Source organism: Lagenorhynchus albirostris, chromosome 1 (assembly GCF_949774975.1).
Source record: "Lagenorhynchus albirostris chromosome 1, mLagAlb1.1, whole genome shotgun sequence".
Taxonomy (NCBI): Eukaryota; Metazoa; Chordata; class Mammalia; order Artiodactyla; family Delphinidae; genus Lagenorhynchus; species Lagenorhynchus albirostris.
Window position 1 is genome coordinate 162,835,387 of NC_083095.1, and position 288,358 is coordinate 163,123,744.

General features: G+C 46.7%; 3 protein-coding genes and 1 pseudogene across 12 annotated transcripts; 1 reads left to right on the forward strand and 3 right to left on the reverse strand.

Moving 5' to 3' along the window:
• Nucleotides 1–7,880: 7,880 nt before the first annotated feature.
• Nucleotides 7,881–145,848, reverse strand: PDE8A (phosphodiesterase 8A). Of its 7 annotated transcripts, XM_060157847.1 has the most exons (23): nt 145,585–145,834; nt 102,828–102,863; nt 76,482–76,538; nt 74,692–74,882; nt 66,149–66,205; nt 65,394–65,448; nt 57,153–57,241; nt 53,109–53,187; nt 51,283–51,420; nt 45,853–45,941; nt 44,181–44,232; nt 44,038–44,080; nt 38,910–38,987; nt 34,206–34,276; nt 33,768–33,932; nt 32,299–32,347; nt 31,923–32,058; nt 30,131–30,329; nt 26,705–26,922; nt 25,054–25,186; nt 22,245–22,412; nt 10,242–10,371; nt 7,881–9,155 (listed from the first exon to the last, which is right to left on the reverse strand). In XM_060157847.1, exons 1-23 carry the CDS (start codon nt 145,771–145,773, stop codon nt 9,049–9,051), a joined length of 2,529 nt encoding a protein of 842 aa, XP_060013830.1. In that variant the 5' UTR covers nt 145,774–145,834; the 3' UTR covers nt 7,881–9,048. The 7 variants fall into 7 exon arrangements, with proteins under 7 accessions (XP_060013830.1, XP_060013850.1, XP_060013839.1 ...); XM_060157867.1 differs by lacking the exon at nt 51,283–51,420; XM_060157856.1 differs by lacking the exon at nt 145,585–145,834 and having other exon boundaries at nt 102,828–103,048.
• Nucleotides 131,499–131,606, forward strand: LOC132505356 (U5 spliceosomal RNA; annotated as a pseudogene).
• Nucleotides 145,849–175,790: 29,942 nt separating the features above from the next.
• Nucleotides 175,791–229,834, reverse strand: SLC28A1 (solute carrier family 28 member 1). The gene is given in 23 exon segments (XM_060164718.1): nt 175,791–175,836; nt 176,111–176,204; nt 176,207–176,221; nt 176,384–176,408; nt 176,410–176,486; nt 177,227–177,304; nt 177,651–177,725; nt 180,426–180,577; nt 180,698–180,871; nt 181,935–182,053; nt 188,382–188,516; nt 191,148–191,228; nt 192,627–192,707; nt 202,820–202,888; nt 204,494–204,607; nt 205,276–205,423; nt 212,700–212,821; nt 212,823–212,890; nt 216,907–216,998; nt 217,715–217,717; nt 219,153–219,307; nt 219,697–219,916; nt 229,824–229,834. Coding segments are annotated over 23 exon segments (2,154 nt in total).
• On the reverse strand, nt 227,760–281,396 carry ALPK3 (alpha kinase 3). 4 transcript variants are annotated; one of them, XM_060157812.1, is made up of 15 exons: nt 281,182–281,396; nt 276,000–276,038; nt 272,354–272,475; nt 261,953–262,070; nt 260,124–261,351; nt 243,115–244,961; nt 242,834–243,078; nt 242,049–242,196; nt 241,546–241,673; nt 241,361–241,396; nt 238,865–239,145; nt 238,218–238,306; nt 237,186–237,409; nt 234,770–234,818; nt 232,539–234,163 (listed from the first exon to the last, which is right to left on the reverse strand). In XM_060157812.1, the coding sequence occupies exons 1-15, from the start codon at nt 281,322–281,324 to the stop codon at nt 233,827–233,829; spliced, it is 5,034 nt and encodes a 1,677-aa protein (XP_060013795.1). In that variant the 5' UTR covers nt 281,325–281,396; the 3' UTR covers nt 232,539–233,826. The 4 variants fall into 4 exon arrangements, with proteins under 4 accessions (XP_060013787.1, XP_060013795.1, XP_060013803.1 ...); XM_060157804.1 differs by having other exon boundaries at nt 227,760–234,163; nt 242,834–244,961; XM_060157820.1 differs by lacking the exon at nt 276,000–276,038 and having other exon boundaries at nt 242,834–244,961.
• Between the last annotated feature and the right edge of the window lie 6,962 nt (nt 281,397–288,358).

The window sequence follows — 288,358 nt, forward strand, 5'->3', positions numbered from 1 at the left end:
AGAAAAGACTTCCAGAGTTTCCTGCTTATTGTGTTGTTATCAATTTTGAACTGATCTTGTTCTATTGTTACTTTGGCTGCTAGGAAACTCCAAGCTAAATCTGCTGCTACTTGTAGCAATTATGAAACATTGTAGCATGTTTTATCCTCCCTTTAGCTTGTTTTAATCTTGTGTGAAATTCTGGAAACTATACATTTTTGGAATGGAGCATACTAAAAAATAACTTAATTTTCAATTTTTAAAAGTTAATCTTAAGGGAAACTTGAGTCTTTTTATAAAATCATTTCGAACATAAATCACTTTTTTCCTTCTGAAATCATTTTCTTTTTGAGAGTTCCACCCTGCCTACAGGCCATGGCCTTAAACCAGGTTTGTGGCCAAATTGCTAGGTACTTTGGGATAATTTGAGCTGAACAATAGAGTGAGAAACCAGTGCCTCATGTGAGGCCAGTCTCTCTGTCTGGAAGGAAACTTATTTTTAATATCTGAAAATCCTCAGATAAGTTCTTAAACCATTATTTCTATTTTTATAAAAACACTCCCCAGTCCACCCTCCACATGTAATTTGCACTCGGGCCTCCTTTCTGTCTTAGTGACCAAAACCGCCCAGCTAAGCTGCCTTGATCCTCCCCACGCCGCCTCTTGCATTGTTCTCCGTCTGCAGTGTTGTTTTTGGCCCCTAAGTTAACGCTATTGCTTCCTGATGGCCGAGTGTGTTTCCTCCTTTTCTAGATTAAATAGGATCTATTCCATGGGACAAGAATGGGGCCTTTCAGCTGGGGTTTGAGGCGCTGGTGAAGTGGGGGTGAGAGGAAGTGGGAAGGGTGGCTTGTGAAAACACCTTGTTGCAGGGTGCTTTTCATTTTGCACAGAGAGCATCTGTTAAACCACGCTTTTCAAAATCAGTGTGCTCGGGACCGAGGGAGACAGACTGCTGAAATGCAGGTTCTGGGCAGCAGGTCTGTGGGCCCAGAGGGCTGCGTGTCCAGCCAGCGCCCACACTGCCGGTGCACTGCCCCCACTGTGAGAGGTGAGGGGCTGAGGGCTTTGTTTTCTTGCGCATAGGCCTTTGGGAAGGAGTGAAGACATTCTTGTTTCTCTCGTGATTCGAGACCGTGTCAGTGGAATGAAAGGGCGTGTAACTGTACACACGTGATGGTTCTTAACTTTCCGAAATTTCCTCTTTTTATAGCAGGATGAGAGAAATTGTTCAAAGTTTATTCAGCTTCTTCCTGAGCTTGTTGTGAACTGATGGTTTTAATAATTCCTTTCCCCATTGTTTCTGATCCCAATCCTTGGGGAAAAGGTTTCCTTGTGACTCAGAAGCCAGTTCTTCCACATCAAATTATTTCTTTGAAGAACATGGGGGAGCAAAACTACTTCTTACTTTTCTTTGGCCTTTTTCTCTCCTTTATGGAAAGGTTCAGCTCAAACAAGGTGGGCACACAAACCTTCTCCTCCCAGGTTGGTAACTTTTGCTTCACTGCTTGGCCCCTCTCTGCCCCCAAGGACATGCTAGCAGAGCCCACTCGCCACTGTCCTTTCCAGCTGGGAGGCCACAGTCCTCTGTGAGGTTGCTCAGACAGGAGGTGAAAAATCTGGAACACTGTCATTGCTCTGCTCCTCTCCAGCCTTGGGAGGCCCTGGGGGTTCAGGCCTCATCTGTGGCTGCCCTGTGGACCCTGACAGCAGGGTTTACAGCTGTGCCCTTCAGCTGTTCCCTCCCCATCTTGCCCTTGACTACTTCAAGGCTTGTGTCATGTCCACAGAGCTAAACACGACACAGGCTTCACTACAGAGTCCAGGCCTCACTTCCAGCTGGCTCCCTCCTTGGGTGTCCACAGGCCATCAGAGCGGTTACGTCCAAGTCTGGACTGGCCGTCTCCCCTCTCGAGTCCTAGTTACGTGACTCACACCACCTTCTCCGTCATTCAGATTTCAAACCTTAGGGCCTTCTAACTGTAGAAATAATCACATGTATTAAGTTTGGGGAAACCCGGAAAAGCACAAGGTGGGCAATGAAGCCCCAGTAACCCCAGTCTCCAGAGGTAACAACCCTTGCAAACATGCCGGTGCATTTCCTTCTAGTCTTTTTTCTTTTTCTAATCACATGTATCTTCCCCTCTTCCTCCAAAATGGGTCATTCCATATTCTTCAACGAGTTTTCACTTAATAACACCGCCTTGAGTTTGCCCCATTTCACTGAATAATTTTCTAAATCATTATTTTTTACTGGCTGCAAAGAACTCCAGTTTGGAATCATACCAAACTTTTCTTCTTAATAGTCACCTATTGCTGGGCATTTTGGTTGTTTCCAAACTTATGAACAGCTGTAATGCACAGCCATGAGTTTTCTGCATGGTGCCCATAGTTGCTTGAGTTAGTGCCGTGTGCCAACTTCACCATCTCTCTCTGCCCACTGCTGGCCCTGGCCCAGGGGCAGACTGTCTTTTCTCTTAAACTCGGGTGAAATTAGCAGGGTTTCGTTGCTTTGTTTTGAAATAAACTCTGGATTTTTTTTTAACGTCTTTATTGGAGTATAATTGCTTTACAATGTTGTGTTAGTTTCTGCTGTATAACGAAGTGAATTAAACTCTGGATTTTATATCATGCCTTTTCCACTGTGAGATGATAAAGATAGTTTCTTCATGGTTTTTTCTAATACTTCTATGTTTAATTTTCACTTCTAAAGCATTGGTGCATTAAGAATCAATTTCTCAGATAGCCACGTAGTCATCCCAACACCATTTATTGAATAAATCCATCTTTCCTCCAGTGATGTGAAAAGCAGCACCTTTAATATTCTACTAAACTCCTGGGTGTGTTTGGTTATATTTCTGGCTCTATTCAGTTCCATTTACTCATTTGCAGGGGTCAGTGTCTCAGTGGTTTAATCATGGCAGCTTTATGATATGTTTGCATGTCTTGGGCTAGTCCTCTCTCTTTACTCTTCATTTTCAGAATTTTCCTTTCCTTCATACAATAGATGAACATTAGAATGACAGCTAGATTAAAAAGATTGTTTTAAAATTGGGAATCATTCTGAATTCATAGAATAATTTAGGCAGAAATAGACATTTTTACAAAATTAACTCGTGAAAATAGGGTTTGCGCCTTTTCATTTATTCAAACCTTTTGTATTCCTCAGGAGCACTGTTCAGAATTCACATATGGACATAGAATGAAGAGTCTTCCCCTAGGCTATGACTGCTAGTCACCAGAGGCAGTCCATGTCACTTGTTTCTTGTGTGCACATCCAGAGATTTTAAGCTTATTTAGCATTTAAACAAATGCTAGCATATATGTATATTCCGTGTTATGCTCTTTTTCCACGTATTAATATATGTTGGCAATCTCTTAATATCAGCACACGAAGAACCTTCTCGTTCTTTTTTTATTTATTTATTTTTGGCTGCGTTGGGGCTTAGTTGCGGCACGCAGGATCTTTGTTGAGGTATGCAGGATCTTTTGTTGTGGCACAACTGCTTCTCTCTAGTTGTGCTTGTGGGTTTTCTCTAATTGTGGCACACAGGCTTCAGGGCATGTGGGCTCTGTAGTTTGTGGCATGCGGGCTCTCTAGTTGAAGTGCGCGAGCTCAGTAGCTGTGTTGTGCGAGCTTGGTCACCCCACGGCACGTGGGATCTCAGTTCCCTGACCAGGGATCGAACCCGCCTCCCTTGCATTGGAAGGCAGATTCTGGACCACCAGGGAAGTCCCCTTCTCATTCTTTTTCATACCTAAAAAAGCATAGGGTTCTATTGTAGGGACATACTATCATTTATTTACGTAATTACTCTTCTTAAATGATAGACATCTGTTTCCAATCTTTTACTATTACAAGCATGGCTGTCATAAATAATTCTGTATACGTTATCATTTCCCACGTGTGAGTATATCTTTGGAAGATATTTCTGGAAATTGATTTCTGGAAGTAGAGTTGCTGGGTCACAACACACATATATTTGTGATTTGGCTGGATTTGGCAACGTTGCCCTCCATGGAGGTTGTACTAATTTACACTCACCTGCCATGTATGAGCGTGCCTGTGTCCACACCTTTCTCAACAACACACTGTTATCAAGCTCTTTGTTCCTTACTAATCTTAAAAGTGAGAAATATCTCAAATTGGTTCTAATTTGCATTTCAATTACTATTAGATTTAGCATAAACGTTAAGAATCTTTTATACTTTTTTCTATGAACTTTCTGTTCATGTCATTTCTGTTCATATCATATCCTATTTCTTCCTACTATTTATGTTAAAAGTTTCCAAAAATCAGTATTGTAGGGCTTCCCTGGTGGCGCAGTGGTTGAGAGTCCGCCTGCCAATGCAGGGGAGGCGGGTTCATGCCCCAGTCCGGGAAGATCCCACGTGCTGCGGAGTGGCTGGGCCCGTGAGCCATGGCCGCTGGGCCTGCGCGTCCGGAGCCTGTGCTCCGCAACGGGAGAGGCCCCAACAGAGAGAGGCCCGTGTACCACCAAAAAAAAAAAAAAAAAAAAATCTGTGTTATAAACATTTCCCCCCTTTTTTTTTAAACAGAGAACAGGAGTATTTATTTAAAAATTTATTTATTTATTTATTTAGGGCTGTGTTGGGTCTTCGTTTCTGTGCGATGGCTTTCTCTAGTTGTGGCAAGCGGGGGCCACTCACTATCACGGCCTCTTTCGTTGCGGAGCACAGGCTGCGGACGCGCAGGCTCAGTAATTGTGGCTCACGGGCCCAGCTGCTCTGTGGCATGTGGGATCCTCCTAGATCAGGGCTCGAACCCGTGTCCCCTGCATTAGCAGGCAGATTCTCAACCACTGCACCACCAGGGAAGCCCCTCCCTGTTTCTTTTTTCTTTTTCTTTTTTAAAGTTGGAAGATATTTAAATTTATTTTTACTTTCCCACATCACTAATCATGGGTATGAGTGGCCTGTATCTCCATCCAGAAAACATAGCACTATCAAGTTACTATTATATCCAGTGGAGAACTCAGTCTTTGGTCACATCCCTGTTTCTTTTATTGTGGTTGGTATCTAGAATATGTTTATTTTATAATTGAGTTCATTATTGTTTTTTCATATGGTTTCCCTGTTTTGTATACTACTTAGACTTTGTCAAAGATAAAATATTCTCCTAGCCATCTTATCACCAGGCATGATCTCCACATTAAAAAAAAGACTATGAAATATTTCAACATTTAGAAAAGTATAGTGGTATATTTTTTAAAAACTGATGTACCCATCACCAGAATTACTGTTAATATTTTGCTGTGTCTGCTTTAGATTTTTTGCCTTTGAAACCAAAAGGTACATATAGTTCCCTTTGAACGTCTCCCCAGTACCAGTGCCTCCCCTGCCCCTGAGGTAACTGCCTTCGTGAAGTTGGAGTGTGTGTCCTAGTGGTCATGGTCAAGAGCCTTTATTTTGAGACCAGAGAACCCCCTCTGGCTAGTTGAAGTGGAAGGGATTTATCAGTGGAAGGGCTAAAGAAACAGACTCGTGACTGAGTTTCCTGGAAAGTCTCCCTAAACCACACTTGAGGGCTGGGACGCCCAGGCAGCTGCTGCAGCCCCAGAGGCTCACTGCTTCTACTGCAGTCAGAGCTGCTGGTGGAGAGAAAGTTCAAAACCCGATGCCTCTACGTGTGCTCTCCGTTGTTGACGCATTTCTAAATCAGAGCCTTGCATCTGACAGGGGAACCTAAATTAGATACAGAAACCTGGTGCAAGGGAGTGTGGAGGGAAATTTCGTGGTTTTCTAGTTTGTGTGTACACCAGGGGCTTAGTGTCGCACAAGCCAGTTCACAGTATTTGTAAACTCCCTGAACATTTGAATGCTCCTACTATTAATTTTTCCATGAACAATAGTGTATTGTTTTGGGTATTCAAAAAATGGACGCAAATGCTGTCATAATGCAACTTAGCCTTTTCATTCAACATTATTATTAAGCCTTTCCCAGTTGACATCTGTAGCTCTGCTTCATTCTTTTTAACTGCTGTGTATCGTATGTGTATTAGTTGTTACCCTGTAACAAATTACCGTAGTTTACTGGCATAAAATTAGCTGTTTACCCTCTCACGGTTTCTGTGGGTAGGAACCCAGGTGTGGCGAAGTTGGGTCCTCTGGCTCAGGGTCTCTCATAAGGTTGTGGTCAATGTGTCTGCTGGAGCTGTGGCAGAATCTGCTTCTAACACACTCCTGTGGTTGCTGGCATATGACTCAGTTCCATGGTGGCTGTGGGCTGGAGGCTGCCCTTGCTTCCTTGCCATGTATTAGGCCTCCCCATGGGGCAGCGCGCAGCACAGCAGCTTGCTTCATCAGAGCAGGCAGCTAAGAACAGGAGTGTGTGCACAAGATGGATATCACCGTCTGTAACAGGCTGGATAGTGTCCCCCAAAATTCAGATACCCTGGAACCTCAGGATGTGACCCAGTTCTTGCTGTTATTTTTTCCCCCACTCAGATATACCTGCTTAGTTTTGTCTGGATGTTTACCAGTGTCTGTTTACCACTGCTTTCTATACCCTACTTCTTCTTTCTGAACTCATGTTAACGAAGTATCTCTTCCAGCAGTTTTTTCCACAGTGTATCACTCCTTTGTCTTTTGGTTGTTGCACGTGAGAAGAAGTCTGATGGCAGTCTAACACTGGTTCCTTTGTAAGCCATCTGTCTTCTCTCACAGCTTGTACTCTTGGAGCTCAATGCTCTGCAGTTTTACTGTGTTGTTTATTCCTCCTACTTGGGATTTGATGTGCCCTGTAAATACGCGGACTTGCATCTGTCAAGTCCTGAGGGACTCGCAGGCTTTCTCTGGATAGTGCTTCTCCCCATTTCTTCTCCCCTCTGGATCACCTAGTTTCGACACATTTTGAAGCATTTCATTCTACCCTCCGTATTTTAACTTTGCTTTCACATTTTCCATTTTTAATCTCTGTGCTGCATGCTGAATCATTTCCTTAAGTCTTCCAATTTACTAATTCTCTCTTTAGTTATGTCTGGTTTCCTGTTAAACCTGTACAGAAGTTTTCCTTTTTAAAAACAAACGAACAAACACATTTATTTATTTATTTATTCATTTGGCTGTGCTGGTCTTAGGTGCGGCATGAGGGATCTTTTAGTTGTGGCATGCGGGATCTTTAGTTGTGGCATGTGGCTCTTAGTTGCGATATGCATGGGGGATCTAGCTCCCTGATCAGGGATAGAACCTGGGCCCCCTGCATTGGGAGAGTGGAGTCTTAGCCACTGGACCACCAGGGAAGTCCCTCCATTTGTTTTGATGACTGTATCCTTCATACCTAGAATGTCTCTTTGGTTCTTTTTCAAATCTTATTTTTTTCAAAACTACTTTGGTTTACCTTATGGTTTCTATTGCTTCTTGTACCTCTTCAAACATGTTAAGATACTTAAAGTCTCCTTCTGATTTTTCTGTCTCTACCTCATGATGGTTGAGTTCCTTGTGGGATCATTTCCTTTTCTTTCCTGGCACCTAGAGGAGCGGAGAGGGCTTTCTTCCCACATCAGTCCACAGTTATCAACTTAGGTCACATGTCTCCACACAGGAAAAAGGGGCCTTTGTTTCTTTAGACAAAGAGACCCCTGAGGGGCTGGCCTTGTCAGACCTCCAGAGTGCCCTGACATCTCTGAATGGGCATCAGGTACCCAGGACCCATCCCTGAGAGCCCCTCCAGGGTGCATGATCTCTCTGAATGGGTACCAACTGGTGAATTAATTAAGGTATCTGAGAATTTGTCAACATATTCACCTGGCCCTTTGTGACCCTGAAAAGGTCATTTAACCATTCATTTTTTTTCTGTAAAATAAAGGTATCTTCTTTATTTACAGGGAGAAAAAAAAAGTATTTTAAGTAGTATAAAACTTCAAAGAAAAGGTGGCACATTTTGTCTTAAAAACAAATAGTTTAATTTCACTTTTATCTGGAACAAAACAAGTTTAAAAGGAAAGAGCAAGCGCTTTGACATGTCATCACGTGTCATTTTTTATGGTACTACTTTTGTTCAAAATGTGAAGACACAGAACCTTTATACATTTCAGGAAGCAAAATGCAGATGAAAACAGATTGGTTATAAAATGTCAATTCACTAAATACTGCATTTTCTCTGTTTTTATGGAGAATATTTCATAGAAACACTGTATAAAATAAGGCAGACTTTTGGAAATTCAATTATAAAATTTTAGGAAAAAAGTGTGAAGTCCTAGTTTCTTTCACTTTGGGGAGTCACCTGCAGAGCCCGTCAGACAACTAGAGCAGTTTCTGAGCTCTGGTTGCTGTACAGGAGCCCTTCTCCTTGAGTGCTTCTAGAATCAGACCCACCCACAAAACAGCTTTTCCCAATTAGCATCAATCAATCAGGAAAGTTTAACATACACAAATATTTCTATAGTGCAGTAAAAATGTGTCATTTTATATTTTAAATTTGCATTAGGAAAATAAGTCTGTACACAAAGTAATACATATTTAATGAATATGAATCATGTAAATTTGGTTATGGCATTTAAAAGTTGGCTTTGGCTTTGAAGTATTTTTAAATTCATAGAAAATATTGAACTTCTAATAAAATAAATAAAATTTTAATAATTGATATTAATAACTTCAAATTTTCTTTGCATTTTCTGTTCAATTTTAAAAGAGAAGTCATTGCACCTTCTACGATGTGAAAAAAGATCCGATTGCCATTAGCTGTTCTTAAGTGCTGAACATAACAGAGAAACTGCAACAAGACACCCTCTGTCACTGGCAGGAAATCCATCACCGTCCCTCGCGGGGGCAGTCCCGAGCTCATGTTTTAACGGACGTGAATGCAAACCATGGTTCTCACGTGACTCTCCGGGGCCCCCCCGCAGCAGGCCCAGGTACCTTGAGTGGACTAAGTCTCGCTTTACGGCAGTGGCATCAGATGGTGGCTACAGAAGGTTGCCGACGTCCCTGCGTGCTCTTACAGGCTCTGCAGGCCGGGGGACGAAAGGACCAAGGAACTCTGCCTGCCCTCAGGAATCCCAAGTGACTGGAGGGACACAGCGTCAGGGCCCCAGGCAGTGCTGCCCACTATTCAGGAGGTGGGCGGAGGCTCCGCAGCTTCATTTCGTCCAGTCCCTTCCAGTATTTAAAATTGTTGTCAAGATGCTGCATTAACTCAGGCAGGTCTACAAAGGCTAGAGAAAAAAGATGGCACTGTGATACCCTTTCACAGCCTCAGTAAATTTAGACTTTGAGGCTTTCTACGGAGAGAGCATTTTACGGAAGAGGGGCAGACAGGAGCAGACAACTGCACAGTGCTCAGCAGACACAGCAAACCCAGTGGCCGGAATGCACTAAAGCCAAGTCCTGTGCTCAGTGCCAGCAGCTCCTCTGTAACCACCTGGTGAGCTGACAACTGGTAGGTGAAGCAGAAGGGGAGCTCATCTGCATACTCACCATTTGATCAGCACCTTTGGGGCCCAGGGTGCCAGGAGCCAGGCCCTGGGCCCTGACTGGCTCTCCTGGGAGTTCTCCCTGCTCCCCCCCCCCAATTTATACCACCATCTTCCACCTGCAGCACATGCCCTAGGGCATGAGTGGGGAGCAAGTCATTTTACATAACGAAGAAAATGGGGCCAGGAGAGGCCATGAATCTGGACTCAAGGAGCTGCAGAGCCTGCAGTCTGGCCCCAAAGCTGCAGCTCTTTCCACCGTCTGAGTCGTCCTTCCCCCACCTCCCAGCACCCTGAGATGGGGGTTTGTCTCCTGCCCATGGATCTGGACAGGGAGTATTAGTGGGGCCCCTTCCCTGAGAGTCCTTTACGTGACAGGCTCCTGCAGGCACCTGAGGTTAAAGAAGAGGGACGTGTACCCGTCAGAGACCAGCCTGCTCTCGGGTCGGCTACCACGTGAGGCGGGAGAAGCTGGGGGAGCAGATGGCACAAGGGCTCCCACAGAACGACGTGGGCTTTGGAGTCAACGTAAGTGTTTCTGAATCCTGGGCTCTCCACCACCGGTTGTGCAGCCCCAAGTTCAACCCTCTCATCTATGAAACTGGCACAACAACGTCTAGCCCCTGGGGCCGGGCCAGGGGCAGCTGAGGAGGAAGAGGACAGACAGCACCCCGCCCTCACGGCCCTCGGTGTCAGCTCACTGCTTCTCCTCAGCCCTTCTTCAAAGTCTGAGCCCCCAAACATATATCTACAGTCAAAAACTACACTATGCACTACTTAATATGCAGTTCCCCGTTACTGAGGGAAATATGCTCAAAGCGTTCTTACCGTCCCAAGCAGCAAACATGTCTGTGATGAAGTAGTCAATGAAAGAGATTTGGGATTTGGGGATGCTGCAGGTATTTCTGTCAAAAACTGGCATCACCACAGGCAAGTCCTGTCGCTTCTCTTCATCAGTCTGCAAAGCAGAAAATGCCAGAATTACGAGACTCCAGTATCTGGCTCCACTCCCCGTCAGCAGCAACCCCTCTGCCAAAAGCCTCTCCTGGCAGCCCAGAGTGCTCGTGGGGAGAAGCCGATCGCAGCACCAGCCAACAACCCGGATCTGCCACTACATACCACGTCATCCCCGATGGGGGCTGCTCTATGCCAGGGGCACCAAGGACACCCCAACCCAACCCACATTTTCAACACCTGGAAACCTCTTGCTGAAGCTCCTGAGGTACGACTGCAAATGGTACCTGCGGTGCATGAGCACCTAGTCAGCTCAGCCATCCTCCCACCCAGCAGGCGTTTCAAGGGCCTGATCCAGGGCGGCAATGGTGAGTGAGAAACAGCCCCCTTCACAGAGAAGGGACAAGTGGCTGCTTCTCATCTTGGGCCAAATTATTTTATTTGAAAAAGTTATGAACACATTTGAGGTAAAAAAGAGCTCTGGGATGAGTTTTTTATGTACTTTGATAGACGCTTCCAGAACATCTTCAGGATTCCAGAAAGATTTGTAAAAAACTGAAAATATAATTAAGATCCTGGGGGGAAAGGCAAGTGTATCTTGAAAGATATAAAGGAGTTTCTTGTTCTTTTTATTCATAAGGTTGCTTTCATCAAAGGGTCCTGGAGAAAAGGATGAGGGGATGCCTGGAGGATGATGATGAAGCAGGAGGTCTTCCTGGAACAAGGTGGGAATGAGGTGCGATTAGAATCACCGAGAGGTCCCTGTTGGAGCAGGCAACCAGGGCTGAGAGTTAAGCAGAGGGTCACACGAGGGACAGGATGAGGGGGACTGAGTGTAAGACAAGTAAGGCCGGGGCGGGCCTGGCTAGAAGGGCTGGAGCCATCCTCTGGCTCTGGAAGGCACAGCTGTCCTCAGGGGCACCTGGATCATTGTTCCTGATGGTCCGGGCAGGCTGCCCTGTTAGGCCAGGTATAGTGAGATGATGACAGAGGGGTGGCGATACTGGGACGAGATAAATTGTTGACCAGTCGTGGCCTGTGGAGGGCCGGTCAGTGAGAGCAAGGGCTGAGGACAGGAGGTACGTGGTGTGCTCGGCCATCTGCCAGAAGCCTGACTCTGGTGGCTGAACTCTGTGGGCCATCTGGGGCTATGGGAGAGTGGAGGACATTTCTTGAGCGGCCAGCACTGGGACAAGAATTCAGGTGTTCAGCGGGACCACAAGAAAACCTACTCTTGGGGCTTGGGAGCCTGTCCATCCAACTCTTACCCCTGGAACTGTTCTCACAGGGCAAACTGGGCCAGTCCCCCTTGTTGATCTTGACAACTGGCCAGCAGCTGCCTCCCCTGCTCCGTTCCACTTCTGTTCTGCTGTCTTGGCCGAGGCCTGGCAGTCACCAGCAGGGCCGCAGGGACTGGTTAGAAGTCACCCTGCCCTGCACACAGGTGGATCCGAGGCCCGGGCGACTGGAAGAACTAGGCCCCACAGCTAACGGCAGGTGACTTTCCCTGGAAGTGACAATGACTCACTACAGCTCTCAACATGGAATCTCCACTTGGGGGCAGCAGGTAACCTTTGGGGGTTTTCCTAGGAGGGACTGTACCCAGCACTGTGCTGCAGAGATGTACTTATGCTAGGTGGGTGTTGAGGGTGCCGGGGACAGGGCTAAGAAAGAGGCCTGTGCTCCCTGTGTTCAGGTGGATGGTGCTAGACTATGGGTCAGGGCAGAAGCCAGCAGTAAGAGCCCCTGCCGCTCCAGGCCAGAGAGCCAAGTCGCACACGCTTGACTAGGATTGTACAGGCCAGGGAGCCCTGAGAGGCAGGGCAGAGACTATCTACACCAGTTGTCCGGCCAGGAGCACACTCCAGGAGGTGTGGAAGGTAGGGTGAGGGTGCTCTGGGAAGAGACTAAGTAGGGAATACTGACAAGTCTTGGCCTCTGCTGGCTGGTGAAGCCTCTGCTGTTAGGCCACAGGCTGGCAGCCCCATCCCCCAGTGCTGTCGCAGAAAATTGCAGGGTTAGCTCTACGTGAGTCTCTGCCCTGGTGTGTATGGGAAGGGGTGGAGGGTGCAGGAATAGCCTCAGGTTCACAGCCCACTGGCCTGTCTGGCTCAGAGAGCAGTACCACAGGGTGGGTGCTCTCCTGGCACTCCTCCCTGGTCGTGCTGGATAATGAACCAGCTCTCTTGGGAAAGCCATAGCAGAGGCTCACTGAGCTCAGCAGTTCATGGCTCCAGAGGCTTTTCTGTCAGTGCTGCACTCTAGGCCTGCCCTCCCCTCCACATGGAAGCAGCTGCCTTGTTGAAGGGCAATGAATACGCTCATGCTTGTATTTCTTCTCTTTGGCCCAATGTGACAGGTACATGGAGCTTCTCAAGCCCTTATTCGCTTTTGAAGACCACTGTTTGCCAATGAAGTCCTCCGTGCCCATGCCCCACTTCTAGGCCACCAATGAGATCTCCATGCCTGGGAGACACTCAAAGATTCTACAGTAACCAAGTGAATCTCCAATCAAGAAAAAGTCATATTCAAAATGGTAGGAAGTGTCATGGTATTTTTACTCACCCTTGCCCCACTCCTCCCTAGCACAGTCTTGGTCCAGATGAGACAGCAGCCCAGCTCTCAACTGTTTAAATCGAACTGGAAGGAGTGTAGAGCTGACCTCATTTACAACATTCCAACCTGTCTGGAGTTTGTCTAAAGGACTAGCCTCTATTTCACCTAATCCAGCTCTCAGGTGGAAAAGCAATGGTTACTGCCTGGGAAAGCTGCATGGAGATGACAGACACACAGATGCCTGGGGTAAGAGATTACAGGTGGAGACAAACAAATGCACCATTTAAGGCCCCAAGGAAAAGCCTCTTGGGAAAATTAAGATATTCAAAAGCAGCTGTATATAGAGGGGAAATGTCTCGGACAAGACATGCTCAGAAAAGACCTGAAGAGACCGTAAGCTTTCACACTGGGCTAACCCCAAGACTCAGAGCATGCCCAGATAATTAGCGAGACTTTCCTGGCACAGAGCCAAAGTGCAAAGACTGGGAGAGGTGGCTGTTTTTAAACGTCCAATTTTCAACAACAGAAGAAATCACAAGCCCAAAGAAACAGAAAAACATAACCCATTCAAAAGAAGAAAATAAATTGGCAGAAACCATCCCTAAAGAGGTACCCGCAATGATTTATTAAAGACTTCAAAACAACTATCTCAAATATGCACTAGTGCTAAAAGAAAACATGGATTAAATGCTAAAGGAAATCAGGAAAATGATATATGAACAAAATGAGAGTATCAATAAAGAGACAGAAATTATAAAGAAGAGCCAAATAACAATTCTGGAGCTGAAAAACACAAAAAGTGAATTGAAAAATTCACTAGAGGGGGTTCAACAGCAGATCTGAGCAGGTAGAAGAAAGAATCAATAAAAATTTGAAGATAGGACATTTGAAATTATCAAGTCTGAAGAGGAGAAAGAAAAAGAAATAAAAGTGACAAGACCCTAAGTAATTTACAGGAAACCTCAAACAAATACATGCATTATCAGAGTGTAGGAAAGAGAAAAGAGAAAAAAAAAAACAGCAGAGATTATTTAAAGAAATAATAGCCCACTGGGCATATACCCAGAGAAAACCATAATTCAAAAAGACACATGCACCCAATGTTCACTGCAGCACTCTTTACAATAGCCAGGTCATGGAAGCAACCTAAATGCCCACTGACAGACGAATGAATAAAGAAGATGTGGTACATGTATACAATGGAATATTACTCAGGCATAAAAAGGAATGAAACTGGGTCATTTGCAGAGACGTGGATGGACCTAGAGACTGCCATACAGAGTGAAGTAAGTCAGAAAGAGAAAAACAAATACCATATATTAACGCATATATGTGGAATCTAGAAAAATGGTAGATGAACCAGTTTGCAAGGCAGAAATAGAGACACAGATGTAGAGAACAAACGTATGGATACCAAGGGGGGAAAGCGGGGGCGTGGATAGTGTTGGTGGGATGAACTGGGAGATTGGTATTGACAATATATACACCAATATGTATAAAATAGGTAACTAATGATCCTGCTTTATAAAAAAAAAAAAAATTCAAAAAAAAGAGGAAGAAATAATAGCCTGTAACTGCCGTAACTTGAAGAGAAACACAAATCTACAAATCCAAGAAGGTAAACGACTCCAAGTAGGATAAACCCCAAAACAACCATATTGAAACACATTATAACCAAACTGTCAAAAGCCAAGACAAAGTGAGAATCTCGAAAGCAGCAAGAGGAAAGTGACTCATCACATACACACAAGAAGACAGTCTCAATAAGACGATCAGCTGATTTCTCAGCAGAAACCTTGGAGGCCAGTAGACACTGGGATAATTACATAAGGGGCTAAAAGAAAAAAAAACTGTCAACCCAGAATTCTATATCTGGCAGAAGTGTCCTTCAAAAATGAGGAAGAAATGAAGACATTCCCAGATAAACAAAAGCAGAGAAAATTTATTACCACTAGATCTAGCCTACAAGAAATGATAAAGGGAGTCTTTTCAGGTTGAAGTGAAAGGAAGCTAGATGGCAACTTAAAGTCATAAAGATATAAAGATCTCCAGTAAAGGTAAATACATAAGCACATATGAAAAAGAGTATTATTGCAATTTTGGCTTGAAATTCCACTTTTTATTTTCTACAGGATTTAAAAGACAAGTGCATAAAAACTACAAATCTGTGTTAATAGGCACACAATATATAAACTGTGACATCAAGAACATATTTGTGACATCAAGAACAAAGTGGGGGACCTCCTTGGTGCCGCAGTAGTTAAGAATCCACCTGCCAATGCAGGGGGCATGGGTTCGAGCCCTGGTCTGGGAAGATCCCACATGCCGTGGAGCAACTAAGCCTGTGCGCCACAACTACTGAGCCTGCACTCTAGAGCCCTTGAGCCACAACTACTGAACCTGTGTGCCACAACTACTGAAGCCCGTGCACCTAGAGCCCATGCTCTGCAACGAGAAGCCACCACAATGAGAAGACCATGCATTGCAATGAAGAGTAGCCCCCACTCACCGCAACCAGAGAAAGCCTGTGCCCAGTGACGAAAACCCAGTGCAGCCAAAAAATAAAGAAATGTATTAAAAAAAAAAAAAAAAAAAAAAAGGTGGGGTGGAGAAACAGAGCTGTAGAGGAGTTTGTGTATACAACTGAAATATAGGCTGGTATCAACTTAACATAAACTGCTAGAACTTCAGGATGTTATAATGTAATTTCTACGGTAACAGTAAAAAAAAAGTTACCCATAGAATATCTGCAAAGGAAATGAGAAGTGGATCAAACATGGTGCCACAAAAAGAATCAAACACAAAGGCGGTAATGGAAAAAATGAGGGACAAAAAAGCTATAAGACATGCATAAGACAAAGTGGCAAAAGTATGTCCTTCTCTGTCAGTAATTATTTTAAATGTAAATGGATTAAACTCCCCAATCTAAAGGCACAGCTGGCAGAATGGATAAAAACACATGATCCAACTATACTTTGTCTACAAAAACTCACTTACATTAGATACCAGGACATAGGTTGAAAGTGAAAGGATGGAAAAAGATATTCCATGCAGATAACCAAAAGGAAGCTGAGGTGGCTTTGGTAATATCAGACAAAAAAGACTTTAAGTCAAAAATGGTTCTAAGAGACAAAGGACATTATTAACAAATGGGTCAATTCACCAAGAAGATTTCACAATTATAAGCACATATGGACCAAACAATTGGAGTTCCAAAATATATGAAGAAAACACTGACAATTGAAGGGAGAAACAGACTTCTACAATAATAGTTGGAGACTTCAATAACACACTTTGAATAATGGATAGAACAGCCAGATCAATAAGGTATTAAGGACTTGAACAACACTGTTAACCAACTGGACCCAATAGACATAGAGAACATTCACCCAAAAACAGAACATATTTTTCTCAAGTGCAGATGGAACATTCTCCAGGATAGAATATATGTATGTTAGGCCACAAAACAAGTCAATGAATTTTAAAAGATCAAAATCATACAAAGTACCTTTTCCAATAACTCGTCTCTAAATGTTTGATAGAATTTGCCTGTGAAGCCCTCTGGTCCTGGACTTTTGTTTGTTGGAAGATTTTTAATCACAGTTTCAATTTCATTACTTGTGATTGGTCTGTTCATATTTTCTATTTCTTCCTGGTTCAGTCTGGGAAGGTTGTACCTTTCTAAGAATTTGTCCATTTCTTCTAGGTTGTCAAGTTTATTGGCATATGATTGATTGCCTGGAGTAGTCTCTCATGATCCTTTGTATTTCTGTGTTGTCAGTTGTAACTTCTTTTTCATTTCTAATTTTATCAATTTGAGCCCTCTCCCTTTTTGTCTTGATGAGTTTTATCAAGAAAAAGGTTTATCAATTTTATCTTTTCACAGAACCAGCTTTTAGTGTCATTGATTTTTTTCTGTTTTCTTCATTTCTATTTCATTTATTTCTGCTCTGATCTTTGTGATTTCTTTCCCTCTACTAACTTTGGGTTTTGTTTGTTCTTCTTTCTCTAGTTGCTTTAGGTGTAAGGTTAGGTTGTTTACTTGAGATTTTTTCCTTGTTTCCTGAGGTAAGATTGTATACCTATAAAATTCCCTCTTAGAACTTCTTTAGCTATGTCCCATAGGTTCTGGATTGTCATGCTTTCATTTTCATTTGTCTCTAGGTATTTTTTGATTTCCTCTTTGATCTCATCAGTGATCCACTGGCTGTTTACTAACATACTGTTTGGCCTCCACGTGTTTGTGTTTTTTAGTTTTTATTTCTTGTAGTTGATTTCTAATCTTATAGCCTTGTGGTTGGAAAAGATGCTTGATATGATTTCAGTTTTCTTAAATTTACTGAGGCTTGCTCTATAGCCCAGCATGTGATCTATCCTGGAGAATTTCCATGTGCACTTGAGAAGAATGGGTATTCTGCTGCTTTTGGATGGAATGCTCTATAAATATCGATTAAGTCCATCTGCTCTAATGTGTCATTTAAGGCCTGTGTTTCCTTACGGATTTTCTGTCTGGATAATCTGTCCAGTGATGTAAGTGGGGTGTTAAAGTCCCTCACTATTATTGTGTTACTGTTGATTTCTCCCGTTATGGCTGTTAGCAATTTGCCTTATATCATGAAGTGCTCCTATGTTGGGTGCATATATATTTACAAGTATTATACCTTCTTCTTGGACTGATCCCTTGATCATTCTGTAGTGTCCTTCTCTGTCTCTTATAACAGTCTTTAAAGTCTATTTTGTCTGATATGAGTATTGCTACTCCAGCTTTCTTTTGATTTCCATTTGCATAGAATACCTTTTTCCATCTCCTCACTTTCAGTCTGTATGTGTCCCTAGATCTGAAGTGGGTCTCTTGTAGACAGCAATATATAGGGGGCCTTGTTTTTGTAACCATTCAGCCAGTCTATGTCTTTTGGTTGGAGCATTTAATCCATTTACATTTAAGGTAATTATCGATATGTATGTTAACTGTTTTAGATTTGTTTTCATAGGTCTTTTTTCTTCCATACCTCTTTTGTTCTCTTGTGATTTGATGGCCATCTTTAGTATTGTGTTTGGATTGCTTTTTCTTTTTTGTTTTCTATTGTAGTTTTTTGGTTTGCGGTTACCATGACGTTTTGATACAGCCGTCTATATATATACAAGATAGTTTTAAGTTGCTGGTCTCTTAGTTTCAAATGGATTTCCAATATCCTGTGTTTGTACTCTCCTCAAAACCTCTTTGCTGGTTTTGATATCATATTCGTGTGTGGATGATTCCCTACCTTTACTGTATGTTTGCCTTTACTGGTGAGCTCTCCCATTTGTAATTCTTTGTAGTTGTAAAGTTCCTTTAGCATTTGTTGTAAAGCTGGTTTGGTGGTACTGAATTCTCTTAGCTTTTGCTTGTCTGTAAAGCTTTTGATTTCTCCATCAAATCTGAATGAGAGCATTGCTGGGTAGAGTATTCTTGGTTGTAGGTTTTTCCCTTTCATCACTTTAAATATATCTTGCCCCTCTCTTCTGGCCTGCAGAATTTCTGCTGAAAAATTGGGGATTCCCTTGTATGCTATTTGTTGCTTTTCTCTGTCTTTAATTTTTGTCAGTTTTATTAATATGTGTCTCAGTGCGTGCCTCCTTGGGTTTAACCTGTATGGGACTCTCTGCGTTTCCTGGACTTGAGTGTTTCCTTTCCTGTGTTAGGGAAGTTTTCGGTTATTATCTCTTCTCTTCAGATATTTTCTCAGGCCCTTTCTCTCTCTCTTCTCCTTCTGGGACCCCTATAATGTGAATTTTGGTGCATCTAATGTTGTCCCAGAGGTCTCTGAGATTGTCTTCATTTCTTTTCATTGTTTCTTCTCTTTTCTGTTCTGCAGCAGTGATTTCCACCAACCTGTTTTCCAGCTCCCTTATTTGTTCTACTACTTCATTTATTCTGCTGTTGATTCCTTCTACTGTATTTTTCATTTCAGTTATTGTATTGTTCATCTCTGTTTGTTCTTTAAATCTTCTAGCTCTTTGTTAAACATTTCTTGTATCTTCTCAGTCTGTGCCTCCATTCTTTTTCCATGATCTTGGATCATCTTTACTATTGTTATTCTGAATTCTTTTTCAGGCAGACTGCCTATCTCCACTTCACTTAGTTGTTGTTCCAGGGTTTTATCTTGTTCCGTTGTCTGGAACATATTTCTCTGCCATCTCATTTTGTCTAACTTTCTGTGTTTGTGGGCTCCGTTCCTTGGGCTGCAGGACTGTAGTTCTTCTTGCTTCTGGTGTGTGCCCCCTGGTGGGTGAGGTTGGTCCAGGGGCTTGTGCAGGTTTCTTCATGGGAGGGACTGGTGTCTGCCCACTTGTGGGTGGAGCTGGATCTTGTCCCTCTGATGGGCAGGGCCATGTCAAGGGGTGTGTCTAGAGGTGGCTGTGAGCTCAGGACAACTTCAGGTAGCCTGTCTGTTGATGGCTGGGGCTGTGTTCCCACCCTGTTGGTAGTTTGGCCTGAGGCATCCCAGCACTGGATCCTGCAGGCTGTTGGGTGGGGCCAGGTCTCAGTGCCAAAATGGCAACCTCCAGGAGAGCTCACACCAAGGAATATCCCGTAGGGGCCTCTGCCACCAGTGTCCTTGCCCTGGCAGTGGGCCACAGATGACCCCCATCTCCTCAGGAGACCCTCCAAGACCCACAGGTAGGTCTGGCCCAAGCTCATATGGAGTCACTGCTTTGCCCTGGGTTCCAGTGGATGTGAAACCTTGTGTGTGCCCTCCGAGAGTGGAGTCTGTTTCCCCCAGTCCTGTGGAGCTCCTGCACTCAAGCCCCACTGGCCTTCGAAGTCAAATGTTCTGGGGGCTCCTCCTCCTGATGCCAGACCCCCAGGCTGGGGAGGCCTGACGTGGGGTTTAGAACTCTCACTCCTGTTGGAGAGCCTCTATGATATATATTTTCCAGTTTGTGGGTCGCCCACCTGGTGGGTATGGGATTTGATTATACTGTGAAAGTGCCCCTCCTACCATCTCGTTGTGGCTTTTTGTCTTTGGATGTTGAATATCTTTTTTGGTAGGTTCCAGTCTATTTTTGTTGATGGTTGTTAAGCAGTCAGTTGTGATTTTTGTGTTTTCGTAAGAGAAGATGCACTCAAGTCCTTTCTACTCCACCATTTTGTCTCCTGTAATTTTTTCTACTGTCTGTTTTCTATTTCCTCATTTTTTGCTCTTACATTTATTATTTCTTTCTTACTTACTTTGGCTTTACTTTGTCTTCTTTTTCTAGTTTCTTAAAGAGAAATCTAAGTCATTAACTTTAGGGCTTTTTCTCTAATTATAAATGTCCCTTCTAATCACTTTTAGTTGCATCCCACAATTTTAATATACTTTTATTAACATTTAATTCTATATATTTTCTAATTTCTTTTATCTGACCTATGGATTATATAGGAATGTGTTGTCAATTTCTGAATAGTTGGTGTTTACCTAGATACCTTACTGTTACTGATTTCTGATTTAATTCCACTGTGGCTGGAGAACACATTCTGTATGATTTCAATTATTTTATCCTCTACAATGCAATGTTATAATTTGTGCTTAAAATAGTTCTATGTATTTAGAGAAATTAAAAGGAGGAAAAAATCTTTTATAGTTACCCAGCTGTTTACCATTTTTTAAAGTGTTTTGTCTTTTTATTTTTATTTAGTTATAATTGACATACAACACTATATTAGTTTCAGGTGTACAACATAATGATTCGATATTTGCATATATTGCAAAATGATCACCATAATAAACCTAGTTAACATCTGACACCATATATAGTTACAGAATTTTCTTCTGGTAATAACAACTTTTAACATCTACTCTCTTAGCAACCTTCAAATATACAGTACTGTATTAACTACAGTTGCCATGCTGTACATTATAACCCCATGACTTATTTACTTCATAACTAGGAGTTTGTACCCTTTTGACTCCCTTCACCAATTTTGCATCCCAACTCACTCATCTGGCAACCACCAATCTGTTCTCTGTAAGATTCCACATATAAGTAAGATCATATGGTACCTGTCTTTTTCGCTTAGCATAAAGCCCTTAAGGTCCATCCATGTTGTCAAAAATGGCAAGAGTTCATTCTCTTTTAACGGCTAAATACTGCGTGTGTGTGTATACACACACACACACACACACACACACACACATATCTTCTTACCCACTTGACCCATCAGTAGATGTTTAGGTTGTTTCCAACTTGGCTATTGTAAATAATGCTGCAATGAACATGGGGGTGTGTACAGCTTTTGGGGTTCGTGTTTTTGTTTTCTTTGGATAAATACCCAGAAGTAGAATCGCTGGATTATGGGGTAGTTCTATTTTTAATTTTTTGAGGAACCTCTATACTGGCTGCACCAATTTACATTCCCACCAACAATGCGTAAGGGCTCTCTTTTCTCCACATCCTTGACAACACTTGTTATTTCTTATCTTTTTGATAATAGCCATTCTGACAGATATGAGGTGATATTTCATTGTGGTTTTGCTAGTTACCATTTTTGGTGCTTTTCATTCCTTCCTAAAGATCCAAGTTTATATCTAGTATCATTTCCTTTCAGCCTTAAGAACTTCCTTTAGCATTTCTTACATTGCAGGTTTACTGGTGATGAATTCTGTTAGCTTTTCCTTGTCTCACAATGTGTTTCTTTTGCCTTCATTCTTGAAGGATATTTTCATTGGATACAGAATTCCAGGGTGACAGTTTTCTCCTAACAGCATTTTAAAGATGTTGTTCCACAGTGTCTTCTGGCCTTCATAGTTTCTGACATGAATTTATAAAAGATGAGAATCACTGTTCTCTTTATAAGTAATCTTATCATTTTTCTCTGGGTGGTTTCAAAATTTCTTCTGTATCTTTGGCTTGTAGCTGCTTGACTGTGACGTGCCTGGGCATGGGTTAGGAGTTGTTGGGTTTCTTAAATCTGTATGTATGTATCTTTCACTAAATTTGGAAAAATTTTAGCCACTATATTTTCTAATTTTTTTTCTGCCCCACAAGAAATTTTTCCTACCCAGAGAGACTATGAAGGGCAGACAACAGTGTAATTAACATCTTTAAAGTCCTATTAGGAGAAAATGTCAAATATCCAGTGAAAATATCTGGCAAGAATGAAGGCAAAATAAAATACATTTTCAGACAAGGGAAAACTAAAAGAATTATAACCAGTAAGCCTGTAATACAGGCAATGTTCTTCAAGGACAGGATTGCATTTAGAACTCTACTTCCTAGTTTTAAGTCCATTACTTCTTACAGTCCTTATGGTGTTTCTCTCTCTTTTACTTAAGGAATTAAGAAGCTGCATCTTACCTGAGAAAAATATTCTTCTGAGATACGTGCGGCCCACTCAATGCACTGCTCCAGGGGTCGGCAGGGATTGGACACATCAGCACACTTAATCAGCATTCGTTTGATCAAACTGCGGTTGTCTGGAGTTCTGAGCATAGTGATTATGGCTTCTTGATTTTTATCAGTTTCCTAAAACATGAGTGGAATTCAAAGCAATCAAAATGGGGCCCCAGGTACCAAGCCGGTTTACTCCTGCGGTCCCACTGTAACCACGGTAAGGCACTGCCCAGGATCTACAAGTTAGGATCTCACAAAACAGTGCTGACGATACTCTGCGGATTGAGCTTGGCCCCTTACTCTACAAACGGGAAAACCAAGGCCTAGTGAGATTCCAGCAGGACCCAGAAGTAGAGGGTAGCGCTGGAGGTTGGCGTATCTGCCTTTCCTCTTCTTTTTGGCTCTTCCTCTCACTCTGTTTCTCACAGTTACCTTTTCTTTCTGTTCTATTATGTCTATCATGCTCCCTTGGTAAGCACTCAAAAGACTGGCTTTATCTTTTATTATATTCACTAAAAAACAGAGTGAACTGAAAAATAAAAGATTTCTCTGCCCTCATAACAAAGCATCTTATAGTCCACCAGGGGCTCTGCTTCTCACATGCCAATATCCAATCACCTAGCTCTGTGAGAGGTATGATCTTGGGAACTAGCTGTCCGTGTACCGAGGCTGTGTCAGATACAGTGATACGTCCTCAACACTGCCCTAACATCTTATGGTGTACAGAGGACTTAGTCATTCTCTTTTGGTCTGCACTCACAAAAAGGTCCTGTGGTAGGCATGAAAATCAGTATTATTTACACTATTACATTTTACAGATGAGAACCCTGGGACTCTGAGAGGTGAAGAAACTTATCCAAAGCTACCCAGCTGAGCCAGGGTAAGAACCTAAGTTCTGCCTTTAGTCCTGGATTCTGTCTATTCACAGTACCACATGCTATCTGATTCACAAGGAGCCCCTCTGGATATGGAATCTCAATCCAGGGTGTGAGGGACTCTCTGCTTATTGGCCCCCTGAAGCAAATGCAGATTGGAAGAGGGAGTCCTGGGGCAAAGAACATGGTAAGAGGCATGAGCAAGCATCTCCTCATTCTGATCCTGTGCCCATCGGGCAACTTTCCAGGAGTCGGTCATGTGATTTCTGTGCGTAGTCACAGTAGTCTAAGAAGGCCTGATGATCCTGTCTCAGTGGGGACAGATCTACCATCAAGATGGGTAGGAGGCATCCCGAGCCCAGGCTGCCTAGTCTCCTGGAGAGCGCCAGAGTGGACACTGCGAGTGTCCTCAGTAGTTCTCCTTGTTTCCCACTGCCAACCATGTTTGTGCTGACCCTTCTCTCTTCAGGTGTGTGACTACACTGACTACAGTACTGCCAGCTGGAAACCATTTTCTTTCATGATACTTTGTCCCTGCTCTGACCCACTGGATACTGATTTCCAGTCTCTCAGAAGTAACTCCAAGTACCGACAAAAGAGATGAGAAACGCTGACTGTCAAGTGGAATGGAAAACTCAGCTAAGTCTAGGAACTTCCCAGAATAGATGGAGGAAACCCAGAATAGATGGAGGAAACCCAAGTCTACGAGGTATGTGGTTTCTTTCTGTGGGAATGGGGTCAGCCAGGAGCAGTAGCCCAGGCAATAACCAGCCCTCTCCAGGATGGCAGGGCATGAGTCAGTGAGAGGCTGGTGTGGGTGCCTCTGCTCTGCAAGTCCTTGGGAAGGGAGTGAAGTCAAAGGCAGACTGACAAACTGGAGAACAGGGAAGGGTGAAGGGAGCAGAGTTCTCAACAGGTTTCCAATCAGGTGAAACAGGAACAAGGGTGAAGGGTAATAAGCTAGAAAGCCAGGGATAGTCAAAAGCCATGGCCTAACACATGAGTTGCAGAAGTAGAGTTAGAATTCAAGGAGCTGTCATCCTAGCCTGAGGATAAGTCATCCCTGTGCGTGGTGACAGGCGCTGGGGAGGAGGAATGTGGAAAAGGCTGTGAGCTGATGCCGAGATGTTCAGTGCACATGGGGTGGTAGGGCAGGCATGTGGGCCTCAGAGGGTTCATGAGAAGAGCATGTTCTCTAGGTGCTGCTCTCACCTTGAATCTAGTATAACAGATACCATCTATTCAGTGCCATGCCCATCAGTCCTATGCCTTGAGACCTGTTATACCCATTCTACAGACAAGGAAGTGGTGAAGGAGAACTAGGATGAGAACTCAGACTGGGCTGCTTCCTCAGCCGTGGTCTCCTGCCTGGGGAAAGGGTTAATGTTCTCCTTGCCAGGAAGTTGTTCTGGGCTCCATGCCTCAAATCCAAAAATGAGGAGCAACGATAATGTCACCCTTGTGGTCCAAATACCGAATCCTTCCCAACCCCACCCTCCTCTGACATAGACCAACAGAGGACAGCTGCTGCTACCACAGAATATGCACGGCAGGGCGTGGCTGGTGAGAGACCTCATGGGCTCCAACGGACCCCAAAATGCGCAAGAAGAGGGGAAGGGGGCAACTGTTGAGAAAGGGCTCAGGAATGGCCCACCCATCTAAAGGTAGTTTATCTAAAACCTGACCCTCCCTTCAGAGTTTTCATATCTATTTTTGTATATCCTATTTTTTTTTCCTTCCAAGTTTTTGTACTTTAACTTTTTAACCAATGGAAATGAAATTCAGTGAGCCCAATGGGGGTAATGATAACACTCGTGATATCCTAGGCCCATGCTTCCCCACAACACATAGGAATAAGGGCCCCAAACACAGGCTCCCTTTGCAACCAGCTCGCTTACCCCATCTTCCTCTAATGCTGCCAAGGGCTTGTTGATGCTGTTGACAAATTTGTTGACGTGCTCAAAGTGCTTTGTCATTTCTGTGGCTAAGACCATGTCGATAATACTCTGGCGCAGCATCCGGTAGTCATTCCTGTTTCAGACAACAAACGAGAGAGGCTGCTGCCGGTTACTGATCCAGACCAGACAGATGTTCCTGAAAACAAGCTATTATCTAGGACACATGTCCACTGTGGCTAAAATTCTAATGCACTGGAAGTCAGTGGCAGGGCATACTTTAAAAGAATGTGGAAGTTAAAGGTTTTACTGCCTAGATTGCTGTTAGCAAGGGGAACCTGAACAGAAGTTAAAATCAGAAGCTTATGGGTAAGACTATAGACACAATGTTCATGGTGGTGTCGTTCTGAAGTAAAAAGCACATAGTTCTTAAGATAAAAAAAGATGGAATGCAGCAGGGGTGACCAAAGCCAGCTCTCTGAATGAAGACAGCTCTCTGAATGAAGACGGAGGTCTGGGTTATGAAGAATGTACTCTATACAGAGGAACCTTGAGACCCAATAATTTTAGTGCCCAGAAACGTAGAGGGTAGACCTTCTGAAAGCTGAGAGAATCACAGGGCATACTTGATTACCTCTTCCTCCAGCCCTTGTTTTTATTTAATTACTTTAAAGTTTTTATTTTTTGAGAATGGAAATGATATAATTAAAAATTCAAAAGGTACATAAACTGCCATCTCCATTCAGCCCCAGCTACGCTGCTCCTTTCCCTGGAGACAACCAAAGTTACCAGGGTCTTGTGAATTTTTCCAGAGGTAACTGATATACATACAGGCAACTATGAATAAACTAACTTTAAGTCCACGTATGAAATTCTAAAACATGGCAAAAGGGAGTTATTTTTTAAATCCCTTAAAAGTTTAAAAGCCTTCCTTAAAAATCCAAATTGGTAAGTGTTCCTCATGACAGATCACTTCTTCCACCTAACAGTTATCAGGCCCCACACTAGACACTGAGGGCACAGTGAGGAAGAGAAGACATATGACACTGTGATCTTACAGCGCTTAACAGTCAAACCAGAATCAGGCAAACGAAGGAACCTGGGACTGAACAATTAATGTGAGGGGTCAGGGAAGGCTTCCGCAAAGAAGTGACGTGTGAACAGAGACAACGACGAGACGTCTGCTGGGCAGAGTGGAGTCTTCCAGGCAGAGATGTAAGGTGACAGCTTCTCTGGGTCTCTCGAGGTGTCTGCCTTATACTTTGTCGTCTTGGAATGTCAAGACACAAAGGAACTGAACCTTGAAAACATCGTGCTGAGTGAAAGAAGCCAGACACAAAAGACACGTATTGGGGATGCTTCCATTTATATGAAGTGTGCAGAACTGGCAAATCTATGGAGAGGGAAAGCAGACCTAGAGCTGTGGGAGTTGAGGGGGGAATGGGGAGAGACTGCCAATGAGCTCGAGGTTCTTTTGCGAGGTGATGGAAATGTTCTAAATTTCGACTGTAGTGATGGTCACACAACTCTGAATAGAAGAAAAACCACTGTACACTTTAAACGGGTGAACTGTAGAGTACATGAATTATATCTTAATAAAATTGTTTTTAAAAAAATGAGAGAGGAAACATACTTTCCAACTCGTTGTTCTTACCTCTCCATGTTTTTAAAGATGTTGCATTTATCATCACCAGCGGTCAGCTGGAAGGCCAAGGCCGCGTGGTGTCTCTCGAGCACAGCAGTGTCGTTATACAGAATGGCCAGCTCACTCCCAGCATTGCACAGGAAGGAGTTGGTTCTCCCGGGGTGGTCCAGGTCATGGACAGTGGCTGCAATGAGGGCAGTGACCTCATCAAGTGGATCTAAAGTTTGCTGAAAACAAGAGATCATTTAAAAATTGGGGCAAGGCATTGAAAGCAAGGTAGCCTTCTGGGTAGTAGTTTTCTTTCTGCCCTATTACTTTAAGGTAAGGATATTTCGGATTTCTGAGAAAAGCATAATGTTGAGCAAACTCAGTTTTCCCATCTCCACTCAGACACAGTTTCATCTTTGCATGTTTATTAGGAAACATTATCTGATTCTCAGTCTCACACAAGTTAAGGACTTACCAAGACACAGGGTGTCCTCAACAGACAGGAGTCACCTCCTCAGAAAGTCTGTCTCTAGACCCATCACAAAAAAAGGCCTTTAGTCTGAGATATTGACTTAGACCAACATAAACTAGTATTACTGAATAAAAGAGAGAAATAATTTTTTAAGTTATGCATCTCTTACATTAACTGGGGATTGGTCTATAGTTTTCTCCCCCCTTCTGCTGCTACCTTTGTCAGGTTGATTTCAGGGTTTTGTGACTCTGTAAAATGATCTGGACGTTTTCCATCTTTTTCAAGACTTTGAAACGGTTTATGTAACATGGAAAAATTCCTTAGAGGGCTAAAGAACTCACCTGTCCATCTGGGTCAGGAGCCAGGTTTTGAAGAAATTAGTTGATAGTTTAAAAACAACTCCCATGGTACTGACCTCTCTCTTGGTTTTCTACTTCCAGCATTAGTTTGATTTAAAACTCTAAGTACAGAAGTGTATGGTACTTTCTTCTATTAATCTCCATTTCAAATGCGTGTATTTCTGTGTTTACTGTGTTTTTGATTAGTTTGGCTAGAACTTAATTCTCTTGCTGTTTCAAAGAATCATTCTGGATTATCACTTTGCTCTTCCCATTTTATAGGTTTTGATACATAGGCTTCTCATTTTGTTGTTTTCTAAACTTATTTTTGGCTTTGTTTCCTTGCTTATCCCTAAATTGTTTGAAATATTTTCTCATTTGTAGTGACTGACATTTTTTATTTAACTTTTAGTTATTAAATTCTAGTTTTTGTTGTGGTTAGAAAATATAGACTATGAAATTTTGAAGTTTATCAAGACAGTAATTGTGTCCTAGTATAAGATCATTTTTGGAAATATTCTACAAACACTTGAAAACAAGGTGTGTATCTAATAAATCAGTCTTGTAAAATTTATTTAAATTGAAATTCAACAGTTTTATCTTTAAATGGGTGAATTTTATGATGTGAATTATATCAATAAATGCTATTAAAAATTAATAAGTTAGCTTTCTGAATATATATTTGCATGTTATCTATAGAGGAGTTCAAAATCAATAAATTACAGCAAAAGTTAGGTTGTCTTTATATGCTGAACCATATCGACACAGACATCTCTCCTCTGCCATTTGTCTTCATGCTTTATAAAAACAGCCCTCTCTCTGGACTCTTATTATGCCTACAGTCTGTTGTTATTAAAACAACAACAACAACAACAAAACCCGAAAAACCAAACTAGAGGGAAAGAGAAAGCGCAAATGGGAGACCCAGCTCTGAGAAGATAGGATTTCAGGGTGGGGAGTGACTCAACACGTCCACGTGCTGGAATCATCCCCGCACGCTGCTCTCCTCCCTACAACTAACTAGTCGCAGGTACAGATGAGGTAGTGGGACTGGGATGCACTGGCCCTCACTCTGCTGACTGCCAGGGCTGGTCCTGGCCACCATGTGGCCTTCCTCAGATGCCAGGACATCAGGCAGTGATGCCTCGCTGTCTCATTCCTCCCGAGGCCCTGTTTCCTTAGGTACAAAACCAACAGTTTGATTCATCTGCTCTAAAGTATACAATACTTCTGAAAGTGAAATGGCCACGCACTAGAGCTCCCTGGACCCTCTGTGCCATTTTATGATGGATGCTGAAGGAAATAACACAAGTACTTTGGCAAATCAGTGAAGGTCTAGTTGCTGCTTCGAAAATTTCCCCAATGAAATAATTGACAACGTGCAAAGGCTTTCTAAGGAAGCTTCGTTTGGGAGTGGGCGGTGAGTAACACTCCCTGAATGGAACCTTTCTCCCGTGACGCCCTCCTTACTGGGACCTACTCCCATCCCCCTATGGCCTCAAAGCTGGAGCTAAAGCTGCTACATGGCCCCCAGGCAGACCCTGGGCCAGTTGTGAACGGCCCCCAGTAGGTGCCAGTGGCCACTGCACCTGATGCTAGGAGCCTCGCCCTTCCTCCCCTGCGCCGACGAGATGGCGCAGGACAGGCACTGGGCTACGAAAGGAGCCTGCCGTCCAAGTGAAGTGGACGGTACAATCAGGAGGGTACCCAGGAGGGTGTGGGGACACGGAGGAGGGTGCCCCAGGGAGGGCTTCCTAGAGGAATGAAGGCTGGTGTTGATTCCTGAAGGGCAGGGGGAGATGTGAGGGAAGCCGGCACCAGCAAAGGGACCGGCATGTCAAGGGCAGGAGCGTTAGAAACTAAAGTGGCTCAGCACAGCCCAAACACGGCCTGCGTGTTGCGAGCGGTGCACACCATCTGTGGGGTTTGAAGCTTAAATCCTGTGGGAGATGGGAGGCTGCTCCTGGGACCCATATGGTCAGAGCGAGTTCCCTAGGAGGCCGGGCAGCCAGGAGTTCTTGTTTGGCACCATCTAGACGACAAATGACGGGGCCCTGACCGGGACGGCGGCAGGGGCGTTGCGAGGAGAAGACGATTCTGAGAACACTTAGGGGTTGTAGTCAGCAAGGTCAGATGACCTACCAGGTGCTGGGGGCTGGAGGAGAGGAGAGAACTGAAGATGACCCCAGGCTTCTGACATGGGTATCTGCTGGGATGATGGGACTCTGGGCCAGGCAGGTGACCCTGGGTGGGAGCAGTGCTGGGCAAAGATGATGAACTTGGTCTCAAACCCCGCTGACTCTGAGGGATGCGGGGGGCCCTAAAGGGGCCATATCCAACCTTGCCTGCAAGGTCAGAGTAAGACCCCTCAGAAAAACAGCCTTCTCCTGTTCTTGCTGGCTTCCTCCCCGGAGAACGAACCCTGCTCCTTATTCTTCCAGGAATGGCTGGGGTCATGTCATGAAATCATTATCAACTCCCCAGAGCCACAGCGTGGCCTCCTGCCTGACTTCTCCTGTGGCCGCCCCTTTCCCGGGCCAGGCTGCACCCGTGCCGGGCCCTCCTGAGCAGTGACACTGCACAGCAGCCCGCCCCACTGCTCCTGCCTGTTAAGCGTGGAGCACAAACACAGCTCACCTTTATCCTCTCCCCGCAGAGAAAATAGGCAGTGGCGTGAAGCACGTCGGCAGAATGTGTAGAATTGTGGTAGGGGTTAGAAGCATGATAATTGGCTTCGATAATTTGCAGCCAGGATCTCAGCGTTGTCTCAGAGCATTTTAAGACTTCACAGACTCCAAAGCGAGCAAATATTTTGAGACCAAGATAAATCAAAGGCCTACAGAGAAAGACATCCACAGTGTTAAAACAAAGCAAAGAAACAGGCAAAGTGTTGGATCTACTCAGACCCAACAAGCAAACCCGAGCCAGGCTTCAGAGGGTGCGCAGGGCAGCAGAGTGGAGCCTGTGCAGGTGGCACGCGGGTGGCACGCGGGTGGCGCTCTGTTGTCCTCTCTCCTGGTAGCCAATGCCAACCTTTGGGTGGGGCCCAGCTCCAATTCTGGGAGCATTCATTCACCTGGTGCGCCCCACTGGCTGGGGCGAGGTTTGTTCCCCCTGCCCTTCCTGATGCAGACTCCTACTGACACTAGTAGAGTCTTCAAATCAACATGCTGCCAGGCTAAACCTGTTCCACCTTAAACCCTATCCTCTCCTTTGGACCTGCTGGACCTATGTCATTGGCCAGATGTCCCATGTGGGAGAAAACAACAGTTCCTGATGACAGCCTATGAGCCAGAGGCTGTCACATGTCATGTGACGGTCTCGACAATCTGGAAGTGGGTGTTACAGTATGAGGAGGTTTCCCCAGACAAGGTGACGAACTGGCCAGCAAATCAGGCCCTTCCTTGAGAAGTCACCTTCATCCAGCACCTGGCCTTTGCTTGGAAGATCAAGAAACTTGGCTCTGCTGAGGCAGTATCCAGAGGTGGTCGGGCTCACAGGACTTGAACAGACCTGCCTTGTCCCAGGTTCACACGAATACAACGTACCAGTATGTAAACCAGGTACCCAAAGCTCTGTTTGCCACGGGCATATTCTTTTCTACAGTCCTTGGCTGTGTGGGGTACCTGGACACAGAATGTTTTAGAGGGTCGACTCACTGTGAGCATATGAGCCAAGGGTAGGGGCTGGCTTGGGGACCATCACCCAGACTGGGATGAGACCCGATGAGTTATCCCACGGCCAGCAGAGCACCCCTCTCCTGCAGTGGCCTTCTGTCTGCCAGGGTCCGGACCTCACCCTCCTGAAGGTTAACGCTGGCTGGCAGCAGGCTGGGACACCCTTTCCTGTGTGTCAAGCCAACCACACGCCTTTGCTTGACTGTTCTTCTCCAGCAAGGTACAAAATTGAAGGTAAAATCCCAATCCCACCCTACTCTCGGTGACCACGTTCAGATCAGGATGGCTGGAGTTTGGGGTGTCCCCATGCCTGTCACCAACACAGCAACCAAGATCTGGGGACAGCTCTTAACAATGTGTATGTTTGTGTATTTCTAATTTTTAGTTCTAGGCTCTGAGTGGGGCTCTTTGCTGCTATCTCAACATACCACTACCTACAGGAGAAATTAATAACCATATTTTACAGAAAAAAAAACCTCTGCTATTTGGAGAGGTTAAATCACTTGCTCAATTTCACGCTTGCTCTCTCTGCGGAAGTCACAGCCAGGCAGACTCCCCTTGGCTTCTCACTGATCCCCTCGTTGAGGCCTAGGCCCTGGTGACTCAGGGCACCTGCTGCCCTGCTGTGCTTTCCTGAGCCTCCTCCCTGACCAGGGACTGGCTCTGTGCAGAAACCATACTCCTTGGGTGGCTTTCTCCACACCGGCCCTTGGAATCAAGCTCTCTGTCTGCCGAGCTCCACGTGGACTCACCTTTTATGAGTGGCAGCCTCCAGTTCAAAAATATCAAAGTCCCAGGATTCCTCATTTTCCATGGCCTGAGTTATCTGTGATGGGATGTCGTGAAGGGAGGTGGGGGTGATCACACTGCTGGAAGCCTGCTGAAGGTCTGCAAAGTGATGTGATTCGGAGAACAAAATTAAGAGGCTTTACAGCATTAACTGTTCCTTAGGGAGAACAGTTCTGCTTCAGGGGACGGTTGCTTTGTTTCTCATTTTTGATGATACACCGAAAAACTTCTGATAAAAAAAAATTATCTTAAAACTTTTACCTGAAAAAATTATTTTCATCACTTAAGCATGGCTATAATAGTAATAGTGGTCCAAAAAACTAAAAAGGAGAAACTTACTTTTTGTTGAAAGAACATACTCATTCCTGGATGGTCTTCGAAAAACGTCCTGATAAAAATCAAGGAAAGAAGAGAAAGAAAGAGAAAGTACAGCTATTCTGTACTCCTTGAAACCCCCAGGACAGCGGGCCCCAGAGGACGCTGCGGGCAGCCCTCCCCATCAGTGCATGCCGAGGCTTCCCTGTGCTCACCTCTGCGGCCAACCCCGAGCTCAGTCACTCACCCAGGAGCACACAGCCTGACGCTGCACGGACCTGCTCAACTCGGGGGTAGGGGCATCACCAGGACGGCGAGCTTGGGAGACTTCCCAGAGCCCAGCGTCCTGCTGGCACTCAGGACCGGATGACGCCCCTCTGCCCTCAACCCTTTCCCCCCGTTTCCTGCCACCCTCCTCAACGCTCGTGGACACCAGCCTTCCTCAAGAAAACTAGATTCTTCCCTGCTCTCTAAGCACCCTTGCTCCACCCCCAAGCCCCGGAGGGGCCCCTCTCCTCAGCCCTGCGGTGCTTTCTCCCCATGCTGCCTCCCTTCACCCCTCACCCCCGGGCACTATCCCACCCCGCCCCTCATCCTTTCTCCCCACCCCCTCACCTACAGGCTGGAGGAGCCTCTGTCTCAAACAGACAAGACCACAACTAGACATCATCATCGCTGGGAACCCTCTACCCAACTGATTTTTGCTTAAAACCTTATTTTTATGAAATCAAGTGACTTTAGAAAGCAGGAATTAGGAGGGGGGATGAATTTTTACTTCTGAATTTTGTCACCAAGACAAAAAAGGTGACAGATGGCAATGGAATGATCTGTTTTCCACCAAGTTGTTCTTCCCCTGTAAGGCCTCTGTACTAGATGGGGTGGAGGAGGCATCTAGACCCCTCAAGAGCCCATGGTATAAAGCCTCCTTCTAATGAAATGGTTCCAAGGCCTTCCTTCCCATGAAGTCACCAAATCTGTATAGGATGCTCTAGAGGGAAACCACGCCCCATTCACTGGTGCCTCTTTTTTTTGGGGGGGGGGTTGGGGGGTGGCGCCACGCTGTGCGGCTTGTGGGAATCTTAGTTCCTGGACCAGGGATCGAACCCATGCCCTCTGCAACGGAAGCATGGAGTGCTAACCACTGGACCACCAGGGAAGTCCCCCTGGTGCCTCTTTAGACATAGACAGTCATTCCGTTTTGTAATATGGTATGAAATATTTCATAAATTTTTCTTTTCTGCCCATCTTCAAAATCTTAAAACTAGCTAGCTGTCTAGAATGTGCTCCTCCCTTCTCTGCTTCAAGCTGTGGTCCCCCTGGGCGGCAGGCAGCAGGTGGGTGATGGCTCGGCCAGAGGGCAGCAATGGAGGGTTTAGGCCTTGACTGAGCCCCACACACAAAGAGCGCTGTGTAGGCCAGCACGTAAACAAATAACCTGAGAAAACAAATGAGAACAGCAGGATCTAGCCAGCAGCCTGGTCAAATACACTTACAGACATTAAGCCCCCAACAAGGTCGATGGCATGAGGATCATCGTCCTTAGCATCGAATTGTGGTGAATATAATTCAGTGGTTCTTAGAATTTCCAGCACACGATCTAAGGCTTCTGTCACAGGCATGGGACTGCTTTCCTGGGCAGCACTGATGATATTGATTGCCTATAATACAGAAAGAAAACGACCTGAGTTTCATAATCTTAAAGACAATGGGAAAGCAATCCAGAGTCAGGCTGGCAGTAGGGCTCAACGCTAACTTAAGGCTAGTTAAAGTGCTCATGTCACGCATCCTCTCTCTTCAGACGAGGCAGCTCCATACAACTAGGAGCATCGTTATTGCTGTGGGTCCCTTGGTGGTTCTTCTTGCTGAAAACAATCAACCGGGAGAACAAGGGACTCCCATGCTCAATGGAGACGGACCACAAACTGTTTCACCTTGGTGATGGGCGCCTCAATCTTCATGGAATGTATCCGGGCCGTGGAGGAGCGTCGTCTCTGGCTGGAAACTGTGGAGAGATCACGTGATACAGAAATCAGGGTGTTCACAGCCTTGGGTATCTGTCTCCCTTCCCGCCCCAGGCCCCACCCAGCGTGCTCAGCTGCACAATGAAGGGGTAGGACCAGAACTACCTGGTCGCTGAGCTTCCTTCCCATCCTAACAAGCCTGGGATTCTGGCATCACCAACTCTGCTTCCTTCAGCTCTAGGCACTAGGTTGCACGTGCACCCACAGACTGAAGTTCTGAGGTCACAGGCCAGAGAGAAAACAGAGGAAACAATCTAGCAAGTCAGGGCCAAACAGTTAGCCTCTTTTTGTGTTTCTAACAATAAGGCTTTATAATTATTCAGCTTGCTGCTCTCCAGGAGTGAAAATGTTCTGAAAGACAATGCCACAGAGGCTCCTTGTTTCATATATGGCGGGAGCAATAAATACAACTCAATTAACTGAAATACATGAATTTCTGGTTCCATTTTTCAAGGCATCCTTTGGTGCTTTCCACTGTTCTGCTCAATCTAGACGGGTTAGGTAAATATCTTAAGTGAGGCAGGCAGCAAATCTTAGACTCTAAAGTTTGTTAATTTTTTTGTTGCTCCTGTCAAGATCCAGTTCCTTTGGGGTGGGGAGAAGCCTGGGCAGTGAACTGGCAGGAAAACATATTCACATAGTGTTCTGTGTCTCTCCCTGAAAGCCCCACTGTCAGGCCAAATGCTGTTTACCGAAGGTCTTAAAGGACCACAGACTGTTCCACAGCCTGATGCGTCAGCCTTATTTTACCAAACTGGGGCCCAAGGAGAAACAACCAAGATTAACCAACTCAGGCGCTCTCAAATGCTCTAAATTTCAGAGACCAACAAAACTCCTTAAATCTAATTTTGGTGATCAGCACACGGTTGCCATCTTTCCATTTTACCCAACAAGGTCATTAAACCAAAAATAAAAACCACTCTTCTATCACTATATCATAAAAAGACTTGTTCTCATTTAAAAATATAATGAAAGTGACATATACTTATAAAGACCAAACAATAGTGTGAATGCAATAAAGTAAGAAAAAGAAATAAAAGGTATAAAGATTGTCATGACTGTGTATGCAGAAAGTGAAAGAATCTACAAACGCTACTCTTATAATCAATAAGCTAGTTTATCAAGGTTACTGGGTACAAGGTCAATACATAAAAATTCAATTATATTTCTATATACTAGCAACAAACAATTGGAAACTGAAATAAATAAACACCATTATGACAGCATCATAAAAATCAATATTTAGGAATAAAAGATATGTAACATTTATACACTGAAAATGCAAAACATTGCTGAGAAAAAATAAAAGGCAACCTAAATAAAGACAAAGAGCATGTTTACATTTTGAAAGACTCAGTGTTACCGAGATTTCAATTTTCCCCAAATTGTTCTATAGATTTAAGACACTCCCAAATAAACTCCCAAGAAGCTGTGTGTGTGTAAACTAACAAGCTGATTCTAAATGTTATATGGAAATGCAAAGGACCTAGAATAGCCAAGATAATCTTGAAGAACTTTATACTACCAGATATCAATACTTACCATATGACTGTAGTAATCAATCGTGGTATCAGTGCAAGCAAGGACTAACAGAACAATGAAATAGAGTCCAGAAACAGGCCATATATTTATAGTCAACTGGTTTACAATAATGATACTACTGCAAAAGATGGTTTTTCAACATGGTGATGGGCCAGCTGGGTTTCCCAGTAAGGGCGGGGGGGATATTAATCTTTGATCTCTACCTTCACTAGATGTAAAAATTAATTTGAAATGGATCACAGACCCCAAGTGAAAGATAAAACAATAAAGCTTCTAGAAGAAAACATAGGGGAATATTCTTCATAACCTTGGGATAGAGAAAGATTTCTTAAACAGGACACAAAAAAGCACTGGCTATAACAGAAAACACTGATAAAATGAACTTTAAGATTCATTAAGAACCTCTGTTCATTAAAAGCCCATTAAGAGAGTGAAAAAGCAATCCACAGACTAAGAACAGTATATTTGGAATACTTATATCCATATCTAGAAAATAAAAAGAATTCCTACAAACCAACAAGAAAAAGATAAACAACCCAGTGATAAAAATGGGCAAAAGGGGCTTCCCTGGTGGCGCAGTGGTTGAGAGTCCGCCTGCCGATGCAGGGGACACGGGTTCGCGCCCCGGTCCGGGAAGATCCCACATGCTGCGGAGCGGCTGGGCCCGTGAGCCATGGCTGCTGAGCCTGCATGCCTGGAGCCTGTGCTCCGCAACGGGAGAGGCCACAACAGTGAGAGGCCCGTGTACCGCAAAAAACAAAAAAAAAGGGCAAAATATTTGAACATTCACGTCACAAAAGAGGATATCCAATGGCCAGTAAGCATATGAAAGGGGTGCTCAACCTCATTAGTCATCAGGAAAATTAAAGTTAAAACCACATCCAGTAGAATAGCTAGAGTTTAGAACACTGGTATAACCAAGTGTGGGAGGATGCAGAGCAACTGGAACTCTCATAGGTTAGTGATGGTACATGGTACAACCCACACTGGAGAATTGTTTGCAGCTGCACAAAGGCCCAGCAATCCACTCCTAGGTAGGAGATGAACACATATGTCCACACACACACAAAATACTTGCATAAACATATTCACAGCAGCCTTACTCTGAACAGCCCCAAAGTGAAAAGGTGAACACAAAGGGCCATTAATAACAGAATGGAAAAGCAAATTGTGGCACAGTCATACAGTGGAGTACTACCAAGCTATAAAGAAGAACGGTAGCACCTAGCAACAAGGATGAATCTCAAGAACGCTAAAATGACTGAAAGATGCCAGACACACAGACAGTGCAGACCATACGACTCCATTTCTATGAAGCGCAAGAAGAGGCCAAATTAACTTATGGTGCAAGAAATCAGTGGATGCCTCTGTGTGGTGAAATATGTGCGCAAGTGCAGGCCCGCACGTGTGTATTTTCTGTATCTATTTTGGGCTGGGTGGTTACAGTCTATACAGTTCAATGTACAGCACTGTCAAAACCTATTGAACTCAACACTTAATATGAATTGTATTATATGTAAATTATAAGTCAATTAAAAAGAACAGTAGTTAAAACCCACAAACATTAAAAGAAAAGTGTTTTAACTCTCAAAAATACAGAAATGGACAAAGTAATCCAAAGGATGAACAGAAGTCAGAGTGTGGCGGTAAAGACAGTTTGGGGCACGAGTGACCTCGCCTCTGCTCTGCTGTGCCCGAGGGCCGTGACCATGAGGGCCACAGTGAGGACGGTGACAGCTGCTGCCACGACCCTGGCCAGGCACCACGCTCACTCATTTCATCCTTACGTGGTCCTCTGTGGACAGCATAATGATCCCCATATGATGATGAGGAAATGGAAGCACAAACGTCTACCCCCAAGGTTGCACAGAAAGTAGATGAAGCTGGGACCTGAATCAAAGCAATGCTGAGGCCGAAGTCCATACTCTTCCCTGTAACACCACTTTGCTCACTGCCCTTGCAGCAGGGGTGGGATCCGTTTCGTCTTTTCAGTGCAAGGGACACATGGCATATTTTCCGGTCCTCACGACCAACCCATGAGAGAAGTGAGGCACTGGATCTCCACTGTAACATCTGCAAAGTTTTAGCTGTTTATCTAGTAACAATCAGCTCCCTATTGCTTCCCAATTCATCTCTGAGTCAAAGAAAGTACATAGCTAGCAGTAATATTTGCCTCCACACTATCTATAAATAATTTTCATTGCATTTTTAAAACTTCTAGATCATTCAGGCCACATATCTACATAAGCGTTAAAAAATTATATTCCACTTACAACTTAAATAATATTTGCTTATGAAAAGTCTTTCACATCCCCAAATGCAGCTCACTTACTTCCCCACCAAAAGGTAAGCTTCCATGGCAAACTGCAACCCACAATGGAATATATCGCTGAGAACTTCCAAATGCATTACTCATACAATTACAACAGATAAACTGACATCTGCTGTTACAGTTTAGAAAATCAACTAGAGGACTTCCCTGGTGGTGCAGTGGTTAAGAATCTGCCTGCCAATGCAGGGGACGTGGGTTCGATCCCTGGTCTGGGAAGATCCCATATGCCGCAAAGCAACTAATAAGCCCATGTGCCACAACTACTGAGCCTGCGCTCTACAGTCCTCGCGCCACAACTACCGAAGGCCCGGTGTGCCTAGAGCCCGTGCTCCACAACAAGAGAAGCCACTGCAATGAGAAGCCCGCACACCGCAACGAAGAGTAGCCCCCACTCGCTGCAACCAGAGAAAAGCCCATGCAGAGCAGCGAAGACCCAACTCAGCCAAAAATAAATACATTAATTAATTTAAAAAAAAAATCAACTAGAGAACAGACGGTAAAATGTATCTTTTTCTTTTTCTTTATTCCCTGACTCCATCAAAAGGGTCAGAATGGAACCCACTGGCAAAGGAGTTGGGGGTGAGGGAGAAATGGACACAGACTGCTAGAGGGTCCCCTTCCCTCTCCTGAGCTGGAGGGGGGCAGTGACCCAGAGATCAGACTGGGGAGGGAGTGTCACACGTCTCCATGGGTTCAACACTCACAGGACCATGCTTTCTCCTCTTGTCTTTGTCACCTACCTTTGCTTGTTCGAGAGGCAGCAGTTCTGACATCTAGTGAGCTTTTCCTCCTGTCGTTATGTTTGCCTGACTGATGATCTGTGGAAACAATTAAATTATAAATTACCTCTGCAAAGGGATTTTAACAACATATTAGGAAACTTACCAATATAAAAGTTTTAAAAAACAAAATTTAAGCATTAGAATACCATTTAGGAAGCCACAAAAATCAACGGAGTGCACAGAGATAAAGGCTGTGAACAATTACATTTTAAGGGAGGATGACTTTCTCAAAATGTCCCACCTGGTACAGTCATAAAGTAGTGCTTTTCAGTTTCCAGATTATGTAATCACAGAGTCCCACGATGCAAAAACTAGCAGAAATGAACTCAAGAGAATTTCACCTATTATATTTCTATGTAATTGAATAAAGTGGTGGGAAAATTTTGATCTCCATCCACCCTTGCCCCAAGGGGAGAAAAAAAAAATCTTTTTTTGTATTTTTTTCTACAATACAAGCTCTAAAATGTCCCCGGGAGGAATGTGCCTCTCTCTGGGAGGGTGGCACAGGAGCACTAGTCCGGAGCACACTTCTCTGCCCCTCCTCCCGTGGATGGCACCACTGCATTTCGAGGCCCAAACAGGGCTTGTCTTTGACTCCTCTCTCCCTCACTCCACGCCAATCAATGACAAGGCAAAGCTGACCTTCCTTCTCGTGCCCTCCTCTGTGCACCTGCCGCGTGTCACACGTGGTGGCAAGCCTCCCCAACCTGTCCCCATTTCACAGACGAGGAGACTGGGAGCCGCTGTGCGGACGAGTGAGCACACAGCCAGCGCTCGAGCTCGGCTCTCCGCACCTGCAGCTGCTTCTGTCTTCTCTGCCTTCTCCCGGCTTCCTCATCTGGATTCCTGCTCACAAACAGGATCCAAAGGCAGGCCCTTGGTACTCCTCCCCACCATCCGGAACCTTCTCCACTTGCTATCTGCTACCTTCTCTTCCGTGTGGGCACTGGCAGTGACCTTGTCAAGGTCACTGATGACCTCCCTGTTGCTGTATCTGAAGGACACTGTTCAGTTCTTACCTGACTTGTGGTACTAGACACAACTGATCATGCTTCCTGGAGACTCCTGGTTTGCACAAGTCCAACGCTGGCTTTCCTTGCATCTCTTACTGTTCCTTCCTAGTTTCCATCATGATTCATTCTCTCTTCCTCAGCACCCCTGGTGTTCCCAAAGGTTCAGTCCTCTTAGCCCTCCCTCTCAGACAACGCAATCTCCTCAGGAGACCTCATCCTTTTCTACAGCTTTTCCCAATTCCTGTGTTGCTGTCTTAATCCCAGACCTTTCTCCTGAGCTCCAGACTTACATCTTAACTGGCCACTCGTCACCTCCATCTGGACACCCTCAGGAATTTCACACGAGCTCACTACCCAAATGAACTCAGTATCTTCTCCTAAATCACTGCTTATCCCAGGCTGCTGAACGGCATCTACCTTTTTGCTTAAGTTGGAGACAAGTCATCCATGACTCCTCCTTGTTCCTTGCCCTCAAGTGGTCAGATAAATCTATGGATTCGACCTCCTAAACACCTCTTTAATCTACCCCTGTTCTGTCCCTGTCCTGGCTCAGACACCTGTCATCCACCTCTGGATTATAATGACAGCCTCCCCTCATTGGTCCTACCGGCCCCAACTTTGCCCCCTTCGACCCATCCTCCATAGGCAGCCAAGTGATCCTTCTGAAACAAACATCTGATCAGATCACTCTCCCAATTAAAACATTTTAATGGTTCATCACTGTTTTTAGGATCAGATTTAAATTCCCCAGTGTGGCACCCAGAGTCCTGTGATATCTGGACCTCCTCTCTCCAGCCATCACGAACTATTTATGATATGCTAGTTCACCTCCCAAACCTCTCTGCCTTGGTGCAAACTGCTTACCCCCACCTAGGAACGCACCCCTCCCTTGACGCCTCCTTCACCTGGTTAACTCTCGATCCTCTTTGAAGATGCAGGTAAGATGCAGCTCAGGTATCATCACCTCTGGGAAATCCTGCCCTAATGCCTCACCCCCAACATTGCTGGTAACCGCCTGCTTTACTGACTTGACTGACTTCCTCACTAGCTGTGAATGACACGAGGGCACTCAACAAACATTTACTGGGCACCTACCACATGTCAGGCTCTAAGCCAGGCGCTAGGGGTGTGAGGATGAATATGGTAGGGTCCATGCCCTCAAAGGGGGTAGTCGGAGGGGAACAAACACGGGTGAACTAAGAGTGACAGTCGTGATGCTGGGGAGCAAAAGGAGCCCCAGGAGGAAGGGGCAGGTCTCCTCTGGGATGGGGGCAGAGAGATGAGGCATGTTTTGCAGCGGGAGGCCGGCAGAGGAGGAAGGCACTTCCTGGAGGAGGACGCTGCCTGCGCAGACGGGGCAGAGCTGGCTGGAGGGAAGCAAGGAGCAACGTGTCCCAAGGCCAGGGCTGTGGCAGGTGTGGAGGGAGGCGAAGCAGGCTTGAACTTCTACTCAGCGTTTAAGTGACTCCCCTAAGGCAAGACCAGACCTTCCTGTGACCGCCGTGTTCAGCCCGCTTCTCTTCCTCTGTCTGAGTCCCTGCAGAGCTCTGCAGCTGGTTCTTAAGGTACCTCCACCTGCTGGGCTGCTGCTCCTGCAGGGAGGGCCGAGGGGCTCGCGGCAGGGTGACCTAGACCCCTCAACCAGCCCGCAGCCTGAAGGAGCCCGCGCACAGGCCCTCCTGCCTCGAGAGGGCTCCACGCCCACGACTGACCCGAGACCTGAGGCAGCTGCGCGCCGCAGGAGGGAACGCTCAACAGGCCTCGGCCGCCGAGCCAGCTCGGGCTCAGCACCGCCCGTGACTTCACGTGTCTGCACTCAGCTTCCTGTTCCAGAAAATTGCGATCCTTCGCACTGCCCATCTTTTTAGGAGAGGAAGGTTAGCAGGGTTTCCTTGGCCTGCTGGGCAAATCCAGGAGACCCTGGAGAAGCCGTGAGGAGCAGGAACCATCCCGCAGCCCCGCGAACGGGCAGCCTCCATCCCAACACCAACACCATGGTCCCCCGGGGGGAGGAAGCAGAGAACCAGGTTTCTTGCATGACTTGCCCCGAAGTCACTCTGCTGGGAACAGACTTTCAGAGAACTTTCTCAGACACTCTCAACCATCCAAGCCTTTGAGGAGGGCCTGCCCTGCACCGGGACACCCCCTCCCCCCGCCTCGGGGTCTCACCGACCCCACACTGCCAAGCCTCCAGCCACTGCCCAACCGCGGGCTCCCTGGGGCCTCGCACACGGGGAGCTCCCTCCTCCTGCGCCCGAGAAAGCTCACTTTCTCCAGGTCCAGAGCAACACTCCTTTCAGGTCTGCCCAGCCCCCGCCCTGGCAGCGCACGAGGACACCTGTAAAACACGCTGAAGCCCTGCTCCGCACCACCCGACCCGGAACCTGGCACGTTGCTGGCAAGGCCCTTCCGGACCCCCTCCTCCTCCCCTGTGCTACCCATCCCCCTGCTAAGAAGCACAGACAGCAGCCTTCGCCAAGCAGAGACAGTCACGTGGCCTGGCACGTGGTGCCCGTGCACTGTTTTGGATGGATTATGCCCTGGCCTGTTTTCTCTCCTCTACACGATGGCAATGCTGGTATTCTCGTCTCTGGTCCCTCCTTCCATGTAATCTGTTACATACAGGCTCTAAAAGCTTAGAGCTCAGGCGTCATTATACTATTCCCTTGCTCAAAAATCCTCAAACTCCCTCTGCCTACCGATGAAAATCCTGATTTCCCACCTAGCATCTAAGGATCCTTCACGATCCCAACTCCCTTCCACACTGACCTTTTTTATACCAGTCAGAATTCTAACCCTGCTCTTGCTCTTTCTAGAACACGCTCTGTACTTTCCCTGTTCAGTAACTGTATGTATTTCTGGAATGCTTTTCCTCTCACACCCATCTTCTTACTCAAATCCACCTCTCCCTGTCTGGAACGTCCCCCTCCCTCTTCCTCTGCCTTTCTCACCCACTAATGATCACTTCTTATCACTTGCTATGTGTCCCTTCGTGTCAATATGTCTCTCCTCTTTTCCGATTAAAGCCTGATTACTCTTGGGGCGCCCACAAGAACTGTTCCAGCATGTGCTTCAGAGCTTCTGGAGTTGGCCATCTGGATTTGAGTGCCAACTGTCCCACTTCCTAGATGGATATCCCTGGGCAAATTAGGTAGCCTTTCAGTTTCCTTATCTGTAAAAAGGGAACTTCATCTGTTAAGCGTCTATCCCTCTGGGTTATTGCAAGGCTTCAAGTAAATACACCGTAAGTTAAGCACTCAGCACAGTGCCCTGTACACAACAAACACTCAGAAAAACTTGTGGGAAACATTCCTAGAATGAATGAGTGAACTGTGCCGGTACTGCTGAAAGCACACCATCAACAGCTGACGGTATGGAAGACAAAGTCTTCTCCTTGGAGGCTCTTACAGACCAGCTGGGCAACCAGAGCACTGCCTGGGCATGGCAGGGTGCTATAAAGCAGAGCCTCTGGCATGGAGCCGGAGAGGACCTGCACCATCACAGGTAACGGCCAGAGTAGGAAAGTGGCTTGCTGAAGCCATGATATATGCTGGAAGGAAACAGGTGATTCCAGGCCAGGGAAAAACATCTGCAGTCACGTAGACATGGGGTGAGCGGATGGTGTCCAAAGCACATCAAGTCCTCACGAGACGGATACGACGTGAGGCAGGTCTGATGGGGTCCACCTACCTCCCTGTAGGCTGGTGGTGAAAGCATCCCTGCTAAAGCACTGTAGTCTGAAACCAACACAGTTGCCTCTTCGAGCACAGATCATGCCAACAGACCACACTCCACTCAACACATCTTCACATAAGTTCATGCAATGGAGGTGACCAGTTCTCTCCCCACAGGCTGAGACCCACCCCAGGACACCTGTCAGATCGTCCACCTGTGCTCGGGTCCTCTGACTCATAAACCAGCCTGGGAGTCAGGGAGAGAAATGCTGCCACGGTGCTAGGAAAATACAGTCCCACCTACGCAACAGACAAGCTCGTCAGAGGCAGGGCCTGTTTTTATTTTTTTATTTTTTCAAAAGCTCAGGGAACCCTAAGAATGAATATGGGGCACCATACCTGTATGAGTGTCAGACTGAACACATTCAGCTATTTTCGTAGCCTAAAAATGAATTTTAGAAGACATTAGTTTTGAGTGCCTAGTTATACAGTAAGGGAAATCTTACTGGGTCCCTGGGGTCCCAAGGGCTCTCCTTACATACCTTATTGTTGCCATTGCATGCTCTGACAATGGACACATAGTGTCTAATTTTTCTGCAAGTAGAAAACAATGTATTATTTCTCTCCTGGCTCTCTATTCTGGTGGATATCTAGCTAATTTTTCATTACGAAAGGAGCATCTCTCTTTCACAATACATACAATGCTTGGAGGACAGCAGTTCTATTTGTGTGTGGCCAAGGCCACCAATAAACAAACAAGAGTCTACAAGCATCCTCTGGTGTCTCTGTAGAAGAGAAGTTGACTCTTCAGTAAAAACAACAAAATCCTTCTGAGTCATCACAACACACAATAAAAAGTACCTAGGTTTTAAAAATGTACTACATGTTAACCAACCCAAAGCCTCTAATTCCTTAACATGTTTTCACAGTTTCACAGCCCTTTCTTTTGATGCTCTTCTTCAAGTTTCAGCAAACAATCTTCTCACAGTCATTCATGGAAACAGCCACAGGCCACACTGGGGCCAAATGTGCGAGTCTAGAACAAAGCAACTGGGGCTTCTCTCAGAAGATGCTGACTCTCCTCAGTTATTTTCGATTTTTCAGCTTTTCCCCTTGATAATCCAATCCCTACAGTTATCTCCCCCCCCCCCCAATTTGGAAAGGCCATAAAAAGGCAGAGAATCAGAACAGAGAGCCCACACAGAGCCGTCTCCCTGAGGCAATCGCCAGCCGGCAGCAGAGCCTGGTGACCAAGCACGTGAGCCATGCGGTCAACGCAGAGGCCTGCAGCCCGGCTCCGCTGAGCGCTGGCGGCCGGACTCTGGGCCAGCCTCACCTCTCTAAGCCTCAGGCTCCTCGTCTGTCAAACAGAGACGCTCACAGTGCCGACATCATGGGGCTGTGGCCAGGATGAAATGAAGTGACACCTACCAGGCACTGAGAGCCTGCCCAGGGAGGGAAGGGCTCACGGACAGCGGCAGTTGTTACAACCATCATCGCTACACCTCCTCCTGGTCTTTTTGTCCCTCTTTCATGTTCATGACTGAGCGCGTACACTAGGTACGATTTTACATTTTGACTTTTGCATTTATCAAAAACATTTTCCCCTATCATTTAATTTTCTATGATCATCATTTCTAATGGTTGCGTATTTTATCGTTGGGTATTCTACAGTTCACGTTCATAATTTGCCACTGTTCGTATTATTTAAGATAGATTCTGAGACAAACCATATGACATTTTCAGGCTCCTGATATACACTGCCTTCCAATCTGTGGTCACATCTGCTTCATGTGCGTTTCCGTAAATGAGAGTATTTAAAATACTTTTATCTAATTTGATAGTTCTGTGCAGAAATAACACATAGGCTATCAAATTAGATAAAAATCTTTTCAACACAGGGAGTCCACCAGTGAGTGTTCTTAGCACACAGCTCAGTAAAGTGGCATTCAGATTGAAATACTTTAGTCTCTTATGTGCTCACACAGCTTAAGACTGTCGGAGTGTGGCGGCTCTGGGTCACCAGCTGGAGAGTCAGGCTGTGACCATGAGGAAGCCACCCTGGAAGGCCATCCTTTGATGGTACCTGACCTTGTTACAAGTCTTTCTTATAAATTTCTGCATGCAGTTCTCAACTTACTTAAGTATTCAAAGCACATTTTGCAATAAGCCGAACATGGTATGTTGATTGAAGTACTCGTTTTTTCCACTTACCCTCCCTGTCCGATGACAGGTAGTATCTTCACATTTTGTTGTACATTATCTCCGTTCTTCTCTTTGGCAGAGCAAATTCCTTGCCATTCCTATAAATGGAATGTGGACATCATTATACATTGTGTTCAAAACATAAACCCAAGAGCATTTTCCACCTCAGGTTTCCACACCTTTACCATGGCCACTAAAGCTATTAGGATAATAAAATCATCCCAACCCCAAAGGCAATTTTGGGTAATCGGACAATTCTTTCTCAAGCTCCCAAGTCCATCTCCTCCCTAGACTGACAACAAAAGCCAGGTCACCACAGTCTAAATGGCCATATGTTTTCAGTGGCTTTCTGCTGGCAAGAGAGGCCCTGGGCCCATGAACGAGGAACACCCTTCTCGTCCAGGTTCCTCCTCTCACAACTCCTACCTGCCGCAGTGGAGGGGGGAAGTGTGGCCTCTGCCCCTGCATTTGGGAGGGGGAGAGTCTCAGCCTGGGGCAGAGAAGGAGCCACCCTCTGTGTTGTGTACCCTCTGCAGGTAGGGTGGGGATGATGAGGTAACAGCCAGGACTGGGCTCAGGCAGAATAACCAAGTGAGACCCTAAAAGCCAGAGCTGCCATTTCAGAATGGAACTGCACTGGGAGAGCAGGTGTGCCCAGGCTATGACCACAGCGAGCAAACAGGGGCTACAGGTGGCTCCCCTACTCTGAGGGTGGTGGAGACAAGCGTGGGACGGAGCTGGGTTTTGTGACCACCTAAAACGTTCTGAATTTCTCCAAGAGTCACCAAGGTCCTTAAGCTAGAAAAATCCCTAAAACCCACGGTAGGACCTTGAACTCCCAGGGTGTTTCATACCCTTCTCGACCTTCCAGAGTCCCACAGGAGCTAAAGCTGACCGGGGTGGGAAGGGGAACGCCATGGCAGCCTGGCTCAAGCCTCCTGTCCGTACTCTTACACAAAGTCAATTCTGAAATCTATGCTTGGGGCGTGGTGACCTGCATGCAAATGATAATGGTAAAATCCCATCTTCAGACTCCTCTGGCAAAGTGGATCCAAGAGAAACCAGGACACTGACAGAAGCAAAGGATGGTTACTGGGGCTTCCTGACGTCCTTCTGAAAACAATGGGCGCCAAGAAAGGACTAAGTTAAAAAACAGCCCAAGAGCCCAGCGAGGTGCTTACTTGCCCTGGAGCAGAAGGGAGGTGTGGGCCTTCCTCACTGCAGTTCTGAGGGGAGAGTGGCCTGGGCCCGAATCGGGCAAGGACTGGACAGGGATCCCTGGGCAGGAATCTGGAGCCTGTCCTCCACGTCCACAGCCCCATGCGGCCACCAGAGAAGGCTTCAGCAGACAGGTCTAAGAGTTACTTCTGAAGCTCACTATCAAGAGAAATACGGGAAGCTGACTGAGGTGGTATTTGCAAAACTCTGTGAACATACCAACCACCACTGAGCTGTACACTTTAAATGGATGGAGTGTATGGCATGTGAATTATCTCTCAACAGAGCTGTTACATAAAAAGAGAGGAAAAATATGGGAGACCGATTCGGTCAATCAACCAGCACTTCAAAACACATATTCAGGATTTTCTCCTTCAATCCTTTCTGAACAGAGTGGGTGGCTGCCGGACCCCAAGTCAAGGTGTAAGAAGCCACGTCAGCCAGCGCTGGACGGTCCAGCTAATGGAGGACAACTTAGCCAATGACTTTGCTTAGATAACAGAGTTGCCTGTAAGTCTTCCAGTCAACAATGGAAACAAAAAATATTCACTTAACACAGATCATATTTCTTATCAAAAATACATCAAAAATCGAAGTTTCAGTTCCTAAAAATAGTAAAGTCCTACCTAGCATGCTGTTATGAAGATTAAATCTGGTAACACACATAAACTCTTAGCCAAGTCCTGACACACGGCAAATGTCCAGTACATGGCCTGTTTGGTTTCACACAGGTGTCTGTCTGTCTCTCTCAGGCTGAGCTCCTCTCAGAACTACACTGAGGCGTGCACCTCCCTTCTACTCCGGGGCAAGCTCAGCACCGAGCTGGACTTCGCTGACTACTGAGACAGTTCCTTCTTGGTGTGTGCCCACTGGCTTAAGAATTAAATCATCATCATCCAGCTGTCCTATCCCAGGGGCTAGCACTGTGCTGGCAGGTGGTAAACAGTCAAAGAACACTTGGGGCTTTTGTTTACTGAATGGAAAAGTGAGGCCAAAGTCAGATCACGGAATCCTGGCACCCAGGATAAGGGACTTGAGCTCTACACAGAGGGAGTGACATGATCAAAGTGGTGATCTGGTGAGACAAATCTCCAGTAGCGTAGGGTGGACTGGCCAGAAGTGGAGGGTCCTGGGACAGGGAGGCCTAACTGCATTCAGCCACCGCAGTCTCAGGGTGTGGGAAGAGGGCTCTGAACACGGTCAGGCCCAGGCAGTGGACCCTCAAAGGCAGGGGTTCAACAGACATCAAGCCTTGGTGATGGATTTGATGGAGGGGGCTAAAGGGTAGGGAGAAACCAAAACTATTCCAGGAATCAAAGTCCAGGCAACTGTGTGGACGGTCAACGAGCAGTAGACAGAAGAGGTGGAGGGGGATCGGGCTTTTTGTTAATGGGGGATGAGAGGAAATCACCGTTATACAAGGTGATACCAAAATGACAGCAGGATGTTGAAACAGACCTTGGAAAAGACACTGGGGCTAAAACTGGGAAGGTGGGAGACATCTACGCAGAGCAGGAAAGATGCTCAACAACAAAGGGAGCTTTCTGAGGAACCAGCAGGGGACAAAGAGCCCTGGTAAACCTGGGAGGAAAGAGATGGGGGAAAAGTGGGAGAAGAGGGGAGGCGGCGAGGGAGGAAGGCTCCTGGCTTCCCAGGAGCTGGGGAAGGTAAAAGGTGTAAAGAGCTAAAGGGCTCTGCGACTGCACATCATTATCGGAGGCAGCCAGCCGAGCAGCCCACATTCCTTCAGCCCCTGCAAGACAGTTTCTGAGGGGAAAAAAATGCAAAATTTCTAAAAGAGAAGAGGCAATATAAGGCTCAGGTATCTGAGAAGATAGGAGGCCAGGGGTTCTAGGGCCCTGACAGAGAAGACCTGGGGAAGAAGAAACAGGAGGAGAGCCAAGAAGGATACATAAAGGAAGGAAGGAAGCAGGAGTGTGGGACTGAAAATCAAGGTGCCTCATAGTATCAGTTTTACCTGAAAGGGGAGCCAGTGGCTGAGAACAGCAGGCAGAGGAGGTTTATAGAGAGTGGTGTTCGCAGTGTTCTCTGTTTGAACATCATCAGAATTCCTCCTCTGCCCCCAAGAATATCCAACTGGCTGGACACCTAGAATCTAACATTCCAAAGCCCCTCCCGGTCATCTGACCACTTCCAAAGGCTCCATCCTGGTTCCCAGCACGTGTCTGAACTCTCTCCACTGACCATGGTACCATTGTTTGCCAAGGGCTGGCTGATTCTCAACAAGCCCTTCTTCTCCCGAGGGAGACTTGATTAGAAAGGCCATATATCTTTCTCCTCAAAAAATTGCCCAGCTAAGTGGTCTGTCCTGCTGCAGTGTTGCCCGTGAACCAGCAGGGTACCAACAAAGGACAAACAGCAGCTTTTGCACTCTCCCCAAGAACTTGCAATCATGCAAAACAAATGCCCTGGTTCCTTTTCTTTTTCTTTTTTTTTTTTTAAACATCTTTATTGGAGTATAAATGCTTTACAAGGGTGTGTTAGTTTCTGCTGTATAACAAAGTGAATCAGCTATACATATACATATATCCCCACCTGGTTTCTTTTTGAAATAAAGCAGTACAGAGGCTGACAATGTGATAACCTTTCAATTATTCTCTGCTCATAGCAAATACAGACTTTAGAGAGCAGGTGTCCGGCTGTCGAGGCCCTTTGCACCTGGTGCCCAGTGGCATACCTCAGGAGGCAAGATGCTGCTCACAGGGATCTGGGTGAATCCCAGGGCCTACAGCTAATCCACTGGGTGCCCGCACCCCCATCTAAACTTGCTCTCCTCACTGCAAGGGCAGCTGCCAGATCAAGGAGCATGAGAGCCACCATCTGCTTCACACCCTGCTGAACCTCACAGCAGAACTGCTGGCTGACCCAGTGGCAGCACTGGACCAAACCGCCAGGACTGGGGAGGCCATGGTAAAGCCCCTCAAAGGCTGCGGGGGTCTGGAATGGCTGCCGTTCTGGAGCTGCCTTCCGAGGACGCCCCTCTCGGCCCAGGCAGGGAACACTGGTGGGCCTGAACACCTAAGGGTCTGTCTCTTCATTCATCTCAGCCTTCATTTCTCTATCCAGAGGACCTGCCACTCTCTCTAGCAAGAAAATCATCATCCTGACAGAAAAGCTGAAGGCAAAATAGGATTCAAGCAGTGCCCATTTTTGTGATTCCCCTGAGAGTGCATCACCGGGCCCCGCCGCTGGCCTGTTCTTTCCCTGTTCTCACTGCAAAGCCATCTCGTGTGCTCAGAGCCGCGGGAAAGCAAAGGACACCAGCCCACTCACGGTGTCTTCGAGGGGCCCAAGCCAAGTGGGGGTATAAGCTTTGCATAGCCCTTCTGCCCCCTCTGGCAGACTGCCCTTGTGTGCTAAGGGACAGGCACCAGAGAAAGGGCATCACTTCCACAGGGCCTCCAGACAGCCAGCAAGAGAGCAGGTCACCAATTTTTCAAATGTTCTGAATAATCAGATTCACAGTCCCAACTTCTAAAAGTTAAAAAGAACCCAGCAGAAAAGCCTAAGAATGACTATGGAAAGCAGTAGCCTTTTCCTTCTCATCATATTTTAAAACCTAATATAACAGTGAGGTGCTGTCAGAAGCCACAGTTCAGAGAGAGAAATAACCTTTCAGACTGAGCCTGCCTTGCTTTGTCTACCCCTTCAGCACCAGGGTGCTGTAACTTCTCACATCACAATGCAATGACTACTTTTATCTGTCTGTTTTGCACCCTGGAATGAGTTCTCTAAGGGATTTTTGTTTTGCCCTTCTTTCTATACCAGAACCTAGCACACCTGGCATTCAAAAAATGCTGAATGAATGAACGAGGCTCAGAGAACCGATGGGCTCCAATGTGCTCTGAGAATGTGTTAACTCACTGGCAATCCTTTACCCAGACCATTTGCCAACAGCTACCACTTAGAAGATCAATTATTAGAAAGATCAACTTAACTCACTTATTACAAAAATGAAAACAATGATGTTAAGTGTCAAAGTTACTCTTATTGGCTGGTCAGGTTTTATATACTTTCTTGGCCTCAATTTCCTCATCTGCAAAATGGGCATAACAGAGATAACACTACCTACACTTCCCCAGGCTTCTGGGAAGAGTGAGACTGAGATCACCTGGCTCTAGCAGTGCTCAGTGAGCGCTAGGTCTCCTTCCTTCCCTCTTTGTTATGTGAGAGTAACAAGGGTAGTGACCTCTTACTTACCTTGCCTATCCTGATGCATGAATTTATAGTATCGAGCAAATCAGCCTTTTTTTCATTTACAGGCACTTCTGCTAAATCCTTCCCTATTAATTCACCTGACTCATAGCCCATTGTTGTTTCAAATGCTGGATTTGCATACTGGGGGGAGACAAAGGAAAAAACATCATGTGAGTTAAAAGAAATTTTGAAAAGAGGACAATCAAAGATGTTCAACCTAAACCATCATATTTTTCCCCCAGAAAGCCCAGGAGCCTGGCGCTCACTACGACGGTTCTAAAGCCACAAGAGCACAACCCCAGAAAAACCCTGGAGTCTGGAGAAGCCTCTGCTCCGATGACACCGGGCTGGGCTTGCTGCCTTGTTCTCCTGAGGCTGCAGGGAGGGCAGCAGGCCCACTCCACTTAAACACCAGCAGAGGAAAGAAGCTGCATGGAGACAGACCCAGGGCTGCTACAAAAGGGCTGTTGAGATTATGATACAGTGGAAGAAAGCACCAGACTGGGAGTCTGCAAACCCTGGGTCTACTCCCACAAGTCACTTAACCCCTGCAAACCCTGGGTCTACTCCCACAAGTCACTTAACCCCTCCAAGTCTCAGTCTGCACATCCGTTTAATGGGAATGAAACACTTATTTCGCCTCTCTCATATGATGCAAATGAATAATGAGTTTGGAAAGCAGGCTGTGAACTAGGAAGTGTTTACAAATGCAAGGCTTTATGGTTAAGTTTCAAATAGGGCTGTAAGACTAGAAGAAAATGTATGGGAAAGCTGTGCATGTGCTGATAGGAATAACAAATAATGACAATAATAAAACAATAATCATACTGTTTAAGGTTTGTTTTCCTTGCTAGGTAGGCACTGTAGTAAAAGCACTTCACACACAGTACCACATTTAATCCTCAGAACATCCTTACAAAAGGTAAGTCGTTGTCAGCGTTAATATTATTCCCATTTGTACAAATGAGGCAGCAAATTCAGACAGATTAAGTCACCTGCCCGAAGATGCCCAGCTAGGAAGGGGCCGAGGCTGACTGGAAGCCAGGCCTGACTGATACCAAGCCTGTGCCCTCAAGCACCGGCCAATGTCGCCTGTCAGGGCACCATCCTGAATGCTAACATCATCAACTCTTTACCAAGAAAGTCACTAGTTCGATTAAAGTGAAGAACTGGAGTGCTCAGAACTAAAATCAAAGTGGGGCTCATTCTCAGACAAAAGGCACATTCCCCTGGCACAACTCCCTCTTTTGCTGTTATATGAAAATACATGTTACCTGTTTGCTGTTATATGAAAGCCATGTTATCTTCAGTCACTTATATGAAGCCACTTTTCTAATAATGGATAATTTGTGAAGTAATTGCTAGTTTATTTTTGAAATTTTGAGTAGCTTCTAGTAAATTCCTATAGGTGTAAACTATCTTCAAAAACAGTAAGAAAGGTGAGAGCGTGCAGCCCTTATGGGCAGAGCCTCTCCTTGCTGCAACAGTCTCTCTCTACCCCACTCCGCCGCAGAAACCATCCTCTGGATAAAAGTCCCTCCTTGCTAAGTAAATAAATATGCAAAAAAATGAGAAATAGCAAATGCTAATTGCATTTACAGAATATTTTCTAGCACATTAAGTAATTATTGGAACCTTTTCTTACCTATAGGGAACTTATTTTAAATTATATATTTTATAGATTTTGTTCTGATAATCCTCTAAGGAAAAACTGGTCCCTTGAACTTCAAAGAGAGGAAAAAAACACAAAAAAACATACTGAAGGGGTTCAATCTTAAAAATGCAAGCAAACCAGAAATTCAGCAGGACAAGCTTCCAAAACAACAAACCTGTACAATGTGGTCTTCACTTGTAATTTCAATTGCTTCTTGACTTTTCTCTAATGCAGTGAACATTGAGTTACAAGCCCTTTATGGGTGGAAAAGAAAAAGGACTGCTTAATGTAAATATTATAAAATGTAATACAATCTTGGAATATTACATTAACTTACTTAAATGTGTTCTTTGATTATAAAGGTAACTAATGCTAACTCAAGAAAAAATAGGGGGAAATACTAAAAAGCATAAGGAAGAAATAAGCACCTCCTGCCACCTCAGTACTTGGGATCATGACTACGCACAATCTGGTGCCTTTCCTTCATTCTAAGGACAAGTGGACCCGGTGGAACACACCCCAGGGTCTGATCACAGCCCTTCGCTGGCTGTGGGACATGACTGAACCACCCTGGGTCTCTGCCTTCTCACCATCTGAAGGGTCCGCGTGAGGACTCAATGAGAAAATGGAGTCAAGAAGCCCACACGAAGCCGGGTAGAAAGGAGGCGGCCCACCATCTGTAGCTATTATCACTTTCAACAAATCCTTTGCTCAAAACTGGGATCATCGGGATCATGAGCTTTGTTTTCTGCTTCCACTTAGCCTTATATTGCGAGCATTCTCCCTTGTCCTCAGTGTTTGAAAACATTTTTAAATTGCACAGGTAACTAAAGGTTTATTTTTTAAAAATTAGAAAATAATAATAAATGAGATATTACATCATACCCACTAGGATATCTACAATCAAAAACAGAGATAAAAACAAGTGTTGGTGAGGAACCCTCATACACTGCTGGTGGGAGTGTAAAATGGTGCAGCTAGCTGCTTTGGAAAACAGTCTGGCAGTTCCTCAGGCTGTTAAACATGGTTACCATATGGCCTAGCAATTTTACTCCTAGGTAGATACCCTACAGAAATGAAAACATACATTCACACAAAAACTTATAGCCCACAGGTGGAAACAACCCTAAAGTCCATCAACTGATGAATGGATGAATAAAATGTGGTATATCCATACAATGGAATACTATGCAGATATAAAAAGAAATAAAGCCCTGATGCATGCCAAGATATGGATGAACCTTGAAAAACATTATGCTAAGTTAAAAGGACCACATATTGTATGATTCTATTTATATGAAATGTCCAGAAGAGGCAAATCTATGTATAGAGAGAAATTAGATTAGTGGTTATCTAGGGCTGGGGGTAATGAAAATATTCTAAAATTGTGGCAGTGGTTGCACAACTCTGTGAATACATTAAAAGCCATTGAACTGTGTACTTTAAATAGGTGAACTGTATAGAATGTCAATTTTATCTTGATAAATCTGTTTAAAAATAAGTGAGATTAAATCATCTGAAATCCCAACACCTACGCATATCAACTGGTGTTCTAGGCAATTTCTTGTGTAAATATACATGTAATACATATACTTATAAAAATAGGATCATAGTCGACAGTTTTATCATCTGCTTGTACCACTGAACCATATACATTAACATCTTTCCATATCAATAATTAGTTCCTTATCATCACTCTTAATAACTATATAATATTCTATTGTAAAATTATGCCATAATTTAGTCAAACAAATTCCCCATAACTGGGGAATGCTTTCAGTTTTTTTCTTGTATATGCCTCAGAAGATGAAAAAGAGAAAGCAACTGTCTACTTGTTCATAAAGCGCAGAGATTACATTTATAAAACCAATAATTACAATGCTTTTACTTTATTCCTGGTATTACTAAACTGTCTAGCTAAATAAGACAAAGCAGCTTTAGCCAATAAAAATTAGCTCTTCTTTCTTGGCATATAAAAATCAAGTGAATTACCTCAATAAAGCTGTTATTTAAAAAAACAAGAACCAAAAAACAACGAGAAGTAAGTTCCCACCTCTGATATAACAAGTTTGGAGGAGATGGATCTGTGAGAAGCCCTACTGGGTTTTATCACTCTTTTTTTAATTTTTGCAGATGTGGTAAATATAAAATGGTACATCATTTTCATTTCTTTGGTTACTAGTGAAGCTGAACATTTTTTTCATGTTTATTGGCCATTAATATCTCCTACAAACTGCTTGTTCACAACATGTCCTTTTAAATTTTTTCTACTGGGTGTTTCCATTTTTAAACTGATTCATCAAAGCTCTTTACGTATTTAGGATATTAACCTATCTGTCCTGTATGTTAAGAATGTATTTTTCCCAGTTTGTTATTTGTCTAAATTTTTAACATTATTTAAGGTATACTTACTGAGACAAGCTTAACATTTTTATGTTGTCTAATCTGATTCTCTTTCTTTATAAAATCTGGCTTTCACACCATGCTGAGTTTAAAAAGACTTCATTATCCAAATACATATGCTCACTTACATTTTTAGTACTTATGTGGCCACACTTTTTAACATTATGCACACTGGAATTTATTTTGGGACTGGGTGTGAGATCGGGATATAACTTAATTTTCTTTCCAGTTAATAAGTTGTCACAATTCTATTCATTGAAAAGTCCACCCTTTCCTGTGTGGATTTAAATTGCCATGTTGAACACATATACTTATGTTCCTAATTCTTAAATACATGCACGTCTATTTCTAGACTTTACATTCTAGTTTACTGATCTAGCAGTAACACAAAGATGCTTGTTATAGCTTTTTAGTGCATTTTAATCTCTCTCAGAACAAGTCTTTCTCTACTGCTCCCAACTCTCTAGCCCCACATTTACCCCCTTTCTTCATTATCAATATTTTCGTATCTCCCTTCATAGTGGACTGTCAGCTGGCACACAGAGAACAAAGTAGAGCATGAGGAGAGACCATGAGTGCAGTTTTGAAAATGGGGGTTACAACCTAAAGGACTACCTTTGCCACGTGCTGCGTGTGAGATCTTGGATGTAAGTCAGTTAACCTCCCTGGGTCTCGGTTTTTGCATCGTGATTCGTGATTTGATGAAATAGGCTCTAACATCACCTCCTGCACCACAGTTGGGCTCTCCTCTCAAGAGAGGGCAGCAGCCCAGCTCACTGTGGGAGTGCTGCAGCCAGGCTGCGGAAGACCCAGGAATGAGAAGGAGGCAGGCCCAAGGCCAACCATCCATCTCAAGTTTCCCTGAAAACTCTGGCAATAAAAAGGAGCTCTTCTGTAGACCTCACTAGCCCTGAAACATCTCTGCTCAGCAGCACTTCGTTGCTACCTCACACTTCATTTTGTCTATGAAGTATTTTCTTCTCTGCATGTGATACCCTGTGCTGGTCCCTACCAACATTAATACCCCAAATTCTAATCCCCTTATCTCTGCCTTGGGCACATATGAACAGAATGATTTCATTCTCTCTTTGATCCTGGTAAAGGAAATGTTAAAGTATAGTAGACCACCCAAGGAAGAGACCTAGGATGATACAGAGATACTGACATTTTTTTCACTTCTGTCAACCTCATATAATTTTACCAATTTTTCTGCTTTTCTCACTCTACAAAGAACTAGGTTTCCACTCATCAGTTAAAAAACAAAAAAAACTGCTGAGCAAGAGCAAATTACAAAATGCTTATTGTAGAGAAGAAAACATGTCACCTACCAGAGATAATAATGTTAACGGGTTGGGTGTATGTGTACATTAAAAGTAATTTTTAAATTAAAAAACAAAACAGATAATTCAGTATATATACTTTCGCATCCTGCTTTTTCATTTGCTATTATTTTGGTGCCCCATCCTTTTCTTTCTTTTTCTGGCCACGCCATGTGGCTTGTGTTATCCTCTCCAACCAGGGATCAAACCCAGGGCCCCGGAAGTGATAGCGTCAAGTTTTAACCACTGGACCGCCAGGGAAGTCCCCACTGGAGCCCCATCTTTAAATACTGAGTCTCCAATCACTAACATAACCACCTATTAGACATCCAGGCAGACTCCGAAAGCATTTTGTGAGGAGAGATGCCTTCCCACCACCCCATCCCATTTTAGCAGGAGGTCAGTTACAGCCAAAATATAGCCGCCCACAACCGAAGTCCTCACTTGCAACAATGCTCTGTGTGGTATGGTCGGCTTACCAAAAGCAGCAGAATTACCTGAGTTTCAGCTGTGGGCGCACCAATCCAAACTCCATCTGGAGCAGTTCATTGTAACAGGCCATGGCGCTGGGGTTTTCTACATACCTCTACAAACAGAAAGAGGATTTTGTGGATAAACAAATGTGCACCTTTAAATGATTAAATATATATAAAAAATAAAATTCTTTCCAACAGGCTTCTCAACTTGGTACCTGAAATCTAAAAAATAATTTATCTTTCATAACAGGAAATGAGAGATGAAAACTTATGGGTACCAAATTAGCTTTTAAAAAATAGTACTTGCACATATCTGAGAATATATTAAGAAACCACTGAGTTGTACACTTTAAGTGGCTGAATCGATCAACTATACCTCAATAAAGAGAAAAAAAGGCAGAAAGAAGGAAGGAAGGAAGGGGGGAGGGAGAGAGGGAGGAAGGAAGGAAGGGAAAGAAAGGCAGAAAGGGCAAGGTATTTGCTGGAAAGAGAAAAAAATAAAATAATTTTTAAATAAATTAATGTAAAAAACTATAGTATACTATAGTATAACCATTTAATAGAACAGCATGCAGCTATTACATGCACTTATATGGAATGATGTACAAGACACACTGTCAAGTAAAATGAGGAAATGGAAAACTGCATTATAATTATTTTACATTTTTATAAAAATATTATATCAAGTTTAAAATAAATAAATAAATAGCTGAATTACACGGTATATGAACAGTAACTCAATAAAGTAGTAAATAAATGGAATTAGAAAAAAATAGGCCTCCATTCCTGGGCATATATCCAGAGAAAACTATAATTCAAAAAGATACATGCACCCCAACATTCATAGCAGTACTATTTACAATAGCCAAGACATGGAAGCAACCTCCTAATAGTCCATCGACAGAGGAATGCATAAAGATGTGGGGTGTGTGTGTGTGTTTATATATGTACAGTATGTACAATGGAATGTTACTCAGCCATAAAAAAGAACGAAATAATGCCATTTGTAGCAACATGAATGGACCTAGAGATTATCATACCAAGTGAAGTAAGTCAGACAGAGAAAGGCAAATATCATATGATATCACCTATATGTGGGAATCTAAAAAAAAAAATACAAATGAACTTATTTACAAAACAGAAATAGACTGACAGACATAAAAAACACACTTATGGTTACCAAAGGGGAAAGGATGGGGAGAGGGATAAATTAGGAGTTTGGGATTAACAGATATACACTACTGTATGTGAAACAGGTAAACAACAAGGTCCTACTGTATATCACAGGAAACTATATTCAATATCTTGTAATAACCTTTAATGGAAAAAAATCTGAAAAAGTATAAATATGTATATATATACATATGTATATATATATGACTGAATCACTTTGCTGTACACATGAAACTAACACAATATTTAATTCCACTAAAAAAAAAAGTTCAAGGAAAAAGAAGAGCGCTTAAGAATGCTTTTCTGGGCTTCCCTGGTGGCGCAGTGGTTGAGAGTCCGCCTGCCGATGCAGGGGACATGGGTTCATGCCCCGATCCAGGAAGATCCCACATGCTGTGGAGCGGCTGGGCCCGTGGGCCATGGTCGCTGAGCCTGCGCATCCGGAGCCTGTGCTCTGCAGTGGGAGAGGCCACAACAGTGAGAGGCCCGCGTAAGGCCAAAAAAAAAAAAAAAAAAAAGAATGCTTTTCTTTCACTGCCTTGAAGAGGATTTTTGATGTCTACATGTTACTAGCAGAGCCTAGAATATATAGGAAGAGGAAATTTATTAACTAAAGTCCTACCTATATTAACTTTCAGAGTCTATTCACCTATTCAAGAGCAACATGTTGTCCTCTTTCGAGCTGTACAAGCTCACGGTAAGCAAAAATATGCTTGCACATCTCTTTGCAGCTGAGTTTCACAGAGGTAACTCGCACTCAGGCAACATTCTCCTACGGTCACTTCAAACAGCAGCTCAACTAAGCTGACAAAGGATTACCCTCCATGGCAGAGGTACTGGCAGAGCCATGGCTTTGCCCAGTCTCTCTTATTGCTGTGGACAGTAACTGTTTTGTATAATAACCTTTACATAATGGAAACATCTCAACAAAGCAAATTTACATGGGAATGGCAAGCCTGAGCACCACCAAATTATGTATTTCATGAAGACATCTTACAAGTCACTACGTTCTGTCACGTAGTTACATTCAGATGTAAAAAAATATTTGTGAACATTTACTCACCCCTATTTCTGTGAACAGCTCTTGCTTTCACCTGCTCAATACATGGATAATACTCTATCTGGCCGAGGAGGAAGCTGAGGCTAAGAGGCAGGGCATCTGCAGGCCACTATCAACAAGCCAAAGCCGGACCAATCTAGGGGACAGGGCCCCTTGTGGAGCTCCTTCTACTGCCAGTGAAGGCAGATACCCCTGTTTGAACAGTGCTCAGGGTATTGTCTTTGTGTCAAGAAACCTAAAAATCCAGCCCCAAGTTCATGCCTTAAAAGCTGTATGATTCTCCATGAGGCCCTTAACCTTCCTGAGCCTGCTTCCTCACCTGCAAAACAAGACACCCTGCTCCACCACAGATGACCATGAGGAAGCACTCTAACTGTAAACTGTTGCACAAACATAAAGCACAGTGACTGCCGTGCCCTGGGAGGGAAGGCAAGGCCTGCTGGCCATGGGCATGATGGTTCCCGGGTCTGCAGGCCAAACACAGCCCTTCTTACCCACGGAAGTCTGAGAGAGGTGACATGCCTACCAGCTCCCCGCTGCTGAGAGGGGAGGAGAGTGCTGGCCCTGCGGCTCCCTCCTCAGTCAGCCATGACCCCTCAGGCACATCCAGGAACACTGCCCACCTGCAGAGGCGCCCACTGCGGACCAGGCAGGAATAGGGAGGAGATTTCCGGGTATAGTGCTTGTGCCACTCCAGGAGACAAGGGGTGGGGGACAGGTGTCTCCAGCTGTCCACGCACCTGCCTGGCTTCACCTACTCCGCAGGCGACATCTTGGGACACGGAGCCATGTGTATTATGCGTCATGGCCTCCCATGCATGCAACCAGAGTTTTCACTGGGTGTGAATGTACATATCCAAACTGTTTTACCCCAAAGGTGGACATCATGGCTAAAAAACAAGCACATGTGACTAAAAGTACAGCACCTTGCTCCTGCTATCTGCCCCTCCCCCTCGCTACCTCTGCTTTGTTCTGTGTATCTAAATATCCTGTCTTTCCTGCCCTTCTCCACCTTCCATTCATGTCCCAAGGATTCCACAGGGCATGGAGGGTGGAGAAGGGCAGCAGGTCCAGGGATCTTCAGGCCTCAGGCTGCTACTCCCTCTGCTCGAACAGCAGCTGGTCTCCCCTCCCCAACCCATCCCACAAGAGGGGCCGGGGCCACAAGTCCTGCAGACTCCTGAGACAACTGGGCCTTGCTTTCTCCAGAGCATACCACACCCACCTTGCTGGGCCCCACCCAGTGGTTCTCAACCCTGGGCTGCATATTAGAATTCCCTGCAATCTTAAAAAATAATACCAACGTGCAGGCTCCTCCCCACACCAACTGAAACAGGGTCTCCGGGGAAGACTTTCGGGGGTTCTAACGCACAACCAGTGTTGAGAGATACCAAACCCTAACCTTCGAGATTTTAGTCAGCAAAAGCTCAGCTGCCAAGTCCACCTGAGGAGCCAAGTAGGTCTCCATCCATCCATCCTGAACTCCTGAACTACGGCCAATCCACAGAATAGCTGACTGCCCCCTGAATCCCAGAGTTCTCACTGTGGTGATGGCTTTCAGGTCCAGGGCTGGGTTCAAGCGTGGGCCCCACTGCCTCCCAGCCATGAGACTCTGGAGAATCACCTTCCCTCCAGGTCTGGATGCTCTGCTCTGTCTCCATGCCCTCTGTCACCTCACTATCCTTTTGTTACCTGAGGGTACAGGACTCTGCATGAGAAGAGTTAGCATGTGTAGTCTCTGAGGACTGGTCACTGACTTGGATTCGTCACTTATAAAGTGGTGAGGCTGCTGCTATCTCCATACTTCCTAAGTCACAGACCTCTAAAATGACTACTTTAAATTAAACCCTTTGGGTTTTTTGCATGGGAGTGTTTTCGCAGAGACATGCGCTTAACCGTGGTTCCCAGCAAACGCTTCGGGGGGACACCTTGATTAAGTTGTACGGGTGAGAGGGCAGGCAAAGTGTGTATGTCGGTTACTTTTGAATTTTCAAATTAGTTTCATGATAACTCAATTATACTAGGAAAATACAAAGTCCATGGTTAACTAGACTTTCTACCAGGACACGCTTCCCAGTCCACGAAGCTGTGTTGATGGACTTCCTTGTGCAGAATTTCAAACACACAATTTCCAACACTGCATCTATGACCTCGTACAAATAAAAAGCTTAATGACTGCTGGTGGCTGTAGGTAAGCAAACAAACCACGGCAAGATGAATAATCTATCCCACAAGTTTCACTAGTTTCACTGCAAAGTGGAAGCATCGAAGGTCTTTGTTAAGAATAGCCAGTTCTGGGCTTCCCTGGTGGCGCAGTGGTTGAGGGTCCGCCTGCCGATGCAGGGGACACGGGTTTGTGTCCCGGTCCGGGAAGATCCCACATGCCGCGGAGCGGCTGGGCCCGTGAGCCATGGCCGCTGAGCCTGCGCGTCCGGAGCCTGTGCTCCGCAACAGGAGAGGCCACAACAGTGAGAGGCCCGCGTACCACAAAAAAAAAAAAAAAAAAAAAAGGATAGCCAGTTCTGCAGCTTAAGAGTAATAATATAAAGATCTTCAAAGTTATCTGGGAAAGTTTTTTGCCTCTTGTGAATGCTTCCCTAAGCACTTTAAGGAGGGATGACCTAACGATTCTTGGGAATAGGTGATCCACAACTTCTAACCTGGGATTCTTAAAGGAATGCTCACCTTCACGCTGGCTGATGTGGTTTTTCTCATACTAGCTCACATGGATTACTAGAGGTCAGGGAATGGGGACAGGCACTGATATGTGTGAATGTTGTGGGAGTGTCAAAAAGGGAGAACCAAAAAACTATGTAATAATAATAATCTAAAATTTTTATATAAAATTATGTGTGTACAAAACAAGGTCTTAAGTTCCACCTTATCTGATGTTAATATTGGAATTCCTGTGTTCCTTTTGTCTGCATTTATTTGCTACCTCTTTGTTTCTTTATTATTAAGCTCCTTTTATCACTGTCTTATAAACATCATATAATTGTACTTTTGTAACCCAATCTAATGGCTTATCCTTTAATGGGAGAATTCAGCCCATTCCCATGCACTTGATTTTACTCTTATCTTAGTGTTTATGATTGCTTTCACACTGTTGTTTCCCCTTCCTTGGATCTGCCAATTTGATCAAGTTGCTATAGATTCCATATGTTTTTTTGGTTTGTTTTTTGGCCGCGCTGAGCAGCTTGCGGGATCTTGGTTCCCTGACCAGGGATTGAACTCGGGCCCTCGGCAGTGAAAGCGTGGAGTCCTAACCACTGGACCGCCAGGGAATTCCCGCAAATTCCATATTTTGTTAATTTGGAAGTTTACTTAAACTTCTCTATTAATGGTTACTTTCCTTTTCACCGATCTCAAAAGCAGACATAGATTTCTTTACTATTATTTGAAAACAAGATACCAATCACCTCCAGAACGAAGTATCTCCCACCAGCACCTTTCCCATAAAGAAGAAAACTTCAGAATACTTTTACTGCCCACCCCCATTCCCTGTCTGCTAGGTGAGGTCACGAGAATCCTTTTACCTCTACTTCCTCCCCTGAAACCTTGCAGACACCTAGGGTTTGTTCAGATAGTCTAGAATTTAAATACTGAGATATTATTGGATGTTATGTAATAATAATTACATATAAACATATATATTCTACATTGCACACACATACCCGTACCTGTGTATGTACACACGCAGACACAGAAAGAAGGAGGGCTCGAGAAGGAGGGAGGAGCAGGGGAGCATGTGCGCAGGGCAGGCTCACCTCCCATCACTTCTCTCTACTGCTCTCTCCCTCATCTTAGAGTTTCTGTTCCAGTTCATTTGTTCTATGGTTGAAGTCCTTACTCAATTATTTTCCTCAGACAGGGCTACTGGGGAAATACATCTCTGAATTTTATGAATATCCCCCAAAAGGAATATCTCTTTTGCCCTAAAGGGCACGAACAATAACTTAGCTGGGTGTGTGACTCAGGTTACAGTCCTTTTCTCACCGTAGTCTCTAATCAGATGAGACATTATTACTGTTTTATACAGTAAATATGTGTTTATAATGACCCCACATTCACATTTTCTTGTTCCTCATTCCTTCTTGCCTTTCAGGCCTCCCACTTGGGATTTACCTTGCTTCTGTTTGAAGTACCTCCTTACGAATTTCCTTGTGAGAATCTGCTACTTACAAACTGCCTCAATTTTCATATTTCTGAAAGTCTTTATTACACCTTCACTTTTGAAAGTATTTAGGCTTGGTATAACAATCTAGGTTGGCAGTTATTTTCTTTTATCACACTGAAAATATTATTCCACTGTTTTCTATCTTCCGTTTATTGCTGCTGAGAAGCTAGCTGTTAGTCTGTTATTCTTTTGAAGGTTAATCTTTTTTCTCTGGCTAATTTTAAGATCATCTCTTTGTTTTTTCACTATGATGTGTCCTCTCTTTTGATTTACTCTACTTTGGAATTTTGGAATCTGTGGACTAAAGTCTTCCATCATTGCTGGAGAATTCTCTTCAAATACACTGCCCCATTCTCTCTCCTGTCCTTCTGGAACTCCAGTTATATATATGCTAAACCGTACATTCTACCCTCCACATTTCTAAACCTCTGTAATTTATTTTCTATTTTTTTAACTTTGTGCTACATGCTGGATAACTTCTTCTGACCTACTAAGTTTTCAAATTATCAGTTATTATATGTACACTTCTCAAAATTCAATTACGTTCTACCTAAAATGTACTGTCACTTTTTATACTTTCTTATTCCTTGCAGGTATTTCCAAGCTTGTCTTGTCTTTATTTCTTTACATATAATAGGCATAATTGTTTTACAATTCATATCTGATCATTCTAATTTCTAAGGACTGTGAGGGTCTGTTCCTGCTGTCTTTCTCCCCCGGCTAGTTCTCACTTGCAATGCCTTGTCTCCTGGTGGACTGGTTAATGCTGAGTGCTGCCTGCTGCCCCTGACTGATTATTTGCAGAGATTCTCTGAGGCCAAAGAAGAAGGTGTCTTTCTCTGGGAGGATTTGTAATTTGCTTCTTCCGAATACCTGGGAGTGCTACCATCCAGAATCACCTTATTATTTTTTTAATACATTCATTTATTTTATTTTATTTTTAGCTGCGTTGGGTCTTCATTGCTGAGCACGGGTTTCTCTCTAGTTGCAGCAAGCGGGGCTACTCTTCATTGCGGTGCACAGATTTCTCACTGTGGTGGCTTCTCTTGCTGCGGAGCACGGGCTCTAGGCGTGCAGTCTTCAGTAGTTGTGGAGCACAGGCTCAGTAGTTGTGGAGCACGGGCTCAGTAGTTGTGGCTCACAGGCTCTAGACGCAGGCTGAGTAGTTGTGGTGCACGGGCTTAGTTGCTCCGCAGCGTGTGGGATCTTCCCGGACCAGGGCTCAAACCCATGTCCCCTGCATTGGCAGGCGGATTCTTAACCACTGTGCCACCAGGGAAGCCCCAGAATCACTTTAAACTAAGTTCAAGGCTTGAGGTCTCTGGACTACCTCACTGATAATATTAATTTGGGCTACAAATCTGCCCAACAATCAGCCTTACATAAGCTCTCTCCATCATGATTCCCAAGGCTCATTGCCAACCAGCTGACCAAAGCCTTCAGAAGCTTTTTGGCTTAAGAGAAACCAACAGACTGGAGCCAGTGGTGGAAAGAAAGGGAGCCACGTTGGGGAGGTCTTACTTCCAGAATCCTTAAACTGGCTTTAAAGTTGCATGTATACATGTAAGCATTATAACAACACACCCTATGGTATAATTTTTAATGAGTAAGCCATTAAAGGAGATTTTAATATGTTTAGATGACTTTAGCAGGCATAGTTTTGAGAGACTAAGAAAGCAAAGTGTTGTGGATTATGAGATTACCAGATTATAAAGTTAAACCAAACTGTAACACAGCATAAGGACAATTTTTTTTCTTCAAATTAATTCAAAACTATTGCTGGGCTCTAAACTGAGATAAAATACCTTCTCATGCTGAATTACACTTGTATAACAAAAAAGTGGGTACCTACCCTTGTAAAGCCAGCCTCAATGAGGGACATTACAGATGACTCTTCTCTAACCGCCCTTCAAAAGAATACAGTAAATGGTTAGAGACAGTTTTTATCAATTACATCTCACATCTTTAACTACTCATTAATTTACATAATATTATAATTGTCACATAATGAGCCCCTTTAGATGAATTAGATTAACATACAAATCAAACGTATAAAGTTGAAAACAGTTTTCTGTTTTAGTTTCACACTAGGCTTTTTGGCAGTGTGTATTAATGCCTGAAATACAGAGATTACACTAACAGCCAGGACACAGGAGTGACTGTATATCTATTTGATACGTAAAACTTTTAACTTAAACTAAATTACTTCTGTTCTTTCCTTACCTCCAATTTTAAAATGAAATATAAGATTTCCCCCAATTATGTATAATTCAAATCTTCATAGATATTTGGAGTTTGAAGTCCCTAGGAAATACGCCTGGAAAACATTCATACTTTAGGAATGGAATTCTCTCGTGGTTTGCCTATTTCTAAAGTGAAAGGCAGTCCAAAATCACAAAACCTAGTATGAGAGTACAAACTCCAGCCATGAATTTAACTGCCAAAGTGAAAGAAAATAAGAAAGAGTAAAGAAAAAAAAGGCCCAACTAAAAAGGGTGAGGCCTGTCACAGCCCACAAGCTGTTATTTGGGCCTCTGTTAAAAGCAAACATTACACTGACACCTGAATTTCAACATCAAAAAAGAAGGAAAGAAGGAAGTATCTTACCTGCGTACTACACCAACAATAACTGTGTTTTCTGAGAGTTCTGATGATCTGATAGACCTTTAAAAAAAAGTTTTAAAATAAATTTAAAGCAATTCTTTAAAAACTAAATATACCTGAACGATTTTGGTAGACCAATTAAAGTTGGGGAGAGGGAGAAGGGAGAGCAAAAGATCCCTTCATACGCTGGAGTCACCTTCTTAGCTACTTGATCTTTCTCTCTTTGGAGGACAAACTCCTAACCAGTGGCCTATGGTAACCCTGACAATTATGGAGTGTGAAGATAGTGCAAATGATGTGCCTTCTACTTGTTTTGCTTTTTGTTAACCTAAGCTGTTTCACGTGGAAAATTTTCCCTACCTGGGGCTTACATGAAAGGGGTTACTCATCTCTTCCTACCAAAGGAAAATGCAAGTTTATGTATATTACCACTAGCTGATGGCGACAATTCCAGTGGGGGTGAAGAAGCCCAAGGGTCAGCTCTCCACTGTATTCTAAGCAGTGCAAAGAAGGGTTCCCAAGTAGAATGCAGGCAAAAACAGTAACAATAAATATTCAAAGCTTGGAAATGCAAGATATTCTTATCAGTCAGAAAGAGGAGAATCAACACCTGACAGGAAAAATTAAGAATGGAAGACTGGTTGAGAAAAGTAGGAGACACTGCTCCACTTAAATGACCCACGGAGTATGAGTCTGCCCGCAGGGACTGAATTTAACCTTCCGGAGAAGCAGCTTCCCAGAAAGTCACGGGGAATGAAAATCCAGCCAAAAGATGAGAGAGGGCAGAGATAAATGTGACAGAGAGGAGCAGGAGGAAAAGAAGTTGCTCCACTGGAGATATGCAATGGCTTTGACCCATCCTACCCTGGGGAAGAAAGCTGGCCTATCCAGAGAAGAAGAGCCAGGACACAGGGAGGGAGGGAGGAACTCGGCCCCTGGCCGGGAAGGAAGAGGACTCACACCGGAGGGTGACTTCAGACGGAGGAGATGGGAGAGGACTGGATCCAGACTGCCCCAGCCAAGTCAGAAGTGCGCTGGCCCCTGGACAATGTGTCCGGGATGAGACAAAGAGTAGCCCAGACTTACTGCCTTACTTCAGTTCTGCTGGTTCAAGAATCACTTGTGTCACTTCTGAATCACTAAACACGGAAACTGATTTGAGTGACTATTTCTCAATTCTCCCAAGGATGGTTCATAACATAACCATTCCAGATGCATAAGAGAAAAGTCAATTCATCATATACAACGGATGCCTCAGTTTTGGCAAAATTTCTCTGTAAAGGGCCAGATAACAAATATTTTAGGCTTTTTGGGCCATACAGACTCTGTCACAACTACTCAATTCTGCCATTGTAGCACGAAAGCAGCCACAGACAATACATAAACAAATGGGCCTGACTGTGTTCCCCTTTGCCTATCCCTGCCTCAGGGCACTGAGGCTTAATTTTCTCATGGAGCTCAGGGTGAGAAAGGCTGAAGTCCAACGACAGATGCAGACTAGCTCTGGGGTTGGGAAGTTGCTCAGGGATGGAAAAGCAGCCCTAGGGACCAGCCAGTCTCTCTCCTGGACCACGTAGCTCGTAACACTCTCTCTCTCGCTCTCTCTCTCTGTGTCAACACTTCTGCTTCTCCTAGGGTCCACTGTACTCCTCCAGCTTCTATTTGCCTACCATCTCCAGAGGGAGCCAACCTAAAGGGCACTGGCTACCTGGTTCTACCAGAAGAGCCCTCTTGAAAGGTCGCTGAAGGGCTTGCTGACCAGGTGCCAGGCCCTGGTTCAAACATGGTCTCCCTGCCTAGAAAATAGCCAAGCTCACCTTCCTGGAGAAGGAGCCATGGGAAGGGCTGTTTCGGCTCGGGAGGGTGACTGGCATGGCAGACCCTCACACAACAGACAAGGCCAGGTCACTTTTCAAACCTGTTGGCTAATACTCACCCTAGCACTAATCTTAGACAGGGAATGAAAGACATGGACTCACGAATGGTATTTCCATGACTTCTTAGGACACTGTAATTGTTCTTACATTTATACTTCTATCATATCATGAAGATTTAGAGGGAGAAAAGGCAATTTAAGTAAGCAGCCAGCCATTTCAAACTAGCTCTCATCTTTTTACAAGAAAAACAGAGATCTGAGTGGTATAATAGCAAGTACGCAACCACGTAGATGGTCTCAGTTAAGTAGATTTGAATACACAGATGAGGGGCACTGGGCTAAGGACAAAGTAGAAGGAAAGACCATGTTTCCTGGAGACAAGCAGATCCCTGCAAAGGAGGTCTAACACGGTATGAAAAGGCAGAGGTGTATTCTTAACTTTCTCTGGTCCATAAGAAGGAAGAACCGGCTAGAAAATAGAAATGTCAGGAACCCGGGTTGCAAAATAACACCCTTTACTTTAGAATTCATGAAAACTAAGAAAGAAATGACATGGCGTCATCAAAATATACACCCGGACATTCGGAAGGAAGATTTCAAGAAGTCAGAAAAAAAGATGGGGCGTGAGGGACTTCCCTGGCGGTCTGGTGGCTAAGACTTTGCCTTCCAATGCAGGGGGTGTGGGTTTGATCCCTGGCCAGGGAGCTAAGATCCCACATGCCTCCTGGGCAAAAAATCAAAACATAAAACAGAAGCAATATTGTAACAAATTCAATAAAGACTTAAAAAAAAAAAGGTCCACATCAAAAAAAAATCTTAAAAAAAGAGTAAAAATAGAAAGATGGGCCGTGAGTCTACAGCATGAGATTCTGAAAGGCTGCACAAGCATACTGGGAAGCTCTCAGAACCATGCTACCTGGTGAAACATTTGCATTTGATTTGGTTATGCACAACAGAAAACTCCAGAGAAAGTGGCTTAAACAAGACTTGTCTCCCACATGCAAGGTGTGCAGAGGTGAGCAGTCCAAGCTGCAATGGCACTCTGCAGCATCAGGAACCAGGCTCCTTCTGTCTTACGTTCCTCTATTATTGTCTGTACGTGGTTTCTTCCTCATGGTCCAAGACAGATGCTGAGCTCTAGCCATAACATCCACATTCCAGACAGCAGGAAGAAGGACATGCATATTCCCTTCATGGATACTTTTCAGAAGATGCACATGACACTTCCATTGGCCAGCTGCAAGAAAAGCTAGGGAATGCAGTATATTTTCTAGGTGGTCGTATTCCCACCTAAACACTAGATATTCTGCTATTAAGAGTAGAAATGGATATTGGGGGGCAACTACCAGTCTCCAGATACACTAGGAAACTACAAGTAATTCTGATGATGGTCTTGATACAAAACTAGAAAAAAGGCCACATGCTGGAGGCTTACTGTATGAACATAGCAAAGCTCTTCAACGACTTAAATTTTACAAAACCACAACTCCATTACCTGTACTATGCCACTGTTCCCTCTGCCACGTGGAATGAGTTTCACATTGAAAAGAATGGAATTTACGATAGTAAAAAGGATGTTCAGACCAAGGTAAATCCAGAGATTGTTATGAAAGCACCCAGCACTCTGCGTTCAATCTTGCTTCTGCATTCAACACAGACTTTTTTTTAAAAAACATCTTTATTGGCATATAATTTCTTTACAATGTCGTGTTTCTGCTTTATAAAAAAGTGAATCAGCTATACATATACATATATCCCCATATCTCCTCCCTCTTGCGTCTCCCTCCCACCCTCCCTATCTCACCCCTCTAGGTGGTCACAAACCACCGAGCTGATCTCCCTGTGCTATGTGGCTGCTTCCCACTAGCTAGCTATTTTACACTTGGTAGTGTATATATGTCCATGCCACTCTCTCACTTTGTCCCAGCTTACCCTTCCCCCTCCCCGTGTCCTCAAGTCCATTCTCTACACCTGCGTCTTTATTCCTGTCCTGCCCCTAGGTTCATTGGAACCTTTTTTTTTTTAGATTCCATAAATATGTGTTAGCATACGGTATTTGTTTTTCTCTTTCTGACTTACTTCACTCTGTATGACAGACTCTAGGTCCATCCACCTCACTACAGATAATTCAATTTCATTTCTTTTTATGGCTGAGTAATATTCCATTGTATATACGTGCCACATCTTCTTTATCCATTCATCTGTTGATGGACACTTAGGTTGCTTCCATGTCCTGGCAACTGTAAATAGTGCTGCAATGAACATTGTGGCACATGACTCTTTTTGAATTATGGTTTTCTCAGGGTATATGCCCAGTAGTGGGATGGCTGGGTCGTATGGTAGTTCTATTTCTAGTATTTTAAGGAATCTCCATACTGTTCTCCATAGTGGCTGTATCAATCTACATTCCCACCAACAGTGCAAGAGGGTTCCCTTTTCTCCACACCCTCTCCAGCATTTATTGTCTGTAGATTTTTTGATGATGGCCATTCTGACTGGTGTGAGGTGATACCTCATTGTAATTTTGACTTGCATTTCTCTAATGATTAGTGACGTTGAGCATCCTTTCACACCAACACAGACTTAATTCTGTTAACTTATGTTGGGTTTCTACGCAGTGCTTTACTTCCTCCATCTCCCTTTATAAAAATCTTCCCTTTCATTACAGAGCCCTGCTCCTGTTGCACAGAGGACTAGCTCTTCATTTCTTCTGAGGACACTAAGCATATGTCTTCTAAAAGGTTCTTCAGTTTCTTATAGAAAACAATTTTCTTTGTCTTCAGGCTGTTCTTTCCCCCTCCATAATTTGGCAGCTTTTTGGTCCCCTTCTTTATCCTTGAACGGGAGCAACATCCACCCAGGCAGACTGTCTGCAGCAGAGATGGTCAGAGGAGTCTCCCTTGCACCCCCCTTGGGGTTAGCAGCCGTCCTCCTCTGAGGTCTGGACCTGCAGATCAGGTCAACAGGTGCAAGTTCGTGCTCAGAGAGCGCTGCCAGCAGGCATGAACGGCTCTGCTGCACAGAGGGGACTCCTGGCCTGCCCTCTGCCATTCTCTGGCTAAACCTGACAACTGATGCAGTTTGCTGTTTTGAAACTGCAATATGTGAAGGAATGTTCCCAGGCTCCTTATGCCTCTGCCCCTTCTTACAACATGGTAGGAAAAACCACGTCTTTGTCCATCTCCCTCTGCTCCCTGTCTTGGGTTCCTAGTGGATGTAGAAAGTAAATCACAGAAGTGATGGTGCTCGGCTCTGGTCGGTGCAACTCCAGCTTCCCAGGCTCAGCAGGACACAGTGGGAGTAAAGCAAAGCCTCTTCCCACTTCCTTCCTGCAGGGCCATTGGAATTTCAGCTTCAGAGGCTGAAGTATGCAGAGGACATTCCAGGAACAGGCTTCTTTATTGGTCCCCATAGCACAAGAGATACAGTGAGAATCCCTGTCCTTTTCAGTCTCCCAACTTCTGACATATCTGTCATCTTATCTTTGGTTCGTTCATTGCTGTGGTCAGTTTTTGTCTCTACAGAAAGTTGGGAGGAGGCCCTGACCTCAGCCTCACAGCTGGCTGACAGGCCTCCACTCCTTCCATCTCCTTCTCCACTCTCCAGGCGGCAGCCACAGTGCTCTGGCAGTGCACTCCGGACACTCCCCTGCATAGAATACGCAGACTACCCCAGGGTCTCAACTGCCTACAGGGCAGACTCCAAAGCCTTTGGCTCAGCACACAAGGCCCTCCAGATCAGGCTCGTCTGCTGCTCCAGCCTCACCCTGAGGCAGGGCCCGTACCTGCTGGATCCAGCAGCCACCTGACACCAGGCAGAGGAGCACCCTGCCCGGTCCTACACATGCTGCTTCCTCCACCCAGAATGTTTTCTCCACCGTCCTTCCTTCCAGAACTCCCGCTTATCCTTTGGGACTCAACTCAAACACCCCCTTGTGAAGCCCTCCGAGACACAGGCACCCGCAGCATACCTCCTCTGTGGGCATCTATGAGCTGTGCTGAAATCGCTCGCTTGCCCCTGCCAACAAAAGCATTTGTTCCTCAGAGGCAAGAACGATGTCTTATTCACCTGTGTAGCTCTGGTAACAAGCACAGTGTCCTGAACCAAGAAGATCTGCCAACTAGGGTTCTCTCAACTGGTGAGTTTGAAAATATCGCAGACACAGAATATCTAACCTCTAGGAAGGCATCTGATAAGGAGTGTAAGGAGTTCCACATGCCCCCAGTAGAGAGATACAGCTGAATGCTAAATCATTTAGACACATCAGCAACTGATGAAAAACCCTTCACAGGGGGTGTTGATCAGGTATCCCAAAAGGAAGAAGAAGGGACAGACGGGGCTCTGCCAGGGCTAAGGTCTCTTAGTGAGCAGTGTAAGTGGAGAGAGAGGGCGAGCAGGTTCAGGAGGGACGGCCTGGAAAGATTCCTTGAAGGAACAGTCCACAGTGGGCAGGCACCCTTAAAAGGGATGATCTTAAGGGAGATAAACCAGGTAAGGGCCAGAACTGAGATGAAACTGACTAGGAAAGTAACTCAGGGCCCACTCCTGCCTCTAGAAAACTCACTACAAATAGCACAAGGACTCCCCCCCACCCCCTGTCCTCCAAATCCTCAGCCAACAAGACAGAAGTGACGTGGCAGAACACAGCTAGCAAGAAAGACTTCCGATTCCTGGCCAGGGCTGTGACACAGCTGTCAGGAAAGGAGCGTGACCGGGGTGCCTTTGTAGAGGTCTGCTCTCTGGCTAACACGGGGGTGACGGCTCTGCTTACTCTACCCTCACCTACCCAAACCCGCGAGCTTCTCGGTTCGGGAGCCACGCCTACAAGAGGTCTTGATTGGAAGAAGGTACTCGGAGGAGGCCTCCTTGATGGGGCTGGAATATGAACCACACTCTGTGAGAAGCCGCTGACGGCAGTGAGGATGTGCTCCAACCAGAAAAGACCACTCCTGTCCTCAAATGTTGGAAATCTGGGGCCAAATATGGACAGAGCTGGACTCAACATGGAGGAGAACTTATGAAACTCAGAACTCTCCCTTGGGAAACCCTAACCCCCATCAGAGGCTGGATGGAGGGTGGTGGGGACTTGGTAGAAGACATGCACTCATGACAGTCTAAGCTTCTCTAAAACCGCACGTTAAGCAACCCAGGTCACTTTCTCTGTTTTAAAACTGTATAAGTTGTAAATTTATAAATTTGCTGAATGAGTTACCCTATTTGTTTAGAATATTCCCAAAATGTGTAACAACAGTACTTTCTCCTCCTTCAAAAAGTGGAGCATAATTGTATGTTATGTGTACCTTACCACAATAAAAAAAAGTAGACCATAACTACCACAACTTAGTTTTTCTTTTATAACACAGGACGGTCTAGCAGAGCCATCTTTATGAGTATGAATGTCATTGTCCAGCACATACCTGTGGCCAGGACAAGACTGTGAAGGAAGCCAAGTTGTCCTCAGCACCTCACCCCCCTTCACCTTTTCTGTTTGGGCTCTTTGGCTCTCCTTAGATATTTCTCCGGCCTAGCAGCAGTCTACTAAGACTAAAAGCACCACGTAACTAAGATATTTTCTTCCCTTCCTCTGAGTGCTATCCATCAAATGCTACAGAGTAGGGATCTTGGAAACCAAGTGTTCCAAATTTACAGCTGAGAAAACACATCCTCAGAGAAGACAGAGAGTTACCCAAAGGCAGCTGGGCAAGGGAAGAGCCGAGCATAGGACCCAGGGTCAGAGCTCTCTCCACATCTCCACATCCCTCATGGGTGTGCTGTCAGATAACACGTCAAACAAGTCTGGGCTACAGTGACAATGGCTAACTGCCATCAACCAGACAGAAACAGGAAAGGAACACAGGCAGCATGGCAGGCAACACAGAGCAAGGCCCGAGCAAAGCTTTACTGGAGGTGGATCGCACCTGGGTAAAAGCCACCTCATCTGACTACCTGAAAGGTGAACTCTCAAGTACATGGAAATCACCATGTACCTGTAAACAACCTTCTGAGAGGATGTCATTTTCCTGTCAGCTCACTTTTTAACTCCTGTTATATTTGGTTTTCAACCTTTTCTATCTCCTAAAGGTCAACATTTAAATGTCCTTAAAATTAATGCATTATAAAATTTTACATTATATTGAAATTATGATTTGTCTTCCCCAACATAAGTTTTCTTTCAAATAAAATTGATATTTCACTTTCGCCTTGCTTCCATCAGCAGCAAATGACTTTCTTTAGAAAGTACTTTTCTTAGATTTATGTCTGCTACCCAAATTCTCTCATGATATTGATATTCTGCAAGTATGAGAAACAAGGCACATACACCTAACATTAGAAGACAATTTTCAAAATTTTTATAACTTTAAAAACATCTAGAAAACTATAATAACTCTTGTTGCAGTACTATGCAGGTGACAGTTGTGGTTAATTACATACAGGATTTCATCTTAACCCTTAACGGTTCACATTCAGATTTTCTTACTGTTTTAAGCAAAGCAAAACAAAACAAAAGAGATAGAGATCCCTCCCAGAAATAATAATATTCTAATGTCTTGCTTATTTTATTTGCATGGAAGGCAACTTAAAAGACACTGAATTTAACCTAATGTATTTGGGGCTGCGTTTACTGTCACAAATGCCAGCGGGACTCTTGAGGCCTGAGTCTCAGGCTTACCTGCACAGCACCTCCCCGTCCAGCTGTTGGGGATTTCTGTGGTCAATGATGATGATGTCATGATGTTTGTCCAGGAAACAGGCAAGGGCCGTCTGAGCCTCCTTGATAACTGTACACTTAAACCCTGCTTTTTCACATGCCCTACAGAATCCATTACACTGCTTATCTTCTTTGGGAAACACTAAAAGTACCTGAATCAAAAAAGCATGAACACTTTTAAAAAAAAAAAAAAAGAAAGGTGCCGTTAGAATTGTCATTTCTTAACAAGCCACAGAAAACTCCCAAGTGTTTTCAAGGCAAGTACACAGATGTGAGCATAACGATCTGTTGAGTAAATCCTTTTCCTACATGTAACCCTGGGACGTTATCACTCAGCTCCCTGAAATGAGTGCTATTCTATCTGTTCTTAGTCTGGAAGTCAGTGCATGGATCATAGGCTTATTTCTTTTGCTAATAAGCCCACTGGAAGAACTCAACAAAGACTTGATTAAGTACTTTATCTTAAAACTGAATCAATTAAAAAACACAAATATTTATTTTAGTTAACAGTAAGTTAACTAGGTAAGTCCTTAGATGGCAAACACCAATATTTCAGTCAAACTTCCAGAATACTTAATACTTTAAATAATACATTTAAGTATTCTGACTCAAGACTTTATGTAATTCCTTCAAGTTAAAAAAAAAAAATTCCTTTGATTATAAGAGAGGAGACTTAAAGTAGACCAAAACGTTACAACTCAAAAACTGCCCGTTTAGTGACACAAGAATAGCACCAGGTGCAAGAGACAGCTGGCTGTCCTCCTGCCTGGCCTGGATGGGCGAGGCCTGCGTCTGCTGCCCTTTCCCCTGCGCTGCCAAGCCGCCACGCCAAACCTGGGGCAGGAGCGCACTGCTCCATCCCTTCACACTCAGACTGACTAACGGAGGGAAACTGTGGTATGTTGTACAGTCAAGGTGGGACAGCCTAAGGGAAAGAGACTGCAAAGCTGACAGAAACCCCATTCCCCAAGACTCAGTCCCTCTAAGCTTACCCAGGTGCATAAATACCACAAGTGCAAAGAGTTAAGAGAGCACATTTCTTCTGTGCTGCACAGCATGTGGGATCTTAGTTCCCTGACCAGGGATCAAACCCAGGCCCCCTGCATTGGGACCGTGGAGTCTTAACCACTGGACCACTAGGGAAGTCCCAAGAGCACATTTCTGCCAGTCCTTTTCACATTTTAAAAAATGTAACAGTGAGCATGCGTTTGTGTACAGGAAGCATCAAGTAACGCTGGAGCTAAATTTCAATTGGTTATTTTAATATTTTGGATTAGAAAATTTATAGATATTTTCTCTCTGCTAAAGCTGATTCAGTAACAGTAGACCATGGTTTTACTCTCTACATTGGAAAATTTCAAACCTACAAAAAGTCATGAATGACAATAAATGCTAGAACACCCTTCTTCTAGTTTCATCAATTGTTAACATTTTGCCACCTTTGCTTTCTCTCTCTCTCCACATACATACTACACACGTACACACACACACACAATTATACATATTATTTTATTGCTGAACCTTTTAAAGTAGGTTGCAGACATTTCATCTCTAAATACCTCAATGTGTATTTCTAAGAAGAGTACATTCCCTGATATAACTGTAGTACTGCTATCAAGTTCAGGGAATTCAACATTGATCCAATATTTTATCTAAAACAGAAGATTATTTTCAATGTATAACTTTAGACCCTCTCCCTCCCCGTCTTTAAAGAAAATCAAGGTGAAAATTACAGCATGGTATATTATTACCTGGAGCTGATCTGGATGAAATCTCATGGGGCCAAATTGTATATCAGCTACTGCTACCTGCAAGAAAAAGATCTGCTTAAAAATGAAAAGAGAAAAAAAAAAAAGATAAGCTTGCTTAAATTTTTCTCTCATCAGTGCCACAGATGAAAATGAAATTTCTACTCTAGAGAAAAATTACGTAAATACTTATTAGACACAGGGATCTCAGTTATCTCCTTATAAACCCCAGGAAAGGTGGAGAGCAGAGAAGGACACATAAAATGAGTCTGATCCCAGCTTTTCTTTTCCTAGCTGTGTGTGACTCTAAGTGAATCACCCAACCTTCGGCCTCAATTCCTCATGTGTTAAAGAGATCACGTGAGATTACAATATAAAGAGCCCCCAATGATTAGACACTGAATGAACATTGGTTTCTTCCACGTCTACTCCCATCTTTCCCCTGATGGACAACGAAATCTTACATCTAAAATGGCACACAAAAAAAAGAAATCCAGCTATCAGAACCATGGGACCTCAAAGACTCCTTGTTGAGAAACGGTTAACACTTTCATTTTACAGACAAGCACGGTGCTTATCAATAAATGCTTATTGGGAATTTCCCTGGTGGTCCAGCAGTTAGGACTCTGTACTCTCACTGCTGGGGGGCCCAGGTTTGATCCCTGTTCGGGGAACTAAGATCTCACAAGCCTCGTGGTGCGGCCAAAAAAAAAAAGAAGCTTATCTATTTGAGAACTTAACACCAACACACAAAGATAAATACAGTGTCATAACCAAACCCCAACAAGTAATAGAATCATAGCGCCAGTGGAGGGCTCAGCATATACTGGGCACTGTGCTAAGGGCTGAACATACGTTATCTCGCTGAACCTTTGCAACATGCTGAGAGTTTACTTTGGAAAGCTGAGGTTCCAAGTTCTTTGTTTAAGGCCACACAACAGCAAGTGGCATCTGGGATTCCACTGACCAGTCTGTTTAGTTTTATAAACTGTGCTGCAAACCCAGGGCCACTGGAAGGTTTGGGAAGTCTGTGCACTGCACAAAGGAGCACAAGGGAGGGAGAATGGAGAGCTAAAATCCAGCCCCAAGCCATGAACCCTGGCCTTGGGTTGCTACCTGGAGGAAAGAGACACATTTTGCAATTTTTCCAGAAACACTGTATATATGTGTTGAGGGGATCCCTACCCTACTCCAGGCCTCTGGGTGACGGGTGTGATTTCATACCTAAAACACAGCAGCAGCAGAACTAGATCTATAAACCTTCCCACAAGATACTTCCTAACTGCCTGCCACCTCCCATCTCTCCCCTCAAGCAGTGATCTCTCCTACAGTAAACACATGCAACAAAACCTGCTTAGTGATGGAGGAAGTCCATGTATATTTTTAACTGCTAGAAGCTGATGTCTACTAATTATGGGACACTGGTTCAGTTTCTGATTTGCTTTGTAGTAACTTCATCTCTCAGAAGGTGTAGAATGAGGGTCGCTACTACTCTAGACCTGAGACTGAGGAGGAGGGCTTTGCAGTAGGGTGGAAGGGTGAGCACAGACATCCCACAGCACCGTCTATCCTCCAGAGCTGGGCAGTCACCGGCCTCATCAAGAGGCACAGCTGGATGCCAAAGCCAGAATTTCTGACAGAATATGATCCAGGAGGTCCAAGAGAGTCTTAAAAGAGAGAGATGTGCTCTACGTAATCATACTCCCACAGAGCAGTGAGAAGGAAGGCGAGAGGCACCGAGAGAGACCAATCTGAACAATGACTATTTTGTTGGTTTTTATGAACAAAGTTTAAAGAAATGAATGAATGAAAGAACAAGAAATGATACAGGCCTACTGCTTGGAGAAGACAGTGAAACTACTCAGGAAAAAGAAAGAGAAGGAAGAAAATGACAGGAAAAAGAAGGGAAATCATTTTGCTGATTTTCTACAGTGTTGGGGCAGGGTGGAGTTGCACAAAAGAAACCAGAAAACCCATCAACAGGAGCGCTGTGCCACTGCCTAGGATGAAGCGGTTGCTGGACGGCACTTGGGTCCTCTGTGTGAAACAGCGGCTGCAGCCTCTCACAGAGGATACTCATGAAATTTGCTATGAAGGATCAAGGAGACAAAAGATAAAGTCTGAACGGACAGAAAGAAAATATTTATAAATATCGTAAAAACATATACTAGGTCACAAAGAAAACTTTAAAACATATTCCTTGTACAGCCTTTATTTCCAACCATAAGGCAATCAAACCAAAATTAAAAACAGAAGAAATACCCCCTCCTTGGAAATTTTTAAACTCATGTAACTGCCAGATCAGAGAGGGAAATGCAAACTATGCCTACAGATTGCTTGGAAAATAATAAAAATGAGAATGTCATGTAATAAAACCTACAGGATACTAGTAAATTTTACTCAGAGGCAAAATTCACAGTCTTAGATCTTTCTGTCATGAAACAAGAATTAATATACTAAGCTTTCAAATCACTAAATTTGAGAAAGTCAACAGTACAAACTTAAGGAAACCAGGAGGAGAAAAATAAGCTAAAGGCTATAATAATTAATAAAACTTTAAAATGTTAACGACTAGCTTGATTTTAAAAAACACATACTATATAGTGTCGGTCACAAGCTGAGGGATGAGATAAAAGAATGGACGGCTATATGCTAACACACATATATGCAATCTAAAAAAAAAAAAAGTGGTTCTGAAGAACCTAGGGGCAGGACAGGAATAAAGTCATAGATGTAGAGAAATGACTTGAGGAAACGGAGGGGGAAGGGTAAGCTGGGACGAAGTGAGAGAGTGGCACTGACATATATACCCTACCAAATGTAAAATAGATAGCTAGTGGGAAGCAGCTGCATAGCACAGGGAGATCAGCTCATGCTTTGTGACCACCTAGAGGGGTGGGATAGGGAGAGTGGGAGGGAGACGCAAGAGGTAGGGGATATAGGGATATAGGTATACGTATAGCTGATTCACCTTGTTATACAGCAGCAACTAACACAACAACATAAAGCAATTATACTCCGATGAAGATGTTAAATAAATAAATAAATAATAAATAAATAAAAAGAATGGACAGCTAAGGGCAAAAGTCTCATTCTTCCTGGGAAAACAATTCTGAGTACATGGTCTACACCCAAAGTGGGTGAAATAAGTTTTACAAACAAAGGACAGAGTAACTTTATGATCTCAACTTGTAAAAATAACTCACCGCCGCATTAATTCTAAGAAATAAAAGAAGCTATAGATTAATGTTTTTAAAGAGCATGGATTCTACTTCAGTATAATTTTAGCAGTATCATTTTAAAACATTAATGTTTCAGCAATTCTATTTTACCATTGAATACTTTCTTTATTTACTTAACTAGATTGCATTTTAACCTTACATCCTGTCTACAGGGTATATCCGGCTCTCAGGACCTCTGTCAAGTGGTGTCCCAGCAGAGCCGGACAATTACTTACCACTGCCCCCCCCAAAATAACCACCACCAGGAAATCTGATGACATTACTCAGTGAGCAGACGTCAGCAGTGGGCCCTCAAAGAGTAAACAACTTCCCGACTGCTCTGGATAAGGGGATCGGAACTACTAGAATTCGTGCATTCATCCTTTCTTTGTATATGAAAATCAGAATCAAACTGACCTAATGCTTCAGGCCATAGCCCTCTTAATAATTATTTATTTTTCACATTAATATTTAGAAGGGAATAGTCATTTTCAAATCAGTTTTAATAACAGCTTTCAGTTTCAAAAGCAATTGATATTTTTAGGTAACACAGGAGCAATAATATATTCATGAACTGATATCAGTAATTATACAAGTTGTTGAATTTAGTCTTTTGGGTTTTTAAATATTTATATATTTATTAAGATTTATTGTTAAAAAAGACTGTTAAATTGGGATATCAGATAAGAATGATGTCTGTTTGTATTTTATTATTTTAAAGTAATTTTTTGTTAATATGGCTGATGGAAATCTGAAATACATTATTATTAGACACCCTGATGAACCACCTATCAGTTTTCTTTTGTTTGCCTAACTGACCTAACTGCGAGGCAAAGTTACTATGTTACCAATCTTGATCACCAGTGGGGGTACGAGAGGAAAGAGATATATAATTCCAACCTGTCTAAATATTCTACTCCTCTGACCCTCCCTTATCCCTTGCCTGCTTTTTTTTCTGCAGCTTTAGTTACCATTTGCCCCACTACATATTTTATTCTCTTCTTATTAAAGGAGTGTCTCTCCCATGAGAATGCCTACAAAGACAGGGATTATCTGCTTTATTTATTGCTATATTTCCAATACCCAAAACAGTGCCTAGCACATGGCAGACATTCAAAAAATACTTCTGAATGAATGTTTGCTCAACAGCTAATCTTTTTTTATCTCTGTATTTAAATTTTTATTTTATTAAGTCTTTTGAAAATGTAATATATTTATTTTTTAACATCTTTATTGGAGTATAATTGCTTTACAATGAGCTAATCTTTTTGAACCAATCATTTATCTAAAAATCATACTCATACCAGCTTATACATATACACATGTATATAATATAGCACTTCCAGTTTTCAGAGTATTTTCATATATATTTTATATTGTAAAGGAACAGAAAGGAAGGAAGCAATCTTAGGAAAAGCCTAAGCACTAGGAACCACAAATGAATCATGTGATCTTTTTCCTACATCCTTTTATTAGAAACAGAAAGTTATGCTGATTTCAATTTATATTAATTGTTTACAAACCTAGGAACTATAGCAAAGACATAAATCAGATTTTGTCTTGAGCCGTATTGTCCCTCCAGGCTTTCCCTGTACAGCCAGTGGCCATCTTGTCTCTCTCTGGGCAAAGAGTGGTAAATTGATCAAAGGGGCACAGCCTGGACAAGAGTCAGGAGACACCAGTTCTTAGGTGGGGAGAGTCAAAATTAACCCAGACATTTGGGGACCACCTACTTACTATGTTATAAGCCAAGCACAGAGGTAGGTACTGAGAGTGCAAAGACCAAATGCCTACCCTGTCCTGAGTAGGAGAAGGGGAAAACGTAAATTATGACAACATGGTGCAGATTTAATAAAGAAAGAAGGTGTCTAGTATGTGCTAAAGACTTTGCTTCCAATCATATTTAAATCCAATTTAGTCCTTACCCTATGAGTAAGGGAAGCTCATTAACTCCATTTTATTGATGACCAAACTGAAGCTCAGAGCCATATTATTAAAGCGCTGGTAAGTGGCAATGGTGGGAACTGGGCCCAATTCACAGGAACTTAATTCCTGTAGTCTTTTTTTTTTTAAATAATATATTTATTTATTTATTTTTGGCTACGTTGGGTCTTCGTTGCTGTGCACAGGCTTTCTCTAGTTGCAGGGAGCGGGGGCTACTCTTCCTTGCGGTGCGTGGGCTTCTTATTGCAGTGGCTTCTCTTGTTGCGGAGCACGGGCTCTAGGCGCGTGCGCTTCAGTAGTTGTGGCTCGCGGGCTCCAGAGTGTAGGCTCAGTAGTTGTGGGACACGGACTTAGTTGCTCCGTGGCATGTGGGATCTTCCCAAACCAGGGCGTGAACCTGTGTCGCCTGCACTGGCAGGTGGATTCTTTTTTTTTTTTTTTTTTTGCGGTACGCGGGCCTCTCACTGTTGTGGCCTCTCCCATTGCGGAGCACAGGCTCCGGACACGCAGGCTCAGCGGCCATGGCTCACAGGCCCAGCCGCTCCGCGGCATGTGGGATCTTCCCAGACCGGGGCACGAACCCGTGTCCCCTGCATCGGCAGGCGGACTCTCAACCACTGCACCACGAGGGAAGCCCCCTGTGGTCTTTTCATGCCTCACTGGGAAAGGCCTAAAGTTACCTGACCCTAACCTGTATCTAGCTGAAATAAGACCAAGAACCTGGAAAGCAGCATCCATTCATTTGACAAATCTCTGTTGAACACTCACTATGTATCAGATGGTTTCCTAGGCACTGGGCATTCAACAGAGAACAAGACAGATAATATTGCTACACAGCAGGGAGGGGTTTGACGGAGAGTAACTGGGTTGCTGTTTTGAATCAGAGTCAAGGAAGGCCTCTCTGAGGGGGAACTGTGGAAGGCGAGATCTGAATGACGAGGAGTCAGCCACGCCAGGAGTGGAGGAGGGAGCACCAGGCAGAGCACAGGACCGAAGGTGGGAACAGGGTGGACATTTGAGGAAAGGAGAGGGAAGAGTGCCGAGATGAGCTCACGGCTAGGCAGGAGCTGTAAGATGCAGAGCTTTCTAAGCCAGAACAAGAAAACTGGGTTTTATTCTAAATTTCATGAAGAGCCACTACAAAGTTTTATACAAGGGAATAATATGATCTGATTTTTATTTTTTTCAGATCCCTTTGGGGACTTCCCTGGCAGTGCAGTGGTTAAGACTCCATGCTCCCAATGCAGGGGGCCCGGGTTTGACCCCTGGTCGGGGAACTAAAATCCTGCATACTGTGCAGTGCAGCCAATAATAATAAGAAAATAAATGAATGAATGATCCCTTTGGCTACCTGTGGAAAACAGTCAGTGAGAGAGTGAGAGTAGAGGCAAAGAGACAGTAAGGAAGCTTCTGTAGTAGTCCAAGTGAGAGACGATGGTAGCCTGGCCTAGCAGTTGCCACGGAGATGAGCAGATGAATCTGGGGTGTGTTTTGCAGGTGGAGTGATCAGGACTTGCCAATGGACAGAACACAACCAAATCCACCGATTCCAAGACCAGAATTCTGATATCTGACTTGAAGTTTTACGTCAGTGCTGTGTGGAAATTTGGGGTTCTGCAGGGCATCCTAGTAGAAGCTGGTGTGGATCTGCTTGGTCCTTTCCAGATCCACCCACAAGATGGCACCAAGATCTACCCTGAGGCAAAGCTCCATCCCAGCCGCTTCCCCTGGTCCTTCTCCCAGAGCAAGCAAAATACTCCATTATCCATCCTCAATGTCCCAGTCTCTTTTTTCTCCCCTTACCTGGTCTTAATATGCCCTTCAGTCAATTTAAACAGCACATATTTACAAGAAGGCTTTTATATGTTACCTCAATTGGATGCCAAAATCAAGTCACATGCTAGGGTGAAACAGTTCAGGTCCTTTTTTCCCAAACCCATAGTGCTGGGCAAAAAATGGTGTCTGGATTAAATGAACTATTTAAAGAGCTTATCACGGGGCTTCCCTGGTGGTGCAGTGGTTGAGAGTCCACCTGCCAATGCAGGGGACACGGGTTCGTGCCCCGGTCTGGGAAGATCCCACATGCCGCGGAGCGCATGGGCCCGTGAGCCATGGCCGCTGAGCCTGCGTGTCCGGAGCCTGTGCTCCGCAACGGGAGAGGCCACAACAGTGAGAGGCCCGTGTAACACAAACAAACAAACAAACAAACAAACAAATAAATAAATAAATAAAATAAAGAGCTTATCACAATTCCTGACAGTGAGCAAATGCCCAATAAATTCTAAATATCTACAGAAAAGGTTTTCCAAGAAGTTTTTGCTATGAAACTATAATTTTACACACACAGAAGCATTTTTAAAACTATATTTTTCCAAAGAGCTATTTCTTTCAGAGCACTTAATCTCTAATAAGAACCATTAACATCACAGTACCTTGAAATACTGTACAAAATAGGACCCACTTCTTAAATATTATGTTAATGTAGTTGATACAGGGGACAAATAAAGGTTTTCTAGAAACCCTGCAAGGAGACTGCCTCGGAAGGTGAAAACAGAATCAACCCAGAAAAATTGAGGATAGTCAACTGAAGGATTAACCCAACCCATGAGCCTCTCTTTCACTGTGTCAGTGAAATTTAAGAATCCTCAAATCCAACTGCAGAAATCTAGCTATAACATCATGGAGGCAAGACCAGAATCTACTTCTTCCCCACCCCCTCCAAAAAGAGAAGACTGACCACTTGGATCTTCCCGTCAGAATGAGGAGGGTGTACAGGCAGCCCAGCAGAGGGAAGCCAGAGGTTGAGAACTCAGTGCTATTGATTCAGCTCCCTCCCAGAGAAAAACTGAATCCAGCAGGCATGGATGATCTAGATATCAAAAGGAATATTCCTAACTTATAAATTAATAAATTAGCATCCTGCCTCTCTCTGGGACAAGTCTATTTCAGGCGTATTTACATTTATCAGTCGTGTTTATCTCACACCCTGCACACTCAGACAGCAGTGAGCCTTATTCAGAAGGCTCCACAGCTGCTTGCCCGCCCACATGACCACTCCCACAAACCCGACTGCAAGCCCCAGCCTAGATTTTACTGGGTTTGCTTAATGGACCTCAGTGCTGTCTGAAGGGGATTACACTGAGAATGACAAGCCACGCAACACAGTGAATTATCCAGAATCATCCAAACTTCCCTTCACCAGTACTCCTGAGGTGGGACACATAGGGGTTTGAACTCTGACTCCTCTCCCCTGAAAAACTGTAACTTTAGGCAAGTTTCTTCACTTTGCTAAATCTCACCTGGAAATTAGTGCCTGTGAAGATGAAATGAGTAACAGATATGCAGCTCTCTGCATGGTGCCTGGCATACAGTTAAACGCTCCATAGCGAGTAGCCATTATCACTAGTGAAAGGGGATGCATGAGCATTCATGATGCCCCTGGTTTGGTTCTAGAGCAATGAAGAAATCCTTACTAGGTATGGAAGCTAAAAACGTAGGTTTTGACAGAAAGTGGGTTTCCAAACTCAGTTGTGGCACGCAGGCCCTAGAGTGCGCAGACTTCAGTAGTTGCAGTGCGTGGGTTCAGCAGTTGTGGCTCGCAGGCTCTAGGGTGCAGGCTCAGTAGCTGTGGCGCACGGGCTTAGTTGCTCTGCAGCATGTGGGATCTTCCCGGACCAGGGCTCGAACCCGTGTCCCCTGCATTGGCAAGCGGATTCTTAACCACTGTGCCACCAGGGAAGTCCTAAGGTAAAATCTTGACCAGAAGTTGTCTGGTATTTATATTTCTAAAATGTATATCTACATCCTCCAAACTAAATATATTTGTAAGACTTTTTTCAGAGTAGTTTTAGGTTTACAACAAAATTAAGAGGGAGGTACAAAAATTTCCATTATACCCCCTGCCCCCACACAGGCACAGCCTCTGCCATCATTAACATCACTCACCAGAACAATACATTTTTTAACCAAGGATGAACCTACACTGACACATCATAATCACCCCAAATCCATACTCTACCTTACTTAGGGTTCACTCTTGGTGTTGTACATTCTATGGGTTTGGACAAATATACAGTGATGTGTATCCATTATAATATCCTATAGAGTATTTTCACTGCCCTAAAAATCCTCTGTACTCTACCTGTTCATCCCTCCCCACCCCCTACCACTGGCAACCATTTATCTTCTTATTGTCTCCATAGTTTTTTGCCTTTTCTAGACTACCATATAGTTGGAATCATACAAGTATGTAGCCTTTTCATATTGGCTTCTTTCACTTAGTAATACGGATTTAAGGTTCCTCCATGTCTTTTTTGTGGCTTGATAGCTCATTTCTTTTTAGTACTGAATAATATTCCACTGTCTGGATGTACCAAAATTTATCCATTCACCTACTGGAGGACATCTTGGTTGCTTCTAAGTTTTGACACTTATGAATAAAGCTGCTATAAACATGCTTATGCCGGTGTTTGTATAGATATGTTTTCAACTCCTTTGGGTAAATACCAAGGAGAGCAATTGCTAGATCGTATGATAAGAGTATGTTTAGTATTGTAAGAAACTGCCAATCTGTCTTCCAAAGTGGCTATGCCATTTTGCATTCCCCCAGCACTGTTTGCACCCTCCAACCCCATTGCTCCACATCCTTGTCAGTATTTGGTGTTGTCAGTGTTCCAGATTTTGGCCATTTAAATAGGTGTAGAGTAGTATCTTACTGTTGTTTTAATCTGCATTTCCCTGACGACACATGATGTTGGGCATCTTTTCATATGCTTATTTGCCATCTGTATATCTTCTTCGGAGGTGGCTGTTAAGGTCTTTGGCCCATTTTTTAATCAGATTGTTCATTTTCTAACTGCTGCGTTTTTAAGAGTTCTTTATGTATTTTGGACACCAGTCTCTTATCAGACACACCTTTTGCATATATTTTTCCCAGTCTGTGGCTTGTCTTCTAATTCTTTTGATATTGTCTTTCACAGAGCAGAAGTTTTTAATTTTAATGAAGTCCAGTGTATCAATTATTTCTTTCATGGATTACATCTTTGGTGTTGTATCTAAAAAAGCATCACTATAACCAAGGTCATCTAGGTCTTCTTCTATGTTATCTTCTAGGAGTTTTATAGTTTTACATTTTACTTTTAGGCCTATGATCCACCCTGAGTTAATTTTTGTGAAGGGTGTGACAACTGTATCTAAATCCATTATTTGGGATATGGCTGTCCAGTTGTTCCAGCACCATTTGTTGAAGTGACAATCTTTGTTCCATTGTATTGCCTTTGCTCCTTTGTCAAAGATCAGTTGGCTATATTTATGTGTGTCTATTTCTGGGCTTCCAACTTTGTTCTTTAATATTGTATAGCTATTCCGGGTCTTTCGCCTCTCCATGTAAATGCTTTAATCAGTTTGTCAATATCCATAAAGTAACTTGCTGAGATTTTGACTGGGATTGCATTGAATCTATAGATCAAGTTGGGAAGAACTGACATCTTGACAGTATTGAGCCTCCCTACCCACAAACATGGAATATCTCTCCATTTACTTGGTTCATCTTTGATTTTCTTCAGAATTTTTTAGTTTTCCTCATATAGATCTTGCACATATTTTGTTAGATTTATATCTAAGTTTTTTTTGTTGTTTTTTGGGTGCTAATGTAAATGGTATTGTGTTTTTATTTTCAAATTCTGCTCGCTCATTGTTAGTATATAGGAAAGCAATTGACTTCTGTATATTAGTCGTGTATCCTGCAACCTTGCTATAATCACTTACTAGTTTCCGGAGTTCTTCTGTCTGTTGTTTTGGATTTTCTATACAGACAGTCATGTCATCTGTGAACAATGACAGTTTTATGTCTTCCTTCCCAAGCTGTATACCTTTTATATCCTTTTCTTGACTTTTTGCATTAGCAAGGACTTTCAGTATGATGTTAAAAAGAAGTGGTGAGAGGGGATATCACTACCCTGTACCTGATTTTAACAGGAAAGCTTCAAGTTTCTCGCCATTTAAGTATGATATGAGCTGTAGGTTTTTTGCAGATATTCTTTATCAGGTTGAGGGAGTTCCCCTCTACTCCTAGTTCGCTGTGCAACCTTTATCATGAATGGGTTTTGGATTCTGTCAAATGTTTTCTCTATCTACTGATATGATCATGTGATTTTTCTTTTTTAGTCAGTTGATGTTGTGGATTAATTTTCTGATGTAGGAGCAGTCTTGTTTACCTGGGTCTGTTTATATCTTTTTTATTTGATTTGCTAATACTTTGTTGAAAAATTTTGCATCTATGTTCAGGAGAGATGTTGGTCTACAGTTTTCTTTTCTTGTAACGTCTTTGTCTGGTTTTGGCATGAGGGAAATGCTGGCTTCATAGAATGAGTTAGAAAGTGCTCCCTCTTCTTCTATCTTCTGAAAGAGATTGGAGAGAACTGGTATAATTTCTTCCTTAAATGTTTGGTAGAAATGATCATATGGTTTTTATTCCTCAGTTTGTTGATGTGGTGTAACACTGATTGATTTGCGAATACTGAAGAAACTTTGCATCCCTGGGATAAATCCCACTTGATCATGGTGTATGATCCTTTTAAAGTATTGTTGGATTCACACTGCTAGTATTTTGTTGAGGATTTCTGCGTCTATGTTCATCAGTGATATTGGCCTATAATTTTCTTTTTTGTGGTATCTTTGTTTTTGGTATCAGGGTGATGGTGGCCTCACAGATGAGTTTGGGAGTATTCCTTCCTCTGCAATTTCTTGGAATAGTTTCAGAAGGAGAGGTGTTAACTCTTCTCTAAATGTTGATAGAATTCGCCTGTGAAGCCATTTGGTCCTGGACTTTTGTTTGTTGAGAGGTTTTGGTTTTTGTTTTTCTTTGGCTGTGCTGCTACACAGCTTGTGGGATCTTAGTTCCCCGACCAGGGACTGAATCCGGGCCCTCGGCAGTGAAACCGCAGTCTTAACCATTGGACCACCAGGGAATTCCCTTGTTGGGAGTATTTTAATCACAGTTTCAACGTCAGTACTTGTGATTGGTCAGTTCATATTTTCTGTTTCTTCCTGGTTCAGTCTTGGAAGGTTGTACCTTTCTAAGAATTTGTCCATTTCTTCCAGGTTGTCCATTTTATTGGCATACAGTTGCTTGTAGTAGTCTCTAACGATCCTTTGTATTTCTGTGGTGTCCATTGTAACTTCTCCTTTTTCATTTCTTACCTTATTGCTTTGAGCCCTCTCCCTTTTTTTCTTGATGAGTCTGGCTAAAGGTTTATCAATTTTGTTTATCTTTTCAAAGAACCAGCTTTTAGTTCATTAATCTTTTCTGTTGTTTTCTTCGTTTCTGTTTCATTTATTTCTGCTCTGATCTTTATGATATCTTTCCTTCTACTAGCTTTGGGTTTTGTTTCTTCTTCTCTCTCTAGTTGCTTTAGGTGTAAGGTTAGTTTGTTTATGTGTGATTTTTCTTGTTTCCTGAGATAAGATTGTACAGTATTGCTATAAACTTCCCTGTTAGTACTGCTTTTGCTGCAACCCATCGGTTTTTGGATCATCGTGCTTATGTTTTCATTTGTCTCTAGGTATTTCTTGATTTCCTCTTTGATTTCTTCAGTGATCCATTGGTTGTTTAGTAGCATACTGTTTAGCCTCCATGTGTTTGTGGGTTTTACAGCTTTTTTCTTGTAGTTGATTTCTAATCTCAAAGTGCTGTGGTCAGAAAAGATGGTTGATATGATTTCAATTTTCTTAAGTTTCCTGAGGCTCGCTTTGTGGCCCAACACGCGATCAATCCTGGAGAATGTTCCATGTGCACTGGAGAAAAATGTGCGTTCTGCTGCTTTTGGATGCAATGCTCTATAAATATCAATTAAGTCCATCTGGTCTAATGTGTAATTTAAGGCCTGTGTTTACTTATTTATTTTCTGTCTGGATGATCTGTCCATTGATGAAAGTAGGGTGTTAAAGTACCCCACTATTATTGTGTTACTGTTGATTTCTCCTTTTATGACTGTTAATATTTGCCTTATATAGTGAGATCCTCCTATGTTGGGTGCATATATATTTATAATTGTTGTATCTTCTTCTTGAATTGATCCCTTGATCATTATGTAGTGTCCTTCTTTGGAAGAATCAATATTGTCAAAATGACTATACCACCCAAGGCAATCTACAGATTCAATGCAATCCCTATCAAATTACCAATGGGATTTTTCACAGGACTAGAACAAAAAAATCTTAAAATCTGTATGGAGACACAAACGATTCTGAATAGCCAAAGCAATCTTCAGAAAGAAAAACAGAGTTGGAGGAATCAGGCACCTGGACTTCAGACTATACTACAAAGCTACAGTCATCAAAATGGTATGGTACTGGCACAAAAACAGAAATACAGATCAGTGGAACAGGATAGAAAGCCCAGAAATAAACCCACACACACCTACGGTCAATTAATCTACAACAAAGGAGGCAAGACTATACAATGAAGAAAAGACAGTCTCTTCAATAAATGGTGCTGGGAACACTGGACAGCTACACTTAAAAATAAATGAAATTAGAACATTCTTTAACACCATACACAAAAGTAAACTCAAAATGGATTAAAGACCTAAATTTAAGACCGGATACTATAAAACTCTTAGAGGAAAACATAGGCAGAACACTCTTTGACAAAAATCGCAGCAATATCTTTTTCAATCCATCTCCTAGAGTAATGGAAATAAAAACAAAATAAACAGATGGAACCTAATTAAACTCAAAGGTTTTTGCACAGCTAAGGAAACCATAAACAAAATGAAAAGACAATCCACAGAATGGGAGAAAATATTTGCAAACAATGTAACCTAGAAGGGATTAGTCTCCAAAATTTACAAACAGCTCATGCCATTTAATATCAAAAAAACAAACAACCCAATCAAAAAATGGGCAGAAGACCTGAATAGACATTTCTCTAAAGAACACATACAGATGGCCAAGAGGCACAAGAAAAGATGCTCAACATTGCTAATTATTAGAGAAATGCAAATCAAAACTACAATGAGAGAGCACCTCACACCAGTCAGAATGGCCATCATCAAAAAATCTACAAACAGGGCTTCCCTGGTGACGCAGTGGTTGAGAGTCCGCCTGCCGATGTAGGGGACACGGGTTCGTGCCCCAGTCTGGGAAGATCCCACATGCCGTGGAGCGGCTAGGCCCATGAGCCACGGCCGCTGAGCCTGCATGTCCGGAGCCTGTGCTCCACACGGGAGAGGCCACAACAGTTGAGAGGCCCGCGTACCGCAAAAGAAAAAAAAATCTACAAACAATAAATGCTGGCGAGGGTGTGGAGAAAAGGGAACTCTCCTACACTGTTGGTGGGAATGTAAACTGGTATACCCACTATGGAGAACAGTTATTGAGGTACCTTAAAAAGCTAAAAATAGAGCTACCATATGATCCCACAATCCCACTCCTAGGCAGATATGCGGAGGAAACCACGGTTTGAAAGGATACATGCACCCCAATGTTCACTGCAGCGCTGTCTACAATAGCCAAGACATGGAAGCAACCTAAATGTCCATTGACAGATGAACGGATAAGAAGATGTGGTACATGGACTTCCCTGGTGGCGCAGTGGTTAAGAATCCACCTGCCAATGCAGGGGACACAGGTTTGAGCACCGGTCCAGGAAGATCCCACATGCCGTGGAGCAACTGAGCCCGTGCGCCACAACTACGGAGCCTGCGCTCTAGAGCCCGTAAGCCACAACTACTGAGCCCGTGTGCCACAACTACTGAAGCCCAAGCGCCTAGAGCCCGTGCTCCAAAACAAGAGAAGCCACTGCAATGAGAAGCCTGTGCACCACAACGAAGAGTAGCCCCCTCTTGCTGCAACTAGAGAAAGCCCGCACGCAGCAACAAAGACCCAATGCAGGGCTTCCCTGGTGGCACAGTGATTGAGAGTCCACTTGCCGATGCAGGAGACACGGGTTTGTGCCCTGGTCCCGGAAGATCCCACATGTCGTGGAGCGGCTGGGCCCGTAAGCCATGGCCGCTGAGCCTGCACGTCCGGAGCCTGTGCTCCGCAACGGGAGAGGCCACAACAGTGAGAGGCCCGCATACCGCAAAAAAATAAATAAAAATAAAAATTGAATGTTTAAAAAAAAAAAGACCCAATGCAGCCAAAAATAAATTAATTTTTAAAAAAAAAGATGTGGTACGTATATACAATGGAATATTACTCGGCCATTGGAAAGAATGAAATAATGGGACTCCCCTGGTGGCGCAGTGTATAAGACTCCATGCTCCCAATGCAGGGGGCCCAGGTTCGATCCTCCCTGGTGAGGGAACTAGATCCCATGTGCATGACACATCTAAGAGTTCGCATGTCACAACTAAGGAGCCCGCATGCTGCAACTAAGGAGGTGGCGAGCCGCAACTAAGGAGCCCACCTGCCACAACTGAGGAGCCTACGTGCTGCAACTAAGTAGCTGGTGAGCTGCGACTAAAGAGCCCACGAGCCGCAACTAAGGAGCCCAGCAGCCGCAACTAAGACCCAGTGCAGCCAAATAAATAAAAGAATGAAATAACGCCATTTGCAGCAACATGGATGGACCTGGAAATTATCATACTAAGTGAAGTAAGTCAGACAAAGACAAATGTCATATGATATTGCTTATGTGCAGTATCTATTTAAAAAACGATACAAATGAGCTTATTTATAAAACACAGACAAACTCACCGACTTAGAGAACAAACTTATGGTTACCAGGAGGGAAGGGTGGAGAGAAGGGATAGACTGGGAGTTTGGGACTGACATGTACACCCTGCTATATTTAAAATAGATAACCAACAAGGACCTATGGTATAGCACAGGGAACTGTGCTCAATATACTGAAATAACCTAAATTGGAAAAGAAGTTGAAAAAGAATAGATACATGTATATGTGTAACTGAATCACTTTGCTGTATACCTGAAACTAACACAACATTGTTAATCAACTATACTCCAATAGAAAATAGAAATTAAAAAAAATGTTTGGTAGAATTCACCAACGAAACCATACGGGACTGGTGCTCTCTGCTGTGGAAGGTTATTAACTACTGACTCAATTTCTTCAATAGATATAGGTCTATTCAGATCTATTCCTTCTCACGTGGGTTTTGGCAGACAGTGTCTTTGAAGGCATTTGTCCATTTCATCTATGTAATCAAATGTGTGGGCATAGAGCTGGTTCACAGTATTTTTACTAACCTTTCAGTTTCCGTGGGCTCTGCAGTGAAGTCTACTCCTTCATTTCTGATATTAATCATTTGTGTCTTCTTTTTTAGTTAGCCTTCTATAGAGGCTTATAGATTTTATTGATCTTTTCAAAGAACCAGCTTTTGGTTTCAAGGATTTTCTCTACTGATTTCCTGTTTTCAATTTCATTGATTTCTGCTCTAATTCTTATTATTTCTTTTCTTCTGCTTACTTTGGATTTAATTTGCTCTTCCTTTTCCCTAAGTTTTCTAAAGTGAAAACTTAGATTACTGATTTTAGATCTTTCCTCTTTTCCAATATATGTATTCAATGCCACAAATTTTTCTCTAAGCACTGCTTTTGCTGCATCCCACAAATCTTGATAAATTGTATCATTTTCATTTAGTTCAAAATATTTTAAAATTTCTCTTGAGATTTCTTGTTTGACCCATGTGTTATTTAGAAGTGTACTGTTTAATCTCCACATATTTTGGGATTTTCCAGTTACCTTTATGTTATTGATTTCTAGTTTAATTCCATTGTGGTCTGAGGACAGATATTGTATGACTTCTATTCTTTTAAATTTGTTAAGGTGTTGTGGCCCAGAATGTGGTCTATCTTAGTGAGGGTTCCATATGAGCTTAAGAAAAATGTACATTCTGCTGTTGCTGGATAAAGTAGTCAATAGATGTCAATTTTATCCAGTTAACTGATGGTACTGTCGAGTTCAACTATGTCGTTCCATAGTTTTGCCTGCTGGATTTGTCCATTTCTGAAATGGGGTGCTGAAGTTTCCTACTGTGATAGAAGAATCCACTATCTCTCCTTGCAGTTCTATTGGTTTTTGCCTGATGCAGTTTGATGCTCTGTTGTTGGGTGCATATACATCAAGAATTGTTGTGACTTCCTGGAGAGTTGACCTCTTTGTCATATGTAGTACCCTTCTTTATCCCTGATCACTTTCCTTACTTTGATGTCCGCCCTGTCTGAAATTAATGTAGCTAGTCTGCTTGCTTTTGATTAGTGTTAGCGTGGTACATCTTTCTCTATCCACTTTACTTTTAATGTATATGCGCTTTTATATTTAAAGTGGATTTCTTGTAGATAACATTTTTTTCTGCTATTTACTGTGGGAATCTGCTCAAGCTCCTGCAGATAAATCTCACAATGTCGTGGGGGCCGCCATGCCACGGTTCCCCTGGAGATTTTAACTCTGAGTTACCTGCACTGAGCTGCCAGCAATTCACTAGTCACAGTTCAGGTTTTCCTACCTGGCACTGTTTGGTGTGGAGGTTTCTCTGCATGAGTCTCTGGTAAGCAGTGACTCCCTGTATTTGCCTAGCTATCCAATCTCGGGGGCAACAGTTTACCCTGTGTCTTCCCCTCTATTATGGATTTAAGAACAGTTGTTAACTTTTCAGTCTGTTCAGCTTTAATTGTTGTTAGGACAGAGTGTTGACTTCCAAGCTCCTTATGTACAGAACTGGAAACCAGAAGTCTAATACATTTTGAACAAAATTATGTGCAGGAAGTCTCAATTTACAATCCGAATATACTTGTTAGATCATAGTAGTCATAACTGTATAAGAGTGCTGGAAAGCAGGGAGTGTCAAAGGGAATGTCATCTCTGAAGCTGGTGCAGAGAGCATCCCAGCACCATCCTCCCTGAGACCGCTCTCTGCTTCCTTTGACAGGTTATGGGGGGGAGGGGAAGGGGGGGCAGGCAAATTGACCTTATTAGCGCATTCAGAGCAACCACTTGTTAATAACTATTGGTGATTAAAAAGTGTTATTTTAAGCATTTTACATTCTAATATGCTAGACTTATTCATGTACAGTGGTTTAGTAAGTTACAGTTATGCTTTAGGAAATAAGTTCAGGGTTTTGAGTTGACTTATAATGAATTGTAATTTTTCCCATTCAAAACAGTAAGAAATGACTCCTAGTTGAAATTTTCATTTAAAGTATGTGATGTTCAGGAACCAATTACTAAGGTTACGCCAAAACTGCCTATGTATACCCTATGTCCCAGAAGTGAGAATTTTGGGTCTATTCACATAGATCTTTAAGGGGACATGAGCAAAGATGCCTGTCCAGGGTTATGCGTAGTGGCAGGGAATTGCAAGCAATATGGGCATGTCTAACTGGGGAACAGTAATATAGTAGATTTTCTTTTCTTTCTTTTTTCTTTTTTTTGGCCACACCATGTGGCATGCAGGGTCTTAACTCCCCAGCCAGGGATTGAACCCGTGCCCCCTACAGTGGAAGCTCAGAGTCCTAACCACTGGACCACCAGGGAATTCCAATATGGTAGATCTTAAAAGCATATGCTAAGTGAAAAAAGTAAGAAAACAGAATGGGATCTGTAATACAATACCACTTACATAAATTAAAATACATAAGCACATTAACAGTACATACTTTATAAGAACACATAAAAACAAAATGACATACATTAAACACATTAGAATGGTGGGCACGGAGGGAGTGGAGAACCAGATATAAATAAACCAAGCAACAAAAAAAGAGAGGAATCTTGGGAAGTAGGCAAGGATTTTTAAACACAAAAAGCAATAACCATAAAGGAAAAGATTGATAAACTAGATTTTTAAATTATGAATTTTGTTCATCAAAAGACCCCAGTCAGGGACTAAAAAGGTAAGTCACAGAATGGGAGAACGTATTTGCAAAACATATAACCGACAAAGGACTCATACCCATAATATATAATGAATGCCTGAAGATCAGTGAGACAAAACTAGACAACCCAACTGGAGAGAGCCTTGCACAGGCAGATGATGTTAATATGCTAAGAACTAAGAAGGATAATTCTATCCTCTGTGTCAGAATTTCAATCAGGAAAAGAAAGTGAGTTCATCAACAATTTTTAAGTCTTAACAATTTTACAAAAATCCATGTAAGCAGGAAATTTGAACAGTTATTTTAAACTTTATATAAAGTTTAAAGTTATATATAAAACATATAAACAAATGTCATTGGCTAAAGTCTCTTCTATTTTAAGGGAGTTCTTGACAGAATGGAAAAAGAAGCATATGCATCTACAATTTGTGTATCTACCAGGGGAAATGAGTTATTTATGCAATTACTACACAGTAGAAAGCTTTGTTTCCATAGAGATTATGACACAACTGATTTAGGCCTTAAATTAGAATATTCCGATTTGAATTGAGAAATGATCCTTTTGTCTAAATGAATAGTGTATTCAGTGCGAATAAAAGCTCCACACATCTGCTGATATCATTTCCTCTTCACTTCAGTAATAATTAATAATGAGAATACATCCACACAAGTCCTAAAAAGGAATTCATACCCCTAAAGTTTCACAAGTGCCTGAAAACATATAGGGAATGACATTTTTACAGGATGCACAAAAATACATAAAGAACTAACACAAAACATTTCAAAATATCTTTCTGCTCATTTCATATCTATTACACTTAAACAGTCTCTTGTACTAACGGTGTGAACAGCAAGACAAAAAAGTCAGTTCTATCTTCCTTCTGTCATCACTACCTGAATTTAATAGATAAACTGTATACTGTCGGTGTTGGGAGGGGGTGAGGAATGCATTTAATCCAAAGCAGAAAAACATAAGAATGTTACGTTTCAAAAGGAGGGAAATATATGACCCATAAATATAGTACATGTAAAATCCTTCAGGGGCTCCACATTGCCCTACATAAAGCCTGGACACTCTGATATAGCATTCAAGGCTCCTGTAGTGCTTGAAGCCTAAGCTTCAGCTGCCCCAACCACTTAGAACTCCTTGAAAGCCCACGTCGCTTGCCGTGGCCATGTCACTCATTCAGTGTGGCACACTCCTGCTTTCTTCCTCTTCTCTAATTCCTCCTCATCTTTCTAAACCCAATCATGGGGAAACCCTACCTATGCCTCTGGCCCCAACCCTTATCTGGATGAGCTGCCACACCTATGTGTTTCCAAGGCATCCTGGGTTTATCTTCATTACAGTGGGATTATATGCACTTGTCTCCCCACCTACCAGACTGGCTTCTGAGTTCTATTCACTTTCATAAAACTGGAACCTAGGAAAGTACAGTGCTCAGTAACTGCTGAATGAATTACTGAATTCTGAATTCAATTACTAAATAACTATAATCCCCAACATTTCCCCATGTTTTTATAATAAATGTTCCTAAAGGAAATACCTAAGGAAAAAAAGAAAAGAATAAATCCCAGCTGTTAGAGTAAAATCAAGATTGACTAGGTTTCCTGATAGGCTTATATTATATCATTCTGTTCTCTTTCCAATTTCACTGTGAGATCTTTCCAGCTGAATGGCTATTCTACCTCTCTCTCAAAGGTCTCCAAAGAAATTATCCAATCTTTAATTTTGTTACAGTTGAGTGTCTTCTCAATTAGTCAAATACTCAAGAGAAGTTCTGCTTGATTAGATTCTTGTCTTGTTGCTACTCTGGGTATTTTGGCTCCCCAGGTCAACTGCTATTGTCAACATTTTGTTTAGATATCATAGAAAGTGCCTGACCTCTTTTTGAAAAATTGTTTGCCATTAAATTATAACATATAATAAGTGAAAAACAGCACTGGTTTTGAGCACACGTAATTGAATCTCAAAAGAAAGCATGATATACAAAAAACTGGAAGCCTTCTCTAGTTCATTCAAAGGCACAATTCTCATATAAAAATGTTAGGATGTGGGCTTCCCTGGTGGCGCAGTGGTTGAGAGTCCGCCTGCCGATGCAGGGGACACGAGTTCGTGCCCCGGCCCGGGAGGATCCCACATGCTGCGGAGCGGCTGGGCCCGTAAGCCATGGCCGCTGAGCCTGCGCGTCCAGAGCCTGTGCTCCGCAATGGGAGATGCCGCAACAGTGAGAGGCCGGCGTACGGCCAAAAAAAAAAAAAAGGTTAGGATGTGACCACGTGATTTTGTAGAAAAATTTGTAAGACCAATAACAAATAACAGCAAAACTATTTTGGAGATTAATAATAAATTTTGAATGTATATCTATATATACTCAAAATATCTTTATGTATCAAGCTAAATGAAACTTTAATTTTATCATGCTGACTTAAAATTTTTCCAGTAAAAAGAGTTATTAGAGGGCTTCTCTGGTGGTACAGTGGTTAAGAATCTGCCTGCCAATGCAGGAGTCACAGGTTTGAGCCCTGGTCCAGGAAGAAACCACATGCTGCAGAGCAACTAAGCCCATGCGCCACAACTACTGAGCCTGCATTCTAGAGCCCATGAGCCACAACTACTGAGCCCACTTGCCACAACTACTGAAGCCCACACACCTAGAGCCTATGCTCTTCAACAAGAGAGGCCACCGCAATGAGAAGCCTGTGCACCGCAAGGAAGAGTAGCCCCAGCTCACTGCAACTAGAGGAAAGCCACGTGCAGCAACGAAGACCCAAAGCAGCCAAAAAAAATTAATTATTTTTAAAAGAGTTATTAGAAAAAGTATTAGATAACGTAACAAACATACATGGCAGTGATAAGGAATAAATCTAAAACATGAAGCTATATTCATGAATTACCCTCAGAAATGAAATTAGGGCAGATGACTTCTGTAAGTAGCTAGTTTCACCTATTATATGTTACTTTTTCCTAAATAGTTTTCAGTAAACAGTAGCTGAGGACTTGAGGAAACATACAGATTCCTAGCACACTGAAGACTTTTCAAGAGAATGACACTGTGGGACAGGTCCATGGGGCTGGCTTAACCCACCATACCACAGGTAGTTTGAAGAAAGACTTTTAACAGGAGAGAACAAAAAGTTTGAATACGTGGTTTTGTTTTTACGACCTTTTAACTTGGATTAGCTTTATGTACTGCATGGCAGAGAGGGCATGTGAACTTGCGGGCTTGTGACCTGTGGTGGGTCTGAGGACAGGGCCCCATCAGGAATCCCTGAAGAACTTCTCACAGAACCCACTTCCAGAGGTGAATGTGCTTGGGAACATGGGACTCAGAATAAAGAGCTTGGTAGTGAATGCAATGCAGGAAATAAATCTGGGGAAAGTCTTATCTCCACTGCCCTCCTGGAAGGTGAACATTTGAGAGTCTGATATTCCAGTGAGCCAATAGTTTGCTTCTATAATTGGTACGTTGAATATGCAAGGCTCTTGCAGGGTAAACAAAAGGGTCTTTAAGTCATTTTCCGGCTTTAAACCTGTTTAATGGAAGTAGTGCTTCCTCCACTCCTCAAATGAGGACAAGTCTCATAAATTTTCTGCCCTCTCTTTCTTAATACTCAGTCCTAGAGCTGCATTTTATTAGTTTCCTAAGGCTGTTGTAACAAATTACCACAAACTAGGTGGTTTAAAACAATAGAAAGCTATTCTCTCACAGTTCAGGAGGCCAGAAGTCCAAAATCAAGGTGTAGGCAGGGGTGCTTCCTTCTGTAGGATCTGAGGGAGAAGCTATTTCACGCCTGTCTCCCAGCTTCTGGTGGTTGCCGGGAATACTTGGCTTTCCTTGGCTTGTAGCTGCATCCCTCCCATCTCTGCCTCTGCCATGGCATGAACTTCTTATAAGGACAACAGTCACTGGACTTAGGGCCCAGCCTACTCCAGTATGACCTTGTCTTAACTAATTACATCTGCAAAGACTATTTCCAAATAAGTCACATTCTGAGGTTCCAGTGGACATTAATTTTGAGAGGACACTATTCAACCCCGTACACTCATTAAGTCACAAATACAGCCTCAATTTAGTAATTAAAAGTGATCAGTCTACTTCATTTACATAAAGTTCAAATCAGGCAAAACTAATCTACAGCATATTTTGGCAGGGGTGGGGGTAGCCTAGCAGGTAACTGAAAGAGAGTATCAGGAAGCCTTATAGGTTCCTGGAATATTCTACATCTTGGTCTGGATGCTAGTTACATGTACAAGAATTCATCGAGTTGTACATTGATGAGTTATGCATTAACTGCATTAACTTTCAAAAAGAGTTTAGGTACTTTAAAAAGAAAACGATCAGTCCAGTAGCTTAACAGCACTTCAGTTTTCATCTGAAGAAGATTCTCTCTCCACCAGCAGGGCCAGTTGCGGGGCAGCACGCCTTTGGAGAAGCAGGTGCTGCTTCTCTCCCCCTCACTTCCTCCCCTACCTGCCAGCTGCTGTTTCTGAGGCAGGGAGCATAAGAAAGGACCAGGGAGAAGGTCTCATGCGACTGGTTCTATTAGATGATTTCTCACTCTAGGAGCCTGATGGATTTTTAAAGCTTTTCCTCTTATGGAGGGAGCATTTTTGTGGTTTCTCTGGAGTGTCCTGCTGTGTCCCTCCCACTGCAGTGCCTCCTCTGTTAGGGAACCATATTAGTGGAGTATGTGATTCGACTTCCTGATGACCAAGCTGATGACCTCCAATTTCCATTTATATTTACTGATACGACAGATAGTGGCCTTAGTTCTATCAATTATTTTTGTTATCCTTTGTAGAGACTGTTCATTTTCCTTTGTGTGTATATTTTGATATTTCAGATGGTTTATTTTTTAATCTATTGGTTACTTTTATTAATATCTGAAAGCCTTTATTTCTTTAGACAGTATCTATTTAATCCCCCATGAGAAATGATAAAATTAAGATATTTTCTTCTCTTGCACCATCCCTCCACTGTCCTATTTTAGTCCATCATACTACATCCTGTTTAACTTTGTACTCTTAAATATACCTAAACCTCCAGTAGTTTGTCTGTTAGCTTTAAACGATACCCTTTGAACCCTACCTATTAAAAATGAGGAAAGAATATTCTAAATTTACTACCATCTTCTTTCCTCTTCTCCTCTCAAATTCGGTTAGATAATTTCATATTGTCAGGTCATAAAACCGTCACATTCTGTTCTATTGCACTAATCTCCAAATTTGTTTTAATCTACAGGTAAACAGACTTGATCAATGCTTTTAACGGTTCTTTTGCTGGAGTTTTTCCAGTTACCGCTTGGTGGACTGAAGTTTGTCTTTCACTAGATTCCTCAAGAAGAGTTCATGGGGTATTTTTTCTCAAGTTCTTATATTTAAAAACTTGGGTTTTTTTGTTGTTTGTTTTTTTGCGGTACGCGGGTCTCTCACTGTTGTGGCCTCTCCCGTTGCGGAGCACAGGCTCCGGTTGCGCAGGCTCAGCGGCCGTGGCTCACGGGCCCAGCTGCTCCCTGGCATGTGGGATCCTCCCAGACCGGGGCACGAACCTGTATCCCCTGCATCGGCAGGCAGACTCTCAACCACTGCGCCACCAGGGAAGCCCTGTCTTGGTTAACTTTTAACTTGCCTTCATTTCTTTGATGGGTTTTATTTTTCCCTTCACTTTCTTTCTTGAACTTAGGTTTTTTTGCCTACTGACTTGCCATTTCTTCCCTGAGCTCCTGTACTTCCGATTTGTGCTCCAGCTCTTTACAGCAGTAAATTGACATTTTTCTTTAATTTGTGAAATATTTCATCATAATTTCACTTGTTCTGTGCCAGTGTTTTTCTACTGAGTGCTGGTCATCATCATCTTTCTGTTTTTTCATGTTTCTTCATCTTCTTTTAAGTAATTATGTTTGACTAGATCCTGAACTGGTCCATTTTTGATTACTCATTTTTAAAGGTGGTTTATTCTAGACCAGTTATTTGAAGAAGACTCACTTGGGAGAAGAGCCAGAGCCATGTTCAGGGGAACGGGAGTGTCCTTTCTTTTTCTGGCGGGATGGTATACGTGGACACACAGAATGGGGGAAGGTATTCCTGAGCTTCTCTCTCTCTCCAAAGAGACAGGCAGCTGTGAGGGCTGTTCACAGCACAGAGTCCTCTCCTTCCTGTCGCCACAGCTCAGCCTGCTCCCCACAAATGTTACTTGAGATAAGTCCTCCTTCAGTCCATGCTCCTCTGCATCTTGGTATCAAACTGGATCCGGTGAAGCTTCTGCCACCAGCCTGTGCACTCATTTCCACCATTTCAAACCAAACATTTTGGTTTTGAACCCCAGGGTGCATCCCTCACCTTAGAAAGTACTATTTGCTACTTGAGTTTTCTTTTCCTAAGTTCTGCAGCTGCAAGTGTCTTCTGTCTACTTCCTCTCATACTCCTGGTCCAATCTTTCAAAAACCCTTTCCACTTATTTTCTGGTTTGGGGTTTCAGACATCTCCTAATTTCTTCAAAGACAGAGTTTTCATTTCTGGGTTTTTCTTCCCCCTCCTAGTTGCTTGGGGTAATTTTCCAGGGGAGGAAGAAGAAAGGCTTACTTCACAAACTGTCCCAGTAAGAATGCTTAATAAAAAATTAACTTTGTTCTGCTGAACGCTTCAAAAATCGCGTTTCTGATACTATTTTCTAATTACATATGCTTCAGGTACAACATGCATGCTAATAAAAGTGAACCTCAAATACATGTGCAATGAAGCAAAGCTGATGTTCTAGATTACACTTTAATAGTCCCAAAGAAAATGGAAAACTGCAGCTGCATGCTTGTGCAAAGCTGACAGAGGGAAAACGCAACACGGTGGTAGGGTCCAGTACCCCGGCTTCACAGTGCTAGCCAACCTTCCCTTTCCACCACGAGAACCAAAGGAACAAAGTTCACACTGACTTAACGTTCAGGGTCGCGCCAGAATATCCTGGGGCGGGGCGGGGGGGGGTTCCTCTGTACCCGCTGTTTGGGAGGTAATGGATGCAACCGCCTGGGTCAAGTTCACAGAGGCCCCTCCTGCTCCACACGTCGGGTCGGATGTGTCCCAGGAACCGAAGCCGCGGCTCGGAAAGCATCTTAAGCAAAACTCTACTAAGCACGGTGCCCAGGACTAGGGTTGGTACGCCTCCGGTCGCTGCTCTGGCAAGACGGTCCCCTGGCGTCCGTCAAAGTCATCCAAAGCCGGGCGACAGGGCACGGCGGCCCGGGGAGGCAGCCCCACCCGTCCCTGTGGGAAAGCTGCCGCAACGCAGGGCCCGAATTTCACCGCAGCCCGCAGCCTCGAAGCCCCCGCCCTCCCGGCACCCCTTACCTTGTTGCCGATGCTGCTGCCGCTGCCGCTGCTTGGCTCGGACTCCACGAGGCTGGAGCCGCAGGACTGGGACGAGGCGGCCGTCGTCTGGCCGGGTGGGAGGCGCGGCCCGCCGGGCTGCAACGGCGGCGCCGCGGGGCCCGGCGCGTCCTCGGCCTCGTTGCCGCCGTGGTACACCACCCGGCTCTCGGAAGCGTGGATGCTCTGGGCACAGCCCATGCTGGAGGCGGCGTCGCCGACACGCTGGCGGGTAGCCGCGAAACGGTCAGTAAACGGCCGGCCCGGTGCCTCGCGGCTGCCGCGAGCACCCTGTCATCGCCGCCTGGGCGGGCGGCAGCGAGCGCCGGTCTCGCGCCAGGAAGTGCGGCCGCCCCTTTTATCGCGGTGCGGGAGCAGCAGCTGCGGCGGTGGGGAGGGGCCGGTGGGGCGGGCAGCGCACCGCGGCCTACTTTCCGAACATGCCCTGCCTGAAGCAGGAGCCCTTAGCCTCCTCCCTCACATCGCCGCGCTCGCCTCTGCCGAGCCGCGCTTCCGGGGAATTTCGGGGGAGGAGATTTGAGCTCTCCCGACCCGAGAGCAGGCGAGTCCGCGCTGTGGGGCGGCACGACCCCCGAGGGAGGTGAGTTTCCTGCTGCGCCCGCTCACGGCCCGTTCCCACTCCGCTGCGCTTTAGCAGCCGACTCTCGAGGCTCGGGCACCCACGCCGCTCCGCCTGCCGCCCCGCGAATAAATAAATGCTCCCGGTCACAGGGCTGGTGGCGGAGAAAGCTAGCCTAGATCTCTCGCCGTTGAGGGGTAGGGGCCGGAGGAAGCCGGTCGGGGCGGCGAGGCAGCGTCCGCCCGGGTAGGGAAGGAGAGACCTCGGCTCCAGTCGGATCTGAAGCCGTGCCGTCGAGAAGCGCTGAAGCGGCGGCGCTCACCCGGGAGCTGCGGGCGGAGCGGCTCCGGCTCCGTTTGCCGGGCCGGGTCTTCCCGGCAGCACGCCGCGCCCAGCCCCCAGCTGTGACCTCCAGCGGGTGCTGGCGTCAATGCAAAGCAGCTGGGGCGCCCGCCGCCTCCTCCTGGGCCCCTCCCGCCACTGAGCAGGCGCGGCCACAACGGGAGGGGCGCTGCCTGGCTGCCGGGAGAAAGACTTGCCCAAGGCCACACACAGCCACCCCGGGCCGGTGGGCTCTGATCTCGGGCCTGCGGCCACCAAAACCCAGACCAATGGGTTCGGAAACCGGCTCCGGCTCCATAACTTAGCAGCTGCATGACTAATACATAAGTAGAGATAACGGTCACTATCTCGGAGCCATTAAAAGAGGCCGGTGGAAGGACCTCTGTTTCGGGTGGTCCCAGGCAGGTGGGTTCCGGGCGTCATTGTCGGGGGCCGCAGTCCTTGTGCGTTCCCTCTGGCGCCAAGACCTGGAGCACCATGCCTGCCTACACAGGCGACCGGGAGGCTAGGATGCTGGGATGCTAAGAAGCTACATTTAGGGGCAAGCTGGGGACGCCGTCCTACTCTCCTCTTAACCAAAGGACGGGGCGCCCAAGACCCCAAAGGCTCCTTTTTTGCGGGAACAGAACCAGGCGTCCGCCGTGCCGGGCGCGGCCTGTGATGACGCGAGACGCGTTGGCAGAACTACATCCCACACATATCGCCAGCGGCTCGCTGTGTGACTTTGAGCGAATCACTTAGCCTCTCTGTGCCTGGGTCTCCTCCCACGATCAGCTAGAGGGTGGCACTCCTGGGCGTCCATCAAGGACCCCGGTGCAGCCCACCTCGGACCCGCCCTTTCTCCCGCCCTCCCTGCGGCTCCCGGTCAGCCGAGACCCCGGCGCGACGGGTCCCTTTCCTCTCCCGCCGTCCACACCTTTCCTAGCGCGGCCCTGGCACGACCCTGAGGTGCCAGGGCTCCCGCCTCCAGCCCGGCTACTGTAAAGTCCCGGACGCGTGCTCCGGGCTGGAGTCCCTGTTGCAGCGCTGAGACTGCCAGACGGGCTCAGGAGGCGGGTTCCCTGCGGTGACTAGGGCTTCAAGACGAGACTAAGATCCACAGCCCTGGCGCCCCTCGAGCCGGGATATTCCGGGCCGGAGGTGCGCACCCGGCAGTTTCCTGAGGGCGGCAGAGCTCAAAGGCCGGGTAACCCGAGGGCAGTTTTGTGCTATTGGCCCTCTTTACTAGCCGAGCGGGCCCAAACCACTGGCACCTGACTTACACTATCAAGTTTAAGCACATTTAGCATAAGCACATTTAGCAATCTTATGTGTGCCTCCACGCCTTATAAAAGTACCAGAGGCTCAAAGAAGATGTCTTGAAAGACACAGAAAAAGAAATTTACCATCAATTGTAGTGTTTTCTGCCTCTGTTTTGCTGGGTTTTGAACGTAATTTTTCCAGGCAGAATCTGCACTCTTCTAAATAAAGAGTAATTGGTGAAGAAAACGCTTTGAACCGTGAGAGTGCTTGAAAGTCTCTCTCACGCCCTCTGTCCTCCCCTCCCCACCTCACTGAGAAGCCGGGCCTTGATGACTCCCGGCGCTGACCTTGCCTCCTCCAGGGGCTTCAGGCTGCCCTCTGGGCTCCCCTTCGCAGGTAGGACCTCGGTGTCCTGGGCTCACCTTGGAAATCCTTGAGCCCTGCTCTAATTCGGGGTGGGGACCCTTATCCCCAGCCCCGCCTCGCTGGCCTCCTGCGCTGCCCTTTGCTGTCCTGAGCTGGACTCTTGCCCTCTCTGTTGCCAGAGACCTGTTGGATAGCAGCGTTAACTGATTTCCAGCTCTGCAATTTGGAGACTCTAGACTTAGAAAGCTAAGGCTAAGAACAAAGCAGGAGCAGACAGCAACGGCAGGAGTCCTCTGCCCACTTCTGGGGTCACAAGGAACAACCGCCCACTCACTTTCATCCATACTCTGGAACTCAGCCTGGGACACTACAGGAAGTCACAGTCTCTCCCCACCACCCCCCATCTCAGCTTCAACTGCCTAACATCAGTTCCACCCCACCCCTCCTTCCCTGGCCATAATCTGCACCTTGAGGTCCCTGAACACTTCTCTACCCAGTTTCCCCAGACCTCAGTGACAGGGGACACAAAAGGGGTCACAATGACAGAACTAACCCAAACCTCAGTGGCATGGGCCACCCACTGGCTCACCCAGGACTCCTGATCCCCTATGAAGAATCCCAGCCCATGCGGTATGTAGGGGGCTCACGAACAATTCCACTCCTGCTGCAGGAGAGGCACCCCCAGCCATGTGGGTACCCGGAAGTTCCATGGCACGCAGGAGAACATACTCCTCCACCACCCCCAATCCATTCCCCGAAGCAGAGGTGCTTGACGCCCACCAGGCTCAGAATTGTAGTTGGAGGTCAACTTCAGTTTGGTTTTTTTTTGCGGTACGCGGGCCTCTCACTGTTGTGGCCTCTCCCGTTGCGGAGCACAGGCTCCGGACGCGCAGGCTCAGCGGCCATGGCTCACGGGCACAGCCACTCCGCGGCATGTGGGATCTTCCCAGACCGGGGCACGAACCCGTGTCCCCTGCATCGGCAGGCGGACTCTCAACCACTGCGCCACCTGGGAAGCGCCAGTTTGGTTTTGGTTTTTGTTTTTTTTAATGTGGACCATTTTTAAAGTCTTGATTGTATTTGTTGCAATATTGCTCCTGTTTTGTGTTTTGGCTCCTTCGCCGGAGGCAAGTGGATCCCAGCTCCCCAACCAGGGATCCAACCGGCACCCCACCCCACCCACATAGCCCTGCACTGGAAGGCGAAGTCTCAACCACTGGATCGCCAGGGAAGTCCGCTCGAGCAGTTCTTACTCTGAGGTCTCAGGCATGAGGTCAGTGGGGCCGGGAAAGAAGTCACCCAAGGGACAGAGGCCAGCCTGGGCCCCCACCCACCCACTAGCACAGGCCATTCCCAGGAGACTCCTCAGTCCTCATGGCCACTTCACCAGTTCATGAGAGACATGAAGATGCAGGGTCCCACACAGCTTTATTCTATCTAAAACCCAAACTGACTCCGTTTCCACACCTCTTACACTTAAGCTGACCCTTTTTACAACCGATGCTCCCTCCTGGCTTTATTTCCTCCTCCACCCAGGAGTCAGCGTTCAAAGACTGCTATTGGCACTCTGTTTTCTACTCCTCTCCTCGCCTTCCCCATTGAACTGGACTTGAAGCAGCCACAAGTGGGAGAGATCCTGCACCCTGAGGTGTGAACCCCAACCCTGCCATACATCCCCTCTCCAAGCTGCTTTCCTCTACTGTAAATCTGGGATTAAGGATATCTACCTCTCAGGGATTAAATGGGCTAACTGACATCAGGTGCCTAGAATAATTACTGAGCGCCTGCATCTTAGCTCCCACCTTCTCCTGGGTCCTTTCCACACCACCTTCCTCCAGGCCTCCGCACAGACTGCCAGCAACTGCTGGAGGAAATGAAATGACCCCGAGGTTCAATACCCCTACAAATCTGTGGCATCAGACTTCACCAGGTTCACTTCTCTAGCTTTCAAACTTTTGTACAATGTAATTTTTTTAATGTCTTTATTGGAGTATAATTGCTTTACAATGTTGGTTAGTTTCTGCTGTATAACAAAGTGAATCAGCTATATGTATACATATATCCCCATATCCCCTCCCACTTGCGTCTCCCTCCCACCCTCCCTATCACACCCCTCTAAGGGATCACAAAGCACGGAGCTGATCTCCCCATTTGATGCAGCTGCTTCCCACTAGCTATCTGTTTTACACTTGGTAGTGTATGTATGTCAATTCTATTCTCTCACTTCGTCCCAGCTTACCCTTTCCCCTCTCCGTGTCCTCAAGTCCATTCTCTACGTCTGCGTCTTTATTCCTGTCCTGCCCTAGATTTCTACAATGTAATTTTTAAATTGTTTTAAAATTACACATTTTATAATTTACACATTAATACGTGCTAGAAAAATAGTAAAAAAAAAAATCAAACTTAGCAGAAGTATATAAAGTGTGCAGAGGCAAAGGAGAGTCTCTCTTCCTTCCCCACTCCCTTCCTTCCGTAGAGGTAACTACTGTTAACAGTTTGGACCATATGCTTCCAGACCTGTTTCTATGTTAAATATTACACACACACACACACACACACACACACACACACACACACACACACAGCTATTAGGATATCACAAACAGGGCTGCCGTGAACATCCTTGAATGTATCTTTTTCTGTAAGGTGGACTCCTAAAAGTTGAACTGCTTGGTGAAAAAGTTATGTACCCCTCAGCCCACCGCAGCTCCAGAAGGGATGAGGGGAAATGAAAACATAGAGCCTGGCTGAGGTGAGGGACTGAGAAGGGGGAGCTCTTTGGACATGCCCTCTGCTCCTGGATAAGGGGGATCCAGCCACCCCCAGATGCAAGGCCTCTGTTGATCATCCTCTCCAGGCCCCTGGCCTCCTTATCTTTATTTCTGTCTGTACTCCCAAGCCTTTAGTAAAGTGTTTGAACGTTCCAGCTTTTCTCAGATAAGGGAGGGACTGGATGATCCACCCCTAGGCCAGAACTGTAAGGAGGGAGCAGCACTTCCTATAGGTGAGAACAGTAGAGAGAAGCCCCCAGATGCTGTCCTCTCGCTCCAGAATTCAGACGTACACCTGCATTTCTCTCCTCTATTTGGCTCCAGACCTTGGTACTCGTGGTTCTCCTGGAGCTCAGGATTGACAACCTAATGTGGACCCCCTTCCTCAAAACGACCTTATTAGCTCTGGCCGTCTCAGACTCCTCCACTCCCAACAAGGAGCTCTGCCCCCATTGCCAGCTCCCTGGCTCCATCCACACTTTCCCACCACACCAGGGGGTCATATCCTCTCCCACCTACTGGAGAAAGTCCCAAATTCCTAACACTGCTGTATTTGTTTGTAAAGGTCAGAGACCAACTCCACTAGCTCAGCCAGGGTAGGTATTTACTGCTTCATTTCCCAAGAATACCAGAAGGGAAGAATACAGGGACCCAGATGCCACTAGGACCGTCTCGCTGTCCTGACACCTCAGCTCTCCAGATGCAGTTTGCTGTGATGCTGGGAGCATGGCCTTTGGGAGCCCTAGTCTCTACCTCCACAGCCCCACAGCAACACCGTTGCTTTCCACACCACAGGGAGTTCCTTGTCCCAAGTTCCTAATTTGTTATGTCCCTAATCCCAGGCCCCCATCACAGGGCCCCATGCTTACAAGGGTCCCAATCTCGGTTTAATCCTCAGCTGTGACCATCTTAAAATTCTTAATAAGTGCTGAATGAGGAGCCCCATATTTTCATGTCGCACTGGATCCCACAAATTCTGTGGCCAGTTCTGCCTACCTCCTCTGAAAAGTACACTGTCCAGGTGTGTGCAGGGGGAGACAAGCATGGGGCAGTGCGGGGGAGGAATCTGGTATCTTGGGGGAAATTCACAGGGTCTGCCCTGCAGGTCATGTTGTTATTTAATAAAAACAGTCCATGCCTCCCTCTACCCTGGACCCAGTGCCCCAGCCCTGGCTCCGTCCCTGGCCTCACTCCACCTCCCGGGTAGGTGGGACCGGCCTCAGGTTTCCTCAGGAATGGCCTTCTCAAGAAGCAGGTCACAGGGGGTCAAGTGACACGCCAAGGTCACACAGCTGGATGGGCCACAGCCAGGACCCATGAAGTCCTCCAGCTCTTGTTCTTTCCCTGGGGGCTCATCCCAACCCACCCAGCCTCCCAACCGCCCAGCCTGTGGCTCTCAGCCAAATTCCACCTGAAAAGAGCACTTGGTTTCTGGGGGCCAGGATCGCTGTTGACTGCCCCTCCTTCAGGGCAGGAGCAGGGGAGCAACACAGGGTCTCCTGGCCTGGAGGAGGAGAGCAGTGTGTCCAGACAGCGCTGAGATGGAACCTGTGACAGCGATGACACCGGCCAGCCTGTGTGACAAGCACTTCACGTGTGTGAGCTCACGTATTCCTCAAAACGGCCCCATGAAGTGGTTACTATTGCTCCTCCCGCTCCCCTACCCCTGCCCCCATTTTACAGACGAAGACACTGAGGTTTTTTAGAACGAGAGCTGATGCAGGTCTTTAATAACCCAATATCCACCCTTTACAAAGGCTCTTAAAAACAGAAGATGCTTCTTTAATACAATGAAGCATATTTATTTCCAGCTAAGAGCTTTCAAGATATTTAATAGTGAAGCACTAGAACACTCCCCAGGGCTGGGACTCAGCGGGTCTACTCTAAAGAGTGCCCCAAGACCAAGAAGCACTTGACTAGAGCATAATTAATGGATTCAGAAATAAAACGAAAGGCAACAACCAGCGCTGCTATTAGCCAATGTTATCTAGATGGTCTGAGAAGTGCAATGAGACGTGGCTTAGAAATTAGAACTGGAGATAAAACTGATCATTAATGGCAAGTAATGTCGCTTTATACTCAGGATACTCAGAAATCAATTCAAGAGTTATCAACATGAAAGGTTTCCCTACAGTGACCAGATTAAAAGTAAAAAGTAGTACTCTAGACTATCAATGGCCCAATAGAAAATATAATGACAAAAATCACACCAAGTGCCGGGTTCTGGCTCGGCCCTTATATGGAACCCATGTTTCCCCAGACCTCACCTTGGTCACCATGGCGGTATTGACCCACATTTTGCTGGCTCTTTCCCCCTCTACTAAGGCAGGCCTCCAGCCTCCTGCAACGTTTCAGCCAGTTGCTTCTGGGAGTGTCTGAGGGGGTCTGGGGTGAGGCAGTGAGATCACCCCCCACTCTCCCTCTTCTGCTGGCACCCCACACCATGTTAACAGCTGGGCCCTGGCACCGACTCCTGAGGCTGTGAAAGCTGAGGCCCTGGAGTCCTCAGGGTGCTGAAGCTCCTCTGGGCTCCAGGCACAAGTCGGGGAAAAGACACACTTACAGGGTCACCAGCCGCGTCTCAGGTTGCCCAAGACTCTCCTCTCCAGGTTTTCACACTGAAAGTCCTGCACCCTGGGAAACCCTCAGCCCCAGGCAAACCAGGCCGACTGGTCACCCTACACCTTCATACACATGCGTGTGCGCACACACACAGTGTCTCACTTTGTCTCCTAGGCCCTGAAGGCATGCTGTTTGCGCCCTGTGTCTGGCAGAGTTTATATCTGGGCAAAGAGCCCTTCCAGCGTCAGTTCACAGATTTTCTACAGGGGACTCAGACTCACGCTCACCCCTGGGTAGAGCAGGGAGACCCCAGAGCCCTGCGGCTTCCCCGTTCTCCTCCCTCTCCTGTTGCACATGCTCCTTCCCACCCCTTCCATCCACCTGCCACAGCTTTGGTTAAACCTGGAATTTGCACTACAAAGAAGCATCCCCGTCTAAATATCCCCAAAGCCCTGAGAGGTTGATGTTCTCATCTTTTCGCTATTGGAGAGAACATGGAGGCTCGGGGAGGTTAAGTAACTTGTCCTAGGTCACACAGAGAGCAGATGGCAGAACCTGGGTGCACACTGTGCCCTAACTGACGCCAAAGCCCAACCTGTCTCTAATGTGCAAGCACTTCCATGAAAATAAGTTTTGGCGATAGTAAGTTATATACGGGAAACTGAGGAGCCAAACATCACTGATGCTTGAGAAGCAGAAAGTGAATATGATACACCCCAGAGCGACTGTGGGCTGCTTCAGTCCCAGGATAAACGGGAGGCAAAATGCAAAGCAGCGCACTGTTTACCAAAAGTATTTGGGGCTTTTTAAATGTCAGCCGCAACGATCATGAATCACTCCTCTTAAAGCTCTTGATCCAAAGTAACCCTCCTTTTTCCTCTGGCCTCTCTCCTGATTCATCAAGTTGCTTCTGATGGCCTGAATCACCCGCCCTGAGTTCTGGGTCTCAGGCCTCCCACGTCCCATGGGAAAACTGTCATTCCCTTCTCTCGGGAGGGGTGTCCTGTATAAGTGTGCCCAAGCCTGCTTGCAGGGGAGAGAAGACTTTGGAGGGGAAAGACTCCAGCCTAAGAAGCAGTGCAGCTGGAAAAAGTCACAGTAGCAGGCTGGGCCTCATAATAACCGGGGTCCCAGATTCATCCCTTCACGTACAGACTCTGCTGAGCGTCTAGCAAGTGTAGGCACTGGGCTGGATACTGACGATACAGTGATGGCCAAATAGCCCCTGCCTATCAATGGAGCTCATAATCTGGGGTGGAAGGCAGGCTCCTTCATTCAACTCCATCAGAGTATAATTATAAGCTGATGAATGCTGTGACGTCCAAGGAGCTCTGATTGTGTAGCACAAGTGGGAAATGACTTAACCTTGAACAGAGGAGACTGAGCACCAGGATGTTTTCCCTGAGCTGAAATATGAATGGACAGCTGTTTTTCCTGCCCAGCACCCATTCATCCTTATAGCTACCTAATTTTCCTCTGGGAAACCACAGTCACGCCTAGTATCAACTCAAATTATTTGGGTGGAATGTTTAGTATGTACCACATCCCCAGCCACAGAAATTGATTTCGAGATAGGCACGTGATCCAATCCAGAGTTAACATGTGTTGATGTTACTGCTTGAACCCCTGATCAAGCCATACCTGAAGTCCGAACTATGCTGGGACTTTTCGGCTTTAACCACTTCTGCTTTTGATTAAGCCTCTTTGGGTCTAAATTTTGGTCTCTTGCAATTAAAAATGTCCTATCTGGGCTACAAAGTAATCACATTAAAAAGTATATAGGAAGGAACATTCCAGGCAGAGGTAAGAGAAAGCACAGAGTACAAAGGCCCTGAAGTGAGAGGCAGGAGCAGGGTAGGTTCAGGAACTAGCCCCTTCTAAGCTGTTGGCCACTTTTCTGAAGCTCCTTACGATCATTTCCTTTTGAGCCTTCACAAGAACTCTGAGATGAGTATTACCATTCCTATTTTATAGATGAGGAAACTAAAACTCACACAGGGGAGGTGACCTGCTCCAGGTCACAGAATAAGGACACCAACCCAGGCCTCTCTGACTCTGAGATCCATGCTGTTGACCTTCATCTCACGTGTTTCTGTCCCACAGAGGATCTAACGGGACCTCCGTCCCTTCCTTTCCATCCCACTCCTCTGAGCAGCTGGTTTCTAGTTGGGTTCAGCCCATGGAGGCACAGAAGAGGTTAGAATGCAGGAGGAAGGGAAAAGCCAGTCTGGCTCTGGCAGCATCACGGCAGTGGCTGCAGCTGGGTTGGTGGCAACAGTAGCTGGCGGTGAGCATAGGGGCGGCACCTCTAGCAGCTCAGCAGCAAGGTGTGTGTCCTCCTGGGGCCTGGCAGCTTCCTGATCCCTTTGGAAACACCCTCGTCATGCTTCTGTGTCTCCCGCTCTTCCAACACCTTGTAGCCAATTCCTCTCATCAACACTGCTTTGCCTGAGATATCTCGAGTGGTTTGTATTTTGCTGGCTGGCCATGGATTGATGTAATCATTGATGGGGTGACTGTTACGAACAGTCTCACTGGCAGAAGGTGTTACTGCCAGCTGCTGCCGGGGTAGTCCGCTGGGCTCAACAAACAGCAGATAAGGCAGGGATGGCAGGGATGGCAGGGATGGGGTCTGATCTTGCTTTGCCTGCCTTCAGAGCTTTTAAGTACCGAGCCATAGCAACTTCTCATTAAGGCAGGGAAGCCTGTCTGCCTCCTACCGAGCCAGACTTCAAGGGCTTGAGTTAACTCTGGAGAATTATATCCCAGGCTGCCCATGGACTTAAGGTGACTCTAGAGAGAAAAGTTTTCACAGAGAATCAGAATTTTAGTTCCAGACTCAAGATCACCTAGGCCAGGACCAACAGGTTGTGATGAAATAGCCTGCCCAAGAGTCAGAACTGCATTCACCCCTGACTGCCACCAGCTCCTGTGTGACCTGACTTGAGAAAGTCCCCCTCCCCCTCCCGTCCCCACCTATGAAAGGAGGAGCTGAGCCATGGCAGACACGGTGTGTTTCCTCCCCAACACACCGTGAAGGGCCTGGGGAGCCGTTCTCCTCTCACCTGCTTCCCAGGCCCTTCCCAGCCCATGGGGTGATGCTTGATGGGTTCCAGCCAATCGCAGTCACTCCTTTCCCCGTGTCAGGGATTGGTTTAGTCATGAGCACGCGACACACCCCTGGTCAATGGGATGTAGGGGGTCTCTAGGGGATGGTGCGGAGAGGGGTTTCTGGGAAAGTTTTCCTCACTCTGAAAATAGAGACACGAGAGAGACACCTGACTGCTTTCTGCCTACAGAATGGGTGGGCAAGAAAGGGATGCCTGGTGCTATTTCAGCAACCTGACCACCGTGAGGGAGAGCTGCCAACACCTGAGGGTGGCAGAGTGGAAAGATGGACAGAACCTGTGTCCTCGCTATCCTGAGTGTAATCCCATAACCGCCCAACATCTGAACTCCTTGTTAGGTGGCATAAAACAGTTTCGTTGTGTAAGCTATTTTTAGTTGGGCCTTCTGTTATCTGCAGCCCAAAGCCTTCCACCTGACATATGAGGCCACCAGATGAACTTCCCTGTCCTTTTTAGATCTAACATTTTGTGATCCAGCTCCTCTTTTCAAAGGGGCAAGAGGGGACTTGTCCAAGGCCACACCATGCGTGTGGTGGAGCCAGGACCCCAAGCTGCTGCATTCTCTCCCACCATATACCCCTTTACCCCTTTGCGCGAGCCCTTCACGCAGTGATGGACATCACTTATTGTTTCTAAGAAATGCTTCATTTGTCACTCACAACTTCTCTGAGTTGAAAGGGAGTATGGGGCTGGATAAAGATGACCCTAGAGGACTTCCCTGGTGACGCAGTGGTTAAGAATCTGACTGCCAACGTAGGGGACACGGGTTCAAGCCCTGATCCAGGATGATCCCACATGCCGCAGAGCAACTAAGCCCCTGCGCCACAACTACCGAAACCTGCATGCCTAGAGCCTGTGCTCTGCAACAAGAGAAGCCACCGCAATAAGAAGCCCGTGTACCGCAACGAAGAGTTGCCCCCACTCGCTGCAACTAGAGAAAGTCCGCGCGCAGCAACGAGCACCCAGCGCAGCCAAAAATAAATACATACATATATACATAAATACATACATACATAAATTTATCAAAATGAAAAAAGATGACCCTATATAATTTCCCACCCTGCAGCCTGTCCCTCTGCATGGGTGCCCTTGGGACCCAGCAGAATACAGAAGTCTGGGTGGGGTCTGACTCTTTCCCAGCACATAATTAGTAAGCTTGGCAGTGATGGTGCTCCCAGCTGCAGCTGATCCAGAAGATCAGAGAGGGTGAGCTCAAAGAGGCTCCTCTTCCTTCTGAAATGTGAAAACTTGCCAGTCCCACATGAAGGCTACAGAGAGCTCAGAGAATCCTGATTTCTGGCCTCCCTTTGGTAGGAGACCAGACTTGTGTAAATTTAGTGTTCTCCTGGCCCACGGTGGCAACTTGTGAGATCCTCCTGGTTGCTGGCCACCCAAGGGATAGAACCTGGGAATCTCTGCTGGAATCAGCCCCATCCCAAAGGGAAGCAGGGAATCTCAGCCCGGAGAGAAAGAAGGAGGATTCCATCCCTCCACAGAGACGCAGCCACAGAGCTAGCTGGAGAATCAGGCAGAATCAAAGTCGTGTCACTGCAGCAAGGATTTTTCTTTAGTATTTTTACCTAACTATGACTATTTAGGCAGAGAAAAGCCGGGTTGTCTCTCCCCTCACAGTGCTTATTCTTAGACCCTGGACAACCAGGTCACATTTGTGAGGTTTGGAGTGACAGTCACAGAGGATGCCTGCAGCCCAGGAGCCCACCTTTCCCTCTTCAAGGCTGATGGTCTAAACTTACTCTCTGGTATCAGTCAAGGACTTTAGTTTGTAAGTCACAGAATCCAACACTGGCTGTTTTAAGCAAAAAAACGAAGGACTTTTGGGGAAGGGCTATCAGGATGCTTTGGGCTGTAAGCAGCAGAATAACAACAGGACTTCTTATGTCACATGACAAGAAGTCAGGCAACAGATGCTCCAGGACTGGTTCAGCGGTTGTGCGGTCACGTGGTCCCAACCCCCAACAGAGCCTGACGAGCCCCACCTCCTGGTACTTGCACCCTTGTGTAGCCCCTGCCCTGCTGTGAGGACTTCCCTGGTGGTCTGGAGGTTAAGACTCTGGGCTTCCACTGCAGGGGGGACGGGTTCCGTCTCTGGTTGGGGAACTAAGATCCCGTGTGCTGCACGGTGTGGCAAAAAAAAAAACATACTAAAAAATAGCGCAGGGCTGTGTGGCCTGTAGGACACTGCAGAAATGACGGCATGTGACTTCAAGGCTGGCTACATGGTAAAAGTCACTGTGGTTTCCACCTCATTCTGTCCCTTGGATCATTTGCTCTGGAGGAAGCCAGCTGCTGTGGGGTGAAGACACTCAGGCAGCTGTAGGAGAGGCCCATGTAGAGAGGAACTGAGGCCTCTTACCAACAGCCTCGTGGGTGAGCCATCTTAGAAGTGGATCCTCCGGCCTGATCAGGCCTTCAACGGTCTGCAGCCCCGACCAACAGTTTGACCACAACCTTGTGAGAGAACCGGACCGGAGCCACCGGCTTAGCCACACCAAGCTGGGCCTTGGACTGAGTTTTTGCACATCACCCTCACCAGGTGCATGCAGTAGGCATTATTATTTTCCTCATGCTGCAGAGCAGGAAACGGCACAACCAGGAGGTGGCTGAGATAGGACAAGACAAAGCCCTCCCTTTAGGGGTCAGGCTGGGAGAGCTGCCCCATCTCCTGCTTAACTGTAGCACTTCAGGGACCCCCTGTTCTAGGCCACTTGCCCTGGGTGTCTTGGACCCCAGTTATTCCTCCAGTATAGGGCTCTGCTAGTACCTCCCAAACTGCCTAGCTTTCTGGTGGGGCCAGTGGGAAATCTTTACTCCCAGGTTCGCTGAATCCATGTCTGCACTTACCCCTGCCTTGTGCATCCCTGAGCTGACAACTCACCCTCAGCCTTATCCACAAACCCAGACAGTTCCCGGGTTGCACAGGTGCTCCTGAAGGCAGTATGTCCAGGAACAGCGATGCTTTGTTAGAAACAAGGCCACCTGAGGCATGATGCAGCACCCCCAGGAGTAGATTCCATCCCAAAGTGGCCCTCGGGGAGGTCCCTGCAACAGCAAGTCCCATACAGGGCTGCTGCCAGCGACATCGTCTGGTGCCAGGTCTCTCCTGGGGGTTTAGGCTTATGCAACTCTTTCTAGGATTTAATTTCCTTTTTCTTTTTTGATCTCTATGTTCGTTACTATGCCTGTGTCTGAATGAGTTTTGTGCAACTCCTATGTAAGTGGGTAAGAAGTAGCTAAACAGCCGGGAGCGGTAGGGTCGGAGAAGGACAGTGGGTCAGGCTGTCACCATTCATTGGAGAACCAGTGGCTTTCAAGTTGCTTCTTAGGAAGGGAACAATTTTGTCAAAGGATATAAGCGCAGGAAGCACTGAAGCCTTTGGCGAGATGGGAGTAGAAACCTGACCACTCATCAGTCCCTCACTCCCAGGGGCAGCCCCCGAGGCAGCTCTGCGGAGAACAGTGAGCACTTTCAGGACTGCCCACCAAGCCCCCACCCCCTGCACAACTGGCAGCGCCAACAAACCAGCATCTGTCAAGGCTTTAGTCCTGTTTCCCTACTATTAGGATCAGGTGCAGCTTCATGTGCCAGAGAAGCCTAATTAACAGCTGCCTACACAGCACAGACGTTGATTTTTCTCACTGGTCAACAAAGCCCAAAGGGAGTAATCAGAGATGCAGGCTCAGGTGATCCAGACTCAGGACCATCTGAGCGGCCGGAACTCACTGTGCAGGCACCGGTCTAGCAGCCCAGCCTTCTCGATCCCCAGCACGTGGCTGCGTCTCATGGTTCCAGGCCGCTTTCTCTCACGTTCACATGCTGGCCAGAAGGAGGTGACTGACTCCCCTGGTTTGCCCAGGACAGAGGGATGGCCCAGGACGTGGCAATTTCCGTGCTAAAACCAGGAGAGTCTCAGGCAAACCAGGACGAGTGGGTCACCCTAGACGAAGGGCATGGACCCTCCCTTCAGGACACTTTGTGGAAGTCATACAACATGTTTCTTCTATCTCACTGGCCAAAACTTAATCACGTGGCCCTGTTTAGCTGCACGGGAGGCCGGGAAATGGCGATTTTATTCTGGTGGCCATATGTTCAGTTAAACACTTAATATAAGAAAAGAGGGGGAAACAGATATTGGGATCAACAAGCAGTCCCTGCTGGTGTCCCTCCTTCATTGCAACCCGCCCTCTGAGCACGTCCTGCTGCTGCACCTCACACAGATGCAGGCTTTCCCCTTGCCTCTGACTTTTATTTTTCTGCTTGGCTGCAGTTAAAATTTCCCTCCGGCAATGTGGCTCCCAGCTGCCCTGGGTATCGTCACCCCAGCCTGTGCTTAATCCAGGCTGGAGACTGGACTGCTGAAGTCACAGCCTCCTGAACCACCTCAACTAAACTGCCACCCAGGCCGGATGCTAGGCTTCCTTATTGAAGAGCTTCAAAGGCAAGGAAGTCTCAAGGTTCGTGGGCAAGGCAAGAAGGGCAAAAACAGCCGTCCCTTTCCTCCCCACCCCTCCCTTCTCTTTCTCTTCCTTCCCTTTCCCTTTCCATCCTCCTTATCAGACATCAGGTACTAAAGGTACCATGATCAATGAAACAGACACAGTTCCTGCATCCAAGAGATTACACAATAGCCTATGGAACAGACAGTGAAACAATCCTGTATAACAGGTATGACAAGGACCAAGATAGAAAACCAGTGCTGTGGGGTGCCTAGAACAGATCCCCAATCCAGATTTGGGGGTTCGGAGGGTTTCCTAGAACAGAAGACCAAATTTGGTCCTGAGGGACAAGTAGGGGCTGAGTCCTGACGGATGAGTAGAATGAGCTAAGTGGGAGAAGGGAGTGTTCCAATACAGGAGGCAGCCTGTAGAAAAGCCACAAGGCAGGAGAGAATGTGGTCCCTTCAAGGGACTGGAAGCAGCTCAGGGAGGTTGGAACTAGGAGAAGGGAGGGGCTGTGCTGGGAAGTGGCTAGAGATGAAATGAGGGCGGTCATCAGGGGCTGGATCACAACCGTCCTCATGAGCCATGACGAGAAGTTGGCACTTTGCCTGAAAGGACCACCTGGGCCATCTGCCTCTTAACCACCCAGTTGCCCTTGTACTCTCAGCTCTCATCCAGGGCTTGTCCTGGGTCAATCCCATCATGAACTGGCCTGGTGGGCAGTGGCTGATAGTAGAAGACAAGAGTGTAGCTGGACCCCTAGGAAGGTATCCTGCCTGGTCAGGCCAGAGTTGAAGATGAGCCAGCCCTGCCCACTGCCACACTGTGGGGTGAAAGATGTCCCACCCTGTGCCCCATGCCCGCCATTGGGTGGTTTAGCCTCTCCCCTGCTCCCAGACCTGGGCCCTGCTTCCCCACCTCCCTCTGGTCAGGAAATGTTCTGACAGCCCATTCTAGCAGGACCTCAGGATGGAGGATTTGGGGGCCCCTCGCCCAGGGACATGCAATTGGTCGGCCTCCACTCCTGGGGGGAGGGTTGCAAGGAGCTTCCCGTCCGGTAGCCACTTGCTTGCTGGTGGGCATGGGAGCGAGCGGTGGGGTTAGGGACTGCCTGAGGGATTGCAAAGCTGCAGCGGTCTGGCATGCTTCTTTATTTTTTCTAATTCAATTTAAAGCTGACTCTAAGTCACTATCCCACTGAGCTGGTAAGAAATTCAATCTCAGGCATATCATTGAGCTTCCCTCCCCCAACTCCAATGTTTTGTCAAGGTGCCAGGGTCTTCTTAGACAGTACCAAACCCTTGGGGTGACCCCTCTGGTCATACCAGTGGTTGCAGGACTGTCCCCTATCCCAGCCCTTGTACCCCCTCAGGTGTGGGGACTCAGCTGATCTGGGGTGCCTCTCGAGGTGTGGGAATTGCAGGCAAGAGGTGTGCACTCTGCGTCTAGCGGACCCTCCCTGAGTGTACCTGGCAGCCTTTCCCTCCAAGGCCTTGTCACCTCCTGCACACTGCCTAGAATCAGGGCGTGGGGACTCTCCCTACCCTTCCCTGCCCTAATCACACTCTGCCCCTTTCCCGACTTGGGTAGAAATCTCTCTCTCTCCCTGCTTTTAGCTCTTAAAAGCCCACCCTTTCTTCCTCTTCTAGGATGTGTCACAGAATCTCCACAGACCCAAGGTTATTACAAAAGAGAGCCATCGACTTCCAGAAGCTTCTGTGCTCTGACCACCCAAAATACCCAAAGCAAGGAAGTACCAAGAGACTGGCTCCCTGCTTGAAAGAGCCAGGGGAGGGAGGAATACAAAGTTAATATCTCCACAAATCACCTGGCCTCTTCTGCATGAGGAAGGGCATGTCTCTTACTGTCACAGGTACTGCTGTTGTCAGTCTCACACTTCCTGGCTCTGTCATCTGCCAGTCTTACCTGGTGACTTTCCCTGGTTGGAGCTTCCCTCACCCAACATCATCCTGGGGTACTCGGACCCCCTTAGGCTGCTGCTGTATTAGTCAGCTTTCGTTACGTTATGCTGCGGTGACAGGCAAACTCAGAGTCTTAGTGGTTTACAACCATATAATGTTTAGCATACTATGCTTCCAACCTTGCAATGAAATAATGCAGTTTTTTTCATTTTCGATGTGATAAAAATCAACTGTTATGAAATTAAATGACTCCTAATGGACTGCAATCACAAAATGTATGTAAATGTAACTTTGCGACTTGAATTATAAAAAAGAAACATCTATTTAAATGTGGAAGTATACCTAATCTGTCAGAGGATAAAGATTAAGGTAGCTTGATGATTATTGACTCTACTTTGTGTCACCCACTAAGTCAAGAATGCTAACTGAAAACATTTTTATTTTATTTGTTTAATTTAATATTTTATGTTATTTATTTATTTAGCCTGCACCGGGTCTTAGTTGCAACATGCGGGATCTTTTTTTTTTTTAGCTGTGGCATGCATGCGGCATCTAGTTCCCCAACCATGGATTCGGGCGACAGTCAAGTGAGGGCGGAGAGTCATGGTTGGGTGGTAGGACCTCATCCTTGGGGCCTACAGTCAAAAAAGCGGGATGGCCAAATGCAAAGGAGGCCTCAGCTGTGGGGAAGCCAGGGCACTGGCAGGGAACTAGGATAGAATATAACAGCAAGACCCATACCCGGCAGTGGAATTAAAGATGGCAGTGTGTCCGCAGCAACAAGGGCCAGTTACTAGAAATGAGACTGTCCCAGAGCGTGGAACTAGGATGACTTTAATTTCCTGCAACTAAATTGGTGGGGGCGGGGGCGTTACACGGGAGGAGGAAGGGTCTGTCTGGTGGGGCAAAACAAATCCAGCCAAGGTCCAAGGAGAAAGGCAGTGACAGGGAGCCAGGCAGACCATCACAGGTATCAGCCGACTGAGAACGGAATTCGGAAAATACACTGGAGCAGATGTAATTAACCTATATTTCACTGTCACAACACAGCGAATGTCACCTGGCTTCTGACACCTCTCTGTGCCACTAACTGCGCAACAGAGAGACTGCTGGGAAAGCCCTGGAATAAAACTCCGCAAAGCCCACAGCTGCCCGCCTCCAGACCACTCTGTCAGAGGGAGGCTGCTCCTGATGCCCCCACTGTCACTCCCAGACAGCGACCCCAGCTCTGACCCTCTGAGACTCACATCACCCCGCGAGGCCACAGGCTACTCACACTCACTAGGGGCCTTGGGACTCGACATCAGTCTTCTCCACCTCACGTCCTAGGCAAGGTCAAGGTTCACGTGGCGACGCCACCCCACGACAGTTCCTTCCGTTTAGTTCTGACTGACCCCCGGTCCGGTCCACCCAACCCCACTCAGGCACCACTGCATGGCCACACTCAGGACATCATCTGACAGAATGTCCACTAGCTTTCTCTGACCACAACTTCCCAGTTCATCAGTTCTCTCTCATACCTCTTCGCTTTATAATAGCAATAACCATTACTAACCAAAATAACTAATAATAGGGAGTGTTTACTATTTGCTAGGCACTATTCAGAGCGCTTGACACGTATTGAGTCATTTAATCCTCACAGCACGCCTAGGGTCTAAGTGCTATTATTATCCTCATTTTACATGATTTGAAGTCTGAGGCACAGAGAGGTTCAGTAATTTTCCCAAGGTCCCACAGCTATAAAGTGGCTATAAAGAGCTGGGATTTGAAAACAGGTGGCCTGGCACCGAAGTGTGCACTCGCTCTCTCTTTCATTTCTTTACATTTTATTGAACACAGAGAAAAGTACATATATCATAAGTGTACAAACAGATGAATTTTCACAAACTGAAGACCCCTGTATAACCAGCACCCAGATGGAGAAGCAACACTACCAGCATACTGGAAGCTCCTTGGGCCCCCCTTCCAGTGCCACCCTGTGCCCTCCGACAGCAGGATTTGTTTACCCGTCTTTGGGCCTCTGTGGCTGGCCTCTTCTGTCGTCCTCACTGCTCACCGCCAGCGCACGCTGCTGGGAGACTTAGTGGTACTGAGCAGTTCTACACGGCAGGCGCTGTGCTGAGCACGAGGCTTGTGTGCCTTTCACTGAGACTACCAGGCCTTAGCTCACCTGTTATCCTAAACTCCCAGACCTCTTCTTGGGTCAGCTACTTCTGTCAAACCCAAACTCACAGCCCTTACCCTTGCTCTCTTGTGTGCCTTGTCAATAGCTAGTGGACATTCTGAGAAATGCAAAACTCCAATTCCAGATCAGCCCAACTGTCCTGCTCATGCCCACATACACAAGAGTGGCAGAGCCCTGCTGGAGAGTAACACGACCTTGCAGAATGGAATGTAAATGCGTGACGTCCAAAGGCAGCTGGGTGCCACGTGCTGCCCAGGGTGCTTTCTCCACGCCCCCGACCACACCTTCTCCCCTCCTTAGAGAGGCTATTCCAAACGTTCCCCCTCTCAGGCCAGCTTCCCTAACCCCATCCTCCCACTCCCAGCACAACTGCTTATCCCATTTCAGTAAGCAATCCTAGAAACATTTGCCATAAGCAAATTTAAAAGGCAAACTAGGAAAAAAAAAAGTTATTAACCATAAGTGGCAAATGGACTCATAATATTCGTAACTTTAAAAAAAATGACATACAAATTGAAAAAAAAAACCCTCTAGTTCTCCAATAGGAAATCGCCAAAGTAACAGACAATACACAAAAGAGAAATTACAAATTGCTGATAAACATTTGGAAAAAGACTGATCTTCACTTCTAATCAAATAAATGTAAATAAAATTGGCCAAGATTAAAAATTGATAATGTCACATTCTCCCAAACAGACTAAATTTTAATTCCTGAATCCAATTAGCAGGGTGCCTGGGTCCACTTGCTGTGGCCTGACCTGGAGTCCACAAGTTATCACGCCCTCAGCTTACACTGAGGGACACTCACCACCATATTTATTATGGGAACATTGTTGACAGCCTTGACCCTTAAAAAGGGAGAGTGATTTCTTCAGGCCTAGGCTCAGAAACTACACTTCTCCTGAGTCACTGGCTTCTGTTAAATCGCAGGAACTCTGGGACTGCTTTCCTATCTGTTGAGGCTGTAGAAGCTCAGAGCCAAATGTGTGACCCAACCCCCTGGCAACCATGCAAGTCTGTGTGGCGTGCATTGCCACATACGACCTGACACCTGACTCGACTGATTAGTCTACCCCTGTGTTCCCTTGGCCCCAATTCTCTTTATCTGCTTCCTTTTTAATCCTACAGTAAGTATTCTTTACCTCAAATCTTCTTTGAATAAGCAAAGGAGGGCAGTTCTAATGAAGAGGTCGTCAGCCCTCTGCTGTTCTCCATACTCTGAATGAGTCAGGTTGGACCTTCAGGTTCACATTTGTCACCACAGCAGTATGAGGTGTCTGTGCACTGAGCTAATGGCTTCTGGCTGTGCAAGTTAGTTTCTTGAACAACAATTCCTAAATACTTAACAGGTTATTTTCAACTGCCTTATTGAATATCATATAATTTTCTCAAAATGTTCTTTCAGGAACACCATGTGGCATTCTTTTTCAAGATGGAGGTGCTATAAAATCAACAAATTTGATAAACTGTTCAAATTTCAAAAGGGCTTGGAACATTTCAACTCAAGAAATAAAGAAGGCCTATATAATACAGAGATAACACCCAGCTATATAAACCAAATGTCTTCTGCAATGTGTACATTTATTCCATATATTTTCTTGATGAAAACGCAAACTTTAGAGAAGTTGCTGAAATAAAACATGGGAAAAGAAAGCATATGAACTATGCTCTGTTCACTTTGGTAGAAGACAAATAAAATGTCCAAATTGATCCTTCAATGAAACTGTCATTCAATCCAGAGAGAAATTAGTGTTTAAAGGTAGAAAAAAGAAGAATGTTAAATAATAGTTATCTCAGCTGTAATTCCAGGGAACTCAGAAGTCAAACTAGGATAACATCCATTCGGACCCTGCTTGGGTGTTCAAGTATTTGGAGAAACATCACAGACGTGGTAGCAACGAGCCAAAGCAGAACTTAGACATCCAGACTCTATCCTTTCTCTCTCCCTGCTCCCCTTCCCTTTCTTAAGTTCTATCAGTCAGGATGCTTCTGGCTGCAAGTAAGGAAAATTAACCTCAAATTATTGTGTGATAAAGTCGATTTATCGACTCATGCAAACACGAAGTGCAGAGTGAGATCTTTCGAGCCTCAGGAGAGGTTCGGTAGGGACTCTGGCTCTGGGACTCTGCAATTCTCCGAGCTTGTTCTTGCCCAGGAGCTGGCGTTGTTCTCACTGGGGGGTGGGGTGGGGGTGGGGACATCTATCCCATAACCACTCCAGTCCAATTGAGACAGTTTATATCACATGCCTGCCTTTGAACCAGTGACTGGGACCAGAGGACTTCATGTCCTGTCTGACTTAGGCCTGGGTTATGCATCTATTACTGAATAAATAACTGTGGCAATAAGGACATGAGGGACCACCCTGGCGCTGGAGGTGGGCTCAATCCCACCCAAACTTCACAACTGCTATGCACAGGAGAGGGGAAAAGGAGAAGAATTAACAAAAGTTACCAAAGAGGAGTGGTAGAGACTGGCTGGCTGTTCAAAGACAGTTCCTCTCCTTCCTGGGCACAAACAGATACAGATGGATCACATTTCCCAGCCTCCAGGGCAGTCAGGTGTGGCCAAGTGGCCAATGGAACAGACATGGACTATTTCCAGATCTGGTCCCTAAAAACCTCTCACCCACAGTCCTTCATGCTCTTTCCCCTTCTGCAACCTGTGCGTGCAGACGTGCACAATGATCTTGGGGAGCCATGTGTTGAAGATGGCAGAGCCACAAGATGGAAGGAGCCTTAGTCCCTGAATCGCCACTTAGAGAAGAGTCCTCCACTGATCAGGAACACCTATCTTAAACTTCACGTGACTGAGCAACTTCTTTCAAGTTGAGACTTTTGTATATTTGGGGGTTTGTTACAACAGTCAGCCTATCCTAACAGTTGAAGGAATTAAGGTCCACAAGGTTGGATGACTTGCCCAAGATACAGTTAACTGACGAAACAAACACAAAAACACAGAGCAGTGATCTTGCCACTGGAATGCAAAAACAGAATAGAAAAAGTAATAGTTATGAAACCACAGGATAAAAAGAGACGTAATGAGCAATACAGCATCACTAAGTATCTTTTAGGCAGAATGTACAAGTAAGGAAGCGGGTCAACTGGAAAGCCCTTTCTATGTCAAAACTTGTGGAAATTTTCCCACAAGTTATCTCCCACAAGTTATCCATTCTTCTCTTAGCAAACAGAATTACTGGAAAGTTTCTCTGATAACAGAGAGTGCAAACTGCCTCAGAGTCAGAATTAGGAATAATAACTGTCATTACACATAAAAAGCAGTATTAATTCTCAAGCTGAAAAGCATTTGTGGGGCTTGGGCTGAACCCCAGTGCAGGGGCAGCTACCATCTGTCTGACCAGCACCCTCCCTTCCTCTGAGAGCTGCTCCCCATCCAACTACCTACTTCTGTGAAAGCTGTTGCTCATCACAGAAGCCACCAGGGGCCGCTGGGCAGGCAGGTGTTCCAAGCCAGGCTGTCCTGGCTCTTCCCAGGGACTCTCAAATTGGAATCAGAGGAAGAGGCTCAGTCCCTCCCCATTAATGAAGCTGTGAAATATGAGGCCAGGAGCTATTGGTGGGCACTGTTTCTTGCTGAGCAGAAAGCAGCAGCCCAAGAAAATGAAGATGACACCACAGGAAAGGGAAAGATGGAGAAGGGTCCTGGTTTCACGTGGCCCAGAGGCGGGCACACCCCTGTCCTTCCCATGGTTTGGTTACGTAAGCCAGGCCATGGTGGCCCACAGATTTCACTTTGGGCCTCAGCTTGTTTAGATTAGGTTGATGTAACTTGCAATCAAAAGAATCCTGACCAACAGAATCAGGAAAATTGCCTCAAGAAACAGATAAACAAAAAAATTCACAATATCTCACAAATCTCCAAAAGTAAAATGAAAAGTACAGAAGTATCAATGTCGAGTATGGACTCAGAAATCAGTGTACTGGGATTGAATCCAGGTGCTGCCAGTTTCTAGCCAGGAAACCTCGGGGAAATTGTTAAACCTCCCACTTGCCTCAGTTTTCTTACTCTTAAAGGTGAACCTTTAGGGTGACACCAAGCCCACTGGGTTTTCTTAAAGATTAAATTAGTTAATACACATAAAGTACTTAGAACAGTACCTGGTATGTAGTAAACATTCAATACCTGATGGTTTTATTGTTACATTTGATCAATCTGAGTTGATTTTCAGTAAGTCAAGGTGGAACCAGCCAGGTGAAAATAGGTGCTAACCAGAGAAAAAGCATGTTTGTCCCACACAACCTGACCCTCAGCAGTGCACCATCAAATCCAGATGCTCTTTCATTTGTAATGAAGGGACTTCTTCAGGGGCCCACCAAGGAAAGACCAGTTCGGCAGTCTCAGACCCCTCCAGGAGGTGAGCAAGGATAAGCTGTATCAGCCACCAGCACGCTCCTCTGCTCCCTAGGACATCCATTCTCTCCGACCTCCTTCAACTCCCCGGGCCCTCAGGGCCACAGTGAAACAGGCAGGAGGGTAAATGCTGCCCCAGCGCAGCCTATAGGGACCTCTCCATCTTCTGAGCATGCATGACCTCGACAGTTAGAACACTTCGTCCCATCTTAGGCTTGTCTTTTTTTTTTTTTTTTAGTAATGGAATTTCACAAACACAAAAATTTGACGGCATTTTTTCCAGACACAAGATACTTCCTACAGAGCTCTACCTTCGCCAAAGTTCTTCTGCTATTTCTGCTGATTAAGTTGGGGAGAAAGTCTCAGCAGAGCACTTTCGTGGAAACTGCACAGTCAAAAGCCCAGAGGTCTTTAAGTGCCTAGAAGTATAAGAAAGTATTTGAAGCATTCAGTCTGTAAAAGCATGGGATAAAGCTAGAGAAGCGGGCAGAAGGTACATCAGGCTGGGCTTTGAGGTCATGGAAAGGAGTCTGAATCTGGCAGTGGGAAGCCACAGAGGGTTTGAAGCAGGGAATGGCATAATCAGGTCTGCATCTGATCACCCTGCACCTCCTCTGCACCTCTGCTTGCAGGGTAGCAGATGTCTCAGACGTCTGCATGTGGGATCAGCTTATCTGGGAACCAGAGAAATAAGGTCTGAAGACATGTTTTTCAGAAGAATAGCTTAGGTAGGGTAGAAATTCCAGAAATTTTCCTCATGACAGAGAAATAAGAAGAAGGTAGATCATTTTAGCAACCTGGCTCTAGAGTAGTAGAGAAGGCTGAGAATACTGGGAGCGGGGCAAAGCCCTCATGCCACCGATTAGAAACCACTGACTCCAAAGCAACCTGGTGGGGAAGAGCCAGGGCCCAGAGAAAGTGTCACGCTCGCAGGGCTTTCTAGAGCCTGGCAATGGGACAGGCACGCTGCTCCGATTGGCCAGAGACTGCCCACTGGAAGAACAAGTTCAATTCCTACTAGCCCTGACCAGAGACCCTCTCCAGCCAGCCTACGTTATTTTACTCCAGCAAAAAACTGAGCACGGTAAGCAAACTTGACATTGTAGCAAAGCTAGCCTTGTAAACAAGTGAACCCAAACCAAAACTGTGCCATTACCAGAGAGATTCATGTGGGATCTGAAGCTGTCCTACGTTGCAGAAATATTCTTGGCCTCTCAAGACAAACATAGCTTTTGGCACTGAAAACTGTTTTTTGGTTTACAGGCCAGAAAACCACTGCACCCCTGTTTATTTTTCCATTATCAGTATATTCAGCAGCACTGAAAGGATTTAACAGAGCTTCCTTCTCTCCTGACCTACTGGTGAGAAAACACAATTCTGATCAATAAGCAAAGAGAAACCAGAAAAATCTGTCATGTTTATGGTGCGTGACAGGTATCTTCTCACACCTTCTCTCATACGCTCATTTTTTTTTTTTTTTGGCTGCGTTGGGTCTTGGTTGCTGTGCGTGGTCTTTCTCTAGTTGCAGCAAGTGGGGTCTGCTCTTTGTTGTGGTGTGCGGGCTTCTCACTGTGGTGGCTTCTCTTGTTGTGGAGTACGGGCTCTAGGCACGCAGGCTTCAGTAGTTGTGGCTCGCAGGCTTAGTTGCTCCGCGGCATATGGGATCTTCCCAGTCTAGGGCTCGAACCCATGTCCCCTGCATTGGCAGGCAGATTCTTTTCTTTTTTCTTTTTTTTTTTTTTTTGCGGTACGCGGGCCTCTCACTGTTGTGGCCTCTCCCGTTGCGGAGCACAGGCTCCGGACGCGCAGGCTTAGCGGCCATGGCTCACGGGCCCAGCCGCTCCGCGGCATGTAGGATCTTCCCAGACCGGGACACGAACCCGTGTCCCCTGCATCGGCAGGCGGACTCTCAACCACTGCGCCACCAGGGAAGCCCCCATACGCTCATTTTATATACAAGGAACTGTGGCTCACAGATGAGTTCCATGACTTGCCCCAGCTCACAGCTGAGTAAGTACCAAAGCCAAAATTCAAATCCAAGTCTGATGCTAATTCTCCTGCCCTCTTTGTATCACAGCAATGGTATATTCAGATTTCTGAACAAGCACTGGAGAATCAGGGGTCAGGGAGACACATACAAATAGAGGCAAGCCTATTCCCTAACAAGTGTATCATCTAAAAGGGGAGGCTACGTCACTCATCTCACATTACCTGCAAATGCCTAGTGCAGTTCCTAGTGCACAGTAAGCTCTAAATAAATGTGGCTTCAATGAAGGAAGGAAGATTTTGTTGTGATACAATACTTTGTTGTCTAATAAAGAATCGGTGACTATCACGTAAACTTACCAAACCAGAGTTCTCTGTGTAGATGCAAAGTTGATGCGTGAATTCCTACAATGGGGGAGAAGTGAGGCTAGAAGGCCTCTAAAACACTTTCTAACTCAGTCTCTGAAAACTAATCTCACTGTAGAGATGAGTGTCTAATAGAAGTACTGATTTTTGTCAGTATTAAAAACAAGTATATGTTGGCTCATACCGTCAACTATCAGTTACCCCCATAATGGTGTTCTGAACTTTTGAGAATACTGCTGGACCGCAGTGCCAGGCCGACCTCATGCCTGCCTTCATCCCAGGCAAGGCTTTATTGCAATAAAGCCTCACCTCACTTGGAATCTTTGGCTTTTCAGGACCCTAGTGTTAGGACCCTTAACACTAGAATAACAAAAAGATATGGCATAAATGCTTCGGGAGGCAAAAGGAACAAGACTTCCTGCTTTTATCTAAAAATGTTAGGGGGGCTTCCCTGGTGGCGCAGTGGTTAAGAATCTGCCTGCCAATGCAGGGGACACAGGCTCGAGCCCTGGTCCAGGACGATCCCACATGCGGCAGAGCAGCTAAGCCCGTGCACCATAACTACTGAGCCTGTGTGCCGCAACTACAGAAGCCTGCGCGCCTAGAGCCCGTGCTCCGCTACAAGAGAAGCCACCGCAATGAGGAGCCCACACACCGCAAAGAGTAGCCCCCGCTCGTCACAACTAGAGAAAGCCCACAGTCAGCAATGAAGACCCAACACCAGCAATAAATAAATAAATATTCATTTATTGATTTATTCTTAAAAAATAAAAATGTTAGGGCAGTAAAGGAAGCCAGTCAACTATGTAGTAAATGACTACATAAATACTGCATAACTCCAACTCCAAATGTATGGGTTACAAACCTAAAAGAAAAAAAATAGGTATCTGTATATGACTTTAAAATGAAAAAATAACCATTTTGCAATAATCAAGCAACTTCACTAATGATATCCAAATTCTGATACCCAAATGATACCAGAAATTTCAAGTGTTCAATTTCTTTATTGCTTCTGATACAATAAAACCGCTAGACAAGAGAATACTTTGCCCTTCCCTCCTCCATAAAGTGAGGAACTTGGGTATGGTAAAGTTAAAAGTCTCATTAAGGGGCTTCCCTGGTGGCGCAGTGGTTGACAGTCCGCCTGCCGATGCAGGGGACACGGGTTCGTGCCCCGGTCTGGGAAGATCCCACATGCCGCGGAGCGGCTGGGCCCGTGAGCCATGGCCGCTGAGCCTGCGCGTCCGGAGCCTGAGCTCCGCAACGGGAGAGGCCACAACGGTGAGAGGCCCGCATACCACCAAAAAAAAAAAAAAAAGTGTATATAATTAATATACTCAAAAAGGTAATGAGTATGCTGTAACAAAACGAAACAAAAAAACCCATGAATAAGCAGTTATAAAAAGAACAGACCATAAATCTTGAACACAAAAACTGTCCAATTTAAAAACTCGAAGGGTGGCTCAGTGGTTAAGAACCCACCTGCCAATGCAGGGGACACGGGTTCGAGCCCTAGTCCGGGAAGGTCCCACATGCGGCGGAGCAACTAAGCCCGTGCGCCACAACTACTGAGCCTGCGCTCTAGAGCCCGTGCTCCGCAACAAGAGAAGCCACTGCTCGCCCACACGCAGCAACAAAGGCTAAGTGCAGCCAAAAATAAAATAAATTTAAAAAACAAAAACTCAAAGGGCTAGATAGCTGAGTAGACCCTGAGGAATGAATCAATGAGCTAGGAGAGTGAGCTAAAGAACCCTCCCAGACTATAGCACAGAGATAGGAAGTAAAAGACAACTGAAGAGATACAGAGGACAGATCAAAGACGTGCCTAAATCCGATCATTTGGAGGAATCTGCAGAAGGGAAGGGAGGAAATGGAAGGGGGGGACAACATTTGAAGAAATAACTATTAAATGTTTCCTAGAACTAAAAGAATAAAACTATTTTAAAAAATAGTTTTTAATTACAGTTATTTAAAGTGATCTACATGGATGGAAGGAAACATACTACCATTTTATGAGTAGTTATCTCCTGATTATGCAATTTAAGGTCCTTTTCTTTTTCAAGTTTTCTAAAATGAACATTACTTTTGTAAGAGAAAAAGTAATAAAAGTTTACTTTTATAAAATAAATCCAGAACCAAGATACAAGAAAGGCTTTTAAAAATTCCCTAACCTCTCTTTCCTCTGACTTCTACCCTATGCTATTATAGTGGACCTGTTTCTGTAAGCAGTCACCACAAACTTGGGCAAGTCGTTTGATCTCTTTAAATTTCTGCTTCTTTTAGGTCTTCAACAGGGAAAATAAAATCCCTCCTTCCTACCTCACAGGAGTTTGGTGAACATCAAATGAGATGATGTATAAAAATTGCACTCAGTATACTCTGATTTCTCTTCAGATCAAATAAATCTTTCGCCTTTTACTAAAGATTTCCATGGAGAGAAACAATTGAGACTCACAGACATTAGAAAACAAACTTACTGTTACCAAAGGGGAAGGGGGGAGGGATAAATTAGGAGTTCTGGATTAGCAGATACAAACTACTACATATAAAATAGATCAACAACTAGGTTCTACTGTGTATCACAGGGAACTATATTCACTATCTTGTAATAAACTACAATGGAAAAGGATATGAAAAAGAATATATATGTGTGTGTGTGTGTATATATACATATATATATATATATATATAAAATCAGTTTGCTGTATACCAGAAAACACAGCATTGTAAATCAACACAACATTGTAAATCAACTATACTTCAGTTAAAAAAAAAAAAATAGCGCCCAGTCAACTATACGGCACTGTAGAAATTGAGCATGTTATCACAGTCCTTCTAAGCTGGTAAACCCCAACCTCTGAGTCACCCTCCACTTCCCTCATCCCTCACTCCCCAAATCCAATCCATTCCCTAGCCTGCCAGCTCTTCCTTCCTTCCTTTCCCAAACCACTGTACTACCTAGTTACACCTGGTCATACCTTGTGCCTGAACCACCACGATAGCCCCCTGGGTGATGCCCCGCCTCTAACTTTTCCTTACCCCACCCAGTGCACTTTCCTCCTAAAACTTAATCTTCATAAAATACATTCATCCTGTAACTACAATGCTGAAAATGAAAGTTCTCTGAAGTTTACAGGATGGACTTCAAAACTCCTTAACCTGGCTTTCAAGCCTTCCCTCCTATCCCTGGTCAACCTCCTCGCTGTTCCTGGAACAAGCCAGCAACCCCCCCCCCACCCCATACACACTCCCATTCTCTACCCATCCAGGCCCTCCCAGTCTTCTTAGCCCAGGCCAAACCCCTCCCTCCCTTCCTCCCTCTGCACCTTCTGACCAATTGAGACCAAGCTCCTGCCAGTTCTCAGAACACCCACTCCATCCCTCAGGCGTCATCCTCACTTCCAGGTCAGAGGCCTGCCCCACACTTCCAGAGAGGACTCTTTCTGCCCTGAGGGCAGGGCCTCCTGCTTGGCTCCTGTATCTTCTGTACTAGGCACTCAAATTAACCTGCTAATCATTTTAGTCTGTAAAATAAACTTTCTCTGCCTAACTGAATTTTATTGTAATTATTTCTTTAGTTTTCTTTATAGTTTTAATATCTATAGGTACATCACATATATTCCTATATAACATACGATTTAGCTATTAAACTTTAAATAAAAAGAATTATACTTTATAAATTCTTCTATAAGTTCTTTCTTTCAACATTGTTTTTGAGATTGATCTATGTTCATATCTGTACCTATAAGCCATTCATTTTCTTTTCTTTTTTTTTAAGCCATTCATTTTCTTTTTTTTTTTGTTTGCTTTTTTATTTTTTTTTCTTTCTTTTAAGCCATTCATTTTCAAAGCTGAAAAGCATTCCTTTGCATATCACAACTTATTCATCCATTATGTTGCTGAGAGATATTTGGGTTTTATCAGAAAGTTTGCTATTAAAAGCAATGCTCCTATGAACATTCTTATGCATGTTTCAATACACATATGTGTCTCTAGGACTGAAATTGCAAGGTCATAGGGTCACACGTTTAACTCTACTTGGTAATGACAATGGTTTTCCAATCGGTTTTCCAACCGATTTATGCTTTTACTTACAGTGTTGAAGAATTCCTCAAAAATACTGTCAGGCTTTTAAACATTTGCCCATTTGGTGGATGTAAAATGTTATTTCATTGTGGTTTTAATTTGCATTTCCCCAGTGAGGCTGACATCTTTTCACACATGTATTGGCCATTTGGTTTCCTCTTTGATAAGCTCCCTAAGTCTTGGTGTATTTTTCAACTGGCTGTCCTTTTCTTATCTACTGTAAGAGTTCTATATTTATTCTGGATACCAATCCTTCACTGGTGTTATGTGTTGCAAATATCTTCTTCCAGTTTATGGTTTCCTTCCTTTTCACTCTCTTTTGATGAGAAGTTCTTTATTTTAACTTAGTTGAATTTATTAACCCTTTCCTTTATGGTAACTGCTTTGTGTAACTTGTTTAATAAGTCCTTCCCTACCCAGAGATCATGAAAATATTTATATTTCCTTTTAATAAAAAACAGTTAAAATAAAAACTTCAAAAAGGAAGTTATATAAACAATCAATTAGCACATGAAAACATACTCAAAATTATTAGCCATCAAGGAAATGAAAATCAAAACCACAAGGAGATACCACTACACACCCACCAGAATGGCTAAAATTAAAAGACTGATAACACCAAACGGTGGCAAGGATGTAGACCAATGGCATTTTTGTCATATACTGTTGGCAGGAGTGTGGAATTGTATAACCCTGGAGAAAGGTCAAGCAGTTTCTTAAAAAGCTAAATATAATAGCTATCTTATGACCCAGCAATTCTACTTCTTGGTAGTTACCCAAGAAAAATGAAAGCATATGCCCACATTATAATTTACACTAGAATATTCATAGCAGCTGTATTCTTAATAGCCAAAAATTAAGAGCGGCCCTACCATCCCTCAACAACAGAATGAATAAGTGAATTGTGATCTAGTCACACAACAGAATAATACTCAGCAAGAAAAAAAAGCAACATAGATGAATCTCAAAAATACTATGCTGGGGCTTCCCTGGTGGCACAGTGGCTAAGAATCTGCCTGCCAATGCAGGAGACACGGGTTCGAGCCCTGGTCTGGGAAGATCCCACATGCCGCGGAGCACCTAAGCCCGTCCGCCACAACTACTGAGCCTGCACCCTAGACGCTTCGAGCCACGGCTGCTGAAGCCCACATGCCTAGAGCCCGTCCTCTGAAACAGGAGAAGCCACCGCAATAAGAAGCCCATGTACCGCAACAAGGAGTAGCCCCCACTCGCTGAAACTAGAGAAAGCCTGCACACAGCAACAAAGACCCAACTCAGCCAAAAATAAATAAATGAATAAATTTATAAAAAAAAATACTATGCTGAATGAAAAAAGCCTTACACAAAAGAATACATTCTTTAAGATTCTATTTATATGACACCTAGAACAGGCAAAAATAATTTACAATGGGAAAAAAAAACTGTGGTTGTAGACAAAGAAGGACACTACATAATGATCAAGGGATCAATCCAAGAATAAGATGTAACAATTGTAAATATTTATGCACCCAACATAGGAGCACCTCAATACATAAGGCAAATACTAACAGCCATAAAAGGGGAAATCGACAGTAACACATTCATAGTAGGGGACTTTAACACCCCACTTTCACCAATGGACAGATCATCCAAAAAGAAAATAAATAAGGAAACAGAAGCTTTAAATGATACATTAAACAAGATAGACTTAATTGATATTCATAGGACATTCCATCCAAAAACAACAGAATACACATTTTTCTCAAGTGCTCATGGAACATTCTCCAGGATAGATCATATCTTGGGTCACAAATCAAGCCTTGGTAAATTTAAGAAAACTGATATTGTATCAAGTATCTTTTCCAACCACAATGCTATGAGACTAGATATCAATTACAGGAAAAGATCTGTAAAAAATACAAACACATGGAGGCTAAACAATACACTACTTAATAATGAAATGATCACCGAAGAACTCAAAGAGGAAATCAAAAAATACCTAGAAACAAATGACAATGGAGACACGACGACCCAAAACCTATAGGATGCAGCAAAAGGAGTTCTAAGAGGGAAGTTTATAGCAATACAACCCTACCTTAAGAAACAGGAAACATCTCGAACAAACAACCTAACCTTGCACCTAAAGCAATTAGAGAAAGAAGAACAAAAAAACCCCAAAGTTAGCAGAAGGAAAGAAATCATAAAAATCAGATCAGAAATAAATGAAAAAGAAATAAAGGAAACGATAGCAAAGATCAATAAAACTAAAAGCTGGTTCTTTAAGAAGATAAACAAAATTGATAAACCATTAGCCCAGACTCATCAAGAAAAAAAGGGAGAAGACTCAAATCAATAGAATTAGAAATGAAAAAGAAGTAACAAGTGACACTGCAGAAATACAAAAGATCATGAGAGATTACTACAAGCAACTCTATGGCAATAAAATGGACAACCTGGAAGAAATGGACAAATTCTTAGAAATGCACAACCTGCCAAGACTGAATCAGGAAGAAATAGAAAATATGAACAGACCAATCACAAGCAGTGAAATTGAAACTGTCATTAAAAATCTTCCAACAAACAAAAGCCCAGGACCAGAGGGCTTCACAGGCGAATTCTTTCAAACATTTAGAGGAGAGTTAATACCTATCCGTCACAAACTCTTCCAAAATATAGCAGAGGGAGGAACACTCCCCAACTCATTCTACGAGGCCACCATCACTCTGATACCAAAACCAGACAAGGATGCCACAAAGAATGAAAACTACAGGCCAATATCACTGATAAACATAGATGCAAAAATCCTCAACAAAATACTAGCAAACAGAATCCAAAGGCACATTAAAAGGATCATACACCATGATCAAGTGGGGTTTATTCCAGAAATGCAAGGATTCTTCAATATATGCAAATCAATCAATGTGATACACCATATTAACAAACTGAAGGAGAAAAACCATATGATCATCTCAATAGAGGCAGAGAAAGCTTTTGACAAAATTCAACACCCATTTATGATAAAAACCCTGCAGAAAGTAGGCATAGAGGGAACTTTCCTCAACATAATAAAGGCCATATATGACAAACCCACAGCCAACATCGTCCTCAATGGTGAAAAACTGAAACCATTTCCACTAAGATCAGGAACGAGACAAGGTTGTCCACTCTCATCACTCTTATTCAACATAGTTTTGGAAGTTTTAGCCACAGCAATCAAAGAAGGAAAGGACATAAAAGGAATCCAAATCGGAAAAGAAGTAGTAAAGCTGTCACTGTTTGCAGATGACATGATACTATACATAGAGAATCCTAAAGATGCTACCAGAAAACTACTAGAGCTAATCAATGAATTTGGTAAAGTGGCAGGATACAAAATTAATGCACAGAAATCTCTGGCATTCCTATACACTAAGGATGAAAAATCTGAAAGTGAAATCAAGCAAACACTCCCATTTACCATTGCAACAAAAAGAATAAAATATCTAGGAATAAACCTACCTAAGGAGGCAAAAGACCTGTATGCAGAAAATTATAAGACACTGATGAAAGAAATTAAAGATGATATAAATAGATGGAGAGAGATATACCATGTTCTTGGATTGGAAGAATCAACATTGTGAAAATGACTCTACTACCCAAAGCAAACTACAGATTCAATGCAATCCCTATCAAACTACCACTGGCATTTTTCACAGAACTAGAACAAAAAATTTCACAATTTGTATGGAAACACAAAAGACCCCGAATACCCAAAGCAATCTTGAGAACAAAAAACAGAGCTGGAGGAATCAGGCTCCCTGACTTCAGACTATACTACAAAGCTACAGTAATCAAGACAGTACGGTACTGGCACAAAAACAGAAATATAGATCAATGGAACAGGATAGAAAGCCCAGAGATAAACCCACGCACATAGGGTCACCTTATCTTTGATAAAGGAGGCAGGAATGTACAGTGGAGAAAGGACAGCCTCTTCAATAAGTGGTGCTGGGAAAACTGCACAGGTACATGTAAAAGTATGAGATTAGATCACTCCCTAACACCATACACAAAAATAAGCTCAAAATGGATTAAAGACCTAAATGTAAGGCCAGAAACTATCAAACTCTTAGAGGAAAACATAGGCAGAACACTCTATGACATAAATCACAGCAAGATCCTTTTTGACCCACCTCCTAGAGAAATGGAAATAAAAACAAAAATAAACAATTGGGACCTAATGAAATTCCAAAGCTTTTGCACAGCAAAGGAAACCATAAACAAGACCAAAAGACAACCCTTAGAATGGGAGAAAATATTTGCAAATAAAGCAACTGACAAAGGATTAATCTCCAAAATTTAGAAGCAGCTCATGCAGCTCAATAACAAAAAAACAAACAACCCACTCCAAAAATGGGCAGAAGACCTAAATAGACCTTTCTCCAAAGAAGACATACAGACTACCAACAAACACATGAAAGCAATGCTCAACATCATTAATCATTAGAGAAATGCAAATCAAAACTACAATGAGATATCATCTCACACCAGTCAGAATGGCCATCATCAAAAAATCTACAAACAATAAATGCTGGAGAGGGTGTGGAGAAAAGGGAACACTCTTGCACTGCTGGTGGGAACGTAAATTGGTACAGCCACTATGGAGAACAGTATGGAGGTTCCTTAAAAAACTACAAAGAGAACTACCATATGACCCAGCAATCCCACTACTGGGCATATACCCTGAGAAAACCATAATTCGAAGAGTCATGTACCAAAGTGTTCATTGCAGCTCTATTTACAATAGCCGGGAGATGGAAATGGAAACAACCTAAGTGTCCATCATCGGATGAATGGATAAAGAAGATGTGGCACATATATACAATGGAATATTACTCAGCCATAAAAAGAAATGAAATTGAGCTATTTGTAATGAGGTGGATGAACCTAGAGTCTGTCATACAGAGTGAAGTAAGTCAGAAAGAGAAAGACAAATACCGTATGCTAACACATATATATGGAAGTTAAGGAAAAAAAAAATGTCATGAAGAACCTTGGGGTAAGACAAGAATAAAGACACAGACCTACTAGAGAATGGACTTGAGGATATGGGGAGGTGGAAGGGTAAGCTGTGACAAAGCGAGAGAGTGGCATGGACATATATACACTACCAAACGTAAAACAGATAGCTAGTGGGAAGCAGCCGCATAGCACAGGGAGATCAGCTCGGTGGTTTGTGACCACCTAGAAGGGTGGGATAGGGAGGGTGGGCGACACAAGAGGGAAGACATATGGGAAACATATGTATATGTATAACTGATTCACTTTGTTATAAAGCAGAAACTAACACACCATTGTAAAGCAATTATACTCCAATAAAGATGTTAAAAAAAAAACCTGTGGTTGTTAGTGGGTGGGGTTAGGAATGCAAGAGCAACACAGAGAACTTTCTGGGGTGATGGTAATATTCTGTATCCTGACAGAGATTTGCATTACACGAGCATACACACTTGTACAAAAAAAAAAAAAGGTAAATTTTTAATTCTAGGTGATATGCATACTGAAGTGTTCAGGAGTCACGTATACTGATATGTGGAACTTACTTGGAAATGACTCCAAAAGTAAAATGGATTTCTGGGTGGATAAAGGGATAGAGAGAAGTGGTAAAGCAAATAAAAGGAAGTGTTAACAGCAGAATCTAGGTGGTAGGTATACACGCGGTAATTCTTTCAACTTTGCTGTATGTTTGAAAATTTTCACAATAAAATATTAGGGAAAAGACAAAAATATATTTTAAAGAGGAAGAGATGTGCTTTAAAAAATAAGCAGATAGGGACTTCCCTGGTGGTCCAGTGGTTAAGACTTTGCCTTCCAAAGCAAGTGGTGTGGGTTCGATCCCTAGTCGGGGAGCTAAGATCCCACATGCCTCGCGGTCCAAAAACCAAAACATAAAACAGAAGCGATGTTGCAATAAATTCAATAAAGACTTTAAAAATGGTCCACATCAAAAAACAAAAACCTTAAAAAAAATTTAGCAAAAAACAAAAAGAAGCATATATATTTGAGCGAAGTTTGCCTTTGAAAAAGGTAACTGAAAGAAAAAGATCAATCCTTACATGTACTGGTGCTTTGGAGTTTACAAAACACTTTCACACAGATTATTTTAAGTGATCCTCACCAAAACCCAGGTATTCTAGTCTCATTTTATGCTTAAGAAAACTTAGGATCAGAACTTGCCAAATATTACACAGCCGGTACCCTCACAGTGCTGGACTTAAAAACAAACACCTCCGGCTCCTCCACCTCCGTTCTTTCAAACACATCTCACGAGGGACCTGCCGGCAACCGCAAACATTTGAAGACCACGTGGAAACTGCTGATGTGCCACCAGCCCTTTGCTTGTCCCATGAGCAGAGTGACAAGGCTGAAGCAGCTGTTGTACTTACACTAGCAGGACATGAAAGGGAGAGGCACGCAGACAGTAAATGAGCATGAACTCAACAGACTGAAGGTGTGCTTCCAACCCACACAGAATAAAAGAACTGGCAAGCCCCCCTTGCTGAGTTCTTTGAGGCCATCCCCAAAGTCTGGGGAAATCTGTGATATCCTTCCTGTCTATATAGATGGGCAAACTGCATACGAGGCCTGTAGCTAAGAAACTGCAACACAAAACTTGTCAAAACAGCTCTCTGACAAGGTATTCCACCACTCTTCTTACCAGAGCAGAACAAAAGTAGAAGAGAAGAACGACACCCAGGAACACTGCTCAACCCTGACACGGCCAAAATGAGAGGCAAAAGCTTTACTAATCCCTCCACAGATGAATCACTGGCTTCAGGGTATTTTGGCTTTTTATTAAAACATTTAACAACACACTCCAATAATTTTGGTTAAATTTAAACAGGTGAGATAGACCCGTGGAATATGAATAAAAGCCCTTTCAGCCTTAGAGACTGGTGTATTTATCCGAACATTTACTTAGTGTGCCAAACACTTGGGGAACCGTAATGAAACTAGGACACAGTCCTTGCCCTCAAGTGGCCTATAGTCCAGCCGGAGGCTCAAAAGAGAAAACCGAGCCCACAAGGGCTATAGGAGAAAGTCCCAAGAGCAGGGGAAAGACAGTGCAAGTATAACCAGGGCGTCAAGAAAGATTTCAGCTGGGCCTAAGTCTGGGAGGATATGTATGTGCAGAACTGTGGGCAGAAGAAGGGGGCGAGGGGCTGCACTCCAGGCTGGCTCCTACGGAGGTCCTGGCTAAGGAAGGCTACCCGCAGCCTGAGCACAAGGGAGAGGAAAAAGTACCCCTGAGGGATGCCTGCCAACTCATTTTAGAGAGTGAACAGGACAGATCAGAGGGCCTCACAAAATGCCTTACTTGAGGAATTAACTGGGATAGGGCTGAATATGGCTGCGACTTCCACAAACATGGGAACCTAAGGTAGGGCTGGAACCAACTGCCCCAGTAAGTCAAGACTTAACAAAATCTTAATAACACAGATTCAGGATGCCTGCTTAAAACCCAGGTGGACCTGCGATGTCTGTTGCCTAGCAGAAGGCCACAGAATGGTAGATGTAATAGAGACAGGTGGTTCTCAGAGCAACAAGCCAGGAGGTAAGCACCAGGAGCAATGGCTTTGAATCCCAGCTTAATGTACGGCCTTGGGTGAGTTTCTAACCTCTGGCACCTTATCTGCAAAAGGGAAATGACACTAGCCACCTCACAGGGTTGAAATGAGATTATATCTGAAAGGCATCCAGCACAGTGCCTACCACGTAGGAGGCATCAAGGAAAGGGGGATATTACTCATATGAACAGTCTACTCTCCAAGAACTTCAGAGTCCAATGCCTCCTACCATCCCACTGTGTTGAGAAACCAGGCTGAAGCCACTAACTTTGGATACCACCAAGGGCTTACGCATGTCCTAAGCAACTTCTCCCTCTGTTCTTTGATTTCTTTTTATGTTAATTTTTAAAAATACTCTGCCCATTAAGGCATTTTAGGTTATTCTGAGATGTCTGCCTCACCCTGCGGTCTCACATCACAAACCTTCCCTTACTGAAGAACTCAATCCAAACAGGCAAGCCGTCCAAGGGAAAACCAGTGTCATAAGCCACTTCACAGGGAACATTTGTGCCAGAAGGGACCACAGGTCCCATCCCAACACTCGCTTCAGCAAGGATAGGGTCAGGGCCAGCCCAGGGCAGGTCTGAGCCGATAGAGCTGTGACATTCATAACATCACTCTTAAGAACCAAACTTAGAGTTATGGTGGCAATGATATTAAGCACTAAATATATATATATATATATATATATATATAATACAAAGCACTTTATGTATATAATAGGCATTCAAGAAAAATTTTAAAAGCAGTTATCTTTATAGCTAGGCCTGGCAAGATAATGAGATTCTATACACCAAAAGGCATAAGAACACGATGACAGAACTCACAGCCCATGAGCTCAAGATAAAATTATAGTCACTATTTCAGGAACAGAAAGTTGGGTCTCATTTTCTCAACCACACTTCCACAGGGAAATTTTCAGTAACTCCAGATAATCTACCAAGGGCCGGTGACCCCTAGTTGCAGGGGTGGGGGTCACTCAGGTCACACACAAAGAAAAATTCACTTTCTTTTAGGAAAATATAAAAATTTGATTAATCCACGCTGTATGTCAAGAGCAGGCAACAAATTTTATTCCATAGCTAGGAAACACCAAGAAACCACTAAACTTTGGTGGACTAGGGTGGGTAATTTCACCAGTTTTGTGGAGGATGGTGGGCTGGCAGGGAAAAGGAGGGAGGAAGACTAGGAAGAAGGGGAAGGTGGTGAAAAATAAGAGAAAACTACGTGGGAGAAAAAAATGACACAAGCAAATACTAGAGATAGACAAATGGAGAATCGGTCTGAGAGCTGAAGGCAGTAACCCCTGGTTAGAGGTTAGTGTGTGACCACGCCATCATCTGTCACCTGTTGTGTTCTGCCCACCCAGCTGCACTAATCCTTAAATCTCTATAGGGAAATCTACCGGGCTTACCAGGGTGGAAATATATTATTCCCTGAGCACAAATGCTCTGAAAGAGCAGTACCAGAGACTTCCAAAAACCAAATCTAAATTCTACAGCCTCCACTCTAGTTAAAACTGGTTTCTATTTCTCCTTTATATGGGCTGGCTGTCTAGTCCACACAATTCTCCAATTCAACCAATGTTTGTGGAAGGCCTAATGTGTGGGGGGACACAGCAGGGAACAAAACAGACGTGACTGCCCCTCACAGAGCTGATCAGTGACACACGGTGGGGAGGGCATCCGTCTTCAGCCGTGCACTAGGTGTTCGCAAAAAGGGAGGGAGGGTGAGCGTAGGGTCTCCTCGGATACTCACATAAATCTTTCAAGGGCAACTCAAAGTCCTAGCTAAGGAAAGGGAAAACGGAGTAAATCTAAAGACTGACAAGAAAATATTAAATGTTACAGTTTAGAGTGCATCCTGATACAAAACTGTAAGTGTTCAAACTGAACACAGCATTCATTATCTGTAACCACATAGACTATAACTCCTGAAATGGATAAACAGCCAGAGTATTTTTTAGTAATACTTAAATACGTTCATAAAGATGACCCAGTCTAATGTATTACAAGATTCTAAAGTACCTTTGGAATCATTAAGAAGCAGATTATGTTTATTGAGTTTTACTGTTAAGTACATTTCTTGTACTTTGAATATCGGTATCTCATGTTAGGAATCGTGTCTTAACATGTGGCCTAAGATATACCTCAACAAATGGGCTCCATAATCAAACACGTTTGGGAAATGTTGCACACTCTAAACACCACTTGGAGATTCACAGTGCATTTTAGGAAATTAAGCTTTCTGACAAATCCTGTATGAAAGAAATCTGCCAAACTTAGTCTGAGCCAGTAATTCCCAAACTAATTTGACCACGGACACTTTATTCATTTAATACTTATTAACAGTCCACAAATTGCTTCATGGAACACATGTGGGATACGCTACAGGTGTAGGGGATGATTAATCGGAGAACGCAATTGATTATCAACTCCCAAGCATTCTGATGAACTGGAGTTTACTATATGCTACAGAAATACAAAAACTTCCCCAATGAATTTCTGACTGGAATTCACTCAACAATAAGCTAACTTAATATATTTTTAAGAAAAATATATTTAATGAACTAAAATTGGATCTTGATATGTTAATATAAAGGAATTCAAATTCATTATACAATAATTTGACTTTGCTAAACTGCTGAAAACTTATCTTCCCTAAACATGGGTTTTTAAATTTCCAAAGTATATTGAATATCTTAATTTCAAAAGATTCATTTCCTTAAAGAAAAAATACTGAACTAAAAGAATGCTGATATTTACCTCTGCCTATTATCTGATATGCCTAATTACAAATATCTGTAACTGAGATGTGGTATCAACATATATAGTTCATGAATAACAAGCATGGGACTATTATTTCTATGGTTGTGGGGTTATTTATAATTTGACTCCTCCTCCTGAAAAACCTAACCTTAAAGCCTACATTGGAGGTTTCATGGAATCCAATTCCAGGGACTGAAAAACTTTCTTCAGTTAACAACAAAAATAAAACTCAACAAACATTTATTTAACACCTACTATACGCATACCAGTGGATTAAGCACTGTAATGATGAATGTATTTTTCTGGACCCCAACTCAAGACAATGGTCTGACAATGGGCAGAATACTTGAGACTCTTAGAAACACAGGGGACCTCTAGGCAATGTGGATGGCAGAAGAGCAAGCTGCTACACTGGAAATGCTTACAAGACACCTGGGTGAATTCGGGACCCAGGACCCAGGACTCTTTCTTAAAAAGCTATGTTAGTGACTAAAAGTTTGATATTACTTAATGCAAGATAACCAATATCAGATTTGGGTCAAACACGTGAAAGCTGTTAAAGCTTCCATATTCAACTTCACCTGTGACGTCTTTTTTTTTTTCTTTTTAAGCCAGTTAGGTAGCTTAACATACAAGCATTACAGTGACATTAAGAGCAGCTTAGGTTAATAGTTTAAAACTATCACAGGTTTCTACAAAGACTCTGTAGGAGAAGGAATCCAAATCTGATCATCAGAATGAATTTGAATTTTCAGATAGCGCAAGACAGGGGGAGAAATCACTTCATCTGTGTTATGCAACACTGAAAAAGACTTTTCACTTTTATAGAAAAGGCATGATAACTGCTAGTAATTTAAGACAGAAAATGAACCAATTTCTATCCCTCTAATTTGGGAGGTCTAGCAGTACTCAATAAGCAAGAAAATCAAGACAGTTTTGCAAATGACTCTTTTAAAACACAGCAGCAACCAGAGGGATGATCCTCAACAATCTGCAGCCATTCATACAAGAATATTTTCCCCTAGTTTAATAACACATAAACAAACGCGTGAATTCCAGCTCTAACATTTCAAATCAGAGAACCCGAAAGCTGCTGCAGTCTGCCTTCATGAACATTTTTTTCCTTTTTCTAAAAAGGAAAAATACCTTTCCTTTAGAAAACCTTAACAAAGACTAAGCCCAGAAACTCTGACAAAACATAGCCAAGGCAATAGGCGCTGGAGAAGACATGCAATTTAAAAACACAGTCACAAACTGTCCCAGTAAGACCGCTTAATAAAAAATTAACTTTGTTCTGCTGAACGCTTCAAAAATCGCGTTTCTGATACTATTTTCTAATTACATATGCTTCAGGTACAACATGCATGCTAATGAAAGTGAACCTCAAATACATGTGCAATGAAGCAAAGCTGATGTTCCAGATTACATTTTAATAGTCCCAAAGAAAATGGAAAACTGCAACTGCATGCTTGTGCAAAGCTGACAGAGGGAAAACGCAACACGGTGGTAGGGTCCAGTACCCCGGCTTCACAGTGCCAGCCGACCTTCCCTTTCCACCACGAGAACCAAAGGAACAAAGTTCACACTGACTTAACGTTCAGGGTCGCGCCAGAATATCCTGGGCTGGTTGGGGGGGGGGTGTTCCTCTGTACCCGCTGTTTGGGAGGTAATGGATTCAAGAGCCTGGGTCAAGTTCACAGAGGTCCCTCCTGCTCCACACGTCGGGTCGGATGTGTCCCAGGAACCGAAGCCGCGGCTCGGAAAGCGTCCTAAGCACAACTCTACTAAGAACGGTGCCCAGGACTAGGGTTGGTCCGCCTCCAGTCGCTGGCCTGGAAAGACGGCCCGCTGGCGTCCGTCAAAGTCATCCAAAGCCGGGCGACAGGGCACCGCGGCCCGGGAGGGAGCCCCACCCGTCCCTGTGGGAAAGCTGCCGCGCCACGGAGCCCGAATTTCACCGCGGACTCGAAGCCCCTGCCCGCCCGGCACCCCTTACCGTGCTGCCGTTGCTGCTGCCAACGCTTGACTCGGACTCCACGAGGCTGGAGCCGCAGGACCGGGACGAGGCAGCCGTCGTCTGGCCGGGTGGGAGGCGCGGCCCGCCGGGCTGCAACGGCGGCGCCGCGGGGCCCGGCGCGTCCTCGGCCTCGTTGCCGCCGTGGTACACCACCCGGCTCTCGGAAACGTGGATGCTCTGGGCACAGCCCATGCTGGAGGCGGCGTCGCCGACACGCTGGCGGGTAGCCGCGAAACGGTCAGTAAACGACCAGCCCGGCGACTCGCGGCCGCCTGAGCGGGCGGCGGCGAGCGCCGGTCTCGCGCCAGGAAGTGCGGCCGCACCTTTTATCGCGGTGCGGGAGCAGCAGCTGCGGCGGTGGGGAGGGGCCGGTGGGGAGGGGGCGGTGGGTCGGGCAGCGCACCGCGGCCGCCCTTCCGAACGTGCCCTTCCTGAAGCGGGAGCCGTTAGCCTCCTCCCTCACATCGCCGCGCTCGCCTCGGCCGCGCCGCGCTTCCGGGGAATTTCGGGGGAGGAGATTTGAGCTCTCCCGACCCGAGAGCAGGCGAGTCCGCGCTGTGGGGCGGCACGACCCCCGAGGGAGGTGAGTTCCCTGCTGCGCCCGCTCACGGCCCGTTCCCACTCCGCTGCGCTTTAGCAGCCGACTCTCGAGGCTCGGGCACCCACGCCGCTCCGCCTGCCGCCCCGCGAATAAATAAATGCTCCTGGTCCCAGGGCTGGTGGCGGAGAAAACTAGCCTAGATCTCTCGCCGTTGAGGGGTAGTGGCCGGAGGAAGCCGGTCGGGGCGGCGAGGCAGCGTCCGCCCGGGTAGGGAAGGAGAGACCTCGGCTCCAGTCGGATCTGAAGCCGTGCCGTCGAGAAGCGCTGAAGCGGCGGCGCTCACCCGGGAGCTGCGGGCGGAGCGGCTCCGGCTCCGTTTGCCGGGCCGGGTCTTCCCGGCAGCACGCCGCGCCCAGCCCCCAGCTGTGACCTCCAGCGGGTGCTGGCGTCAATGCAAAGCAGCTGGGGCGCCCGCTGCCTCCTCCCGGGCCCCTCCCGCCACTGAGCAGGCGCGGCCACAACGGGAGGGGCGCTGCCTGGCTGCCGGGAGAAAGACTTGCCCAAGGCCACACACAGCCACCCCGGGCCGGTGGGCTCTGATCTCTGGCCTGCGGCCACCAAAACCCAGACCAGTGGGTTCGAAAACCGGCTCCGGCTCCATAACTTAGCAGCTGCATGACTAATACATAAGTAGAGATAACGGTCACTATCTCGGAGCCATTAAAAGAGGCCGGTGGAAGGACCTCTGTTTCGGGTGGTCCCAGGCAGGTGGGTTCCGGGCGTCATTGTCGGGGGCCGCAGTCCTTGTGCGTTCCCTCTGGCGCCAAGACCTGGAGCACCATGCCCGCCTACACAGGCGACCGGGAGGCTGTGATGCTGGGATGCTAAGAAGCTACATTTAGGGGCAAGCTGGGGACGCCGTCCTACTCTCCTCTTAACCAAAGGACGGGGCGCCCAAGGCCCCAAAGGCTCCTTGCTTGCGGGAGCAGAACCAGGCGTCCGCCGTGCCGGGCGCGGCCTGTGATGACGCGAGACGCGTTGGCAGAACTACATCCCACACATATCGCCAGCGACTCGCTGTGTGACTTTGAGCGAATCACTTAGCCTCTCTGTGCCTGGGTCTCCTCCCACGATCAGCTAGAGGGTGGCACTCCTGGGCGTCCATCAAGGACCCCGGTGCAGCCCACCTCGGACCCGCCCTTTCTCCCGCCCTCCCTGCGGCTCCCGGTCAGCCGAGACCCCGGCGCGACGGGTCCCTTTCCTCTCCCGCCGTCCACACCTTTCCTAGCGCGGCCCTGGCACGACCCTGAAGTGCCAGGGCTCCCGCCTCCAGCCCGGCTACTGTAAAGACCCGGACGCGTGCTCCGGGCTGGAGTTCCTGTTGCAGCGCTGAGACTGCCAGACGGGCTCAGGAGGCGGGTTCCCTGCGGTGACTCGGGCTTCAAGACGAGACTAAGATCCACAGCCCTGGCGCCCCTCGAGCCGGGATATTCCGGGCCGGAGGTGCGCACCGGGCAGTTTCCCGAGGGCGGCAGAGCTCAAAGGCCGGGTAACCCGAGGGCAGTTGTGTGCTATTGGCCCTCTTTACTAGCCGAGCGGGCCCAAACCACTGGCACCTGACTTACACTATCAAGTTTAAGCACATTTAGCATAAGCACATTTAGCAATCTTATGTGTGCCTCCATGCCTTATAAAAGTACCAGAGGCTCAAAGAAGATGTCTTGAAAGACACAGAAATTTACCATCAATTCTAGTGTTTTCTGCCTCTGTTTTGCTGGGTTTTGAAAGTAATTTTTCCAGGCAGAATCTGCACTCTTCTAAAGAGTAATTGGTGAAGAAAACGCTTTGAACCGTGAGAGTGCTTGAAAGTCTATCTCACGCCCTCTGTCCTCCCCTCCCCACCTCACTGAGAAGCCGGGCCTTGATGACTCTGAAAGTCTATCTCACGCCCTCTGTCCTCCCCTCCCCACCTCACTGAGAAGCCAGGCCTTGTGACTCCCGGCACTGACCTTGCCTCCTCCAGGGGCTTCAGGCTGCCCTCTGGGCTCCCCTTCGCAGGTAGGACCTCGGTGTCCTGGGCTCACCTTGGAAATCCTTGAGCCCTGCTCTAATTCGGGGTGGGGACCCTTATCCCCAGCCCCGCCTCGCTGGCCTCCTGCGCTGCCCTTTGCTGTCCTGAGCTGGACTCTTGCCCTCTCTGTTGCCAGAGACCTGTTGGATAGCAGCGTTAACTGATTTCCAGCTCTGCAATTTGGAGACTCTAGACTTAGAAAGCTAAGGCTAAGAACAAAGCAGGAGCAGACAGCAACGGCAGGAGTCCTCTGCCCACTTCTGGGGTCACAAGGAACAACCGCCCACTCACTTTCATCCATACTCTGGAACTCAGCCTGGGACACTCCAGGAAGTCACAGTCTCTCCCCGCCACCCCCCATCTCAGCTTCAACTGCCTAACATCAGTCTCTCCCCGCCACCCCCCATCTCAGCTTCAACTGCCTAACATCAGTTCCACCCCTCCCCTCCTTCCCAAGGCCATAATCTGCACCTTGAGGTCCCTGAACACTTCTCTACCCAGTTTCCCCAGACCTCAGTGACAGGGGACACAAAAGGGGTCACAATGACAGAACTAACCCAAACCTCAGTGGCATGGGCCACCCACTGGCTCACCCAGGACTCCTGATCCCCTATGAAGAATCCCAGCCCGTGCGGTATGTAGGGGGCTCACGAACAATCCCACTCCTGCTGCAGGAGAGGCACCCCCAGCCATGTGGGTACCCGGAAGTTCCATGGCACGCAGGAGAACATACTTCTCCACCACTCCCAATCCATTCCCCCAAGCAGAGGTGCTTGACGCCCACCAGGCTCAGAATTGTAGTTGAAGGTCAACTTCAGTTTGGTGGTTTGTTTTTTTTTTTTGCGGTACGCGGGCCTCTCACTGTTGTGGCCTCTCCCGTTGCGGAGCGCAGGCTCAGCGGCCATGGCTCACGGGCACAGCCACTCCGCGGCATGTGGGATCTTCCCAGACCGGGGCACGAACCCGTGTCCCCTGCATCGGCAGGCGGACTCTCAACCACTGTGCCACCTGGGAAGCCCACAGTTTGGTTTTTGTTTTTGTATTTTTTAATGTGGACCATTTTTAAAGTCTTTATTGTATTTGTTACAATATTGCTCCTGTTTTGTGTTTTGGCTCCTTCGCCAGAGGCAAGTGGATCCCAGGCCCCCAACCAGGGATCCAACCGGCACCCCACCCCACCCACATAGCCCTGCACTGGAAGGCGAAGTCTCAACCACTGGATCGCCAGGGAAGTCCGCTCGAGCAGTTCTTACTCTGAGGTCTCAGGCATGAGGTCAGTGGGGCCGGGAAAGAAGTCACCCAAGGGACAGAGGCCAGCCTGGGCCCCCACCCACCCACTAGCACAGGCCATTCCCAGGAGACTCCTCAGTCCTCATGGCCGCTTCACCAGTTCATGAGAGACATGAAGATGCAGGGTCCCACACAGCTTTATTCTATCTAAAACCCAAACTGACTCCGTTTCCACACCTCTTACACTTAAGCTGACCCTTTTTACAACCGATGCTCCCTCCTGGCTTTATTTCCTCCTCCACCCAGGAGTCAGCGTTCAAAGACTGCTATTGGCACTCTGTTTTCTACTCCTCTCCTCGCCTTCCCCATTGAACTGGACTTGAAGCAGCCACAAGTGGGAGAGATCCTGCACCCTGAGGTGTGAACCCCAACCCTGCCATACATCCCCTCTCCAAGCTGCTTTCCTCTACTGTAAATCTGGGATTAAGGATATCTACCTCTCAGGGATTAAATGGGCTAACTGACATCAGGTGCCTAGAATAATTACTGAGCGCCTGCATCTTAGCTCCCACCTTCTCCTGGGTCCTTTCCACACCACCTTCCTCCAGGCCTCCGCACAGACTGCCAGCAAATGCTGGAGGAAATGAAATGACCCCGAGGTTCAATACCCCTACAAATCTGTGGCATCAGACTTCACCAGGTTCACTTCTCTAGCTTTCAAACTTTTGTACAATGTAATTTTTTTAATGTCTTTATTGGAGTATAATTGCTTTACAATGTTGGTTAGTTTCTGCTGTATAACAAAGTGAATCAGCTATATGTATACATATATCCCCATATCCCCTCCCACTTGCGTCTCCCTCCCACCCTCCCTATCACACCCCTCTAAGTGATCACAAAGCACGGAGCTGATCTCCCCATTTGATGCAGCTGCTTCCCACTAGCTATCTGTTTTACACTTGGTAGTGTATGTATGTCAATTCTATTCTCTCACTTCGTCCCAGCTTACCCTTTCCCCTCTCCGTGTCCTCAAGTCCATTCTCTACGTCTGCGTCTTTATTCCTGTCCTGCCCTAGATTTCTACAATGTAATTTTTAAATTGTTTTAAAATTACACATTTTATAATTTACACATTAATACGTGCTAGAAATATAGTAAAAAAAAAAAATCAAACTTAGCAGAAGTATATAAAGTGTGCAGAGGCAAAGGAGAGTCTCTCTTCCTTCCCCACTCCCTTCCTTCCATAGAGGTAACTACTGTTAACAGTTTGGACCATATGCTTCCAGACCTGTTTCTATGTTAAATATTATACACACACACACACACACACACACACACACACACACAGCTATTAGGATATCACAAACAGGGCTGCCGTGAACATCCTTGAATGTATCTTTTTCTGTAAGGTGGACTCCTAAAAGTTGAACTGCTTGGTGAAAAAGTTATGTACCCCTCAGCCCACCGCAGCTCCAGAAGAGATGAGGGGAAATGAAAACATAGAGCCTGGCTGAGCTGAGGGACTGAGAAGGGGGAGCTCTTTGGACATGCCCTCTGCTCCTGGATAAGGGGGATCCAGCCACCCCCAGATGCAAGGCCTCTGTTGATCATCCTCTCCAGGCCCCTGGCCTCCTTATCTTTATTTGTCTGTACTCCCAAGCCTTTAGTAAAGTGTTTGAATGTTCCAGCCTTTCTCAGATAAGGGAGGGACTGGATGATCCGCCCCTAGGCCAGAACTGTAAGGAGGGAGCAGCACTTCCTATAGGTGAGAACAGTAGAGAGAAGCCCCCAGATGCTGTCCTCTCACCCCAGAATTCAGACGTACACCTGTATTTCTCTCCTCTATTTGGCTCCAGACCTTGGTACTCGTGGTTCTCCTGGAGCTCAGGATTGACAACCTAATGTGGACCCCCTTCCTCAAAACGACCTTATTAGCTCCGGCCGTCTCAGACTCCTCCACTCCCAACAAGGAGCTCTGCCCCCAGTGCCAGCTCCCTGGCTCCATCCACACTTTCCCACCACACCAGGGGGTCATATCCTCTCCCACCTACTGGAGAAAGTCCCAAATTCCTAACACTGCTGTATTTGTTTGTAAAGGTCAGAGACCAACTCCACTAGTTCAGCCAGGGTAGGTACTTACTGCTTCATTTCCCAAGAATACCAGAAGAGAAGAATACAGGGACCCAGATGCCACTAGGACCGTCTCGCTGTCCTGACACCTCAGCTCTCCAGATGCAGTTTGCTGTGATGCTGGGAGCATGGCCTTTGGGAGCCCTAGTCTCTACCTCCACAGCCCCACAGCAACACCGTTGCTTTCCACACCACAGGGAGTTCCTTGTCCCAAGTTCCTAATTTGTTATGTCCCTAATCCCAGGCCCCCATCACAGGGCCCCATGCTTACAAGGGTCCCAATCTCGGTTTAATCCTCAGCTGTGACCATCTTAAAATTCTTAATAAGTGCTGAATGAGGAGCCCCATATTTTCATGTCGCACTGGATCCCACAAATTCTGTGGCCAGTTCTGCCTACCTCCTCTGAAAAGTACACTGTCCAGGTGTGTGCAGGGGGAGACAAGCATGGGGCAGTGCGGGGGAGGAATCTGGTATCTTGGGGGAAATTCACAGGGTCTGCCCTGCAGGTCATGTTGTTATTTAATAAAAACAGTCCATGCCTCCCTCTACCCTGGACCCAGTGCCCCAGCCCTGGCTCCGTCCCTGGCCTCACTCCACCTCCCGGGTAGGTGGGACCAGCCTCAGGTTTCCTCAGGAATGGCCTTCTCAAGAAGCAGGTCACAGGGGGTCAAGTGACATGCCAAGGTCACACAGCTGGATGGGCCACAGCCAGGACCCATGAAGTCCTCCAGCTCTTGTTCTTTCCCTGGGGGCTCATCCCAACCCACCCAGCCTCCCAACCGCCCAGCCTGTGGCTCTCAGCCAAATTCCACCTGAAAAGAGCATTTGGTTTCTGGGGGCCAGGATCGCTGTTGACTGCCCCTCCTTCAGGGCAGGAGCAGGGGAGCAACACAGGGTCTCCTGGCCTGGAGGAGGAGCGCAGTGTGTCCAGACAGTCCTGAGATGGGACCTGTGACAGCGATGACACTGGCCAGCCTGTGTGACAAGCACTTCACGTGTGTGAGCTCACGTATTCCTCAAAACGGCCCCATGAAGTGGTTACTATTGCTCCCCTATCCCTGCCCCCATTTTACAGACGAAGACACTGAGGTTTTTTTAGAACGAGAGCTGATGCAGGTCTTTAATAACCCAATACCCACCCTTTACAAAGGCTCTTAAAAACAGAAGATGCTTCTTTAATACAATGAAGCATATTTATTTCCAGCTAAGAGCTTTCAAGATATTTAATAGTGAAGCACTAGAACACTCCCCAGGGCTGGGACTCAGCGGGTCTACTCTAAAGAGTGCCCCAAGACCAAGAAGCACTTGACTAGAGCATAATTAATGGATTCAGAAATAAAACGAAAGGCAACAACCAGCGCTGCTATTAGCCAATGTTATCTAGATGGTCTGAGAAGTGCAATGAGACGTGGCTTAGAAATTAGAACTGGAGATAAAACTGATCATTAATGGCAAGTAATGTCGCTTTATACTCAGGATACTCAGAAATCAATTCAAGAGTTATCAACATGAAAGGTTTCCCTACAGTGACCAGATTAAAAGTAAAAAGTAGTACTCTAGACTATCAATGGCCCAATAGAAAATATAATGACAAAAATCACACCAAGTGCCGGGTTCTGGCTCGGCCCTTATATGGAACCCATGTTTCCCCAGACCTCACCTTGGTCACCATGGCGGTATTGACCCACATTTTGCTGGCTCTTTCCCCCTCTACTAAGGCAGGCCTCCAGCCTCCTGCAACGTTTCAGCCAGTTGCTTCTGGGAGTGTCTGAGGGGGTCTGGGGTGAGGCAGTGAGATCACCCCCCACTCTCCCTCTTCTGCTGGCACCCCACACCATGTTAACAGCTGGGCCCTGGCACCGACTCCTGAGGCTGTGAAAGCTGAGGCCCTGGAGTCCTCAGGGTGCTGAAGCTCCTCTGGGCTCCAGGCACAAGTCGGGGAAAAGACACACTTACAGGGTCACCAGCCGCGTCTCAGGTTGCCCAAGACTCTCCTCTCCAGGTTTTCACACTGAAAGTCCTGCACCCTGGGAAACCCTCAGCCCCAGGCAAACCAGGCCGACTGGTCACCCTACACCTTCATACACATGCGTGTGCGCACACATACTCGCGCACACACACAGTGTCTCACTTTGTCTCCTAGGCCCTGAAGGCATGCTGTTTGCGCCCTGTGTCTGGCAGAGTTTATATCTGGGCAAAGAGCCCTTCCAGCGTCAGTTCACAGATTTTCTACAGGGGACTCAGACTCACGCTCACCCCTGGGTAGAGCAGGGAGACCCCAGAGCCCTGCGGCTTCCCCGTTCTCCTCCCTCTCCTGTTGCACATGCTCCTTCCCACCCCTTCCATCCACCTGCCACAGCTTTGGTTAAACCTGGAATTTGCACTACAAAGAAGCATCCCCGTCTAAATATCCTCAAAGCCCTGAGAGGCTGATGTTGCCATCTTTTCGCTATTGGAGAGAACATGGAGGCTCGGGGAGGTTAAGTAACTTGTCCTAGGTCACACAGAGAGCAGATGGCAGAACCTGGGTGCACACTGTGCCCTAACTGACGCCAAAGCCCAACCTGTCTCTACTGTGCAAGCACTTCCATGAAAATAAGTTTTGGCAATAGTAAGTTACACATGGGAAACTGAGGAGCGAAACATCACTGATGCTTGAGAAGCAGAAAGTGAATATGATACACCCCAGAGCGACTGTGGGCTGCTTCAGTCCCAGGATAAACGGGAGGCAAAATGCAAAGCAGCGCACTGTTTACCAAAAGTATTTGGGGCTTTTTAAATGTCAGCCGCAACGATCATGAATCACTCCTCTTAAAGCTCTTGATCCAAAGTAACCCTCCTTTTTCCTCTGGCCTCTCTCCTGATTCATCAAGTTGCTTCTGATGGCCTGAATCACCCGCCCTGAGTTCTGGGTCTCAGGCCTCCCACGTCCCATGGGAAAACTGTCATTCCCTTCTCTCGGGAGGGGTGTCCTGTATAAGTGTGCCCAAGCCTGCTTGCAGGGGAGAGAAGACTTTGGAGGGGAAAGACTCCAGCCTAAGAAGCAGTGCAGCTGGAAAAAGTCACAGTAGCAGGCTGGGCCTCATAATAACCGGGGTCCCAGATTCATCCCTTCACGTACAGACTCTGCTGAGCGTCTAGCAAGTGTAGGCACTAGGCTGGATACTGACGATACAGTGATGGCCAAATAGCCCCTGCCTATCAATGGAGCTCATAATCTGGGGTGGAAGGCAGGCTCCTTCATTCAACTCCATCAGAGTATAATTATAAGCTGATGAATGCTGTGACGTCCAAGGAGCTCTGATTGTGTAGCACAAGTGGGAAATGACTTAACCTTGAACAGAGGAGACTGAGCACCAGGATGTTTTCCCTGAGCTGAAATATGAATGGACAGCTGTTTTTCCTGCCCAGCACCCATTCATCCTTATAGCTACCTAATTTTCCTCTGGGAAACCACAGTCATGCCTAGTATCAACTCAAATTATTTGGGTGGAATGTTTAGTATGTACCACATCCCCAGCCACAGAAATTGATTTCGAGATAGGCACGTGATCCAATCCAGAGTTAACATGTGTTGATGTTACTGCTTGAACCCCTGATCAAGCCATACCTGAAGTCCGAACTATGCTGGGACTTTTCGGCTTTAACCACTTCTGCTTTTGATTAAGCCTCTTTGGGTCTAAATTTTGGTCTCTTGCAATTAAAAATGTCCTATCTGGGCTACAAAGTAATCACATTAAAAAGTATATAGGAAGGAACATTCCAGGCAGAGGTAAGAGAAAGCACAGAGTACAAAGGCCCTGAAGTGAGAGGCAGGAGCAGGGTAGGTTCAGGAACTAGCCCCTTCTAAGCTGTTGGCCACTTTTCTGAAGCTCCTTACGATCATTTCCTTTTGAGCCTTCACAAGAACTCTGAGATGAGTATTACCATTCCTATTTTATAGATGAGGAAACTAAAACTCACACAGGGGAGGTGACCTGCTCCAGGTCACAGAATAAGGACACCAACCCAGGCCTCTCTGACTCTGAGATCCATGCTGTTGACCTTCATCTCACGTGTTTCTGTCCCACAGAGGATCTAACGGGACCTCCGTCCCTTCCTTTCCATCCCACTCCTCTGAGCAGCTGGTTTCTAGTTGGGTTCAGCCCATGGAGGCACAGAAGAGGTTAGAATGCAGGAGGAAGGGAAAAGCCAGTCTGGCTCTGGCAGCATCACGGCAGTGGCTGCAGCTGGGTTGGTGGCAACAGTAGCTGGCGGTGAGCATAGGGGCGGCACCTCTAGCAGCTCAGCAAGCAAGGTGTGTGTCCTCCTGGGGCCTGGCAGCTTCCTGATCCCTTTGGAAACACCCTCGTCATGCTTCTGTGTCTCCCGCTCTTCCAACACCTTGTAGCCAATTCCTCTCATCAACACTGCTTTGCCTGAGATATCTCGAGTGGTTTGTATTTTGCTGGCTGGCCATGGATTGATGTAATCATTGATGGGGTGACTGTTACGAACAGTCTCACTGGCAGAAGGTGTTACTGCCAGCTGCTGCCGGGGTAGTCCGCTGGGCTCAACAAACAGCGGATAAGGCAGGGATGGCAGGGATGGGGTCTGATCTTGCTCTGCCTGCCTTCAGAGCTTTTAAGTACCGAGCCATAGCAACTTCTCATTAAGGCAGGGAAGCCTGTCTGCCTCCTACCGAGCCAGACTTCAAGGGCTTGAGTTAACTCTGGAGAATTATGTCCCAGGCTGGCCATGGACTTAAGGTGACTCTAGAGAGAAAAGTTTTCACAGAGAATCAGAATTTTAGTTCCAGGCTCGAGATCACCTAGGCCAGGACCAACAGGTTGTGATGAAATAGCCTGCCCAAGAGTCAGAACTGCATTCACCCCTGACTGCCACCAGCTCCTGTGTGACCTGACTTGAGAAAGTCCCCCTCCCCCTCCAGTCCCCACCTATAAAAGGAGGAGCTGAGCCATGGCAGACACGGTGTGTTTCCTCCCCAACACACCGTGAAGGGCCTGGGAAGCCGTTCTCCTCTCACCTTCTTCCCAGGCCCTTCCCAGCCCATGGGGTGATGCTTGATGGGTTCCAGCCAATCGCAGTCACTCCTTTCCCCATGTCAGGGATTGGTTTAGTCATGAGCACGCGACACACCCCTGGTCAATGGGATGTAGGGGGTCTCTGGGGGATGGTGCGGAGAGGGGTTTCTGGGAAGGTTTTCCTCACTCTGAAAATAGAGACACGAGAGAGACACCTGACTGCTTTCTGCCTACAGAATGGGTGGGCAAGAAAGGGATGCCTGGTGCTATTTCAGCAACCTGACCACCGTGAGGGAGAGCTGCCAACACCTGAGGGTGGCAGAGTGGAAAGATGGATAGAACCTGTGTCCTCGCTATCCTGAGTGTAATCCCATAACCACCCAACATCTGAACTCTTTGTTAGGTGGCGTAAAACAGTTTCGTTGTGTAAGCTATTTTTAGTTGGCCTTCTGTTATCTGCAGCCCAAAGCCTTCTACCTGACATATGAGGCTACCAGATGAACTTCCCTGTCCTTTTTAGATCTAACATTTTGTGATCCAGCTTCTCTTTTCAAAGAAGGAAGCAGGCTTGGCAAGAGGGGACTTGTCCAAGGCCACACCATGCGTGTGGTGGAGCCAGGACCCCAAGCTGCTGCATTCTCTCCCACCATATACCCCTTTACCCCTTTGCGCGAGCCCTTCACGCAGTGATGGACATCAGTTCTTGTTTCAAAGAAATGCTTCATTGTGTCACTCATAACTTCTCTGAGTTGAAGGGGAGTATGGGACTGGATAAAGATGACCCTAGAGGACTTCCCTGGTGGCGCAGTGGTTAAGGATCTGCCTGCCAATGCAGGGGACACAGGTTTGAGCCCTGGTCCGGGAAGATCCCACATGCCGCGGAGCAGCTCAGCCCGTGCGCCACAACTACTGAGCCTGTGCTCTATAGCCTGCGAACCACAACTACTGAGCCCACATGCCACAACTACTGAAGTTCGCACACCTAGAGCCTGTGCTCCACAACAAAAGAAGCCACCACAATGAGAAGCCTGCATACCGCAATGAAGAATAGCCCCAGCTCGCGGCAACTAGAGAAAGCCCAAGTGCAGCAACGAAGACCCAACACAGCCAAAAATAAATAAATAATAAATAAATTAAAATAAATTAAAAAAACAAAACAAAAAGGAATGGAGGGCCCAGAGACAACACAGATGGACAGAGAAAAATGCCTTAGAATGATTAATATCCTCAGAGACATAGGGAATGGTATTGCACCCATGAAACAGAAACAAGATGTTAAAAACAAAGAAAATCTAATCATAAGGAAGAAATTTGAAAATTAAAATCATAGCAGCAGGAAAAAAGTTGAGAGAGAAGTTGGAAGATAAGTTTAAGGACAATTTCCAGAAAACAAACAAAATCACAAACAAAGAGACCACAGAAGAAAGGTAAGAAAAGTAGACGATAAATCCAGAGGGTCCAACAGTCAAATAATAGTTCCAGAAAAAAAGAATAGAGGAAGTGAAAGAAAATTATCAAGGAATGATTAAAAAAAACTTCCCAGGGGACTTCCCTGGTGGCACCGTGGTTAAGAACCCGCCTGCCAATGCAAGGGACATGGGTTCGATCTCTGGTCCGGGAAGATCCCACATGCCGCAGAGCAACCAAGCCTGTGCGCCACAACTACTGAGCCTGTGCTCTAGAGCCCGTGAGCCACAACTACTGAAGCCCATGCGCCTAGAGCCCATGCTTGGCGACGAGAGAAGCCACCGCAATGAGAAGTCCGCGCACCGCAATGAAGAGTAGCCCCCGCTCACCTCAATTTGAGAAAACCGGCAGCAACAAAGACCCAATGCAGCCAAAAATAAATAAATAAATTTAAAAACAAAACAAAACAAAACAAAACTTCCCAGAGCTTAATGACACAAAATTGCAGATTGAAAGGCCCACCTTGAAAAGATACACATACCCCCAATGTTCATAGCAGCATTATTTACAATTGCCAAGATATGGAAGTACCCTTATCAATAAATGAATGGATAAGGAAGATGTGAGACCTAGTATTCCACTGTGTGTGACGCACACACAGTGGAATACTAGTCAGCCATAAACAAGAATGACATTTTGCCATTTGCAGCAAAATGGATGGAGTTGGAGGGTATGATGCTTAGTGAAATAAGTCAGACAAAGACAAATATTGTGTGATATCACTTATATGTGGAACCTAAAAAATACAACAAACTAGTGAATATAACAAAAAAGCAGACACAAATATAGAGAACAAACTAGTGGTTACCAGTGGAGAGAGGGAAGGGGGAAGGGCAATATAGGGGTAGGGGAATTAGAGATATAAATTCTTAGGTATAAAATAAGCTACAAGGATATATTGCACAATACAGGGAATATAGCCAATATTTTATAATAATTATAAATGGAGTATAACCTTTAAAAATTGTGCATCACTATATTGTACACATGTAACTTATATAATATTATACATCAATTAAAAAAAGGCCCACCTAATTCCCAGCACAATGAATGGAAAAAGATTCATTATGACATTAGAACACCAAGGATAAAGAAATGATTCTAAAAGCTTCCAGGAAGGAAAAAGCCATTCATATAGAGATGATCAAAAATCAGAATGAATGGCATCAGCTTTCTCAGCCTCAATACTGGGAGCCAGAATACAGTTGGATAAAGTCTTCAAAACTGTAAGAGAAAATTATTTCCAAACTTAAATTCCATTCCCTGCCAAACTAGCAACCTAGCGTAATGATAGAAGAGAGACATTTTCAGGTAAGCGATGCCTCAGAAAATGTTATCTCCTGTGTATGCATTCTCCACCAAAATGAGAAAGACAAGAAAATAGTTGATCCACACCGGAGGGAGGTGTAGGAAAGTCCCAGGTGACGGCTGTACAGCAGGCTGGAGTCAGTGGATGGAAGGCTCCAAAAGGAATATCTCCAGGAAAAAACTGAATCAGGGACTTCCCTGGTGGCACAGTGGTTAAGAATCCACCTGCCGATGCAGGGGACACGGGCTCGAGCCCTGGTCCGGGAAGATCCCACATGCTGCAGAGCAACTAAGCCTGTGCGCTGCAACTACAGAGCCTGTGCTCTAGAGCCCAAGAGCCACGCCTACTGAGCCCACATGCTGCAACTACTGAAGCCCGCGAGCCTAGAGCTTGTGCTCCGCAACAAGAGAAGCCACCACAATGAGAAACCCGCGCACCACAACAAAGAGTAGCTCCCGCTCGTGGCAACCAGAGAAAGCCCATGTGCAGCAATGAAGACCCAACACAGCCAAAAATAAAATTAATTAATTTAAAATAAAAGGTGAATCAGATATAGTGTCTGATGTGTTTGACCCTACAGAAACTAGGTCTCAAGGTCTTTGGCTTAAAAAAAAAAAGTATTCTTTAAAAATTTAGGAAGAATTAATGATAACTGCAAAGAAAACTCAGCAACAAAGAGGCAAACATTGTATTATATGAACTTGAAAATGTACACATTATAACATTTCTGATACTGAGATGCATCCTGCAAACTATGGAGTGTCACAGTTTAGTTTCTTGGTGGTACATAAATAATGGTGCATCTTACAATATTAGATTAGGAGAATTATAGTGATATCTCCAGAAATATAAAAAGATGTGCAAGGAAGGAAATGTAATTATAGTGGTTCATGAATGAACAAGACATATAGCCATAATGAGGTAAATAAGCATTAATGGAATACGGTCTTTACCAAAAATTGTGATATTACCATATTGGGAGGATGAAAGAAGGAAAAGTAGGGCATGAGTGGTATAAAATAGTCAATGATTCATCCTCCATAACGGGGAGTAAAAATACAGCATCTAAAATCAATACTTCAAAAAAAAAAAGCAATATGAGTACATTATTTAGAAATATGTAGGTAACTACCAGAAGAAGCAACTGAGGGTCTGAAGGAGGGATTCAGGGATGGGGAAAGTGGGGTAGGGAATTGCTGGAATTTCTTTTCTGTTGTTGTTATAAACCTTATGGTACTGTCTGGCATTTTAAATCATGTATATGGAGTACTCTGGTTTGGATGGAATGAAAAAAGGAAATGAGGGAAGGAGGGAATAAATCGGGAATTCTCCATGGATCCCAGCCTTGAATCAGGATGGCTGGGGACGATGCCCCTTTATGAAATCCGATTGATGGGAGGGGAAACTGAGCAATTGGAAGGGGCTCCCATTATGGGGAGATTGAACCCTCCTGTAGTGGGATGGTAGATCCTGCCAGGAGAATTTTGTTTTCAGGTCCTGCACTCCTTTAGAGGCGCTGACTTCCTCAAAAGAAGGAGGTGGCTCCCAGCAGCGGCTTCACCCAGGCCCTCCTGGGGTTCTGCTCTCTGCAGCCTTGGAGCCAGGGATCCAGGCTGGGGTGGGGTCATCACAGTCTGGCAGCACCGACCTGTTCTCTTACAGTGCCTTGGGCACCGGCCGGGAGGGAACAGCAGATGCACCCACTCCACCTGGTGGAGGAAGGGAGATTGCAGCCCGGAGTCCAGGATTTTTGCAAAAGTTTCCCTGTTGGGAAGAAGCACTACTTTGCTACTTGGTTGTTACAAACTAGTCCTCAATTTCATCTTCCTCTTAATTCAAACACTCTGTGACCAAACATCTTTGATTCCTACTCCGGAGCTGCTCCAGCTATCCACTGCTGTATATAATAAACCCTCCCAAACCTAGTCACACCAAACAACCACTGTGTGTTATGCTCTAGGATTCAGTGAGTCAGGAATTTGGATGGGGTTCCACAGGGTTGGCTTGTCTCTCTATTCCATGATGTCTGAGGCCTCAGCTGGGAAGATGCAAATGGCTGGGGGCTGGAACTACCTGGAGGCTCCTTCACTTATATCTAGCGTTTTCGGCTGGGTGACTTGAAGGCTGGGCTCAGCTGGGATGGCTGGCTTAGTGCCCCCAGGTGACCCCTCTTTGTGGGTTGGGCTTCCTCAAGGCATGGTAGTCTCAGAGTAGTGAAACCTCTTACCTGGTAGATCAGGGTGCTAGGAGCGGATATCCCAGTGAACAAGGCCAAAGCTGCCTGTCCTTTTATGACCCAGTGCTATGGACTGAACGTTTGTGTCCCTTCGAAGTTCGTTTGTTGAAATCCTGATCTCCAATGTGATGGTATTTAGATGTGGGGCCTTTGGGAGGTAATTAGGTTTAGATGAGGTCATGAGAGTAGAATCCCATGATGGGTTTAGTGACCTTATAAGAAGACAAATGAGCGACCAGAGCATGCCCCCCAGCCTCAGTCAAGGGAGGACACTGCCAGAATGTGGCCGTCTGTAAACAAGGAAGAGGGCTCTCACCATACGCCAGATCTGCCAGCGCCTTGATCTTGAACTTCCCAGCCTCCAGAACTGTGAGAAATAAATGTGTGTTGCTTAAGCCATCCAGTCTGTGGTATTTTGTTATAGCAGCCCAAGCTGACTGAGACACCCAGCCTCCGAAGTCCCACAGCATTGTTTCCCCCAGACTCTATTGGTCAAAGTGGTCACAAGCCTGCCCAGATGAAAGGAGAGGGGACATAGAGTGGCCTCTGAAAGGGAATGTGCAGCCATCTTTGTAAGCCGCCACAGAAGTCCAATACTATTAACCAGAACAAGAATAATTTAAAGTATTTTACACATATATCTGTTCATTGGGTAGATTAACAAGGAAGCCAAAGCATTATGGTAGTTAAGAGTCTGGGATTAAAGTCAAACAGAACTGAGTTCAAAAAACTGAGCTGCAGGACACCACCTCACTCTTCTACACCTCAGTTCCCTCGTTGGCCAAATGGGGAGAGTAATATCTCCTTCATAGGTTGTGTTCATTTTTGTTTTTGAGGATTACACAGGATGGCCTATGCAAATAACTTATGCCACAGTAAGCATTCAGAAAATGTTAGTTCCTTTTCTCTAGGTGATTTCAAAAGCTGAATTTCCATTATTTCTATTATCTCAAAACTTTTAAAAGATGTGCTACCATTGCAAGTCTTTACAGATATATAGAAAAAAATAGCTGCCTTTCCTCAGGGGACAACACCCCCATTCTTTGAGGGAATTGTCCAACCCCTTGTCTCCCACCATGCTGTCCAACAGGAGCTACCATCTTCTGCCTCCTGGGTCACAGTGATAGATCGGGGAGCGGACCAAAGAGCCAGACTGGACCCACCATTACACCCCCACCTTCCAGGCCTTAGTGCTTGCTCTGGAAGAGGGCCTATGACCCCAGAGGATCAATCACACTCTTGAAGATTTGCCCTTTTTTTTCCCAACTAGCTGTCAGGGAAGTGAGCTCCCATGTGAATCCATGACTTTCTGATGGCCAGGATCCCAGCCTTAGGGAGAAAGCCAGGTCAACAGCAGGAGGTCACTGTGTACACAGGAAGAAACAAATACAAAGAACAGCAGGGACTGAGAGGTACAGAGAGAGGCCTGGACCCACCCCTGAGTCCCGTTGCCTGGAGCTGTCCCCCTGCAACTTCCTGGTTAGACAGCCCCTCATTTCCTTTTCTCCTAAACTATTTGATTTGTTTTCTGTCATTTACAACCAAAAGAATTCTGAGTAAAATACCACTCTGACTTATATAGTTTTTATTAAAAAGTTAAATTGTTCATAAACTCCAGTACTTTCGCTGCTATAGGGAAACAAATAAATGACTGTGACACACCTCCCAAGTGATAAAGCCCACAGGTGTGTTGAGAGCTGCTGGACTGAGCTTCCTTCAATCCATTCCAGTTTAGACAGATGAAATTGATTCACTGAGTGATGAAACTTTTCAGTTGAAGGGCCACCTCCTTTCCCAAACGAGCCACCAGATTTTCTCACCTATGGGTTCTGTTCTCACCAGTATGACCCTGGTCCCTGCCTCCGGCATTTGGCCACACTCTGGCTCAGAGCAGCTGACATTGCAAAACCCAGCTTGCCCCAGGCCCCAACAAAGGAGATTAGAGGAGATTAGAGATATTTGCCCTCAGGGCACTGGGAAGAAAAGATCCCTTGAGAGCTGTGTGCTTTGATACAGTTTATTTCTCCTCTAATTGAGGAGTTGGCTTTGAAAAAAAACAGTTCTGGTTAGAATATAAATAAGTGATGCCTCTAAAAGTAGAAAAGAATCTTATTGAGAAACTAACTTTCAGGAGATAAAAGCAATCTTTAGTTTACAAAGTGAGTTTCCCATCCCAACCCTAAATGACTTATCTTTTTTTCTTGGAAAGAAAAACAAAATTTTTGCTTGGGAAAACATGTGTCCTTTGTCAGTTGGAGCTGAATGACAGAAGCAGGCCATGTGGTAGCTTCCCAAGCCTCATCAGACTCACTCACATTGGTTTAAGCACATGCAGTCACTGGATGCAAAGTGTGTACTGACCTCTGGGAGAGCTGTAGCATTCTGGGTGCCGGTCGGGATCCGTCAGTTATTACCTATCTTACTTACAGATGAAAAATGAGTCCCGTTTTGGAAATTCCCTGCTGGTCCAGTGGTTAGGACTCAGTGCTTTCACTGCCGGGCCAGGTTTAATCCCTCGTTGGGGAACTAAGATGCCCGCAAGCCACGAGGTGTGGCCAAGAAAAAAAGAAAAGAAAAAAGAGCCCCACCTTGAAAAGACATGGAAGGTGACTGTTTGGAGAGAAGTCAGATGGCAGCATAAACTTGTATGAGAATTTAAAATCTCTTCCAAACAGTCCTTGTGAGTTTACCTCTTCCTTGTTCTTTTAAGCTCTATACACAATTTGCAACACTTGGCGGGCAGGAGGGGAGCTGGTTGAGGAGTGGGGAGGAATGCCCTTCTTCTAGCTCCATCCTGCTGTTCTCCAAGAGGAGGGAATGCAGGTCTATTTGGTTTGAGTCTACCTTATGGATCAGGCCACGTTTACTAGTGGGCTAGGTCACTGTACAGTCACAGGTTCTGTACAGCTGATTGGCCTCTTTTCCACTGCCTGCTTCCCGAAGCCTGAGGCGCAGAGTTGGTATGACCCTACCACGACCCTTTCTTTCTTTCTTTTTCTTTCTTTCTTTCTCTCTTCCTTCCTTCCCTCCCTCCTTCCTTCCTTCTTTCTTTCTTTCTTTCTTTTTCTTTCTTTCTCTCTTCCTTCCCTCCCTCCTTCCTTCCTTCTTTCTTTTTTCTTTCTTTCTTCCTTCCTTCCTTTCTTTCTTTCCTTTCTCTCTTTCTCTTTCTTTCTTTCTTCCTTCCTTCCTTCCTCCTTCCCTCCCTCCCTTCTTCCTTCCTTCCTTCCTTCCTTTCTCTCTCTCTCTCTCTCTCTCTCTCTCTCTCTCTCTCTCTCTCGTGCTCTCCTGTCATGAAGCTGAATTGGAAAACTTTACAGTTTGGCCACGCAGCTCTCTCTCCATTTCCTCTCACATGTGTATCAGGACTCTCTCTTTCTTCTTTTCTCTCTTTCTTCTTTTAAGTCTTGGTGGCCAGTGAGCGTTATATTTCAGACTTGGACTTTATTGGTGGGAGTGGTCATTTTTCAGGCTCCAGTGGACTGCACCCACCCCACACTGCCAGAGAACCAGCCAGGGTTGATGGCTGGTTCTCATTCGTTGTTTCCCATTTGTTCATCAAGAACCCCACAGAGCAGCAAACCTGCTCTTTCTACCTGCCTGTCTTGCTCTTCTTGTCCATTGGCAGGGTGTGTGTGACAGAGATCCCACATAATATGTACAAGATAGATAGACATTCTTCTTCACTCACATAAAGTCTGCATTGTCACGGCAGCCTTGCTCTACAAAGACCTCTGGGGCTCAAGCTCCTTCTAACTGGTGAGTGCCCTGTCCCTAGAGTGTTCCCTTTGTCTCCGTTGCCTAAGTGGGCTCACCTTCCCATCTGTGCTCCAACTGGCATGGAGCAAAATTATGAAATGTACCAGGGATATGGAGGATGAGTCCCTTCATCTAAGGCAGTGCTCAGCAAACTACAGACTGCACGTGGGCCATGTTTCTGAAAACCCAGTTTTATTGGAACATAGCCACTCTCATTTGTTTAATATTGTCTAATGACTGCTTTCAAACTACAAGGGCAGAGTTGAGTAGTTGCAAAAGATATAATATGGGCCAAAATATTTACTATCTGGCCCTTTAAGAAAAATTTTGCTGGCCCCTTCTCTAAGGGCATGATCTGGAAGCTGCCTGCTGGACTTCTCACACTCCATTGATTAGGCCTTAGTCACATGGCCACACCTAGCTGCAAGGAAGACTGAGAAATGTAGTCTTTAAGGTAGGCCATTGGCTCAGTTAGATATGTAGTTATTACTAAAGGGAAAAAGGGGAGAATGACTATTGGAGGACAACCAACCATCTTTCCTACGCTGGGTCATGTGTCCTTCGGTCAGATTTTGGTGCCTGTTATTTTGAAAGTCTTGTAAGCCGGGTTCCTGATATTCACTTATAACCGTGCTGATTTCTTCTGTCACCTCTGCCTTCCCTTCCTCATTGGGATATTTTACTACAGCAGAACTAGAGTTCCATTCTGACTTTCCACTCAGAGCCATCTTCTTGAATGCCTATACTTTCAAGTGTGGAATAAGTGCCTGGCTATGTCAGCCCCTCCTTCACTTCCACTCACATAGTCCCTGTTGGCATGGTTACTCCCACTTCACCATTCCACATCTTCATCAGAACTTGGTCCAAAGCAGCAATTTCCCTCCACGTCTGGAATGGAAATCACTTCCCAGGCAAGTTAGGAACTTGTTGTACCCTTGATTGTGGGTAAGTAGGAGTTATAATAGATGTCCCAATAGATGAGGTCCCACCCACACCATTCTTATCCTATCTCTGGTCCCCTTTGCGATCTAGGCCAAGACTTTCTTCCGTTCTCTCCATCCATGACAACTCCTCCTGGTGTTTCCCTCTCAACACACAAGCCATCAGCTTTGAGGATTTCTGAAGCAGGCATGTAGCTTCTTAACACTCTTCCTTCCTAATAGGTCTGCCTCTTTTAAATACCTCCCCAAGGCTATATGTAGTCTTTAGTCCCAACACACCATCTTGGTTACACCCATATTTACCACCCTGTGCTCTGGCTTCAACCTTGCATTTGCTCGTGACTCATGAACTGTCTGTATATGAGTACAGAACAACTACGGATCAGATCTGGGGCAATTTTTGGAACTATTATATGCTATGTGAGTAACAACTAAAAGAACTCAGGGTTCCCAGCTCACAGAAAGGAAGACTGGATGGTTGCCATCTTCTAACAGTTGAAGGGGCTGTCTTGTGGAAGAGGAAGTAGAACATTTCCACAAGGTTTCTATAAAATTTGACTATTTTTTTAATGCTATTTTATTTTATTATTGTTTTGTTTTTGTTTGTTTGGTTTTTGGCCATACCACACGGCATTCAGGATCTTAATTTCCTGGCCAAGGATTGAACCCATGCCCCCTGCAGTGGAAGCACGGAGTCTTAACCACTGGACCGACAGGGAAGTCCCAAAATTTGACTTTTTAAAACCAATGAGCGGGCTTCCCTGGTGGTACAGTGGTTAAGAATCCGCCTGCCAATGCAGGGGACACGGGTTTGAGCCCTGGTCCGGGAAGATCCCACATGCCGCGGAACAACTAAGCCCATGCATCACAACCACTGAGCCTGAGCTCTAGAGCCCACAAGCCACAACTACTGAGTCCACGTGCCACAACTACTGAGCCCACGTGCCACAACTACTGAAGCCCGTGTGCCTAGAGCCTGTGCTCTGCAACAAGAGAAGCCACAATAATGAGAGGTCCGTGCACCACAACAAAGAGTAGGCCCTACTCGCCGCAACTGGAGAACGCCCGCACACAGCAACGAAGACCCAACACAGCCAAAAATAAAAACAAACACATAAATTTATATAAATAAATAAATAAATAAAACCAATGAGCAAGTATTACTTTGGTAAAAAAAAAAAAAAAAAGACACACACACGAGATTGGACTTGTTCTGAGTATCCGAGAATGGCAAAACTGGGATCAAAAGCGAACCCTTTTTGATGCAAAATCAAAAAGAACCTTCTAAGAAGTGGAGCTGTCCAGTATGAAATGGGTTGCACAGAGAGGTAATGAGATTCTTGTTTGGATGGTATTCAAGTAAATGATGATGACCACTTGATTCCAAGCAGAATGGGGAGTTTGACAATGTGGCTCTCCTAGGCAGCATCCTCTTGCTTGCAGAGTAAAAGGAACCTTCTCACATTAGCTCAGGTTAGAGGGGATTCTGGAAAGAATTCAGCTCTCATTGAATCAGAGGAAAAGTTGAGCAACTAGGCTGTAGGAAGGGTGGGAATGAGATCAGCTCCAAGCCAGGCCCACTGTGGTGACTCAGCTTTCAGCTCTGTTTCTTTTTCTTTCTTTTTTCTTTTTTTTTTTTCAGTTTGAACTCTTTCCCAAGAATCTGAAAGACCACTGGCAAGACTGTAGCTTTGCTTCTCCTGAGTCAGGTATTCAGTACTTGTTCAATCAACGATAGTCATGGGGGTGGAGTCTTGTGATTCAAACATAAAAGCATGATGACAGAGGTCATCCATGCAGTGGGTATAAAAATTCTCAGAAAAGTTGGGAGGGGCAAACACCCTCAAAATGATATATAGGGTCCTGTCCAAACTCAGGGCTCACTAATTCTGAGTCAGAAGTAATTTCAAGCACATGATGTTCTTCATGGGGTTGTAAAGAGGCCAGGACTAATTCATATTCAGCTGAAGGCACATTATTGAAATAAAGTGAGGGGTCGGGAGAGATGAGATCAGCGCCGTGGGAAGAATTGGTGGAAAGGGAGTAAATGTGGCTCATTGATCAACTCACAGACTTGGTGGGCTGCCTACCGGGACGTGCATTGTCTAGGACAGAGCTACACACAGGCTGACTTACAAGTTACAGAGCACTTGTGTCAAGGCAGGGTTTTTTCCCCATGTACTTTTAAAAATATACTTGTAACTTTTAGAATAGTTTTAGATTTACAGAAGGGCTGCATAAATAATACAGAGCTCTTATAAATCCCTCACCCATTTACCATGGTATACTGTCACAGCTAATGGACCGCTATTAATATGTTTTTAACTACACTCCATACTATATTTGGATTTCATTAGTTTTTCCCTAATGTCATTTTTCCATTCCAGGATCACATCCAAGATACCTGTATTCGTTTCTTAGGGCTTCTGGAACAAATTACCACAAATTTGGTAGCTTAAAACAACAGAAATGTATTCTCTCCAGAGTTCTGGAGGCCAGAAGTCCTAAGCGTGAAGGCCACACTCCCTCTAAGGGCTCCAAGGAAGAAGCCTTCCTGCCTCTTCCAGCTTCTGGTGTCCCCAGGTGCTCCTTGGCTTGTCACCATGGGGTGGGCTATATCTTGGAGCTGATAGTGCTGATCTCTGCCTCCATCTTTATATGGCCTTATTTGTGCATCTCCGTGCCCGTGTGCCTCAAATTTCCCTCTCCTTTCTCTTATAAAGACACCCAGTCATTGAATTTAGGGCTCACACTAAATCCAGGATAAGCTCATCTTGAGATCCTTAACCTAATTACATCTGTAAAATCCTATTGCCAACTAAGGTTACATTCACAGGCACTGGGGGCTCGCACTTGGACATAGCTTTTTTCTTTTTTTAACATCTTTATTGGAGTATAATTGCTTTACAATGGTGTGTTAGTTTCTGCTGTATAACAAAGTGAATCAGCTATACATATACATATATCCCCATATCTCCTCCCTCTTGCATCTCCCTCCCACACTCCCTATCCCACACCTCTAGGTGGTCACAAAGCACTCAGCTGATCTCCCTGTGCTATGCGGCTGCTTCCCACTAGCTATCTATTTTACATCTGGTATTATACATAAGTACATGCCACTCTCTCACTTCGTCCCAGTTTACCCTTCCCCCTCCCCGTGTCCTCAAGTCCATTCTCTATGGACATAGCTTTGGGGGGGACAAAATTCAACCCACTACGATACACATTTTTTAAAATTTATTTTATTTATTTTTGGCTGCGTTGGGTCTTCGTTGCTGCCTGCGGGCTTTCCCTAGTTGTGGCGAGCGGGGGCTACTCTTCGTCGGGGTGCGCGGGCTTCTCATTGCAGTGGCTTCTTTTGTTGCGGAACATGGGCTCTAGAGTGCAGCCTCAGTAGTTGTGGCGCATGGGCTTAGTTGCTTCGCGGCATGTGGGATCTTCCTGGACCAGGGCTCGAACCCGTGTTCTTTGTATCTGCAGGCAGATTCTTAACCACTGTGCCATCAGGGAAGCCCTACAATACACATTTAGTCATCATGTCTCCTTAGGCTTCTTGGGGTTGTGACAGTTTCTCAAACCTTCCTTGCTTCTAATGACCCTGCCGGTTTTGAGGATTATTGAGGATCAATATTTTGTAGACTGTGTCTCAATTTGTCTGCCTGATGTTTTTCTCATGGTTAGACTGGGGTTATGGGCTTCAGGGAGGAGGACCACAGAGGTGAAGTCCCCTTCTCAACACAACATATCAAGGGTATGTGTTATCAACTGGACTTACCACTGATGAGGTTAACCATGACCACCTGGCTAAGGAAGTGTTTACCAGACTTCTCTACAGCAAAGTTCCTTTCTTGTTCCCCCATTTCCATACTGTACTCTTTGGAAGAAAGTTACTAAGCATAGCACACACTTACGAGATGGGGAGTTATGCTTCACTCCTTGAGTGGGGAGCATTTGCATAAATTATTTGGAATTCTGCTATTGTCCTTGCAATTTTGCATGCATTCTCTCATATGAAAGGCAGGTTTCATAGATTCCAACCAGAGTTCCATGGCCTTTTCCCAATTCCCCTTAGAGAATATGAAATGCAGGACAAATCATCTGAGGAAACAATTCTCTGAAGAGTTTTCATTAACAGAAAATGCTATAGGACAGAGCTATTCACAGCATGGACTGGTGTGGTCCACATCTGCTTCTAGATCTATAATAATGTAAATATCAATATTGAAAGTGACGTGCAGAAACTGCATAGCAATTTGACAGAGTAATCTTATGTGTGTTGAATGTAACAATAAAGATGCCTTTATTATTATTTTCCCAGTAATTCACTTGTATTGTCCTTTATACAAGTATTGGTCCAGGACGAATTGGGGGGGAAACGGTCTTCAGCACAGAGTGGACCCCACTGGGTGTGGCCTAACACAGGCTCTGGTGTTCTGGGCTGCTCCCTTCTCCACACCCGCTCTGCATGTACCCCTCACTCCCAGACATCAGAGTGAAGCCCGGACCCACCAATGGACTCCTGTCTGGGCCTCATCCCACTGAGCTTATGACAGTGACCTTCCCTACAGGGCATATTGTTCTTACCTCCCACCGTCGCCCCGGCAGGACAGCCCCTCTGCTGTGCCCCCAGGGGCAGCATCTCTGGTTGCTCTGAGCCTGTCTGTGGTCAGCTCCGTGGGCAGCCACAGCCAGCCCTGCCTGGGAAAGAGCCAGTCCTGCTCTCACCATGCTCTGGGCATCCAGCCCTTTCCATGAGTGAAGCCCTTTCAATTCCTTTTGCTCATGGTCAGGCACATGCAGGGGGCAGCAGAGGGCAGCAGGAGAGGGACAGGAGTCTCCAATCCAGAAAGGGCTTCCAATGTAGACTTTTACTAATCTCTCCAAATGAGGTCATTCATATAGTCATGTGACTGAAAGGCGTCCATGACCAGGCCATCCCGCCAGGGCTTAATTTAAAATGATAAATACAGATGGCCGATAGGCACATGAAAAGATGCTCAACATCACTAATTATTAGAGAAATGCAAATCAAAACTACAATGAAGTACCACCACACACCAGTCAGAATGGCCATCATTAAAAAGTCTACAAACCGTCTTCCCTGGTGGCGCAGTGGTTAAGAATCCACCTGCCAATGCAGGGGACACGGGTTCGAGCCCTGGTCTGGGAAGATCCCACATGCCACGGAGCAATTAAGCCCATGCGCCACAACTACTGAGACTGTGCTCTAGAGCCTGCGAGCCACAACTACTGAGTCCGCGTGCCACAACTACTGAAGCCCGTACACCTAGAGCCTGTGCTCCACAACAAGAGAAGCCACCGCAATGAGAAGCCCATGCACCGCAATGAAGAGTAGCCCCCACTCACCGCAACTAGAGAAAGCCCGCATGCAGCAGCGAAGACCAAACACAGCCAAAAATAAAAATAAAATAAAATAAAATAAAATAAATAAATTTGTTTTAAAAAAAAGTCTACAAACAGCAAATTCTGGAGAGGGTGTGGAGAAAAGGGAACCTTCTTACACTGCTGGTGGGGATGTAAATTGGTGGAACCACTATAGAGAACAGTATGGAGGTTCCTCAAAAAAACTAAAAATAGAGCTACCATATGATCCTGCAATTCTACTCCTGGGCATAAACCCAGACAAAACTATAATTCGAAAAGATACATGTACCCCTATGTTCACTGCAACACTATTTACAATAGCCACACATGGAAACAACCTAAATATACATCAACAGATGAATGGATAAAGAAGAGGTGGCATATATATACAATGGAATACTATTCAGCCATAAAATATAAAGAAATAATGCCATTCGCAGCAACATGGATGGACCTAGAGATTATCATAGTGAGTGAAGTCAGAAAGAGTAAAACAAAAAGTGCGTCACAAATACCATGATATCACCTATATGTGGAATCTAAAATATGACACAAATGAACTTATTTATGAAACAGAAACAGACTCACAGACATAGAAAACAAGGGAGAGGAGGAGTAGGGGAGGGATGGATTGGGAGTTTGGGATTAGCAGATGCAAACTATTATATAGATACGTAGAGCTGAATCACTATGCTGTACACCAGAAACTAACACAACATTGTAAATCAACTATACTTCAATAAAATAATTTTTTTTAAATGATGAATATATCTCTTATGTTGATGGTTATTACACTAAATATAGAAGAACACAGAATCTACGTATTTCAAGAAAACTAATTTATGTAAAAACACGCAGTCACATTCAAATATTTGATATATCCCTGGTGGTCTAGTGACTAGGATTTGGCGCTTTCAAATATGAAATAAAAATATTCAAATATGAATAAAAATGGCTTTTTAAATGATTGAACTGGGGTTTCCTTGAAAAAAACATCTTTTCATTATCTAGTGGATAACCTGATACTACAGTGTATTCTGTGTTAATATATACAACAGTTTAAATGGCAATTTGTATAATCCTATTCTGGCATTATTTTCACTTTCTAATCTACTAAGAGCCTCAAAAAATCCATTGGTCAGGCCACATATGGGTGCCCCACAAGCCCTGCTGGAGTCATTTTCCCCTTCCCTCCTCTCAAGCAATCCTTGCCAGGAGCCACCTCCATCCAGTCTCTGTTGGGGCTTCCCTCCCAAGTTGCCCCTCTTTTTTTTTTTTTTTTTTTTTTCAGTACTTGGGCCTTTTCAGTACTGTTGTGGCCTCTCCCGTTGCGGAGCACAGGCTCCGGACGCGCAGGCTCAGCGGCCATGGCTCACGGGCCCAGCCGCTCCGAGGCATGTGGGATCCTCCCAGACCGGGGCACGAACCAGTGTCCCCTGCATCGGCAGGCGGACTCTCAACCACTGCGCCACCAGGGAAGCCTTGACCCTCTTCTTGAAGGAAGTTTCCAGTTCTTTAGCTCATTACAGAGTCTGGTTCACTGCTTGTCCCCTTGCCTAGCTCAGAGTCCAGCACATAGTAGGTGTTACAGACTGAATTGTGTGCCCCCTAAATTCATATGTTAAAGCCCTAATCCCCAATGTGACAGTATTTGGAGATGGGGCCTTTGGGATGTAAGTAGGATTAGAAGAAGTCAGGAGGGTGGTGGGATTATTGCCTTTATAAAAAGAAACACCAGGGCTTCCCTGGTGGCACAGTGGTTGAGAGTCCGCCTGCCAATGCAGGGGACACGGGTTTGTGCCCTGTTCCGGGAGGATCCCACATGCCGCGGAGCGGCTGGGCCCATGAGCCATGGCCGCTGAGCCTGCGCATCTGGAGCCTGTGCTCCACAACGGGAGAGGCCACAACAGTGAGAGGCCCGCGTACCACACACACAAAAAAAGAAACACCAAGAGAGCTGCTTTCTCTCTTTGCCATATAAAAGGACACAGTGAGAGGGTGGCCTTCTGTAAGCCAGGAAGAGAGACCTCACCAGAAACCGACCATACTGGCACCCTAATCTTGGACTTCCAGCCTCCAAAACTGTGACAAAATAAATTTCTGTTGTTTAAGCTGCCCGGTCTGTGGTACTTTGTTATGGTGGCCCAAGCCAAGTAATAAAGTAGGTACTCAATATATATCCCTTGATTGAATAAATAAACAATACATAAACCCGGAGTGGACAAACCACTTACACAGGATTCATTCTTTGCAAGGATCCCTCTTTGCTCCAACCCCCTTTGATTTCTAGTCTTTGACAAAAACCTTAGACGTTCACAGGCCAGCGAGACAAAATCAATGGCAGTTTGGGTTCTTAGGGTCTGTTTCTTAGCACAGGAGTGGCAAATAGTGTGCCACCTAGAAAAGGCACCTAGAATTACTTGGAGGTGGGCTCATCCAGCACTGAGCTGATATGGATTCTGAAGCCCCTTCTGGATTCAGTGCAAGGAGTCCTGTGATTGATTAGCAATGCCTGTCACGGCTGTGGGTGGGGTGAGTGGAGGTATCTGGGCCAATCCTGACTCAGAAGCTGCAAGGCAAGAGCCTAGCGATGGGGTATGGGAGTCAGGCCAAGACTCTGCTGTGCAGAGCTAAGGGCAAGGACTCAGGCCCTGAGGAAGGGACCCAGGGCTAGCCTGTGGGGGTCACAAGGAGCAAGACCAGTGCCCAGTAGAGCCCAAATCCTTGACCGAGCAGGGTAACTGCTGACCAGGCTCCATATTCCCTCTGCCTCAGGCCCCAGCTGGGAAGCATTATCCAACAGAGGTGGGTGAGGGAACAGGGGCCCTGTGGCCTCAGGGACAGGTGCACTGCAGTTCCCCGCAGCCATAGCTGCTGGGGAAATGAGGATAGAGGTGGGAGGAGCATAGGGCAGGATGTGCTGGGTGACAGGAACTCCAGAAACAAAGGCTTACAGGCAGGGAAAACACATCAGATGCCTGACCTACTGGAGCAGAGGGATTGGGCTGGGGAGAAAAGGCAAGCAGAGGGGGTCAGAGCAAGTCACACAACCGAGCTCCTTGAACGTTAGCAGCCTAGCAGAGAGATGAAACACCACAGCTTGTGGAACTGGATGGCGGGGATTCTGCCTCTTCCTCTTCCCAGCTGTGCCACTTTAGGCAAGTTACTTAACCTCTCTGGGACTCTGTTCCTCAACTAGGGATAATAATAGTATCTGACTCACAGGGTTGTTGTAGGGACTGAGTTACAAAGTATGAGGCACTGAGAACAGTGCACTGACACACAGTGCTCTGTTACATTTGCAAGTGTTACAGTTATGTAGAGTAAAGCAGTCTGAACATTAACCAATATTTCCCCAATTGTTTTCCATGGAATCCTCAACTAAGAGATACTTCTATCAACAAGATTCTTATAGCCAAATTTGAAAAATGTCTCCTATTATACCCACATCAAACTGATGAGTCCACAGTAAACAAAAAACAAACAATAAACCCCTAACTTTCTTTAGCTTAGTGTTTCCCAAACGGAGTGGATCATGGAAACTTCTGCATACCTTGTGGGACAGTGTTCCACAGGACACCAGTGTGGGAAGTGCTATGGAGGAAGGCCATGGGGAGTCTCTGGACGTAGAGGAAGGGGTCTCCAGGAGAAGCTGCCTGGCAGGGGCTAAACCACAGCAAGATTCCAGCGCCTAGAGAGGAGGGGGAAGGAATCAGCTGAAATGCCAGGGCTGAGGGCCCTGGAGCAGAAGGGAAGGGTGAATGGGGGAGACCCAGGGCAGGGGGTATAGGGAAGAGCAGGGAGCTGTTTGGATATAGAGAGGAGAGAAGAGGCAGAGGTGACCCTGAGAATTCACACTTGGGGAGGTAGGAAATGGGAGAGCAGAAATGTGGTGACGAGTGGGGGGGCAACCCTCATTTACTCATGTACTCACTCTGCCCACTCACCCTGTCACCCTTCCCAATTTATGACTGAGGTGGGTCTAAACCCTGTGGCTTCCCCAAGGGGGTGGGCCTGGAGAGAGAGAGATGGGGACAGCTGCTTCCTGGGGAAGAATAGCCTCCAGAAGGCATAGAGATGTTCTGTCCCTGCTATGCACAGATCGTGTGATTATAAAATCAACAGCAGTTGTCCAGGGCCTCTAGGGTGAACTCCGGGTCGGTGCTGAAAAGAAGCAAAGGCTGCAGTCTGAGCTCTAGGCCTGGCTCTGCTAGCCACTAAAGGCTGTGCAACTTTGGGGAAGTTGCTCCATGTCTCTGGTCCAAACTTCATCTCTAAGTTTGGTCCTCAAGCCCCACTTCCTCCTCCCTTGGTCACATCAGCCACAGCCATGACATTTCTATCCCTTGCCCTGGTGCCAAAGGCCTCCGCCGGGAAATCGGGCCTCCTGCACCCCATCACTGTCAGGGTCCCTCCGCCCCACGGCCCAGGTTCTCACCTCTGGAAGGCCTGGCGGCAGCACTGGTACACCTCAAAACTGCTGCTGCTGAGGGTCGTGTTCAGGAGGGACACACAGTAGACCTCAGCCCCCCGGGCATGTACAGGATCCCTGCGCAGGGAAAGCAGCTGGTGGGCAGGGCCCAGCCCCTCACTACCCTCCAACCTCACCCAAGGACTTCCAGAGAGGCCAGAGCCCCAGTGCCTGGCCCTGGACCAGGGCCAGCTGGAGAATCAGGGCTCTGAGTCCTGAGCCCACCAGGCCTGCACTCACCTGCCACGCAGGCATTCACCAGAGACAGACACACAGGCCCCCGTGCAGAGCACCCAGAGCATGATCTGGGAGAAGTTGCTCTTCTGCTGGGGGGCCATGGAGGCTGCAAGAGGACAGGAGTGCTCAGGGCCAGGACTCAGCATGCCCCTCTGCCTGTATCTGTGCCTCCGGCTGCATCTGCTGACACCCCTTTCTCTTCTGGGTGGCCAGAGGGACAGACGCTGTCCTCCTGATGCTTGAGTTTGGGAGTCCTCCTTGGCCTGAGTCGGGCCCCTAGGTAGCACTCCACGCCCCCCCACATGCCATCAGTGGCAACTGTAGGAAGAGAACGTGAGTTTGGAGTCAGGCAGACCTGGGATTAAACACAGGTTCAGCCACTTATTAGCTGAGTGACTTGGGCCATCATTCACTTTTGCAAGACTCAGCAAAACGGGATGGTTACACCACCAGGCAGGGAACTGCAGCGGGTGGAAATGTTTTTTGTAAAGAGCTGAGAGCTGTGCAGAGCCTTCTCCCCTAGGCCCCTCCAGGCCTGCCTGTCCCTTGTGGGTACGGGAACTAAAGCCTCAGAGGGCAGGTCACCACCGCACCTCCCGACCCTCCCCAGAGCCCTGAGCCAGGCTTGGCCTACAAGGCCAAGGTGCTAACCTCCTGGGCTACCCCAGCAGCAGAGAAATCATGAAATGCCAGGGCTGGGAGGAAGCTCCATGGCCGCCTTGTTCAGGCTCTGCCTTAGACTAATGGGAGAACTGAGACCTACAGATCCCCAAGAAATATCTCAGAGCCAGGACTAGTGTCCATCCCCGACTGTCCAGGATACCGAGGGGCCCCTATAGGACTCACTCAGGCCTCCCAGCATGATCCCAATGGAGCTGAAGTTGGCAAATCCACAGAGGGCAAACGTCGTATTTCTGCTCTGACCTGAGAAGACAGAAGATGAGCGGGGAGGGGCTTCCCTCAGATGGGATGGGAGTTTGCTCAAACCACCCCATACCCTGGCCTTAATTTCACCCACTGCCTATGTGCCTTTGACCTTTGAAGCACTCGGTGCTGCCCTTTCCCAGCCCTCCACACCTACCTCTAAGTCACCTCAAGCTGCACAACCTCACAAACATAGCCCCCTCCTCATCTGCCCTTGAATCTCCTTAATTACCAGCCTTTCTGGGTCTGATTCAGCCTGGCCCAGTCTTCTCGCTTTGGCCCTACTAAGCTCTGTACCCAGGAACAGTGGGCGAACGGCCCTTCCCGACGTGCTGCAGCCCCGCACCTTTGTTTACGGAGAATGCGCTCAGGCTGAGGTCCTTTGAGGTGCGGTCATGCCTGAAGAGCAGGATGGTGGCCCAGTGGAGAGAGGGAGGGATTCAGAGCCCAGTCGGCTTGGGTTCCAGGCTTGTCACGGCCTATTTCAGGTTGAGCAAGTCGATAGCCTCCTAAGTTTTAGTTTCTCCATCAGGAATGTGGGAGTAATAGTAGCTGCCTGGAAAGACTGTCATAAAGATCATCTAATGTACAGGAAGTACCAGGCACAGGGGAGGTATTTAAGCAAGGTAATTCTCCTTCCCTTTTGCTCTGAACGGTTGTGTAATTCCTTAGAAGTGTTAAGAGCCAAAATGGAACAATTTGGAAAAAAAGATTGGCTTATACCCATACCTCACACCATATAAAAAATTAATTCTAAATCACGGAAGCAGATTAATATTTTAAACATCAAATAATAGGAAATACAGAATAATTATTATTGTTACAAAATAATATTATTACTCTCATTTTGGAGAGGAGCAAACTGAGGCTCACAGAAGTGACTGAGGACGTTCACACAGCAAAAAGGCAGCTGTGTCAGAATTTGAACTCAGTTTTGTCTGACTCCAAAGCTCATGATTTTAACTACTTCACCATATTGTTTCAGGAATTTAACCCTTGCCAGATTTTTGGAATGGAGATAACTTTCTAAATTTAGATATTATAGCAGAAATGCAAAGATTTGGTGTAAATTTTGTGTTTAAAAAAATCTCTGAATACAGAATGAAGGGGAGAAAAAAAGGCTAGGAAAAATATATGTAGAAAATGTAACAGAAAAGGGTTAATATCTTTATAACACACAGAGTTTATACAAATTGATGAAAAAATATTAAGGTACCTGCATTCTGCGTACTCACTTACAATCACCCTCCCAATCTGCCCAAGTAATCTTAAAATGTCAAAAGTCAAATCTTCAGTAACTTCGTACTGCTCCTCGGCCTGTGTCACTCTCTTTTACAATAACCACCTGTTCTAACCTCACTGCTCTCCTCTCAGTTCTCCAAACAAGTGCTTTTCAACCTCAAGGCCTTTGCACGTGCCTCTTTCTTTGCCTGGAATGCTCTTCCCAATTTCTCCTGGCCCCTCCTCCTCCCTGCAAATCTTGGCCTAATAACCACATCTCAGGGAGGCCTTTTCTGACCAGCTCAGTCAAGGAAGACCCCCTCCCTGTTTCCTCTTATTGTTTCCATCAGAGAACTTACCACAAATTGTGGTTTTAAAATTTTTTATTCCTTTGCTTTCTTGCGTTTTGCTCGTGTCTTTCACTACGTGTAAGTTCCATGTCACCAGGGACCATGTCTGTCGAATTCCCCTTTTTATCCCTGGTACCCAGCAGAGGGCCTGGCACTTCAGAGGTCTCAACAAATACTTGCTGAAGGAACGAAGTTCATTTAAAAAGATCCCGAAGGCACATACCACCCACTATCTCTAGAGAAGGGAGTGATACTGGAGCTGAAAATGAGGAGTGAGGGGAAACCTGGGCTTTTTACTCCATACAAACTTTTTTTTTTTTTTAAACTAAAGAGTACATTCCTTTACAATTAAAAAAATAATTTAAAAGGCAAGAAAAAAAATTTTTATTAAAAGTTCCTAGTAACCCAGTAACAAATGAAAACAATGAACTATTATTTGCCCCTTAACGTATCAAAACTTTTTTTTTTTTTTAAGAGGCTACTCAGCCCTGTTCAGTGTGTGGTAAAATCAATGCTCACAGGCACAGCTGGGGCGGTTTCAGTTGTTACAACCCCTTGGGAAAGATACTGGCAGCAACCACACGAGGATCCGTGCCATGTGATTCAGTCATCCCACATCTGGGAAAGCTCCTGAGGAAATGCTCGGAGAGGAGGGAGAAGTCCTGTGCAAAAAGCTATTCATTTCAGCGTTGTGTATAATAGCCAAATAATGGAATTATATATTATATTGTTATATTTATTATAATATAATTAATTATAATTATATTATATATTATAATAGCTGTAATTTTGGGATGATAAGATGATGGGTAATTTTGTCATTCTCAATCATGTTACATACAGCTGTTATTATTTTAGAGAGTTTCATTTTAGAAAGCTTTTATAGTTTTTTTCTTTTTTTTAATGTCTTAACAGGGACTTCCCTGGTGGTCCAGTGGCTAAGACTCCGCACTCCCAATGCAGAGGGCCCAGTTTGATCCCTGGTCCGGGAACTAGATCCCACATGCCTCAACTAAGACTTTGCATGCTAATTCGCATGCCGCAACTAAAAGATCCCACGTGCTGCAACTAAAGAAAAAGATCCCACGTGCTGCAAGTAAATAAATAAATAGATAGATAGATAGATAAACAAATAAGTCTTAACAGAAGAAACAAACCCCTGAACTGAATCCAATATATTGAAGATGAATGTGGTGGTGAGGTCTCCCCGTTTTACTCTCTTAGCTCATGAGATGCTGCCATCCATTCCTTCGGGGTAGGTGTGGCAGGTTCTACACTTGTTTTCCAACAGAAGAGGCAAGGTGCAGCGGCTGGCCCAGGGCCGCACAGGATGGTGGCCTGTCTACAGCTGGAGCTCAGATACCTCCAACGGGGCTCTTTCTCAACCTCAGCCTCCTAAGAGGCCTTGAGAAAGATGGCCTCTGAAGCTGTCTTGTTGCCCAGGGCAACGGGATGTGGGAGGTTGAGCAGACCCTCAGTGTGTCTCAGCCAGGCCCACAGGGGAGCCGCTGCATCACGCCCTGCCCCAGGGAGGGGACAGGGACACTCACAGAGATCCACTGCTTCCTGGAACCGGCCCACTCCTCGGCGCCCGTCGTTCAGAAACAGCTTCATTCCCAGCAGCTCAGCCACCACCGGGCAGCCCTCCCAGGCCACTCCCATCAAGAAGGCCACTGACCACAGGATGTAGGAGCAGATGAGCCTAGGCATGAGGCAAGAGGAGTGGCTGGGACTGGGGTTGGCCTGGGCTCTGTGGGTGTCCACCCACCATCACCCACCGACCAGGACCACCACCTCCACAGGCTGCGTGGGTGGCCGGAACTGTACCTGGAAGCTGAGCCCCTGGACGTCCATCACGTCTCCCAGCCAGGAGGGGGCAGCATTGATGAAGGCCAGCACAGCCAGGAAAGCAATCAGGTTGGCTGCGATGTTGGTCACGACCCTCACGGACATGGCAGCCCCACTGCTAGCTGCTTCTAAGAGGTTTTGAGCATCTCTGTTGATGGGATCAAGAGCCATCATTATTGGCCTATCTCCACAAACAGCAGGGCTCCCCACCCTACAGGCTCAAAGAGGAACCTTGGACAGAGCATTTCAGAGCCAGTGGTCCTTGTTTTCCCTCTGAGGCCAGAGAGAGAAAGAGGCTGGCCCAAGCACTAGGATAAGACCCAGACTCCTAGCACAGATGCTGTCCGAGACAGAAACCACTAGCCACGTGTGACTTTTGAGCACTTGAAAGGAGGCTGATCTGAATTGAAATGTGTTGCAAAGATACACACCACATTTCAGAGATTGAGTCCAAAAAAAAAGAATATGAAATACCTTATTAATAATTTTTATATTGATTACTTGTTAAAATGACAATACTTAGGATATATTTAGTTAAATAAAACATTTTATTAAAATCACCTGCTTCGTTTTTACTTTTTAAAAGATGACTACTAGAAAATTTTAATTATAGAGGTGACTCATATTTCTCTAGGGCAGTGCTGCTCTAGACCTTCAGGAAGTTGTACGGTTGGGGATGCCCATTGTATCCACAAGCACATTTGTCAAAAGTCGTGTCTTTCAACATTTTTTAAGAATTAAATGTTACACAAAGGTTGCTAAGACTATGATAAAGAGATGTTAGGAGGTGAGAGAAATCAAGGACAGTGCTGAACACGTCAATGCGATTGACACTGGGGATCAGACCTCAAGGCATGTAGAGAAAGTGGTGTGGAACTTTTTAACGACCCGCCTCAACACACACACACACACACACACACACACACACACACACACCAGGCACATCCCCAAGAACCAGGTCACTTGCCCATGCCTTGACTAGTCCATGTTTCCTGCTGGTCAAAGACTGGAAAATAAGAGGCGAGAACTGGAGTCTATATCTTCACAAGTGAAGCTGCGACCAGGGCAGTGAGAGAGAGAGGAAGTGGGCTGCGCTTGGTGAAAGACAGAGATGGGCAGAGAAAATAGGACCTGCTGCTGCCCCCACCTCTGCTCCTGTCTCTGCCCCTCCCCCCCACTCCCCTCTCTGCAGACCCTCCTGCTGTGCTCACCTGTAGGTCAGTTTCACTCCTTCCTCACCCCTGAACTTGGACTCCTCCACCTCCGTGTAGAGGGCTAAGGCACAAGGGGCAGCCTTCACAGAGGCAGCAATTAAGGAGGCAGCATCGATCTGCAAGAGTGAGAATGAGGGTTATAGAGAGATGTCAGGAAAATGTGGAGGTCAAGAAGTGTGGCCCAGGGCAGCAGGGGGACATGGTACTCTACCCTGCTGGTATATCACCATCATCGCTACTGCTGTCACTGTCACTGATAATAGTAATACATTTTATGTGTAGAGGGTTACAGGCTGTATGCACAGAACCTTCTATTCCCACACCTCCCCCAGGACTTCAGGAAGTTAGGCAGGGCAAGTACTGTTATCTCACTTGACAGACAAGGAAACTGAGGCCCCAAAGGGTTAAATATGACTTGCCCAAAATAAAAGAAGGGAAGGAATTAGACGTGTTGTGTCTTTTGGCTCCAAGTTCAAGGTTCCTCCTCCCTTTCTAGGCTGCCTCTCTTTGACCACTGATCTGAGGGCTGGTTCATCATTGGCTGAGGGGTTTGTGATGGTTTCAGACAAAGCTCACAGAACCTGAGAGTTGGAATGGATCCAAGATGTGACCTAACTTGACCTCATAGTAAAGGAAAGCCTTCCCTCTAGAGGATCCTTCCTGTCACTTACTGTGGCAGGGAACTCACCACCTCAAGGCAGCCCATCACCTCTACTCCTGCGGTCCGAGAGCTGTTTCTAAGGAAATCTGCCCCTACAACATACAACACCCACCCTTTGACCCTGGGTCGGTCTCCTGGAGCCACGCTATAGAAGCCCTCACAGCAAGATGATGGAGCTGCCAGACCCCCGGGATTCTCCCTTCCTGAATTTTCATCCTCACTGTGGTCCCAAACCCCCTGCTTCCCTGTTCTCTTCACAGAGATGGAACGCTTTTTCACCACTGTGTTATTTACCAAATGGGAGAATTAGAACCAACCCAAACATCTGACAATGGGGGGATGGCTATGCATTGTCAAGCTGCCATCAAAAACAATGGTTACCAAGGCTTCACAATACTGTGGAGAAATGCCTGCATACTTGCATATAGAGCATACCCACAATGATAGGGAAAAAAACAAACTCCACAACTATGCATAAAAAGAAGATCAGAAAGAAATACACTGAAATGTCAACCAGTTGTCTGTCCCTGGCTAGTGGGGCCAGAGTGATTTTCTTTTCTTTCAGCTTTTCTGTATATCTCTAAATGTCCACATGATATATACTGTCTTTATAAGCAGAAAAGTAAAATAGACTTCTTCTTAAAGTTGGTAATAAATCAACTGCAGTTTTAAAATTTTAAATAAAAAGGAACTAAAGGAGGGGAGGTAAGTTTAAGCTACATGTTCAGGCGAATAAAGCAGACGGCCAATGAAGCCCAAGGAAGTACCAGGAACTACTGATGAGGAACCAGGCCTCAGAGACCCTCTGAGGCTCTGAAAGCCTTGTAATATCCTCCTCCTTCTTCTTTTAAAGCCCCTTTGTTTCCTTTCAGCGGTAAGCAGAAACCACTTAAGATGTGTACCAGGTCCAGCACCCACCTGCCACGCGCCCCCATCACAGCCACTGGGTGTGCAGGCCTTGCTCCTCATGGAAATAGCCAGCCCCAGGCAGATGTCCTCTCTGGACCTTCCAGGCCAAGCTTTGGGACTTTGCTGGCCTCCTCCTCAGCCACCCAGCTCCAGCAGGCACAATACCACATCTGGAATCTTGGGAATTTCCCTTCCACCAGCCAGGACCCTCCCCTTTCCTCCAGCTTGGAGGCTGCATCTGGTTTGTCAACTCGAGTCTCAGTGGGGAGCACACCTTGCACATTCATGGACACTGTCCTTTGAATGGACCAGTCGTGGCCACTGCCTCAAATGCCCCAGGCAGTCATTTCCTGCTCATCTTGGAAAGGGCTGAGTCCTGCACTGGCAGGGCTCCCGGTGGCACTGGGTCAGCCCACACACGGCCTCTCTGCTGCCAGTTATGCCTCAGGGCCATGACATTCTCCAGCGCTGCCTCCAGACACCAGGTCAGGAATGCCTTCTGTCCCAGCATGACAGGGCCCACTCCTGCCCAAGGCCCTCCTTCCTCTACCTAAAGGTGTCCTATGTGAAGAGGGATAGAGGGTAGGAGCCATCCATCTGAACTTTCAAAAAGGTCTTTACTGAGAAAAGAAATAAATCCAGACACTCCAAAGCATAAAATGGGCCAGTTTTAGAAGGCTGGACTTCTGACCCTAATATGTCAGAGAAAGAACAACCACTTTTTCAACACCATGTCAGGTGTTTTTTTGTTTTTTGTTTTTAATTTTTTTTTTTGATGTGGACCGTTTTTAAAGTCTTTATTGAATTTGTTACAATATTGCTTCTGTTTTATGTTTTGGTTTTTTGGCCGTGAGGCATGTGGGATCTTAGCTCCCAGACCAGGGATCGAACTCTCACCCCCTGCATTGGAAGGCAAAGTCGTAACAACTGGACCACCAGGGAAGTCCCTTGCCAGGTGTTTTCTGTTTATTATGGCATTTAATTCTTAGACTGCTGTGAGGTGGGCAGTAATTCCACCCATTTTACAGGTGTAGAAACTAAGCATGTGGTTGACTCTTACTTGGCCCTGCTTGGGCCTCCCAGACCCTGCCCCAGGGGCTCCCACTCTCGCACAATTGATTGAGAAACATCAGTGGCCATCCCCTCAACCCATCCTGTGTTCACAGCCCAAGGCACACATCTGGATCTCTACTCACAATGATCCCGAGCCAAAGGGGTGGGTAGGGAGACCAGTTTCTGGGGTTTTAGCAGAGAGGGCTCGTGCCTACCTTAGAGTGTTTGGGAAACACACTGAAAAGGGACATGTATGTGGAGGTCACAGTGAAAGGATTCAGTCAAGTAACACTTGGGACCTCAGACCAGGGAGAAGGTCTAGACCAGTGTCATCTGATACAAATATAGCACAACTGTGATTTAAGTTTTCTAGGAGCCAATTAAAAAAGTAAAAAGAAACAGATGAAATTAATTTCATTAATGTATTTAATTTAACCCAATATACCTAACATTGTTTTCTACCCTTGTAATCAATGTAAAACTTATCAATAAAATATATTAATTGATTTTTTCCATACTAAGTTTCACAGCAGATCTCATTTCAGACCGACCACATTTCAAGGGCTTAATAGCCACTTGATAGCTAGTGGCTGCTGTGTTGGACAGCACAGGTCTAGAAATATCCACATTTTAGCAATAGGAGGGGTGCAGGGAAGAACCAGCCAGAAGCTGAGCATCAAAGAGAAAGGAGGAGAGAGAAAGGGGGGATTCTCTTTGGAATTCAGGGTCTAAGGGCAGAGCCCAAGATACAGTGAGGAACTGCCTGGAAGAGGGCATGAAAGGAGAGAGGGGAGAGGGTGGGAAGGGCTGTGGGAGGAAGCCCGGGGGCTGCTGTAGTGGCGGCCAAGAGCCAGGCGGGGGCAGAAGAGAGCTTCTCTGTGACCAGCCTGGAGGCTGATCCAGACGCCCAGGGAAGGAAGGTGGACTAGGTGCCTTTCATCAGGCCAGCTATGGTGGTAGCCTGGGGCTTCCGTACCAGAGGCTGTGGATGGAGACCCGCGACCACTAGGCTGATCCTGGTGGCCTCTGCACATTCTGTAGAGCTAAAGGGAAGTGGGTACCAGGCCCCTTCAGTGGGAAGGCCCGCCTGCCTGGGGCTGGGCCTGGACTCTGGCCTGGGACAGGGAAGGAAAGGATGCTGAGCTGTAAGACGATTGTGGAAAAGGGAGAGAGGTCTTCCAGTACTTTAGTCTTAAGTAATGGCAACGACGCTTATGCGATAGAAAGAATACCATTCTTTTAACTGGCTTGTGGGACCCAAAGCAAGGTTAAGACATTTAAAGGCTCTAAGTCCCGAAGATAGCAGGGCAACCCCTCCCCCAATACACCACCATGAAAAAAGTTTCAGGAACAAAGTTTCAAGTTTTCATTTTTGAAATATCGAATTCCTTCCAAAATCAATTGGTGGTGAGGTATGGGGGAGGGGTGTGGCATGCATCAGCTCTGATGGGCCCTTCCTAGGCCTTGGTGAGAAAAGGTGCAAACCAGATGACCTCTAAAATTCTAGGTGGAGGGTGCTGGGCGGGGAAGACAAAGCCTCAGAGTGCAAGGGGCCTCCTTGAAAAGTCACGAGACAGCAGCCATCCTGCCCAGACAGCTCTGTGGGTATGCGGAGCTGAGCCTCCTGGCATGGCCCAGGTGTCCTGAGGGAAGGAGGGACTGAGGGGCAGGTTACCTCATCCCCTTGGCCATCCTCAAACACAGAGATGAGAAAGACAGGTGGAATTTGAGACCAATACTGGTCATTCTTTCATCCCCCGACCCATTCACACACAGCATCAGGAGAGCCTGGGCCCTGGGAGAGGCAGGCTGCCCTTCTCCAAACCAGCGCACAGAGGCCCACCTCACCCTAGGGGCTGTGACCGTGCGTTGCACGGATGAACTTGCCCAGCTCATTCCCTTACTGCTCTACATTTATGTTTCTTGGGTTGTTAGCTATTACAAATAATGTTGGAATTTTGCATCTTTTGACCACTTGTGAAAATATTTCTGTATCATAACATTCCTAACTAGATCAAAGAGGAGTATTTTTAAATTGACTGATAGGTGTTTTCCAAAAAGGTTAGAGCAAATTGCACTCGCATAAAGAGTATGTGGGGCTTCCCTGGTGGCACAGTGGTTAAGAATCTGCCTGCCAATGCAGGGGACACTGGTTCAAGGCCTGGTCCGGGAAGATCCCACATGCCGCGGAACTAAGCCCATGCGCCACAGCTACTGAGCCTGCGCTCTAGAGTCCACAAGCCACAACTACTGATCCCGAGTGCCACAACTACTGAAGCCCGCGCGCCTAGAGCCCGTGCTCTGCAACAAGAGAAGCCACTGTAATGAGAAGCCCGCGCACTGCAATGAAGAGTAGCCTCCGCTCGCCGCAACCGGAGAAAAGCCTGCGCACAGTAACAAAGATCCAACGCAGCCAAAAAAAAAAAGAGTATATGAATGCCCCTCAGCCTTGCCGTTTAGAGGCATGTAAAATTTTGCATATCCTTGAGAAGAAACATAAGTTATTATTTATCAGTGAGCTTGAATATCTGTTTATCATTTATGAACTTTTCTTTCTTGATCAATCATTAAACTTTTAAAAAATTGTGATTTTTTACCTTTCAGAGGTTTTTCATTTTTATTAGTTAGCTCTGTCAACTTTTTCCTTTACACTTTCGGATTTCATGTCATGCTCAGAATTTTATAAGAAAAAGGCAAGTTGCAGAAAACTGTGAATAGAATTACCTCACCTTTAGTAAAAAAAAAAAAAAAAGCAAGTATATGTATATTCAGTTATATGTACTTAAATGACTTTTTACACAGAAATATCTGGAATGACATATTTTAAGTCAGTGGTTCCCAAATTGAGCGAGTATCAGAATCACCTGGAAGGCTTGTTACAATACAGGACACTGGGCCCCATCCCCAGCATTCCTGATTCAGCAGGTCTACAGAGGGGCCCAAGAATTTGTATTCCTAACAAGTTCCCAGGTGAAGGTGTCGCTGCTGGCCCACTGAGGACACTTTGAGCACTGCTGTTCTCATCTAGTAAGAGCAGTTATCCATGGGAAGTGGGAGTGAAGTGTTTTTTTTTTTTTTACTTTATTCACTTCTGTAAGAAGCAAGAATTTCTTCAATATTTAAGGGGGAAAAAATAAGATCTTGAAAGACTTGCATGTGAAAACACGAACAAGTACAGTGTTTTACACAAATGTAATGCATTATTACCAGGCACTTTGTAGGGGACACATTGAAGATTCATCTCTGCTTGCCATGCACTAGTGTTGTGATTGGTTTAAGGGCCTGATTCATACCACTGGAATTTGATTTAGAAACGTACTGTGCTCAGAAAGCTACACAAGTAATCATTGAGGAGTAGAGGAAGCACTTGTGCCCAGAGAGGGTGTAAAGGAGAGGAGGTGCGAGGACGGGGTACAGGAAAAGTAGGACAAAGCTCCAGGGGTGGCCTAGGTGGGGGACTGTGTGTCTGAGTTTTGGAGTCAGGCAGGTCTGGGCTCAAATCCTGGCTTTGGGCATCTCACTTACTCTCTGAGTCTCAATTTCCTCATCCTTGAAATGTGGATATTAAAACACTTAGCGCTTTGCCTCAGTAAGCAGAATACTGGAAACCTTTGTTCCCACCAGCCACTTGAGAAGCCCAAATGGTCCAGCCCACCTGGCCTGCCTTACTCACGTGAAGCTTCTCCTCCCACCATCACAGCAGCCCTGGTTTAGGATGTAGCCCATGAGAGAAGACCCCAGGTCGCTCTGGCCAGGAGCTGTGTGGGGCTCCCACAAAGGTGGGTTTCAAGTTCTTGGTTTTCAGCAAGCAGAAGGAGGGCTCTACATATCCCAAAGCAGATGTAGGCATCCAGCAGGCTGCCGGCAATGGTGGCGTAGCCTCTGGTCATGACAACGTGGATTTCAGAGAGTGTCATGTCTGCCAAGTAGGGCCGGATCAGTAGAGGAGCCTCAGTCTGCAAACGGGAAAGATGTCAAACAAGCAGCGCTGGTCAGGCTAGCACGGGCACTTGGGGCGTACCCCCTCCACCTGGGAGTGAGCAGGTCACAGTGAGGGCTGGGGACCCCAGGGGAAGAGACAGCAGGGTGGGGTGAGGACCAGAGTCTGCACTTGGCTGAGCCTCTCTGAACCTCAGCATCAGCCCAGCTCTGTGGAAGGACCCCCAGCCCTCCCTTTGGGCCTGATAACGCTCCCCTGTGTCAAGTGCCTCCCACGTCCAGGCACCCAGCTAAGCCCCTCACACACATCACTTACAACCTTCTAGGAAAGAAGTGGTCGTCTCCACGTTCCAGGAGAGCAGAAGGTCAGAGAGGTTCAAAGAATTACCTCTGTTCGTGCAAAGGACCAGAAGCAGATGTAACTCCAAGCCTGACGTTTAGTGAAGCCATGGGAGTTGCCAGAGAGAAAGGAACTGGGGCATTCGATGGCATGTTTAGTTCAGGGCACGTGGGGAAGACTGTAGCCATTCGTTTATTCATTCAATAAATAATTATAGTATATACTATGTTCCAGACTGTGCTATGGAATAGGGATAGAGATGGGGGAGGTGGAGGGCAGATGGACAAGGCAGGGTAAGCAGTGGACCTCAGCAGGCAGAGGCATGATCTGACTTGGGTTTTTAAAGGGCCACTCCAGGGGACTTCCCTGTCTGTCCAGTGGTTAAGACTCTGCGCTTCCAATGCAGGGGCGCAGGTTCGATCCCTAGCTGGGGAATTAAGATCTCACATGCTGGGCTTCTCTGGTGGTGCAGTGGTTAAGAAACCGCCTGCCAATGCAGGGGACATGGATTCGAGCCCTGGTCCGGGAAGAGCACACATGCCACAGAGCAACTAAGCCCATGTGCCACAACTACGGAGCCTGTGCTCTAGAACCCATGAGCCACAACTACTGAGCCCATGAGCCACAACTACCGAAGCCCACATGCCTACAGCCCATGCTCTGCAGCAAGAGAAGCTACCACAATGAGAAGCTCACGCACCGCACCAAAGAGTAGCCCCCGCTCGCTGCAACTAGAGAAAGCCGCGCACAGCAATGAAGACCCAAAGTAGCCAAAAATAAATAAATTAAAAAAAAAAGATCCCACATGCCACACGGCCAATAAATAAATAAATTTTTTAAAAAATAAATAAATAAAGGGCTACTCCAGCCTGTGTGTGAAGGATGGGTAGGGGCAGCAATGGTGGCAGGGAGAACAGAGAGGAGGTGATTGTCGTGTCCAGGTGAGAGACAAGTGTGGCTCATAGCAAAAAAAAAAGAAAAAGGGCAGCAGGGCAGGTCTGGGATGTGATGTGGGGCAGAGCTGGCAGGACTTGCTGATGGACTGGAGGCAGCTGGGAGCAAGGGAAGCAAAGGAAGGAAGGATGTCTCCTCGATTTTTGTCTAACAACCTCATTGAAGACGTTGCCATTTACTGAGAAGGGAAAATCTTGGAGACGTGCATGTGTGTTGAGGGAGGGAATCAAGGGTTCTGCTTGTTTGGACTTGCCTAGTAAATTATCTAAGGATATCCAAGTGGAGGGTCAAGGGGGCAGTTGGATATATATCAGACTGGAGTTTAGGGGAGAGGAAGTATTTAAGCCATGGGGCTGGGGCAATCCCCTGGGGACAGACTGTGGCCAGAGAAGAGAACAGGGCCCAGGCCTGCCAACACTGAGCTTGAAATGATACCACTAATCCTTGAAGGTTCCCCGTCCCCGCAAAAGTTAATTCACCTTTGGAGCTCTTTCGGTTATCGTGTCATATTCACCTAAGATTTGTCTTTTCTCAGCAAAAACCATTGATTACATTTGCAACATTTTATATAAAATAAATGCTGATACTGAAATATCTTTTTCTCTTTTGCCTCATTTTGAACAACTAAGGGATTTTGGACTATTTATCTCAGAGCACATCTGTCTTAATTGGCTTAAAAAAAAAAAACCTTTGAAATCTACACATTTGCATCATAGCAAAAAAGATGCAAATATCCTCCAAAGTTTCCTAAACTGCCCAGTGGAATATGGCATACTTTGGCAAGTATGTTTTTTTGGTGACTCACATGTTGGGCAGACGGGCCAGGATTCTGGAATAGTCACCAGAGTCTTACCCCTAGGAGGGTCCGGCCTTCTGCAAGGGACTCAGGACTGATAGTCCCTTCAGAGTCACACTTATATTGGAAAATACATTTTCAGAAAGAGGGAGGGGGAAAAAAAGACAAACTGATGTTGTGGAAGGAACCCTGTCCAGGAAGAAGAAGACTTGGATTCTAAGTCCTGGCTTATGTTGTGGGATCTTGGCAAGGCATTCCCAGCCCCGAGCCTCAGTTTCTGCATGTATAAAAGGAGAACATTGGACTCCATCTGTAGGACTTGTGAGTCTCTAAGCTGATGAAGACAGCCTAGGCCGAGGATGGTAAGAGGTGCCAGGGAGGTACTATCCTCCTTGGCACGACCCAGGCAAGGAGTGTATCCCCAAATGGAGCATCCCTAGGGCAGCAGCCTTTGGTGATCCTGGGAGAAGGTTTGATTGGCTCTTCTGCTGACTGAATCAGAGCTCTAGGGACCCAGGGCACCCGCCCTCCTTGAGGGAAGGAGGCTGCAATACTGACCTGGCTCACAAAGATGTTTCAAGCCACACTCAGGGTCTTCGTGGCCATGGGGCCCATGGTGGCCTGCATCAGCCAGGAGATCTAGAAGGAAGCAGGGTGCTCTTTGTGGATTGGTATCAGCAAGCCCCAGGGACAGAGAGAGTCAGGGGTGGAAGTACCTTAAAAGTCTTCCTTCCAACTCCCAACCCAGGTAGAACTCCCTTACCTACATTTCCCCAAAGGTCCATTCATCTTCTCCTTCCACACCTCCATTGATGGGGGCTTATCATCCATGAAAAAAGGATTCCCTGGTCAAATATATTTGAGAATTGCTGTACACACACACCTTGGAGATGACCAATACTTACCAGTTTATTAAAGGCTCTGAGAAGTCCTGCACAAAACTTGTTTAAATTTGTTTAGCCTGGTGTCTAGCTTAGCTTCATAAAATTATTTGACCAAGGGACTTCCCTAGCGGTCCAGTGGTTAAGACTCTGCACTTCCACTGTAGGGGGCGCAGGTTTGATACCTGGTTGGGCCATATGGCGCAGCCAAAAATAAAATAAAATAAATAACTTGACCATGGGATCCCTTTACCTAGTAGCATTTATTAACTTGCTGTGAAACTAGAGTTTTGTGAAAGGCTTTGGGAAACACTGTATTAAAAAGTTCTTTCTTTTAATCAACATGAAATCTGCTTCCCTGGAATTTCTCTCCACTGCAGGTACCTCTCAGGCTGCCTTTTTCCTAACCTTCTATAAGTGTTTAGAATCCTACCCGTAACCTTCTTCACCCTGGCCTTCTCTTTTTCGGCCCTTCATCCCTACTTCCTTCAGCCATTCTGTGGAATGTATGGTCTCAGGCCCTTTCAAACTGAACCCACTGATAGTTCAGTTTGTCATAGCCCCCTGGTTGAACACATTCTCCAGATTTGGGGATAATTGTCTCCCTTACGCCATGCACTGTGCACTCTTAACATAACCACAGGCTGCACTTCTGGCAGCTGCCTGATGATACTGGTTTATTCTGAGCTCAATCAGCTAAAAACCTCAGAATCTCTTGTCCAATGTTGTCTGTCTCCTGCATCCTGGTTTTGTGCAGCAGATTTTATGAACATAAGCACAGGATTTGACATTTATATCAGCTAAGTCTGGCCCACGTGACCCACTGCTCTCAAGATCTTTTTGGTATAAATTATTTTTTCCCCTAACACTTCTCTTCAATGCAGCCCCAGTTCTGTAAACTTCCCTCCCCCAAAGACCCCACTGGATTTTGGTGCCATTTCTCCTTAGTAGCATGACAAGAGACTCTGTGAAAAGTTCTTTTGTTGGTAGTAGACTCTGAGAGAAGGCTGGGGAGCAGGGGATGCTGGAAGGTCCAGGCCCTCAGAGCAGGGGATTTGGGGAGGGTGTGGGCTTGGGAGCAAGGCATTCTGGGAGAGTGTGGTTCCTGTCAGCATGTGATTCTGGGAGGGCCCAGGCTGGGACCTTGAGAACTCACCTTCAGGATCACCCACTGCATGAGGCTCACATAGTAGAGAACGGACATGGCACAGATGAAGAAAACAATGATGGGCAAAACCTGCCAGCAAAGAGCACAGACCCTGGGGTTAGAGGCAGAGAGGTGGCAGGGTACCACGCAGGGCCTCGGAGGCCCCAAACAGCCACTTCATCCAAGGGCTTGCCACTCAGAAACCCAACGGGGTCAGGGAAGAAGCTCTGAATTCAGTGCATGAAATCGCATATGGGGCCTCTCTGGAGGCAGCTGTCCTCTCTGTTCCCCTCTAAACATTAACCGTCCACCCAGGCATCCCTTGGGCTGTGGTAGAGAAGCAGGACTTGAGTCCACCACTTTTTATCACCTGCTTCTTTGTCTGTAAAGTGGGGAGGAAGTGACTACCTCTCAGGTTGTTGTGAGGGTTTTGGGAGCTGCCTCAGGGCCCAGCACCTTCCTAGCACAGGGTCCGTCCTCCACCCTGAGCTCAATCCTTGGCCCATGACGCTGGCCTTAACCTCCCTCCTGTGCTTCGGGCCTGAATCAGAGGCCCTCATCTTTCTAGTGTTCTATTTCCACTCGGTGCCAGTGAGCTCCGAATGACACTCACTGTGGACCAGCCATCTGCATTTCCTCCTGTCACCCTCTTTCCTATTACCAGGCTTATGACTGCTTTTCACTTACTCCAAGCCTCTTCAATTTCTCCTTCAAAGCTTTCTCACGTCCATTTCCTTCTCCCCAGGGCCTCCCCCTCCCTGCCCCGCACTTCCTTGTTACAGTCTGACTTACAATAACAAGGACTGGCAACAACTTAAATGTCCCTCAGTGGAGGACTAGTTTGATAACCTATGGTGTGGCTATGCAGTGGTGCACTCAAAGTCAGGAAACAAGAGTGAGGAAACTCACTATGAGTAGTTTGGGGATGATTTTCAAGATAGACTGTTAAATGAAAAAAGAGGGCTTCCCTGGTGGCACAGTGGTTGAGAATCCGCCTGCCAACGCGGGGGACATGGGTTTGAGCTCTGGTCCAGGAAAATCCCACATGCTGCGGAGCAGTTAAGCCCACGCGCCACAACTACTTAGCCTGCACTCTAGAGCCTGTGAGCCACAACTACTGAGCCGGCACTCTAGAGCCCGTGAGCCACAACTACTGAGCCGGCACTCTAGAGCCCACAAGCCACAACTACTGAGCCCACGTGCCACAACTACTGAAATCCACACGCCTAGAGCCCGTGCTCCGCAACAAGAGAAACCACCATAATGAGAAGCCCACACACCGCAACGAAGAGTAGCCCCTGCTCGCCACAACTAGAGAAAGCCCGCGTGCAGCAACAAAGACCCAACTCAGCCAAGTAAATAAATAAATAAATAAATAAATTTATTAAAAAATTTAAAAAATAAATGAAAAAAGAGAAGGGGTAGAACAGGGTGCATGGTGTGCTACTTTATGAGTAAAAAAGGTGCGGGTGGCATTGCAGGTGCTCTTGTGTGGGCACAGATATCCTTAGACAGATATGCAAATGACCAGGAATGGCAGCTACCTTGGGGAAGGAACTGGATGACTTGGGGGTCAGGGGTGGGAGGGAGATTTACTTTTTACCAAATCCCCTTTTGTGCAGTTGGAATGTGCTATCTGTTCCAAATAGCTTTAAAATAATAAGTTATGCAGAATTAGTAATAACATGGGAGCATTCTTATGCTAGAACGTTAAGTGGGGAAAATGGAATATTAAAAGCACAGAAGGAAGGCTGGGACGCATACACCCAAATAGTCAAGGTAGTTGCTTCTGTGTGCTGGGACCGTGGAAACTTTGTTTTCTTCTTTCTCCATTTCTAATTTCTCACCTGCTCCTATAATTTTCTATCAGAGGTGGACACTTCTCAAGGGAGGGGAGCACGGGCACAGGAGAGCTTTGGGGGCACCTCATCAGTGCGGTTTTGGACTTACTGGGTTTGAAATGCCTGTGGGTTTGAGTGGACTGTGGACTGGGCAGGTGGGCAGAAGGGCCGGCAGCTCTGAGGAGAGGTCTGGGCCAGGGCTCGGTTGAGGGCAGGTTGAAGCCACGGGGCAGATACAGTTCACTGAGGAAACTGCCCTGGAAGAGAAGAGCAGTGGCTGAGGACAGGGCCCTGGGGTGAGCATCCCTGAAGGGTGAGAGGAGGAGGAGGAGCGCGTGGTGGAGACAAAGAAGAAACCGAGTGGTTGAAGGACTTCCAGGAAGGGGTGCGATGGAAATTGAGGGCAGCTTTTCTAGAAGGGATGGTCCATCAGCTGTGCCAGATGCATCAGAGCACTCAGTAAGGACTGAGGTGGACGCTTGGCTCCTAGCGATTCAGGGCTCCCTGGTGACCTAGGTGAGAGCAGTGTTAGGAGGGATGGGCACAGAGGCCGGGTATCAGTGAACCAAGGAGGGAGTGGGACCCGAGGAAGTATAGAGACAACAGGAGAAGCTTAGCTGTGCTGGAAGGAAGAGGGGCTGCCGAGAGGGGTGAGGGGTGGAGGAAGAGTTGTTTCCATTGTTCAGAAGGAGAGTGTAGAGCAATCAAGTTCAAGCTCTGGTTCAAAATGAATCGGGACTACAGAGTGGTCCCTGATGAGAACAGAAACTCTGCCTAGGCAGCTCCCCTGGAGAAGAGAAACAAGCCCTGCTGAGGTTGTTTTCCCTTTCCCGTCCCAGATGAATGCCACGGGTTCTGTCTGGATCTGCTCCACTTGACATCCCTGTCACCAGCTTCACTGCATGGGAGTGTCACCTGACAGGGAACGCAGGCACTGGGTGGAGCAACCGTCTTCCTGCCCTGTGACTCCCCAGGCCGCCTGGTGCTGGACACACCCCCCAACACAAGGGTGGTGACAGCATCCTGCTCTCCCTGGGAGAAAAATGCAGAGAGGATCACGTACTGTCTAGACTGCCTGTTCAATTTATCAGCGCGAGGGACCGCTCGGCAGCCTGGCAGGTTAGCACAGATGGCTCAGGCCAGCAAGGAGAGGGCCCGGGGCAGCAGAACCCGACTGCAGAATTGGGACTTTCTCCTGGCAGCAACCAAGAGACATTTTCTAGCTGGGAGATGGGGATCTTTGGTGGAAGAGAAGCTGGGACATTTAATACTAAATAAGGGCGCTGAGGCCAATATGATCTGACAGTCCAGGAAATACCCTTGAGCCCTGTAGCATGTGAGATGGCGGAAGACAGGGCAGGTAGCTGGCTGTGGGAAGGGGGAGGAAAGTGCCCTTAATTCCTACCACTCGTGCACTATGCAGTCCAGCTAGGAGCCAGGTACGCAACGTGTGGTGTCTCACGGATCCTCAAAGCAACTGAGGTCGATGTAAATCCACTTCACAGTGGGGACACTGAGGCTGTGAGATGTTGGTTACCTGCCCAAGGTTACACACCTGCAAAGAGACAACCACTAAGCAGGTTGCCAAGGACCTACCATGACCCTGAGGAGGTTTGCCCTAGTGCCAGTCCTGGAACCTCATTTCTTTGTCTTCAGGAGAGGCATCCCCTCCCAGGCAGAGCCTCAGCCCAGGGTGTAGCAGCCTCGAGTAAGTCCTGACCACCACTTTGTGGAAACTCAGAGCAGGCCAGTCCTGCTAGTACCAGCACTCACCCTTACTCAAGGGAAAAGGAAAGTATAGCGCCTCTAAGCCAGTGGTTCCCAAAGGGTGGTCCCTGACCAGCAGCATCACTTGAGAATTTGTCAGAAACGCACATTCTGAGCCCCACCCCCAGAGTTTCAGATTCAGTAGATCTGGGGTGCACCTGAGAGTTTGTCCTTTCCCGTGGACACCACACTCTAAGAACCACTGCTGTAGAGTCTAGACCAGACTCTCCGAGCAGACGCCATCTTCTTCCCAGGAAACAGGCTCTGAAGGCAGGGCTAAACCCACTCAGGGCCTGGTCCTGCCACTTCCTCTCTATGGAGGGAGTTGAGCCAGGGCTGCTGACGCCCTCCTAAGGCTGTCCCAACAGCTCCCAAACCCCCAGCCCCCAAGGCCTAAGCCCTGTCACTAGCCCCAGGCCACAGTAAACCAAAAATACCCAAAGCTGGAAAATTCCTCGGAGGACACTGCTGCAATGTCCACCGACCTTGCAGAAGGAGGAAGGGACTTACTCCAAGGCCACAGAAGCTGCGCATGTCTCCTGATTTCCTGCCTATGCCATTCCCTTCACCCAGAATGACCTCACCAGTCTGCCCCCATGCCTGTCTATCTCTGCCTGTCAAAGTCTCCTTCAGAGGCCTCTGCAGATGCCACATTCTCATAAGATCTCTCCAGTTCCATCATCCCATCCCCCTCTTTCAGCACCCACCCCGTCTCCACTTCCCTTGCATTCCCTCCTCTGGAAATCACGTTCACTACAGTTACCAGTGACCCCTTAATGACTAAATCCAAGGGCACCTGTCAGTTCTTATCTTACTTGATGTGTTTTTTTCTGGCCACATTTGGCGCTGATGACCACTGGGGACTGCAGAGGCTGCATCAGGCAGACACCCCGAAACCCTTGGGAGATGAAAACACTTTCTGCCTAGGGGTTCCTCGGGGAGAACATTTCATCAGCACTGCTGAGCTTCGTGAGTGGGTGCGTGTTCCAGAGGCTGGAGTGATAGTGAAGGAACGAGTGAGTGAGTGAGCATGTGCTCCCAGGTCGGCCAGACCCAGGAAGGTGTGGGAGTGGGGGGTGGGGGGTGGGAGGCGATCGTGTGGGTGGAAAGTTACTAGAAGGGAGATGGAGCCAAGGTGGAATGACTAATCGAGACCATACAGCCAGGAGGTGGCTGCCACGTCGACCGTGCCAGAGGACATTGAGGGCTGAAGGAGTCCCAGGGAGATTCGGCTTCCTGGAGGAGCAATGAGCTGGACCGTGGCCCAGCAGGAAGCAGCTTGGATTCTGAAAATCTGAGTGAGCTCAGAGATTTCCCCAGGCTGACATGGGCCAAAGACCTTGGACTAGGGCCACATGATTCATGGAAAGGACGGAAAGAAAACTCTTGAGTCTTCCATTCGACTCAGCACTAACAAAGTTACCCCCAGCTTGAGGATAAGCCCCAAGCTCGGCAAGTGTGTGCGTGTGTGTGTGTGTGTGTGTGAGAGAGAGAGAGAGAGAGAGAGAGATAGGCAGGGGTGCAGGGTGTGAATGAAACTTTGTGATTAGTAAATCTTGTTGAGAAAGGGAGTTCTTTGGCCATGGAGCATTTGTCTTAAGTCCTCCCTCATTCCAGCATGCCTTTGCTAAGGAGACCACTGGCTAATAATACACTGGCCAGGAATTTGTGCAGAGGAGGACAGGGCCTCCCCGGGGCCAGGGAATAGTTGGCGTTCGACTAGGAAATGCTAAGCCTGGTTAATGATAAACTCACCTCTCCTGTTTTTATTCTCTTGACTGAACATCCAATCTCAAAGTCTTTAGCAGCTATTCACTGGTTTTAAATTTATCATTGTTATTATTAGGGATGCTTTTTGTATTTGGAAGGGATACCTGATGTCACTGACTTCTACTTAGAGTATGAGGAAGAAAACATCGCTTAATTGAAGTCCAACAACCTGGTTCTAGCCCTGCCTCTACCTTAACTCACTGCGCAGTTATGCCCAGGTCACTGCTCCTCTCTGGGGCATGGTTTGACCATCTGTAATATCAACAGGAGGCCCAAAGATCAATGAGCTCCCTCCTAGCCCAACTGTCTATGAATCCATGGTTCTGAAGGGTGATTCGGGGAGAGATGCAAGTAGCAGGTGTGTACATATTCTTCTAGAAAGGGAGGAGAGACACACAGCTAACACTGGCGAGGGGATGGACAGAGCAGCAAGCCAGGTGATACTTTCTTTGCTGAACTGGGAGAGAAGTTGAGTGGTGGCTCTGGTGGACAGCAGCTGCTTGGATGCCCCTTCCCTCACTTCTTTCGGTAAAAAATTTGACTTTCCTTTAGGAAACCACCCTTCCTCTACTCTCAGCCCAGAGGCTCCAGGTTTGGCCCATCAAAGTGAGGTATCTTCCCTGGCTACAGTTCAAGGATGGCATATACCCCAAGCCAGGCTAAAAAGAGCCTACTTTTGGATTTCCTGCTGGAGCTAGTGGAAAACAGGCTCTCTCTCTCTCTGCTAGGGTTGCTAAGTTGGTTGGATGTAAGCCTGGTACCTCTTTATCACAACCTCAAGAGAGCCTATCCAATACTAAGACTAAGACTAAAGCCAAGTCTAAGAACACAGAACCAGGATATAAGCAAGGCAAATCCCAGGTGATGCTGTATACCTGGATCCAGCAGGACCTGAAGCCTCTGGATTTCTCAGTTATCAGAATTAATCTTTCTGTTTGTTTATTTTCTGTTTAATCTTTTCGTTTAAATCAATTTGAGCCGTGTTTCTGTCATTTACGACCAATGAACTCAGGAGCTAAGCACCCCGATCAGGAAGTATAGCCTAGACTCCCAAAGGCGGCCCCACGTTACAGCTGGGAGGGACTCCAGATCAAAGGGTCCATGCCATTGCTGTTTCTCCCAGGCAGGTATGCTATCTGCCACGTGTGCTCTGCTCCTATACTAGACCACAGATGCTCACCTAGAATAGAAGGGCACCCTGAAAACAGAGCTAATCCAGGTCCTACAGGGAGCTGTCTGCCTTGTTTTCTATAATGGGGGGTTAATAGTACCTGCTGGTCCTAGGCAATAATCCTTCAAATGGTGAGTTTCAGAGGGTGGCTTCCACTCAGTCAGAGCAACTGACTCCCTGGCTTTGGGTGGGAACATGAGACTCCGGTCACTCCAACTTCAGTATCCCCTGCCCTGGCCTTAGTGATTGATTGGGTCAAGAATGGTCACATGACCCAAGGCAGACCAATCCAAAACCCACCCTGGGATTTTTTAACTTGAGCAGGCAGAGAAGAATTTCCCCCGTGCTAGGTGACACGCATGTAAGAATGAGTATCTGGTGTTGCTGGGGGCCAGGAGAAGATCTGGTATGAAAGAATGAAGCTAACACCCTGGGATGAGCAGAGATTCAAGGCTGAGGGCCACGAGCCTGGCAGCTCTGGGGCCCTGGTTCCAGCTGGCACCAGTTCTACCTTGCCTTCCAGCTTGTGAGCCAAGAAACAGTCCTCCCTCTCTCCTCCCTTTAAAGCAAGTTTCAAATGGGTTTCTGTCCCTTTCAAATGAACCAAAGATATACTGTTTTCTTCTAAACCAAGGGAAAAACAAAGATCCAAGGTTGGAGGCCCCTTCGTTACCACTGTCTACCAAGGAAAGGGCTCTGATATCAAGGCACAGAAGTGAATAGGCAAGAGCATCGGGCTTATTCCAATCTTGATTCCAACCCTCTCCAGCGTTATGAGCTTTGCACAAGCAACAACCACTCTGAGCCTCAGTATCCTCACCTGAAAAAGGGGGATAATGATATTCTTTTCCCCATAGGGTTGTAAAGGTGAAGTGAGTGCCTGGCATAGAGTCCTTGCTCCAGAACTAGTAGCTGTTACTATGACTTCCTTCTCCCTAAGCTTTTCTTCACTGTTCCACCAGAATCTCAGGTCAGAGGGGGACACAATTGTTTCTGGGGGCCCTGGATCCTGCTGCAAAGCCTGTGTGTAGCTTTTGGCTCTAGAAGGTTGGGAAGCTCTGGCCTCTGCTGGGGAGGTTTGGAGAAAGAAGAGCTCAGCCCTGGTTTTGGGCCAAAGGACAAGCTGCTCAGGACCACACAGTCATGGGAACGGTGGCCCAGCCAGGGGGAGGCTGGCTGTGTGGGAGCCCAACCCACAGCCAGGGCCTCAAAGAGCCAGACGTTCCCAGCAGGCAGAGAGACTTCCCACTTGCACAGAAGAACCATCATTTATCCATCTCATTCATTCAGCAAAAAGCAGCGTACCAGGCACTGGGCAGGGCTTTGCTGGGCTCAGGGTCAGTTAACCGACACCAGAATGAGTAAGACCCAGGCTGTGTCCTCAAACAGCTAAAAGTAACAGCTGCAATGTGTGGAGCTAAGTGACGAGCTTCATGGAGCTGGTCTCTCAGCTGCACACCCCCACTTCGCTCCCCACGGTGGCCTCCCTTCTGGACTGTGGCAGGCTGGTGGTCCCTGCGTCATCACCTGGGTGTGAGGCAGCCTCCTCCCTGGTCCCTTTTTCCAAGCATCCTGGTTACAACCCTTCCTACCTACTATTGAAATCACAACTGTCCCAAAGCTCCAATCAAGTCCCTCCCTGCTCAAAAATCTTCAATAGCTCCTCATTTCCTGGGGACCAAATCCAGGTGCCTCAGCCTGGCATTTAAGACTCTTCAAGAGACAGCCCCACCACACTTGCAGTTTATCCTCCAATCCATCCTTTCCTTCAAATAGCTTACATGCCCGTCGAACTGAACTACACCCTGTACCTTAGACAGCCCAGAACTTTCTCACCTCCACGCCTTTGCCCAGCCATTTCTTCTCCCTGACTATCTCTGTGCCTCCAATTTTTTCCTGTCCTAAGGCTCCAGTTCAAATGCCACTTCCTTAAGGGGGCATCCTCACTGTCCTTATTTTTTAAAATGTCTCCCTAAATGGACTCCCCAGACGCTTTCCTTTGCGCCAGTTGCACTTGAACCTGGCTGCCTGGGGAGGTCGAATCACAGAGTGTTGTAGTTTGCCTTGTAAAGTGTGAGAAGCCACCGCCACTGTTTCTCTGTCTGGTGGACATAAGAAGCCACCCTGGAGCAGGACTTCACTGCTTTTCCCTGAAACCCTGGCGGCCCCTACTTGGAAATGCAAATGTAAAGGGAGCAGCCCTTCCCCGCCTCTGCCCTACAAGAATGGTATTAGGGAACTTTTGGAGGGGCTGACAGAGGCCTACACAGAAGTGATCCTCTCCCTACACTGAAGTGATCTCAGAAAAACATGATGGACAAATTTGTCCTGAGAGGACAGGAACCTGGTCCCTCCCCATTTCCTCCTAGGGCTGACATTATTGGAACCCCTTGGATGGAGTGGATGTTTCCCAGAGAGCTGCTGGCGCAAACAGAGACCAAAGCTCCCAGAGGACCTCACCATGATTCAGGGCTGGGGGTGGGCTGGAGGTGTCTGGACTCGTGAACTGGCTTGACACCCAGAAGTCCATGCCAAACCCATGGCTTGGGCTGGAAGCCTCTGGGCCCCAACACCCCCAAGCAGGGTGGGGAGGCTCTGGGAACGACGGCTGAGTAATAGCGAAAAGCAGAAATCTCTGGAACCTACGCGTGGGATCCTGCATGGCAGCCCCATGGTTACTGTGGTCCAGGACGTGCTGGAGTGGGCAGCACCAACTCCCATCTGTGCTGCTATGGTAACCGGGCAGAAACTGGGGCGAGCTACTGGGTAAGTGGGGCCCACGTCTCCGTCTCTCTCTACCTGGCATTAAGCCTGGAGCGGCCGCAGGGTCCTGAGACAATGTGGATGTGAGGCAGGCAGAGGAGCTACACTCGAGATCTTACTAAAGGAGGCACTTGGGTGCTTGGGCGGTCAGCTGGGGAAAGAAGAAATATAACCACAGTTCCACCCCGGAACAGTGAAGCAGTCACACCACCGCATACTCGGCACGGCCTGCCTTGTTTTAGATTACAGTTAGGGCTCTACCAGTACACAACAAAGTCTGTCAGTCTTTGTCTCAATTTCCCCTATAATATTTTGCACTGCAGAAGGCACACAATACATTTTTGTTGGAAGGAGGGAAGGAAAGAGGGAAAGAAGGAGGGAGGGACTGTAGGTCTAGGAGAGTCCAGAGGAGCGACTTAGAGCTTGCAGCTGGACTAATAAGGGCAGGCTTCCTGGCAGAGGTAACCTGTGAGGGGCCTTGAAGGAGGAGTACCCTGAGAGGATCTTTGGAGCGTAAGCGTTCCTGGAAACTGTCCTTTACAGTTCTAGGTCCCTGCAGCATGTCAGGGGCTAAGGTTATAGCAGGTGCTATCCCCATGTCCTCACCCTCTCTTCTCGTCCTCAGCCTCCCAGCAATTCTATGATTTGGGGATTCATTTTTTTTTTGGAAAAGAATACAGATATATCTTACTTTTGCAAGTTTTACAAAATATACTGAAAACATACCCCCAGGTGAGTGCATTGCCGGGGCCCCTCTCGGGACCCCGAGGCTTAAGCCTCATTAGCTTCCAGTAGCAGGGCTCTGCCTGCAGGAGCCCTCCCCCTCCGCCTGGGCTGGAGGGGGAGGGCAGAGGCTGTTAAAGGCTTTACGGGCCAAGAGTCAAGCTGACCTGAAATGCAAAGGCATCCTTGACCAGAGCCTCCCCAGACAAGAAGCTGGACCTGTATCTCAGGAAGATCTGAAAGGAGAAAACAAAACATGGAGGCTCCAGGACTAGTCCGCCCAGGTCGTGGGCTTTACAGGGGCCAGGGCACCACGTGTGTCATTAAAGCCACACTCATGGGCGCCTGCTCCTTCCAAGCACGTCCTCCAGAAGAGACACATTTGCAATAAATTGTAAAGAAATACTCAGAGATGAGAGTTGTTAGGACAAGAACGATAAAGAAGAGACAAAGGAGGAAGCAAACAGTGAGCTGCCTGGAGAAAGCTGTCAAAGGTGGTGCCCACTGTGTCTGCTCACTCCCCTCCCCACCGATGTCACCATCCCGGGCTCCTGGCCTTGGTGTTGCGATCTGGCTATGCTTCTACAAGAGACCTGTATTTAGGACCAGAACAAACACTGTGACTGCAGGGCCAAGTCACTTCAGTTGTCCAGGCCTCAGTGCTCTCATCTATAAAATGAGGGGTGTGCCCAGGGCAGCCACTGTCTTTTCCTGCACGACACCCATGCAGATACCCTTGGCGTGCCCCTCCTTCTCCCTGTAGAGAGCACATGGAAATTTGAGATGGTGAGAGAGGGGTGAGTATAGGATCAACATTGCGTCCTTGATAATTTATATTTTAAAAAGTAAATCATGGGACTTCCCTGGTGGTCCAGTGGGTAAGATTCCACGCTCCCAATGCATGTGACCCGGGTTCGATCCCTGGTCAGGAAACTAGATCCCACATGGTGCACTAAGAGTTTGCATGCTGCAACTAAGAAGTCTGCATGCCATAACTAAAGATGCTGCATGCTGCAACTAAGACCCTGCACAACCTAAATAAATAAATAAAAGATAAATAAATATGAAACATACTTATAAAGAAAAAAGTAAACCATTATTGCCCAATGATGTGAAGTAACTTAATGACACTCAAAAATGGTTAAAATGAACACAAAAAGGTTAAAATGGTAAATTTTGTGTTATGTGTACTCATCACAATAAAAAAAATGGAATTAAAAAAGTATAACTTCAACAAAATGATTTTTTTTTTTTTTTTTTTTTGGCGGTACGCGGGCCTCTCACTGCTGTGGCCTCTCCCATTGTGGAGCACAGGCTCCGGACGTGCAGGCCCAGCCGCTCCGTGGCATGTGGGATCTTCCCGGACCGGGGCACGAACCCACATCCCCTGCATCGGCAGGCGGACTCTCAACCACTGAGCCACCAGGGAAGCCCAAAATGAATATTATTTTTAAACACACATATACACATACAAAGTAAATCATTTGCAATTTTTAAAGCACTTTTGACTATTATAAGTTCCTTTTGTTATGACCACTGAGGGCCACATGCCTTGTGGGCTTTCCCACAAGGAACCTACCTGTTTTGAGATTCTCTTCCACATCAGACCCAGCCTCTGAAAGGACTGCTCTGTCTGGGCAGGTGGCACCAGGCCTGAGAGAAGTAGCAGCTGCAATGCTCAGCCCCCAGCTGCCCAGCTGGTCTGGGCCCCATACACACCCACCATCCTGGTCACGGTCCCTCTCTATGTCCTCACAGCCCACCTCCCTCCAGCAGAGAGGCTTCTCCTCCATTCCCCGGAAACCCAACACGCCCTGGGCAACTGCACCCCATGTACACACCTGGATCTGGTCGCCCAGCCACTGAAATGCAATAAATCCTGGTTCTGTTCTGATGACGAAGAGTCCAAGTGTAAACTGTAGTACAAGACCCCAGGACACAGCCCGCCAGGATACCTGCCACCCGATAGAAAGGTCCTGGTGAGCTCAGCTCCTCGGGAGATCCACAGGGAACAGTTGGGTGAGGGCAGAGGGCACAGCACTGCTGAGGGGCTATGGGAGATTTGGCCAGTCTGTAGGATGAGGGCTGGACCCAGCCAGAGCTCTGGGCCAGTTGCCAATGGTTACATTCCCCATGAAGTTCAGAATAGGCCACACTTGGCAGCAATGTGCCTGGGAAGTGGGCAGGGGTAGGGCAAGATCTAACCAAGGACCAGCCTGGAGTGTGCCATGGCACTTGGTCCTGGGTCATCACGGGGTAGGTGGAGCTGGAGTTGTGGCATCAGTGTCCGGCTTCCATGTAACTTTTGTCTGTCTGGATCCTCCCCCATCCCTCCTATATAGTCAGGGCTCCCAGCCACTCTGACCCCACTCTCTCTCCCTCAGTGCACTCTCCCCATCCCCAGCAGAAGGGAGCTGGACTCCTAAGGGCTGCTGCTACCTCTCAGCATTTAATGACTCCTTAGCAGTGATCCCTACACCCAGGTGTGCATCAGGATCTCTGGGAGGCTTGGCTGGAGTCTGGGGGAAGGTGTTAACCACACTGTGAAATGGTGGTGGGGGGACCTGATATCAGAGAGAGAAGGGACTGCAGCCCACTCTGGACCTGATAGCTAAGCACTCACTGCGCGGTGATGCTTTGAGAAGGCAAAGAGGAGGCTGATGAACATGCAGATTCCTCCGAAGGACACCAGTTGCTCAGGCCGCTGAGAGGTGTCCAGAACCAGCCATAGGATCAGGGCCAGGAAAGCAGCAAGGGCTAGAAAGGGCTCCCTGCGGGAGAGGGGCAGAAAGTCATCACTGTCAGCATCTCCTCACCCCCACACAATAGCACCCAGGGCCCCAGAGAAAGGGTACTCAGGGCTGGTGAGGGCAGAGAGAGAACGCTGTGTAACCTCAGACAGGCCACATAGCCTCTCTGAGTCTAGTTTCCTCATTGGGTAAACAAAGCCAAAGACAACCCGTTTCTCAAGGTTGCCGAGAGGACTAAGTCAGAGGATGTGTGTACTCAGCTTAGCATGGTGCCGAGCACATGGCCCCATCGAGAGGCAGGAATTCTCAGAGCTGCAATGATGCTCAGCTCAGCCCAGCCTCTGACCTTGCCAGGGTGAGGTGGGGCCTGTGTGGGCTAGAACTCAGCACCATGGACCATGGGCTCTGCTCCCCCAAAGCCCAGAAGCAGTAGTGTCAGTCTGGAATGCAGAGTTGAGCACCTGAGACCTAGGGCTGGATGCAACTTTTACAGCAACACCTCCCTCCCTGGGGCTGGGATTTGCTTGTCCAGGAGGCAGCCTGAAATGTTCAAGAGCCCAGGTCTGGGTACTGGGTGTTCAAGGTCTAGCCCCGACCCAGTCTTCAACTCACTGGGTACTATAACCACAGATAAGGTTCACTGAGCACCTATTATGTGCCTGGAACTATGCTGGGTGCTGAGAGACTTCCAGTAACTGTCCTCATCTTAGAGATGAAGAAACGGAGGCCCAGGAAGTTAAATGACTGGCCCACAGCTGCCCATCTAGAAAGTAGAAAAGCTGAGATCTTAGCCCAGGCACTCTGGCAGCAAATCTATTCCCTTAACTAGTTCTGTACACCGTCACCAGCCGGTAAGAGGAGGACCCAGGACCTGAAATCCATCAGGCTAACCCCACAGTTGACTGTTTATTTTTGGTGTGTTTCCCAAACTCCTATCATCCCAGTTCCATTGGCACGATTTCTGCCCTGTCTCTGTGCCACCTGTACTATTTTCCTTGAAGTTAACTCATTTTATAAAAACTGAAATGCATGTTTGGGGTTTTATTTTTTTTTTTGGAAGGGGGTTGTTTTTAATAGCTTTATTAGAGATATGATTTTTTTAACTTTTTATTTTATATTGGCATATAGCCGATTAACAGTGTTGTGATAGTTTCTGCTGTGCAGCAGAGCGACTCAGCCATACATATACATGTATCCTTTCTCCCCCAGACTCCCCTTCCATCCAGGCTGCCACATAACATTGAACAGAGTTCCCTGTGCTACGCAGTAGGTCCTTGTTGGTTATCCTTTTTAAATATAGCAGTGTGTACATGTCAATCCCAAACTCCTTAACTATCCCTTCCCTCCACCCTTCCCCGCCTGGTATTAGAGGTATGATTGACATAATAAATAGAACATGTTGAAAGTGTATAATTTTTTTTTTTGAAAGTGTATAATGTGATAGTTTCGACATATCGAAACATATTCGACACCATGAAACCATCACCACCATCACAGTGAGCGTATTATATCCATCACCCTCGAAAGCTTCTTCATACTCCTTTGTAATTCCTTCCCTCATCCCCAGGCAGCAAATGATCTGTTTTCTGTCACTAGATGAGTTTGCAATTTCTAGGATTTCATAGGAATGGAATCATACAGTACATATTTTTTTTAGTCTGACTTCTTTCACTTAGCGTAATTATTTTATTTTGAGATTCATCCATGTTTTTGCATGCATTCATTTCTTTGTATTGCTGAGTAGTATTCCATTGTGTGGATATACCACAGTTGGCTTATACATTCACCTGTTGATGAACATTTAGGTTGTTTCCAGTTTGGGGCTATTGCGGATAAAGCTGCTATGAACATTCAAACATTCATGTGCAAGTCTTTATGTGGAAGTACGCTTTCTTTTCTCACTATAAGTGGAATGGGTGACTCATATGGTAGATCTAACTTTTTAGGAAACTGCCAAACTGTTTTCCAAAGTCATTGTACATTTTTCCATTCCCATCAGCAGTATGTAAACGTTCCAGGTCCTCCGCATCTTTGCCAACATGGTTGGTATGGTTACTCATTTGAATTCTAGTCATTCTAGCAGACATACAGCAGTATCTCTTTGTGGTTTTAATTTGCATTTCCCTAATGACCAATGATGTTGAGCATTTTTCCATGTGTTTATTTGCCACTTATTTATCTTCTTTAACTAAACATCTGTTAAAATATTGAGCCCACCCTTAAACTGGGTTTTCTTATTATTGAGTTTTGAGAGTTCTTAATACATTCTGGATGCAAGTCCTTTGTCAGGTATATGACTTTCAAAGCTTTTCTCCTAATCATAGCTTACGTTTTTATTCTCTTAACCAAGTCTTTTTGAAGAGCAAAAGTCCTGAATTCTGATGAAGTTTAATTTATCATTTAAAAAAATGGATTGTGATTTTGGTTCTGTATCTAAAAAATTTACTTAACTCAAGGTCACAAAGATTTTCTCCTACGTTTTCTTATAGTAGTTTTATAGTTTCAGGCTTTACATTTAGGTTTATGATCTATTTTCAGTTAATTTTTTAATATAATGTGAGGCATGGATCAAAGTTCCTTTGTTTCTCTCTCCTCCTCCTATTCTTCTCCTCCTTCTTATTCTACATATGGATATCCTATTGTTCTAGAAGAATTTGTTGAGATGATTATTATTTCTTCACTGAATTGTCTTAGCACCCCTGTCAAAAATCAATTGGTTAAAAAAAAAAATCAATTGGTTATATATATGTAGGTCTATTTCTGTACTCTCTATTCTATTCCATTGATCTATTTGTCTGTCTTTATGCCAATACCACATTGTCTTGATTACTGTAGCTTTATAATAAGTCTTAAAGACAGGTAGTGTAAATTCATCAACTTTGTTCATCTTTTTCAAAGTCGTCTTGGTTATTCGAGGTTCTTTGCATTTCCATATGAATCCTAGAATCATGTTTTGATTCCTATCCCAAAAGTCTGCTAGAATTTTGATTGAATACTCTTAGAATCTATAGATTAATTTGAGGAGAATTGATATATTAAAAATATTGACTCTTTCAATCCATGAACTTGGTATTTTGCTCCATTTATTTGTCTTTAATTTCTCTCAGCAATGTTTTGTAGTTTTCCATGCACAGGTTTGCAGGTCTTTTGTCAGATTTATCCTTAAGTATTACATATGTTTTATGCTATTCTAAATAACATTTATAATTTTAATTTATGATTGTTTGTTGTTAGTATATAGAAATACTTTTGTTTTTTGTATGTTGAGCTTGTATCCTTCAAACTTGCTAAACTCACTTATTAGTTATACTAGTTTTTTGGTAGATTCCATAGGATTTTCTATGTAGACAACCCTGTTGTCTGTGAATAAAGACAGCTTTACTGCTTCCTTTCTAATCTACATGCCTTTTATTTCTTTTTCCTACCCGACTGCACAAGCTAGAACCTCCAGTACAATGCTGAATAAAAGTGGTAAGAATGGACATTCCTACCTTGTTCTTGATTTCAGTGGGTAAGCGCTCAGTATTTCCCAGTTAAGTATGAGGTTAGCTGTAGATTTTTGGTAGCTGGTCTTTATCAGATTGGGGACATTCCCTTCTATTCCTAGTTTGCTCAGAATTTTTATCAGAAACGGGAGTGGAATTTTGTCAAATGCTTTCTCTGATTATGATGTGCTTTGGTGTGGTTTTCTTCATGTTTCTTGTGCTGTAGGTTTGTAGAGTTTCTTGGATGTCTGGGTTTATAATTTTCATCAGATTTGGAATTTCTTGGATATAATTTCTTCAAGTATTTTTTCTTCCCTCCTTCTCCTTTGGAGATTTCAATTACTTGTCTGTCTGCCTACTTAATGTGCCATGGTTAACTGATGCTCTGTTTGACTCTTTCAAGTTTTTAAAAACTTTGTTAGGTAGAGCTTGAGCAGCGTTTATTCTGTGGTTAATTTTTCCCTATTACTGACCCAAGATCTTTCTTAGTACTCTAAACAATATCTGGTGAATCATGAGGTTTTCCACTCTGACTATTGAGAGCAAACACTACTCCTGACCCTGTGTGATCTCTGGGCACTGTTCTCTAATCCTTTTCAGTGGTTCTTTTCTAGGCCTTGCATAGTTTCCTCATACGCATTCACTGATCAGAACTCAGTTGAATACTGGAGGAGAACCCTCTGCAGATCCCGGGAACAGATCTCTCCCCTCTGGTACTCTGCATTGTGAACTCTAGTCACCTTGGCTTTCCTGAAGTCCAAGCTCTGTCTTTTCAACTCAGGAAATCTACTGGCCCCACCTTAACGCCTCTTTCCTGCACTGTGGCCTGGAAACCCCCTCAATGCAGTAAGTTGGGGCAACCATAGAGCTCATCTCATTTGTTTCCTATTTCTCAAGGATCACTGTCCTTTGTTGCCTGATGCCCAATTTCTTAAGAGCCATATACTATTTGTTCTGGATTTTTAGTTGCTTCAAGCGAGAGGATAAACCTGGTCTCTGTTACTCCATCTTGACCTGATTTTGGAAGCCAAAATCAAATGCATGTATTTTAAAAACAGTTTATTGAGACAAAATTCACATACTATACAATTTTCCCATTTAAAGAGTATGGTTCAGGACTTCCCTGGTGGTGCAGTGGTTAAGAATCCGCCTGCCAATGCAGGGGACACGGGTTTGAGCCCTGGTCCAGGAAGATCCCACAGGCCGCGGAGCAACTAAGCCTGTGTGCCACAGCTACTGAGCCTGCGCTCTAGAGCCCACGAGCCACAACTACTGAAGCCCGCGTGCCACAACTACTGAAGCCCATGCACCTAGAGCCCAGGCTCTGCAACAAGAGAAGCCACCGCAATGAGAAGCCTGAACACCGCAACGAAGAGTAGCCCCTGCTCGCTGCAACTAGAGAGAAAGCCTGGGTGCAGCAACAAAGACCCAACGCAGCCAAAAATGAAAATTAATTAATTAATTTTTAAAAAAAGAGTATGGTTCAATGGTTTTTAGTATATTTACAGGGTTGTACAACCGTCACTGCAATCAACTTTAGAACATTTTCATCAGCCCAAAGAGAAACCCCACACCTCTACTCACCACCCCCATCTTCCCATCCCCCTCCAGCCCTAGTCAGTCACTAATCGGCACTTCCCTGGTGGTGCTGTGGTTAAGACTCCGAGCTCCCAATGCAGGGGGCCGGGGTTCAATCCCTGGTCAGGGAACTAGATCCCACATGCATGAGCAACTAAGAGTTCATATGCCACAACTAAGGAGCCCATGAGCCGCAACTAAGGAGCACACCTCCCGCAACTAAGACCCAGCACAACCAAATAAATAAATAAATATTTTTTAAAAAATCACTACTCTACTCTCTGTCTCTATAGATTTTCCTATTCTGGACACTTCATATAAATGGAATCCTACGGTATACGGTTCTTTGTGACTGGTGTCTTTTACTTAGCATAATGTTTTCAAGCTTTGTCATTATTGTAGCATTTATCAGTACTACCTTCTTTTTATGACCAAATAATATTCCATTATATGTATAGACACAATTTATTCAGCCATTTAATGGTTGATGGGCATTTGGATTGTTTCCACTTTGGCTATTACGAATAATGATGCTATGATCATTTGCATATAAGTTTTTGGATATATGTTTTCATTTCTCTTAGGTATATACCTAAGAGTGGAAATGCTGGGTATGGTAACTCCACGTATAACATTTTGAGGAACTGACATTGTTTTCTATTGCAGCTGCATCATCTTACATTTCTTTCAGGAGTGTTATGAGGGTTTCAAATTTTTTCGCATCTTTGCCAACTCTTGCTATCATTTATCTTTTTTGTTATAGCCATCCTAGTAGATGGGAAGTGGTATCTTGCTGTGATTTTTTTTTTTTGGTATATAATTTGCAAATATTTTCTCCCATTCTGTGGGTTGTCTTTTCACTTTGTTGATGGTGTCCTCTGAATCAAAACATTTTAGTTTTTATATAGTCTAGTTTATCTGCATGTATTTTTCTTTTTTTCCTTGGCCATGCCATACAGCTTGCAGGATCTCAGTTCCCCAACTGGGGACTGAACCTGGGGCCATGGCGGTGAAAGCACCAAATCCTAACCACTAGACCACCAAGGAACTCCCTACCTGCATATGTTTTTTTAAAGGAAACTTTATAACAATACCTCAAATGGAAAACCAGTATCAGTGATTTGTCATAAACAGAAGATGACTGTAAAAATAAATCCTTTTATAAATCTATTTAATAAAGAGAAGGCAAATGTAAAAACAAATCTATGTATAAATAAAACTAAAACTTTGTTTATAGGCTGGCTCAAAGCATTTTGCTGTGGTGCGGGGGTCTTACTTTGGGAAACACCATTATGCTCTGCACCTGCCTGGCTTACTCATTGATTATCTTTGGGCACCAGTTTCTTCATCAACAAAAAAAGAGTACCTTTTTTAAGCCATAGAAACATTTTTTTCCAGCTAATTTTTTCTTTTTTTTGCAAACCTGTTTATAAAACAGATAAAATAGAGCTGTCTGCTTGAAATGGAGACTGGGAGGCAGGGTGTCTGATGTTCCCCTCTCCAATCTCCCTCACCTGCCCTATGGTACCTCCAAGGTTTCCAGAGCTCTAAGGAACCCAGTTTAAAAACCAGGGGATCCCAAACTGTTGTTCAGGAACATGGCCGGCTACATCAGAATCCCCTGGTGGCTAACTAAAAACATTAACTAAAGGGAAAAGAATTTCAATAAGAATAGATACATGTATATGTTTAACTGAATCACTTTGCTGTACACCTGAAACTATCATAGCATTGTTAATCAACTATACTCCAATATAAAATAAAAAGTTAAAAAAAATATTGATTCCTGGACCTCAATTCAGACTGCTGAATCAGACTCCAGGGGTGGTCCCCTGCGGCTGTATGTGTCATGCATGCTCCAGGTGATCTGATAGGAGGCACTGATATGGGTCCTCCCTGCTTGAATGGGCTGGGATATCTGAATTTAGGAAACTGTTGATTCCTGTCCTCAGGTATCATAGGCACCTGTTTTAACTGGAGCAGAGAATCAGGTGGGAACTGGCAAAATGCCACAAAGATGGCACAAAGATGCCTCTGAAGCCACCCAGCAACACCTGCTCCGGGGCTCCCAGGAGGCAGGCAAGTAACATGTGCTCTCCATGGCCCAGGAGCCCTCTGGTGCGACAAGGACAAAGGACCTCCCCACCCAGCCCTGGCTGTGACCCCGCAGCTGACTCAGCGGCCCTCTGCCAATGTGCCTGCCCACCCCCATACTCCCCTGGGGCCTCACTTACCTCTTAAACCAGAGGTTCGGGCTGGGATGCCCCAGAGGCTTGACACACCTCAGCAGCTTTGGCCCCAGCAGCCTCTTCAGCAGGCTGTGGGCCAGGAAGACGAGGTCCACACGGGTGAGGACACCTCACCACACAGGTGAGGGCCCTCTGGAAATCCAGGAGGCAGGCCATCAGCAGGAAGGCAGCAAATGCTGGGAGTAGGTGGAGGATGAAACAGAGACGGGGTCATCCATAATGACACTGGCGTCTGCAGGACCCCGCAGCCTTATCCTCCAGCTCCACCTTATTCCAGCCAGAGCTCTCTGAGCCTTAGTTTCTTCGTCTGGAAATGAGCACCATTGTCTCTGTTTTGTCAGAGGGTCATTATGAAGTTAATTGACAGAATGTGTGTAAAAGGGCTTTGCAAACTATAAAGTGCTGACCGAAGTGCTGAGGGAGATGTTTATGGAGGAGGCAAGACAGCATGAATCTCTGAGCATCAACGGAGCGCCTGCTATGTTCCAGAGCTACACTAGGTTCCGAGGAGGACAGAGATGGATAAGTCAGTGGCTCCAGGAAGACATTCACTTGTGTGTCAGGATCCCGTTCTGAATATTCATCAGTGACCATTTTTCTTCCTGGAATTTCCTTTTCCCCCTTTGCCCTTCTCCCCATTTGAGCTGCTAGGCCAGTCTGTGCTATACCTCAAGAGAGGAATATGATAGCAGATAGCAGAGGGGAACTATCTCTCCCTGGCTTATGAATTTCAAGAGCCAGAGCCCTTGAAGAATGGAAAGGACTTATAACATTTCCATTGGATAAAAAATGTGGGATGGAACATTTTGAGTAAGCGTAATCCCTCCCCCTCCCCCTCTGCTGCCAAACTAGTTAGAGGATACCCGTGGGTCCCAGAGAAGAGGACTCTGAGCCAGGGGAGGTGTCAAAAGCCCAGACATATTTGTGGCATTGCAAGCAAAGGCGTCCTGCCCCAGGGAGGCAGCAAAATGTCACGGAGAGGAATACGCGTGGAATGCATGGGCAGGTAGAAGGCTTCTAAGGTTCCGCACACCTCAGCAGGCACCGAAGCAGAGGAAATGATCTCTGTGAGTGGCCCAGACAGAAAGGAGACCAGAACAGGCCCACGATGGAGATGGGGGTGCCTCCATGGCTACTTGCAGCGGCAGAGAACCCAGGACCAGTTGGGGAAGTAGACAGGTTAGCAGACCCTTGAGAACTGATCGTGGATAATCACCCCCAGGGACTCCTGAAGAAAGAGGTGAAGGCATATTCCACACTGACAGACGTTCAGTTCCTATCCCTCACCTGGAACAATGAAATTGAAATAGAAACTTTATTTTCCATAAGTCAAGTTATGAAAAATAAAGTTACTTTTCTCTGACGCAGAAGTTTGTGGGCTGGGACACCTGTATGGGGGTTAGTTAGAAGCACACAGGTGAGGCTCTGCAGGGCAGCGCCAGGGATGCAGGCATAGGGCTGTGGGAAGTCAAAGGAGGGGGAGCTGGTGGGAGACAGGCACCAAGGTCAGCACGATTTATAGCACTGCCAGAGTTACTCCTCACACCCATTTCACGGGTCGGTACTGTGGTGATCCCCATTTAGAGATGAGAAGTGAAGTGACTCACACAGGGAGGAAATTGGACTGGAATTCCAACCTGGGTCTGTCTGTGGCCAGCAGGAACCAGCACATCGTGTAGGAGAGAGGGCTGTGTGGACAAGTCCTCCAGGCAGGACACGGGAGAAACATGTATTAGGAAGTATTTTCATCCTTCTAGGATCCATTCACCTCTCCAGTGATAGGATTTTCTGTTCCTTTTGGGGACCCCTCCCTACTCTTAGCCCATGTGGTCCCACGGTGTCTGACCCACTTCGGGGGGGGAGACCACAGCATCCCCTGGGCCCAGGGATGGGCACATGACCCGAGCTAGGCCCATCAAAGGCCTCCAGGGACTTGGCTGGAAATATGGGCAAGAGGTACACTCTTCTGAGATTGGGGACGCTGAGGCCCTCCCTGTCAGTCAGCCATGGAGAAAGCCCACCTAAGGCGAGGAAGCCATTGCTATGGCTCAGACTAAGTGCTGAGAGCATGAGCTTCATTTCTCTACCACACCTACTTCAGGAAGTACGTGAAGAGCCTTGCCATAGAAGACGTGATACAACAAAGATATCAAAGAGCTGGAGGGAATCAAAATCCCGAACATGGAGAAAGTAAGGGAGGATTTAATGATTGAGACTGAGTTCCTGACAGCCAAGACAAAAGTGGAAATAGGATATGGTAGGTCATTTCCATTATCTGCTAGAAGGAATGCAATCATTTCTTCAAGAGAAACAAATCTGAGTCTGAGTGAAGGTGGACACAAGGGGAACCAAGATGGCCCTGCTCAGCTCCTGCCAAAGGAAGACTTCGCGGTGTCTGACATCTCGAGGAGGAAGCTGCCAGGGCCATGAACCAGCCCCATCGCAGCAGGGCATCCTGCTTTTGATTTCATCATGAAGACTGGGGCCCCTGCTGTCATGCCTCCATGTCCTCTCCCCTGTGTAGTCCCCACGAAGGCCTCTGCATCCACACCCACCTCCCCTGTCCATCTCCCACCTGCCAAGCCAAATCGAGCCTCCAGCTGTGAGGACCCGCCTCTCCGCCTGGGCCCTGGACCCCTCCTTCCCCGTGCCCAGGGGACCTTGCTCCACCGGTCGTCTCCACCTCCTCGCTCTTCCCCTTTTTCTACAAACTCCCTGCCTCAGCTCAGAAACACAGTCAAAGTGTCTCCCTTCACAAACACACCCCCTTCCTTGACACTGCCACAGCCTTCCTTTAATATTCCCACCCAGTTCTCATTAAAAAATTTCTCACAAGAGCTGTCTAGACTTACTGTCTACACTGCCTCTCCTCCTGTTCTCCATCCAGCTTTTGCAAGTCCACCCTAAGTCACCATGACTTCCTTGTCCCTAAATCCCACGGACACTGCTCCATCCTTGGCCCGCTGGTCCCCTTACCGCAGAGATGCTGGTGATCTTCCCCTCCTTCTTGAAACCCTTTGCTCCCTGGGCTTCTGCACCGACTCTGCTCCTGGTGTCCTGCTGCTGCCCCCACCTGCACGCCTTCTCAGGCTGTCTCAGGACTCCTCTCCCTCTCTAATTCCTTCCGTGTGGCCAGTCCCCAGGTTTCCATCCGCGAACCACCGCTCAATTCGTTCTCCACGCACCCCTGGGAAACCTCTTCTCCTCCTGGAGGGCCTGGCAGCGGTTACCTCCAACACACTGTCCGAAACAACTCGCCATCCCCCTCCCTGCTGAGATCCCCTCCTCCACCCCTGTTCCCTAGCTCTGGTGGGCAGTATCACCCAGCCCCGTGGTCCAAGCAGAACCCTGAGGCATCCTGGATTCCAGGGCCTCCTTCATCCTGCACAGGTGATCAGCTCCCAAGTCTGGCTGGTGTGGCTTCTCGAAGATTTCTCAGATCCGCCCCCTTCCATCCTCCAGCACTTCATCTTCTCCCATCTGGAACGTGGTCCTGAACATCTCCTTCTCCCGTCTTTCCCGCCTGCCTCTTCTGGGTTTCCACAATGTGAATCCAAACTTGACACTTCCCGGTTTAAATCCTTCAATGGCTCTCTCTGGCCTTGGAGGTAAAATCCAAGTTTCTCCAACTCCCTCCCAATACCTGGCCCCTTCTCATCCCTCCAGCCTCATCCTCTGGCACTCCCGGTCTAGAACTTTACCCTCCAGCCACACTTGAATGTTTATCAGCTGCCTGCCCACATATTGCAGGTTTTCACCTTTGCTTGTGTGTTCCTCTGCCTTCTCACTCCTATTGTCCTTCCCCTTTTACCTGGTTAACTCCTGTTCAATCTGTGAGACTGGAATGTTACCTCCTCCTGGAAGTCCTCCCTGATCACCCCCATATCCTTCCTTGGTGCTCCCAGATGGCTCTCGGCATCATGTGGAAATATTTGTTCCCCTCTCCCTTACTGATCAGAGAGTACCTTGGGAACAAGATCTGGTCTGGTTCAATTCTCATTCCCCAGCTTCTGGAACAAGAGCTGGCCCTGAGTTGGTGCTCAACAAACCTTTGTTGAGTTATTGGGTAAGTGAATGACCCTGCCCTGAGACATGGATGGCTGGGGTGGAGGTGGCTGAAACCTGGGTGGTGGGAGCCATGGGGCTAAGCAGGAGTGTCTGTCTCCCTGGTGGGGCTGGGCCCCAAGCTCACCAGTACATAGCAGGCCTGTGCAGATCCATCGAAGCAGCTGTGCGTGCTCCCTGCAGAAGCGTCTCACCCTCAGGACTGGCTGCAGGCTCCTCCTGGGGAGAAGACCAGCAGGGTCTATGAGTGGCTCCCCTGACTCCCACCCCTGTGGGGATTCTCAACGCCTCCAGGTAGAAGCCACTCAGGTACGTCCCCAGTAAAATGGCAACATGGGGCGAGCCAGGCACTGGCCTTGACATCCCACAGGGTTACAGGGCAACCCTAGCCCAGAGCAAACTAAGGAATGGCTCAGGCCGTCCACTCCTTCCAGCCTCTGTCTGTACCAGCTGTGTCTCAGCCTGGAGGAGCACCACTACCCCAGTGATAATCCTGCCTCCAGGGTTTGGGAAGGAACCCACTGAGACAATAAGGAAGAACCTTACCAACATACAGAAATGCACAAACCACGATGGCTGCCTCCCCTCCCCTGTCCCATTTCCAACTGTCTGAGGAGCCACGTGGGGAGGCGCCCAGCTCTGCATTTACTCCTGTGGGACATTATCCTCTGAGTCAATAGCACCACCCAGAGAGGGGAAGTGTGAACAGTCCACTGGCAGCCGTCACACAGCCCCACTGTCTTCCGGACCCGGTGCAAATGCCAATTCTTGTCGGGTCGCCTGGTCACTTGTCTGTCCCTGGAAGAAAGGCTGGTACCTGAATACCTCTGAGGTCTCCCTGGCTGAGCACGTAGGAGATGCTCACTCACACTCATTCAGCCACCAGTCACTTTTTAAAGGAAACTCTCGTCCCTCTCTCTGTCCCCACCGCCCACCTCCTAAGTAAGGCATTTTTCCTCAATCTCATCCCAAGGCAGACAGATGGAATCCGCAACCCCACCTGGCTGAATGCTTGAGACCGAGCAGGACCCTATGGGCCTTCTGGGCACAGAAGCCTATGTCCCCCGTTTCTTGTTTGTAGGGAACAGACTCCAGCCTCCATGACCTTCCCTGAGTCCCAAAGGGCAGATTCAAACAGTTGTTAATCAGGGAAGGGAAGGGATGCAGAGACAAGGGAGGAACAGCCAAGAAACAATAGTGCAGCCTTGGGGCAGGGTCCTGGGTCCCCTTCAAGGGAAACACATAACAATATCTTTGAGCTCTTTACAGAACTAAAACCCAACAGATGGGAAATGTCAGCGTTCTTCATTCCAGAAAAGACCACCTGAGCCCAGATTAAAGGAACCAGAGAAGCTCATCAAGAAGATTACCTGAGGGCTTCCCTGGTGGCGTAGTGGTTGAGAGTCCGCCTGCCGATGCAGGGGACGCGGGTTTGTGCCCCGGTCCGGGAGGATCCCACATGCCACGGAGCGGCTGGGCCCGTGAGCCATGGCCGCTGAGCCTGCGCGTCCGGAACCTGTGCTCCACAACGGGAGAGGCCGCAGCAGTGAGAGGCCTGCGTACCGCAAAAAAAAAAAAGATTACCTGAAACAAAAGTAAAGGGGTGCAGGCCCTACACACACCCTAGTCTTGTCAGCCACCCCACCCTTGAACCATTGCTATAAAACTCCTCACCAAATGCTCCTGGGTGGAGGGTTTTCGAGGGCGGGAGCCGGCTGTGTCTCCCTTTGCCTGGCAAAGCAATAAAGCTATGTTTTTCTACTTCACCCAAAACTCTGTCTCCGAGATTCGATTTGGCACTGGTGCACAGAAGCCAAGTTTTGGGCAACACGCTCTCATCAGCTCAGGATCTGGCCAGTCAGGACCCCCCCGCCCCCCGCAGTAGGCCTGGGTGTCAGGAGGCCAAGCTCTTGGTTCGATTTGCTGCCTGTGTGACCTGGGTCCATCTCTCTCCCTCTCTGGGCTTCAGCCTCCCCATGTGAAAGGAGGGGCCTGGCCCAGTCTAGGGGCTTTCAAACTAAGCTTCAAGGTTCCCTGAGGTGTTCCAGAGACCGAATGGGGTAGAAGGCAGATGGGGAGTAAAGAGGGGACCAGGCTGGTTCAGGCCCCCCATCCAACTTCAACCAGAGCAGCCCCTCAGTATAAATTGGGGTCCCCCATGGGATTTTCATTCTGGCCGCTTCAAAGCAGATTGGGAACCTCTGGCCTGGCTCACCTCTGAGGCCGAGGTCAGCAGGACTCATCTGTTGGCTAAAACACATTTACTCCTTTCTTCAGCAAAGGTCCAGTGAGCCCCTTCCCTGTCAGGAGGCCAGGTTCCCCACAGGGGCCTCCTCCCCGGGCCAGCCCACATCCTTCCTGGAGACGACCTACCACCCTGAGGAGGGCTCCGGGCCAGCCTTGCTCCCGCTGTCCCTGACTTCTGCAGGGCTTGAGTCACTGTGCCAGGGTCCCGGCCTTCCTCCTAAAGCCACCAGAGATGGACCAGAGTGTGCTTCCCGCCTCACGCGAGAATTACAGCTGGGGGCCTGGAGTGCGGAGAGACCCAGGCTGCCACCAGTGTGCCCACAGTCGCCTCGGGAGTGGACTGGGGACTTATCCTTTAATTTCTTATTTTTTTGGCTGTGTGGCGAGGCATGTGGGATCCTAGTTCCCCAACCAAGGATCGAACCCACGCCCCCCTCACCACCCCCCCCCCACAGTGGAAGCACAGTGTCTTAACCACTGGATGGCCAGGGAAGTACCTTCCTCCTTATCATTCAGATCACAGCTGAAATGTCACTTCCTGGGAGAGCCCCTCCCTGACCTTTCTGACGAGGGCAGGCTCTACTGGCATATGATAGGTGTGCACAGATGTTTAATGAGTGATTAAGGGGGCTGCTCTGTGTGGAGGAGGTCAACACACTGCGGGGGGTCATAAGTGTTCAAGCAAAGAGGTGAGGAGGAGGTGGCGGCGGGAGGAAGATGATGAACAAAGGCCCCTCTCACCAGGCGGGGCCAAACCAGCGTGGGGGAGGGGACAGGCCAGGCTTTCCAACAGCTCAGCCCCCATGTTCTCCAAACCACCAGCCGCTGATGTGTGAGAGCTGGCCTCTCTTAGGCTCGGTGTGTCGTCCTCCGTGCGCCAGACCTTGCAGCTGAAAGACAAAGTCAGGGCCCAAAGCTGAAAGGGGAGGCTAGGCAGGACCCAGATGAGGGGCTGGGTGAAGGGCAGAGGATGGAAGGGAGGAGGCGGGGAGCGGGGAGCAGTGGCCTGGAATAGCCTCTCCCGTCCCAGAGCTCAACCCTCATTGTCCCAGTGACAGAGGAAGGCCCCCGCTCCCTGCACTCCTGAACCTGTGAGAGGCAAGTCCTTGTAAATCTGGGAGGCCAGGCAGAAACAGGGCAAGGCCTGCCCACTTCATAGAGAAGGAAAGGAAGGAATTGTGTATAGCATGTGTATGTATATGAAAGGCGTTTTTCTGAAGACAGGGCTTAGCTTTCATCACTCACCGCAACAGGTTAAAACCATTGCCATTAAGTGATATTTTCATTGTATTACACTCTCCCATCTCTGAAAGATGGAGAGACAATATCCTGAAGACAACATTCCAGTCCCTGGATCCAACTATACCTGAAACCAGTACTACCCCTGGGCTTTTCAATTACAGGAGCCAATAGAGTCCTTTTTTCTTTTCTTTTTCTTTCTTTCTTTCTTTTTTTTTTCTTTGCTGAAGCTCAGTTCATAGGCCTAAACTCATCTGTAAATAAGAGCCCTAACGACGACTCCATCTTTCTTCACTCCTGTCCCCCCTCTTTTTCTTCCCCTTGGGTAGCACCCTACCTTGCCCAAGCGCCAGACTGACTAAGCTCACATACCCAGGAGCACACATGCAAGGGCACACATGAGCAGGCCCACGTAGGGAAGTACTCACACAGGCAGAGCCTGGGAAAGCCCAGCCACCCATGCACACACGCAAACACAGACACACAGCTGCACGGAGAGGGGCAGGCTCTTCTTCCTACTCACATATTTGTGGTCAACAAGTCCCTCTCAGGGAGATGGAAGCGTGTGTTTCCACGGGGACGGGCTGGATCCAACCTGCTTGCGCTTTGGCCTGTCTTCTCATCTCAGTGGAAATTCCTGGGCAGAGTCCAGAGTTGGAGTTGGCTGGGCCTCCCACCTGGCTTTGTCCAGCACGGTCTCCAGAGACCAGGGCCACGGCCGGGGAAGGGACCCTGGCCTCTCTCAGGGAAAAGAGGAAACGGGGCAAGTGGGCCTCACTCTAGGCCTGGCCTGCGGAGCTCCTGCCTCATAACTGAATCTGCCTTCCTCCTCAATGATGCCTTCCTCTCCACTCTTTCCTGCTCCCAAACAGGCCCACCTCTTCCAGGAAGCTCAGCTTTATTACTCTCACTCTCCCCATATCCCCTCCTGGGGCCTCCTTTTCCACCTGCCATCAGTGCTACTCAGTTTTTTGGATCATGTGTTTTATCGTTCGTTTTGCATCTTACACAGTCTCCCTTTCCTCACTGGATCAGTAATTATAACAGCAACCTATTTTCCTGAGCTTGAAGATAAGGAAAGCAGTGTAGTGCCATAAATAATAAAAGTGTTTCAGGTCTAAGTGGTCTTGAAAACAAAACAAAATCGCAGCTTGCCCTTTGGTTCCATGGCTTTTTAACTGACACCTAAGCAACAGTGTGCAAAGTCAATGGACAAAGCCTTTAACATTTCAGTCCTCAAACTAAACATTAAACTTATCTGACAGGATTGACAACATCTCCTTAATAATTAATCATACACACTCAGGACAAAATCCTTTATGATGCATAAACACTTCCTGGTAATACAGAGGCGGAGTTACCAGCACATGCTGGTTGTTTTGGAAGTTTGGGAACCAAGATGGATGAAGGGTGGGGGGTACCCCTTCTCTTTAAAAACATTTTTTTTGTCATTCTGATTACCAAAGTATTACACATGCATCAGCAAACATTTAAACATTATAGAAATATACAAAACACAGGAAGTTAAAAATCCCTCTAATCTGAGCCTTCCAGATATGACCACCACTGAGCTTGTGGAATTTTTCTCCAGACATTTTTCATAAGTGAATACTCTTTTGGGTTATTCATTTTACAAAAGAGACTTATACTATACCAGCTTTTTTGCAATTTGCTCTTTTGCGTGGAGATCCACACTGTGCCCCACTCACTCTGTTGGAGGCTTGTGTGCTGCCTTGATTATAAACTAAACGTTTGTGGCATCATCTGGTTCATCCTGAGCAGAACACCTGCCACCATGGGCAGCCTCCACAGGGATGGGCTTGCAGCTGCCCTGGCAGGGGGCCTCATCAAGCCCCAGTGAAGGGCAGACGGGACCGTACCTGCTTCCCTGCCTCTGCCCACTTCTAACCTCTTCCTCCCCTCCTTCCCCCCTTTCCTGCTCCCTCTCCCCTCCCCTTCCCCCCTCCTCCATCCTCTCCTCTCTCCTCCCCCTCCTCTCTTGGTGCCCAGAGAGAAGCCAGGAGGCACAACACATCCAGGAGGAGCCAAACTTGTTCCAAAACATTCCCTACGCTGCACCTTAGAGCCTTGACATCTTCGTGTGCCCTGATCTCTCAAACAAGGATTTAATAGGCTGTGTGTCTTGAAATGAACCCGGAGCTTAGAGCCCAAAGGTCTAAATTCAGTCCTGGCTCTGAAAGTTAACTGGTTTCCTCATCTGTAAAACGCGAGGTAATAGTACGCACCTCATAAATAAATATTGACGGGGATTAAATGAGCGAATGCAGGTGAGGTGTTTGGCAGAGAGGCTGCCACCATCAGGCTGTCACAGGTCCCATCTCAGGACTGTCTGGACACACTGCGCTCCTCCTCCAGGCCAGGAGACCCTGTGTTGCTCCCCTGCTCCTGCCCTGAAGGAGGGGCAGTCAACAGCGATCCTGGCCCCCAGAAACCAAGTGCTCTTTTCAGGTGGAATTTGGCTGAGAGCCACAGGCTGGGCGGTTGGGAGGCTGGGTGGGTTGGGATGAGCCCCCAGGGAAAGAACAAGAGCTGGAGGACTTCATGGGTCCTGGCTGTGGCCCATCCAGCTGTGTGACCTTGGCGTGTCACTTGACTCCCTGTGACCTGTTTCCTGAGGAGATGATCTCACTGGGGTGGTACAGTGAGGCCTGGAACTGAGCCAGGGCTGGGGTGCTAGGTCCAGAGCAGGGCGAGGCAAGGAATATATATATATCTAATGACACAGACTTGTCACAGTTGCAGCATCTGAACTTGTTGTATAAAAAGGAAATCTGTAAATCTATAACTTGGCAACATTTTACAACGCTGTATATTAAAGATGGCTTTCTCAAGAAATCCAGAACCACACAGCCCTATGGTCAAACACTTGTGACATTTGTGCCTCTGCTTTTAAAGGTGCTGTGATGGACAGCTGGCATGCCAGGGTTCGAGAAGAGTGGATGGTTTGAAGTGCTTGCCTTTGCCTGTGCAAAATCAAGTGGCTGCCTCTGTTCCTATTTTACTGTAGATTTGATAGTGTCTGTTCTGTTCCATTCTCCAGGGAGCTTCTCTGTAGACTAACAGCACCACCCACCAAGTGGTGGAGATGCTGGTGTCTGGGTAGTCGTGGTTTTCTGTTGGACATTTGAATGTGATAAACAATCCAGCATCACTGGGGAAATACTACATGTGGAATGTGCACGTTTCCAGGGGGCGAACATTGTCAGTCAAGAGGTTTGCAATGATTTCCTTCCTGCCAAAAATAAATGTGAAACTGCAAACAAAAAAAAAGGCCTGCACGTTGCTATATATATATATATATATATATAGCAGTGTGTGTGTGTTTGTGTGTGTGTGTGTGTGTGTGTGTGTGTGTGTGTGTGTGTGTATCGTGTATCTTTCCCCCCTTCCAATCAAAACAAAACAGAAGCACTTAGAAGGATTTATAATGAGGAGGCTGCTCCACCTCTCCCATCCCTGTCCCACTCCTCAGAGGCAACCCCTTACCTGTTTCTGGCTTCAGTTCTCTGGGGCCACTCCTGTTTCAGAGGAATTCTTGGTCTGAGTGGTAGAGAGTCCCTTCTCCTTGCCATACTCTGATATAATGAAGAGGATATTTTTACAAGGGGTGAGTGAAACATTCAGAACTGTAAGAGGCAGACCTCGTCAGAAGGGACGTTCAACAGTCCCCTTATTTTCTTCTCACAGTTTTGCCTGCTCTCACCTCTTGGCTCTTCACAGATAAGGCCTCTTTCATCACACCTATTCATGTGTCCAAGCAGTGACTAAAAAGAGAGGCTCCTCCCTGGTCAAGTTCCGTGAGCATGAGCTTGTCATTCCTCTTTCCTAAACCTGCTTCTCTCTCTCTTACACCTGGGCGGTTAGCAGAAAGGACATTCAATACAATGGTTCCTTTCTCATTTGGGGCATTGGAAGATGGGATTCCTATAGTCCTAGAAGAAATATGCTAAACTAGAAAGAGTGTACAAATTCTGATGACACAGAGCAAAATACAAAAACCGAAGAAAGGGGACTTCGCTGGTGGCGCAGTGGTTAAAGAATCCGCCTGCCAACGCAGGGAACACGGGTTTGAGTCCTGGTCCGGGAAGATCCCACATGCCGCAGAGCAGCTAAGCCCGTGTGCCACAACTACTGAGCCTGCGTGCCTAGAGCCCATGCTCCGCAACAAGAGAAGCCACTGCAATGAGAAGCCCGTGCACCGCAACGAAGAGTAGCCCCAGCTCGCCGCAACTAGAGAAAGCCCGCGTGCAGCAACGAAGACCCAACGCAGCCAAAAATAAATAAATTTATTTTTTTAAAAAAACTGAGGAAATATCTTAGACGCGTATGCCCTCTGCTTGTAACTCTTACACACTTTCCGTAAGAAGGGACCCTCACGAGACTGAGAGCACAGTGCTCTTCTAGCACCTATACAGCAAGTCCAGGTGTTCACAGAGGAAGGAAATACTCCAAACACCCAAAACGCCAAACTCCCCTGCCCCAGCTTACTTGCCGTGACTATCCCAGCGTCTCCTGCTAGAGTCCACCCCTTGACCCTTTCTATTCATTGGGAACAGATGGGCACAAACGGCCATTATCCAGTACAAGATGAAAGAATGGGTCTGGGGGTTCATCTATCTCAGCAACAGTGAAGGGCTGGTAAAGTAAGACGCCTGGTCCCATGCCCATGAGGGCCCATGGCCACGAGGCAGGGGGATTTTCCCCAAACAGCTAAGAGATCTCTCTTTCCAAATATTTAACTGGCTGCTACGCTGTGAAGTGTATTTCCCTTGTCTCTGTTTTCGTTTTACCTTCTATCCCTCCTGCCTTTCCATCTCATATTAGCTTTTTATATAATGAGAGGTTGAGATGCTTCCTTTTTCAGTTTGAAGCAGGTTAAGATGTTCCACAAAGGTAGGTCTTAATTCACGTCATCCTGTGAAGGACGTGATTCAAGGATGATATCCGTGGCTTTTGTGGGTTTTATACCAAAGGCTATATCCTCCTCTGGGAGGCACAGTATTTCCTGCCAGCCATTGGCAGGGGCTGTGGGAGCTGTTAATTTGGATCTCCATTGCCTTGTTGGCCCAGAGCCTGACACGGAGTCACAGTTGATAAGCTGGTTAATTATATAGGCAAAGATAGTTCCTTGACTGTTCCATTTTTTCCCTCTGTCGGGGCAGTGGTCTGATGTAGCACCCACTTAGAGCAAAGCCAGCTATTTTTATAAAAGTTTCCGTGAGGAGGGCTGTAGGCCTCCTGGGAGGAGCCATTCAAATGAATCTACCACAGACCAGTAGTGTCACAGGGGAGGTGCTGACAAATGGGCATCACAAGTTAAATACAATGGTCAGGAAGAACAAAAATGAACGCCTCTGAGGGTCACATCTAGACACTGAGACTCTCCAGGTGCTTGCTTCCCTCCACCCAGGTGGGCTTCCACCAGTAACATCGTGCCTCAGGGCGCAAGGCACGGTCTCCTTTCCGACTGGCACCAACTCTCCTTCCTGCATGGGCCTGCCAAGCCTGTATCATGCCTCGCTGTGCGACACTGCTTTCCATGCCACTGTGCCTTAGGAGCAAGGTTCCCTCTTCCAAAGGCTGTGTCCCAGTCCCTTCACTTCTCTGCCTGTTGGGGTTCGTGGAGAGCCTGACCCAGCCCAGGGGCTAATCACTGACCAGCCTGTAGGTCAGGAGGCAGTACTGCTTGTTTCTCACGGGACGAGAGCTGGAAAGACGGTTTTCAGGGGTGGGGTGGAGATGTCGTTAGCCACCCCACCCTGAAGGAAGGGAGAAACACCAGGGTCTCCCAGCTTGGCAGGCAGGATGGATTCTGGGCCCATACTTAGACCTAATGGCTGTGAATTGTATTCTCTAGTCAGACTCCACGAAACCAGGGATACTGTGTCTCTGAGCAACTTCCTGAGGAAGACCCAGCACAAATTCCACAGGGGTTGATTTAATGGGCACTCAGCCACATAATCTGAATAATTTGACTCCAACTGCTCCAAGAATATACATTTTGCCCTGTTAGAAAACAAGAGCCCTAATGAAATTTCTCTGCCAGTGACACAGTCTACACAGTAGGACACCTGATGCATCTTAAGCAGATTCCTTGGCCTGAGATGGGGATTCTCGTTCGAGTTATTTACTCCGTACATCATGCATGAAGGTCTTTCATCTTCACGCGTGATGCATCCCCTGAGGCTGAGTAGACGGTAGCTGCTATCTCTCGCTGCCCTTTGGAAATAATAGGAAAGAGCCATCTCTGAACCACATCAGTTCTGAGGTCTGAGGACAGTGCCTCGTGGATTCCAGGACCTCTGGGTGTCAGTAGGGGATGCCTCTATTAGAAAAAGGAACAACAGGCACAAAATGGAGTCACTTGTCCCTAGAAGAGCAAACCAAGACTACTATAGTTTCAGCCACTCCCAGGACTGCAACCTTTAACCAATCAGTCTGGAATTACCTGATGAGCACAGTGAGGTCATCTCACCTGCATGATAGACTTCCCCTTTTCCCCCAAGGGAAGGTGACCTTGCCTGAAATAATCCGTTCTTTCCTTTATGACTTTATGGTCCCACCCTCCTTCTGCCTTTAAAAACCTTCCCCTTTGTACACCTCCTCAGAGCTCCTTTCTATTGATACTTGCCAGATGCGATGCTGCCCAATTCGTGAATAAGGCCAATTAGATCTTTACTCAGCTGAATTTTCTTAACACTCCTACCTAGAGCTAGCTCCAATCACTCACGTGCATCTCGGTTCCAAGGGCTTAAGCAACAAGCCCAAGCTCACATGGCTAGTAGAGGAGGATTTGAACTGTGGTCTGTCTGTTCTCAGCTCAAACAACCTTCTGATAATTTGGCTTCCCTTGAAGTTCTCCTTTCAGAAGAAGGGAAGAATTCCCTTGTCAGGTAAAGTGTCCAGTCTTCTGGATGGTTACATGTCTCATAAAAAATTAGCAAGGTGGGTTTTTAGTGTGAAAATTCCATTTCCTTGTACGTTTAATGAATGAAACAGGCTCCCTGAGTGCAATCAGCTCAGGGGTACTGACAACATCAAGGTACAAAACTGAGACCCAGACCCCGTCCCACACAACACTGTTGGTCTGCCAGTAACCAGAATCCACAGTCAACATAACCCAGGGGATAAGAGGCAGAATCAAATCAGGAAAAAGAAGAGTTACTCCCAGAAGAAACTGTATGAGCTAGCTAATATACATTGCCAAAAAATATAGGGGAAATTTATGGAAACTTTTTAAGGCTGTTTGACCAAGATAGCGGAACAGAATTTTGATTCAGGTTTTGTTTATTGATATGTTCTCACTCACCAGAGATTCTATAGAAGCTCATACAGCCAGATACAGTTCTTACCATTTGTGCAGGGGGAGGGGGGCTATAGATGAGGGTGGATAATACAAATCTGGACTAAATACTGACCCATGCTAAATTATAACAAAAGACCAAAATTCCAAGAAAGGCAGGAACTCACAAATTTTAGGAAACAAGAATGCTTTATTGGGTCCCTGACATGCATCCATCCCATCTGCCCTCTGGCCTCTGACATGACCCAGAAGATGGTCTCACTCCCTGCCATGAGAAATTGGCGAGGCTCTGCTGGCTTTCCTCTCTAGGCCTGGAATTCTGGTTGGAAGAGCTCCTATGAAATGAACTTCCTGATCTCAGCAGCAGAGATAGACAGAAGGAACACAGTAGAGGAGTTATCATAATGGACATGGGCATGGAAACCAAACCTCTAGCTGTGGTTAATTAATCACTGGGCCCCAGGAATGAAAAAGACCAGACAGTGCCTAAGATATCAGCTAGTTACTACTGTAACCAAAGGTTTCTGGTTGGGCAAAGAGGTCTGTCTCAGCTGCCAAGGTAGAGTCAAAATCTCCCACTTAATTTCCAGACTTTCAAGGGAGAGGAAGTCAAATATCTTTGAAGAAAAACCTTATTTTAACACTTAGATGCATACTGTTAACCTTCCTTGCAACCTTCCCCAAAGGGATCTGTGTTCACTTATCTGGGAACGGAAAGGAAAGGAAAGTACTCAGACTTGGGGAGAGGGGTTTTGTAGGACACTGGCTCCAAGCCAAGTCCAATTTCTGGGTACAGCAGAAGAGCATGTGGTCTCCCAATCCATAGAGATGTTTAATAGACTAAATTTTGCGCCACAGTAGACCCAGTGGAATCTCAAAGCCAATGAAAGGTTATTTTGAGTGTACAGTTGAAATGGATATATTCTGAAACACGCATAACCCCCACGATGGCTCTGATTAGTGGGGTAAGAACGACTATAATAGGATAGGAGAAGCACAAGCCATCAGAATTCCCGCTCCCGACCGAAATGGTAAATCAAAAGTGCTTCCGTATTTGTGAGGGAATTGTAGAAATCAGTGTTACTATCAGATTTAAGAGTGAAGTCATAGTGATTCCTACCACAGCTCAGCCTGGCCAGGAGGTCTTTGGATTGTTGTAAACTTTAAAACGTGTTAACTCCAATTGCAGGTGCTGTTCCAGAAATGGTCTTCTTGCTAAAGCAAATTCATCCAGCTCTTGGCATTTGGTATGAACCCTTTGATCCAGTGAATTCATTTTTTCCCTTGATTTTGATGAGCAAAGAACATCAGAAGCAATTCGTCTTCAGCTGGCAGGGCAGCAGTACTCCACTGCTGTCCTGCTGAATGATATATATTATCTTAGCTGTTCAGCTCTGTGCCACAGACTGCCTCACAGGGACCTAGACCTCAGCAATGCAATGTTCCAGCACACTGATGGCATCATGCTGATAGGGTCTGGAGATCAACAGTTTCCCTAGATGCTTTGGTAAGACATATATATGTGAGTCAGAGGTGGGAGATAAAGCATGTGAAAATGCAAATGTCTGTTCCTTGAATAAAGTTCCTGGGGATCAAGGGGTCTGTTGAGGTCAGAATAGCTCCTCCATTAATGTAGGACAAATTCCTACATTCTGAATTCCTTACCACTAAGGCCCAATTCCAGGCAAAATTGTCAGTTTGGGGCATCTTGCTCCAACCTGTTTACTGACTGACCCAGAAGACTGCCAGCTTTGGGCAGGGCGCAGAGCAAGTGAAGGCTCTCCAGCAGGAAAAGCCTTGAGCACATATGATTCTGCCACGAGGCCACATGACCTGGCAGAGCCAGTGGTGCTTGAGGGGTCTGTCTGTGGCATATTGGGGAGGCACATGGAGATTGTGACAAGTCTTGATTTAAAAAATATGGCAGGAGGGGGTGGGATAGGAAGGGTAGGAGGGAGGGAGACGCAAGAGGGAAGAGATATGGGGACATACGTATATGTATAACTGATTCACTTTGTTATACAGCAGAAACTAACACAACAATGTAAAGTAATCATACTGTAATAAAGATGTTAAAAAATTAAAAATAAAAAAAAATTAAAAATATGGCAGGAGAACCCAGAGTTTGGAATCAAGTGATACGCTGGCCAGCAAGTAACTATTATCCTTTTGACACACAGCCCTCTGACTTGCCACTGGGCTCTGGGGAGTCTAACTGCTTGGCTACAGCCTACCAGGTGGCCATGCTGGCCCTTATGAACAGGGGTTGTCGGATCCACCCAGCCAAAATCAGGCATGGCCACCGTCATTAGGTGAATGCTCCAGGAGAGGGCTCTGGAGGCATAGGCAAGCTGTGTGTGGGCATCACTCACTCTCCCATAATCCTCCTGCCCTACGGCTGAGCTCGCCTCAGTCTACACTTATGCTATGGCTTTAACAGGGCAGGCACTTATCTTGACCATGAGGGGCCCTTCTTCTGGATTTGGATTTGCTTTCCTTACCCATCATGCCTCTCCCATCAAAATCCATGGAATTGGGCTTCCCTGGTGGCGCAGTGGTTGAGAGTCCGCCTGCCGATGCAGGGGGACACGGGTTCGTGCTCCGGTCCAGGAAGATCCCACATGCCGCGGAGCGGCTGGGCCCGTGAGCCATGGCCACTGAGCCTGCGCGTCGGGAGCCCGTGCTCCGTAATGGGAGAGGCCACAACAGTGAGAGGCCCGCGTACCGCAAAAAAAAAAAAAAAAAAAAAAAAAAAAAATCCATGGAATTATCAACTGTTGTAAACAGCATTTCGGTATCCCCACATATTGCATTCAACCAGGGAATACACTTTATAGCAAAGTAATGGGTTGATGCCTATGGCCTTTGCTCATCTTTTCAGGATCCCCACAGTCTAGAAGCAGTTAGCTTGATAATATGGTGAAACGGTTTGTTGAAAACTCAGCTACGGCACCAGCTGAAAACAATACCTTGCAAGGCTGGGTAAGGCCTGCAAGATGTAGCATAAGCTCCAAACCGGCAACCAGTTCATGGTGCTATTTCTCCTACAGGCCAGGAAGCAGGGTGAAGAGGGGCATGTTATCACGACATCTCAATGCGTTTCTCATATCTGAGGTTGAGGACCAGACTGGTGTAGAGGTTTTAGTTCCCAAGAAAACACCTCTTCAAAAATTCATAGTAATGATTCAAGTGAATTAGAAGCCTAGGCACCTGGCCGTCTCAGGTTGCTTGTACCTCTGAGCCACACAGAGCTAGGATAGGAGTATATCTAGGATACGAGTAAATATAGTGACACGTAGGAGTAGCTGGGATGATTAACTCTATCAAGGGAAAATATGATTGCGGCTACTTAAAAGGGGGCAGGGTACAGATGGACGTGGGGGTTTCCTAAAGTGCTTCCTGGTACTGCCATGTCCAGTGGCTAATGTTTGCCACACAGGCAGGACCGCTTAGGAACTCGACTTTGGAACTGAAGATTTGGGTCACTCCAAAGGGCAAAAAAATCCCTAGTCATAAATACTAGTTCTCATGACCAGTTATAGAAATGGACCGTAGCCTTTACTCATACTTCCCTTCTTGTTGGGTTATATAATTTCCACAGGTTGCAGAATTTCAAAAGGAGATTGTGATAAAAGAGGAAAGAGTATCATTAGTGACACTGGACTTTGGAGAATGGTAGCCCTGGTCATTACCCCTGGACTTAGTCATTGACTATTACCTTGAATGGTCTCCCCAAGCAGAGAGCGATTTGCTTTTGGTTGTATGTAAGAGAGTTGTAGTGCATCAGATGGGAAGAAAGGTGTGTGTGTGTGTGTGTGTGTGTGTGTGTGTGTGTGTGTGTGTGTGTGTGTGTGTCTATGTGTATCTGTGTGTGTCAGGGTATCTTCTGTGGTTGCCTGCCAAGCCCTTTCTACCCTTCCACCCTCCACCATTCTTTTGGTAAGAATCCCCATCCTTTGGAAAACTACCTCTCTCCCAGTCCACGATGCCCGGAGCTCCAGGACAGGAATTTGAACCTTGAGTGGAGGGAGATCCACTGGAGCCAACGGCAGCAGCTCCTGGGAGGCAAGCTCTGGAGCTACCCTGGCTCCTGCCCTTCTAAAGGCCAACTGTTCAGCTATTCCTTTGGTTCTGTGAACTACCCCCAACACCCTTCCCATGAAGGTCCAAGTCCATTTCTGTTGCTCAAAACCCAAGAAACCTAATGGAAAGCACCTCTTTTGAGACCACCTCATGCATCTTTGCCTCTCAGCAGTGGTCAGCTCAGGGTCTGGCATAAAGTAAGTCTGCTCAGTATGTCTGCCGAATGAATGGATGAATGAATAAACAAATCAACAATATTCCAGCTCTCAGTTCACCACGGCAATCTGGATATGCAGGCTGGGAGAGTTGGGAGCAAGAGGAAAAAGTGGGCAGAGTCACCTGAGCACAAGAGGAGGTAGAGAAGTCAGAAATGTCAAACGGAGGGGGGTAAAGGTCAGGCAAGGAAAGGCCTGGGTGATGGGGTAGGGCTGGGAATGAGAAGCCTCTGCAGCTTGGGAGGCAGGAAACAGTCAGTGAGCAGCTGAGAGGCAGGAGCTGGTCTTCCCCCGGGCTGGTCTTGCCCCAGTGGAGGCAGCCAAAGACACTGGGCGTTTCCCCAGAGCCCCAGCTCTGCTCTTCCTTCCTGGGTTCCTTCCTCTGCATTCCTCTTCCAAATGAATGAGCAATTCCAAAGGCCTAAGCGCCCTCGTAAGGGGCACAAGCCATCATTCCATTAGTACAAGCAGCACAGCCTGTCTAGCTGCGGCCACAGAAGGCTGAGGCTGAATGCCAATCTAGGATCCAAAACATGGATTCACTTTTCCAGTGGGTCCAGGGACTGCAGGACGCCTTCAGAGAACCGCCTGGGGAGACGGGACCCTGACCCCATATACCTACAACCACACCAGATAAGGGCGAGCAAGATACACAGTTGCTGCCTTTATTGCATTCCAAGGGGAGCAGGCTAGCTCGAGACCCACCCCATCCCAGGCCTCAAGGAAGGGTTCTCAGGAAGGGCCCAGGGTGCTGGGCCGAGCACAGCAAATCCTTGGGAGCCTATATTGAGGCCCAGAGCTGGAGTCCCAGGATCAAGAGCTAATGGTTAGGGGCAGGGGGTCCTAATTCCCAGGCACAGAGACACTCCTCCACCCTGCACATGGGTGGACTGCATTCTTCCTACAGCTCCCAGGTGCACGCCCTCTGGAGAAGAGTCCCAGCCCTCTATCCCTGGTCAAGAGGGGATGTGAAATTCACTGTGACCCCACCTCATTTCAGTATGAAGCACAAGGTCCCACAAAGTCAACACCTTCCGTCTGGCCACAGCTGCTGATGCAACCCTCATGCCAGCTCTCACCTCACGGGCAGAGGGCCTGGGAGAAGTAAGGGAGGAGTGTCCTGGGGTGGGCTGAGAGGCCAGAGGGTCTGCTCTTCACCTAGGTATGGTGGGTAGGGTGGGGGTCAGGCTAGGGAAGCCCTCGGGTAGGGGAACAAACAGAACTCAGTGAAAGGCAGGCAGCAGGCTGCAATTGGGCTCAAAGCCAGGGATGGGGGATGGGGTGCAAGGGAGCATGGTAGGCAGGTGATTGAGTGCCTGAGTGATGGGGGAAGGAAGAGCATGAACACACATCACCAAAGACCACTGCACAAGGATATGACAGTCTCTGGAAGGGCCCTGAGCACCATTCGGGCTCAGGGACAGGTTAGTTGCAAGATAAGCTGGGATGAATGAGGCAAAATGACTGGAAGGAAAAGACACCCTGAGAGTCACCAGGCCAGACACCGCAGAGGAAGTCTGGAGCCCTGAGGATAGGGAGGGATCAGGGCCAAGTGAAGGGAAAAGGGTAGGTGCTGGCCTGCGTGCCCCAAGAGTGCAACATTCACGGCAGGGCCTGGGGCGAGGGGTTGGTTGCAGAACTCATGCAGAGGACTCAGGGAGCCTCCAGCAGTGGCCAGTGTAAACTTCAAGGAGGGCTAGGCTGCAGGCCCCGGGAGGTAGGGCCTGGGAGCCGCGGGGACGATGGCACCAGGAGAGGCCACCGGGCTGGGTGTCAGGCACCAAGCATCTGATGAGGAGAGGCTGCGGGCAGAGGCCCCGAGGGGTGTTGCCTCAGTGCACCTGCTCCGGTCAGTCCCGTACTGGGAACGTCTCCATCGGTTCGAGCTGCTTCCTTGTCGGTCTGCTGCTGGGTGGAGGCCCCCAGCCTCCTGTGGGGGCTACCGCATGCCCTGGGCCTTGGAGCCTCCATCTCGGACGGGAGGCTGTCCGAGTAACTGGGTGGCGACTGCCTCTGAGGCCTGAGGGGTGGCCTTGGAGCTTGGGGCACTCTTCTGGGGACTGGGAGGGCCTTTCCTCTGGGGCTGAGGACTCAGCTGGGGGCCCCTCCTGCCGGCAGATGGACTCTTGGAGCCTTTGGCCTTGGCTTGGGGGTGGGCAGCCTCAGGGCCCTTGAGAGGTTTTAGCCCCAGCATCTCACAGAAGGTGTTGCACTGGTGGGAAGAGGCAAACTGGTCCAGCAGGGCAGGGAAACAGCTCTCCTTGAGGCCTTGGTATCTGCAGCCAAACAGTGAGAGCTGAGTAGGAGCCCCACCCAGAGAGAGAGTCCTTGGGGGGCAGACTGTGGGGTGGCCACAACCAGGGTGTGGTGCCCAAGGTCCATCCTACCTTACCTCGGGGTGCTGGGGAGTCCACCTGGGGCCACCTCAGACGGCAGCATCCGAAACCTCAACTCTAAACTGAGGTCTCATTACACCCTGGCCCATGGAATTCATCGGGTGGGACGTCACTCGGCGTGAGGATCATCTGCCTTATTAACATAAATAAGAGCAGACTCCAGCTCACCACTCTACTCACGGGGCCCTGCTTATCTGCACCCTGATGAGCTTTCACAAGTGAGAAGGAAGGGGAGCAGGTACACTGAGAGCCCAGGATGTAGGTGGTCCTGTGCATGGGCGTCAAGAGCTACTGGTCCAGGTCTGGGGTCAGGGGCACAGCAGGTGGGGATCAGTGGCCCCTGAGACATTACTACATGGCCATGGGTGCAAGTGGGACTCTCTGGTCACAGGTCTAGCAGCTCAGGGATGGAGAACCAGAAGAACTTTGACCTTTTCCCCCCTGAGCAGACTCTCAGAGGGCATTCTGTCCCCAAGGAGCACTCACCCTCGCAGTTTGGTAGCAATCTGCACATCAGTCATTTTCCAGTTAACCCCTGAAAAGAGAGAGAGTGGGGAGTTGAGGGCATCCTGGGCTGGTTCTAGGGCCCCCATGTCTCCAAGATGGATATCACTTTAGATGGGAACTTGCCAGATTGCAGGGCACATCTTCAGGTACCCTCTCATTGGGCATCATCACCCTGGCCTGTCTCATGAGTGGTGTGGGTATCTCTGTATTATTAGTAGTAATAATATTCCCATTTTCACAGGTGAGGAGATAGGCTCAAAGTTAAGTGACTGCAGCAAAGTCACATTTATTCATTCATTTAATAACTGAACACTGTCTGTGTGCAATGACCACCGTGAATCAAAGTTCAGTCTTTCTTACTCCTAGATCCAAAAGTCTTCCAGCTGTGCAATCCTGCCTCTACTGGATGAGATTAGGTCACAAACTGAGCTGGCCTCTGGCTTTGAGCTAAAACCTTCTCCTTCCTCATAACAGATTAGCCCATCTGGGCAAGAGGGAGAAAGGTGGAAATGTGAAGGTATTTCAGGGCTGGGCCAGCAGAAACGTTAACACTGGATAAGACTGGCTTCCACCTACTCATACAGTGCAGCAAGCAAGCACTCCAAGAAGCCCAGATGGGCTCCTAGGTTAAGACAGCCTTGAAGAACAGATCCAGGCAAGTAGTGACAAAGGAGGCATTTCCCACCCCGTCCAGGCCACCCCAGCATCTTAGCATTCATGCGTCAGGTCTGTGACTCTCCTTCCCTGTTTGTACACTGTCCGGTTGCCTTCCTCCAGGAACCTACCTCTCACTAACAGGCCTGAGTACCCGTGGATGATAGAGTGGCACAGATGTGGGCTTGAGAACCAGGCACACCTGCATTTGCATTTCAGCTCTGTCACTTTGGAGCTGTGTGTGCTTGGCCAGTCACTTATTATCTCTAATCCTCAACAGTAAAAGTAGGGATAATGCTGCCCATCTTGCAGGGGAATTGAGAAGATCACAGTATGTGTAGGACTATAACTTAGTGTCTGAAACACAGTAGTTATGCAATAAATATTAATTTCTTTGTTATTTCTCTTTCAGCATTTATCACATTCCATTTTGCATTATAATAATGATGATCCCTTACACTTGCACAGAATTTTGGTTTGCAGAGGGCTTTCATAAATACAGTCTCATTTAATATTCTTAACAAGTCTGAGAGATAGGCAGGGAAGATATGGTTATTCCTAGAGAGGGAAAGGAAACAGAAGCTCGGAGAGATTAAATGACCTAACCTGTCTCAGCTTGTTTTCTTCTCTGTAAAACAGACACCCAGCTAGAAAATGATGAGACCTAGGCTTGAATTTCTTTGACTCTCAAGTCTTTCTACTATATTATGTTATCATCTCATTGTAGAAATTGGTATACTTATCATAGCTTCTTGAGGACAATGGCTATTCCTAATTCACCTTTTTATCTTCCCAATATTTAGTAATGTTGGAAGGAAGGAAGGAAGGAAGGAAGGAAGGAAAGAAGGAAGGAAAGAAAAATTTATGAGTTAACAAATAGAGTGAATGTTAATGGTTTAATGTGTTACTAGCCCCCCTCCCTTCAATACATAGAGTTGTATATACAATATTTATTGTATTAATATTTATTCTTTAACCCCAATGCAAAGCACATTTAAGCCAGTTTTCTATCTCTGGCCCTTGGTTTTGTCACTTATTTACATCAGGGATAAAATGTAATAGTGTGTGATATTCGCAGCATTCCAGTCCTCTCACTGTAGAGAGGATTTTATCTTTTCCTCTCCCCTGCCCTGTCTGGTTACAGAGAGTAGGCCTGGAGAGGAGTGGTCAAAGAAGGAAGGAGAATTCATGCTTGCTGGCCTTCCTTTGTTGGGGAGAATCTGAGTAATGGGAGAAATAGAAATAAACTAAAAAGAAGCAAGAGAGACTAAGTTTGTTTACATAATAAAAAGCTACCAAAGACAGAGGGGGGAGCAGGGAAGGAGGAGTCTGCAAAGCTATGTGTGCGGGGATGGAAGAGAGAGGTTAGGAAGTTAGAGAGTAAGAAAGTTCACAGCAGAGCTGCAGGGAAGAAGGAAAGGGAGATTTTGAAAACGCGGTTGTGGGGTTTGAATTAGATCCCATGTAACGGTCTTTGAAGTAAATTCCTTTTTAATTTTAAGTGCAGCCTGGAGTGTACTCCTTTAAATACAGCTGCAGTTATAGACTAGGCACCACGAGGCCCTGATATGTATTAGCGCTGCATACAAAGTGGTTCCTGTCCAACGCACTTTACAAGGTTACTGTGAAAGCAAAGGAGAATATGTGCAAACGTGCGCTGCACACTAGTAAACGAGAACTGTGACCCTGCCCCTCCGCATGCTCTCCTGCACATGTACATGCACACCCCACACCCTCATACCTGCCAAATCTGTGACAAGGAAGCTGCCATTTGTCCACAGATACAGCCAGTGCTGGAAGGTCTGGCATTTCTGCACGGCCTCAGAGCTGCTAGATGCTGCTGCAGCCGCAGCAAAGCCCCATTCCCGGGAACAGTAAGACTCCATGGGCTTGCCCAGGTCCTCCTCCAGGGTAGCATATGGGATATTGTTTGCAGGCCGGTAGATCAGATACAGTGGGATGATCCTAAACATAGTGTCACCCTGCAGTGAGCAGGAAGTATGGCCCCAGAGAGCTCCTCCCTCCACCTCAATTCAACACTCTTGGATCCAAAAGGAAGGCCCTTCCAAGAACAGAACTCTTAGCTCTGAGCCTGAAGGACAGCAAGGAAGGGGGGGGGGGTTCCACCCTGAGTTCAGGAAAGGAAATGGTGGCCTCCTCCATTCTCTGAGGTCAGGGGGATTAGAACTGAACCCTGCTATAGCCCCAGGAGGCCTCTGTGCTTGAGTGAGGGACTAAGACCTGTAAGTGCCAAACAGAAAGGAATACCTCTGAGAGGATCCAACCAGACTGTGCTCAATGCCAGCTAGACCCTAATACTCAAGAGTTGAAGTTCCAAGTCTCAAAATGAAAACAGTTTCCATGTGTAGCTGACTCCTACAAAAATCCACACGGACCCTGCCCACCTACCACATTAGAATCCTGACCAGTTTGCCTGGAAGCTTTAGCCCACCCCATCACCTTCAGAGAGGCCCAGAACCTGCTGTGCCCAAACCCTGCGATCAGCAAAAACTGGGCAAAGGAATGGGGAATGAGGGTGGGTGGGAGGAGACTGAAGACCAGAGCAGAAGCTTTTCTGAAGTGGGCAGTGAATCTTGAGGTCTTTATTTCTAGATTTTGTGGAACCACTGAGCTGAGCATGGGGTTAGCTGGGGGCCCATTTACACGTGACCATGACTCGGGAGGCCCCCAGGAGGCTGTGAAATCATGGTTCTCTGCAGAAGCTCAAGTCAACCCGTCTGCACACTGCACGGCCCCCTCCCTGTGCACTTACTCAGGCACGTCCCCAAAGCCAGGTGCAGCCCGGGCTTCCGCCGCAAAGATTTTGCAGTACTCTCGACTCATGTTCTGGATCTTGCACCCCTGTGGATTGAAGAGAAGCAACTCTGATCAGCAAGGAAGCATCCCGGTTCTCTATCTGCCTGGCTCTTGGTGGGAAGGCCATCTGCTAGAGGCTGCAGGGAGGATTCCAGCCCTGGGGGAGGTGGGGTTCATTCCTACCCTCCTCCCTACTCTGCACCTCATTTTTCTCATTTGTAAAACAAGAGACTCTGGACTTGTTTTCAAAGTGGTTTCCAAAGTGTGCTTCCTGGAGCCCTAGTGATAGATGGCAATGCCCCAGGGGCCCCACTGCAGGAGAGCAAGGTACCGACCCCGCCCACAGTCACTCCCCTTTTAACTCCCAAATAAGGCTTCTGCGAAAGATATCTTTGAGGGCAGTGAAGAAAGTTTTCTGCTGAAAAATACAGTTTGAAAACTATGGCCCCAAAGATGTAGCCTGGACTACATCTCAGGCTCTCGTCGAGGTAAAGTTGAGACTAAGGTGGCTTCCTCCTCCATACTGGGCTTCCCAGTAGGACCCAGGCTGGGAACGGGAGGGATGAGAGAGTGGAAGGATGGGGCAGGGGGATGGGACAGTACCTGGATGGTGACGTCATAGTTTCTGCCCAGGAGAGAAGTCTCACTGCTGGGCCCAAACACAAGCAGGCTGGACACCTTGATGATGCACGTGAGGCCTGACTCGAAGATGGGTTCCAGCCCGTAGATGACCTTGGCCTGGGAGGCCTTCCGAAGGCCACACCCGTGTCCACCACCTTGTAGCTCCTCGCTCACCAGGCGCCCAAAGAGCTTGTCCCCCCAGCAGCCAGTGTCAGCCAGACCCTTAGCAAACACCATGGGGGTCATCTCAATCTCTTCTCCAACTGAGGGGGAACAGGAGAAATGTGGAAAACTAGAAGCTCCCCCCCGACTGCTGTGGAACCCGTAGCACCCCACCACTCTGTCCATGACTTCTCTTTGGGTGTGCACTTGTGGGGGGCGCCCTATGAACTATGACCTCCTGAGGGCAGACACTGTATCTGGTAAAACCGCCGTCGTTCAACAGTGCTCACGTGTGCAGAGTAAGGGCTCAGCCAGTGTCTGTGGAAGGCAGGGGTTTTCTGAGGAAGCAGCAATCAATACAGAATATCAGAATTACTTTGTTTTAGAATTCAGTGTTTTGATCAAATGAATAAATGACTCCATGTCAACCAACATGTTTGACTGAAACAAAAAGTTTGTGAGACAGATCCAGTAGCAGTGAGCACTCCTAGTGCTCAAATTGGGATCACTAAATACCATTTTCCACTAAAAGGAACCAGAACTCCCTAAAGAAATGGTTGATTCCGGGTCTAGGGCAGGAAGTGTCCTAGACTGACCTGAAACATCTCTGGACCAGAAAGCAAGTAAGGTATCATAAACAATTGGCAACTCGTCAAAAGGACACAAGAGCCAACCTGAAGAGGCTTCTACTGGCAAAAAATGAGACAATCTTACCACCAACAACAGCAAAATAATTGCAAAGTATTGAACATTCAAATGTGTTAAAAAGCCATACTTTCATAATTATAAGTAAAAAAAAACCCTTCCCTCTGGGGAAAAAAACCCTCATTCGTGACCTTTGGAGGATGTTAGGGCACCAACTCACTATTCTGAAATCTAATAAGAGCAAGGAGGAAAAGAAAGTATTCTTTCCTTCATTTTCTGTTGGACCTATATGTATCAGGATTACCAAATAACCATTTCTTCTTTTCCAAAAAATTTCAGCTAATGAATAAAGAAGAAATGACAGAATTAAAATACTCCATGTTGCAAACCTTAATGAAATAAAGGACTTAGGTGATAATCAGTGACTGCTAAAACCCCTAGATGATGACAGGGGTTATATCAGATACAGTTTTTTAAAGTTTAAAAGGGATAGATCAGGCAGAAAACACCTGAATGAACCCAGTGATCATTCTTAACATTACTAAAACAATCAGACATCACATGCCTCCAGATAGGATGCAAAGGAAATACATAGCACACCTGTGAAATGTTCACACACACACACCCAAAATTTACACCTGAATTGGAGCAAGCATCTCAAGCTAATTACCAGTTTAGAGGAAGCACATCAATGAAGCGACATGTTAAATGGTGATATAATCAATAAAAATCCAAAATGTAAGAAATTCTTCAACAAATAAATGGCAAGGAGGGAAAACAAATGAGGGAGGAGGAACTATTATACATTTGATAGATTTAAGAGATTATGTTAGCCAAAAGCACTGAGTGGTTCCTAATTGAAATAAACCAACACTTATGAGAAAGTTGGGAAAATCTGATTGGATATTTGATGATAATTAAGTATTATTACTAAGTTTTTAGGCTTTTTTAGTTTTTAGGTGAGGTTATATTTGATTAAATCTGATTTGATAACTGAACAAAAGGCACTAGTTGAATGAATGAGTAAATAAGTGAATGAAGGAAAGAATTAAGGTATTAGTTGGCAAATGAAGCTCTAGAAACCTTTCCATCACCAGCCGCCTTCACGGTCCTAATCCTCAGTGTGTCTTTTGCAGGAGCAATACATCTCTTCCCCTAATGTTTGAGCCTTTAAAATGCTTATCAAACTTTGGGGTGTATCACAGTCACCAGGGCATCTACTGACACGCAATTGTGTCAGGCCCTACCCCAGAGATTGTGATTAAGAGTATCTGCGGTAGGGCTCAAGTAACTGCATTTTCAGCAAGCTCCCTGTGTGACTCTAATGCAGGAGTCCACAGACCACCGTGAGAAACTCCGGGGAGGGAGCTGGCAGGGTGACAAGTGGACAGTCCTGCTCTTGATCAAGGGCTCTGACATGGGCAAAGGGCACAGGCTGAATGAACTCCTTGTAGGACATCCCCTTAGCCACCTCCTCCCCCCTCATCTTCTGAAACAGCTGTCCTCCCCCATCCTCCTCCACAAACCATATCCTAAACTAGGAGGCAAAGGGTGGCTGTATGTGGAGATAAACATGGCATTTAGAACAGATTCCAAGTCTTTAAAGAAGCCCCTGTAGATAGCAGGGTAGGGACACAGGCCCACCCATTCCTCCCCCTGAGGGGCACCTACCTTGACTTTCTTCTCTGGAGATGAATCCTGACAGCACTGTGTGGAGAAAGAGAAGAGAAAGCCGCTATCCTCAGGCAGGTCTGCCCAGAGACAGCTCCACCTCTGCAAAGACGACTGTTCCCCGCCCCACCCCCAGTGGGGGCCAGGCAGAGACCCCGGGGAGGGGGGGCAGAGCTCACACTCACCCTCGGGGCTGAGGCAGAAGTCAGTGGAGGCCGAGCCGTGCTCATTGCGGATGGTGCATCGATACACGCCACAGTCTACGGGGGACGCCTGCACGATGGCCAGGGCCGCTGGCCCCTCATCCCCTGCACTGCAGAGAGGAGACCCTCTCCGTGAGGCCATCACCATGGCACAGCCCAGGGCCACCCTGTGGTCCTGAGGCTTCGCAGATCCCGCTCTCAGAGAATGCTGTGAGCCCTGTCTCCGAGAGCTCTGGGAAGAGCTGGGCCTGCATCACACAGGTCAGGACTGCACTAGCTGTGTGACTTTGGGCAAGTGACTTAATACCTCTGAGCCTCAATGTTCTCCCCTTCACTATGGGAATACTAGAATCTCCCTCATAGGGTTCTTGTGAGGATTAAATGAGGAGGTAGATCCAAAGTGCTGGGACAATCTCCCCCCCAGTATTGTTGCTACAATTTATTAGGGAGCCAGGACAGGTGAAGGTGGTACCCAGCTGGCTTACCTCCTGCCCACCTCGCCCACTGGGCGCTGATCCTTGGCCCATGTCAAGACTGAGTCACTAAGAATGTTGAAAAACTGGCACCAGAGCTTCAGGCTGCCCGAGGCATCAGGAAACTGCTCCACCCGAATCTTCCGGATCACCTGTGGGGCTGGAAGCAGGGGCACAGTTGAGAGGAACAAGCCACTTCCCCTCCATCGTGTGCCCTCTCTGGCCCTACCCCTGCTTCCCTGGGTGTCCGCGGTGGCACAGGCTGAGAGAAAACAGGATTCAAGCCTCCACACAGCCCCCACTTGAGTCCCACCTGTATCTCTGAGGCTTTTGCCCTGACTTCAAAGCACACCTCTTAGCTAGAAAGAACACAGTATGACACCTCCACTCCAGGCCAGGGAGAGCCTCACAGCTGAGGCCGCAGACAGCAGTCAAGAGAGGAACTTCAGTTTGCAGCCTAGGCTCCTAAACCTAAGACCCTGCGTTTGAATCCTGTCCGTACCACTCTGTACTCGCGGGACAAGTCTGCAAAAAGGCGATTACGGTGGTGATGATGATGATAGAGCTAGGATACTATTGAAGCCAGGCCCTGTGCTGAGTACTTGATTTATTCTATCCCATGTAACCCTCACAATGTTACAAAGTTGGTACTATTTCCAACTCCAAGCGGCCTTTCCGATTCCAAAGCCTGCGGGATTATTACGTAAGAATACCCTTTACAGAGGTACGCTAAACCTCTAGCAGGCAGGGTTACCCCAGCAGGGCCCTGCTCCTGGGAAGCCGTACCTGTTGCTCACCTTTTAGCAGGTCTTTGGCTCTCCTTGGCTTGGCCGGAGTGCCCTGCTTGCCTTCCTCCAGGGCCAGCTCTGCTTCCAGGTTGCTGGCTCTGGGGCTGGAGCCCAGGGCCCCTGCTGCCGGCTCCTCCTCTGCCCGCGGCACCTCCAGCAGGTCTGCCTTTCTGCCCTGAGTAGGGGAGCGTTTCTGCCGCCCTGGACTCCCCGGGGGCCCCGGTGCAAGGCCCTTCCGGGGCCCCCGGGGGGAACCCGAGGGGCTCTCCCTTTCTTCGGGCTTGGTTGGCTCCGAGGGGCTCTCCCTTTCTTCGGGCTTGGTTGGCTCCCCATCTCCTGCTGCTCTGATCTTAGGGAGAAACCTCTTCCTCCGGGCCCCCAGAGCCAGTTCCTCGGGCGTAGCTGCGGGGAGATCTGTCAGAGCTTCCCCTGGGATCTCCTCCTCTCGGAAGCGTTCCTGGGCTCTGCTCTCTGCTGACAGCAGTCCCTGCCCAGGGGCTGCCTGTCCACCCACGCCCCCCAGCGGCCCACCCATGCCGCTCTCCTGGGAGGTCGGCAGGAGGCCAGGCCCCTCAAGGGAAACCTCTCCCTCACCTTCACTGGATCCTCCTGAGGCCACCCCGGGGCCTTCCTCCTCACCTACCACGATGGCAGGGACAGAGAGGGGGCTGGGGCCAGGGCACCGGGCAGCAGCCAGGGCCTGACAGCCAACCTGCACCTCGCGGTCCAGGAGGCCAGTGAGGCGGCGGGAGGTACAGGGGCTCAGCAGCAGAGTCTGCGCGCTCTGCACCAGACGGTTGTTCTCCACACGCTCCAGGATGCGCCGTGACGTCCGGGGACTCAGACCGGCCACTTCCACGGTGGGGGCCAGAGAGGGTGAGGGTGCCTGATCCCCAGTGGCAGCTTCCTCCTGGGCCCCTGGGCCCCTGCCACTCGTCTCTGAGCCGGATAGCTTCAGCAGCAGGAGCAAGTAGCTCTTCAGGGAGTCTATGAGGCCAGGGTCACAGGTCTGGGGGCCTGAAGTCCTCCCTTCCACACCGGGCACCTTGGCGCAGGCCCCCTCAGTGTCTGCTGCCCTGGTTCCTGGCGGGTGACTCTGGCTGGGGGCACCCAGCCCCAGGTGCAGTGCGGGGGCAGAACTCAGCGAGGCCTTGTCCCCAGAGGGTAGGAAGGCAGCTGTGCTCATGTGCTGAGAAGCCGGGGTGCTGGGCAGCCGCTGCTGTGAGTTATCCGTCAGGCCAGCCCCAGGAAGAGAGGGCAGAGTGGGCACCTGGGGGCTCAGGCCCGCTGAAGGACAGCCACCCAGATCCACAGGCAGCACTTCTCCCGGCTGTTCCTGCTTGGGGCCCTGGGACAGGCCCTCGTCGGCCTTGTCCTTAACTGGACCCGACTGCTCCGGCCCTCGATATCTCTCTCCTCCCACCTGCTCCAAACTGCCCTCAGGAGGCAGCTGTGCCCCGCGTGTGAGGCCCCCCGCCAGGGGACCTGGCACAGTTTCCTCACGGCTCCCGGAGGCCGTTCCTGCTGCCTCGTCAGATCTGAGCATAAACTCAGGTTTGTCTGGGACGGAGAACTCTTCTGGGGTCTGTTCAAAGCATTCAATAATCTGAGGGGAGCTAGGATCCTCTGAAGGTGGGCGTTTGGGGGCCCTGGACTGTGGGCTGATACCGGTCATGGACGCCTTCTCTGACCAACATTTCACAGCTGTGGGAATGCTCCCCTCTGACCATGTCCCCTTGTCTTCCTGCACCCTTCTGTCTGCCTGTGTTCTCTTATCTGCCTGGGTCCCCACCTTTCCTTGTGCCATCACGTCCTCCTGGGAATTCCTGCCTGACTCTGACCTCTCACTTTCTTGTGTCACAACATCCACCTGTGTCTTCCTATCTGCCTGTGTCCTCTGGGTGGTTTGTGTTCCATCTCCCTGCGTCCTCCCATCCACCTGCATCTTCCTATCCATCTCTGTATTCTTCTTGCCTCCAGTGTTCTGATCAGCAGATGCTCTCCTGTCCTCCTGGGTTTCTGTGTCCATGGGCTCAATGATGTCCTGACTTCTGGAGGTGCTGCAACCAGCAGAGACCATATCAGAGCTGCTGCTGGCCAATGTGGTAGAAGCCATGGTTGCCTGGGACTCCTGGACCTGAGAACACATGGACAGAAGCAAGAACTTAACTACGCGTGCCTTAGGATCTCTTTCCAATCCAACATCCCAGCCTCCTCTGACCTCATCCAGAACTGCCATGATGAGAATCCTGCCACCTGGTTTCTCAGGCCTGCTGGGGGTGACAGAGTCCCAAGCCCACCCACCCAATCCCTGATCCCAGAGTCTACACCAGGGAATATCCAGAATCCAGGTCTAGCTCTGGCCCTCCCCACCTCTCCCCGAAGAAATTTTGCCTCTCCTGACAGCCCCTGATCACGTGCTACCCCACCCCTCAACGCTGCCCTTCGGAGGAGAGTGTCCTCTCCCCAGGGCCTCCGAGCAGTCAATCTGTCCCTCTCTTGTGGCACTAACTGTCCTGGATAGAATTATGGGTGAAGTGGGAGAGTGCCAGGGGGTCTCCTTGATAGCATCAGGGACAGCATCATCATTAATGCTGAGTGAGCGGCAATTACAAAATGCCATCCAGAGAGGGTTAAAGTCATTACAAATGACACCTGTGCCAGGAGATCCGTGAAACATTATAACGTTACCCTTCTGAACACCCGCTATTTGCAAAACACCATGCTAGGCCCCTACTTATCACATATGTATTACCTCGCTCCTCACAACAATACCAAATAGTTTGCAAGAATCATCTCTATTTTAGAGATAAGAACACTGATGGTCAAAGAAGGAATATGGTTTGTCCATTATCAGAGAGTAAGCGGTAGAGTTTAGTTTAGAAGCCAGGTGTGTCTAGCTTCAAATCTCATGTTCTTCGTTGTTACACTATATGGTCACACATTTAAATATAATTAAAGGATCTTCTATCTAAACATCCTGGCATAAAACAGTAAATTGCCTCTTTTCATGTTGGATATAATCAAAACCAACTAAGTAAACAAGAAAAATCAAAGCAAATTCCATTGTTCGTGGAAATGGAGGCTAATAAAACCTACAGTCTCAAAAAAAAAAAAAGATGGGAAGGATTGCCAAAAGCAGATAGATGAAACTCTGGGAGGTTGCAAGAGCTGTAGGATCATGGAGGACTGGGTGGAAATCAAGCAGAAGACATACAAGGGAGACGTCCAACAGTCAGGAAAAGAACAGTGGAGCAGCCTACCGCAGGCAGTTCTCAAAAAACATGAGCAAAAATACAGGAAAATTGCCAAGAAAATAGATTTTGAACATACGAGAACTTAAGGAATAGTGTTCCGTGGCCCTGGAGGAAACTACTGGAGAACAAACTTTGGTCAACCAAAAGATGACTGGGGAAACCACAGCAGAAGAATTGATGGTGAACGCTGAACATATATTTAACCATAGAACCAAGACTAAAACCAAAAAAGTTTAGAGTGGCAGATCAGAATGTCAGTGTTTATGCCCTGACAATGCAGAAACGATACAACTAGCACAGAAGGGGAAGGGGGAAGAAGATGACAAGTGGAGTTAAATGCCTTAATTGTATCAGTTATACAAGCCAGGAATCAAAGGCATGACTCAAAGCTGAAAACCCAGGTAACAGAAATACAGCATATTCAATTATACAAAGATAGTCACTTAGAAATAAAACTTTGGGAAAATAGGAGATAGAAAATGAAAGGGAAAAAAGGTAGGGAGGAAGTGGAAGCACGATCACTGCTCATCATAAAAAAGTAAAACACACTGACTAAACAGATAAAATTATGGATGATATTACATAAAATTTAAATTATAAAGTACTACGTACAAATATTTCTAAGTATCAGAAGAACCACACACAAAACCAAAGCAAACGGAACGTATGAGACCTTAATATGTATTTAATTAAATTATATTTAAATTAAATATAAAATTTAAAGTTACTTTACTGCGTATGGAATTCTGAATGAATGGTATGAATACGAAAGAAATAGAAGAGTCTGGTGAATAACAGGAGCCATCAAATGTAAGTCTGACTGACCGAAGAATGTTAGTAAAAACGCTCCTCCAACTTCTCTGAGAACCAGTAAGACACGTACAAAAACACCTTGGAGCTGGGCTTCCCTGGTGGTGCAGTGGTTAAGAATCCACCTGCCAATGCACGGGACATGGGTTCAAGCCCTGGTCCAGGAAGATCCCACATGCCACGGAGCAACTAAGCCCATGCACCACAACTACTGAGCCTGCACTCTAGAACCTGCGAGCCACAACTACTGAGCCCGTGTGCCACAACTACTGAAGCCCGTGTGCCTAGAGCCCCTGCTCTGCAACAAGAGAGGTCACCGCAATGAGAAGCCCGTGCTCACCGCAATTACAGAAAAGCCCGCGCACAGCAACAAAAACCCAGTGCAGCCAAAAATAAAATTTTAAAAATAATTAAAAAAAAAAAAACCTTGGAGCCAACAAACAGCATACATTAGAACCTTTTTTTAACTTCTGATATTCTAGGATTAAGAAATATATTTTTAATATTTATTTATTTATTTGGCTGCACTGGGTCTTAGTTGCAGCATGCGGGATCTTTGTTGCGGCATGCGGGATCTAGTTCCCTGACCAGGGATTGAACCTGGGCCCCCTGCATTGGGAGCGCAGAATCTTAACCACTGTACCACCAAGGAAGTCCCAGGATTAGAAAGTATTAATATGGACATGAGATCTATACATTTACAAAGAAAATGCTGACTTTACACACAAGGCTCATGTGAACAGAACTTTTGATTAAAGCTGTCTTCACTCCCCCTCACCCGCAGACTGATCAGTCCCTGAGTCCTACTGAACCTGCCTCTTCAGTATCTCAATATCCATTCACTTCTCTCTGTCTCCACTGCCAACACCCTAATCTAAGCTGCCAACAATTCTATCTTGCCTGGACTATAGTAAAGCCTCCTAATTGGTATCCGTGACTCTAGTCTTTGCCTCTGCCAAATATGCAGCCCAAGTGATCTTTCTAAAATATAAATCTGGGCACTTCCCTGGTGGCACAGTAGTTAAGAATCTGCCTGCCAATGCGGGGGACATGGGTTCGAGCCCTGGTCCGGGAAGATCCCACATGCCACGGAGCAACTAAGCCCGTGCACCACAACTACTGAGCCTGCGTGCCACAACTACTGAAGTCTGCGTGCCTAGAGCCCCAGCTCCACAAGAGAAGCCACCGCAATGAGAAGCCCATGCACCGCAACAAAGAGTAATGCCCGCTCGCTGCAACTAGAGAAAGTCTGCGTGCAGCAACAAAGACCCAACACAGCCAAAAATAAATAAATTAAAAATAATAATACAAAAATAAAAAATAAATCTGATTGTGACACTCCCCTCCTTAAAAGCCTCTCAGCAGCTTATCATCACTTACAGGTTAAAGCCTAAAAGCCCTAGCCTAAAAGAGCAAAAAGTTTAAGAATACTCCCTGCCCGGCAGGGTATGGGGAAACCCCATCAGCATCAGCATCTAGAGGGATGCTGTTATAGAGGCATCATAGAGGCATCAGCACAGCCTCTATGGATAGTAATTTGGCATTATCTAGTAAAACTAAAAATACTTATACTCTTTGACCCAACAGTTCCACTCCTAGGAATTTACCCTATAGATATACTTTCATGTGCAAACTGACATATATACAAGGATACTCGTTGCCTCATAGTTTATAATAGCAAAAGGCTAGAAAATATCTAAATTACATCAATACAGGATCGATCCAATGAATTATGGTATATCCACACCCCAAATAAATAAAATAAATACCCAAATAAAAAAGCAAGGTATAGGACAGAAAGTATCATATACCACCTTTATGTGGAAAATACAGAGACACATATTTGTAAATGTACAGAAGACAGCTCTGGAAGGATGCCCAAGATACCAGTTATGGCAACTTATTTCAGGAAGAGGGATGGGGTGGTGGCGGTAGGGAAAGGGTGAAGATTTAATATTCTCTAAATACTTTTTATACTTTTTGGATTTTATACCATGTGCCTATGACACATATTTAACAAAATCCAATTAAGAATGAAAATGCATAAGTAAATAGGCCCTTGTGTGATCAGTGAGGGCTGTCCTTCAGCAGAGAACCCAGGTCTGTCTCTCCAGCCTCATCTCTTGGGTCCCTCCATCCAACAACACTAACGTACCATGCTGATTACTGTGCTATTTTATAACCACTTTGTTTTTCTCTGCTGGACATTCTCAGCCTTCTCATTGCTCACCTGAAGAACTCCTCCTTCTTTTCCCTGAAGACCTCACTCAAGTTTCTTCTCGTTTTAGAAGACTTCTGAGTTCCCTTCTCCACCCCCCAAAACGTACGTGGCTTCTTATCCTATGTACCCATGGCAAATGTACCTAATTCTATTATTATACCCTCATTCTCTGTGGCAGTTATGCACGTGTCACCTGCTAATCTGTGAACTCTTCCCTTTCAAAGAGGGCCCAGCACAGGCCCAGGGTTAGACTTGGTGTGCAATAACTATAAAGACTGACCTATCTAAACACTATGTGGGGTGGGTGTGTGTGTCTGCATCTGGAACTGTATGGAGAAGTGAGGAGGAATGTCATGTATTTCTTAAAAATAAAAAACTGTGTGAGCTGGGGTGAACCTATCTGGTTCTCTGTGGGCTTTTTCATTACAAAGAACATTAGCAGTTTTAATTTTCCCTCCTGTCTTTCTGTCTTCTCTGTAAAATTTTTGAGATTAAGGAACCAGTCTGAATCACCTTTGCATCCTTCACAGACCGAGGCACATAGGAGGTTCACAGGAATGAGCCACTGAATGGCAAGTACTATGGCTTGTAATCCTCTAAGAGGAGAGAGTGCTGGTTTGGAGAAGCAGGATACAAAGCCAGGGGCTTAACAGGGATGGAGCAGGGCATTGTCAAGGACCTGGAATCTACTTCCTTGATGAAACCCAGACCCAGGGCTCATACTGAGGCTTCATCATCTTTAAATATTTGGTACAATTTTCCAGTGAAACCATGTGGCCCTAAAGATTTTGGGGAGGAGATTTAAAATTACAAACTCAATTTCCTTAACAGTCATAGTGTTATTCAAATTATCTTGTTTCATTTTTACATGAGTTTTGGTAGTTTTTTTTTTTTTAAGAATTGTTCTATTTCATCTAAGTTGTTGAATTTGTGAGTGCATTTTTTCCCATAATAGTCCTTTATTATCCTTTTAATGCTTGCAGGTTCACTAGTGATATCTCCTTTCATTCTTTTTTTTTAAAGAGCTTTATTGAGGCATAATTGACAAAACAGTATACATTTAAAGTGTACAACTTGTGTTTTGATATATCTATATACTGTGAAATGATCACCACAATCAAGCTCCTCTTTCGTTCTGAATACAGGTAATTTGTGTCTTCTCTTTTTTTTTTTTCTTTGTGAGTCTTGCTAGAGGTTTATCAATATTATTGATCTTTTCAAATAACAAGATTTTGGTTTAATTTTTTTCCATAGTTTTTCTGTTTTCAATTTCATTTTTTACTCTTTTCTTATTTTCCCCTTCCTTCTGCTTGCTTTGGGTTAGTTTTGTTCTTCCTTTTCTAGTTTATCAATATGAGAGCTTAGAGTATTGATTTCAGACCTTCTTTTCTAATATAAATATTTAATGCTATAAATTTTCCTCAAGACACTGATTTAACAGCATCTAAAATTTTGATATGTTGTACTTTCACTTTCATTCAGTTCAAAATATTTCCCAATTGACCTTAAGATCTTCCTCTCTGACGCATAAAAGTGCGATATTTAATTTAAAAGTGTTTGGAGACTTTCCTATTATCCTCTGTCACTGATTTCTAGTTTAATTTCATTTTTGTCAGAGAACATACTTTGTATTATTTCAAATATTTTATATTTGTTAAGGTTTGTTTATGACCCAGGATATGATCTATTCTAGTGAATGTTTTATATGCACTTGAAATGAATGAGTATTCTGTTGTTGTTATGTGGAGTATGCTATGTGTCTATTAGATCCAGTTAGTTGATAAAGCTATTCAGTTCTTTTCTATTCTTACTGATTTTCTGTTTACTAGTTCAATTATTGAGTTATTGAGAGGCGTGTTAAAGTCTCCAACTATAATTGTTGATTTGTTTATTTCTCCTTTCAGTTCTGCCAGTTTTTCTTCATGTATTTTGAAGCTCTGTTGTTAGGGGCAAACTCATTTTCATTTTCTTGAATTGATTCTTTTATCATTATGTACTTCACTATTTTTCCCTGGTAATTTTCTTTGCTCTGAAGTCTGGTTTGTCTGATATTAATATGGCCAGTCCAGTTTTCAGTTGATTAGTGTTTGCATTGTATATATTTTCTATAATTTTACTTTTAACCTACCTATATCATTGGAATTGAAGTCAATTTCTTTTAAAAAGTATAGAGTTGGAAATTTTTTTTTTTGATCCAGTCTCACAATCTCTGTCTTTTACTTCATGTGTTTAGACTACTTATATTTAATATAATTATTTATACGTTTGAATTTACATCAATTATTTTATTATTTGTTTTCTATTTGTTCCCTCTGTTATTTCTTCCTGTTTCCCCTTTCCAGTTTTCTTGTAGATTATTTGAAAATTTTTAGTATTCCACTTTAATTTACATATTGTGATGTTTACTATATTTCTTTGTATTTTAATTATTGTTCTAGGGCCTGCAATACATACACTTAACTTCCCACAGTCTACTTAGAGTCAACATCTTACCACTGCAAGTGAAATGTAGTAATCTTACCACCACATAGGTCCCTTTACCCTCTCCCTCTTTATATGTTACATTTACATACATTAAAAACTTTAGCAGACAACGTTATAATCTGTACTTTTTACCTTCAAACACTTTTTAAAGAATTCAAGAAGACCGCACACCACAACGAAGAGTAGCCCCTGCTCGCCGCAACTAGAGAAAGCCTGCGCACAGCAACGAAGACCCAACGCAGCCAAATAAATAAATAAATAATTTTTAAAAAAGAATTCAAGAAGAGAAGAATAATCTATTATGTTTACCCAGGTATTTACAAGATTCCTTGTATCATTTCTCTTTGTCTGAAAAATTTACTTTAGCAATTCTTTTAGAACAGGTCTGCTAGTACTGTATTCTCTTAGTTTCCCTTTATCTTGGAATGTCTTTATTTCACCTTCAATACTAAAAGATATGTTTGCTGAATGTAGAATTATAGATTGAAAAGCATTTTCTTTCAGCAGTTAAAAAATATTATTTCACTTCCTTTTTAACCTCCATTGTTTCTGATGAGAAATCTGCAGTCATTCAAGTTATTGTTCCCCTATAAATAGTGCGTCATTTTTTCTCTGACTACTTTCAAGATTTTATTGCTGTTGTTGTCTTCAGTTCTCAGCAATTTGACTATGCTGTTCCCTGGCATGGAATTCTGTGGGTGTTTCTTATTTGGGGTTTGCTGAACTTCTTGATCTGTAAGTTTGTGGGGGGTTTTTTTTGCCAAATTTGGGAAGTTTTCAGCCATTATTTCTTCATATATTTTCTCTGCACCATACTCTCTTCTCTCCTTCTGGGTATCCAATGACATGAATGTTAGACATTTTGATATTGCACCACAGATCCTTGAAGCTCTGTTCATGTCTTTTTCTCTCTGTTATTCAGATTGAATACTTTTTTTTTTTTTTTTTTTTTTACGGTACGCGGGCCTCTCACTGTTGTGGCCTCTCCCGTTGCGGAGCACAGGCTCCGGATGCGCAGGCTCAGCGGCCGTGGCTCACGGGCCCAGCCGCTCCGCGGCATGTGGGATCTTCCCAGACCGGGGCACGAACCCGTGTCCCCTGCATCGGCAGGCGGGCTCTCAAGCACTGCGCCACCAGGGAAGCCCCAGATTGAATACTTTTGATTGACCTATCTTCAAAGTGCACTGACTTTTTCCCTATTGTCCTCATTCTGCTGTTGTGCCCAACAAGCAAGTCTTTTTTATTTCAGTTATTTTATTTTTCAGTTCTAAAATGAACAATTTGTTCTTTATATCTTGTATTTCTTTGCCAAGACTTTCTATCTTTCCACTTATTTCCAGAGTGTTCAACCTTACTTTTTGTCACTGCTTTAGAGTCAGATAATTCCAACATATCTGCCATCTTGACGTTGGCATTCTTTAACTGCCTTTTCCCATGCAAGTTGAGATTTTCCTGATTTTCTCATATGCCATATTCTGGCACATTTTGAATATTATGAGATTCTGGTTTCTTATATAAATCCTATGGAGAACGTTAATATTTTTGTCTTAGCAGACACTCTACTTGGTTGTGTTCAGGCTGCAAGTTCCATTCAACATTCTGAGGTTGTAGTTTCAGTGTCAGTTCCATTTTCAAAGTCTTTGCAGTGCTATTCAGATCTGTCCTGTATGTGTGCCACCCAGTGGCCAGTCTGGGACTTGGATGATGGCCTCTTAGTTCTTTTTTGATACAATGTTCAGAACCAGATCCATGCATGAACAGCGTGAGAATAAGCCCAGGAATTTATAAATAGCTTATGAAGTCACTTTCCCAAACTTCTTCCTGTGTATGATCTACCCTTTACTTTCTGGGTCCCTAGGATTCCCTTTTCCAGTCCTCCCTCAAAGTTTTAGACCCCTGTGGCCTCTGCTACTGTCACTACCAGGAGATTCCTCTCCTATTCCTCAAGCCTGTTCAAAAGGGCTTCTAAAGCTCTCTCTGTTCATCCTGATGCTTATTTCTGAGTTTCTGATTGCATTAAGACCAGGCCAGGTAATACTAGATTTTTTTAAGGGTAAATACTGCTGAATCAGTGGTACTTAATTCTGGTCTTATTCCTCAGTCTGTCTGCTACTATTTGCTTATCAAAGTCATCAAGTAGGGTTTCCCTGGTGGTGCAGTGGTTAAGAATCCTCCTGCCAATTCAGGGGACATGGGTTCAAGCCCTGGAAGAGCCCACATGCCGTGGAGGAACTAAGCCCCTGGGCCACAACTACTGAACCTGTGCTCTAGAGCCCGTGTGCCACAACTACCAAGGCTGCGCTCTGGAGCCAGCAAGCCGCAACTACCGAAGCCCACGCACCTAGAGCCCGTGCTCTGCAACAAGAGAAGCCACCGCAATGAGAAGCCCACACACTGCAACGAAGAGTAGCCCCCGCTCACCACAAGGAGACCCACACGGCAACAAAGACTCAACGCAGCCAAAAATAAATACATAAAATAAATATATTTTTTTTAAAAAGTCATCAAGTAGCTGCACCATGCATTTAGCCCAAGTTTTTAGTTGCATTCAGTGGGAGATACAGGGTGGATGGTATTTACTCCATCTTATCCAGAACTGGAACTACCATAACCACGATAACTAATTTAACATTCGTTACTGTATTCTCTAGTTCTGGATTTCTAGTTGGTTCATTATAAAGTCTTTGCCACTTTTTATAGTTTCTAGTTCTCTGCCGAAATCTTCACTCTTGCCTTTTTATCTTCTTGAATATAGAATGTATAGTTCTAGTTTTAATAGTTCATGTCTGATCATTCCAAAACTTGGAATATATTGTCTGCTGTTTTTGCTAGCTCTTTTTCATGTTTCTTTTTTTTTTTTTTTGCCATAATACGCAGCTTGCAGGATCTTAGTTCTCCAACCAGGGATTGACCCAGGGCCACAGCCGTGAAAGTGCTGAGTCCTAACCACTGGGCTGCTGGGCAAGTCCCCCTTTTCACGTTTTCCTCTCTTTGTGTGCCTAGTTATCTTCATTTAGGTGCTGAATATTATATTTGAAACATTTTTCAAAAATAATTTGTGGCTTTAGATGATGTTATCATCCTCCAGATGCTTGGGAGCAAGGTATCTTGAACCACCTTAATCTGATTTCAAGGATTGAGATATTTCTTGGTCACCCAGGTAACTCAGAGTTAAGCCTCAACCCCCATGAGGGTAATTTGCTTCTGGTTCCCTTAATCCTATGGTACAAACCTTCAGGGTTCCCAACCCAAAGACAAGGGGGTTTATCAGGGCTACCACCCTTAAGACCATGGGCTCCAATTCTGGTCTCCCAAGTCCCTTGAGGCTGTCTACAACACTGCTGAGTCTCTCATTCTCCCCTTCTGGAGTGGCAAACAACCCCAGGACAAAAGCTATGCCAAAGGCTGAGCTCACCATTCTGGATTTCCATCTCTTCCCAGATCCTGGGCAAGTGATTCTTCACTTTGTTAGCTCTCCAGTGCCTTCAAGCAGACATTTTAATATTTTGCTCAGCTTTATTAGTTGCCCTCAGTAGGAAAGTTGGTTGGAATTATCTAACCCAGCATTACTGGAAGCTGATATTCAAAAAATGTTAGTTCTCTCCCCTTTCTGTCTCACTCCCAAGACTGGGAGCGAGGATAGGCAGGGGACTTCCTTGGCAGTCCAGTGGTTGAGACTCTGTGCTTCCAATGCAGGGGGCATGGGTGTGATCCCTGGCCAGGGAAGTAAGATCCCATGTGCTGTGTGGTATGGTAAAAAAAAAAAAAAAAAAAATTTTTTAAAGAAATTTTTTTTTTAATTTAAAAAAGATTAGGACAGGCAGGTCCGTTGCGGAGCACAGGCTCCGGACGCGCAGGCGCAGCGGCCATGGCTCACGGGCCCAGCCGCTCCGCGGCATGTGGGATCTTCCCGGACCGGGGCACGAACCCGCGTCCCCCGCATCGGCAGGCGGACTCTCAACCACTGCACCACCAGGGAAGCCCTGGGCATTCTTTTATATTAAAAAAATTATATTCGATGTTTTTCTACTATGGTATTTCCAGTAATAAACCCTATACATGCTGCCAACCGGCCTCTTCCCAGATGCCTTCTCTCATGACTGCAGACCACCCCACTCTCCGTCCCTAGAAACCTACTGCAATAACATTCACCACAGCCTCTTTGCGCTTATGGTTTGGTACAAGTCTAATACCCTGGATTCATTAGATAATTTCTTAAGGCAACGATCATGTCTCTCCTCAAGCCCCCCTCCCTTCAACAGCTCTCAGAAAATACTTATATTCACGTAGTCTCTGAAAACCAAAGCACCCTAATTATGCAAGGAGAGTTTCCGCATATTGAGACGATCATCCTCAGGACATACAGGATGTAAAGTACTGTGAGGTCTCAAGGCGTTCAGCAGAGCCCTTTCATGTCTATACCACCCACTCTGAGGATTTGGGCAGATGGGGCATTCCACCATATCCCCAGGCTCCTGTACCTCAGCTCCAGAGATCTGAGCCAGTCTCAGAGAAGATCTCAGGTTAGGGCACTAAAAAGCAGCCTTTGAGGAAACTGAAGGCCATTCACCAAGTACCTTAAGCAAGATTGCTTCTGCCCAGGGAAAGAGCTCCCTGAATAGCATGGCTGGGCTCAAGGAGAGGGTCCCTGGACATTCTTAACAACCCAAGAGGCCTCAGTTTTAGCACCTGCTCCTCATCCATATATCCAAGACGAAAGCCTAACTTGAGCTGTCAGAGATGCCCCTTATTTCCAGGACAGGAAATCAAGACAGTATAGGGAAGCAGCAGCAGATCCCAGAAGCAGAGGCCTTTAAAATATCTAACGCTAACAAGAGGCATGCTGGACCCATATGGAGAAAATAACAGAGCTTAAAAAGAAATAAGAGGGAACGTCCAGTGGTTAGGACTCTGCGCTTTCATTGCCGAGGGCCTGGGTTCAATCCCTGGTCAGGGAGCTAAGATCCTGCGAGCTGCGCGGCTCGGGCCAAAACTTTTTTTTTAATTTAAAAATAAAAAAAGAAAGAAGGCTTGAATGATAGAAAAAAATACCATGCTCCTGGATAAGAAAGCTAAATATTAAGATATTGATATTTCCAAATTAATTCTTATGCAGTCTTATACTTAATGCAGTCTTAATCAAAATACCAATGGTATAGAGACAGAAAGCAGATTAGTGGTTGCCTGGTCGTGGGGGTGGGAACAAGGATTAACTGCAAAAAAGGAACAAGGATCTTTTCAGGGTGATGGAAATTTTTTTTTTTTTTTTTTTTTTTTTTGCGGTACGCAGGCCTCTCACTGCTGTGGCCCCTCCCACTGCGGAGCACAGGCTCCGGATGCGCAGGCTCATAGGCCATAGTTCACGGGCCCAGCCGCTCCGCGGCATGTGGGATCTTCCTGGACCGGGGCACGAACCCGCATCCCCTGCATCGGCAGGCGGACTCTCAACCACTGTGCCACCAGGGAAGCCCGATGGAAATGTTTTAAAACCGGATTGTGGTGATGGCTGTACAACTGTGAATTGTGTACACTGGTCTGTACATTTTAAATAGGTGACTATTATTGGTGTATAAATGATACCTCAATCAAGCTGTTTAAAAATAGAAACCTAACAAATTTTACTAAAAGACCATTCAAAATTCAAATCTGACTAGTCTTCCATGAAAGGATGTAATATGCTTTTGATCTTGTTAAAAATAATTCATCCCTTTTTGAAAATGTAGTTTTTTAAAATGGTGAATATAAGGATACAAGGTATAAAAAACAATGTTATCTGGGAGTTTGGAAAAATTCAAACAATGATTCTAAAGTTTTCCTACAGGAATAAACAAGAGAGAATAGCTGAAACATGTTTAAAAGAAGCATAAGAGGGTTGCTCTGCCAGAAATGAAAGCTACAACAATTAAAATGAGATCATCCTGTTGTAAGAGTCAACAAACAGATTAATGGATTATGATCGATGTATATATGGGAACTAAAATAGGCTTTAGTGGGTATAAAATTAGTGTATAAAGAAAGAATCACAAACTAATAGGAAAAGGTTGAATTTGGGGGAATACTTATTAACCAAAAATTGAGCTAGAGACTGATACCATGCTATACACACAAATCAATTCCAGATTAATTTAAAAGTCAAATGAAGAAATTCAAACAAAAATTATAAAAATACAGATATATATTTAACTAACCTTGGAATAAGGAAGAAAAGCATAAACACTATTGAAGAAATGGTTAAAATATGCATATTGGGGCATCTTACATAACCACTAAAAATGAAGTTTTTCAGATAATTTTCAGGAACCATGAAAAACTGCTCATGAAATAATGAGAAGTAACAAAAGGAGAATATAAAACTGAATCAGAATAACAATGTAAATCAAATTTTTAAATAACAAAATACATATACAGAAAGATTGGTAGGTATATCAAGATGTCTTTGGATGGTAGAATTATAGGTGAATTTTTACTTTTTCCTTTCAGCTTTTAGAATTTTCCCCCATATTTTTTACTATGGTCATGCATTTCTTTCATAATCAAAAAAGATTTTTTAAAAAAGATTTGGTAGAATGAGAATATGAAAAACCAATCAAATTCAGCTACTAAAAAGCAACAGCTTCAAAAATACATATAGCTGTTAAATGCATTTTTCACATGTATGATACATTTCACAATTTTTTTCAGTACTAAAAAAAAAAAAAAAAGCCACAAAAGCTCTTTGCAGGAACAGCAGAACCTCTACAGACAGCCTCTCCTGTGCCTGCAGTGCCCCAGCCCATTCGTCCCACCTGCAAGAGGCAAGGAGGGCCTTGTCAGGAGGATGCAGCCATTCTGGCTGTGGTATTCCCCACCGCTGTGGGCAGAGAAGCCAGATTCACTCACAGACTTGGCCGCCAGCCTGATCTCTTCCCAAATGTGCTCCCTAGGGGCCCATGAGGGCCATCCCTACCATATGCTCTGCTGTCCGCATGTGGAGCGGCCCCATCTGGGCTCCTAGGAACTCACCACTGCAGCTGCTGAAACCTCCTGAGACCAGGCATGAGAGGCTGAGAGTCATGAACAGATTCAGAGAGTCTGGTTTGAGGTTCACCCCACTCCAAAGACCTCTGAACTACCGTCCCCACAGACTAACCTCAGTACCCTCAGCACACACTGAAAGAAAACTATCTCCCCTGGCCACCCTTGAAACTGGTCTCTCCCTCCTGCCCCCATGAAAGCTCTCTGTGTGGGAAAGGCAGCCCCTCCAGGAAGCATCCTTTTCCCGCTGCCCTCCAGGAGGTACTGCAGCAGCTTGTCCCTCATGTTTCCCTTCACTGTTCCAAGAAGCCGTCTGTCTTCTGCCTTGACCCCTGTGAAACACTGCTTTCAGCTGCTCCTCCTGTCTCCTGGGACCCATGCTCCTGCTTCCTCTGCCCCAAGAAACAATTTCATCTTAGTTCCCGCCAAAATGCTGTCTCCACTTGGGGTTGCCAGATTTAGCAAAGAGAAATACAGCACACCCAGTTAAATCTGAATTTCAGACAGAAAACCAATCATTTCTTAGTATAAGTATATCCCATCTATTTTATCCAACCCACCCCCAGTCTTGATAACACTTTTTCCTTCTGCCCCACCATAAAACACTCCTTCTCTCTACACTCCTGTGAAATACTGCCTGCCCTCTGCCCCTGAAACATGAAACACTGACCAAACGGGATAAACTGTTTTCCTTCTGTTAATCCTCTCAATTCCGCTCCCCTCTTCCCTCTTCCCCTGCCCCCTACCCCCATCAAACTCCTCAATGCTGCCACCTGGATGCCCTCCCCTCCCCTGTCTCCACACAAAACCTCTGTCCTCTGTTGGCTACCTGATCCCCAGAAGAATGCCAGCACTCCTGTCCTCAGGGAAAACAGTTTGCCTCTACCTCCCACCACAGTAATGTCTCAGACCTACTGCCATTTATTTCGTTCTTAGCATGCACCAAGCCCTGGGCCAAGCACCCTGATTCTCACAGCAGCCCTTTGAAGTAGGCACTGTTTCTATTAAGGTTTTATGACTTGCCCAAGATCGCACAATGTTAAGGATAGTCAGATTTGCACATAGGTATACCTGACTCCGAAATCTTAGATAAAACCCCAGATCAAGTCAGAATTTTCTGGACAGTGGATATTTTTTCAATCTTCTACTAAGCACCCAGGTCAAGACCCACTGCACACTACAGACCACTCCTCAGTCTCCCCATTCTCTTTCCTCCCCAAAGAACATCCTCTTCCTCCGCCCCCCTCTGCGACATAGTCCCCTCGGCAGTGAACTTCCATGTTGTCAGAGGAGATGGTCACAGTCAGGCTGTGCCGCCCACACGCCTGGCATCTGGGGACTGCCTGGGGCGAGGCCCAGGCCTGTGGTCCCCTGCTCCTGGCCAGCACTCCACCTCACCCCACCCCCTTCTATAAATATCCCACTGCTCACTGCCTGCCCAGCTGCTGCAGCAACAGTTTCCATGAGGTCATCTTTCCCGAGCGGCCTCCAGGCACCCAACACCCACACTTACCTTTCCTGGAGTCCTGTGGCCTGCTTGCCCCTGCAAGGGGCTGTCCTGGGTGCTCTGTCTCCGCCGGGCGGGGGGTGTGGGCACTTGGGCAGAGGCCTGAGGCGGGGCCTTCCCTGAGCTCTGAGCCCCAGGTTCTGGATCTTGACTTGGGGAAGAATCAGGCTTGCAGCTGGTGGTGGGCTCCCCTTTGGACTTCGGAGGAGCAAATCTCTTCCTGTTGAAGGGCCTAGTCTGCTGGGGGGCTGAGGGCGTGGGCTGGCCAGGGACAGCAGGTTCCCTCTCACCTCTGGCTTTGCTGGATACCTTCCCTGAGGGCAGCTCTCCAGGTGTACTGCCCCGGGGGGTCTGGGCCCCCTCCTCCCCCTGAGGCTTGTCTGCCTGGGTACTCTCCAGATACATGTCCTTCAGGGAGAAATACACTTCCTGGTCTGGGCCTGGGACAGGGGCATTCTGGGCCTGGTCTTGAGTATCCACAGCAGAGGCTGGCTTCCTGGTGCCATCTGCTCCGGAGGATCCAGGCCCCTGTGCAGCCCTGCCCCTCGGCTGGGTCTGAACCTGCTCCATGTCCATGGGCCCCTGTGTCCCACAGGAGTCAGGCTTGTCTGAACTGGGGACACAGTTTTCAGAGGAACGGTGGCTTCGAGCTGCCCTCTCTACCTCTGGCTTCTGCACACCTTGCTTAGGTTCCTCATCTTTCTTTTTCTTCTTGGCCCCAGACTCCTTTTTGGGGGCTCTTTGAGGCCCCAGCTCCATGGCTTTACAGATGTATGTCAACAGGCCATGCTCCCCAGCTTCCCCGTTCTCAGGGGCAGCCTCGCCGTTGGTGGTCACCTCTCCGGAAGCAAAACTGTTGATCAGGCCCAAACCTGGGTGCTGACCAGGCTCTGTCTCTCCCTCCTGCCAAGCCACCGGTGTCCCGTTCTCGACCTCCCGGGTGGGGGACGAGGGGACTGGCACCTCGGCCCCACTCAGCCGCCGCTTCCGCTGGAAGCGGTCGGGGCTGAGCTTGCGCAGGGTGTCGGCCTCTTCCACGGCCTCCTTCCCGTGCTTCCAGCTCTTCTCGATCTCACGCATCTTTGCCGCAGCCTTGCGCTTCAGCTTGGCGAACCAGCGCTGGTGGATCTTGTATTCGGTCATGGTGCCCACCTCCAAGACCCCCGAGCAGGACACAATTCCCTTGGCATTCTGGGCAGAGGCCTGGTAGATGGCGGCATCTTCTTCTCGACACCTAGAGGCAGGAGCATGAGATGGGAGGTGAGAGACCACAATCCTCGCAGCCAGAGCCTCGCAGAGTTGAGCGCCCCGCCCCACCCCCTGCCAGCCCCGCCCCGAGTGCCACGCCCCACCTCCGATAGCACCACCTCCAAAATTCCCCACTACAGTTGAGGAAACTGAGGCTGGCAAGAGGGTGGGAGCTGGCCAAGGTCACGCTCTTCCAGGACAGATTAGACTTGGGGCCCAGGAGAGCTCCCTTCAGAAGCAGGTGTGAAGGAAGCCCCTTGTGAAGGAAGCCCCTTGTGAAGGAAGGATGACACAGGAGCTTTTTTGGGAAGCTGACCTCATGGAAAATGTTGCTATGGGTCAGGACCCCCTCTGGTTACACTCAGCTCTCTGGCTGTCAGAGATACTCCCGCCCTGGCCTTAGGAGATCCCAGACACTGGCAGGCAGACACGCTTCAGCAGGTGGCTCAGCTTAGCCGCAGAACCCCGCCTCCACCCCCAGATCCTGTCTGGGCGTCTTCATCCAGCTGACTCCATTTCTAAGGGCAGACGTGGGCCACAGGACCTTCAGGAGGGCAGAGAGAGCAGAACAGGCCCCTCTCCCTCACCTGTAGAGCTGCAGTGTGTGGCGGTTGCCCTGATGAGTGATCTCGTATTTTGGCAAGCCACAGTAGCGGTCCAGCTCTGTGTCATCCTTGTACCAGGTCACCTCTGGCTCTGGGTATCCTAAGAGGGAAGCAGGAGATTGGGTTGCAGGGAGACCAGTTCCAACGTAGTGGGAGGAGAGAACAGGATGCCATGGCTTCCCCAGACCACCTGAAGAGACTGGACTGGCCCACCTACCCCCGGGGCTTGTAGCAAGAAGAGGGCTATCATATGGCTCAGCTTATTTTTAGAAGCTAGGCCCTGTCAAAGCCTAAAACTGTTCCCCTTCAGCAGCTGGAAGGCAAATATAGAGGAGAAACTGCCTAGCTTCTGGTAAGAAGGGAGGCAAGGAGTCTCCAGAAAGCTTTGGCTGGTAGTAATAAGCTTCCTTTCTTCAGTGGCCTGTTCTACATCCTCAACAGTAGTAACAGCTCTATCCTCGGAGGTCTCTCACCAATACCCAATATCAACACCACTGCCAAGAGCCCTCCTTCTTTCATTCCAGCTTCCTGAGCTGTTAGTATTATTTGATGACACAGCTAAAACATCCATCCATCCATCCATTCATCCATCCACCCATCCACACCTACTTTCCCAACCATTCACTACTGTGAAACTGACTGAGGTATTTTCCCAGCCCCTCCTCTCTGGATTTCCAGCCCTACTCACAAAGAGTTTCCTACTGTAAAAGTCACATGTCCCTTCTTCCCTGGACACTTGGCTGATTTGTCCAGTAATGGACACATAATCAGTTAATCTAATCCAATTCTTTGATCTAGTATTTGGGAATTGGAACCTAGAGACGGTCTACCCTAGTGTCTGGAAATAACTTGGAAGGGGTACAGCCATGTTCTGCCACATGGACTGAGAAGCAGACAAAGCTGGTCGACGGTGAGATGGAAAATGAAGTTGATGTTCAGGATAGAATAAGAAAAAGGAGAGAGAGACTTCTCTGGTGGTCCAGTGGTTAGGAATCCACCTTCCAACGCAGGGGATGTGGGTTCGATCCCTGTTCAGGGAACTAAGATCCCACATGCCGCGGGGCAACTGAGCCTGCACACCACAACTAGAGAGAAGCCTGCACGCCGCAACGAAGACCCAGTGCAGCCAAAATTAAAAAAAGAAGACAGAGAGAGTCCCAATATCCTTCCAAATACTGGCTCCATTCCTTGCCTGGGCACAGCTACATTCCTACTTGTCAATTCCATAAGAAGCCCATCTAAGCCTTACCAAAAAATTCTGCTTCATTTCTTAAGCTGACTCCAATTAATTTGCAATGTTTATTAGACATTAAAGACTCCTAACATATATTCCCTTAGGTGTGTGCTGACTGCCAAGCAAGGGTTATGAAGATATAGGAGCTTGACAGACAGCTCTCTGCTCTCAGAGAACCGACTGTACTATAGAGAAGATAAGACAGGTCTCCGCACAAGGGAGGGATGCACCTGTATCTGGGTACACATTCTCTGTCTTCCCTACTGTCTATGGATAAACTACCCCCATGCCTATCTAAAGACACCCTCACTGCATCTCATCTCCTCTTGCCTCATCAAGGACATCTCTCCAACAGCCATTCCTCCTCTCCTGCATCATCAAGCTTTTCCTCTCTTATATCATTCCCATCAGTATACAAGCCTCTGTACTGTCTCCCTTCTTTTAAAAGAACTTTCTTTGACCCCACGTCCCCCATTAGCTCCTGCCCCCATCTCTCTATTCTCTCCTTTATAGAGAAATTCTTTGGAAGGGTTGTCTGTATTCACTGTCTTCACTCCGTCTCCTCCAATCAGGCTTTTGTACCCACCGCTGCACCAGAATTGCTCTTGGCAAGGTCACCCATGAGTCACACATCGCCAAATCCACTAGCGTTTCTTAAGCTTCGTCTACCCGATCTATCAGCATTGACCGTCCCTTCTTGAAACCTTTTCCTCTCTTGCTCCTGGATGCCACTCCTTCTGAGTGCCTTTCCTACTCCACTGGCCACTTTTCCTAATCTCTTTCTTCCACTGCTCCCCCACCATCACCACCTAAGACTATAAGTGTTAGATAGGCCAGGGCTCAGGCCTCAGAACCATTTTCCATTCTCTAGCCATAAAACCTAGGGGATCTACTCCTGTCCTTCAGCCTTTAAATAGCTATATCTTCCTGACTCCCAAATTTGTATCTCTAGCCCAGAACTAGAACTGGTTCTTATTTCTGACTGCGTACCTGACATCTCCACTTGGAGGTCTAATAGGGATCAAACCTAACAAGTCCCAAACCAAGCTCCTTATTCCCCTCTCCAAGCCAAGTCCCACATATATCAGTAAAGGGCAAATTCATCCTTCTAATTTGGCTCAGGCCAGAAACCTGGAGGCAATCCCTTATTCTTTTCCTCACGTCCACTCCATCAGACGATTCTATGGGCCCTTCCTCCAGACTGTATCCAGGATCTGATCACTTCTTGCCATTCCTCGCTGCCAACCTGGTCCATCACCATCATCTGACACCTCAGTTTCTGCAACAACCTCCTTGCTGATCTCACTACTTCCATCCTGGCCTCTCTTCAGCCCATTCTCAGCACAGCCAGAGTGAACCTTTTAAAATGAAGTAAATAAAGTCAAGTGATAGCACTCCTCTGCTCAAAACACCCTAGTAGCTCCCATGTCATTAAGGCCCTCGTGATGTGGGCCGCGCTAGCGCACCAGCCTCAGCTCCTCCCGTTCTCTGCCTTGCCTGCGGTACCCCTGCCACACGGCCCTGCTGGCTGGCCTCTGAAAGCAGGTGAGAATCACATCTGGATTCCTCCCGCCTCTGTTCACACATTCCCTCCTTGGAGAGGCCTTCCCTACCAGCCCCTGTGAAACAGCGACTCTGTCTCCCTGGAAACTCTTAGCCCTCTTACTATGTTTCTTTTTCTTCATAGAATGCATTGCTGCCTGACATATTATACCCTGATGAGGTTGCTGGTTTACATCCATCTTCTCCAACTCCCTGGGGAAAGAACAGCTCCATGACTCATCCGTGTTATTCGTGCTATGTCCCCAGTTCCTAGAATAGTGCCTGGTATGGAATCAACACTCGTTAAATATTTATAGGTGAATGAATGAAGCAATGCACTAACGGCTCAGGGTACAGAGAAGGGAACGAGCACCTCTGGCTGGGGAATCAGGAAAGGCTTTATGGCATGAGCAGCATTTGAAATGGCTGTGAGGGTGGGTAGAATTTCAGAAAACGTGGGTTCAGTGCCTGTACTTCCCCCCTTCATAGCACTAATCACAATACTGTAACTGACTATCCCCTTGTCTGTCTCCCCTCCTAGACTTATGTCCCATGTGAGTCAGCATAATCTCTCCTTCACTTCTGTATCCCTACCACCTAAGATGGCACCTGGCACAGAGTAGTTACTTAATAAAAATAAAAATCTGCTGGATGAGTGAGTAAATGAGGAAGGGAATAAGTGAGCAAACAAGAGGTGAGTGGGAAGGGCATGCCTGACAAAGGAACCACAACAGCATAGTGTGGGGTGGAAAGCAGAGGACACACTGGGGAACTGTGCACAGGAGTAGGGAGCAAGGGAGGTGAGGCTGCAGCTGGGTCAGCTAGGAACAAACTCTGGGCAGCCCTGACTGTAAAGCGAGCCCCATGTTTCCACAGTGAGCTAAAGCCCCTGGTTACATCACCGTGCATGTCCTCACCATCCCATGGGGTGATCTCATTCCTACAAGGGCCAGGCTCAGAGCCTCCCTGCCCCATGATCTGCCCAGTCAGGACTCAGCCTCCAGGGCATCCGAGTCCAGTCAGGCTGTAGCGAGAGGGCAGGGATGGGGCAAGAAGGGAACGCTGAATGGAGCCCACAGCCACAAGGCTGGGGCTTCAGCCCCCATGCCGCCTTTTGGTGCCTCTTCACTAGGTGGGGGCCAACCTGACAGCTTAGGGCTCCACGGCAACAATGGATTCTGGAAACAACTTTATTTGGGGAGAAAACATTTCTTTGTGCCCTGGGTAATAGAACTGTATTCTGAAACACACAAAAGCAGGGGAGGTCCTTCACTCCCAGCTGCACACACACGTGTGCCCGTATGTGTGCCCACAGGCTGGCATGCACGCATGCACACACACACACACACTTGGCCCTGACCAGGAGAGCCCACAGCAGTACTGAAGCCTGAGGCCTTCCCTCTTCCCCTTCCTACACTGACACCTCTGCTCCACAGCCAGCATGCCTGAGTCCAGAACTCAGCTCGGAGACTTACAGCCTCATCCTAACTGTTCCCATTTTGGAGAAGCTCAGATTCAGGAGAAGAATAATGATGAATGTAAATTTAGAGGTTTCAAAGAGCTTTCAAATATAAAATTTCATTTGGTCTTCATAACAAACCTGTGAAAACAATTGTGAACATTTACTGAAGACTTACTATATGCCAGATACTGACCTGTACATTTTTCATGTATTATCTCATCTAATCCTCTCATAAATCCTATGAGGAATGTACTGTTATTAATCCTCAATTTAAGGAAGAGGAAATTAAAGCTCCTGCCCAAAGTCATCCAGCTGGTACACAGAAGAGCCAAAATTCAAATCCCTCTCTTCTATAAAACAGGTAAGGCAGGTGTTTGAATCCCTTTTACACAATCCCTTCCTTTTACACAAAAGGAAGATGAGACTCAGAGAAATCAAGTAACTTACTCAGGGTCACACAGCTGGCACATGACAAAGCCCTTGGTGTCCTTTTCCTTATTCCACTGTTCTTTCCCCTGGGGACTCTGGGACTAATATGTAAGTTTCTGCCCCCAGCAGTCATTATTTTAGACTTATTTCTCTAAAAGTAGTTTCTTCAAGAACTTGGTTCTGTCTAAAGGCTAAGTCCCTCTGCCCAGTTGTCCTGACACACACACACACACACACACACACACACACACACGGCTAAGATAGAATCTACAACAGAGTTGAGGAGAGTGGGGGAAAGGGGTCACCATGCTGGACAGAGATGGGCAGCCTCAAGGAGGACAGTTGTACTCTGGCCAGAGGGGCCCCTGGGGGAGACAGGAGCCAGAAGGTCCAATCAAGGCCTGCTATCCCCCATATGCCCACTCTGAGAGGGGAGAACCCCAGGGTCATATACCACTTCTCCAAGTCCCGAAGGGCTTCCCTCAGAGCTCAGCCAGCAGGGGCACTGGCACAGACTCCTCTTCCTCACCTGGACTAGATCCTGACCCACCACGAAAGCATCACCTACTCCTGGCAGGGCCCTGCTTAGACTGACTCATCACAACCTCATTCAAGGAGTGCTACCAGCAGGGTGGGAGGAAGTGAGATCACTCCATCTCCATGGGACGAGCCAGGATCACCACACCAGTCTCATACAAAGGCCAGTCTGAGCCATACACCCATCCACGATCCTCCATTCCAGATGGGGGCAGAGGGGAGACCCAGTTTCTAGCCCTGTTTCCTTTGTTCTCTGATCTTTCTGCATAATGCTTTCCCCTCCCCCGGCCCCTCTCTTACAGTCTACCTTTTCTCCTAGTTAATTGGGAAAGGCTTACTTACCAAGTGTACTATGGCGATCACAGAGAATTCTTTCTTAATCTGCTACAAAAGACTCAGGTAACCTGAGATTTTTTTTATATACATGGGGATGAGGAGGGAGGAGGAGGGAACTAGGTACGACAGTGGACTAAGGTGTGGATGTTAGAGATAGCTAGAGCCCTAGAAATCTTACAGCCTTACTCAGCAGAGTCGTAGATCTCATCATGGCAGGTGCTCCTGAGCAGAAGACCATGGGCCTGGCTGGTCATCATGAGACATGGGTATTATGGCAATTGAGGGGATAAAAGTTTGTTCCTTTGAGTTGGGCTTGAGACAGGGAAAAGCTTACTCCCATGATGACCTTGGGGGCATCCAGTAAAATACTCCAAGACTCTGTAAGTCAGACTCATGTCGGCTTCAGCATGTTGCTCTCAGAGTCCATGGCTACAAAGGACAGATTGGAAGAAGGAAAGGAGGGAGGCCCCCACAGCAGCTGCTGTTGTCAAGGCACTGAAGCTGCAGCTGCAATGAACAGGCAATGTGGAAAGTGGAAAAGACACTGATTTTGTTGTCCACACAGTCAGGGTCACTGTGGTCATACTGGCAAATATGTACTGAGTGCCTTCTTCGTGCCTGCTCCAGAGGCACGATGTGTCAGGTGTGTGCTCTATCCCTCAGATCTCACGGTCTCACTGGGGAGAGAGATGGACCAAGAAGCTGTACTGTGAAAGACAGAGTAAGAGCTCTCTGTGGAAATGCTGGAGATGACCTCCTGGAAGATGAGCTGTTTGAGCTGGGCCTTGAAAGATGATAAGGAACTTGCCAGGCTTCTAGGTAAAAAGGCAGCATGAGCATACCATCTATTTTCACTCTCTCACCCAAAACCACTAACCTACACTAATGAGATGTTTTTATTTAAAAAAAAAATGTGTGTGTGTGTGTGTGTGTGTGTGTGTGTGTGTATGTAGTATATATATAGCCACTAAAAAAGGGGAGAATAAGGGGAAGGAGAGCAACAGGAACAACAACATTTTGAAAGCTGGAAAGCAGATGGACAAGTAGAAACTGACTTAGCAGACCCAAGACAGCTTAACCCAATGAGAAACTGAGAACTACCCTTTGAACACCAGAAAATCCTCAAAGGGCATAGGAACTGGCAACCAGATATCTCTGGAACTGGGGGTAAAGGGAAAGAAGGAAAGGTAAAAAGAGGTGTGGAAAACAGTCAGATCTCTGGATCCCCTCACCCACTCCATACCACTGTGTAACTAACTGCTCCTTCCCCCCACGTCCAAAGATGCAGTTTAGTAACTGGAAACGTAAAACTTTGCCGTGAGGGTAAGCCAGCTCGGTGGAGGGCATAAATATTCTATGGAAAAACGAATCTATAAAATAAATGTTTGGGCTTCCCTGGTGGCGCAGTGGTTAAGAATCCGCCTGCCAATGCAGGGGACACGGGTTCGAGCCCTGGTCCGGGAAGATCCCACATGCCAGGGAGCAACTAACCCCGTGTGCCACAACTACTGAGCCTGCACTCTAGAGCCCACAGCCACAAGTACTGAAGCCCACGCGCCTAGAGCTCGAGCTCCGCAACGAAGAGTAGCCCCAGCTCGACGCAACTAGAGAAAGCCGCGCACAGCAACAAAGACCCAATGCAGCCAAAAATAAATAATAAATAAATTTATTTTAAAAAAGTAAATAAATAAATGCTTTATGCTGAGAGCCCACCCAATCCTCTCATCTGCATAGCTTCCAGAAAACTCAGGCAAGACACCAGAAGAATACTCACTAGGGAATCTGGCTAGTCCAAGAGGAAGGAACTAAAGAAACTCACTTTGTCAGTTCCCAACTCTAGTGGTGGCCAGGTCACCCTAGAGTGAAGACCCAAGGTTTCAGGCCCCTCCTACTTGCTCAGAACTTCCAATTCGCTTTTTAGTCTCCTGCTCTTACTCATTATCTGACAACCAAAGATTCCTAGATATCTGAGGAAAGCCTATAAGCAGGAGATTCAGGACCAAAACAATTAAAGAGAAAAAAAGCAAACTGGAAGAAACACAAACCATGCAGGAAACGTTTAGAAAACTATCATTACCAGTATCAGAGAGTTAAAAGAAAATACTACATTCATGAAAAGAACAGGATGTTCTAGAAAAGGATTAAAAAAGAGCTCTTATAAATAAAAAACCCAATAGAAAAGTTGAAATATAACACTGAGGAAATCTCAGAAAGAACAAAAAGACAAATAGATGAAAGGGAAGAAAAGATAAGAAAATAAGAGAATGAGTCCAGGGGAGCAGATATGCACATAACAGGAGTTCCAGAAAGAAAGAACAGATAAAACAGGGGGAAGAAATCAACATCAAAATCATCTCAGATTTCTCAGAACTAAAGGCCATCAGTTTCCAGACTGAAAGCATCCAAGCATGCCCCTGGATGAAGACACCCGTAACAAGATACATCATTATGAAATATCAAAACACTCTTAAAAGCTTCCAGAGAGAAAACTGGTCTCATGCACAGAATCAGGAATCAAACTGTCTTCCTGCTCTGAACAGAAACACTGGAAGCAGGCACTGTAGTAATGTTTTCAAAATTCTGAAGGAAAATTATTTTCAACTTAGAATTCTATACCTAGCCAAACTCTCCATCAAGAGTAAAGCAGGGAAAAAAGACATTTTCAGACAAAAGTTGTCTAACATTTACTTACCATGTACTCCCCCTAGGAAGCTACCAAAACAAGGATGTAAATCAAGAAAGAGACAAATGTGGAATACAAATAAACAAGAAGTCCATTACAGGAGGGGTAAAGGAAATCCACAGGATGATGATGAAGGGAGATCCTAGGATGACGACTGTGTACCAGACGCAGAGAACAACTAAGTCACACTGGAGCAGAATGACTCAAAGGAGAGATAGGTTGAGAGCTTGTCATCATAATGCCTCCTGCTCTTGTACCATCTTTGGGACCTGACGAAGCCACTGGAGGATGCAGCTCAATAAAGCCAGAGAGTAAGCCAAGAAAAAGGAAGACATGAGATCCAGGAAACTGAATCAAACCCAGAAGAAAGGCAAAGGAAAGACCCAGTAGAACAGCTGTGTATTAGGCCTAAAAGGCCACCAGTTCACATAGAATAGGGATGTCTCTAAGGAAAGTAACTGACAGGGTACCGATGGCATTGATCTTGTGGAAAGTTATTTTAAAAGGCTATTAGAGGGACTTGCCTGGTGTCGCAGTGGTTAAGAATCCACCTGCCAATGCAGGGGACACAGGTTCGAGCCCTGGTCTGGGAAGATCCCACATGCCACGGAGCAACTAAACCCGTGTGCCACAACTACTGAGCCTGCGCTCTACAGGCCACGAGCCACAACTACTGAGCCCGCGTGCCACAACTACTGAAGCCCGCGTGCCCAGAGCCCATGCTCCACAACAAGAGAAGCCACCGCAATGAGAAGCCCGCACACCACAACCAATAGTATCCCCGGCTCACCACAACTAGAAAAAGCCCGTGTGCAGCAATGAAGACCCAATAAATAAATAAATAAAGGAGATAAGTGAGGGGAAGCAGAGAAGCACAGTAACATAGCAGATGCAGGCATAAGCAAGCAGCATCAGATGCTTCAGAGAGCAAAAGCAGCTTCTCCTCTTCACCAGGTTTGTGGGCTTCGGCAAGTCACCTAACCTATTCTAGTTTCCTCCTTTGTAAAATCTGACTAATAATAGCACTGACTTCACAGGGTTTTGTAAGAATTTGACAACAATGGAAACAGATACATGTTGCAAAAGGTGTTATGCTGTACAAAGTTAAGGGATGCAGGCGCATCTCTGCATCCCTCGGAAGTGTTCTCAGCTTTGAGCACAGAGGGTTCTGGGCAAGGTGAAAACTGCCCAGGGGAACCTAGTCTCAGAGAAGATGTTTAGCTGGTTGGGGCAGACAGGTTCCCCAGAATCAGGACATGTCGTAGCTGGAAACCACCAACGCCCTTGATTTACTGAAAAAAATGGGCTCTTGGAGGGAATCTTGACCTGGTGGTTGCAGAGCTGGGAGAGATAGGCGCCCATTGGTGAGTCCTGCAGGCCCTGAAGCAGGTCGGGTTAGTGCAATGGAGCCACTGCTGGGAGGTTTGGGGGAGGGATACAATGCCCAGGGCCAGCTTCCCAGTACCCTCACCCCTTTATTCCCCCCTTCCAAGGAGGATGTCTCTGCTTCCTATTCTGCCAAACTGTTGCTTCAAATTCCACCACGGAGTTCAGTGAAATGCACACATGACAGTCTTCACTTCTAACGCTTACACGGTACTTACTGTATGCCAGGTATTATTCCAAATGCTTTGCATGTATTCATACTATTATCGTCCCCACTTTGCAGGTGAGGTGCTCGGCATCACATAATTGGAAAGGGGACAAGCCAGCATTCCAAGCCAGGCAGTCTGTCTCCAGGGTCTGCGGTCAGAATCACTCTACATTATTGTCTCTCAGGCTTGAGACTCCCAAGTTTCAAACTACTCAACTGTAAAATGGGGATATTTGAGGAGTAGCCTTGAAAACCTCTTTCGACTGGAGAGCTTCTTTCCTTGGAATAAGATTCATCAGTCGTGTATGTATGCCTGAGGGTGAGGAACCTCTACAGAAGACAGGTTTTGAAGAAGAGCAGGGCGTATATGTGGCTCCAGAATGGGAGGAGAAAGGGACCCCAGCCCACACAGGGAGATGAAACTGGGGAGAAAGCTAAGAAGACAAATGTCAACTTGCACAGTTTCGTGCGCACAGCCAACCCCTCTCCGTGCCTGTCCCCACAGCCCCCTTAGACCCCGACCTGTGCAGCAGCCCTGGCATGGATCATACAGACGGCCTCATTACCTGTGACGATGCAGGTGAATCTAACGTCGCTGTCCTCGGACACAGCCCGGGACTTGAGCGTGGTCTCAAATAGCGGCTGGGTCTCCTCTGTTAGCTGAGCAATGACGGAGCAGAAGGTGCTCCTAGGAAAGGCAAAGAACTATTCAGAGCAGCCTTTCTCCCGCCTCCACCGCATTATGCCACACCCTGGTGCCCAAGGTAGCTTAAATCTTACCATGTCCATCCGTCATCTCGTGGCCATGGCTCCAGCACCTGGGCAAGCCTTTCCTCCAGAAAGCCTAGGCCTCTTGGCCAGGCTGGGAGCAGGGAAGTTACCAAGGGGCTGAATGGGATCCTGACCCAGACCCCTTACAGTAGGCAGCATCTGACCATGGACCAGACTCCTGAGCATGCCAGACCACCAGTCCTGGCATCCCCATTCCATCCTTATTGTGGAATCTTGCTTCACACTCCACCTTTCAGGGAAGCTCGTGCATGGGGGATACACACACATGGATAGGCCCAGCCTCAGAGATGGAGACCCCAGCACAGCAGAGCCTCCATTCATGCCACAGAGGGAAAAGCCAGCCAACCCCATGTATACATAGGTCCTAGGAGCTCAGGGGCCTCTCCTAAAGCTTAGGCTCAGAAGCAAAGCCCCTGCATTTGTGAGCATAGACCCATAGTAGACAAAGAATAAGCTGGTCAATGCCAGGGGTCTAGATCCAAGGGTGGCCTCTAGCTCCTAGGAGTATCAGAAAAGAAAGACTCAAATGAATTCTCACCCTAAAGAGGGCTATGGACTTCCAGTGGAAAGCCAGTCATGGCTCCCTTGCTCCCCCCTTAGATCCACATGCTCAAGTGAATACACGGCTGGCAGCTCCAGGACCAACCAGCAAGACCGCCACATCACAAACAGATACACCACTGCAAAAGCCAGGGCTTTCAGTTCCCTCGTGATAGCCCATCTTCCAGAACTCAGGGGCATTTGTGCGCTCACTGAGTCCAGCACAGACTCACCAGCACTGCTCAGCACTTACAGTCCTCTCCTGCCTGCACACACGAGCAAACCACCATGCCAAACCCTTCCATGGGCCAGCAGAGACACAATGCATCCCTAGGCGTGACGTGTAACCACATAGCCAGGTTGTGTGGGGCACAAGCCATGCCCAGCCCTCCTCCCCCTCCCAACTCACACGCCCTCTTGTGAGCAGCAGGGAGGACTGCAAGGGGTAATGTGAAGGGGAGCAGGAGAAACTGCTGTGGGGGAAGACAAATCACTCAGAGCTGCCTTTCTCTGAGCCTCAGAGGAACGGGTAGTCGCCTGCCGGCAGTGTGTGTCTGCCTGCAATCTCTCCACCAGGGGCAGGTAAGAGTCTGTGGGAACACAAGCAAATAGAAGCTAAACCCTACTTTGTGGGGAGGGCTCCACATTCAATTTATCATTTCTGTGGTTATCATTCTGGACTTGAGTTTGAGGAGAAAGGTCACATCCCAGGAAGAGTATCTGGGATCAAGTAAGACTTCTGGACTGAGGGGGTCCAGCCATGGTTTCTGTACAGAATGCAGATGCCTGGCCCTTTGAGCAGTTGACAGGAGTCCTCCCCCACAAAGACTACCCAGAAAGGGGATCCCAACTTCTCACGTGCCTGAACGTTTGAGTTGGGACTGCAGTTAAGGCTGCCATAACACTCCCTGCCACGCTCTCACCTGGAACCTAAGTAACTTATTAGATGGTTGTAAGAACTGTCTTCTTACAACTTACTGTCCTTTCCTTTCCCTTTTAATCCATTCAAAATAGAGGGTCCTTCAGGATCTAGACTATCAACTCCCTGACACTCGGGAATTTCATCTGAAAACGTTTCTTGTTGCTCTCATGCTAGCAGCAGTTTCTGACTTTGGGGAATACCAGATCCCAACCAACAGTTTCTAAAGGAAAGTGCTATGCCCAAAGTAATCAGACTTCTACGATTTTGCAACTAATTCAAAACATACCTAATTATGTCCTCCCTACATAATCTGAATCCTACCCTACTCATGAACATGAGCCTGGATCTCATATTCAGCTTAGGCTCTTAGCGATGAAGCTGCTTGGGAAAAATCTAAGAAAATAAGCTACTGGGTAAGTGAGAAAACAGGAAAATTATGCTTTAAGAAAATTTGCAGTGCTCACACTAGATATTCAACAACAGGTAGTTATGTTATTTCATTACTTTTTTTGAATAAGAAAGAATGCTTATCTTCTCAAACTTTCCAGACTAGGTCCTAACTATATTATTAACTATATTAACTGCTGAAAAGTATAGCTAGAAGAATGCCCTCTAGGAGAGTGGATCTGGGGTACATTTGGGGGGACAGGGAGAGTCACTGCATATACTATCATATTCTACTGAATGTCACCCACTTTTTGTTCCCATTTTCCAAACCACTCAGACATGGGATGGACTCTGAGTCTGCTGCTTCCTGCCCCCTGGAAAGCCAGGAAGTCCATGCATCTGAAAATGGTCTGGTCCCACCCTGACACCTCCAGGTCCTTCCAATTCTGTGACTTCATAAGGATATCACAGCCTAATCATGTGTCTCTATAGAACACCAGAATCACCACTGGTTTTCAACATGTTCAAAGGAACCTAACCCTGCCCTTAGGTTTGGTTATTTACCTTGCTTTAAGTAGACTTCCAAGACCCTCTCCCTTTTAGCACTTACCACACTCTGCTTTGAATTCGTTGTGATACCCTCTCTTCTACCCCTTCAGACAGTGAGCCACCCAGAACAAAGGTCTCTCAGTATTCTTGCCTATCACAGGAAACGTACATGGTAGGCACTAATTATTAGCTATTCAGAAACCAGTTAGCTACGCAGAAATCTTTCTCTGTGTAAAGAAACTGTAGCCAACTCTCCCCAAATCTGCCAGAGTCGGGGATGAGGCCTAAGTGGTTGGAAGTAGCCAGGAAACGTTCCCATTTTGATCATAATTGTCAGTTCTGCCAGGGGTGGAGAGCTGTCCCCAGCTAAGGAGGCAAGAGGACAGTCATTCAACGGGCAAACCCGGCCCGTGGGCCTGCTCAGGCCCCGATCTGTCTCTGAAGCAGATTCAGAGAACAAGTTAATGCAGGAATACACTAACATGGTATTCCCTGACCTTACAGGGTTCACAGCCTGCAGAGGTGGAGAGGAGCCAAAGGAGAGGGAAATTGGGAGAAAGAGATGACAGAAGGAGAACTTATGGGACTGAGAAAAAAAATTTTTTTCAAGGAAGTATCCATGGTTAGAAGATAAACAATAAGGTGTCAAACCTAGATATGTGGTTACAAAAACCATGAAAGCCTAGGATGGGGGAGAAATGGGGCACATGACTGGTGGTTCTCTGTTCTGGTCCCATGGTGCCTCTCCCAGGAGCACAGAGATACAGCTGCAGGCATCTCAGGGACCCTGGCCTATTTCTGGGTCCCAGCACCCCTTTCGGATGGTGCATGCAGGCATCAACTCTGGCCCCTGTGAGACCCATGCTCACGTGAGTGCCCTCTCACACCCTCCCCAACCACCCTCCACCTTCCCCTCACCCCATGCAGCCTGGTTAGTGCAAAAGCAGTCACCCAGAGGCCCCTCAATGCCCACACCCAAGAAAAAAAGCAGTCAGAGAAATGTAATGCAATGGTGCGTTTACCTTCCAGAGCTGGGGTGAGACAACCAGTTGCTTGATAAGCTAAGCAAAAACAGCAAATGGAATCATTAGCCCAAAAAAGCAAGGAGAGGAGGAGGAGAAATCAACAACAGTCGGCAAAGTATTAATCGGCCACCATCTGGGGCCCAGGGGCTTTTCTATTAAAAGGGACCAGCTGTCTTAGTTGGCCAGCTCCAGTTAGCAAGTGGCCTCACCACCCGACACAATGTATCTGAAACCAAGAGCTCGTTAAATGCAACAGAGTCCGGGGAAATGGTTAGGCAGGAAGGAGGCTCCCAGGGGCTGAGCTTTGAGAAAGGTGTGTCCCAGGTCCTTGAATCACTTGTAGCTTCCTGGCACGGTTCCCCACTCCACAGCACGCCAGCTTGGGGGCAGCTCCTGCTTCAACCCTCGGCCTTTATGGGGAGAAGAGCCCCCGTTCCTGGAAATCCCCTCACAGGCTGGGAAGGAGACAGGTGGCTTGGAGAACACCCATTAACATGTTAAAGTACGGTTAAACAGACCACGCAAGGCAAACCAGCTGGGAGTGTGAAGAACAGGAGAAGAACAAAGCAGTTAATTCAACAGGAGCCAGGAGGCACCCAGTTCGGTCAGACCAGCCCAAGGCCCTTTACACTTAGAGGCCCTGATCATCCCTCCTGCCCCGGGGCAGCTGAAAGCGGACACCAGCTAGGGGCTGTGTAGGCCACTGTGGGGTGAGGACTCACACAGAGCTGCCCCTTAGTGGAGATCCAGCCCACTTGACATGAGTCAACTTTTGCCTCTGCCTCCAGTTTTCCTAACACAAATATCTCCAGTGGAGTCTAGGGCCACCATCTCCCACTGCTCTCTGGGAGATCTCAGGGGCCACCCAACCACACTCACTCCCTTCAGTCTGTCCCCACCATGAGAATAGCTCTCCCTTCGTTATCAGCAGTCCAGTCTGCTCAATGGAACTCTGTCTGCATCTCTGACCACTGACAGCCTGTATCTTTATAAACAAAAAAAACCAAACTCATCCTCTACCCCAAAACATGGCTTCCACTCCAGGGCTCCTGGGTTTGTGGATACTACCAGCACTCTCCTGAAGCTGTAAATCCGCCATCTTGGACTCCTCCTTCTCCCTCCCAAGTCCAGTTAGTCCATAATTCTAGGCCCTTCTTTCTCCTTTTCTATTCCTGCTGCTGTGTTCTGATCTAGACCCTCGTGCCTCCATATTGGATGAGCACACAATCCCCTTCTCCTTCACCCGTCATCACACCACCTCTCTGGAAAAAAAAAAAGCTACAATCCCCCCACTGTGTATTATATTGAGTCTCAGCTCCTTGACTGGGCACTTAAGGCCCTCCCTCACCTACTCGCACCCCATCACACACGGTTCTCTACTTCCCAATACTCAGGTTCCACTGTAACCAGACCTGTCGCCTAACTGGCATGGACAGGTCCATTCCTGGCCTCTGAGACTTCACTTTTGTCCTCTCTGCTCAGAAAGCCCTCCCTCTTTCCTTCTGCTCATCTAAATCCTGCCTACCCAGCCTTCAAACCTAGCTCTTGTAGCTTCTGTAGCTCTTGGCACAGTGCTAGGCATACAGTGGGTCTTCAACCTCTGTTTTATGGAAGAAAGAGGGAGAAAGAGGGAGGAGGAGGGAGGGAGAGAAGGGAAATATTTCTTTCAGTCTGGAAGGGTCCTGCCCCCCAGAGGGAGCTGCTGCTCCAGAATGCAGCTGCCTTTGCTCACAGCTTCAAAAACCCTCTGGAGGCCAAGAGGGCACACCTCCCGTGGTTTCAAGGCACTAGCCAACTCCATCCTTTCCTGACCATGAACTTCCTTTGCCTTTCTCCTCAGAGTGGAGAGATTTCTCCCTTGTTGGGTCTGGATTTCTTCCCTAGGAGGGAGAGGGAGAGAATCAGCTCTCTAATTCAGACAGAAAACGATAGGTTCCACCTGCAAGTGGGCAAGGGTCTGAACTGTGATAGTGACCCCTCCCTGGCTCTCTCTAGGGCTGGTTGTGACGCTCTGCTCCCTGGCTCCATCATCCTGCTTTCTCTAGGCCTCACCCTTACATAATTAGCCATGTCAGGAGGAGTCCTGGGCTGTGGAGGCACCTTGTCTTCAGAAGGTGCCTGTGCACTGCTGACTGGGCCAGAGGTAGGTTCAGGGCTCTCACCCAGGAAGGGAACTCCCCATTTACTGACTGTGAGTGGGTCAGAATTAGAGGCATCAAATGTTGGGGTAGAAAGGCTAAAAGAGTTCTTAATGATACCTTCATTTTATAGAATGGACATTCAGGGCCCAGGAAGGAAAGGTCTCTTCATAAAGGAGAAAAGTAGGCCTGGGGGGAGAGGGGGCGGCAGCGTGGGGGACCAGGACTGGCCCTGGAAGCTGGGGCCTCCCATTCTTCCTGGCTTTCATATATTCTGGGACATAAAAGGCCCTCAGAAAGTCCTGGCCTGTTGCCTCAGTTTCCCTGAAAGCCCTAGACAACCTGCCTGACCCAAGCAGAACAGAAGAGGTGTCACAAAGCTATAGCAAATATCATGGGCTCTGCTGCTCCTCCGAGCCCCTTGGACCAGTGTGTCCAAGAAATGAGTGGTCAGAGATTTCTGGAACTTCTAAGTGTCCCTCGGAAGCAAGTTAGTAATAACTGCAACCACCCGACTGTGGTTCCTTAACCTACTCTAGCTTACCCATGCCCCACCTTCCTATAGGGGTGAGGTCCTAGAGGCTGGATGCCCTAGGAGGGAGGGCCTACAGTTTGGGGGGATTACTTGCATGTTGAACCTCTGACCCCAGGGGTACTGGAAATATCCTTGAGCTGACTACGGACTGGAAATCCCTCCAGGGTTGGAGGAAGGAAAGGTATGCACAGGAAGACAGGTTCTAGACCTGGGCCAAGGCTTCTGGTGGCCTGGCTCACAGCCCAGCTGTCCATCGGCTCCCAGGGGCAACCTACCCTCCCAAGGTTCCATGAGAATGATGACTCACAAGCTCTGTGATAGCTGTGTATCAAGGTAGACCCGAAAACACTGAAGTCAAGAGTGAGTGGGACGGAACCTGCCTCTTGGTCAGAATTCTTGGATAGTCAGGGCTCATCTAGGCTGGAGCCAGGGCTAACTGGCAAAGTCCTCAAGGGACCCTCTTTCTCCTCCATCTCTTGGGCCCTCTTCCCACACCCACAGGCAGTCAGGTTGCTCTGAGAGACAGAAGACTATATGGTTGCCTGCTCTAACACAGGAATCAGGCCTTGATAGACGGCTGTGAACTGCCTCCGCCCCAAGTAACCAACACAGCCCCATTCACTTTCACAGTCTCCCCTCTTTGGCCAGAGGTTTTTCCAGAGGTAAGAGAAACCTAGCCTTCTTTGTCTCTCAGGACCGGGGGCGGGGCGGGGGTCTGTGGCCAGGTGGCAGAGGCAAAACCACAGCCCACAGTCCTGGGCTAGAAAACCCTCTCTCCCACTGCCCCAGCCCTGCCCCTCCAAACACTTGATGAAAAGAGTCTCCATTTAAGAACATTCTCACTTAGGTCCAAAGGGACTGAAGCCAGACATTTCTAATCCACTTGCAGTTCTCAGGCTGACACACTGCTTTGCACTCATCACATGTGCAATTGTATCTACCATACAACTTCTCAGGCGGCAGCTGGAGAGTGGACATGTGTCCACTCTCCAGCCTTTTTCCTAACAGCCCAGACCCCCTGCCCTCCCAGTTCTGCCTGGTTTTCAAGCCACCCCAATGCTGTCTCTGAGAAGGGCCCTGCATCCCGCTTCTCCTTGTTCCACTGGTATTGACAAAGGCCAGACACAGGAGGCAAAGCCCAGACAAATCACTGTGACAAGTATGAGACAAGCGTGAGGCTCCTGGAAGGCAGTCAGCTTCACCATGGACTGGAGTAAATATACAAATGTCATTCCAGTTTTTCCATAGAGCCAGTGGCTAGGAGGAAGGGGCATTCTTTCTGGCAGCCAGGGACCTTGTCGAGTCTGACTCAATCACTAACACCAGCCCTCAGCCCTGTCCCAGACATGTGACACCATTTGACGAGTTTTATGCAGAAACCGGTTCCGGTTACATTTGAACTTTTCCAACTCCAAGGTCAACAGAACTCAGCCAATCCACGAGGAAGTGCCTGGAACTTTTCCTGAATGTCCTTGATGCCTGTTTTTGTGCTGTTTTAAGAACGGAGGACAAGAAGTCTCCAGACAGCTTCTCAGAGGACTGGCTGTTTTCTGTGTGACCTACGGTAAGACAAGTTCTGGGGCTGTGACACAACCACTAACCCAATAGCCAACCATCACAATTCCCTTTGGAATAGACTCCAGAGATGGAGGGAAACGAAGCTGTCCAGAGGGGACAGGAAGTGTCCGTCTCCATGGTAATGAACGTGTTCCTGTGTGTCTAGGTGCCTTTGAGTGCCAAAATGCCCCTCTATTGTCTGCAAGTCTTTACACGGGTGGGTAGCCTAGCTCCCAAAACAAAGCATCCACACCTCTTTAATTCTTGGAAGAGAAGTAAAGGGCTCATCATTTCGGCCCCTTCCCTTGGCATCCCAGTCCCCCAGACTGGGCAGGGAAACTGGCTTCCTCAGAGCCACAAGCTCTGAATCTTCAGGCCGGGCCGACCAGCGCCTCGAGCAACCCCTTCACCTCACCAGCTCCCACCGAGATCCCGGGGAAGACCAAAGTCCTGGGCCTAGGGGAAGACCCTTCTCTAAAGAGTTTATTCTTTCCGCTGAATCCGGAGCGAAGCAGCCCCCTTCAGGGCAGTGCCCCTAGCGCCCCCCACGTCTCCCTCTCCCCTGCCCACCCCCGAGAATGTTCTCCCCCTCCCTTCCAGCCGGCAGGAATGTCAGCCTCTCTGGCTTTCCTTATCGCGAGCTGTGGAATCCGAGGCCCGGGAGTAGCTGAGCGAGGGGCGAGAGTGAGGTAGGGGAGATAAGGAGAGCGTTCAGGCCCCTGTGAAATCACCCCAAAGTAGGGCCTTCCTCGTCCCCAGAGCCTCGCATTGCCGGAGGCTAGAGGCCCACGGGCCAGGAGAGGTCAGGGGAGCCGTGAGGGGCCGTGAGGGCCGGTCCGGCCTGACCATGTCCCCAGGCCTCGGGCCGGCGCTCCAAGGGCCCATCCGAAGGCCTCCGCCCTCCCCACACGCCGCCCCGGCCCGGCCAGGCCCCCAGGGCGCGACTCACCTCGTCTCGGGCCGCACGCTGAGCAGGTAGCTGCGGCTGGCGGGGCTGGGGATCCACATGGGCCCGTCGTCCTCGCCGTCGCCCCCCGCCCCGGACCGTCCGCCCGAGCCCCAGCCGCGGCCGGGGGCCCTCCGTGACCCCATGCTGCTGCCGGCCCGCGCCCGCCGCCGGCCCCTGCCCTTTCTCCAGGCCCCCGCCCGCCAGGACCGCGCCGCCGGCCGCCGCTCCCGCCCGCGGCAGACGCGCGCCCCTATTTATAGCCGCGGGCCAGGCCGTCGTCACCTGCTGCTGTCCCTCCCCCGGCCCGGCCAGCGCGGCCTCCGAGGCGCCGGGGGGCGCCGGGCCGCGGGGGCCTCGCCAGCCCCGCCAGGCCGTGCGCGAGGGTCCGTCGATTCCTTCCCTCAGCCCACCGCCCGACGTGTGTGGAGCGCCCCCTCCGCGCCAGCAGCCGCCCTGGCGTCGGGGCCAGCCGCCCGGGGAGGCCTCCCGGAGCTAGAGGGGAAAGGGGGGTGCGGTTCTTGAAAGGCGACCAAGCATATGCCCTTCACCAGGTCCCTAGGACCCAGGCTTCCTGCCAACCTTCCTTTCCTGCTCGCGCCCCCGTTTCGCAGGTGTGGAAGCTCGGGCTCTTCGGCCTTTGCCAAGGGGAAGGTGCAGAAGTACCCAAGGAGCTGCGTGGGGTGTGCGACCCAAAGCCCTGGAAGGCCAAAGAAGCGGGGGGCGGGGGGCGCCAGGGGGCGGAAAAGCTGCTCGGAACCTGGGGTGCTGGATCCAGTGGGAGACCAGGGAGCCAGGGACCCGCCCCTCTTGCTGGTAGCAGCCCTGACTGACCCTGGCCTTGCCAGTGGCTGTTGATCCAGCACTTAGACAAACCCAAACCCACATACCTGCATAAGTGACCTCAGTTCCGGAGGAGGCCAGTACTCCTCAGAATGTTCCTCTCCATTATCTAGTAGATTAGGGGTTCAGTAAACACCTCTAGAATAATTGAACCTCCTTCTCCACCCTGTTCAGTCTCGATTTCCCAGCACCCGAGGGGGAAATGGGCTGAGTCCTAATGCCCAGAAAAACAATCATTCAACAATTTCTGAGAGCAAAATTCTAATCACTGTGTAAACCTGGTTGTAAATATTGGGAATGACCACAGTCTGTTTACCCATTCTTTCGTTTCCTACATCCTTGAGAGCATCCAGAAAGTACCTGGAGCTGGATGGTTATAATTATTAGAAAGTTGGAGGGCTTCCCTGGTGGCACAGTGGTTGAGAATCTGCCTGCCAATGCAGGGGACACGGGTTCGAGCCCTGGTCTGGGAAGATCCCACATGCCGCAGAGCAATTAAGCCCATGCGCCACAACTACAGAGCCTGCGCCCTAGAGCCTATGAGCCACAAATACTGATCCCGAGTGCCACAACTACTGAAGCTCACACACCTAGAGTCCGTGCTCCACAACAAGAGAAGCCACCGCAATGAGAAGCCTGTGTACTACAACAAAGAGTAGCCCCTGCTCGCTGCAGCTAGAGAAAGCCCGCGCACAGCAACAAAGACCCAATGCAGCCAGAAAGAAAGAAAGAAAGTTGGAGCAAAGGAGTACAACCCCTCTGTTCTAGAAGCTACACTCACATCCCCACTCCTTTTGGAAATGGCTCTTCCTTCACTTTCACTGTGTGGTTCCAATGGCAACTGCCTTGATCCTACATGTTCCCTTCCCCCCACTCCCCACACCCTCCCTTCTGACTCAAGCCAGTCTATTCATGGTACCCATCTCCCTGACTACAGAAGCAAGCATCAGACCCAAGCTGTGTCAATCAAGGTTCTTCACCAATATGTTTTCACCTGGAATTGGGAAAGAAAACCTGTCCCTCTGTGGTGGAAAGCTGTGAGCTGCAAGGTCCCAGCTTTTAGCAGCCATGTGTCTTGCTGTGTGGAGGAGGCCAGTCTGCAGTGAGGAAGAAGGAAGCTGACACAGAGAGAAGCAAAGGCAAGGGGTACAGCGTCCTGATGGCTTTCAGGTGCCTTGTTGCAAGTGTTCCTGTGATCCACTTTTGTCCATGGCCTTCCTGCAGTTTGGCAGTTCAACCATTTCCTGGAATCCATACCCCAAAAGTTCTCCCTTTGCTCAAGCTGATTCAAGTTAGGCTTCTATTAGTGGAATCTAAGAGTCCTAACCAATACTAAAGCCTCGTCTTCTAATGAGCCCGAATTTGCCAAATTTGACCACATGCCCCCATTCATCCTTGTTCTTGGCTCTCTGGAGGTGGGCATATTAAAATCTCTTCTGTTGTCTACAGGACAGTCCTGCACATATCTGAAAGCCTGCTTGGAGTTTTGGTTCATTTGTTTAAGTGATTACCCATGTATCGGGCTAGAGCACATGTGCTAGAGGCAAGGGTCACAGGATCTGTGCCTTCAAGAATCTTATGGTCTCATAGGGGAGACAGGAATATAAGCAAAACACAATGCAAGGTGAAATGTACAATTATAAAGCCATGCATAGGGGAGCATAAAGTATAGAAGGAAGAGTGGTTAGTTCTGTCTGGGGGTTTGGTTAGGACAGTTTACAAGGAAGAAACTAAAGCTGAAGAAGGGTTTTGATAATTGCGTAGGCAATTATCACAAATAGACTCACAAATAGACTCTTGTGGGTGGGGGCAGGTGGACAGAATATTCCAGATGAGGGAATAGTATGCACAAAGATATGGAGGTGTGAAGCAGCTTGGCATTCATGTCACTCAAGTGTAAAGGATTTGAGCAAACAGAGAGAGAAGTGGCTTAGGCAGAGGCCAGATCCTGAAGGCCTTGCCTAGTACAACGAAGAACCTAGAATTCCCTTTCAGGCCATTTCTCACGACAGTGGATATGGTGCTGCTAGTTACGCCAGTGACTCTCCAATTTATCAATTTCCTTTTGAAAATGTTACACACATACCCCCACAGAGGTCAAACCAGAGCAGCCCACGATTGAATTAGCACCTCTCTGGGTCTGGGCTCCACACAATTAGCAACAACTTTTCTTTTTCTCCTTTGGCGGCCTTGGGTCTTCCTCGCTTCCTGCGGGCTTTCTCTAGTTGCGGCGAGCGGGGGCTACTCTTCGTTGCGGTGCACCGCCTTCTCATTACGGTGGCTTCTCTTGTTGTGGAGCACGGGCTCTAGGTACGCGAGCTTCAGTAGTTGTGGCACGTGGGCTTAGTTGCGGCTTGCGGGCTCAGTAGTTGCAGCTCACGGGCTCTAGGGCTCGGGCTCAGTAGTTGTGGCACACGGGCTTAGTTGCTCCACAGCATGTGGGATCTTCCCGGACCAGGGATCTATCCCGTGTCCCCTGCATTGGCAGGTGGATTCTAATCCACTGCGCCACCAGGGAAGTCCCAGCAACAACTTTTTTGGCAGCCAAATTATTTCACTGATCCCGAGCCTGTAAAGTTTCAACATGAACCACTGTTCCTCTAAGTCTTTCCCACTCCTGCTTATAAAGTCTTTTTTTATCATAAGTGCAAACTTTCACCTTTTTTTTAAAGTTAAATCTCATGTTCTTCATCACACGTTCCCTTTCCTTCTTATCTGACTCTTTTTGAATTCTGCTCCTGTCATCCATTGTATAATCCATCCTTCCCAGCTTCTTGCTATATGCCAATTTAACAAGCAGACTTTCATGATGATACGGGCACAGCTGAGTAAGGAGTGTCAAGGCATTCAAGGATGGAGAGATGGAAAAGGCACAGTCTCTTTCCTGGATTTACTGCCTAGCAGGAGAGAGAGGATATGTAAAGTGTTGTTTAACAAGCACTAGGCTAGAAATCCAGAGACTCAGGTTGTAATCCTGCTCTTCCACTGAGTGGCTGTGTGACCTTGGGCAAGTGGCTCACCATCCCTGAGCTTTATCTTTCTCTTTTGTTAACAGGAGTGAGGTCATGATCCTTTATGATCCTGAAGGTCATAGCTGTTGATTCAGCAAGTATTTATTAAGTCTCACTGCTGACTACTACACGCCAGGCATTATGGCAGTACTGAGGGTGCAGAAATGAATGTTACAGTCTCTACCCTTGAGAACCTCTCAAGCCTGAAAGAAAGACAGAAAATTAAAACAGAATCGCCATCAACCCTCTAATAGAGGTTTGCACATGAGAGCACAGAGGAGCGCGTGCTGTGGTTCTGTGTTTGGAAATAACCATAATACAAGGCAGGCAGTGTTTGCTATTAAATAGGAGTACTGATGAAGCGTTGTAGGAACTTGCTACTGGTGCCAGGATCCCCTCTCCCGATTGTTTTGAACTTCCTGGGGCCCCAGAGTAAACTGGGTGCCCGTGGTAAGAAAATCTTGGGCTACTGTTAATTAACATCCTTAGCTCAGTGTAACAAGGGAAGCTACTCTCAGACTACGACAGGGTCTCCCAGGACATTCCGACTCAACTGCATTAGCTCCTCTCAACAAGGTCTGGATGAGTTTGAACATGACTTTTATTTTGAATTAGTCCCATCCCTGCCCTTCCTACTCAGCTCTCTCTCTAATACTAACAAAATTCCAAGGGAACAATCCACCTTCCTTTGAAGCACTGGCCAAGGGCATACGTTACTTCATATTTATTAGCTATCAGGACACCATTCCACATTTCTCATCATCTTCTACCTGAACTTATTGAATTCAGGCCACCTCACACTGAGTGCCACCGTGCAGCAGGCTCTGGTCCCCTGCCTCTCTAATAACTCAGCCAACAACCTGGCAGCAGGTCCATGGACTTCATCCTCTCAAAGACCTTCACCCCCCCTCCCTTTAGCAACCCAATCAAATGTCCACCACTTGAACCTCGTCAGAGGAATTTCTCCACCTTTAAAATGCCATCCTGTTATCCTTCCATGTACCAAGCCTGCCTTCGGCTTTAGGGCAACTCCAGTCTCCAACTCCCCCATAACTTCTCCGCTCATGAGTTCCTTCCTGACTTCTTTATGATGCCCATCCCATCCCCATCTACACACAGACACAGTGTAGAGTGGACAGTAACTTCAACTACAACTATACTTTCCTCAGGGATCTCATTTCACTTGCCCCTTGACCTTCTCCTAAGTTTGCCTTGCTGGTCCATAACCTGGAGTCTGGCTGTGGGCTTCCTGCTCTGAGGCTGGCCAACATTTCTGGTTTCCAACCAGAGTCCGATCTCAGGCAGCTTGGCAATCCTTTTACGTTTCCCCAATCTGACCTTTTCCTTTCCCTATAGCAACTGTTCCAAACAAGATTCCAACCTCCCCTCGCCTTCCTCGCTTGCAGTGGTCAACTATTCCTTCAAAATACAGGGACAAGTGAGACCATTGGTGAGAACTTCCACTTTGAAGGAGGACAGGTTAGCTGTATCATTCCTGAGTTGCACTAACCTCTGCTTCAAAATGTATACTGTTCCTTCCAAGGCGCTCAAACTTCTGCTCTATCAGCTCTTCCCGTCCTCCCCTGCCCAGCCTCCTTCCTCACAACCTGTGAGGATGATCACGTTTGTTTTCCCTGAAATATTTACCTTATCTTTCACTTCCCTTTATTACCTTTACTTCTCCAAAGAGATCAAAGGAAACCAGTCACGTTTTCAAGCAGTAATGGGTTACCAGAATTGGGTGATAAAGTGCAAACTTTGGCCTCCTGAACAAAGCAGAAGCGTCCCCACGACCAGAGCTGAAACAGACGTCAGAGCCAGGCCTGCCCAACAAGAGTGGCCAGATGCCAGTGCCTGAGTGTCACCATGGAGCTCCTAGGGGTCAGAAGAGGTCCCTGGCCGGGGGTAGGAAGAAGTCTGAGTGGAAGCACATGTGGCCTCAGCTGTGAAGAGGGGAGGAAATGGGGGCAGGGACCACTCAGGGTTGGCAGGAAGAGAACTTGGCCTCTACCTCTAGCCTTGTCCTGCCACTGTGAAGCCTCAGCACTCTCTAGGACACTTCTGTTGGGGGTCCCCCCAGCCTGTGTATGGACATCTCCAGGGATTAGAAATATGCTACTCCTCCAGGTGGCCCATTTCACTTTTAGGAGGATCTTCCTTTTACGGAGTCTAATTCTGTTCTGCCTTCTGAGGCCACACAGAGTAAATCCAGACTCCTTTTTGATATAATAGCCCTGCAAAGGTATAAAAAAAGTGATCATGAAACATCTCTTTTCTTGATGAAACCTCAAGTTCCTTCAAGAGCGCCTTGAGTGAAATGGCACTGAGGGTCCCGCACCAAGCTGGATGGTCCCCTCTGAACATGTCCACTTTGCCAATGTCCACCTTAAGCTACTGTGCCATGAATGTCACACTTCACAGGTGAGCTCTTCAAGGGAAAGTACAACTATCATCAACCTCACTCTGGTCAGTAGACTTTCAAGATCTTATTTTGCTTTTCTGGCACCTGTGTGGACTCAGGCTGAAGTACCCTTTTCCACAAGCTTTGGCACAGGAATTGAGGTCAGAGGTCAGTGACACCTTCCTTATGAAGCATCATCAGCTTCCACACCAGTTATCAAAGCTCCCCAGACCTATGGGCCATCTCAGTGCAAGTCATTAGTAGCACAGTAAGTTAATCAAACACAGGTCCATCCCCCCAGTTTGCTCTATTTTTTCCTTCTCTTGATTCCACTCGTTTTAAAGGTCTCAGCCCTGAGCTCAACAAAGCCCTAGATTTCTGCTGGCCCTGCCCTCCTGTAGGAAACTTCTGCCCTTCTGCTGCAAGCTGCCCTTCCTGCCAGCCAATCTGCAGTGCTCTAGACTGCTTGTCTGACCTCCCTCCAAGAGCTCCCACAGCTCCCAGCTCAAGGCAGCTGAGTCCCTAATCCTGGAGGGAGGAGACTCTAGGTCCTGCTGCTCTGGGATGAGCTGGCCACTCTGGCACTCCAGGGATTGGAGATGTGGCCACAGCCATGCTGGGGTAAGTGGACACCAATTAAAAGATTACTGGCAACAAGAAGCCACTCCTGATTCTGGTTTGATTGGACAGGGAATTTGGGACTCAAGTGGAGAGCTGCCCCAGCCAGGTGCCCTCCCCAGTCCACCTATTCTGATTCAACATCCGATTAGAGGGGCCAGGAATTTCTGCTTCAAATTGTAGGTCCCTTCCAGAATAAAGTTACCATTACATGAGAGGGTGACTCTGTGGTCAGGGGGCAGCAGTTAGGTGGTCAGATCCAGGACACAAACTCCACATTCTTAGAAAGACACCATCCCAGCCCAGT

What these genes read in the sequence shown, in the direction of transcription:
- ALPK3 (XM_060157804.1), bottom strand. Translation starts at nt 281,324, where the DNA reads ATGGGGTCACGGAGGGCCCCCGGCCGCGGCTGGGGCTCGGGCGGACGG. An exon ending in GCCACAGGACTCCAGGAAAG is followed by an intron (nt 244,962 to 260,123) that starts GTAAGTGTGGGT and finishes ATGTGTTCTCAG; the next exon opens with GTCCAGGAGTCCCAGGCAAC. An exon ending in AGCCAAAGACCTGCTAAAAG is followed by an intron (nt 242,197 to 242,833) that starts GTGAGCAACAGG and finishes CCCTGCTTCCAG; the next exon opens with CCCCACAGGTGATCCGGAAG.
- PDE8A (XM_060157836.1), bottom strand. Translation starts at nt 145,773, where the DNA reads ATGGGCTGTGCCCAGAGCATCCACGTTTCCGAGAGCCGGGTGGTGTAC. An exon ending in TTCATCCAGATCAGCTCCAG is followed by an intron (nt 74,883 to 76,481) that starts GTAATAATATAC and finishes TTTTTGATTCAG; the next exon opens with GTACTTTTAGTGTTTCCCAA. An exon ending in GTGAAGACCACATTGTACAG is followed by an intron (nt 51,421 to 53,108) that starts GTTTGTTGTTTT and finishes GTCTCCCCCCAG; the next exon opens with TATGCAAATCCAGCATTTGA.